General features: G+C 40.5%; 13 protein-coding genes across 21 annotated transcripts; 6 read left to right on the top strand and 7 right to left on the bottom strand.

The window, feature by feature from the left end:
- The first annotated feature begins 33085 nt into the window (after window positions 1–33085).
- On the top strand, window positions 33086–37697 carry alkal2 (ALK and LTK ligand 2). The gene is made up of 6 exons (XM_022770448.1): window positions 33086–33977; window positions 34640–35004; window positions 35473–35526; window positions 35746–35826; window positions 35947–36021; window positions 36772–37697. Exons 2-5 carry the CDS (start codon window positions 34710–34712, stop codon window positions 36009–36011), a joined length of 495 nt encoding a protein of 164 aa, XP_022626169.1. The 5' UTR covers window positions 33086–33977; window positions 34640–34709; the 3' UTR covers window positions 36012–36021; window positions 36772–37697.
- A 1684-nt stretch (window positions 37698–39381) lies between these two features.
- Window positions 39382–52686, bottom strand: acp1 (acid phosphatase 1). Of its 2 annotated transcripts, none has more exons than XM_022769787.1 (6): window positions 52628–52686; window positions 51572–51645; window positions 50701–50814; window positions 44094–44155; window positions 43094–43199; window positions 39382–39714 (listed from the first exon to the last, which is right to left on the bottom strand). In XM_022769787.1, exons 1-6 carry the CDS (start codon window positions 52668–52670, stop codon window positions 39637–39639), a joined length of 477 nt encoding a protein of 158 aa, XP_022625508.1. In that variant the 5' UTR covers window positions 52671–52686; the 3' UTR covers window positions 39382–39636. The 2 variants fall into 2 exon arrangements, with proteins under 2 accessions (XP_022625508.1, XP_022625517.1); XM_022769796.1 differs by lacking the exon at window positions 50701–50814 and adding an exon at window positions 50516–50629.
- Window positions 52687–62290: 9604 nt separating this feature from the next.
- On the top strand, window positions 62291–63795 carry fam110c (family with sequence similarity 110 member C). The gene has a single exon (XM_022770317.1). It carries the CDS (start codon window positions 62457–62459, stop codon window positions 63507–63509), a length of 1053 nt encoding a protein of 350 aa, XP_022626038.1. The 5' UTR covers window positions 62291–62456; the 3' UTR covers window positions 63510–63795.
- A 3247-nt stretch (window positions 63796–67042) lies between these two features.
- On the top strand, window positions 67043–80313 carry fbxo25 (F-box protein 25). Of its 4 annotated transcripts, none has more exons than XM_022769005.1 (11): window positions 67043–67112; window positions 68098–68230; window positions 73720–73823; window positions 75094–75143; window positions 75304–75396; window positions 75499–75592; window positions 76191–76375; window positions 76641–76823; window positions 77181–77324; window positions 78370–78396; window positions 79316–80313. In XM_022769005.1, exons 2-11 carry the CDS (start codon window positions 68103–68105, stop codon window positions 79403–79405), a joined length of 1098 nt encoding a protein of 365 aa, XP_022624726.1. In that variant the 5' UTR covers window positions 67043–67112; window positions 68098–68102; the 3' UTR covers window positions 79406–80313. The 4 variants fall into 4 exon arrangements, with proteins under 4 accessions (XP_022624726.1, XP_022624741.1, XP_022624719.1 ...); XM_022769020.1 differs by having other exon boundaries at window positions 67051–67112; window positions 68045–68230; window positions 76689–76823; XM_022768998.1 differs by having other exon boundaries at window positions 67051–67112; window positions 68045–68230.
- A 421-nt stretch (window positions 80314–80734) lies between these two features.
- Window positions 80735–94829, bottom strand: LOC111239167 (testis development-related protein-like). Its single transcript, XM_022768987.1, has 4 exons — window positions 94444–94829; window positions 87905–87961; window positions 83551–83666; window positions 80735–82780 (listed from the first exon to the last, which is right to left on the bottom strand). The coding sequence occupies exons 1-4, from the start codon at window positions 94534–94536 to the stop codon at window positions 82342–82344; spliced, it is 705 nt and encodes a 234-aa protein (XP_022624708.1). The 5' UTR covers window positions 94537–94829; the 3' UTR covers window positions 80735–82341.
- A 13973-nt stretch (window positions 94830–108802) lies between these two features.
- Window positions 108803–120142, top strand: cmtr1 (cap methyltransferase 1). Of its 3 annotated transcripts, XM_022763969.1 has the most exons (25): window positions 108803–108978; window positions 109126–109191; window positions 110309–110407; window positions 110857–111011; window positions 111186–111344; window positions 111510–111602; window positions 111727–111798; window positions 112156–112250; window positions 112710–112782; window positions 112899–113097; window positions 113180–113298; window positions 113500–113596; window positions 113819–113951; window positions 114884–115063; window positions 115150–115206; window positions 115334–115391; window positions 115535–115603; window positions 115938–116069; window positions 116505–116630; window positions 116937–117028; window positions 117230–117298; window positions 117443–117490; window positions 117674–117786; window positions 117954–118062; window positions 118222–120142. In XM_022763969.1, exons 3-25 carry the CDS (start codon window positions 110314–110316, stop codon window positions 118355–118357), a joined length of 2478 nt encoding a protein of 825 aa, XP_022619690.1. In that variant the 5' UTR covers window positions 108803–108978; window positions 109126–109191; window positions 110309–110313; the 3' UTR covers window positions 118358–120142. The 3 variants fall into 3 exon arrangements, with proteins under 3 accessions (XP_022619690.1, XP_022619697.1, XP_022619682.1); XM_022763976.1 differs by lacking the exon at window positions 109126–109191; XM_022763961.1 differs by lacking the exon at window positions 108803–108978 and having other exon boundaries at window positions 108996–109191.
- Window positions 120143–120214: 72 nt separating this feature from the next.
- Window positions 120215–124707, top strand: LOC111235489 (heme-binding protein 2-like). 2 transcript variants are annotated; one of them, XM_022763949.1, is made up of 5 exons: window positions 120215–120448; window positions 120751–120827; window positions 121927–122062; window positions 122710–122890; window positions 123177–124707. In XM_022763949.1, exons 2-5 carry the CDS (start codon window positions 120753–120755, stop codon window positions 123361–123363), a joined length of 579 nt encoding a protein of 192 aa, XP_022619670.1. In that variant the 5' UTR covers window positions 120215–120448; window positions 120751–120752; the 3' UTR covers window positions 123364–124707. The 2 variants fall into 2 exon arrangements, with proteins under 2 accessions (XP_022619670.1, XP_022619662.1); XM_022763941.1 differs by having other exon boundaries at window positions 120698–120827.
- Window positions 124708–127395: 2688 nt separating this feature from the next.
- On the bottom strand, window positions 127396–232587 carry LOC111235473 (NHS-like protein 1). The gene is made up of 8 exons (XM_022763939.1): window positions 232261–232587; window positions 148128–148280; window positions 144261–144388; window positions 141640–141844; window positions 139409–139540; window positions 134217–137528; window positions 133108–133231; window positions 127396–130035 (listed from the first exon to the last, which is right to left on the bottom strand). The coding sequence occupies exons 1-8, from the start codon at window positions 232577–232579 to the stop codon at window positions 129360–129362; spliced, it is 5049 nt and encodes a 1682-aa protein (XP_022619660.1). The 5' UTR covers window positions 232580–232587; the 3' UTR covers window positions 127396–129359.
- A 2292-nt stretch (window positions 232588–234879) lies between these two features.
- Window positions 234880–244222, bottom strand: acbd3 (acyl-CoA binding domain containing 3). The gene is made up of 8 exons (XM_022770352.1): window positions 243849–244222; window positions 242113–242254; window positions 241510–241650; window positions 241203–241361; window positions 240127–240301; window positions 239366–239612; window positions 238624–238911; window positions 234880–237505 (listed from the first exon to the last, which is right to left on the bottom strand). The coding sequence occupies exons 1-8, from the start codon at window positions 244114–244116 to the stop codon at window positions 237291–237293; spliced, it is 1635 nt and encodes a 544-aa protein (XP_022626073.1). The 5' UTR covers window positions 244117–244222; the 3' UTR covers window positions 234880–237290.
- Window positions 244223–247129: 2907 nt separating this feature from the next.
- Window positions 247130–248862, top strand: mixl1 (Mix paired-like homeobox). Its single transcript, XM_022765548.1, has 4 exons — window positions 247130–247205; window positions 247404–247624; window positions 247831–247957; window positions 248285–248862. Exons 1-4 carry the CDS (start codon window positions 247130–247132, stop codon window positions 248860–248862), a joined length of 1002 nt encoding a protein of 333 aa, XP_022621269.1.
- A 186-nt stretch (window positions 248863–249048) lies between these two features.
- Window positions 249049–257869, bottom strand: lin9 (lin-9 DREAM MuvB core complex component). Of its 2 annotated transcripts, none has more exons than XM_022770309.1 (15): window positions 257797–257869; window positions 256449–256481; window positions 255043–255134; window positions 254151–254264; window positions 253617–253747; window positions 253095–253220; window positions 252755–252912; window positions 252332–252465; window positions 251922–252050; window positions 251312–251413; window positions 251137–251217; window positions 250912–251037; window positions 250580–250762; window positions 250228–250325; window positions 249049–250063 (listed from the first exon to the last, which is right to left on the bottom strand). In XM_022770309.1, exons 1-15 carry the CDS (start codon window positions 257825–257827, stop codon window positions 249958–249960), a joined length of 1644 nt encoding a protein of 547 aa, XP_022626030.1. In that variant the 5' UTR covers window positions 257828–257869; the 3' UTR covers window positions 249049–249957. The 2 variants fall into 2 exon arrangements, with proteins under 2 accessions (XP_022626030.1, XP_022626031.1); XM_022770310.1 differs by having other exon boundaries at window positions 253617–253744.
- Window positions 257870–258548: 679 nt separating this feature from the next.
- Window positions 258549–270569, bottom strand: parp1 (poly(ADP-ribose) polymerase 1). The gene is made up of 23 exons (XM_022768795.1): window positions 270340–270569; window positions 268959–269121; window positions 268251–268366; window positions 267876–268090; window positions 265848–265938; window positions 265607–265723; window positions 265172–265348; window positions 264806–264968; window positions 264329–264469; window positions 263958–264197; window positions 263747–263812; window positions 263500–263632; window positions 263076–263271; window positions 262838–262966; window positions 262265–262348; window positions 261989–262111; window positions 261749–261877; window positions 261489–261587; window positions 261226–261378; window positions 260952–261079; window positions 260763–260824; window positions 260207–260321; window positions 258549–259378 (listed from the first exon to the last, which is right to left on the bottom strand). The coding sequence occupies exons 1-23, from the start codon at window positions 270460–270462 to the stop codon at window positions 259297–259299; spliced, it is 3045 nt and encodes a 1014-aa protein (XP_022624516.1). The 5' UTR covers window positions 270463–270569; the 3' UTR covers window positions 258549–259296.
- A 2774-nt stretch (window positions 270570–273343) lies between these two features.
- Window positions 273344–282865, bottom strand: LOC111236701 (adenylate cyclase type 8-like). The gene is made up of 20 exons (XM_022765534.1): window positions 282710–282865; window positions 281154–281897; window positions 280304–280453; window positions 279977–280107; window positions 279635–279746; window positions 279404–279531; window positions 279120–279278; window positions 278772–279006; window positions 278491–278661; window positions 278240–278340; window positions 277367–277568; window positions 276799–276891; window positions 276368–276528; window positions 276141–276222; window positions 275796–275954; window positions 275435–275581; window positions 275085–275177; window positions 274844–274958; window positions 274495–274697; window positions 273344–273571 (listed from the first exon to the last, which is right to left on the bottom strand). The coding sequence occupies exons 1-20, from the start codon at window positions 282863–282865 to the stop codon at window positions 273344–273346; spliced, it is 3570 nt and encodes a 1189-aa protein (XP_022621255.1).
- Between the last annotated feature and the right edge of the window lie 2686 nt (window positions 282866–285551).

The raw sequence follows: 285551 nt of genomic DNA, 5'->3' as shown, positions 1-285551 counted from the left end.
AAATCCATGGGTGGACACATACAAACACCCTTACATAAACACATAAAAATATCTGAGGTCATTAACTGTACAGTACTTTTCATAGGGAAATTGAAGACAGTCAACTTTACACACAGTCCTGCCCAGTCCTGTAGGAGAATAATAGCCAAATGCATAAAAATGGAGCCATGGATGGAGGATCTGCTGAATGAAATAAGCTTATTAATGTCCATTCTCACACATATCCGTCTGTCTGGACAGCGTGTACACTCCAGGGACAGTGTCTCCATTGTCACTTATGCCAATTTGGTTCTCCTATCTGAAATGCATGAATCATAGCCCATTATTGTGATGTATTATAGAACTTTCTCACTCAGAGTGAGATGCCTCATTTCCACTGTGAGGCTGTAGATTGCCCAATCGGAGAGGAAGAGAAGACAGGTTGAATCCATCACTTTACACCCCCCCCCACACACACACACACACATACCTCTCTACCACCACCCCATAGTCCGCCTTTCCTAAAAAACATCTTGTTGACGGATGACTGCAACCACTGTAACCTTCAAATGTATGACAAAAGATATGAGAAAAGCCACTGTTGGATGCTGGATTTGACTGTATTGTACATGCATATTTTTAATTTAACAACCATCTCACTTCCTGTTCATGCTATGACTCATCTCACCCATATGGAGAGAGAGGAGGTGGTCTTGGACGTCGGTAGTGGCATTCCAGTGTGTTGCAACACCGCACTATGTATGTGTTGCTGAGAATCACCATGAGGCATTATGGGAGGGTCCAGTTTCAGAGTGTAGCTTCACAGCAGAAAGACCCGCTTACAGTGGCTACATCTAGTCCATGTGTACATCTAATAAGCAATGCTGTCAGATTCAGAATGTCAGGTTTCATCGTTATTTTATTGTTGATCTTTTTCATGCCGATCTGTTCCCCTGGCAAGACCTGTGTTAGTCAAAGCAAATGAGGCCTCAAGATAAAAACATAAGAACATAAAACAAAAGCACTTCACACAAGCAATAAAAATGATGAGTTTTACAGGGGTTACGTGCTACACTATGTCTTGGCTGGGTGCAGGGAATTTCCTGGAGTTTTTTCTTGTCACCATTCTGGACGACTGGCAAGTGTTTCCCTGTAAAAGCACAGCTAATTGTCTTTACACTTCAGTTTTTGTGCAAGGTTTAACATGTTAACTAATGAGCAGGACAGAGCCAGACTAGGTGTTCCCCCCTGCCTCCAGTCTTTGTGCTAAGCTAAGCTAATGACCTCCTGGCTTTAGCGCTGTATTTAACAGACAGAAGTGATAGTGGTATTGATCTTCAAGTGAAATCAATTTTAATTTATATAGCACCAAATCACAACAGAAGTTATCTAGGGACACTTTTCATATAGAGCTTGTAGGAAAACAGTATTTTCCATAATGTTGAATGCCTCCTTTAAGGCTTTTCTTCTAGGCTGTTTGAGGGACATACTTTAAGTTATACTGACCCATTTCTTCTTTTGTTTTGCGATGAGATTTCTTTGTGTTTTTGGAGTGCCACTGTCTCAGTTCATAAGGTGTCACTGTAGTCGGCCACTCAATTTGGGAGGTTTTAAAATGGGAGGTGTTGTTGGTATTTCAGTGATTCAAATGAATCATATATGCTTTGATGTATATATATGTTTAGATCCCTGTGTACGAAGAGCCAGTGTTTGACAGGGAGGATCTGGTGTGTGTGTGTGTGTGTGTGTGTGTGTGTGTGTGTGTGTGTGTGTGTGTGTGTGTGTGTGTGTGTGTCAGTGTGTGTGCGCACGAGTGTGTCCATTAAATTGCAATTACCCGAAGCACAAGCCAAAGAACACACCGGCTCTCACTCACATACTGAGAACTGTGAAAGATAAAAAGAAGTAGTTTGGGTGGATGATTGAAGTGCAAAGAATAACATCTGGATGAGGAAAGTGGAAGATGAAGAAAGAGAGGGTGGTGTGGAGGATGATGGTGATGCTGGAGCTGGGGTGTCAGAATGTGTCTGGTTTTCTTTTAAAAAGTAGATTTTTTATTATCGCAGCCTTTGTTCTTTGCCTTCGTCGCTGAGAAATGTCCCATGTATCTGTCTAGACCAATGAGTCATCATCTTCGTCTCAATCGCATGTCCAGGATCCACACGTGTCACATCAGGAGGATCTGACCAGCAAATTCTCACATCACTTCAGCTCTGTGAATCAGGCATGTTCCCCCCAAGAGACATTCACAGATGAACTCTCTATGTGTCATTTAAGGTATGGATGTTAATCCAATGCTGTGCTTTTCCCACCAGATGTGTCTTTTTCTCTTATATTGTGCACAATCCATTTGTGAATGTGAAGCAGATGTATTGCTGGTGCAGGGGGAGGGTTAGGGGTGGTCACAGCCATCATGAAAGTTAGCAGATACGCTGCTGTGGTTCATTAACTATAGACAGTGGGACTCTGGTCCAACATGACCCAAACCACCATTGCAATCACATCCCCTAACTAGCAATCCTCCATCTGCTGTAGTAGTTACATTGAGCAAGCTTGTTGCTGGAGGAAGGAGCCCAGGTTGAAAAAGTAAAAAATGGCATGGCAAAGGAAAGAAAGGTTAATGCACGAAAGGATTGTTGACTGAGAAATATGCTCTCTTTCTATCCAAGGCAAACACAAAACCACTCTACAAAAATTGCAATGAAACAGTGACAACTGATATAATGTCATTATGACACTTAATATGCCCTTTTTGAACCAAACTGTTCCTAGAGCAGAGAGGAAAGAACCACAAAAGTTTAGCAAACATTTCTTCTCCCTTCAGTACAGGATTATGATTTGTTAAATTAATCTGAATCCAACCTTCCCTGACCTGTGACACAGTGGAAAATTTGCAAGTGGACCTCTAGGACTTGTATTGGAACAGGCCTGATCCTTATCGTATCAGGCTCACGCAACTAAATTAAGCAATAAAAGCTACATTTTCAGTCATGACCCAACGTCACCAAAAGCACAACAATTAAAGGGTTTAAAAAGTTGACAAACACATGATCTCACTGATCCTCTAGCCTACAAATCTTATACATATTACCACAAACTCACTTATATGAAGTAAAGCTGGGGCTAGATATTATTTCACTGTAGGATTATGGTTTCAGGATCCCTGTGGAGTGTACTTGATGGGAACTTGAAAGCAACAGGGGCCCAACACCAAATGTCTGCTCCGAGGGTGAGGTAAATCCGGCCGCGCCATAGACCGGGGCCTGCAGTCACTTAATTTAGTTATCAAGGTTAATGGTACACTATGCTTTATATGTTATTTTGCATTAAAACACCAATAAGTAAATCTGTATCATATCACATTAGTTTCTGTGAACACATGGAAAAAAAAGCAATGAAAATGGATTTTCAATTAATTTGGGCGACTTTGGAGCAGACAGGACGTCCCCAAAAGAACAACAATTAAAGGGTTTAAAAAAAAAGGTCATCACACTGACCCTGCTCTTATATGCTACACACTGTATGTTATATTGCCTTGATGTAATTAGAATGGAAAATGTGTGATGCACTCATTCTACGCACATACAGTATAAATGTTTTTGCTTTACCTCCACATTTTACATGATGTACTCTCGCCGTGATTGGCTGATCGAGGCAGGATGCTCTTTCTCAGTGTGACCTCTCTTCTGCACCACAGGCAGAGCCTGCTGGATACCTCTTCTCCTCCCTATAAAAAAGTAATGCACAGTGCTTTTCCACTCAGTTCTCTGTCAGTGTTGTCCTGAATCTGCTGAATTAAAGCTGAATGCGCCCCACTGACCACTAGGGAAACCCACAGGAACATGTCTCAATGTTTGATCTTCACATGCATCAGGATGACCTGCTCATAGCACGGAGAAATAGTGCACTAATAGGATGTATGGAAATCTATGGTTTCTCGTACTACTGTGTACCGCTGAGTGAAAACACTTGTTAGGTTGCCTCTAAAGGTTGGCGGCGACAATTGGTCACAAAAGTTTTGATCAATGTCCATATATCAACAACCACTGAAAGGCTGTTCGATGAGAGGATTGATATAACTTGTGGTTAATATGAGGCTACAGCCAGCAGCTGGTTATCTTAGCATAAAGATTGGAAATCAGGGTAAACAGCTAGCATAGTTTGGCTCTATTAAACTATTCCTTTAAGTTCCTTCTGAAAACTGGGCCAAGTAGCTGGATTAATATAAAACAAACAAAAGCTACATTTTCCATCTCTGTTTGAGCCTTAGGAACAGACAGCAAAATACATCTTGGGTCTGAGAAAGTGATTGCTTCCCTTTTAACTTTATCCTATAATGTCTCCCTATCAGTCTGCCCTATCAGTTTATTATCTTTCCTCTCCAGGTTAACCCGGGTCAGAGGCAGTCCATATTCAAGAATACATTAGGCTTACACTTTGGCCAGTTTGCCAGTCCATCACCAAGGAGGAGTCAAACGTTACTCACTTATGTAGACAATCACACCCATAAGTCTGTGGGCTGTCTCGGCACAGGGAGGACCACTGTTAAGAGATTCAATTCAGGCCTCTGAGAGGTGACAATAACCTGGGGACACAGTGTTTCCTTCTATCCGTCTTCCCTCTTTGTCATGAATTCATAATTGCCTCAGTCCCTTCCTCTTGAATCTCAGATACCAAATGATGAAGCATCACAGGCTCTGACATGTGACTATTCCAAACTTTGGTCTGAAAATAGTCATGAAGTCCTGTCTTTGGCTCTGCTGACACCCTCCTGCGTCACCAGCCATGTTTGCTGAGGTTTCCGTCTGGGATGAGGAGACTTTCTCTTCCGGACATTTCTCCTGATAAGACATTTCTGTCACTGGGGGTAATTTCCCACTACAAGACTTACTGCAAACACCCATAACCTACAACACCTCCCGAAAGCACAAAGGGTGTGTACCCGCTGGAGACGGAGATGAAAGGAGAGATGAGAGACAAATGCTGGGACCTCAAAGGCCAGATAGAAAACACCAGAACCTTTTTGCTCCAAAAGAAATATTTGTTATATTCAGTGATGAGTAAGCATGAGATACTGTCTCCTACCTCAAAAGATATTTACCCATTTATCAGCCACACACCGAAAACATATCTTTGCGTCTGATGAATGGCATATAAGGCCCTCCCTATGTCTTGTACGTTGCACCTGATGTTCTTTGTCATCAAGTCAAAGAAAAATAATAGTTGTGCGCTTTACCCACCATGATAGAATAATAGAATTTCAGAGATAATAGCATTTGTGGGAAAACGGAGACCTTAACTTTCTTTCCAAATTCAAATGAATGAACGCAGCAGGAATGATGTCATCGCTAATGTGATAAACCAAAGCGGTCGTTTTAATGATGGTGACGGCATATGATGACTCAGACTAAAACAAAAAGAAGTCATCATCGTACATCAAAGAAACACAACAACAAAAACATACATTATCCACACATATCAAATATGTAAAACTGTGTATAAGCTGTCCTGGCCCTGGCTCTTACCGCTTACCACTCTGCCCTCTATCAGTAATGCATTATTGATGAAAAAATCAGGCTTAAGAGCTTACTGCTTATTTAATTTCATTAAACGATTCTATACCGCAGCCTTTACAGTATGCATTACAGCATATGTGCATTTTGTTAACCTGTACTTTAACCTGTATGAATTATTGATATTGAGAAAAAAGAAGTACTTTCTGTGTTGTGCTGGGTTCAAGCCACAGAGGACTCAGCGTTGTGCAGTAAGATCACAGTCCACATGACCACATGTTCCATTAAACAATATATAAAGCGCGCTGTCATTTACCTGAACAAAATATTATAGGACAAAGAAAAGGAGTTTGATTTCTCATAGTTTCAAACAAGAAGCATAAATCAATTTGGTAAAATGATGCATATTAAACTAGAAATGTACCTGTGGGCTAATTCAGTGACTGTGCCCCCCTAAAATAAAACTATGTCCATTCATGATCTCTCAACACAGATTATGAGCTGCTCAAAACATGAGTTGGGTTGATTTTTCCTCCTCAGATTGTTTCATTTGAAGGACTTTCAGAGGCCTGAAGAAGTTAATGTATCCCCCTTTCCCAATGAAAGATAAGTTTCTGTAACTCAGGTATTTTCTATGGGCAGGTAGGGAAATGAATTATATGATATTATTGAACTATACAGCAGAAGTGCCAGTTTTGCAAATATTTTGTTTTTGCCCAACCCACAAAATAAGAGAGAATTCATCCCAAAAGCTCCAGAATAGCTACTAAATAAACCTTGCGGTGACATTTTTTTCTCAAAACATTTGAATCGTAATGATGATGACAGATTGATGACTTTGCATTGTTTTACATAAGATAAGTTACTTTATAGCAAAAATCATATCAAAGGCCCTTCTTGTCAACTAGATCATTTAACTGACTGGCTTGATGAAGAAAATATTATTAATCTCCTTGTATATCAGTGAAATAAAAGTTGTAATATTTGCAAGGTTTTCTGGTTTTGATTCTTCATGTCACTTTGTCATACTCCTCCATAGCTGATCGTTTAGCTCCTGTCCTTTGCTCTCTCCTATCACTTCATATGTTTCCCTTTTATCTCTTTAAGTCTGAAAAATGTGACCAGACATCTTTAGAGCAAGGTAAATGTTTATTGTTAGGACTGAAACATTTGTAAGGGAGGCAAAAGGTTGTCAGACAGAAGCTCATCTTTGTGACAGGACACTGTCTCTGTCCTCACTGCCAACAGTCTGCTCTCGCCTGGGCCTCTGATCTATGGCCATAAAGTGACTCAGCTTATCTACAGGAAAGAAGGAGGTGAAACAGACTTGAAGAATGGACCTGTTGGAAAGGAAAAATAGAAGGGGAGAAAGAAAGAAAAGATGAGAAGAAAATTTATAATAAAGGGAAGCTGCAATGTTAAAAGAAAGGAGAACTGAAACTGAATTATAAACGCAATAATGCAGGCAGATTCTTTTTACCGCTGCCTTAGACAAAGTAATTTCATGTTGGAAAAATGCAAACAAAACTTGCATACAGAAAAGTTGAAATAACCCGAAAAGACATGCTAAATATTGCATGGTAAAGTCCTGCTATGGTTGCTAATATGGAAATTACTTTCATGATTTACTACATTGTTTTTCACAGTAAAAACTTTACCCCAAACTGCATCTAATCATGAGTTAGATCACCAGTTATTGACCTTTAAAGCAAGATAATGTCACTCGATAGAAAAAACACATCTGATCATGAGTTAGATGACCTTTAAGGCAACATTAGAAGAAGAAACACAGTCCTCCTTTTCAGTTCATAAGCAATAAAACATACCCTTACTCAATACAACACAGTCATGGGTTTTATTAAGTCAAGTAAATTTTTATTTGTATAGCACCAATTCACAACATATGTTATCTCAAGGCACTTTCCAAATAGACCTTCTCTTTATAATACTATTATTGACAGAGTCCCAACAATTCCCATCAAGATCAAGCACTAGGCAACAGTGGCAAGGAAAAACTTCCTTTTAAGAGGCAGAAACCTCGAGCAGAACCGGACTCAGGGTGGGCGGCCATCTGCCTCGGCCGGTTGGGTTGGTTTTTAGCTACTACTACCACTCGTACATTTTAGCATTTAGCATCATCTTATATAGGTAACTGTCACTCGATGTCACGGTGGCTACTGTTCAGCAAAAGTTAGAGTTAGCATAGTATGGTTGCAGTAACTGGCTCTTACCACACAGGTGTAAAAGAACACACTGGGATTTGGGAGTGATGCTTCCTTTCTAGCCTGAGAGACAGATGAGATGATTGATAATATTCTCATGTCTGTTCGTTCAATATAAGGCTAAAGCCAGTAGCCATTTGGCGTAGCTTAGCATGAAGACTGGAAACGGGGAAACAGCTAGTCCAAAGATAGCAAAATTTGCTTTTCAACACCTCTAAAACTCACTGAGATGTTGGATTATTATAACTTAAGAAAAACTGAAATACAATGTAAACTGTTCACCTATCAAATATACAAACTTTATGACCCATATGACTGAATAATTAGTATCCGAATGCAAGATGTATGGACACAGAACACAATAGAAAACTGGATAGGCTAGATAACAATCACTACAGTGATATATTTGTGCTCCAGGAATGCATTTTTCATTCCTTTCTTGTTGCATTGAATTATTCATCTCCTCATAACAGTCGACATTTACCTGACTTCCTGAGTTGAAATGTTTGTGTTCTCCCTTTTTCTCGACTTGTTCATCAATAAATAATGATGCATTTCATTGGGCTTGCACCAGTGGGGATGCCATTGTACACTGTTGTGTTTTTTTAGATGATTTCTCTAATGTCAACCCGCAAAATGACAATGTCAATTCTAGTCATGAACATAAAAACTTTACTGTCATGATAGTCTAAAGGCTTTCTACTTCTCTACCACTGTACTGTGACCCTTGTGTAAACTGGAAATGAATCCAGCATAGCCTTCATGTTTCATTGGGACTGTGTGATATTATATACTATTTTGTGGTCTCACATGAATCTCAGAATTTAAAGAATGCGCTGTTCGCTGATTATTTTGTAAAAAAAATAAAATAATTGATTGCAGTGATTCTGAAACAAAGCAGGAGCTTTAATGACAAAGCGTGCTTAATTTGGCTGATGCTTCAAATCTGATAGAAAGAAAATGTTAATGCATGTCAGCAGTTTTACTTTGATGCTGTTGCATTGATTAATAATGCAAGGACAGACAAACTGTCTGGCTCAATTTGCTGCAAATGTCAGTCTAAGGCATGAACACAGTTTTATTAAATGCACTCAGGATAACTGCGCATTGAATATATATGGAAAGCAAAGTGCAAGCAATAGTTTTCATGTCAGTAGAAAACAGTCAGGGCCTTTTGTTTTGAATACTGAAGGTAGCTGTACCTCTGTGACAATGTTGGGCAGAGCATGAATGTTACATCTACATATGTCCACACCCTTCAGTGCCACTCTATTCATCCATGATGCCTTATACAATTTGACAAGCCTTTAGGCTGACATGCTGAAAATATTTTCAGTTAGAGTGTGTGTCTGTGTCAGTGTTATGCTTATTTTTATTGGCCAATGTCAAAATGAAATCTGTCAGCATCAGAAAGGGTAAAAATGCAACATCTCTATTTTATTTTTCAACACAGAGCCAGTTTAAGGTCATGGTTTCTTTCTTCCCAATGCCATGCAGGTTTATGTTGCTGAATGTTTGGTTTGGCTGAAGTTTGTTAATATAGGTGTTGCTGGAAGGCCATTAGCTTTGACAGTGAGGAATGGAGGTTGGTCAGTGTCAGAGGAGGTCAAGACACGTGATAATGATACTCCCTTTATCCTCCCTCTGTCCATAGTCACATATCATCAAGAGAGGAGTCACAGTCTCATTTGTCGTGAAATAAAAAGTTCAAAGTTACAAGGCTGTTAAAACATGTTTCAGTCTATGATTGTTGCTTGTGATGAATGTGTGTGACGGAGTAATGATCCGTAATTCACTATACAAAGTCTGTACAAATGTTATTTGGATTGTGGGTCTAGACAAATGTTATAAAATAAACACATCATGTCTTGTGCTTCAAGTCACTGCTTGAAGATGATATTCGCCAGCTGTGTTGCTTTTTTAAGCTTTTTTTTGTGTGTTGCCAACAATCCAAGATGTCCAATGTTTATCAAGTAATGCTGACAAAAGTCCTTTCTCTGTGCTTCAATTTGAAAATGTAGTGAAAGTGCAAACCCTGAGGTACTGAGCTTTGAATGAGCTGTCACTGAATTGCTGACTAATGTGAAATTGTTTTGTTTGGGACCTGGAGCAAGTAATTTTTGTTTGAAAAATGTTTTTCTAACTGGATGCTTTTGCTTTTTGCCACCCTGGTAGATCAGCGCCTGTCACTGAGTATTAGTGTTGTGGTGTCAGAAAGAGTGGAACTCCCAGGTTACATTTCAGTAGAGCTGAATTAGAATAGACACTGATGACAAAACCCACCTCTGACTCAAATCTTTTCAAATCATTATTGTAACATTTACAGTCACATATGAGCACATAATTTATGGCAAAATATTAAAACTCTTAAAAATCTGATACATACCTTTGTTTCCCTCATTTCATTTCCTCTGCAACCAAAATAAATAAAGACAAAGATTCCTGTTACTCCCTAAAATTTCTACATATCTCTGCATGTCTTAGGTCAGCTCCCTTGTATAATTATTTTGTCTTAAGTGTGTCTCAGCCTTTCAAGTGCAAAGTGGAACACTGACACCACAGTGACGTCCTTTGATACAGAGGAGTCGAAGTTGTGAGACAGTGGAAATTTATGAGATGACTTGTATCTTATGAATCTTCTTGAAAGAGAGTGAAGAACAAACCTCCCACTCTCTACGCCCCGTGCACCCTCACACCACTCTGTGAGATAACAGGCTGTGTATTTCACTGCCTTATTTCATTCTTTCTTCATGTTCATCCTTGAGTTGAAACTTTATGTCACATTTTCCAACTTGCTCCAAATGTAAAATGTAAAGAATAAATGGCTTATGATTACAAAAATGAGTTGTAAATGAGTTTAATATGAATATATGTCTAATATGACTTTTGTTGTTATTTAAGGCAATTTTTTCTTCATCTTTAAAGCAAGACAAACATACCTAGTTCATACGTTTATTAAGGAGAAAATATATTTTGTGAACAGATTGTTGACACAACCCTGACCAAAAAACAAAAGAAAAAGAAAAGCAATTTTGTCTTTATTAATTCACCGTTTGAAGATTTTAGATAACTAGCAGGTACCAGCCTATGTCTGGGGATGCATATGAAAGCCAACAGCACAGCAGTGAGATACAAACAGACGGGTGAAAAAATATAGGAAAAACTTGAAAAATGAGAGAAACAGGATGACAATGGCCCCATCCATAGGGCACACAGGGTCATTGAATGGTTTGATGAGTATGAAAATGATCTCAACGTGTCAGTTTCCTGTGGTTGCAATTTATGTATTTAAAAGTGATTGATATTTTACAGGTCAGTTTCAAGTTGGATTCTTTATGACTTCTACCCCCTACCCTCTATACAGCTGCTAGTATATATGTAACGTGCTAAACTATGCTTGTTGACAAATGCATATTGCTCTTGTGTCATAGATCATGAAACATGTCATGTAACATCAGCCTTTCTTTCTTTTTTTTTTTTTTCTACCTGAAACCACATAAAACATCTCTATCAGTACTAATAGTGATAAGACAATCACAATCACTATGGATGTAGAAGCACAGCTAAGCAGCATGCTAAACACACTTTGAACAGGAATGGTACTCAGTAGAGAGCATACTCCTGCCAAGGCCAAAGCATTCCTACACATGTCAGTCTGATCCAGACTATCATCTGGATCTGCAACAAAATTCTACAAAGTCATAGAGCACAACATCATAAATACATTAGATTTTTTTTATACCAAGATCCGTAGATCTTTTCCTGAGAAAATGTTGAAAAATGCCCTGTCTCGCAACGTTAAGGAAAGTGCTCAAAAATCTCTGGATCTGGCTGCCTCCTCCTGCCTCCTTGGTAGAGGTAATTTGTACAGTAGGAAACTGCATTTTAAAAGAGTATTTACAAAGTTTATATACAGTTGTAGAATTATTCACATAAAGTACAGCACAGTATGTTGTAAACATAGACATAGTCAGTAGCAATTAGCCTTCAACAGCTAGTTTGATGGTTAGTTTGTTCAACAAGCAATGAAGCTACAGATAATGCTCCAACAGCAGCATTTAGGGAGCTGAATGAGTATGTGCCCGGCTACAAAAGGACATAACAATCAGAGGCTGTGTCTGAAATCAGTCCCAATTTACTATATAGTGCACTATATTTGTATGGATGAGAAAATCACCCCTGCAGCTGTCAGGGATGATGCAAAAATTATGATAAGTAAGTGTCCTAAATTTCAATTCCCTGCTCACTATTGAGTAAACCACTGAGTGTACATTATACAGGGAGTATGACTGAACAGTGTTTTCGGACACAGCCTATGTGCTGACCAAGCGCGGGAAACTTGACTGTATAGCAACAGTAACCGCAGTGTTGTGGGGGTTCAGTAGTTGGTGAGTGAAATGTCATGTTGATTGGAGTGATACATTTCTTGTCTTTTTTTCATTTTAATTTTGTTGTTGTTCTAAACAGCTTTTTTTTAGAGTCAGGGTCTTTTCATTCAAGTGCTTTCCACTGATGAGTCTCTAGACAGACTTTTCTGGCTTCTGTAATCACACACAATTTGGACGCAATAATGCCCTTTAACCATATGCTCTCATTCCTCTCTTCCCTTATCTTGTTTTCTATCAAGGCTCCTTATTTTTGCTTTCTCTCTCAGCATTTTTCTGTCTCCCATTTGTTGTTGTATGGGCTCTCTTCAGATTTTTGTCCACTTCACTTGGCCATTTCTTTGTTTCTTTTTCTCTGGAAACATTAAACAAAGTCAGGTTTGATTTGGTCAACTCGGCAACAGAGATCTAAGTGAAAATCATGAATATTAGAGAGATTGAAAGATGTCGCATTTATGTGCAGACCCTTGTTTGCATGAGTCTGTTACTATAGAGAGGAGAGTGATGAGTGTGTTTTTCTCTGTATTTGTGTCACATATTGTATATGTGAGTATGCATTACACCACAGACGATATCATGTTTCATGTGTGAGATCAGGTTATCCTGCTCTGCCATCAGGGCGAGCAGATGTAACGGGATCTCAGCATACTCTGACCATGTGACTAAGGAGAATGGCACCCACAAAAAAAAAAGGGGATGATCGGAATTGTGCGTCTGTCTTTTAGTGTACTCGCAGTGTAACTGGTACACTAAAGAACTCTATGAATAAACTTAAAATAAAAAGGATCAGTTACTTCTGTACTTACTGTAAAGTCAGTTTTTCCCAACAAACAGACGTGAACGTGACATCCTGCCTGTGACTGTGAACTGGCATCTCTCAACCAGTCAGTCAGTCAGTCAGTCAGCTGGGTGATCAACCTTTAATTAAAAGAGTATCTTTTCCTGATGTATAAGCTTCATCGGGTAACTTTGAAATGAAACACAAAGCCTTCAGTCCTGCAAAGGGAAATATTTCTGCAATGTGCAAAAGTAATTTTGCAGCATCACTCCAAAACCCCAGTTTAACTTTAATCCCTGCACTTACTGAAGGCATTACACATACATTTCAACGGATTAAAAGGTGTTTTAATTTGCAGTTCAGGAGGATCGACTCTTGTTTTTACCTCCATTAAAATGGTCTAATTTTGTTAAAATGGCTTGCACATGCACTGCACCCTGCTCATCTTGATTACCAATATATAAGATTGGACAGACTACACGTTTGCCAGTTACAAAGTTTTCTGTCAAACAAATGCTCACACAGGTTTCTCACTGACAGTAAAGAGGGAAGAATTCATTAAAGCTGCTCCAATCAATATTTTCATATTAACAATGCATCAATTGACATTTGGTTTTGGTTTTACAACTTTTCTGTCTTGGTTCAGTCTCGCTGCTCTCATCAGACGCCACAGTTAGCTGTTTTCAATGAAAAGGCTGCCAACTGTACACGACCAAACAGCAGACAGACACAGTTACCAACGAGCTGGTGAACACAGTGAATCCTCTCACAGCTGAAAAGCCACATATTCTTCTCGTTGTTCGTCGTTGATGGAGACCGAAAACAAAAACAAAAACTAAAAGTGAATATTTGACCTACTTACACATGACCAGAGACAATACTTGAAATGAATATGTCAGTGTTTTGTTTACAGTCGTCCACACGAGGAAAAAATCAGTTAAGGCAGGTTTAAGGTGAAAGATTTCCATTTTCTAAGATATTTCCAAAACCTTTTTATAGCTCTGTGTAACAAAGAAGTGTGCTGCACATTTAATTAAATGCATGCAAGACTGATTCACATGATTCAGAGTCTACAAATAGTTAATAAATTGGTCCAATGTTTTCGTGCTTTGGGAAAAACTCTTTCTGGAAGCGGCTGGCTACAAATAACTTACTGCTTTCTGTAATCCCTCCATCAGGGTCACACAAAGGCCCACTGTATAGTGTCAGAGGATTATTACATCACCATGATGTGGAAAATAATGTCTGCAGTTCAGATAATAGTTCAGATAAGGACAAGCATTGGGTTGTCATCACCGAGCACAAAGTTGAGGATTAGCTTCTTTGATTGGATTTTAATAAAACCTTTGCGTACACGTGCAGTACAAATAATGTCATGTAGGAATAATGCAGTCATAGATAATGGTTTAAGTACTACAGTTCTTCCAAGGAACTGTCTCCTAGTCGATGGCTGCAGCTACAGTAACTGATCCATGTCTGAGTGCATTTTCCGTACAGCGATGGTGAGGGTTTTTCTTGAGAATACACTGTTGTCAAGCAACAGTCTTCTAGGAATTAATTATTATCTCTGATACCAAATCTAATACTAAATGTATTCCTCAGAGGGTATTTCAGTTTTTTCCTCTATTTAGAAACTGTTCCTGTACTTCCCGTCTCTCACATTTTGATTGTCATTTGTCCATGCCCAACATATGGATGCATGCTGACACAAGAAAGCACACTTTGCAATGTAATTGAACACAAAACCATACCATTTACTCTCCCAGGGGAAATTATATTTACAAAGCTCTCACTCTCTTAAACATTTACAAGTTACTGAGCTGACGCAACTTCATTTCTCTCTCTCTCTCTCTTTATCCTTCCCTTGTTCTCTTTGCCTCTCAAGCTTTTAGATCCCACGTCAGCAATGTTGAGTGGTTGGCCCTGCAAGACAAGTGTGTTCGTATCAATTGCTCCCTTGGGGAATGGCATCTGGTAAGAGCTCCTTCTCCTTTAAACATACAGTGGGAGGTCAGCAACTGGATCCTGAACGAAAGATAGAAATACAGCCTTTCAGGCATGCTGCAGCAGAGTATAAGGCAAGCTAGTTATATTGACCTTCAGGAGTTATTGGCTCAGATGATGAGGCATAATCACATGTGGATACCAAAGAAGAGAGGGGTACTGTGTGAGTAGAAAGCTGAGATCAGGGGCTACTGCCAGGATGCTCTCAATGACATGGGACTCCTAAAGTACTGGGTATTACCTCAGCAATCTTTTCTTGTACTTTTGTCATCTCTTCAACTATTTAAAATAAGTAAACACAGTCGATCTGCACTCTCGGAAATTGGAAATTGGGAGACACTGGAGCATCCTGCCTGAACAAACAAATTCCACAGTGTTGTCTCATTTGTTTTGCGAGATTCTGCTACTAAACCAACAAACTATCAACCGCAGCTTTCACTGATCACTCCCTCACTGCCTTGAATCTTTGCGTTTCGTACAGATGTGGGAAGTATTCCATAGCATTGGTATTAATAGCGTGCCACAATGCCACATGTGCTCTCTCTCTCTCAGTGTCAGCCAAAGACAGGATCCCAATCTTGTCCGCAGGCTTGAGGAGAGGTCCAGTACCTGATGTTCAGCCCAGGCATTGCACACAGGCACTAAGCAGGATAATGATCTGATAATAGCAAACACACATTAGGAATTATTATGCATAGACAGGCACAACAACAAAAAAATCGCTGGATGATCAAAAGAAAAAGTCAGCCAACGGAGTGGAGAAACAGAACAGAACTGGCTCGGGAAGAGATTATTTCCTTCTTCCTAATGTTTTTGTTTTGGACCTGGCAGAGAGAACATGCGATCCAGGCTGTAACTCACAATGCAGTTTATAACAGGAGTACAACTTTAATGTGACAAAATTGATGGCGTAATTATCCCTTTGTGACTTAGGGGATTTACTGTGTCCATAAAACAGTGTGTGCAGTTTACAACAGGGGAAAAATAAATTCATTTCAGTGCAATCGCTGCGTAAAACTGCACATATTTTTCACATCTAGTTCAGCTTTGAGGAACTCTGATGACCAGGCCTTAATTGTTGTTGCCCTACATTTTAATGCAATTGACATGTTTATTTTTTGTTGTCAGTTTGTCCATGTCTTGCACTCTTTAAGATTTTCTCCTTTATAAATTAACCTCATTACTTTGATTACCAGCTTCTAAGTGCATGTTTGAAGGCAGCTGCTTTAAAAAGTTACTACATGCAATTAGGGTCTTTCAACAGAATGGATAAATCAGCCAACCTTCTTGAAAATAGCTTAATCAGCAGCTGCCAAAAATAAATACTTTATTCTCTTAGATGACAGGGATGAGTGTGGTCTCCTTTTATTATCATGTTGTCTCTGCAGGAGGATAGTTAAATGGTCACAAATGATTCACAAATCATTTCAGTGATTCACAAAATGGTTTGAGAAAATGTGTTTTGCACATTTACAGAGGGTTTGTCACAATTAAGCTTGCAAGTCATGCTTCAAAGCCTGCGCATAAACAGACTTTGTTTCTCAACAAAGCACACACAGAGATTTGAGTCAAGGTACAACCTCACACACTTTATAAAATTTGCTCACATATTTTTTTGTGGCGGTTTATGCTCATCAAGACGGGCTGATGGGACTTCAACTATGCTGAGAAACGTGCATGTTGGCAACGAGACTGAAAAACAATCACAAACACTTTGTTTGGACAGAAGAAATCAAGTGACCTGTTAGACCTGTTTGGCCCAGGCTATAAAGAGCTTTATAATAAACTTTAAATTGATGTCAGTGGATATTAAATAAGTCATGACATTTGGACTAAAAGGCATGATTGGATGATCTGGAATCTGCCACAAAAACATAGTCAGAATTTTCTCTCCACTACTGCCAAAAGTAACAGAGCTATGAAAAGCAACCAGAACATGAATAGGTCTGTTAAGACTTCCATATGTGACACTAAACGGTGATATTGTTTAGTTGGTGGAAGGTTATTCAATCAAAAGTCAGGAAGCCCCTCATTAAGGTTTGTGTGAGAAAACCATGAATTTCAGCTCCATTGCTTCAATAGGTTCAAGCCACAGAATCAGGTCACATGATGAAACACAGATTATACTTTCAGGAACAATGAGTGCTTCGATACAGACCACCACTTATTATGGTTATGTTTGCCAGCCGCAACAGCATGTGGCTGCTTTTGTTGTCCTCTTTTGTGTGTGTGTGTGTGTGTGTGTGTGTGTGTGTGTGTGTGTGTGTGTGTGTGTGTGTGTGTGTGTGTGTGTGTGTGTGTCATCCTGATAAAATGTGATCCTGGAGACAACCACTGAATTACCACCGAGTTGGTTTTGAGTACTTTTGCAGATCTTCACGTGTTTGTCTGTTTGTCAGCATGATCTCATCAGACAAGTAAAAAACACATAAAACTTTTACTTATACTTCCTCAAGGTTACATGTTACATGCCATAACGTTGTTCTGTCTCATTGACTTCACCACTACTACCACTACTCTTGCACATATAATGACACTCAGTGACTTCAAGGTGACGCTGTACGTCTTCACATTTACTCAAACAGCTTGGCCTAGAGTAGAAATTATATATCAACTGCACCAAGGCTGAATGCGCTAAAAATATCAAAGTTTACAGTTTTTTCCAATATGCTTGGACCCTGATTATTGCCACTTGCAATTATATTTCATCATTGTTATTAATATACAGGAATATTCATTCAATAATTTTTCTGTCATTTGAAATCATCTAGTTGAACATACATTTATGTTTTTCAGAATGGTTGCACTTTACTCTGTTTAAATGACAACATATGTATGTACATTCAGGCAGAGCTGGGTGTGTTGTGGTAAAGAGAATTCCAGCAGAAAATGCCATAAAATACAAAAAAAAGTCACTCCGATGCTCAAATGACTCTTTGTGGTGGAGTGCACTATTATCTTTATTACCATGATTTGTTACATTAATAAATTACATTCTTTATTTTTAAAATAATGACTTCCCTGGTATTTTAATGGTTTCATGAGAATGACCCAATTAGCTTGTAGAAGCAGCCCTGAAGGAACATTTAGCTAACAGCGAGAATGGATTTGGACTAGGGTGTGCGGCAGCAGCAGGATGCCGCCGGGAAGCGGATGAAGAGCTCCGTGCTGCTGGCGCAGACTCAGGCCTCACTGCCTCAGCTGTCTGGGCTGGACCCACGGCGGGAGTGTGTGGCGGCCTGACCTGCTGCTGCACTGGCTGCACAGCATGGAGGATGTTCAAGTGGGTCAAGTGAGTTTTACAAGATCCAAAGAGGACAGCCAGCCTTTATTCCTCCCTCGTGCTTGACTTACAACTACAGGCCTCACAGCAGTTATGAAGATAATCTCCCAACATGTGAAGTAAGTGGAACCCTCCCACAGACAGAAGAACTCCTAACACACATAATTTTTGCTTTGTTACTCCACATTTTCATGGTTTGTTTTTTTCCTTTTTAAATCAAAGGGTGTTGTTTAAAGTTCCCACTGTAACGTAGTGGGCCGTCCGTCAGCCCTCCTTGGACTGACAGGCTTCTGGTTACACATTACGCACACACAAGATTAATTCCCATCCAGAGCCCGCAGTGATTGTTTTTAACAAATTTTCTAAGCCATTGTTTTACTGCTTAATTTTTCATTGAACATGAGAAAGATTCAAATTTATTGAACATATCAGAATTTGAATTCAGATAGATTTAATTGGGCTGATATATTTACTTTCAACACATTTAGAATCGGTGCACCAGATGTGAAGAAATCTCCAACAAACTCCTTCATCCCTTTATGTGGAAGAGCATAATCATCACCGTCATGTAACTAATGCTGAAGACAGAGCTTCGAATTCTAATGAGTCATTAAGCTAACACACAAGACTGAAACCAAATGACTCAACATCCATTGATACTATTAGAGTGGGGAAACTGAAAGTGTGTGTGTGTGTGTGTGTGTGTGTGTGTCAGAACACACAAGTGAGAGACAGAGAGAGAGCAGTAGAGGAAACTAGATGTATATCACATTTTTACAGTTCCCTATTTAAGATCCCTGAAATAATATTTGCCACAGTTGTCTTCCAAACTGGAGTGTGTTTCTTGCTTCGAGTAACAGTATAGTACCTCGATCTGGGTTCAGATTTACATTCACCAAGGGACCGTGGTAAAATTAGATCATTTAGTACAGGAAAAGTGAGAGACAGAAAATTCTAAATGAATATAGTGATGCTCTTAATGTATAAAAACATACAATGCTCGCAACTTTTGGAAGATGGAGCCCCATTGCATCACCTAATAGAATCGGGGACCTCATCAATTGGCTACGAGTGAGACAAAAGTTTTCAAAAGATCCCTCACACCTACAGACCTTTTCCAATTGTATGATCGCAATCAGTGCAGCTGCTTGTTCTATCATTGTAACTCGACACAGGGGATCAGACCCTGTTAAGGCTACCTTCCAGAGAGTATGTGTGAGTCAGGGGGAGGAGTATGCATTTACACCTTTTCAACAGACGGTTAGAGTGCATCTCAACTCCCAAATTTGAGAAATGGGCATTTAATTCCATCTTGAACATTTCATGGTTCATTTGTTGTTTCCATTGCACTTTGACACATTTTGCTTTTACTGATACATAGCCTTTTCCCTCTCAGTCAAGAGTAAAAACTTTAGATTTTTTTCAGTTTCCGGCGTTTCCACTCCAGTTGTTTTATGCACACATTTGAAAATGCACGTAAAAGAGGTGGATAGAAACCCACCTTATGTGGCTAGTGACAGATTATTATTATTCTTTCTAACACAGTCTGATCACAGCCTGGATTGATATTCTCAGTCGCCTATGGAAGAGTTGCACCCCAGTTTTCCTATATATTTCATTTTACATTACCTACTGCACAAGCATCATCGTCTTTGACTTTTTTCTTTCAACCGCAATTTTCAAATCTATTTGTTGATGTCTTTCCAAATGATGGTTTCTAACACTAACCAGATGAGTTTGTGACTGAAAACTGTGATAGCAGGAGGGCTTACAGGTGTATCCAATAACATTAATGGTGGCTGCAATTAAATATTGGCATGGTTCAATGAGCCATTGCAATGGAATGAAAGCTTCATTAATGTTATTATTCACACCTGTGCTTTTCGTGCTCATGAAAAAAAACAAGAAGGGGAAAATGTTTACTATGAAAAAGGCACATGAACCCTGCACTTGCAAAGACTCTTGAACCTTTTGCATCTGGAATGTTTCTTTGCTCATTTATTCAGGTTTTTCCTTTCATTTATGAGAATAACACGTTGACATGGCTTGAACCCCCCCCCCACCCACCCAATAACAGACGATAAAAATGTCAACTCAACCAAAAGGGTGGTCTCTAACAACTAGTAGCAACTTTGTGCTAAAGGTCTCGGCCCTTGCACTCTGCTCAAGTCCAAATTACATTGACTGCTAAAGTGTCATTCCTACGGAAGCCTCCTAGGGTCAGCTGGGGGGAAAAAAGAGCCTTGTTTAAATTGCTCTCGGTTTACAAATCCATGCACATGATTTACAGAGGGTGCTTTCGGATTCTTAATCCAGACACACGGACAAATCTGTGTACATGATGTAAATCTGCGCTGATGTGTAAATCTGTACCAATAATTGACTCGTGCCCACAGATTATTTACAGATTTACACATGGTTCTTTTTTTTTCTCTGCTGACCCCATAGTTGTTCTGTCCATTCCTGTGCAGTAATCTAGTCCATTATGCTGCAGAGGAAATAATAGTTCCCATGATGCATTTAAAAATTCATCAATCATGCTCACTCCATGTTACTGTGGATTTAATTATTACCAGCTGTGACAGCGTGGTTCGTATATTGTTTTCTTTTTATGAATTTGTGTGTGTGTGTGTGTCTGTCATCATGGCAAAAATTAGGTCCTGGAGACACCTACTATAGCACCAGGGTTACTTTTGAAGTGTTGCTGAATAATATCAATAAATAAACACCCATTTTTTACAATGAAATTATATATTTATACCCAAATCCTACCATATTGACTCAAGATCAGCACACACACACACACACACACACACACACACACACACACACACATACACACACACACACACACACACACACGCAAACACACACACACATACATGCACACACACACATTCATGACTGGTAAATATGCCTCTGCAAAACCATATACACTGCTTTTCCTGGCAAAGGGTTAGGGTTAGGGTCGTCCCGGAGACACCTGCTGTAGTGGAAGTACCACAGAGGCAGTGTTGAGTACTTTGGCAGGTGTTTATATGTCAGACTTTATCACAACACTATTTGTCAATAGTGTCACAACCGTGCAAGATACAGTCACAAAATTTTAGAGGTGTGTAGTTGAGATAAAATGAAGGACAAGTTCAATAGGTGTGGTCCAATCTATGACTTCTGATTACTCATATGATAATGTAGTACTAACAACTGAGTACTCATGGGTCAGAATATCGCTGCTGGTGCGATCCATTCACAAAATTCTCTGTGTGTTTCCGTCCCTGCAAGTGAGACTCACTAGAGGAGCTGCTGAAAATGAGAAACAGTTATGTTTGCAGGACATGACCTGAATTGCCCTTCCAACAGCACAGAGCATATGTTTTTCTGGTTGAAGTATAAGGTTGGCAGCCAGATGGAGATTACAGCAGTGGTGTTGATCACAGCCCGTCACCCCTCAACTGCAGAAATGCAATAGACAGGCTGGGTTTGTCTAAGGACACAAAGTGTTAAAAGAACATCAAAGCGTATGTGTATGTTACATGGTGGACAATGTTTACATTTATGGAATAATCAGGAGAAAATTAGGAGTGTGCGGTTTTGAATTCCTATTAAATTTCAATTGTAAAAAACAAAACAAACAAACTGCAGACTTGTGCATATCCAGTTAATTTGTGTTTAACTTATTTTTATGCATACTTCCAGATATCCTGTATGCCTTATAGTACTGTATGTCATGGTGATAATGAACATAGACCACAAACCATTTTGTTGTGCAACACCATAGTGCAACACAGAAATCATCAGTTCACTTAGGGTTGTGTGTATGGATCTATTGACAGAATGCTATTATGATATCATAACAAAATCTTTATCAAAACAGAATCCTAATAACAAGTGGCATTGATATATGTGGAACTATTTGGTCAGGAAGTTTCCATGTGTTACAGTGTAGTTGTGGCTTGTGTAAATAGGCATCTATTTGCTAAAACGTTAGAAAATAGCATTCAGCTGGTTTCCCCTGCCAAAAGGTCTGGTATTTCAGATTTGATTATAGGCTATTATTGTCCCACATGAAAAATCATAGAAATGCATGTTTACACATAAAAATTAATGTCTAAATCCATCGATAAGATTCACAAGTTAGTATATGCATTTCTTTTGAATCTACCATTATAGCCAGTTCCAAGCTAAATGAGCTTAGAAAGATTTAAAGCTGGGAGATGCAGTTCCTGTGAAAAGATTTAAAAAAAAAAAAATACAGTTAAAAACTTAAGATCATCAACATCAGTCATATCAGTTTCACAATCAATTATATGTAAGTACATTTTTTTAGAGTGTAAAATCAAATGTAAGTGCAAGAAGATGTAGATTTCATTATAATTATATAAATTATACACCATACTGTGTCTTGATGGTATGTTTTTAATGCAGAACATGTGCTCGAGTGATCCCACCAAAGGTCAGCATACCACATCCCTGTTGACTGCTTTCCACATCAAAAGACAATTATTTATGATGTGTGTAATGTAAACATACTTCATTCACACACTCAGACATACATTATGGTTGCAGGTGTGTGTGAGTGTGGGAAATATGTTCAGAGCATCTAGACTTGGCAAGTAGTTTTAATGTGCGGTCTACTTTGTTGTGCAGTCTGAAAGGTAAAAAAATACTAACTAGGTGGATCTCCTTTATCCATCCCATCCTATCTCTTCAGGATCTTTCAATCAAGCACAGCATGTACATGCCTGCACAGACATGGTGACAGGTCTGATCGGCCACAGTAATTGAAAACACTTGTGTGTAAGTATGAGGCCTCTAGTAATTTGTTCCATCCCATATCAAATCTCTCTCAAATTGGCAGATAAACATAAATCTTTGACTTTAGAGGACTTGATAAACTAAAGTTCCAGTTGACCTGGTCTAGTTCTTGCTGACCTTCAACTATAAGTTTATTTAACAACTAAACTGGAAGCATATCAAGAGGTTAAATTAACACTGGAAACAGTCCTGTCATGATCTGCCTCTGTGTTCCCGCCTCGGCCCATGTCTCCCACCTCCTTTCACCGCCTCCGGGCCATGTTTCTCCCCCTCAACGCCCAAGACCTGCTTTCCTCTACTCACCCACCAGATGTCATCAGACTTTTCTCCTGGTTCCCCTTCACCTGCCTGCCTGCCCCGCCCATCCACACACCCGTTGTCATTTCTCATCAGCCCTGCAGTAACCCGGTCTCTCCCGACCTGTTTCTCATTCCTTAATCAGCCTTTCGCTATTTATACCAACCCTTTGCCAGAGTCTGTATTTCCCAGTGAACTTTCTACCTGAACTTGCTTGCCTTCCTGTCAGTCCACCACCCTGTATACCTGTCCATCTGAAAGCCTGATTTGTATTATTGAATACACTTCATTGTATCATCCATGTTTTTGTGTGTCTATGTTTGGGTCCCCTACCTTTCCTGCTATCATTGTGACAAACCCTTTGACAAGGAGGGAATCAATATCATCAACCAGGAGAAAGTGGATGGCCGGAGAAAGATCAAGGGGGACTGACACATTCAAGTGTAAAGACCACCTTTAAGGTTAGGTTTAGGCAACCAAAGTGCTTTGGTTAAGGTTAAAGATTGTGGTGTGCTTTAATACAGGAAAAAAAACTGTGACTTCAATACCCCATATATGTAAGCAGACAACAGCTGTGAGAACTCCTGGATACGTAGTATGGACAATACTATGGACTATACTTAGTTCAAGTTATAGCAAAGTAAAAGCCAACCACCTGCTGAAAGACTGTGATGAGAGAGATAAAGACGCTGTGAAAGATAAAATGAAGAGAACAAGAATCTAGAGCATTCAGAAAGATCTATTTTATCTATAAGGAGGATTTTCTTTAACCAGAAACACATTGAGAGAAAGTATTGCATGGATACCGTCAGCAGGACAGTGATAAGTCATTTTTGGGTGGAACACAAGTGTGGTAGATACTTCAGTTTATGTCTGTGAAGGAAAAGGGAAGGGGGAGAGTTTGTACACTGGACTTTCGCTACAGATGTTCATCATGCTCTGTTTTTGTGAAACACCAAATCCTTTCAGCAAATGAAAGTGCATGTCTCCTGTTCTCACACAATTTCAAATCTATTGTTTCAAGTCCAGGCTCTTTGACAAAGTTGAAAGAGTGCCCTTGAGTAACACCTTGAGGAAGTGAAGTTTTCAACTTGAACAAGCAACTCAGGAAGAGAGAGGCACGTTCATGGGAAGACAACCACATCCTCTAATCAATTAATTAGAATGTCTTTCAGAAGAAAACTATCACTAAGAGTTCAGGAGGAAAGGGAGAATGAGACAATTGGGGTGTTGAAACCAGTGACCACTGCACTGCATCTGTGAGATTCACCACATGTGGTTTATTTAAAATCATATGAACATGAATCATTGACTTAAACATTGTGGACAACATAGTTTCACACGTGACTGTACCAAAGTTTAGAGAGGTCATACAACTGCATGAGAAGAGGAACTGGGTTAAACAAGGTTATACGCCTATTCATAATTTCATAATTCCTGCTTTGGTCAAAGTGCACAAGACATGTGGATGAGAATGATGTACAGAAGAGATGTCCAAACATTTACAGCAGCAGCCAGAATGAAGACAACTCACTGAACTGAGTAGCAAGCAAAGTGCCAAAGTACACAGTTAAAACAGCTTTTCTTCTGTCTTCAGTCACCTGCTTGCCAGAGAATTTACAAGAATACTGACATTTATGAAGATAAAAACCTTCCTTTGTCTTTTAAGTCTATTCATAGATTATTACTTCTTTTTTCTTTTTCTTTTTTGAGATTGACTGAATTTACTATGCCGGTGTATTTCCGCCATTGTAGGTAAAAGAGAAAATTATGGAGCCAGAGAGGGGGAAATATTGAGATTAAAGTCACAAATTGACTTGAGGAAAACAACTGAGAAAAATAAAAAATATTTTATCAGGAAGCACATCACTTCACTTTATAAACCTCACCACACCAGAGATGCTGCCGGGACACAGGGAATGCCACATACACACATTAGTGAGGTGGTGCAACAGTACACATTGCATTGTACTTCCTGATGCACAAGAGCTATGACCTCATCCAAATCCAGTATGTTTTTTTTCTTATGATAATATAGTGATTTCAAGCACAGTACTACATATTTACAATTTATTTTAATTGAAGAAATAATGTAGAGGTAAATAATGTAAATTTCATTCATATTTATTTTAAGTTATTCATTACACATAGACTGTAAAAGATGGCCTTTAGCACATTTCTTATAGAGTCTTGTATGAAATAGTGTATTCCACTGTATGCAGAATGCTGCACAGTGTTATATTTGCAAGGTTGCTGAGGCCTGTGCTGGTGGGGTGGTGGGGCCCAATGTGATATATTGTCATGGGGCTTAAATTCCCTGGGGATGCCCCTGCACTTACTAGAGCTCATTTGTCCATCCTATCTCTCTGGGAGCTGTCAGTCAAACACAGTGTGTACATGCCTGCACAGTAATTGAAAACACTTGTGTGGAAGTACGAGGCTGTTAATAATTTGTGCCCTACTATTAAATCTCTTTGAAATTGGCAGATGAAAACACATTTTTATGACTGAACAGGACTTGAGATATTAAAGTTCTATCAAAGTGACCTGTTTCAGTTCTTGATGATCTTTGACTAAAATTGGCAGGTGAAGACATTTTCTTTCTTTTTTTAATGCTTTCATTTTTTTAAATTTTTGTATTCAAACAGAACAGATGAGATCTGGGACATTACAGCATAATTAATAAAAAAGAAATAACAGAGCAGGTACAGTGCATTGTGCATATAGAAAGGTTCAGACAGAGAAAGTGCAATAGTTAAAGATAGAATAGTTTTTGATCAAAATAAAAAAGTTTTTAACCTTGTTATCATGTCCATATGGTGTGTTTTTTATATAAAACATATCATGAGTGAAATAAGCAGTTGACACCATGACTGCATATTACCACCTACAGTGGTACAGTGAATCAATGAAAATCTCATAAAAACATAATCAGACAGCCAGGGATTCACATGTCATATAACGTAAGGAAACAATCCTGTCAACTTGCAGGGATGGACAAAACAAACCTGGAACCTCTCAGTACAGAGAGCAAGAGTTTTCTTTAGCATAACCATTAACACTGTGTCAGCCACTGCCAGTTGCAAGCTAACGTTCTGATTCGTCTGCTTGTCACCAATTTTGGTCACAACAGACTCCTCATGTGAATCTGGGTCTGACTGAGACTCAAACATATGGCTGAGTCTCTCCAATGATTCCTCTAATGCTAACGATCCTGATACGCACTGCTCTTTCACCTGTCACCAAAACTTTGTCAGTACAGAGAGCAAGAGTTTGCCTTAGCACAGCCAACTGTCTCAGCCACTACCAGTTACAAGTTAACAAACAACATTAACAAATAACTATGATAAGTGTTCTGATAAATCTTATAACTAATAATAGACTGATACATCAGTCTCAGTCTGACTGAGGCTCAAATGTGTGGCTAACCATCTTGATACTTTCTGCTCTTTCACCTGTCAAAGCAGTGGTGGTGGGCGGGACACAAGGCCTGATCCAGAATTTCTTAATTGGAAGTAATCGTAGGTGTGTTTAGTAGTAATCATAGCAGAGTATTTTTTTTCCACTGAGCTAATAGAGTTGATTATGTTGATTAAGGAGGGCAATGATAGGAGGGTCCCTATGTTGCCAGCCCTTTGTAACTATTTTTTTACTTGCAGCCATAAAAATCTTCAAAAGGAATGTGTCGCTTTTATGCTTTTACCTTGCGTTACCTTTCAAAATATTTTGAAGTTACAGAAAAGTGTGTGCGGTCCACTGAAACCAATCCACACTCCCTCCAGAGGGAATAGTGAAACCCACTTCATTAGGATTTCTGATTGGGGTAATAAAGAAATGGATCAAATTTTTTCGCAAATCTCCCCAAAAGTAGACTGGGTTTCCAGTCTGACTTGCCGATTGATTCCGGATGTTAGCTCATCCAATTGCACTTTAACATCTTCTCAAAAACTGAGTCAGATCTGCAACAATTCATTTTTCATTTCTGGGTTTAGGTCCCACATGCCTTCAGCTATCACCTCATTCACAACTTTTTGGAGGGAGCTGAATGTAATTGGCGAGGGCCCATCCTCCATCTTGTCGCCATTTTCAACCTTGCAGGTTTCACTTGTATTGGCGCCTTTTCGAATTTCTAGTTCCATCTAGCTTATCGTTTTTTAAGTCACTTCCACCAAGTGAGGAATTTGAATTACTGCCGATGCAAGAGCTCCTTTCTATGCTGCCATGCTGATAGTCGAGCCACCGGAAGTCCAACATACATTTTCAATGTTTCAACATCCACTGTCTGTGAACACAAGACTGAACCCGGTCACAGCTTTAACTAGGAGGGAGTCAACATCAGCAACCAGGAGTGAGTGGACAGCCAGAAAAAGATCAAGGCAGTCATTCACATTCAAGGCCAAAGACCATCTTGAAAGAGGGAGCAGGAGTCAGGTTTTCCCCCCATGTAGACCACTCCATCCACTCAGGAGGACCATGAGATATTTTTGAAAGCTATAATTCATTCCGATAAAAGTTGCTCAGCAAGGACATAGACTATGAAAATGTTTCAATGACTTCTTTCTTCAGTGCTCTTAAAGCACGGTTAGTGTCCTTGTCCAGCTGAGCCTGCAGACCCTCAGTTCACATCACTAAAATAACAATAACAATGACCTTTGCTGTAGTTGAGGCAGGTACGGAAGCTTTTTTCTAGTGGCATATTTCCATCTAATGGCTCATGTCCATGATCCATTTTACTCATCTGGGCTCTTGTGCATTCTGCTTATGCCAACACTCACACTGATCCTCAGGGTTCCTGAATAATCTGCTGCTTGTACTTTGCCAGCCTCTAATTCTCTGAGTTTGTTTACAAGTCTTAGGGGGTACTGTGTTTTGGGGGGTGGGGGCCGGGGGGGGGGGGCCTATCCCATGCAGAAGTAGCTCTTAAAACCAATTCCTGACAATTCACGGCTGCCAGCAGAACAGCAGAAAATCAGCAGAGCACAGTTAGTGGTTGAAGTTGCTTTTGGTAGACGGAAGGGAAGGCAGCGCCTCCTCGTGAAGAGAAATGACTGTGATGTCAAATCTAGGGTGCTGCATTGCTGTGCTCTGCATAACCTTCCCAAGAGTCATGGAGATGCACCTGCAACAGCAGCAGAGCCTGCTGTTATTAATTTTGTCTTTACTGTATTAAACATAAATCTTTTGTTCTACACATACGTTGTAAACTGTATTAAACATAAATACATTTTTGTACTATCATTCCACAATTTTGCTGAACTGTTTTTTAAAAGTTATCAGGGTTTACTATTTGGTAAATTAAATGCTAAAGTCCTTGAAATAGGAAACCATAATGAAAATGCATGTGTAACAAGTTTATTAGTTTATTTAACAAACACAATTAAAGCAAATTATATGCAAACAACTCAGTGTAACACAGCAAACTACATACTCAAGTCAAATGTTATATGATGTTAAATGTAATGTAAATGCAAATGAGTACAAGGTACAAGCAATATACTTAAGGCGTAAGGGGGGAGGAAGCGGCTACTCAATGCCTGCACAAGCTGGCTCAGCGTACTAAGGAGGGCTTGATTTAAGGCTGTAGACGCAGAAATCTCCTCCTCAAGGCTGCTTCCAGCTCCCTTGCTCAGATTGCATCATCGACGGTCATCTGTAAATGCTACTCTCGCTGTGCCCGGCTCAGCTCTTGCTGCTCCACATCTGCTGCCTGCGACTCCCTCAGCACAATCAGATACTTCTGTTCCTGATGTTTTCTCCTGCCTGGACAATAATGAAGAAATAACAAAAGTGGTTAACCAAAGCAAGTTAATCATTTCTGTTTTGGTAAATGCCTCAATTAGAGGCGGATACAATTTACTTTTCAAGCAGTGTTATACAAGTAGGCTATATTATTTTCAGTTAGCACAGATTCTTAATTTTAGTGCAGAAAGTTTAGTTGCTAGAAGTGAGCTTTCCAATAGCCAGCGAACTAAAGGAAAAAAAAAAAAGCTTTCAAGCAGAGTGCAGTGTCAACATTTAGAAAAACAAGACTTACCATCCTCAATCAGGGATTCCAATAAACCCACGGTCGTGTCAAGGCCGCCTGTCCTCCCATTGCCTGCTGGTCTATGTCCATATATAGGGTTCAAACCACCTCCAGCTCTTTCTGTTTGAACCACTCTGGCCGTTGGGGTCCCTGATAGATCTGTAGAACCTTTTAAGTTTTTTAAAACTTTTTTATATTGCCTCAGCTCACTTTGAACCTCGACAGAGTTTATACCCAAAAGACTTCCAGGAACCAGATACTATCCACAACTTTTGCCTAATTGAAAACCAAAATACACAAGTCAAGCAAAGTTGAGGTGGAAAAGGGTCAGTTGTGTGTGCTCCCACAAATGCATGCAAATTCCCTTCCTGTTTTCTGCAGCTAACTTGTTTCGTCATGTGCGGTTAAAATGTCCACATTCAATACATGTGCTGACTGACTTAACTGCAGCACATTTTACAGTCTATACTTAGTTCAAGTTATAGCAAAGTAAAAGCTAACCACCTGCTGAAAGACTGTGATGAGAGAGAGAGATAAAGACGCTGTGAAAGATAAAATGAAGAGAACAAGAATCTAGAGCATTCAGAAAGATCTATTTTATCTATAAGGAGGATTTTCTTTAACCAGAAACACATTGAGAGAAAGTATTGCATGGATACCGTCAGCAGGACAGTGATAAGTCATTTTGGGTGGAACATAGAGAGAGGTAGATACTTCAGTTTATGTCTGAAACATATCCTTTCTGCAAATGAAAGCACATGTCTCCTGTTTTCACACAATTTCAAATCTATTGTTTCAAGCCCAGGATTTCATCAGTCAGTTTAAAGGCATCAACCGTGTCAGTTTATCTGACCCCCAAAGATGAAAATATTTGAAACATCCTTGATTAAAGAAGTGGATTCTTTTGCTTTGGCCAAAATCAGAGAAGCGCTCGCTCTTTGACAAAGTTGAAAGAGTGCCCTTGAGTAACACCTTGAGGAAGTGAAGTTTTCAACTTGAACAAGCAACTCAGGAAGAGAGAGGCACGTTCATGGGAAGACAACCACATCCTCTAATCAATTAATTAGAATGTCTTTCAGAAGAAAACTATCACTAAGAGTTCAGGAGGAAAGGGAGAATGAGACAATTGGGGTGTTGAAACCAGTGACCACTGCACTGCATCTGTGAGATTCACCACATGTGGTTTATTTAAAATCATATGAACATGAATCATTGACTTACACATTGTGGACAACATAGTTTCACATGTGACTACCAAAGTTTAGAGAAGTCATAAAACTGCATGAGAATAGGAACTGGGTTAAACAAGGTTATATGCCTGTTCATAAAGTGCCAAAGTACTTGCCAGACCAATAAGTCCAGACATAGATTATTAATGTTTTATTTTGTAAATTTACTTCTACCTTTACATTCTCCAAAGTGAACTAATATGTTTCATTCTCTTTGTAGCTTTTTTTGCTCAAACCCTCAGGGGACTTGTGCTTTACTGCAAAAACTAATAAATTATCACAAAGGGAAGTTACTATATTATGGAGTAGCTATCAAATAAAGTCTAAGCTGTATAATCATCAATCAGTACTGCTCCTGCCTTCTTTACATGTTATTGCACACATTTTTCAAATAAAATGTTTAATATCTGTATTTTTTCTGTATTTGTATTTTTTTCTATTCTATAGAAAGTTAAGAGATCTGACGTGACCCAGCAGACACGGCCTCTTAACTGCACTCTGTGGTGTAAATTGAGTATGTGTGTTTCCCTTTTGGCACTTTCCCTATCCATCTATATGGAAAGATTTCAAGAGTCATTTCAAGCCAAAATGCTTGCTAAGTATATGTTATTGTGAACAAGCATCAAGTTAAGTCAAGTCAACTTTTATTTATATAGCCCAATATCACAAATCACAAATTTGCCTCAAGGGGCTTAACAATCTTTACAACATTACAATACTGTCTGGTCTTAGAAACTCGATCTGGACAAGGAAAAACTCCCCCAAAAAACTTTAATGGGAAAAAATAGAAGAAACCACAAGAAGAGCAACAGAGGACTGATCCCTCTTCCAGGTTAGCTGTCATGTGTACAGCATGGAGCAACAAAGTAGATTTACAGTATGGACAATCTGGATAACACCATGATAGATTGTAAATATTCATGAGGTATATGATCTGGGAGGACTTCGAGCAGCTTCAGGTGCTGCCAACAGATAGGACCTGCCACTCAAGGCCTCCTCTCCACCATACTACACAAACATGCAAGAGGCAAAACCAAGCACATCATTCATATGTGTAGGAGAAAGACTCCAACACATGAGGAGAGAGAGACAAGGAGGACTCTCATGTGCTGAAGGGAATAAGAAGCAGAGGGTAAGAGAGATGCAATGGCTATCAAAGTAGAATAACCTCGTCAGCAGGACATCATGGACTGTATACTATACCCTATACTAGGATTAATGGATTCATTGAGACTGAGACTGACCCGATGGTGGGAGCAATGTTAACAGGTACAAAGCCTGAAGTAACCAAAGAATAAGCCACTAACTGAAAGTTAAGGCATTAAGTTGAGTTTTAAGTTTGGATTTGAAACGGAGTCAGACAGGTTGCTGTCAGCAGGGAGGTCGTTCCAGGGGAAGGGGGCACGGCAGGAAAACGACTGCAGCCTGCTGACCTCTTCTCAACTCTGGGGGCAGAAAGAAACCCTGCACTCCGAGAGCGGGGAGCACAAGACTGCACAAATATGAGCAACGTTTTGGATGATTTTAATGTGCAGTCACTGCAGAATGACGCCCCCTACTGAAACTGCTGCCTGTCAATACTGAGCATACCAGTGAATTCAAGAAATGTTTATTCATTCTTTATTATTTGATATCATAATTTTGCAGTTTGCATTCTGCAAAATCAATTTTTTAGTGTTTTTCACTAGTAAATTCATAAATCAAAATCTAAGATGGCTAAATAGCCCGGACTAGTTGTATTTAAATTAAAGTTGGTCACATGTTTTACAGCTGTTATATCATAATGAGTTTGGTGGGCACTGCAGTCCAGCGCTAATCTTTTTGATAATGATGAACTTTATTGTTTTATGTAGGTAAATTACATTCACTTTAGTCTTCCACAGGCATGTCAGAGGTCAGGATCAGCTCCAGATGTAGTTTCTCCCTTCATTAGGGGGGACGTCTATTATAAACGGCCTTAGAACCTGGTGACCATCCCCATCCCCACCCCCCTGTTCCGCAAGCTGACCAATCAGTTTGACTTTTCTAATAACTGCACTGGTTCCCATTCATAACATAACATCAGAAATCACGTGCAGTCTCAAGGCACATTTGCTGTGCCTGGGGAATGAGCTTTCCTAATCCACGCAGCTTTACAGTGAATTTCTCATTACACTTCCAAAAAAGTGAAATCCATCCTTTCTGAAAAAACAAGACAACTCATCCTGGTGTGAATCACCAGAGACACCAAGCATCATCCATACTTTTTTGTCATCATTGTGGTCGATAAAATTAATCAGCACAGTTTTCGGGCAAAGTCACTCTGAACCTGGAAAGCATTACCACTGAAGTTCTCCCGGGCAGCTGTAGATCACATGTTCAGAGAAGAGGTCTGGAGCTGGGTGACAGTGCGCGCTGTCCTTTCAGCACCAATGCATTACTTTACACATGGCCACAAGAGTTACTTTACTCAGCCACGCTTCGTAAACACGCACTCGCCCAAGTCGCTATAACAAATAGACACCATTGAGCAGATAATGGCGAAAAGTGGGCGGGCATGGGAGGCAATTGCACGTCCTGACTTTAAAAAAAAAGCTGTACCAACCACATCGAGCTAGTACAGACTAATCTCCAGTGAGGAGAAAATCTTAACTATGCTGTGTAGTCGGATGCTCTGACCAGAAACTTCAGAGCAATACGTTTGAAAGCGTAATTAATTTTCATAGAATCATCCTTAAACGGTGCGTAACTGTGTTTTAATTCCCATAATGGACATAAACCGCGCAATGGCTCTAAATGGGGTTATGAGAATCACAAAAAGGATAAGGGAGTGCTTCCACTAAGATGCTGGTATCAGCGCTCAATACTGGGCTGATTGGAAATTTCAGTGGAAGTATTAGTAGGAAAGGAAGGCTTCCTGTAACCGCGTATCGCATAGATAAATGGAGAAACGGAAAGGAGGGGGGCGCAGAAAACTTCTCACAGCGTTCAAGTCAAGGTCAGTCAACTCAAGTGGACTTTCCGCTGCTGGAGCGCCAATAATGCGTGTTATTATTGTCACAGACACGACGGAATAACCCTCAAGGGACAGGTCACCACGTCTACGAGACAGAATAAAAAGTGAGCTTTACTTCAGGGAGACTGATCTGCTACTCCAGCGAGGACGCACGCACAACGGGACTTGGAGCACCGGATCCTTCAGCTACTCGTCCACTCTCTCAACACAGTCGGCCGGTGTTCAGAGGATGTGACCACAGATGCTCAGCGAGTACTTATATGACTTCAGAAGCTTTGATTTTTTTTCTCCTGCATAGCAGCAGAGTCATATTTAAGAAGTCATATTTCGGACCGGACAGAAGCAGGAACCTAAACCCAAAGTTGCGCACAGTTCTTTATTTCCATTTTCATCATTGTTGGACGCACCACACGTGATCATTCAGCATTTGACGACGCTATATAGGCCTGAAGGTAAAAACATCGTATACACTTGTCATCCATCTCTGAAATATTTCACTTTGATCAGATGACACATGATTTGTTTTTGCTGCTTAAGTTCTGAGACCGACTTGTCCGGCTGCGATCTAGTGCAAATGATCAGCATGTGTATCGCAAAAGAAATTTCTATGCAAATTAAACGTAACTAAACCATGTATAGGTCGCCGAGATAGCTCATACCAAACTTGTACTTATACTATGGTGTGGCCAAAACGGCTGTAGTCTTGGTTTAATCAAAATGTGGCAAACCTTTGCATTATCAAGATTATGATGCGGTATGTTTGACCTATATAACACATATGTGACTTCAGTTGTTGCACAAAGTTGTGCGCAAATTGCATCAATTGAAACTCAATGTTATGTGCGTGCACTTGCCAAATGAGTCCAAACGTGATTTTTTTTTTTTTTTTCTAAATCAATGATGAAACAAAATCATAAGAAACCCATTTGCAGAGCTTGGTGGCCCACAGTCAAAGTCTGATCTCAGTGTTTATTATGGTTTTAACAATATCAGTCAGCAGTTACAATACTTCCCACTGTGTTCTCAGCGGGTCTAGTGGAGCTCTGGGTCATATGAAAGTAAGTTATATGAGAAACACTTTGATTTGACATTTCTCCTCGATTTTTTCCTGCAGGTGTCCGGTTTAACTTTTCTCCAGAGGCGTAGGATAAGAAGTTCACTTTTTCTTTTTTTTTCCTCAATCGATGGGAGCTATGAACGGACTGCGCAAGCACTTCACTATGGGACTGGTGCTACTGATGTGCACGCTTACCGGCCACTGCAGCGAGAGCGCGCCCTCGGCGGCCCCGGCTACGGCTGCAACCGGAAAGGACGCGCAGCACGACCTGAGGCGGATGATAGAGATCGTGAAACATGTGGAGGAGAGCCGGGGTCGGCACACCGCTAAAACGGAAGCCCCGTCAACATCGCGGGTGAAGACATCTCCGGTGGAGCCAAAGGATTTACGCAACTTGAAAACAGACAGAGATCAGGCTGTCGGTGAGTGGCTGGGCGGAACCCTTATGTTGGATCCCATGAGGATGCTGTATAATGAAGGATGTAGCCTACTGGAACATTTTTTATATTCATATTGCAAAGACACTGTAGACTGGTGGGAGTTCACACTGGATAGAGTTAAAGGGCTGTTAACTTGTCTGAAGTGGCATCCCAGGACATTGTCAATGGCACAAAACTATGCACATGATTAGATGTTACTAGTGAGGTTTTTTTTAATTAGGTGAACTGACAATTTTCTGGCAGTATTATCATCATTAGTTGTTGTGGATATTTGCCTTCACTGAGATGGTTCTCATTCAGAAAAACATCCCTGATGTAGTTGATGTGACAGATGTTTGCTAAGAAAATACACCCTGTAATAAAAATGAATGTCTTTGCTAATTAATGGCAGCTATAGGTTCAGACTTGCAGTGCTAAACCTGACACTCCTTTCCTATTTTCTCTTCACAGTTGTGTTTCCCAGGGACCTCAGAAAGAAGGAGAAATTTATAAAACATATAACAGGTAAGGCATCACAGCAAACGACTGTCTTTGTGTCAAGTATTGAGAAAGTCTATAAGAAACCATGTGTTTTAGGACAGAATACCACAGGAGGTCAAAAACACTAGAAAAGTGAATGACGGTCTCAGATAAAGGCTGTAAAACAGATGTTCGTGCAGGTGGCCGCAGGGCTGGAAATGTTCTTAATGCCTGCTCTCATTTTTTTTCTTCTTCTTCTTTCAGGTCCACTCTACTTTAGTCCCAAGTGCAGGAAGCAAGTGTACAGAGTCTACCACCACACCAGAGAATGCACGATACCTGCATGTAAGCTGCCATTACACTGACCCTCTTACACTGTGAGGAATGACTTTGTGTATCCAGTGTCAACATGTTGTGTGAAAAAGCAACCGCTCACTGTTTCTCTGTGTCATCTTCTCTTCTCAGACTTCAAAAGATGTGCGCGGCTTCTCACACGGCTAGCCGGCAGCCTGCAGTGCACAGAGGGGTAGCACACATAAGGTAATACAATAGCTTCACCTCTAATTCAAACAGAAAAGTTTTATGCTGTCGAAGACAAGATGTGTACATAGTGAGTGCTGGTGTGTCGCCCCTTTTTGGTTTAGCTACACTAGTGCACATGACACACAAGCGTGAGCAAACATTTAAATTTGTTAAATAATTGTGCAAAAATAGTGTCAAAAGTTTCCAGTAACACAGTGGCAGTGGCAGAGGAAGTATTCAGATCATTTACGGCTGTAAAAATACTGATTAAGATTTTGACTATGATCATTTTATAAAGATGTATTGTTAAAGATGAAACTACAGAGTGAATAACCCAATATTATATACAATATAATACGCAAAAAAGGCCTTCTACATAATTAGTACTAAATTCATTCTTTTTTGCTGATAATAGCTAGGCTATGCAGTTTTACTAAAGTACATTTTTGAATGGACTTTTACTTGTAATGGAGTATTATCTCTGTGCTTGCTACTTTTATTTAAGTAAAGTAACTTAAGACAGAATCTTGTGCAAGTCAGGGCTGGAGTTCACAGAGTAAAGCTCATGTTTTTGAGAGCTGTTGACAGGGATGGTACGTGCTCTGTTTCGATACACGCAGGCTTTAGCAGCAGCAAAGTGAGAGCAGCAGATCTGTGGCAAATCAAGTTTCTTGATTTATTGTTAGTGATTCTTTTTGGGGAGGAAATAATTTGTCAGGTGCTGCCAAGTTGGAGACAATGCTAAATTCCACTTCCTCTTCATTGCAGGTTGAAGCCAAACAAGAGTTTTCCAGAAGAAAAAAAAACTTGGGGGAAAAAAGTGCCTTGGACAGTTAGATGGAAGCATAAATATTACTCTGACCATCCCCGACTGATATTAGGCACGGTATTGTCCTTCAGTGAGGTCTGTTCTGCTAAGGCGTGGATTACTGCCGCCCATCGCTCTGGCTAGGCCTCGATGGTTAGCTGTCGCCATGAGGGAGCAACAAGGCAATAAAACCAGACCAAGATAAAGATGGTGAAACTGAAGCGTGGAGAAGAAAAAGAAACAAGTGGCCGAGAGAAACAATCATGGAGACATTTTTTCCCTGCTGGCATCCAAAAAGATGTTGCTTAAAAAACAAAAAGAAAAAGGGATTGCATATTTTTATTTTGTTCATTTCTTTAAGAAAAGAGCAAAATCCAAATGTACTATTTTCACTATGACTTGCCATCTGTGATCGGTTTGCTCTGTATGAGTGTTTGGGGTTTAGCCCATCCCTTCTACTACTGCACTACCTATTACGCAGACAAAATGCTCTCCCAGACCCCCGGCTGGCAGTCACGGTATAGTTTCACCCACTCGTGCTCACACTGAGAAAGAACTGTGATTAAATTATTAACTGCATGACCATTTCTCTGTGTCTTTGCAAGACATGTTTAAAAGGAAGTGGCGGTTGTAAGTCACAGACCTCCTGTGGATCTTGGTAGAACGTGGTACAGTCTATATTTATATATTTGAAGTTATATTTGGTTCCACTGTACATAATGTAGGCCATGACCATTTACACCAGGAGAAACATGTACATACTGTAAAACAAAACATAGGAGGAATCCACCTATCTACCTTAAATTAAAGTGACTGGCATTTATCAAATGGGTGTTAAATACATATATATATTTAAAAATGAAATATATTTAAATAAATTATACGATTGGTACAAAATGAATGGTCTTTGTTGTCTCTTGCAGTATTTTCTTTTGCATTCCTGTCTTGAAACAAACAAGAAATTCTCCCTGAAAGACCACATGACTGGACCAAGTCCTGAGACTACAGATTTGGTGAACTTCCCACTGTTTAAAAAGGTCAACTCAGAGAGTCAAGTGTGCTTTGTTTAAAATAGAGGTTATTGCAAAAGATTTTTTTTTTTTTATGTGGACACTTGGCAGAAAGTGAGTCAGCATATTTCAGTCATAAAAATATTCACACAGGGGAAATAAGCTCCTTTTAAAGGTTCAGTTCGCCAAACACTGTGCACAGTATTTTCTATGGATTATCCAGACACTGAATAATGGGAGCCCATGGGTGAAATGAGAAGTAGTTCTTTGTAATTTGAGTGAAGTGACCCTTCAATACGTCTCCCTTTTGGGGGTGTATTCTTCATGTGATGGTGACAGCAGGGATGGCAGGAAATGAGGAGAAAGGAAAAGGTCAAAGCTCCCCAAACTGTGAACGCTCCTGGTCGCTGCCGTAATTTCTAATTCTTTAAACCCAATTCAGACTCTTTTTCCAGTGAGAGACTTCGCTGTTGATTATCTTACATGTCATTTTTGAGGCCGAGAGTGCCACAAATTCAATTCCATTCATCTTCATTGTATTGGAGCAGAGGCAGAAATGTTAGTCTGTGTCACAAGACCCCTGGATGCAACTCTTGCATAATGAATATTTTATGGAGCAAGAATTTGGTTAGAAACACAATTTGTTCGAATTAAATAACAAGAAAACATTCACACTGCATGGCGGACCGGAAATATGCTTATTCACTCTCTATCTGAGAGTTAGATGCGACAAGGCCACTCTCGTTACTATACTCTATATTATAGGTTATATCTGGTTGAGTTTATTTGTAAATACCTCCTAGCCTTGCTCATGTTGCTTGGCATTACGGAACTACTTTGCCTTGTGTGCCACGTTTCAGTACCAAACGAAGCACAGATTGGATCACAATGTGTCCAAAAGACTTGAAACCATTTTCTAACTCACGAAACCCAGAAAAAACATATATCTCCTTTGTTTGAAACCAAATTGAGTCAAGCTCTGCTTCACACATCCACCACAGTTAAGACCCTAATTCTAACAGATACACAGACATGGAAACCACCCTAAAACAATTCTTCCAACAACCGGAAACCCCTCAGTCATCATTTGGTTCATCTGTCCTTCAACTCCACCCTTGTTTAATGTTTTACAGCCCTTTCTCAATGTTCCATCACCCACTATTGTGAAACTACAACTACAACTCTACCGTGTGTGCGAGCGTAAGATGGTAATTTATACTGGCACTGATGAGTCCAACTCAATGGAATTCCCACCATTTAAGTTGCAAGCGGTGTTCAGCACAAAGCAGAATAACTTTTGTGTTTGCAAAGACAGAGAACATTCCTGATGTTTTTTGTATTTGCTAAAACATTTCTATAGGAGTTGTACAGCAAACAAAACCGAAAGCAGTGCAAAGAAATTAACCTTACCACCAAGCATCCAGCTAAATACCCAGGAAGATTAGCATTTCTTCTTTGACCCCAGTGTCAACCTTTGACCTGTGAACCTAAGATGTCAATCATCATCATCATCTTTAGGATATCTCCATTCATATAAAAAAATAGCGTATCCCAAAAATATAAAGATGAACAGAATTTGTTTATTCATTTTATTATTCTCTTGAATTTACAGTCTACACACTCGCCCACATAGCGTTGTTCTGAACATACACAATGTGTGGTTTTTATAACATTTCCAACACTGAAAAAAGTGCTTTCAGCGACATCCACAACAGAATTATAATGAGTGCCTGTGTGACATGGCCAAAACATATTTGGATGAGTATTCGTGTTTACCCGACAGACTCAGGAACGACTGTTTCAGGTCGGACGCTGTTAGCAGTTTGCTTCCAGAAAGGCTTTGCAGCAGCGGACACACTGTTCGTACACCTTTTCAAAGTCTTCATCACTTCCCTGAGGGACAAAACATAAAGATAAAAAAGGAAATGAAAATACCTTTCAGATAGCTGAATCATTACATACATGTGTTTGATTTTTCTTTTTGTTTAAAACTGGTGGCAAAGAATTGAAATAAAATGACATCCAGTGAAGCTGTTGAGATGTAGAGCCAGTTTTGTGATGTGGTTTGAATGCAAAAAAAAACATGTCAGTTTCTTACTCAACCGTTAAATTATTTCTACTCCCCATCCAAGTACCAAATTGTTAAATTGTTCTGAAGGAAACTTATCCTATCCTGATGCCAACTGGCTTCAATTTATTGAGTGCTGAAGCCCACACTCAAATTTGGTAACACAGCTTTTCATAAGGGAGCAATATACTGCCAAGAGCAGCAGGATAACTTTTGAAACTCTGGTCTTGGGGGTTCAAAGAGGTGGGTTTTTGCTGAAACCCTGATGGATTTATATGGAAAAACATTTCTAACCACAGAAAAACCTCATTACTTCAAATTCTGTGATTAGTCTGACATGTAAAGATATTTATAACCCACTGGCTCACAAGTGAACTGAAACATTGGTGAGACATGAATTAATTTCAAGATTTTACGTAACCATGAGTAGTAACTCAAACAACATTTCCATTTCCATGTTTTCAACCAATACATTAATTGTTGAGACTATGAAATGTAAGAAAACTGTCAAAATGGCCAGCACAATTTTCAGAGCTGAATGTGACATATTTAAATTACTTACAATGATAATCAGTTTAATATGTGTCAAAACAATTCAATTTAGCAAACCCTCACATTGCAAAAGCTGTAGCCAGTGATTTAGTCAGCATTTTTGCTTGAAAAATGACTAAAAGGATGAATCAATCATCAGTAGTTGCTGAATATTCTGTCAATGGACTAAGTGATTAAACGAGTAACTGTTTCTCTTTCCAAAAAAACAATTGTGAGCCATGTAATACTAAAATAGACGAGTCTACAACCACGCATGTAGATGCAGCATTGCTTTGAGGTAGATGCTAACATCAGAGGTTGGATGTGAAAGTTTGAACCAAATTCCATGGCAATCCATCCAAAAGTTATTTCACTAGATAGCGGCATTACAGGAAGAGCCAGAGGATCACCACAGTCAATACAATTGATCCTCTTTGGGACAGTGAATGTATGCAGAAAATTTCACAATAATCGATACATCATTGGTGGCATCCGTGGAGGCGTGCACTAACATGGCTAACAACAGGCCTGGTGGTGTTATTACTGCAGAAAACAGTGAAAAAAACTGTATAATTGAGTTAACTGGTCTAGAGGTATTTAAGAGATGGCCATAACAAATGAATTCTGTTAAGAAAAGTATGTCTCCATTTGTTCTGACACAATAATAGTGACCATCTTGCTCCTCGCTGCTCATTTTGCTGTCATGCCATGTGGTTGCTGGCAAGGGACCACAATCCAGTCCTCTTTAAGTGTCCAAACCACAGTGACTGTAAAGAACATTCACCCCTACTTTTGGCAAAAAGAGCTAAACAAAGACACACTTTTACTGATCACCAAAGAAAAAAACATGGTGTTTAAAGCCAAGATATGAGACAAATTAATACAACTGACTACAGTCACATAAACTGTGGTCAACCACAGCCTCTTCTTCCAGCCACATCAGTTATAATTTGATGACTGTTTTTTTTTTTTATCTTGGGATCCTGGTTCCACAAGAGAGGCACAAATGCATCATTATTAGGTCAACACAGCTGTAGCTGCACATTCTCCACACAGGAAATTAAATATTTTTTTAGATACATTACTACTTATTTATATTATTATGAAAATATAAAAAGTTTGAGTGTCCCTAGGAAGCTATATATATTTTTAAACATACTGTATTTTGACAACTTATCAGTAATCAAACTTTCAAACCTTCCCCAACATTTACTCCCTCCACTTTTCCCACTCTTGCTTTTTCTCACTCATAACTCTCAAGAAGATAAAAAGCAGCCAAGGACCCATGTCCAAATCATTTGGCATGACTTTTAACTGCAGCGAAAGCACGCAAGGAACAAAAGGGATGAGTGAGCCATGGAGCGTGAAAAGGCAAACCAATCTGAAACCAGAAAATACTTTGTACAGTTATATCCAAATAATTAAATAATAGTTGAGTAAAAGTCATTTATTGTGGTGTTTACTGGGCTGGAAAGGCTGTGTAAGAAATGTTTGATGTTTGAAATTTAAGCATTTATTTGGCTCAAGAGAGATAGAAACTGACTGTGCTGTAAGGTCTACTCTGTTTTGTTTTAGCGCTGTTTATTTCATAAAACGTGTCTGGACATGATCCCATCTCTCCCTTTGGAGACTGAATTTTCTCCAGGACTACCACATGCACCTGAAGACCGACATGTTTTGTCCAAAACTGTGGTCCTTAAATAAACTCCAAGTGATTCCACTGTGTAACATTTTGTTGTCTGTGAAATCACTCTCATGACGTGTAATGTTTTGAACAGGTGCACAGCCATTGAAGGAAAATAATGAACATTTTCTGTTATTTCCAAACAGAATAGACAGTTTACATTCATCGTGCACCATCAAACGGTTTTCAGTTTTACGTTTTGAAAACCTACGTTCTCAATCAGCTTCTAACTATGAGCAATGGGTTTTCCATGAATGCAACCTTCTCTGCTAGGAAGGTTAGAAAAGGTTTTTTACATGAGAGATCTTCTGTATTTTGGGTTTTTTTCCGTGCTCGTCTCGCTGGTTTGAGGTGGGCAGGGGTCGGAAAAAGATACACCTGCATGCTCCATTCAAAATTTAGGAACATTTGAATCATGTTACGACGCATTCTTGATAAAGCAGAATAACTAAGTGTATGATTGGTACAGTCTATATTTATGTATGGTTATGTGTTTTACTCCCATTTCCCTAAATTTATGCTTCATAGAAAGAAAACACATAGGTAAGTTTGATAATTCAGACTACACATTTTACACTGTTTGGCTTGTAAGCAATGATTTTAAGTGGCAACTATTTGAAGTTAACATGATTGTCTTGTGCTTTTTTTTGTCAACAAATCTCATAAAAACTGGGCTCTGTAGTTTTTAGCAAATGTTACTCGAACAGGTGTAAGTCAGGCATTTTTGGGGACTTTACAGCAACACATTTCTACACTTCAGTTTTTACAGCAGCAGGACAATAAGTTTAGTAGAAGGACGGAGTTTAACTGGAAATAAACAGAACATTACATTTATTATCCTGTTTCCAAACTTATTCAATTTATTTTTCATTTCGCTGCTGCCCCAACAATATTTATCAAATCCCCCCAATGGGGTGGGGGGGTGTAATTAAAACCACTCAGGAACCATCTTTATTATGCATTAAAACATGAGAATTTACTAGACTTACATAATATGGGTCTTTGATGATCAACTGCTTCTGAGGGTCATATGAACCAAGAAGCTCAATCTTTGCTCGGTAGTTGTTAACAGAGTTTGCTTTCCTTTTCAAGTCACTGTGAAGACAAGAGAAAGCACATAATTCCATAAGGAAAAAAGGAAAACACAAAAGGATCTAACAACATGTGATATCTGGACCACAAAAAACCCCCCCCAAAAAAACCATAATGTTAAAGTTTTCAGCCATTTAGATGAAAGAGCACATCCAGTGCTGTCATGTTTAAAAGACAGAATATTACAAATCCACAATACTGACATTTTTGTACATGTTTAACTTCCTAAAGAGCAACAGTAAACATAACATTTATATCAGCTAAGTCACTCACACCCCTGTAACTCATACAGGAGTCTAAATATGATACAACACTTCTAATAAAGACAACAAAACCTGGACAGATTAGCCTTTTGTCTAGGACAGGGTCTCATTTTCTCAGTCTCGTCAGCTTAACATTTGTGCAGAAAAAAATATGTGGGAGAGAAAGGGGAAAAAAGTGCCCAAAGAGCAAAGACGAGGCATCCAAAGAACTCAGTAAGCTGCTTACAGATCAGATCTGCCATAGGCATGTGATCTCAAAATGATCCCTAAACGTTCAAAGTAGCAAAAAATATCCCTCCCCTTGACCTTTGGAAAGAGCTTAAGGAAGGATATTGCTCATTAAAGGGAGGCATTCACCTACACGTTAGTTATAGCTCAATGTTACCACCGTTTTCATGTTTATGTGAAGGAGTAGCACACATCACTGTCAAGACCGTTAACGGGACAACCTGCCTTGATCCCTATTCCAAGACAAAATGTGTTTTGTTTTGTTTTTTTAAACCAAGGCAACCATTAATTAAGTAAGATGGGACACTTAACACATTACACCTGTGCTTTCAGCCATTGTGTGTCTAACTGTGATCCACATCCAGAGAGAATACAAATACCGCTGCCGTGGGCTGAAATACTGTACCTCAAGTTGCTCTCGTCCATGCAGAGAATGTACTCAAAGCTCATGAAATCTTCCTTGGTCACCTGGAAGAGGGAAAGAAATGTAGGACAAAACAAATATTACTTTTGGCTGAGTGTGGAAACAACACGGCCTGCGGAGCCTCTCTCTGCTCCTGGAGAGAGGGTTCAATCTTATGCAGTAAAAATCAGTCACTTCTAATTCAACGATAAAGGCAGTCTGGTCACTGAAATGTACATTTAAGAGTTGTAGTCCTTAAGATGTCCCTCTTTCAATTCTGTTTTTGCTCATTTTTTTTTTGTTTATGGTTAATTTTACTTCATCTATTACTGTTCACAATCCTATGGCTGTATCAGAGCAATATTTAATTTTTCTTGTTAACATCTTGGATTCCACTATCAGTTTATTTCATGAGTGGGTCGGTGTTTTGTTTGCCTCATGCACAAAGACACCCAAGTGACATGATACACATTTCTGCCAGTGGTTTCAAACTATTCCAGAGATCTACAGGAGCCAATGTATTTAACGCATTTGTTTGACCTCAAGGATGGACGCAGTATGCTTTGGTGAGTAACACTGAATGTTATCATGATTTTTGTTTGTTTACAAAGAAATTTTACTAGCAAAACATGGGGCGGCTCTTATTGTGAAACAGTCACAGTAAGCGCACTGTGTTCGTCATTTCTTCGTCAGTGTATCATTTTCAATTTTGCAAGGGAATAATAAAACAAGAAGAAGCAGCCACAGTGTGCTGTTACATGAAGAGCTGTTACTCCCCAGCAAGATGGCCAACTTTACTGTGCACTGCTGTTGTGTGGAAAACTCCTAAAGCCGTGCACAGCATGAAATCAGATCGCGGTTGCAATTATTGCCATCTGAACTATTTGACAAACAACCTTGTTTGGCTGTGGTGTGAAAAATACTCCAGTGGCTCCTTTGTTGTATTTCTGGAAAAAAAAAAAGTTTTTGGTTTTAAAACACATTTGTTGCTACCATGGTAACCCATGGGTGTCGCCAAATCAACTAGGACTGAAATCTTGAGGATAACAACTTTAACATCATTCTGGACTCGCGGGGATATCTGCTTATGAAAGGGATCTGAGCTGCACATCTGTAGGCATGTGGAGGAGTGTTCACTGTACTTGTGATGATTTAATGGAACAAGCAGCAATAAAAATAAGAAATAAAAAAACAGGCTGCACCCTGAATAGTTTTTAAAGATTTTGAGAGACGATGTATAGGAATGCTGGGGAGGCAGCGAGGGCAGCGAGAGACAAATGAGAGAAGAGAGGAACCAAAACAAGACATGAATAAAACTCCTGCAATATTCCAGATGTTGAGATATGGACACATTTAACAACAGACACAACTATGGTCAGTAACATAACAGCAGAGTAGTAAACAGATGTTTGTCATGACTGTTAAGTGTACTGTACTTGTACCAAATCTCGAATACCACAGTGTCTGGCTGTGGCCACTAGAGTCCAATCATTGTGTTTTCCGTTTGAACACTCTCGTACCCTTTCTCTCACACACAGTTATAATCTCTGGTGATGATAATCACAGAGGCCGTTGATCTCTCCGCTCCTGTCTACCTCGCACTCTCACACTCCAACAGTGGACTAGGAGGCTTTTAAAGTGAATGAAGAATGAGCAGGGAGACACACACAGCATAGTTCAAGTTCAGCGGGTTCAAGACACCATTACCTCAAAGAGACCTGCTCTGTAAAGTTTAACAACTAATACTACAACTAACAATAATAATAATGATAATAATAAATAGAAGAGGCTGGAAAAAACATTGAATAGTAAATTGTGACAATTGGCACTTTTACTTGAATCTTTGGAAAACATAATGTAGTTGTAAGCTCAACTGGAGACCGGACCAAACAGTGAGCTCATGCTTATTCGCGCAGATGATTTTGGCCCCCCTTCCATTCAGACAGATTTCCATCCATTCAGCAACTAGAAGGGCCAGTCACAACCATTCATCAAAAATGGGGGCGGGTTTTGATACAATGACTGACACAGGAGCGCCGCTGAAGAGTTTTCGTTAACAACAAGATGGCTGCTGCTGATGTAAAAAGGCCTATTGACTGTGCTATCATGACAGTATTAAATAAACTGGATGGTACATTTTCTCCAAAGGAAAAACAACTGCACTTATGTTGTTGTGTGTTTACATTTTTCTGTCACTCTGAGACACTTTCTGTTGCTCTGATTGGTTGGATCTACAACCGTTGATGACGCAACTTGGAAATCAAAAATTAACTGGGAGGTTCAAGACCCAATGCCAGGTTATTTGTAAGCAGTTATATGAACAGTCTTAAGTGTCTATTAATGCAAAATATTTGTCAACAATTACAACTTCCCCTATGATGTCATATTTCATTACAACCCCATTTTTCTATATTGTTATTTATTATCTGTTTATACCAGCCTCCATTTATTAGTGCCAACATAAGGAGTTATAGTTGTTGTGACATACATTAATAAATGCTTATATCTACATTATTGTGAGTTAAAAACAATTTAATAAATGTTTATATACTACCTATGAATGCTAAATAGGGGTTTGAGGTAGAGTGTTATCAAAACACCCCGAGCCAGATGTTGTAGAATTCAGAGTGTATTTTCACTTCCTTTCATAATGCTGGTGGGAAAGACCTTGAACTCAACTTGTATCTGTGAAGTATCAAAACCAAAATGATGACAGGTGAAATTAATGTGATTGCAACAGGATAATGGTATTTTGGCTAAAAGTGATGTTCATTCCTAAAATGTTGACTCAATGATAAGATCGATGATTATGAAATTAAAATTTTGAATCTTAAATCTTTTTGGTAAGGCACTAAACACTCCAAATAAACTGTTGCAGTTCACTTTGGAGCATGTTTGCTTTATTAAACAAATTGTTTATTTGGGGATACCATGGTTTTTAAACAATGTCCCACTTAGTAAGTTTGCTTGGATACTGGCAGTGACGGAGGTTCAGTGAAGTTCAATGAGTAAAAAATTGGGGGAATGGAAAAGATAGAGGGAGGAGAGAAAAAGCTGGTGATAGAAACGAAAAGGGTGATGAAGGAAAAGAGGAGAGAGCAAAAGCTTGTCGAAGCTCAGTGTGTGGATTTTGCTGGGTTTAAGCCAAGGGTTGAGCTTCCCCATCCATGCTTTGAGGAGATTAGACGAGGGTCTGACTCAACGGGTTTGCATAGAGACAAACCAACGAGACAGGATGAAACCTCGGAGTTCTTTCAGGGAAAAATAAAAAAAAGTGTTTTAAGGTCACAGGGGAGTAAGACTTGCACTGAGGATAAACCAACACAGCATAAAGCCTGAAGGCCCTACATGGACAAACATCTTGGTGTAATTTCAGTTCTGTTTCAGGATTTGAACCACATGCTGCAAGGTGATACAATGACTGTTAGAATGGATTTCATAAACACCACAGGTACCATGATTTTGCATAGCAATGTAGACACAATCCTGGCCGCAATCTTTAACACTTTCACAGACAATCAAACTCACACTACATGCAGATGGGTGACAAATTAAAGGAAAACACAAACATCTTAAACTGGGGCTAAGACCTGAAGACCAGCTTAAATCCATTAGTTAGTCTGGAAAAATAATATATCACAGTTTCCAACAAAATTCAGAGATTGTTTTATTCTCGGCAGTCGGAAAGAAGCAAATAAATAACTGTTGCACCAAAAAAAAAAAAAAAAAAACAGCATGCTACAATCCATGCAGAAAAGGGAAAACTGAAGTTAAATGCTGCTTCTGGATGAGATAGTGCAGCAACATGGACTGTTTTTACAATTATTTCTCCTGCTTCATGTTATGTGTTAGATGTTTAAAATAATCGTTAAGAGAAACATTGGCGGAGACTGTGTCAGAAGACAAACAATTCAAGTTTATCAACACCACCAACTGTATGATTTTATCTGGCGACTGAACGAGACTGGAACGTACTCATTTCAAACTGGTCCGATCAGTTATCACGTCCGAACAATCATAATGTGTGTCTTTGCCATTAGGAAGGTGTTTTTCCACCATGAACCTCCAGAGCAGCTTCAATGCTCCTTGGCGTAGATTGTCCAAGTATCTGAACTGGACTGGAGGAATGAACCTTGTTCTTAATAAAATATTACCTCATTTGATGTTTTGATGATGGTGGTACAGGAAAACTGACTGAAGGGGCCAGTATACTCTGTTGAAACAGCTTATTGGACAGTCGGAAACCCCATCCCCCACAACTTTCTGATGCAGGGGGGGTGGGGGGGTGTCTCCAACTGCTTCTGTAACTTTCCGAAATCGACACCAGCTGTGTGCAGGTAAGAAAGGAGACAGGCATTGAATTTTTTTTCTTCTCTTGACAGAATTATTTCTGTCATTTTTAATGTGAAAAACCAACTGCAACACTATGAATGTCTTCCAGGAGAGACTGCCTCAAAATGCCTCCACCCACTCACATCTATGAGGGCCAGCTATTCACTCCACCTACCAGTGCAGCTGTTCAGATCAGGTATAATGACTTAATTTGAGCGTGGTCGGACAACATGTCTTGCAAAATAGTTCTGACAGAGCATTAGCTCTAACATGTCGCTCCAAAATCTCCAAAAGGTGTATAGCTGAGTAAAGATCTAGTGACTGGTGGCCACAGTATATGCCCACTCCCATCAGGTTTTCACTTTATTTTGTCACCCTTCTGCATATCCATAAGATAGTAACACGACTATCTCAAAATTCAGGTCAGAAAATCTGGAAAATTGTGAGAAGTCTCAATTTAAGTATGTGGAAAACTGGTTTAATTACCATGTATGTTGTTACTTAGAGAGTTTAGAAAAAAATGTTCCTGAAGAGATTACATATGTAAAAGAAAGAAAAAGAAAGAAAGTACAAAACAACAAAGAAATAAAAGCACATTTTAACTGCTCTAATCGCTCATTCATTAGAAGCACATGGGCACAAAGACAGGACTGAATACACTGTAGACACCAAATACTTGACGTGATACTTGTGTTTTCTGTGCAAGAAATAAAATAATTGTGATTTGACAATTAAATGTCTTGCCTACTGTCTTCCTAGAATTTGCTCACTTAACTTTGTGTGCTTCAGTTAAAAGCACAGCTGAAACATGAAGTTGCAGTTTATATCATAAGACAGTTTAAGAAAGTTTAAACCTGTCTAGTCTGAAAGGAGTCATGTGGTCTCTTAAACCCTATTCTTTTGTCCGCAGAAGTTGAACCCAGCTGCTGTGTCCTGCAGAGTTCACCTAACTGTCACAAGAGGTCACTGTATCTGAGGTTTGGGCTAAAATTTGCTGAACACAATCAACTTTATTTCTACTTTATTTCTCAAATAATTTTTAATTGAAAGATATGTTAATGACTTTCACCACATATGGGGGTTCAAAGGCAACTCCCATGTAAATGTGAAACAGATTAGAAAATGTGTCACATCTGTGTCAAATCATTATTAAAGCCAGATGAATGAATACTCAAGGCAACTAAGTAATAACACACACCACCACACACCACTAACCCAATTCATGCAAAAGGACACCTCTCAGTAAATTAGGCCATAAACCACTGCCGATTAATGGAGGCTAATAGATTTTACTGCTCATGAAAAGAGCAATTTGGGTTTACATCAAGTGCAAAGCAACAGAAATGAAAGTTCTATGTAGCATTTTACTACAGGGGGGAAACTGCTCTACAATGAGATGTTTTGTATTACTTATTCTGGTGTTATTAAAAAAAATATATATATTAGAATTTACATTAAAATTATTGTACTTTTAGAGTAAAAGTAGTAAGTATTAGTGATTTCCCATGAAATGGATTTTCTCTTACATTTTAAATGCAGATAATGAAACCCAAAGTCCAAATTGGATAATCTGAAATTAAAAATGAGAAACTAATTTCCTATTTTTCCATTAGATTATCAAGACATTTATTATACTTGAGTAACTATCTATGTAGAGTTTGTTATGTTGTGTGTTAGGGTGCAAAGAAATTTACTAATAATTACTAATTGCTATTTTATATATATATATATATATATATATATATATTTCTCTCCGAGGAAAAATAAAAAACTGAACATATAGTATCACTACACTGACAACTGGTATGTGGTGTTTGAATCACCCATGTTTGGATTTAAGGTACGTTCTTTGTATCCAGCTAGCTGCAGTTCAGCTGAACCTGTGCTTGTTTTGTCAGAACAATCATGTTGAACTTGTTTAACTCAGTAAAATAACAATTTAACTGAACCTGTCGTAAAACAAAGGTACAGCGAGCTAGTCATAAGTGTCAGGGCTACAGCCACTGGATGTCTAGTAGACATCATCTTACCAACTTCAGTCATATACAAAAACATCAAACAGGTGAGAGGAGCCACGGGACATCTGGTTGTACCTGTTGGGCCCTGTGGCTCGTCTCAATGCCATGCTTCCTGAGGCAAGCCAGACCGCGGGCGTCCGGTGAGCTGCCTATATTCCAGTCAGATGTGGCACCACTGTCTATGACCCACTGCAACAACAGAGAGCAAAAAAGGGGACGCTAACTACTACAAGGACAGGTGTAGGGATGGATGGTCGTACCTGCCTGGCCACATGCCTCATGGGCACGCTATGCCTCTTCATGCAAGCTTGGCCACGGTGGTCTGGAGGGTTTCCTATCTCATAGGTGGAGGTGGCAGCACTGTCTATCCTCCACTAGGCAGGGCAAAGCAGAGCACGGGGAACAATAACACAGTAAAAATGACTCATACGCTCAGATAAAGAGAAGCTGTAGATGGTGCAGCATTTGCAGGACTATGGTTTACTCTTGAGGACAGAATTAAAAGTGAGACTCAACAGCTGGAATTTACAGTAGCAGTCAAAAGTTTGGACACACTTTTCCATTCAAGTGAATGGCAGAGTGTGTCCAAACTTTTGACTGGTACAGTATGTCAAATGTTCTGAATGAAACACATCCCGCAATAATTCACATTCTATTGACTGCCACCAGGTCATTATTATGCATTATTAGGTCTGATAATGACAAACGATATTACTCCAGTACCACCACTACTTCATGTATGAATATTCACATATTGTCAATAACCAGGTGTGGAATAAAAATCTCTTTACATTTATATTGTGATTATTATCAAACACAATTACCTGGGCAGGGTTTTTAATCTGCCACTAATAACCATTAATTTCCTGCTAATATCATCATATCTAATTAACAGAAGCATATTTTGAAAATGGTTAGCAGTAATGTATCATTAATGTAGCTGTAAATGTAAAAAAAATACAGCAACATGCAGAACTGGTTTGGCTGTTTCTGATGTATTTGCTCAATAATTTATATTATTTCTATTGCTAATTTGACAGTTATACTATATGACATACTCCCAGGAAAGGGAAAACTGCATTCATATAACCTGTACAACACAATGTAATGATGAATCAATGATGACATTACCTTATCAACAGCGCCAGCATCTGTTGCCATCTTCCTGAAGACTGCTTCAGCGATGGGGGATCTGCAAATATTCCCTGTTCAAAACCGCAAACAAAATGTGAGGATTTTTTTTTTTTTTTTTTTTTTTTAAATCTAAATTGATGAAAAGCCCTAAATCAAGAACAGAAAAACTCTAAGCTGCTATATAAAGTGTTTGCCATCTGTGATATCTATTACTGTTTTGTTTTTTGTTTTGTTTCCATGTATAAAAAGTAACACTGCATTAATATTTGAAGAAAGGCTTATTTTTTTATGTATGTTTGCAGCAGGAGTTGGATTTACTTCTTTTCACTTCAAAAATCATCAAAATATGTTATATTACATACATACATACAACTGTATCCTGTGATATAAGATACTATCCATATAACACGTGTAACACATTATTTTTTTTATCTTGTGGCTTCTCACAAGCTGACCCATGGTTTTTTTTGTATGTTACCCGGATGTAATAGGGTTTGCTGTTGCATGCGTTTAATCACTGCTGGTTTGTTTACACATGTCTCACTAAACTTAACCGCAACTTTGTCACTTGAGTAGCACAAACTTCCTGCATCATTATAATGTTGACAACATTAGCGACGAGTACAAACTACTTTGATGATCAGGAGGAGTTCAAACCGAGCAGCCTACGGGGTGGACTCTGACCTGTCGTAAATGGACTGAAATCATTTACGGGACGCTGTCACCAATGTTCATCTCTGAAATTAATCAGGATAACGTTACTCAGCGTTTTTATAAAACACACATAGGGAAATCCCTGTTCCCGTTCCATCTGGACGGGCAGTAGCTGCTTCAAAACAACCAGCCTGTATGAAAAGTTTATGTTTTGTTCACAGCATTGCACTCATTCATTTAATAGAGCGACTTAGCTAGTTAAAACACTTCCGCTAGCGTTGTTAGGGAAACCTAACAGTGCCCCAATACATTACTACAACATTATAAATTTGTCTACTGGACGGCTTTTGTTGTATATTTTGAACATAAGCTTGATTTAGATTAAAAGACGTTTCTTACCAAGACAAACGAACAAAACCGACTTCGTACCACTGCCCGCCATGTTGTTCTGAAGGGTCCTTAATGACGTCGCAGTTGACGACCAACTAGTGCCAGAACAAAAAATATTGTTTTGCACACTTTTTGAAACTCATGTTAAGTTAGATAGATATGATGAAAAAGCTACAGATATGTTGATTATCCATTTTAAATAGTGAAATCTCACATTTCTTTAAATCTAATGAAATCCCTGAAGGTTTTGAAGAAATTTTTAATTAAGTATAATGTCATTATTGTGACAATTGTTGTTGTGATTATTGTTGTTTTGAGAGGTAGCCTATTTCTTTTCCAGTTCGCAGAGGTGGGAAATTAACATTTACTAACATTGAGTGCATTTACTTAAAGTCCCCCTGCGCTGTTTGTGTTTTGGTAAATGTTACTTCTCTTGGATATTTCAGCTTCACTGCAGAATATTGTATGTTCAGAGTTTTCAAATTGATCTGGTGGAAGTGGAAAATTTCTCTGTGCTCATGTATCTGAATATGGACTCCTGAAGCCTGAATAAAACATAGGCTACATTGAGAATGGAATTTCTGTGATGTAGGAGACATCTTGTATCCATCAGTTAAAGTGAAATAAAAATATTTGCTTATGGTTGTCATAGATGCTGGATTTTTTGACGAGGAGTGATTTTTGATTTAAAACTAATGTTGTTTGTTATGCTGTTATCATTGTTTGTGAAATTTGATGCATTTTTGTAGATTAAACTAAACATCAACAATAGCCAAATACAACATTAAAATGCTAATAACATACACAATAAATGCATTAATAATAGTAATTCAGTGATGTAATAATATAAAGTAGCACTCAGAAAGGATTGATTCCTCTTAATTGAGTACATTTTTTTCATATTTGTAAACTGTGCCGGTTCATTCTTGTTCAAATGACTTGTTCCAATTCAGTCCACTGGTATCTAGTAAATAAAAAAATAATGTTTTTGCCAGACAGGAAGGAACACATTTGTGATAATTTGAAACATATGCAAATCTGGCTCACTAGCCTGTAACACTCACTTTTATTTTATTGCTAGATTAGTCAACACTAGCTTTGAAGTGCTGATAATAAATGTTAGTTACAGGAAGAAAAATAGCCCCTTATCTTATGAAAAAACTCCTCATTCATTCTTGATGTAAATTAGAGACACAACCTGCCTACAGTCATTCCATTAAACAAGTATAAATCAACTGTCATGCTTAATTAAATCCACACTTTTTATGACGTCAGCATACAGCATTGGCAAATCGGTGCTTGAGGTCACCTCAGACTAGAGCCCCATGGACCCTTTAATAAGACACAATGTTCCCTATTTACGGACTCCTGAAGCCCTCCCATATCCTGAGTAATGCTTTGCTGAGTCCTGGTGTGAAATACACAGGTCATGAGAAAATCCTGGACCAAGAAAGGGTAAGACATTTTTAACAGCAGATTACTGGGTGTTGTACAACATTCTTTCTTAACTGTGACGTGAGCTTTTGCCTCACATTTATGGAAAAATCCCAATTGTCAAGCGAAAAAAAGGTTCAGTGACTCTTGTTTGATATTCTAACCTATCTACAGAATCAGTTTAATGTCAGTAGTATGAAGAACAATATTATTGTAAGACCAGTGCTTTTAGGTTTCATCACGCATCGGTATCACAGTTAAGTTGTTCTAATGGTTGTTCTTATATAAGTTTGGATCACTATCTCTGCATCTGAGAGTGTGCAGTGCAAGACGTGCACATACTGGGAGTAACAGCTAACATTAATTCAAAGCCAAACTGCCCCTTAAACTCTCAAAGGTAAAATGAAAGCTGTTATGCCATTAAAATAATGTTATTGTCAGAGGAAGAAACTGAGACCAATCAAACACTGCATGTCATAGCTGTTTACACAAAAGTGTGATTTTTACTTCCACTTCACATTTCATTATAAGTAAGGTAATTTTGGTGTTTGTGGTGCCAACAAAAATTTTAGAAAATAAATGAAAAGCAAAATGAAAAATTTGAAAAGAAATGACATGTAGCATTAATGTTACCACCCTTGGGGTGATGTCCATCAGGGGGCTATGCAACCGCAGCATCCTAATGATGCTCAGTCACGCATCTGGAGGTTACTGGAAGCCGAGATAAAGACATAATGGAAATAGTTTTGTAAGAACTGTAATGATTAAGTACAATTCCTGGCAACTAAATACAACAGGATGTACTTAACTCCAGTCCTAAAACCTAAATCTTTGTCTCACAGTACTACTGACAGAAAGACTGAAGAGAAACACCAGAGAAGTAGAAGCCAAAGAAATAAATCTCCTGAAATGGAAAAAAACATCTATTGTATTCTCAGTTGTAATGCAGGGAGAACAGATCAAAGAAAATCTTAAATTGGAGTGTTGTGGCTGTGTAAGCAGCTGTAGCTGTTGCGTTCTGTAACTAATTAATTCATGTTCCCTGGTGTATTTAGCCTGGGTCCTCTGCTTAGCCAGTGCTGGGGACTATTCATTATTAGAGCCAATGAAGAGCAGAAGAGAGGAAATCTGGAGTGGAAAAGCAGATTGTGAAAAGATGCTCTAAATGCATACACACAAAATGCACATTTAAAAGAGACACACAGAGGATTTTACAGTGGTGGGGCATGCACTTTTTTGTGTGTGAAATGCTTGTTAAGAGCAGAAAAAAATGATTTAACCGGTAAATCACTAGATAACTTACAGTTTGAGTCTGTTTTCTTAAAAAATGTTGCTTCTTAAAATTATCCTCTCCGTTTCATTAAACAGAGGCCTCTGCCTGTGATTTGCCTCGGAGGAATGTCTGTGGATGTTTGTGTCTGTGTAATTATGTGTTTTGGGGGGGTGCAGAAGAAAAGAGAGTAAAATGTCTCACATTTAATAATGAGATACAGATGCAGAAGATGCAGAAAAGGAAACTATAGAAGCTCCTCCCTAAGTCCACCTCTTCTAGGACAGCCCTGTACATGCATGTGAATGGAAATGAGTGATCATATTTCTTCTCAGTTCGGACTGGTAAAACAAAAGGTTCTGGATGAGTAACTCTTTTGGGGGAACTACAAGTTGAATGGACAAACAGCTGAGCCCAGCAGAAAGGCTAGACATGACTGTGTCTGATAGGCATGGAAAACACTGAATATATTTCAATTCATGATTTACTGTAGGTGTACATCCAGATTAGTTAATGGGTAATTCTGTTGTCCCATTGGCTCCCCAAAGCCAGCTGTAGGTTTCCTGGGTTCTCTTTGATGGTTTTATCACAGATTTATCTGTCTATATATACCTTGAAACATTTGCATTTTTGCAGCGTATGAGGGAACTTTAATTGTCTGTCCAATTGGGTGGATACACTGGACGAACAATGAATTTGGTGTGCTACAGTATTAAGGAAAAACGGTATGGAGTTATGTAGTATTATGTTAATGAGTTCTCTTGGCTCTCTGTTTCATCACACATAAAAGTCAGATGACACCATTGAATTTGGCATGAGGAAGGAAAAAATATCACACCTCGTAGAAAATCAAACACTGTGAAGAACCAAGTTTTGTATAAACATGCTAATTAAAAAAGAAAGCAGCATTATAAAAAAAAGGTGTTGAGCTGTTTTGCAAAGAATGGTTTCATGTTTTTTAATGCCTGTCTTAACTGTTCCGAAGGCATTAACTTAATCTTGGAAAAATGCTCCAAACTGACAAAAAAAAACAACTATAAATGGCAGTTTTACTGGTCATGATCTTCTCTCAAGACCTTTTATTATGCCGTTCGCACAACAGCTTTATCTAGGCCAAGCTGTGAATGTATTTCCTTGAAACGAAACGACATGGAATCAGTGAACACAGTGCTGAGAGACACAGAACAAAGTCGCCCTGTTCTCTCCAGCCTCCAACTTTTACTGTGCACAGCTACAACTCAATAAAAACGTCTGAATGCTCTGCCAGACTGTGAAGTGAAAATCTCACATATGTCCAAACTTAAGGTCAAACTGAAATTTTGTACACCTGACTAATCACTGTCATTTGCATCATCACTAACAGCTGAGATGCACAATGGTGATTTTCGCATCAACATGTTACATTGTGGGATTGTTAACAGGAGGTATTATACTTCTTGGGGACACCATAGTGTCTGAATCTGGACACTCAAATAAAATGGCAAACAGTAAATCTAGTGCACTATATAACTCCAGATTGTGAGGAATTCAGGTATACATGTAACAGATGTTCTGCTGCAGAAAATTCAACTGGCTATGGGGCATGCTTCTATTCCGTTTCTCTGGCTTTACATTCACCAGGTGTCAGGCAATCTGAGTCCGTTATTCATGTGAGGATTTTTTGAAACATAAGTGGTTTAGAATGTTTCTGCTGTTATTGTAATCTGGACAACTTGTGGCAATTAGCTGATAGCTGAGAGAATGGGATGTTTTTACATGTGCCCACATTTGCAAATGTGAATGGGGGAGTCAGCACTTTTTCTGCATGGTATTGATTAAAGCTTAAATATAAAGTAAATTGTTGTCCAGGAAATGTAGGTATTTGCTAAGACAAGTACAAATGCAGTGGGTATGAAATCCAGGCCTACGTTTTGTGGAGCTGATCCAAGAGAATAATCGTTGATTCCAGTTCCAAGATCATGTTCACTTTATGGTTTAAGATGTAGGAATTCATTATTATGTATAATAATTCAAGACTTCAGATTTTGCTTTGTTTCTTCAAGTATGGCTCTCATTACTTTCAAAGTCTGGTTCTGAATTGTAATGTCACTGGTTTTTAACCATGGTGTGTTGCAATTTTTTTTTAATCACTTCAGTATGAATGGTAAAATACATGGATTGGTTGTATTTCCAAACAGACTCCTCTTGTGTTTATGCTCATTATCCTGCAAAATTTATATATCAATTAATGTGGGATTATCTTATCAACATTGAAAAACGAAATCGAAATAATGGGCCTGTTTTGAGTAGAAAAGGATTATCTAGGCCTGGCTACACCAGACTTTCTGACTACATTCAGATAAATGTCACTTGTGCAGTTGTCTTTGGAAGTTTTATCTTTCATGTGATTATTGGTAGAATTTTTTCTGACCTTGAGTGGTTTCTTAAAACGCAACAGTGATGCCAAAGTGCTAACTAGCTTTTTTGATAGCTTGAGGCCACTGGAAACAAGCAATATAGCTACACACTGACATACAATCGAAGATGAGAGAAGTGGGAGGGAAAGTTACGGTGTATGAAACCAAAACAATGAGCCTTTGCGAATATAAAAATATTGATTGGAGCAGCTTTAAACATCTACACCTACATTTGTCTGTGAATGAATTGATTCTCTTCATGTTGGTTTCTGTAATCAGGCCAAAAAAGCAAAAAATTAAGTGAAGAGAAAAGGGAAATTAAAATACCTGATGCACCATGAAAAAACATTGCAGCAGTAATCCTCCAAACACAGTTGTTTTCGGAAATACAGTAAGATGGACCTGTGATTAATAGACACTAACACACTAAATGAGTGGGATGTGACGGTGACCTTGTATTCCTGGTAATTAGCGCTGAATGTATAATAACCAATTATCAGTTACTTTACATAACACTCAAACAATAACTGCAGGTAAAAGATGCCTGCAGCAATTATATCTGATAATTTGCAAGCCATTTTTAATTGAGTCAGAGGATGGATGGCAATCATTGTGAATGACTCAATAAAAACACAATTAGCAGATGATGCAGTCTCGCATTAAAGTGTAGAATATGTTTTTCCAACTAGCAGCATAAGTTAAGAATTAAATAAAAGTGAGAGGTCTCATGGGAAAAATGACTAATGATGTCAGTCTTCATGTTTACTCTGCTCCCCTCCATCTCTCCCTGAGTCTGCTCCCTTTTATTTTTGCAATTAATCAGAAACAGAAGTAATAGATTTGAAAAGGGCAGAAACAAGCTGTAAACGCAACACTGACATATTATCACCTTTCAATTTGATGTGACAAATGAATTAGCAAACAGTTGGCTATTTACAGATCAAGCAAACACAAAGCAACATTATCATTCATTTGAGTTATGTTTTGGACACATAATGAATGTAAATCCAATCATCACTTGCCTTTTTAACTCCATTTTTGGTCTCCACCTACTCCTGGGGGAAATATGTTGCTCTTAATGTAGGGGCTATTTATAAGTTTTCTCTGCTGCTGAAAGTGGTTGGTGATTGCCGCTTGACAAGAGCTTCAGCCATCATTTCCTTTACAAGACAAGAGGTTATAATACGCCCTCTGAGCAGCACTATGTCATCAGGGCAGACTGGAAGCTTCATTGAGCAGAAAGAGACGAGACATGCAGGGTTTAGCTGGTTAGTGTGCAAACTCCAGTAGAAGAAAAGACCTAATAGACAAGAGTTAACACTGGCATTGCTTTTCACCGCTGGAGGCAACTCTTGGTGAGTAAAGGAATGAAGTTTGATGCTGAGCTCGCAAAGCTTCTACTGTACTGGTTAGTAAACAGCTGTTAATACTAAAACTGGCTATATAGCATTATTCTATGTAGCATTAGAAAAATTTACAAATAGCTCCTTTGAGCTGCTAAATACTCCAGTATGTTGCAGCTTGTTGCTAACTTTGCCTCTGTGCAGTGCTGGGCAGGTAGTGTACATTTGGTTTTTAAAATGAAGCTAATGAGAGTGGTGTGAGAACAAAAGCAATAAAGATGTGGGCTGTAAAACCAAAACAATGAGCTGAAAGAGGCTACAAAGCTCCACAGAGCTGAAAGGAGTGGCATTCAGGTGATAATTCTCTTTGAATTAATCACCTCCTCATATACAAGCAGTCAGTTCATTGCTAATACAACAATTATCTTTATAGCATATGCTTGCTTATTAAAATATATATAATATTTTGATATGCTCTTTGGCCATTGCCCATTTTTGATCAGCCAGTATAAACACTGTAGAACAGTACAGTACTTCAAAGCGGTAATTCTGTGTAAAGCAAGAGCCAAGTATTTATGCCCTGAAATTGTATTGATTGGAATTCATCAACAACGCCCTTACATTCAAATTAATACATTACAGCCCCGTAACCTTGTCATCCTTGTGAGGAATCATTAATCATTGTGACACCTCCTGCATGCCTCTTTTTAGCACCAGATTTCTAAATCTGGGGCCGTATCTCAAGGACATCATGAGTCATTTGAAGCAGAGATCAAGGGTGGATAAAGTACAAGTAAACACTGCTGAATCCCCAAATGAATTGGTCAGTCTGATTTTAGGGAAGCCAATCAAAAGAAAACACACGGCTGAATAAATGCAATCAACACGAAAACCAGATGTGGTATGATAATTATGTACAATCACAGAAAAAATATGAGTTCACTTAAATTAGATTGCAGAGGCATCAATAAAAGGCCCCCAGGTCATTGGTTTTTCTCAGTCAGCTGTCAGCAGAAGTAACAAGCAGAAAGATAACAGAGCTGTCTTATTTTTGATGCTGGGTAATTGCAATAACAAATGCAGTATGTGGTGTTTGCTCTTGAAAGAGTATAGAAGTAAGGACTTGAATCCGAGTCAGTCTTGTAGGGTAATTAAGCCAAAGGCATGCAATACTTTATTCTGTTGACATTCACACTGCACATTCTAGTGCTGCCCTCTGCCTTTTGAACATGTAAACCTGGTGATGGTAACTTTAAAGTTCTGTTTGTTCACAGATGTTTCAGATTCTAGTTCAGCGAATGTTTTCAATTACACAAGGAAGCAGAGAACAGGGAGTCAGTTGTTACCTCCTTATTTTTGTGATGGGATTTGCATTTTTTTTCTTTAATTTCCATCCATTGCATTCAAACCCTGATCTTGCAGCTATTGTAAGCCAAGAAGGTTTCAACATACACGCTGAATACTGTTGTGCCAGTGTTAACGCTGGAGGTTTTTTTTTAGTTTGGAGACAGTATTATAAAAACATTTGTACAAGTTTGTGTAAATTCATGCGTAAACCGCTTTCTCTCACTAAGCACATGCACCACTCACACACATATCTAGGTCTTGTGAAAGATATGAGCAAAACATATTTTTAAACACATTGAGAGAATGCACAAAGCCCTAAAATGGCAATGTCAATCGGTCAATCACTCACAGTTCCTGCGACAATGGTCTTGTTTGGTTTCAGGAGCAGCATTCCCTCTAGGGGAAACTGTAAAGGACTTTGCTATGGAAACCCCCCTAGTTGGCGCTGTGGTCAGAAAATTGCCAAATGTAATCACTCACTAACTCAGCAACACTTAGTGGAAAGTGTGTGGAAATGCTCTGTAGGGCAGAGAGCTGTGCTAAAATGAAGCGGACAGTTTTCTCTGTTGCTGCAACTTTCCTGTTTTGTTTTCTCTTTTTTTTTTTTGGTTGATTATCATCACTCACAACTCTTATATTACACATGTGTTGCACATCTGTTTGATCAGTTACCCCTGCTTTCCTTCTCAGTATCACTATGTGACACCACACCAGCAGATGTTCATAATGGTCGCACACACACAAATTAGACATGCATGCTATTATTATCACTGGTGATTTTAATGCCTTTAGTAAACATTTGTGTACTTACTCAGGCTACTTATTTATATGCACAGATGAAAAGAAGCCAGTATGTTCTGGTACTAAGACATTTAGTGAAAGTAGAAGCATTAGCGTTACAGTAGACTGGAGACCTACTGATTTATTAAAATATAATTCAGTGTTTTAAGATTTCATCAGATTGAAGCACATCCAGAAATGGGCTCAGATGGGATCATCATGACTGGCTAGGCACGTGCAGTGTAGATTTTAGTGTGCAGACGCTCCTAAATGTGAGTATACTGTAGAAGCCAACTGCACATGATACAATAAAAAACTGATCCAGTTTCCTTTCCCTTTATTGTTCATTATTTTATCAAACATAGCATGTGGGAATATTGGAATCTATCAGGGTTTTTGTCTCGTAACTGCTTGTGCTGTTGCCTTGACCCAATAAATTTCAGTATTGCTAGGTCATAACCTTAAAGTGGGACATGCTTACAAGATCAACAACTACTGGCTGATTGCACTTTCAAATTATTGGTCTGGGGTGTTTTATGAATGTTTTAAGCATAACACTTTTAGGATCCAATAAAACCTCAAAGTAAGGACAGTGTATAGTCTTTCTAAAGTCACCTTGCACAAGTTTTTAAAGGACTGGTGGTCTTCACTAATATACAGCTACTTAGCAAATACAAAATCTTGATGTAAAAACTAATCAAATGTCTTTCCTCTGTGAGTTTTTAGAATTGTGCAATGCTGTTTTGATGGCTTTGTCTGAGACTTTAAACCCATTTTGAATGATTTAAGGATGAATAGACTGAAGTAAACAGTTATTGCGCAACTTAAGCACTGTAATGAGTGCTGCCCTTATTTGATGAGTCAGTTTGTCTGGTAAATGAGTCGATAAAGGATAGCAGAGAGTTACTAGTAAAGACAGAAATCAGTTTTCTCATTAGATAATGTAAGTTTTTGTCCTGTATTGAGCAATAAGGATAAAAGCCCACACTTCTACCAGGACAAGAGGGGGAAAAAATATGCAACAGTGTCAGCTTTCACTGTTCTCACTTGTGATGGTATCAGGTGTACTTTGAACAGGCTTGTGCTCGGTTAAAACTAGCCTTGCACAGGATGGGTGGGGTAATGTGCTGTGTGTTTGAACAGACAAGGTGAAATCTGTTGTGATACGTGCTCAGGCAAAGAGCGGGCTTGAATGGAATCTTTTACCTCTAACACTTGAGAGGCTGTACACTGAAGGATTACTTGCTCTTTGGACATAACTGATTTGAATGTTCATTAAAACCGCAATGGAGACAACCAGTGACACCAGCAAAATCCTGGAGAAGGGTCCTGAATACCTTCGAAAACAAATGGAACTGGAGAGTGAGACAAAAGGACGCATGAGTGCTGTGGAGAGGCTCCGGGCAAGCAAACCGAAATACGTCAAAAGCCAGCAGGTGGTCAACTCCACTCAGGAGTCAGTGATCAGTCTTGGATCAGCTTCTGTGAGCAGCACAGGGTCTTCTAACCGGAGCTCGAACCGTGGTGGGAATTTTGTCACGGGGAATAACTCGAAAGAGGCAACAGGTGGTGAGCAAACCTGCTCACCAGGGCAGGTACGTCGGTCCAGCTCCAAAAAACGACCTGACTCTCTTCTACTTTACAGACAGAAATGTGAGTTACTGAGAGGTGCAGCAAACTACCGGAAACATCATATAACACGTAAGTTGCTGCTTAACTCTGGGAATAAAAATGTTCCATTACTTGAGGCGGCAGATAAGGAATGTGATTCTGAAGGCAACATGGAAAAAATCACCACACCTGGGGGAACAGCAAAGGAATGTAGCCCACATGTAGTTTCCTCCCAGTCAGAGAGGAGGAAGAATGGACTCGCAGAACAACACAGCACTGAGAGCGGGAATTCTGGGACAAAGGTGACAACAAGTCTCCTCGCCGTTCCTGAGTTTGAAAGGAGATCTGGCAAAGGGGTCAGTCGTTCTCACTCTGACATCAGCTCCAGGTACTCCAAAAACTTTGCAGACTTTGATTCTTTTTTCAAGTACTGCGGGCTTGACGGTGAGGTCATCAAGTCTTTGGGGAAGGAGAACTTCTCGGCACGCTCAGATGAAATTGCAATAAACATCCGCAGTGTCAGTGTCTCTACATCAGACGGCGGCTTCTCCAGGAGCAGTGGTGACAGTGATGGCTTACTGGAGGATAAGTTAGATAAAAAGATACATCAGGGGACGTCAGTTATTGAGCGCAATGCACGGATTATCAAATGGCTATACAGCTGCAAAAATGCCAAAGAGACTGGGAAAAAGTTACGAGACCTCGACTGAGATCATTTCTTTTTTCTTACAGAAGACTATGCTTACACATTTTATCCATTTAACACATTTTAGTGCGGACCATACATCAAAACACTATCTGACAAAGATCAAATGTTCATGTATTTATCTGTCCAATGACTCTCTCAGACCTGACTCTTTCAAAAGCCCACAGATAGATATAATTCCTGGCTTTTGGTTGTGGAAAACAATGACCTTTGCCCTTTCACTTTTCCACTGCACTGTACGTGTTCGCAGCTGTAGTGCATGTTTGTGTGTATGCGTGTGTGTATGTATTTATGGGTGCCTAAATGTTTGTTTTCTTCTGTCTCTGTTCAAACTATATGTTTGTGCCAATTTCAGCTGAGACCTCTGAGAGCTGTTTGCATCTGTTCAGACTTGCATAGAGCTACAATACCTGTCATGCTGGGGCTAGGCAAATTGCACAGAAATATCCTCATGACAAAACACAGACACAAAAATGTTATTTTCCCAACAATCTTCATATTGAAAACGTTTATTTACATGTAATTTAGTCCGTCAACCTGTGCATTCTGCACATTTAACCACACCAAGTCAGATTGTGACTCTTATAAGCTGCTAATAATAGCAAATTTGCGATTGCCAAGTTAGAGAAACTTCCTTTGGCTGATGTTTTTCTTTTTGGTAATGATGCAGTTATAAATGTTGTTAATCCATTAATAAATGCATAATAAATTGATTTTAGTTCACATTCTCTGCAAGATAAGTGCTCATCAATCCCTGAATGGGATTTTTCACAATTTGGCAACTGAAGAACTTTTCTTATTAAGACCTTATACCTGATCTATAAAGAATTACAAAATGATTTATTATCCATTAATAAAGTCATTAGTTGCACCTTATAAACCCATCTTAAAAAAATGTCCCTCAACATTAGTCAAAGTAGTCTTAAATCACTACTTATGTAACCTGCCTTTTACGTTCATCAGGCAATGAGCGTACTCCCTATTTCTTTTCTTTTCAGGTGAATAGTGTACATTCCGTTACATTGACACACACACACACACACACACACACACACACACACACACACACACCACAGTTTCATTTTAAAAGTGCTTCTTACAATAACATGGTCTAGTGTTACTTATTGGCAGTAATGAATCTGGTCAATCTGACCAAACTAAAATGCTTGAAGGATGCTGGATATTTTCCAGCAGTTGCTCCCTGAGTCCTGCGTGAGAGGAATGTATCTAATAATCTGATAGGCTTATGTCCAGTGACCCATTGTAACTGTATATCCACTTCCCACCCTATCTCTGCCTGCTCTGTTTCTTCACCACCTTCTGTCTCTTTCTGTCTTTTAGCCAACTTGCTTTCACTGATCAAAGCTCAGATGTTGTAGCATGAGTGGGGGAAAAAAGCAAGGGACAGACTGTTGTTGTTTCAGTGTCTTAACAGAATTACCATACACTCTGTTTCTCTGACTATATGCTGTAGACACACCTTTGACTTCTCCATAAGCCTCATGGCAAGTCATGTCCTGTAAACTTGCTTGTAGCCAGAACTCAAAGTGCCTTCTTAATATCTGGGTGATATTGTACAGTTACAGTTACCAAAATGGCACTTAACACGCATGTGTATTGTAAATGCAGAATATGTGATTAGTGGCTGAAAATATACACTGCTTGCATTGCAGTGGGCTTGTATCTTTGTTCATTGTTTTGTTTTTTTCTTTTTTTGAATGTAAAAGTTTTACTATGCTCTCAGACCACTTTACCGTAGCCTAAAATGACAATAAGAACTGTAATGTCAAGCCAGGGTCAATCTATCACTCAAGTTGGATTTTGCTGTTGCCTTTTATACTGAAGTACTGTACAGTTTGTGAAATTAGTGCTACACAAATAATGCTGTTAAGGATTTTTCTTTTAGGTTAATCACTGCTTAACTTTTTTCATGGTAACAATGTTCAGTAGTTTTGTTCACATCTTGTCCTATATTTAGGGCAGGTGCAGGATAAATGATTTTGCCTGAAGATTCATCTAATGACTCTGTAACTACTTTAAGTGGTCAATTGCAATTGAAAGGAAAGCAATGTATATGGATATATGTATAAATAGTGTAGATGTACTTTGATTAATAGTATATGTGCATCAATAGGTAGATTACAGTAGATCCCTGTGTGAAAACTTTGACTTTACTGTATGTAGCCTAAAGGGGGCAGTATCTAACAACAAGACTTAACCTAATTACTGTGTTAAAATCTAGGAAAATATGTTTTCTGGCTAGTCACACCAAGCCTCTGACTGCAATTAAATCACATATTATGATATCCATAAGAACAATTACTACACATAAACCAGTCTGGATGCATGCTTGATATGAAGTTCTATTTTTAGTTTATCTGAGGAAGACAATGCAACAGGTTTCGCTTTTGCCTTCAAAACATAATATCTAATGGCAGCAGCTATTCAGACGTAGTCCATCATGTCACAAATGAGCATGCATAAACAAAACAGATTTGATTAACTATGTGAAACTGACATAATAAAGTATAAAATTATATTGTGTACACTCAAACAGTGACCTATATAACATGACTTGCATATAGAGACTTGTGAGGACTTGCCAATTAAACAAAGACTTTTTCTGCAGAAAAAAGTTCTCCTGTGACAGATATGTTCTTCCATGTGACATTATTAGATTGTTATTACGGATGCACCATTTTACTGTTGAAGATGCTCAAGTTTGGTAGTTGTCATGGGGAGCTTAGTCCAGTTTGTTCCCAGGTCTGGCCCCTCCATAAGGCCATGACATGATTTATATGAGAGTAAAGAAGAAAAATAAATCTTGGAAACAAGTCATGGACATTTGAAATCTGACAGGTGGTTCCAACTAAACACTTTTTTGGAAGGGGTCACAAGCCAAAAAGATTGGGAACCACTGGTTTCCTTTTTAACAATGCTTTGTATTGTATACGCTTTTTTAATTGAAAAATCTTTATTTACCTGTTAGATAAATGTAGTGGAGTAAAAAAGTACAATATTTCCCTTTAGTGGTGTAGAAGTAAAAAAAAAAATAGAATGAAATGGAAAAACTGAAGTCAAAAACGTACTCAAGTACAGAATTTTAGTTCCAACAACAATAAAACAACGACCTAGATAAAATACCATATATTATAAGGTCTAAACTTGAGACTTCTGGTTGCTAACACAGTGTATTAATTCAGCAGTTTAAAGCAACGATCATATATGTTTAAGAAATGTTCCTCAATAACCACATCATCACTCACACAGTGTCCAGTGGTCCAGTTTCCATCCCCCATCTCAAAATCAAAACATAAGTACATGTGCGCAGTCCTCTGTCACGTGTAGGAAAAAGCCCCAACAAAACAGAAGGCATAAAAAAAGAAAGTGATTGACAACCACCATCAGCCAATGACCGACGGGACACTGGGTAGCAACAAGATAAATACAGACCTTTTGTCCAATCAGAGAGCAGCAGGGGGCGTGAACGAATTCTAGGGTCCGCACTGTGTTTACTTCCGTCAATATTTCCAGCACAGCAAGCAGGGGAGACAAGAAGCAGAGGCTGAGACAGACCATACAACAAAGGAGTCGCCTGCCTGTAAAGGTTTGTTAAGCCATATTATTTAAACTCCCAGCTGTATTATAGCGTAGTTGAGATTCTCTATTGTCTTCCTGTCGTGATTATTTGCGCTGAGTCGACTGACAACTTTGTCATATCTTCATTTTTTTTTTACCGTTACATTGGAACGACTTGGTTTGCTAACGGTGTTATTGTGGAAATGCTCAAGGTAAATGCGCCACAGTCGTTGTCAGGTGTGTTATTCATGCAATTTGGTGCATTGAGCGATTTTGCATCTCAGTGTTTAACCCGTAATAGCGCGGGCTCAATATAGATAACGTAAAAATCTACTGGCCCTCCTCCTGTTGTCAGACAATAAACATAGTCTCAGGCTGCAGACTGAAGCACTGGAAGCAAAGAAAGGCCATAATAATTTTTATGTGTTGCTTATTGCTGGGCATTTGATGTTGAAATTTAAATATCGCTGAATTTATTGCAATTAAATATTTTGCTTTGAAAATCAGAATTTATGTGTTTAGAATTCTTTTTTTAATGCCTAGAAGGTAATTTCAGCAGGTAGAATTTTAAAAACTTGTTCACGAATTTAGATAAAAGTATCCCATGTTTCCAGTCCCTCATTTGAACTTCTCTTACTCTGACTAAATGACAGAGTGATTGTCAGCTGATAGGACAGATGTCTTATCAGTTGATTACGCTCAGCAGCTCTGATGTTCTGAATTTCACAGATCCAATATGAGTGACCAGATTTTTTTTAAATTGAAATTTAAGATGGGAAAATGAATTGGATATATTGTTTTGAACATTGAAGGCTTGAGTTTCCTGTCTCAATGTTTGGATTTCATGATAGTATTCAGTTGCTTATAATATTAAAATCATTATGTCTTTTCTCTGCTTCCATATAACCCAGAGCACAAAAATAAATCCCTTTTTGTAACAACATCATGTTAACCCTCCAGGTGTTTGGAGTGGCAGCGACCCTCTCTGCTCACTGTCCCCTCCCTCCCCCCAGCTACAATGCCTTTCTTGGGCCAGGACTGGAGGTCACCAGGATGGAGCTGGACAAAGACAGAGCACGGCTGGAAGAGGATTGTCTTCTATGGACACGAGTTGGAGGACAACAACAGAGAAATAGACTTGAAGGAGTAAGATCATTACTTATTCACCTTTGTCACCTAAATCTGCCTTTTTTTTACTAGTACTGTCTGGGTCAAACTTTGTAAGTTTAATGAGTCAGTAATTTACCTGATTAGATTAAATTGAACTAATTATGAAACCAATATCCTCTATAGTCTTCTCCTGTCTGCCCTCTTATGCAGGGCTTAGATTAATTTCCACAGGCATTCTATATTCAAGGGCTGGACAACAATTTGATGTGAACATTTATTGACCTTTAGTGGTATCATATCTTGATGACAGAATCATAAAGTCAAACATTTTCTGCGTTCCAGAATAATGATTCAACGTAAAATGTAATCAAAAATTAGTTGGTGTTTTTTTGCAGTTTTTGCTTTACACATTTTGAGTTTTGTCTGATGTAATTATAGGTAGAATACAGTTAATTGCACTGAACTTCAATTTCATTAAAGTATTTTTATGCATGAAATATCTTACCAACAGTATGATCTTGATTTCAGCCATATTGTCCAGCAGTTTATACCCTGCCTTCCCCTGTTGGTTTTATTGACTGACAGCAAGGACACCTGCAATGTAAAAAACAAAACAAAAGAACAACTCATATTCAGAGCTCAGCTATAAATGTAGTCAAAGCAGGTTGCTTTTATTGCACTTTTTTGTTCAATTTATTTTGACTTTATAGATTCTGAGATTTCAATAATCATAACAACACAGTGTAACACAGCTGAACAAAAATGTTTCTCCCTAAAAGCATTTTTGCTTATTCCACAGATATATTGCAAATACTTCAATACACTGTAATTCTGAGTTCCTTCAGTAATTTAGTTGTCATGTATATGGATATGATTTTTTTTTTAGCTCATTTGAATTGGAAGTTGCTCAGAATTCTGTCTTACTAAACCACTGTAAAAAAAAAAAAAGAGTAGATTTTATCTTATTTTGATCTTATTAGCCCTGCAACTCTGTTCAAAAGTGGACTGACTACAGCTGATAGGCTGCCAGGCTCACTCTAAATGTTGCCTTGGTTTGTCAGACACTGTCCAACTTCCACAAAAAAATCTCAAAATTGTTTTGAGTGGAATTTTACCTTTATTAAACTGAGGATAGTAGACAGCTGACAGGAAATGAAGGGATAGAGATGGGGTAGGACATGCAACAAAAGCATTATGTTGCGATTATATGGTCAATGTCTTAAACCGATAGGCCACCGGGACACCCTAACTGTTGTGTGTTTACTAGTGATGATCTATGTTGACCATGGATTGTTGTTGTTTGCTGCTCAACGTGAGCTGCTGTATGTGTAAATGCCTGGCTGCAAACCAGATTTCCCCTCAGGATACCAACAGAGTTGAAGTTGAACAAGTGTGCGGGTGATCTGTGGTAGAAACCTAACCTAATGGAGGAGGGTGAAAAGGAGCAAGTGGCTGAGAGTTAGTAGATAAAAACACTGGTAATGTCTTGGCCAATATGGACCAGAAAGGCCATAGCTACAAAACGCCAGAGAGAAATCATTCACCCAACTCTTATTAGGGCCATAGCAGAGAGTCTTTGATGAGGTGATTTACATCCCACAATTGCAGGCTGTCGCTGCCAGCGGGGCGTCATAGCAACAGACAACATTGAGTATAGGGCTGGCTTGAGTGACTGAAGAGGGTCATTTTACATGAAACCAACTTGTCAGTGTATCCTGTTAGAGCAAAGGTCCAAAACAGTTGAGGTGGTTTTTGATATGTGTCTATGAATCTGAAATATCTAGGTCAGATGTTTTTGTGTGTGAACTGAGCTGACTTTCTTTTGCAAACTATGCCCTTAATCTCTTATTATTGAACACAGACATAGGTTATATATGATACCCAGGTTTGTCATATATAACCTGTTGTAATCTAGTAACACTGACTTAACCTGCCAAGGACTTTGTCACCATTGAAAACTACATTCCCTGATACAGGGTAGTTGTTAAACACCCAAAGGCGTTTAGTGGATTGAAAGACTTGAATGACCACTGTTTGTTGAGAGCAGTTGAACTAAAAACATGTTCAGGTATTTCGATGTTTCTGGTCTGTATTGCATGTGTCACTGTGGGCAGTCTAGGTTACCTTTCAGCAGGACAGCTTGCCTTGTTATCTGCAGGAAACATGAACTGTTTTGACGCATGCCAATGATGATGAGTAGTCACACAAAGGCAGTCAGCTCCTTCTTCCTATAGTATGCGTGTCCTGTTACTTTTTACAGCAGTTGTACATGGCTTGGTATTTCTTTGTGCTACCTGCATTTATCTGACTCTCTCACTTATTAGCTTCAAATATGAATGTATTTCCTTCTGTACTTCCTTTTTCAGGTTGCCAGGGCCATTTGAAAATAAATAAATATTTGATGTGAATGGTTGCATTCAAAATGTATGATTGACTGCCTGATTGATATGTAGTTTATTTTTTGGTGTATCTGGCAGCAACTATGGGGTTTACAATAGCATCACAGCCAATAAATAAAATCAACAAAAACTGAAGGAGTTTTTACCCTAAGTTTCACTCAAGATGATTATATCATAACCAATAAATAACACTCTTTACAACCTCTTCCAATATTTAGGAGAATGGGACACAGCCACACTTTTCACACATAAGGTATAACATAGCTCATTTTACTTTTACTCATTTTTAAGGACCAAAGCTATCGATGCACTGATTGATAGCAAGATACGCATCTGGTATTGATAGGGTTAAAGGTGGAATCTCAGCTCCAGTTGGTGATATCTCCTTCAGGCCACAGTGTCGCCTTTTCTATTGATCAGCCAACTAACACTACCTCACAGTGTCACATCAGCTTGTCAGCAGTCTTTTTACAGAAAAGCAAAGGGCATGGCAACAGACAATAACCAGTGACGTCATCTCTTCAGATTGGCTGCTCTCCAAATGTAACCTCACTTAGAAAGGCCAGTGACTTCATGCAGCGGAGGTACGTTTGGCAGACCAACACATGTAGGCCAGAAAGAAAGGGACGCATTATGATAGCCACTGGCATGGTACACAGTGTTACAGAAGTAGTTTAGATGATAATGTGTCTCTGAATGTCAACAAACCTCTGTCACCTATTATCTGTGGTGTTGTAGGTGTTGGACGGTTGAGTGTCAGCTGAGGTTTTGAACCCTCTTTTTGCTGTCATGTTGTGATTATTTAGTCGTCGTACACTTGATAAAGCACGTAATAAATGCTGCTTGAAAGCATCTGTCTATGTTACTTTGAATAAGAGAAGTAAAACACCTAAGTGTCACCACCATTTGTTTTCTTCCTCGTTTACATCCCTCATAGCCTTCTCCCTCTTAGCTCATGTATTTCAGGATACAGTTTAAATATCCACAAATCCTTCTGAACTTTCCTGCTGCTCTGTGATGTCTTTTATTGACTCTGTGGAGGCTGGTGCTCTGCATGCAACCTGTGTAAAAAAGCCAGGCTATTGCATTCCTCTCTTGTAATTCACTGTGACAGATTACTGTGCTTGCATGTGTGTTTGTATGTATGCCAGGGCAATTGGATAAATGGATAGAGACGAGGGATTACTGTAGAGCTCATTCACCCCGATCAGTTGACTTCGCAGTCAAAGCCACGTCTTCACTTATGATGCTGAAGAAGAATATTTGTTTCTTAACCAAAAGCATGTGTGATGAAATCATCCAGATTATGACTGATCATTTTGGTGAAGTAAAATTTTCCTCCATCTTCTGAAAGCTCTTGCATAGAACCTAACCCTTGCATTTTGCATTAGAATAAATATCCTGTTGCATGTACTCTGGAGCCTGGGGTGGAGTTATAAAAAACGTTTATTTGTTGCAACCATTTCATCAGTGTGTGATAAATGAAAAGAGTACAATTTTATAAGGGAGCGACTGAGTCTTCCAGTTTGCACCAAGTATAAAAATCACCATCACCACTGCAAAAACATTATTCAGTTTCCAAATACCAAACAGAACTTGCAGTTTTTTTGGTGGGAAGCTGTTGAGGGATCATGTTCGTTTTGCTGCATTTAGTGATGCCAGTAGTTTGTTGTGGTACCTGTATGCAACTAAGGATTGTTGTCAAAATAGATTTATCTGCTGATTATTTTCTTGATTAATCAAATACTTATTTTAGTTTGAAAGTAACAGAAATAATACATTATAAGTGTTCTGAGCCCAGGTATTCAAACTGCTCATTTTGTCTGACCAACAGTCGAAGTTGTAACAGTATGTGTTGAGTTTATATTCTCAAATGGACAACAGCTAAACAATTCCTGAAAAAAACATTAACAATCATTCACATAACAATAATGTGATAATAGTAGGCATAATTTTGATATCAGTCCTAATGCTAGTAATATATTTTCAAGCTATTATTGCCCAGTATGATCAGCTGACTAATATATTGTGCTCCCCAAGTTGGTAGTGTTGCCAGTCAGGTGCTCAGCTTCAGTCAGTATATTATTAATGCATGAAGAGTCAATTATCAGTCCAGTCCAGCCCTTTGATCTTTCAGTTAAAGGTCACTGGAAAATGTGTTTATGGAGGAACAGGTCTTGGTACAGATCACAGTCTCAGTTTTATAAAATTTTATGTAATTATGTTTTATTTGCAGTGGGAACTTTTAAAAAAAATTGTTCTCAACTACTGTGCAAAAGGACATGTTCTCCTTCATTGTACATTATAATGGTGTTTTAGGCATATTTCAGTTCTGTTTAGGACAGTAACACAAGGACACTAACACATCTATTATTTGACCCATTTGAGAGAATATGTTAAGATTAAATTTAGACATTTAGAAGATCACAGTGGTCTTGCTGTCACTGACCTGTAGAGAATGTCATGAATAGCAAGAAATGTGTACAGATCCTCACAAACATACACACATGGATAATCTGTATAACATGTATGTACATGTTTTCGTACATGTTTTCATTTGGGTTTCTGCTGGAGTTGAGCCATTTCAAACCTACCATGTCATCATAAGTCAAGTTGAGCTTAGCTGCCAAAATGATAAGATATCTTATCAGAAATAATAAAGATACTTATCAACTGACAGGCTCAGAATGGCTGCCAGAAATAACAGATACAGTCACATCTATGATTCTGTCTCTCAGAGTCGGGATATACAGTATGTCTACCATCTGCAGTGCGTCCTCCATCACAGCAGTCACTGTGAATCATTATAATTTAACATCCTGGTTCTTCTGGCTCTGCAACAGCTAGATTTCTAACCATAAGAATCTATGGGCATTTACTTTCTGTTTAATTTCTTCTCATTGGCTAAATGTGCCCTTAATGATGGATGAAACACGTTTGTTGGATATGAAAATCACCTGCATGTGTTCACAGGACATCAGTAAAAAGTCACTGATTTGCTCCAGGATGTTGTAGCAGAGCAGATTCTTTACAGTGCTTTGTAATTATTTTGTTTTTATGTGGACTGGTCACAGTCGCATGCAATGTTATTAACAAATTCCTCCCCTGCATCCTCTGTCTAAACAGGCTCTGCAGTGGCAACAATGAAAACCTGTTTGTCGGAGATGTGTGTGAGCTCGCCACAACAAAGAGGAAAAAGGACTTCTACAATAATAACACCAAATCTCAGTGTGAGTTCAGTAACACATAATCACTGTTTTGGCACAACGAAGGGTTTTTGATAATACATAAAAGGTCCTTTTTGCAATAAGAGCAAAGCATAAGGACAGGTAGGTACAAGCCATAATTGCAGTCAAGGGACAACCACCTATTGAAAGCTTTGTTTGCATTGGCATTTATTGGACTAAACATTTTTTATTCACTTGGTCATTTTATCATACTGAAGTTTACAGTACTGTATGTGATGGCTAATTGTAAATTTTACATCTGTAGTGTTTATCAGTGATACTTTTTAGAGTGTGTTTACACTACTTAAACATTAGTGTTGTGTGTTAGTCATTCAGCTGTCCTAAGACAGAGCCTGTGGGAAACATTGCTCAGGACTGAAATCTTCCATCCATGACAGTTTGTCCATAAATGGAACTCAACTCTTTACAGAACATACTTCTTCACATCTGAAAGTCATTGGCACAAAATAAGGGAGACAGTAGTGAAAAGCTGTGTGGCACATGTGTTATGCTACTTTCTACTTCTATTCCATTACATTAAATTGACAGCTTCTTCATCCACTGCAATCCATTCTGTATGAAGTACCTGTAAACATTAGTATTATATGACATCAGTGCCTACTTACTTCTGCATACCACTTCTTCTTATAGAACACCATTATAATACAGTAGAGGATAAACAGTAATGGAAAGTCAACAGTGACCATCGTGAATGTGTTTGGGCACATCTGTAGGAGACACGGTAGATGAACCACACAAAAGGCATCATTATTTGTGATTATGTGTAACCCTGTCTTTTGTTGTAGTTGTTTTTAACTTTATTCAAAAAGGACAGATACAATAATGCAATGCTGTGCACCTGGAAGTCCTGGGGCTGCAAAATGTCATACACATGTTATTAAGATCAGTCAGCTTCCTAAAATTTGGCCCATGTGTCTATTTCTCAAAAAAAAAGTTGAACATTGAAGCTGTACTCTGTTAATTTTAATCTGAACAGACAGCTGCAGTTTGAAGAAGTGGACTACTCTAAACATGCCCTCAATTCAGTACAAAAATAATCACAAACTATAGACTTAATTCACAACTGTAACAAAACTGAACATTCATCTACGATATTGTTTACAAATGTAGTATTTGCTGTAAGGATATTGGATAGGGTCGCATTAGATTGCACAGGTGCTTGTCATTTTTTGTTGGCTCATTACACATTATGTACATGTACACTAAACATTTATACTCCAACAAACAATGTGTTTTCTTTTCTGTTCTTTAGTTGTCTTCAGGGATAAATGGATCTACGTGCAGAAAGGAAGCACAAAAGAAGTGGGTACTGGAGCCTTTACTACAGTTTTCAAATGAAGGATTTATTTTCTGTCAATTCAAACAGCTTCATTTATTTTTATTTAACTGTATGTGTGTGTGTGTGTGTGTGTGTGTGTGTGTGTGTGTGTGTGTATGTGTGTATTTTCATGTGTGCCTACAGCGACATGGATACTGCACACTTGGTGAAGCGCTCAACCGTCTAGACTTTTCCAGTGCCATTCAGGACTTGAGAAGATTTAACTATGTTGCAAAAGTGAGCGATCACACTTCTTAATTCCAGATGCTTTTGAAACGGTTGTATGACTTGTACAAGCCACTCTTCCTCAAACTCTCTCACTCTGTCCCTCGCCCACAGCTTTTCCAGCTAATAGCCAGGTCTCAGCTGACTTCTTTGAGTGGAGCTGCACAGAAAAACTATTTCAATATACTGGAGAAGATTGTGCGAAAGGGTAAGAGGACCTGAGCCAAAGACTGATTACCTATTCTGTTAACAGGCAGATATGTAAAAGTAGCTTTTTTCAACATTTCTTTCACAAAAGGCAAGGCACTTAACAACCAGAAGATGTTGTTTCTCTTGCTACTCCCAGCAGTCTCATCATGAATGCCAGACCACAAAACCAGTAGGACCAGTGTGCTCCATCATTATGGGATTTTGTTGCCTGGTGAAGCAATGATCAGATCTAGACTGACGTTCAGTCTGTCACATGTATATGATGAAACTTCCTTTTCCTTTCGATTTAGTCAGTGCTTGTATAATTCTACAGTGTTTCATCAATCTTCTCTGTAATGTTATTTCTGTACACTGAGGGTGACTGTTCATCTGACAGACAAATATTTGTTCTTTTCAGCTCTAGCAACTTAAAAACATTTTTTAACTAACTCTGTTTCTGAGACATGTTGGAAAACAGAAGAAATACATGATGATACATTGTTATTATTATAACAAAACATGGAATTTCTGTAAGCCTTTTTTGGCTGCGTATATTTTATCTTTTTGTTTCCCTTTTTTCTTTGTATGTCTGTTTATTTTTCAAATTTGCGCTCCAGTCCTAGAGGACCACTACAATCCTCGCCTTGTCAAGGAGCTGCTACAGGACTTGAGCTCGACGCTGCACAATCTGACTGTCCATGTTGGCAGATGTGTTCTTGTGGGCAATGTCAACATCTGGCTGTGCCGACTGGAGACCATTCTCAAATGGCAGCAGCAGCTCAACAACCTTCAGATCCCCAAGGTAGAAATAGTGGATGAGTGTATGCGTGTGTGCGTGTGCATGGGTCTGTCTACAAACACTATCTACTGTGGTGACTTGCTGATACAGTGCCATTGCTTACATGCTATGCTACATCCACTCATAAACTGAATTTAATGAGGAACATGAAATATGGAGGGGGGTGTAAGCCGGTGGAACTGGTCATTTAATGCTAAACTGCATATGAATGGTAACACACCTATTGTACAGCTCTAACTTCATTTATTGGTGATTATTTATTCCACAGCAAATGTGCGATGGTATGTCATTCAACGACTTGCCACTTTACATGCAGAATAAGATCCTTTACAAGTTGTCTGATGCTTATGACATCATAAACCTGGGACAGGCCACGCCTACGCTGCACATCCTCAGTGAGAACCGGACACTGTGGAAGAGGCTGTGCCACTTTCACTTCTCAGACAAACAGGTGAGAGAACAAATTAGTTAATCTTCAGACACGGACAACAGTTACAATAATAGTTCATGTCAAAGTATTAAAAGAGGTGGCTGCCCCAGCAGGATGATAATTAATTCCCCTGTTGGCCACTAGAGGTCGGAATTACAGCAGTTAACTCTCAGTTCACTGTGTTCTGTGGCTTTCTTTCACATCCATTCAGGATTGGTGTTAATGAGAAATTGTTCTTGGTCATATTTAATTATCCTTTGTTCCATTTATAATTACATTAATGTCCCCTATGTTTTAAAGGGTTTGAGACTGAGTGTTTCCTAACATCCGTGTGTGTGTGTGTGTGTGCGTGCGCGTGGGTTCACTACACAAATGCAGTTCTGTAGGAATCTGGTCCTAACCAAGAGTGACAACGTGGACTGGAAGCTAATGTACTTCACCCTGCAGAAACACTATCCCATGAAGGAGCAGTACGGCGACACCTTGCACTTCTGCAAACACTGTAGCATCCTCTTCTGGAAGGTAAACAATATTAAACACACCTACAGTCACATTCACATCATGTAGGAAAGACAGTATGACAAACCAGTACTGTTCATCAGACTGCAGGTAAATTACAAGTTGTATATTACATTGGAGGTAAATCTTAAAAGAAGGTTACAATAAGTTCAGTGCAACTGTAACTGATTGGTTTAGCTTTTACTTTTATCACCTTGCACCGCTATAAACTGAAGCTTAATAGAAGCAGACTGAGTGTGTGTACAATAACTTGAACCTGCACTATTCAAAGTGATGTTTCTCACAGTCCTGATATCTTTTAAACTGTATATACGTGGGAGTCTATCAATGCAAGTATCAAGTTTGTACCAGAACACTCTGTATTCCTTTGGCCAAAGAGACAAAACATTTTTTATCGTTGAGGAAAAGTCTCAGATACACTTTGAGCCTCTCTCACACTGATTGCTGTCTTTGGCAGTCACTTAGGTGTTAAGGTATAATTGAAGTCCCATCTTTATACCTTTATACTTTTCTAATTGCAGATCAATTTATTCTTAATTATTGAGACCAGCATGAAAAATTGCTTTTTCAAATCAATGTTCTGATTATTCAAAAGGGAACAAACAAGTCACACATATAAGTGCACATTAGAACTGTTGATAAAGCTAATCATCGTGGTCCACCAATACTGTGAACTCATGTGCTCATATCTGTATACTTAACAGTCAAAGGTCAAACAAGTGACTGGTATGACCTGATTATTTGTTAGACACATGACACATGAGAGCTGATCTCTAATCACATGTAAGACAAAGAGTTTGAGTTCATAAGCTTTGGGGAATATTGTATGTAAAGAAACTAACAGTGCTTGGCTTAAACATGCCATTGTGGCTACAATATCCAATCCCTATTTGTCCTCCTTTTGATTATTTACTACCCACAGTCTTGTTGTCCTCCTTGGCTGGGTCCCTGTACTGTTTAACCTCTTCCCTTTCTGCATCCCTCTCCTTGCTTTTCTCCCCTCCTTCCTGCCTCTCCACCTGGTTCCCTTTTTCCCTGATTCCTTAAGGATCGCCACCTGGCTTTGTTATTCAAGGTACTTTCTGTCCCATCATGCCTTTCTTTTTCTTCAGTTGACAGTTCGTCACATTTTTTCCCCCATGATCATTTTATGACTTATCTTTTTCCATGTGTTGATCTTTGTGTTTTACTGTTCTCTGTTTTAATTGATTTCATCATGTTTCGCTCAAGGTGTGTTTAGTAAACAGTGCCTCTCTGCTGACTTTTTAATCGCCTCTAACCACATTGTTAAAAAAAACATGTTTGTTTGATCATAAACTCTGAAAGAAAATTGTCAGTTGTCATTTAGTTTAGCACAAATGTTTCACTGTCAATACTAATATCCAGGATTGTGTTGCCCCAGCTATTTGTAAATCTGTCGTTAAATTTGTATTTAAAGTTCTTTAGTTCTTAGTCAGAGTGAGTTGAGAGTGAGGCCAACATGCTATCATTTTTACTACAGTTTACATCATTATGGCATTTAAGTCAATTGTCAGGTCAGATATGTTTACTTTAAAAAGGTAATATATTAGCAAGCTGGTTTTGATTTGTGGTTGGTGTAGTTAGCTTCACTACAGTTACACCTGGCAGTGAGAAGCTGCATTGTTAAAGCAGCTGTAATCAATCATTTCTTATTAAAAATGGATGAACTGACTACTGTGCCACCAAGTTCGCCATGTTAACTTTATATGGTGATAATATGTCAGTGTTGTGTTTACAGCTTGTTTCCACTGCCAAGAATTCAGTTATTGCAGGTTAAAGTAACCTCCTCGTAAGAACTTGTATGTGTGGTGCAATCCACTTAAATTTAGTGATGCATGAATCTCCATTCACTCACTTGCATCATCAAGAATTTACTAACACCTAATGCATCTGACTCCAGTGTGGTACATCACAGCATGAGTAACTGCTTCTCTGCTTCATTGGTAACAATTTGGTTGTCGACTGTGTTCCAGGACTGTGGCCATCCGTGCACAGCCAACGACCCCGACAGCTGCCTCATGCCCATCTCTCCACAGCACTTTATCGACCTCTTCAAGTTTTAAACCCTCCACGGTGTTCTTAAAGCAAAGTATCCGTTTCCCAACCCAAGAGTGTGTACGAGACTTTTTACCCAAATACAAAGGGCTTCAACTGAAAGAAATTACTTTTTTATGTCTTCATTTCCTTACGCACAAATGTTTCCATAAGACATAGGAAAGATTACATGTGTATGTTTGTTGATTTTAAGAATGTTGGTGATGGGTGAAAATATAAAAGAAACTTTTATGTTTTTCCTCTTTCCACACCAATGTTTGTCTTCTTGACAAAAAAAAGCTCAACTGACAGAGAAAAGAAAAAATAATATGTAAATTTAATATGAGTATTTTGAAAGGATTTATATGTAAAAGGAGTTGTAGCATGTTTATGGTAGGTAAGTGATGATAGGTAACGTGTCCAGGGTTTTTTTTTTTTAAATGGCAAAAAGTAAAAATTTTATGTGGGAGAATAAGATGACTCATGTTGTTTATTTAATGGGGTTAAAGTTTTCTGCTTTTTGCTCTGTTTTGTTTTGTTTTGGTGGTATTTTTCTGCAATAACTGAATGCATGTTATGTTTGAGTCTCTGTTTACATACTGTTTGTTGTCCCGTGAATTCGTGCTGTGCTCTGTGTACAGTGAAGGCGTCGACACTAAAAGAAAATAATGTAAAACTCCATTAGCCGTACAAATTTTTACAATCTACTTATGTCAGAGCTGTCAAGTGACAGACAGAGAAAATGTAAAACATTATTTATGAGGGGAAAAAAAAGTTTTGTATCCTTCCTACAACTTTTGTAATATTCCTTTACTGTTCCAAATACTCTTGATGGTACTATCATGACTTTTATGGGACAGGAACTAGCAAATAATGATAATAAAATATTTCTAAAAACCTGCTTCTTTTTGTATTGGGTCACTGGGAATTGTTTGTTTGCTATATAAATGTGTTTTTTTCCCTCCTGGATATAACTGTCTTCCCTCCTTAAAATATTGGAAAAATTGTCAATGAACAGAAAAGCAAAGTTTCATGATTAATATTCTTTCTATTAAAGGCAGTTCAATGCGAAGTAAAATTCACTCTGGAAAATGAAATACACAAAAAAAAACTGCAAATTTAGAGATTGTAGTAAAGTGTTTACAGAACAATTTCTGTGATACTCCATTTCAAAAATAACTTTGTCTTACAAGTAGCAGGCCAGCTCTAAATGCCTTATGATGAAGGACTTCGGTAGACTGTTTCTGTTCTGGCCACTGTATCAGTGAAAACCATCTGGGTGTTGAAAGTGAAGTCCGGTAAGTCAAGCCGTGTACATATTCCAAACTGCGAAGTGTTGAAAGAAGTAGAGCCAGACAGTCAGACTGGAGCTTTATTCTGCTTTGAGAAAATGTGACCCAGCCTTTTAGTGAATAAATACAGGATACAGGCATCCTTGGAAGTGGACCCCGTATCTGTGTTCACTTCTGGCTGCCATGAAGCAGACATCAGTATCAAACAAATCCAGTAAACAGATTAAAACAAAGGAAAGAAGAGAAGAGAGAAACAAAGACCAATAGCATGAATTTTAAAAAGTTTCTTATGCAACTAAAAAAAAATCTCAAATCATTGTAGAAATTAAATTACTCTTCATCGTTTCAGTCCTGTACAATATACAGATATGCAAACCACATTAAAGAACTGACCAGCTGGCTATAATGCACGCAAACTGCATCTCCTCCTGCTGGTGAGGCTAATGGTTTTCATTACACCATTATTGGGAAAATATGTCAAAGCTGGTGCAGCACAGGTGCATGCTGGGTTAACTCACCTGCACCTGTGTGGATGTTGTGATGAGCACAGGCGGGTTTGTGCTCAAAGGATGATCTGGTCTACTTCAAATTTCCAGCAAACACATGACGTCATTCTTTTGACACAAGGCACTTGACAGGTGCAGGGAAGTCACTGCTTTTCTTACAAAAAAATAAGAATACAGGTTTTGGCTCTTATCTTTTCATCATTACAAGTTTTATAAATATTCAGCATCAGATTTAAACAACACAACAAACACGGAAAAAACTTGCAAGCGTTCACATCATCAAGATGGCCGCACAGTTACAGAGTTTGTCATTTGATTATTAAAATACTGTGCATTTATAATATAACTTTAAATTGGTTTAATTACTTTGAATGGTGGTCTTGCACTGATATTTGTTTGGTTTTCAGGCAGTAAGTGCCGCGTTGGATGTAACAGAGCTTTGGGAAAGATCAGTTTAGCAGTTACAACGTGGATGTTACTGTGAGCGCTAAGTGCAAGTCAGAAGCTCATAATTACAATAGCTGATGTGACATGATTGCAACCAGTACCCCCATATACTCCCATTACAACAACAGAACTCCTCTGCGGTGCCAAGTGTGACTCACTCACATTATCGATGTTTAAACTAAGGCTTCAAGCTCACATTCCTCGTTCAGATGCTGTAACTGCATGGACATAAATTAACTGAAAACCATTCTAACATTATAAAGTCTTCAGTAGGAGGTTTTGCATATTCTTCATCAATTCTACTACTAACAACCACAACAATCATATGAAAATCACTTTTCTCATTTCTTGGCAATATCAAATATCTACATGCCAGGCCAGTGGATATCACAGTTAAAATAATACAGTAGTTTAAGGCTTTCATTTGTTGTAGTTTAAAATTGATGCCAGTGATTCAAAAGTGGCAGTCCTGCCAAAAAAACCATTGATAAAACTGACATATGTTGTCTTCATGGACTTCAAAGCTAAAATACTAGGGACAAACTTCATGTGTTATGTTGAGGGCTTTGCTGCAGTGCAGCATCTCAACACCAGTTAACACATCGGTTTTGTCCAAAACTAGACTACTGAGACAAGCAGATATTTGGTTCAGGTCTTCATCCTCTTTATTGATGGTACACAGTGAGGAGGGAGGACGGGGTATCAAAGGTTAAATGGCTACTATTTAAAGCCCTCCCACGCACTGTCCGACACAATCCCTCTGCTCATCCTGCTGATGCCGGCCAGCTTGACTTTGGCGCGGGCCGTCCACCTGACAGCAGCTGTTGAATCCTTGGAGTCCGACAGGTTAGCATAGCGGGAAGAGTCCTCTTCCAGACCTCGCCCCCCCCAGGAGGCCAATTCTAATGGAAGGCCTAGAGACTCGGGGAAAGACACTGGAGAGCCCCCTTTTTGGCTCTTGTCCTCTGGGGCTTCATCGGTCACAGTCTCGGTTAAGTTCTCAAGGTGAGGCGGCTCCCAGCCTTCCATCTTCTCCAGTTTTTTGGTGGGTGAGATCTGCCTCATTGTCATGGTAACGCTCTCCCAGAAACAGTGGCCCCTCTCTGGCTTTTCCTTCTTTTCTTTTTCCTTCTCATCATCTTTGATTTTCTTGTGAGACCTTCAGAGAAACACAAACTTTAAAGCTGCTGTTGCATTAAATTTCAGTATTAATCACCACTATCTCTTCTAACTATAAATAGGATCTGACTGGGTGGGAAGTAAGTGTGTATCAGACAGCTTAACAGTGAGCCATTATATAGGAATTCCCCATTGTTTATCACAGTGAGGTGATTAATTTACGTTTTCCTCTTCATACATGGGCCACTTCCCTAAGGGGCCTGAACATTAGTAACTGCTGGCAAATGTACAGTAGCTCTTTCTTACGTATAAACAAATACAAGTGTTTTGGCATGGCTCCATAATTTGTAGTCAGGTCTGTATTAAGAGAGTATTTTTATCGCAACTTTTACTTAAGTAGAGGTTCTGTGTATGTCTTCCAACACTGCTTTCAGCTAGTTTCATGTATAGTATTCCATCATATCATGTCATTGTACTGTGTAATATTTGTATATTTTGCATCTAAAAACATAGTCGATGAAGTATAGTGACTATAGCTGACAAATAAATGTAAAGGAGCAAAAAGTACAATATCTAACTTGTGTGTAGCGGAGCTGCTATAAATTAGAATTACTCAAGTAAAAGTACAAGAACCTTAAAATGGTACTTAAGTACCTGGGTAAATGTACTTTCCACCTCTGATTAAAATACACTTGATATTTCTTTGTGCAACTGTTTTATATTTTTTCTCAAAGTGCCATTATGTTGTTATCACCATGTAGATGAGCACATTTAGCTCCCTGCTGTTCGTTATTCTGCGTGTAACCTCACCCTCTGCGGTCAGCCAGCTTCACTCCAGTCAACAAGAAGTGTTCGTCGTCTTTAGAGGAGAACATCTTTTTCTCCCTCCTCTCTTTCTTGGACATAATCTTCTTCACCTTGGCCTCCTGACAGAAACCGGCAGACAAGAGAGCATTTGATTTAGAAATCCAGAGCTGAAACGAATAACCTCATCTGGTGCATGTTAGCTTGTTATCTCTGATGCCTACACGTGAGTGATTTATGTTCCCCGAAGAGGATGATTTCATAAATTCAGCTTCACAAGAATTTAGAGAAGCAGCCATTTGTTGAGACTGATGAATCTCAAACCTAAATCATCTGTCAATCCACGTACATACATTTTAAAATCCTTTTTTTTCAACTCAAGAATAGGGTAGGGCTGGTAGAAAGAAATTATCAATTGTAAAGGGATAGTTTTCACGTTTAACGGCATGTACAAAGAGTTAGATGAGAAGATTGATGCCATTGTCATGTCTGTATGGTAAAAAGCACATCTAAAGCTCACTGATAAGTATGTTATATCTTGTTTAAATTGTTAAAATTGACAATTTGTGGTTTTACATGAAATATGTGCTGTACTATATCTTGGCTGGAAGTTACCATGCTAGAAGGCAGATTGTGTTACCGTTGTTTCCAATCTTTGTGCCAAGCTAAGTTAACTGCTGCTAGCATAGGCTTACATTTATTGTAAGTGGTATTGACCTTTAAGCATATGATATATCAAAAAAGGTCAAACAATTCCCTGTAAGGAAGGTTTATAATGCTACAACCATCTATAGATGAAGAACCTTTCTTATTGCTGTTGGACAAAACCTTGTAGGTACAGATTCAGTTATCAGTCGATAAATAGATAGAGAGACAGAGGAAAAAGAAAGAGCTTGAGTGGCATTGACTTGGCAGTAATGTTTGGCACATTCCAGTGGAAGACCCTCCACTCCCTCTGAAACTCCCCCGGACTCCCCCGTCACATCAGAATTCCTCCCTGCCCTTGCAGCTTTCCACTGAGCGCAGATACCACCCTCCTCAGTGATTATGGAACAAACTTTTGGCTCAGTTTCACTCCGGGCCGAGAAGGAATTCTCAATGTCAACTGTCAAGGTCATAAAATTTACTCCTACTTAACATCCATGCCTGCCTTTGCTTTGTCGTTATCAAAGCATTCTCAGTATTAACAGCATTATTTCATGAAAGCGTCTGACCCTGTCGACCCGTTTAAACTGCTTCTTTTGTTTCTATATTTTACCTATCCAGGAGGTGCTAAATACAAAGCACTGCGTGTGACAGCTGCTACAACAAGCAAACAACTACCTGGACATGAAAGTAGTCACTCTCAAACCAAACAGGAACACATACAATAAGGTCTGTCACCAGGTCTGAGATCAAGCTTCAAAACGTTACAGTTTATATAAGATGGACTTTTACAGAACAGCTTGTCCTATGTGTACACAGGATACACAAGCTCTGCGTTTCATCTAAAACACACATGAGAATTCGCATGGTCCTATTCATGATATCTTCTCTTATCCAAACTATGTGACATTTGATGGATTACTCAATCTCACTTTAGTACCTCAGGCACTTTGCTGATAAAATGAGAAAACAAATCCTCCTCTCCTCACCTCTCATCATATTGAACATTCTTGTGGACAAGGATGCTGCCAGTTTCTTCAAGTTTATCACCATTAAATAACATTTACAAAATTTCATGTCAGCCATTTCAGCATCCTGTTTCTACTCATCCTGTCTCTCTCCTTGCTCCCCTTCTTGTTTCCAGTGTGCCATCAAGTGTAAACTGTGAATCGGATTTTCTGTACTTCGAGAAACCAGAAATGCCAAAAGAGACTGAGTCTATCTGTGTATGTGTGTGTGTGTGTGTGTGTGTGTGTGTGTGTGTGTGTGTGTGTGTGTGTGTGTGTGTGTGTGCGTGTGTGTGTGTGTGTGTGTGTGTGCATGTATCTAAATTCCAGCTTTGTGTGTGCATGCATGCATGCATGCGTGCCCATACAGAGGCCTGCCTATTCACCATTCACTTCAGCATTAACCTCCAGGCCTTTAGATCCAAAGCTGCTCAGTGCCCAGTAATCTCTCCAGCCAAAAAGTTGGTAAACCAAGCAGCTCACTGAGGCTGGCTGTGAGGGGAGCTTTACCTACAGCTCCACGCTGGACAGAACAATAGAGCTCGTATTGGGCCAAATTCTTCCATCCATACCTCTGAGGTGGAAGCTGAGGGATTAAAGAGGCATTTGATTTTGGAAATACTGTATTAATTGTAGTTATCAGACATAATTATTTCAGGTTTTTAGAAACAGGATTGAGTCTTTGCCATTTTGGACGCTTAGTTTTTGGTTACTTTTCCCCGTGTTTCTCTGGTACATGCTATGTAATTTGAGCTTTATGCATTTCCATCATGTATTCCCATCATCAATTAATCTTTTTTTCTAAATAGATTAATCTTTTATGAAATGTCAGAAAATAATAAAAAACTGCCTATCACAATTTCTCAAAGCTGTTACAGCAGCAAATTCTCACTTTATAGAAGCTGGAACCAGAAAATGTTTGGTATTTTTGTTTGATAGATGACTTGAACAAATAATTTGGCCTTTTTCTGTTTTGCTGAGAGATGATTTTTATGCTAAGCTAAGATAAGCTAACTGGCTGCTGGCTGTAGCTACTTATTCAGCATACAGACATGGGATATGGATATCATTTACAGTTTGACTAATCGACAAATCAACTATTCAACTTATTAAGTAAGCGCCATTAAATGTGTTACTATAAATATCTATATCATCTATCATCCATCAATTCACAAATGACTGTGCCGGTGGCAGCAAGTATTGACTCATGAAAGTCTTCCTATCTAGAAATTAAATCAGCCTTTTACAGCTAAAGGCAACCTCCACTTCCAGTACTCCATGTCCACTTTCTCTGTTCTCATATGAGCATAAATAAACTGACAGTGAAAGAGTTGTAGCCTTCCACAGTGTCAGAGTAGTCCGTGGCTATTTTCAGCCTTGTTTTTCTTCCACAGTGATTGTTCCCGTCCAAAAGGCCCAGCTCCTCGAAAGAATGTTGCATTTCCTTCCCTTCCAAAGCCCAGCCGCCCCCATCCTCACAAACAGGACAGGTCATGAAATGCGTCCTGGGAACAAAGTCACCTACAGTAGCTATACATACAGTCGGAATGCAGCTGGAGTTCAAAGACAATACACTGTGAGTGTTTTAGCCTGACGCTTCACATGCTCAAAACAGTTCAGACATGACCGCGCCTTTGAGAAAAGACCAGAGATGTTACACATTTCTCATGAACAAAGAGACAGCACATAATGTTATTCACACACTAGGCACAGCTGCAGATGAAGATAAAATCACCCACATTATAAAACCTTTATTTATAAATACAGCATTTACAAGGATGATGACAAAGCTAATCTGACTGAACATCTACAAGGTTTTCTCCACTTGACTCACAACTTACAACTCACAGCACAAACCTCAAACTTCACCTAACCCTAAAGATATACTAGTTGGATCTTGTTTTGACACTCATCTGTGTTGAGTTTCAAATAATCAACAATCAGCTGTTGATAATTTAGCAAATTCTACATCGTACCAGCTGTTTGTAAATCTATCTCTAATGTGTGAAGTCGTTCCTAAAGGCGTTGTAATAAACCAGAATTATTCTTTAAATCTTGAACTACACTCCACTGCAGGCCCAGACGAAATGACCTCACTCCACTGAGAGTTTTAGGATAAGGATAAAGGTGCACACACAGATGCAACATAACAACAAACAAAACGGTTTTCCCGTGATAAGATTAAGGTTAAAGCTGGTAGCTGAAGGCTGGTATGTTTACAGATAAACACTACAGCCTCAGCTGTCCTCTGACCCTCCTGCTGTACCTCAGCTACACTGTAAAACGCTCTGTGGTCATCTGAAAAGGATAAAATGTCTTTGTGTGTGTGTGTGTGTGTGTGTGTGTGTGTGTGTGTGTGTGTGTGTGTGTGTGTGTGTGTGTGTGTGTGTGTGTGTGTGTGTGTGTGTGCGTGCGTGCGTGTGTGTGGCACTGAGGTCAAGTAACAGATATTGACATTTTTGGTGACATATGATTGACACTTTTAGGGTTACACAACAATGAGTGTGACATCATAAATGCGAGATTGTGAGCGTGTGCACATGCGTGTTCAGTCAATGTGTGAGAAGATAAGAGTGTGTTGGGTGAGTGCATATCTTTAGGGAGTCTCTGTCAGATGTAAAACAGTGTACCCTGGTTGTAAGTCTGGAAGCAGATAGTGTGTTTGTGTCTGTGTTAACTCCAAATAGCTGTGAAGTTGTGCTGTTTACCTTGGAAACACCAGTGACAGCTTCCTCCTCCTCTTCCTCTCCTTCTATATCTTTGTCCTGGCACAGACACACACACACACACACACACACACACACACACACCAGCAGTGAGTTAAGACAAATAGCAACCTCCCAACACAAACATGCACACACACACCATCCATGCTTTACAGCAGGGATGTGTGAGTGTGGAGTGTGTGCAGGCTTTCCTGTAAAAGAGAGGGAAACCTTTTTAGACCTGTAACACAAACATGCGGTGTTTGGAGAGTGAGATGGAGGGATGGAAGACAAGGGGAAGCCACTGAGCTCAGAGGGCAGATTTAAACAAAAGGGAGAGAAAACAAATCCATGACCCATTGCGTTAACATTACTATTTGAGTATATAAGCAGAGCTATTTTGGTTCCATTGTGCTTCAGTCCACAGGCTTTTTTTCCATTTTTCATATATCCTTTATATAATATTTGTATTACACTTTCATTATTGTTATTATTCTATGTGACGCACTGAGACTTAACTTGATTAACTAAACTTAATAATCAAATGCTGTGTTATTTTAACTGTCAGTGTTCAGAGACCTGAACTAGCAACTTGACTCTTTTGGGTCTTTTAGGCTTTTCTTTATTCCACAGCTAAGGAGATATAGCATTTACATATAGCATTTACTTAGATAATAGTACCCATTATTGTTATTAACATTGAACATTGTTTTGATCTTCTGTCAGACATTACAAAGTCTTGGGGCATAGCTATGTGTATATCTCTTCTTTGAACTTTTCAGACTATTATGACTGTGAGGGAATTTTCTCTTATCCACCTAATTAATGAGTGACTCAGGGTGAAAGGCCAGTGTGAGGCCTAGGGTGCTGTGCCACAGCTACTGCATCAAATCTTACAGGCCTTGAGACGCTCAGGTGGCTCCTCCAGATGCAGCTGTGGTTTGCTGCTGATACTGCTGGTGCTACAATTGATAACAGAAAACCTTGGATGGTCAGTAACAAGTGGCTGGGTGTTCTAAGAATCAGCACTTGGGCATATATAGTCATGTTTCCTTGTTTATGGTTAATGAACCAATAGTGTATTCACACATCCCTCCCCTCCCCTCTTATTTTAGATATTTGACCAGTTATGGAGTGTAAGCTATCTATAGTAATCTCTCTAAGTGTATAAAGATTATCCTCTGGGGTTCCTGCTTCAGATTTGATGTGACATCATGCACAGGAGACTGTATTGATGATTCCTCCTTTCTCCTTGACCAAGCTTCAATAAACATTCTCAGCATAAGATATCTTGGACTCCAGGGCTCTTTCTTCACCACCAATGATAAGAATTTTCCCTAACAATGACTACACCTAAATGTAGACAGAATAGTTCTGTGCACAGCGATAACAAAACCCTATATATTTTTCAAAAATAAAATCAGTCTTATCAGAAACCTCCTTATGGTGCTGCTGCAGATCCTTGACCCTTAGATTGTCCTGGAATTTAATGTATTTTGAATCTATATGTCTATAATGGTGCTATAAATATAATAAATATGATAGCCCGCATTTATCATGAATGTTTTTAATCTTTTAATGCCTTTGACTCATATTTGCTGTTGTCAGAGCCCTGCAGTATGCCTTTGAAGGCTTTTGACTTGATTCGGACATGCCCCACAAGACCTAAAGACATTGAATCATAAGAGGGCAGCAACAAGTCATTAGACATGCAGCTGAGCCTGAGATTACTGAAGTGGAGCCAGAATTCCTGTAAAATGATCAAAGCTGTAAGAACCTCTAACATCTTACAACTTCATGAGAGAGAGAGAGAGAGAGAGGGAGGAGGAGGAGAAATGGCAGTTGGACATGTCTGAGCAAAGTCTGCTGGGTCTCCGCCACCTGAGCTGATCAAAGACACACACTCACACATACTGATTGCTGACTACTGTTAGAGCGTAAAAGCATTAACAACTTGGAACAGAGGGAAAAACTGACGGAGGGGGGCGTTCAGAGGGAGAGAGTAGTGTTTGGGGGAGAGAAAACGCTCCTAACAACAGAAAGCAAGAGTTCTGTTTTCACCCCTCAGGGGGGGCATTTTTTCTCTGTGTCTGTCTCTCTTTCCCTCTGTGACTGTGTCTGTGTGTAAATTTTAGCACCATGTTGTCTTTATAAAAGTCAGATTACTAGGCAATAAAGACGCACAGTGAATTTCAATATGAAAGCACCGATAGTTTTTTCACAGAGCCCTCACATACCAACATACCTCAGTCTCGAAACCCAGTGACTCAGTGTTTGTGCCTGCAGTGGCCTACTGGTATATTTTAACAATCACTTCACTTAATATAATTAAGGAAACAGTAGACAGGTAGATGAGAATTTTATCAACCTTCTCATATTTGTATGTTAAATATGAAGCTACAGCTAGGAGACTGTTAGCTTAGCTTAGCATAGAGTCTGGAAGGAGGAGCGCATTCATGCTTGTCGTGTAGTCGCATCATTTCACTAGACTGAATTAGTTACTTTTTCTATTTTTATAGCAGTTTGTTAAGTGACACCAGATACAAACTAACTGTGTGTGGCTCCTTTTAAATTAGCTGAATCAATTACAGTTAATATTGGATTTGATTTAGCTTATACGACAGTTAGTTGACACTTCTGTAGTTCTTTTCATCATGTGAGAGCTATCATCGCTGTCAGAAATCTCTGAAGTTTCAACTAGCAATTACAAGTCGGAGGCTGACATGACCAGTTTTTCCTACTTGGCTGTGTGTAATTACCTTTAGAGCAATAGGCATCTGTCCAAAGGTAGGAAAATCTGCCTACTAGCATCTCTAAAGCTCACTGATTAACACACTATATCTCATTTGTAATTGCAAAAACAATGAGTTGCGATTTTACAAGAGGAGCAATGATTTCCTGGAGGCTTTGGACAGAGCCAAGTTACTTGTTATCCTTTGTATCCAATCTTTGTGCTAAGCTAAGCTAACCACGTCATAGCTGCAGCTTCAAATTTTGCATATGAAAATGAGAGTGGTATCGACCTTGGTTAAATCTTGGTTAGAATGCAAATAGTCATATTTTGTAAAATGTTGAACTATTGCTTTAAATGTAAAAAAGAAAAAAAAAAAAGGCTTGATTTGATTTGAACTGGCAAGAAATGTTTGATTTCAACGATGTTAACCCCATCCCCTTCAGCAGATGATCCACTCAGCTTTACCTTTATTTTCCTTGTCACCACTAATGATTAAGATGTGAGGCCGTCTGAAGTGCTCAGACTTCATCTGTACTCTCATGATCCCACTTCACAAAACAAGCCCCAGCTGCGGAATAAGAGTGGTTTTACTGAAGTATTTGTGTTACCGCTTTAAGCCATAGACAAACAGGCATATGCACCTCCCGTGAGCTCATAGCTGCCTCTTACAACCTATTGAACTTCAATAGAAGGTGAGTGGTAACAAAGCAAAGCTGTGGCACAGGGCCTGCTGTCGCCCTAGAGCGCTGTGGGGGGAGAAAAGATATTGACTTCAAAAACCTGCATATTGTCTCCTACCTTCTGCCTTTTTTCCCTCTTTACCTCTGTCTGTGGAGGTATTATCCCGTTATACTTGTCTGCCTCTGCCTGTCTGGCTGTTGGTGTGTGATTTACAGATTTGACTCACCGTACTAGCAAAACATGTAAATCATCTGTTCTTCCAAAGGGTACTGTACAAAGAGATAACACTGACTGCAAAAGAAAGGGACCTATTGTATCTTGCTGTGACTATACTGTGAGTACACATGACATTTTGATTAAGTGTTTTAAGAAAATACCACTTTGAGCAAAAATCAGACAAAATAACAGAATTAAGACTAGAAAAACATAATTGTGACCACAAAGTCACAGGTTCAATTCCTGGACGACCAGGATGAATGTGGGTGGAGAAAGTGAAAGACCATTACACGGGATGCCCTTGAGCAAGGCCCTTTATCCCCCAACTATTCCAGTGGAGCTGCACAGTAGCAGACAGATCAGACTGTGGTTGTTCTGGGCAGTTTACAGGTGTGAATGTATGTAAAAGCAGGACTTTCTTTTCCAGAAAAGCCACTGAAACGTCACTGGCTAGATAAAGGGTAAAAAGACACCTAATATGTATTACAGTGCAATACAACAACACAAAAAATCTCAACTACGTCCTCAATTTTGTATATTGACCAGACACAGTCCAGCCATATGCTAGGTTTTGACCTGGTCCTGTTCCCTGACGACAAAAAGAAGGCTTAATTCAAATATTGCACCAATTAATGCTATTACTTTAAATTACTACTGAGTAAAGCTAAACAAAACCACCCTATTTCTAAAGTGGGAATATTTCAAGCACAAATGCCAGAAACGTACTGCTTTTATTTTGAGTTTTGGTTTTACCAAATTCATTTTATGTAGGTTTAAGGTTAATCAAACATTTCCTAATTCATTCTACATGTTTGATTAATTTTGGTGACTTCAGGATCTCAAAAACAATTGAAAAAGAAGCTCAACCTGTATATGTGATCATAACGCAAAACTGCAACAGATCATCTATCTTTTCCTCTTTATACTTCATTCACTGCGGGAGGCAGACCAGACTGTGATTTGAATAAGGGGAAGGAAAAGACTGCATGTCCAGACTGTGTTATCATAACTTTTTATACTGGCTTTATACTGTATCACTGCTGGGTTAGATCTGCCCCTTCACTGTGTTTACGACATTTTATGACCCCACCCCTGACCTCTGGATGTGTTTTATTCCCATGGCAACTCAGGGTGGACCTCCCTGGCGAGAAGTCGCTGCTCTGTTCTCAAATCAGCTCTCATCAACCAACTAATTCCAGTGACCACTAGGAACAGAGTCAGAAACTGATTTCAAATCAGCTCTTCAGGGGTAAGGGCCACATGCGTTGGTTCCCAGGGTGGAAGTTAAGAATGGCCAATAAAAACCAGCCAAGGGTCGCAGATCTAGACATTATCACAACAACAGATGAAAAATGCTGGGAAATGGTGTTGGTTGATCTTCCGAATTGCTACAACTACAGTATGTGACACATTTATACATCCAGTAAATGCTGTAACACTGATGGAGTTATAAGTAGTGAATACAATCTGACATCATCATGGTGTATCACAAATTCACAATGTTTTGAAATGAAATGAAAACATTTCAAATACTTTTAAAAATTTCTGTTAAAAGTATCTAAAAAACTGTTAACTTTGTTTGACTGTGTCTCCACTTTTATCATCATCTTATTTGTCCAGCACTGTAACATGTCCTGTTGTTAAGTTGGTAAAGCTCTTAAAGCTTACACATATTGGTTTACTACACACTCTCTATTAAACTCTATAAAACCCTCCCCATAAAACCTTGATTCATTGTACAGTTTAAAAAGGTTCTTATCACAAGTACATTAAACTGATACCACAAACACGGGGAGAGCACATTATTTTGTCTGTCCAATCTAATGTCTCTATTCACTTGAATTTTGGGATTTAACGAGAAGTCGACGCCTGAAACTTGCATTTAAATTTTATTGGAAAAGTTCCACGGTCTAGGTTGCAAAATGTTTTTACTCCAAGAGGCTCAAGAAATAAACATGTCAGCTTGCTATTTCTCATGAGCCAAGACTGCTGGATGCCTTTTGCCTTTCCGTGTGTCAGTGTGTCTGTGTGTGTGTGTGTGTGTGTGTGTGTGTGTGTGTGTGTGTGTGTGTGTGTGTGTGGTGGTAATTATATCATGGATACTCCGGTGTAACCCACCAACACCTTGACAGGACCCATCTGCTTGCAAGTGCTGATACAGAGTCCCTTAGACCTCACACATACTGCTCCTGCTCACCTGAGTTTTTTTCTATGAATTTTGTGTGAGCGTGTGCGTGTGTTTGTGTGTGTGTGTTTGAATGGCTATCTTTCCCTGTTTCCTGTGAAACAGAAGATTGCCTGTAAAGAGATACTGACAACCAAGAAACAGTTTTAAGTGCTGTCTGCCAATCACAACTCTTACCTTGCCTTTGCCTATTCTATCATCAATGTCTCCTCTTTGACCTCTCAGCATTTTCTGACATTTTCCTCCTCAGCTGACATGACAGTGAAACAGCATTTCTAGTCAGTTTAGCAGCTTCAATCAGAAAATCATAAGAATAATTTAAAAATTGTATTTGACTTGTTTTGTGCCTTATTTGTGATGCTTTATTCATATTTATAGTTTGTGTATAGGGTCACTAATAAATATCAATCTCATGTAATAAAATTTTTTATTACTTATTTTCTCCTAACACCGAAAAATTGTCTTACTGGGGTTTTTGACTCAACTTTGCTGTTAAGCCCCGTAGCCTCGCTTTGATATCCTGACACTTGTTTCTAGGGGAAAAAACACTGAAACAAGTGAAACAATGGACTGAACAAGCAGAGCAATCTATTTTAGTAGAGTTACATGTTATCATTCTGCCATTTTTTAAACTTGTTTAAGGGAAAACACCTGAAAAACACATCTGACTGCTGTTAGCAGAGAATACCGCTGTTTCCTCTTCATCTCATTACGACTCATTATTACCTTGTAGGAGTGATGATAGTGCCATGTCTCTGACATGTCTTCTTCCTCTGACGCATAATCCACCAGCACTTTACTCTTGCTTTTCTTAAACATATCTCCACTTGTTGCTCAAACAGGCCGCCTTGCTCTCTTGAAAATGCTTCGGTCAAAAAAAAAGTCAAAAGTTTAACCCAGAGCAGTTTTGTCCGTGTTTCTTCTGGAGAGGTCGCAGCGACGCACCAACCGAAGCGCTCGTTTGATTATTTCTCCAGCAGCAAATCCTGGAGGCTTTTTCTGGAAACAGCTTATTCATTCATCGAGGTGCCAGGAGCTGGAAGGCTCGAGCTTTTTTCTTTAATGACGCTTACTATTCGTTTCGTAAGTGTTTGGCTTGTGTTTGGTGCGTTTTTACGCAGGCTCAACCACCTGGACCTCAAACCATCGCTCCTCCCATATCCCCCACGCTCCAGTTCCGTGAAGCTGCCATGGTAGAAGGAAGACGGGGGTCACACGTCTCATCTCTAGCCAATGCAAGCATTCACCTACGCTTTCCTGCAAAATAAGGAAACTTTTTTCACATTCTAAAAGGAGAAAGTTTAAAAACAAATAGACTGATACTTGGAAGTTGCTGTGAAACACTTCAGTTTCCAGGGAAACAGATTTTGCAGATACATAAATCTGCTTTGTTAACCCTGTAAAAATGTTCCATTACAAGTACAAATCTCACTTAAATAGAAGTAAAAAAAAAAGTATTTTCAGCTAACTATATGAAAATATAAAAATAAAAGCACTTAAGATGCAACAGAATAGCTCCCTTGGTGCTGTATTATTAAGAAAGGTATTAGTGGATTCTTATTAGTAATGCCTCAACATGTGTGTGTTATTTTAATGTTGCAGCTTTTGAGGTGGAGCTAATTTGAACTTGAGCACCTTAACATCATAATTTATAAAGTGTTCATAGATGTTGTGCAAACTCTTAATCTGCAAAGTAACAATGGCTTTCATGTGAAATGTGAAGTAAAAAGTACAACTTGAAATGTATAACCCAAAAGTAACAGAAAATGGAAAGTACAAGTACCTGAAAACTATACTACACTGTCATTTGCTATAATCTATCCCATAGTGTATGTCTGTTTGATTTTTTTATATTTTTTATGCAGTCACTGTTAAAACAATATGTGCAAGAATATCGCTGTGGCTAATTTGGTTGGCTAACCAAATATTCTGAGATAAATCCATTACATCAGTAAGTACTTTTCAAATCCTGTTTTTGGGAGGGTATAGGTTTTTTTTGTGTTAATCTTATTTTTTTTTTATTAAAAAAAAAAAGAGGCTGATCTCATATTTGCACTTTCTCTCTCTCTCTCTCTCTCTCTCTCTCTCTCTCTCTCTCTCTCTCTCTCTCTCTCTCTCAGAGTCTCAGAGCCCTGGGGAAACAAATGACACATTATGCTGGTGGGTTGACCTCTTTAAATAGCCACAGTTTAGCTCCGGTTAAGACCACTCACCTGATTCAAAGGTCCTTGAATTCCTGTTTCAATGTCCACATTATACAGTAAGTCATTTGTTAGATGTGTAAGAATGTACAGGGAGAACCAAAAGAAACACACCCACACACACACACACACACACACACACACACACACACACACACACACACACACACTCTGTTTCTGAGAATTTTATGTCTTTTCTGCCCAGAAAAGTAAATGTTTTGAGACGCTGGTGTTTTTATTAGGACAAGCTGTTAGGCAATGTTGCTCTCAGAGTGTAATCTGGATTTAACAGTGTAATAATTCTATTACAGCATCTAAACAGCATCCACCCAGACCCATACTGAAAACAGTTGCTGGTTTTATTACACAAATAAAATATCCCAAAATAATCTGTTTCAAATTGTACTGCATGTGTGTGTGTGTGTGTGTGTGTGTGTGTGTGTGTGTGTGTGTGTGTGTGTGTGTGTGTGTGTGTGTGTGTGTGTGTGTATGTGTGTGTGTGTGTGTGTGTGTGTGTGTGTGTGTGTGTGTGTGTGTGTGTGTGTGGTTTTCGCTTTATATGTGTATTTTTGTGTGGCAATGTCCTTGTTCAGTAGTGTTTATAATTAATTGCTCTTATATTGTGTCAGCTCTTTATTAGTGCCAGCTGACACAAGCCATGAGTGGCTGTTAGGACATGTCCATCACCCGTCAATAGGCAGGTCAGTGACCTTTGACACTGAAGGTCATCAGTGGGTCAACTGTTCACTTGAGACCCATTCTTGGACATGCATTCCCACAGTATCTCTACAGAGGTTATTTACAGTCGAGACAGCCACAGTGGCCAACATCTACATCACTAATCAATCCTCTTAGTTGTCTTTCTCCTTTCAGTGACCAGTTTTTACTTGGGATCCATAGATCAGGGAGGACATACTGACATTTTGTCCTTCATACTGGGTGAGGGGGATTAATTATCCCCAAGATACATGTAACATAGCTATACCAGCTTTGTAAGAGCTTTGTCTTTTTTTAAAGAAAATATTAGAGATCAAATAGTTATAATGACCAATACGCTTCTACTGTGATGAAAACAGAGAGCTGCCTTTGGAAACATATTTTGAGAGTTTTATATAAATGCATATGCATTATTTTTCATATTACAGTTATCCTTATTAAACTTGCTCATAAAAATAATGATCAAAGTTTTAATTTTGCAGATGAACTGAAGGAAAATGGAGTATGACTTAAAAACAAGGCTGTATCACCAAAGCTGCCCTGGAAGGCTCCAGGTGCACCACGTGGCAATTATTTAGTTGTAATGTAATGAATTTCAAATTCATTAAATCCTGTATGCATATTGTGAAATCCTATCTCATAGAGTGGCCACATGTTTACATATATTTTTAAGGTTTTTATTATTTTCATATAAATTGTGCTTTCATGGTGTATTTTATTAAATGAAATTGTGCCCATATAAGTTACCCCTGTTTGGAGGCAGTTCTCGGTTAGTGCCTAAAGGCTACATTCAGTCTCTAACATAAAGTGTGTATTTGCATGTGTGTGACAGAAAACTTGCAGTAACTAAAGGAAAGAGAAGGCTGGCTTGCTGGGGGTTGTTTGGGGCTTATAACTCAACCAGATGCCCCAAAAAACTACACCAATCATTGGTGAATATTCACTGAAAATGTTTGTTGTTTGTGTCCAAGTAGAAACAAATCCAGAGTAGTCAGCTTCAAAGTTCTCATCAAAAGACAAGTAGTTAAACAGGTGTTAAGCTGTCTCCCTCTCAGTCACACAGTAGATCAACAAAGTTGAAACCCAATAATACACAATAATATGATCAATGAATACGCCTGGCCTTAATTAATAAGCCCTGCCAACTTCTAGCCAGCCCAAAAACAAGAATGAAATAGATAATATGAACCTAATAACACGATCCTACTACTCAACCTAACGCTACAAACAAGTAACTGACCACTAATTAAAGGGTCAGAAGGGGATCACAGCTCATTTTTACTGTTTGTCCTGCTAAGCAATTACAATATGCCATGCCATACTGTATGTGTGTCAGCATGTACTGTATGCGTATTGTTGAGGAGCATGTAAGTCACTCTTACGTCAGCTGTTCTGATCATTGAGACAGAGGGTCAGGTCGGATGGGGTCAAACTGTCATGGTGAGACACAACTGGGATTATCTGACCTGCTTCAAGTGTCTCACACGGACACAGATGTACTGTACATCTTAAACTGCTGATCAGGGCCTGAAGAGCGTCCAGGACAGTTTTGTGCCTGTGCAGCAGCCTTAACTTCTTCACTGCTTCACTGAAGTCCACTAAGTTGTTCTAAAACAGATACAATAAAGAGTTTTACATGAAAGGATTCACTCACAAACCCACGTAGAATTATTGATTGCATTTTCCTCCAGCTCTTGTATAGCGTTTTAGTGTCTTTCAGCTCGCTGTTTTGGTTTCACTACATCTAACTTATCTGCTTTGGTTCACTTTCATCTCATCTGTCAGCGTCGTTTTCAGTCACAGCTGTTTTCAGCAAAGAAGCACTTAAAACTCAGTGTACACCCCCTGCCCAGCACCACATGGCAGACAGACACGGTTAGCAACTAGCTGGTGAACATCCTGGAGCATTTAGCAACTAAAAAGTTTAATATTTCCCTCAGAAAATGGCAGAGACAAAAAAAAAACAGAGATAAAAGAGGGTGAACATTGGACAGCAACAAAATAGACAACAGATAAATGAGAATGTTGCTCCATATTTGCTAGATGTACACGTTGGCAATTGTTGCTGGTAACAACGTTTAAATATCAATTTCAAAGGTGATATTAAATGGCATTGTTTTGTTAACAGCTTTTTTGTGCTGTGGTAGGTTTAATCAAATCATAGTAATACCACTTAAAAAGACGATTCATCTAAAGTTAGTGGGCATTTATTAATTATTATTATCACAGGGTACGTATTAGCATATCAAAACTCAAGGCATTATCCATCTTTAAAATTTAGCTAAAAATGACATATGATCAGGTCACTCTTTTTTTAACACATTCCTGCCCATATCAGAGATCTCACCTTTCTTTTTTTTTTAGGCCTGTTGTGGTTACACAGCAAACGGTAGGAGCCAACTGAGATTAACCATGACTCACCAACTATCTGATGAGATTCACAGGTCACAGGGTTCTGCTGCACAAACCCACGGGACCACATCAAAACTTGTTAGCCAAGAACAGAGATTAAAGCTTTAATTATGTTCACAGGCCAACTCTCAAAGATGTTCCTCAGAGACTCTCGCTGAGCGCGGTGTCAACGAACAGTTGGTATTTGAAGAGTGACTTAAAAGTGCTATGTGGACGGTATATTTGCTCTGTGAACATAATTTTTGATCTAAAGTTGGTTTTAAGTTTAACATCCATAAAATAAACAACCAGGCAAGAAAGGTCAGAGTAGTGAAGAGATCCTCCAGTAAATCATGAAATAAATCATTAGTAGGAAAGAGCATGTTTCAACAGGAGATGTCTTACTGCAATTATAGGCTGCCCTAAAACCTTCAAACACTTTTGCACAGCAATTTAGGGAAATATTAGACGTTGCAGTACCTAACTCTGCAATTACAATCCAAAGAATCATTATTATGAACACTTTTCCCCCTTAAGAGTACTTGCACCTGCTCAAAACTTGTTGTTTTAAAAGACTTTAACTTTTATTTAGTTTAATCAGTTAAATTACTTATGGCTCTCGGTGAATTCAAAAATGCTCATCTTCCTCTCTTCCCTGTTTTTCTTTTCTCTCTTCCTCTCTGTTTCCTAACAATGGCCCTGCCTGTTTTTCAGAGAAGAATTGTCAAAGACAGGCTCATTAAGCGCTGCTCTCTGTTGGATCGGTGGACTGAGGGAGTGAGAGCAAAAGTATAAAAAAAAAATTTAAAAAAAAGCTAAACACACTGTTGAAGGTCAAAGGTGAGGAAACGGTGGGGATGAGGCAGTGGACAAGTAAAACATCCTGGGGGGTCTTGAAGCTGTAGAGCAGGTAGTTTGAGTGTTGCACACCTGTGAATGTGAAGTGCTGAGTCATTAGTACAACTTTAGCACAGGAATTAGCGGAAAATGCGTGCTCTTTTCCTCATGCAGCTCTGCTTCAAAGTAGATATAACTTTTTTTTTCCCCACTTGTCCCTGAGGCAACTGTAAAACTCAGTACAGTAGACAAACCATTCAGTGGCTATAAGAAGCTGAACTTCAGTTTTATACTTGCAAGAGGACATTTTATCATGTAATTCACTGGTTAAGTGCAATACAAGCATCTGTTCACAAGGTAATTTTCAGTCACACCTCATTAATTTTGCACAGCAGACCTAAAATAGATTGGATGTGTCTTGGCATACAAACCTCCTTGTGTTTAGTAAAAAGCTGCCAGGTAACATCAAGCATCCACACAGCTGCTATTTCCCCTGTTAGCCAATAAAATAGCCCAGGACACAACATACAGAAAATTATATACATACAGTAGCTAATATAATGGGTTAAAATATAATTTCCTTCAATGTTTGCATGAATCTGCTAGTAGGCCTATCTGTGTTTGTTTCCTGTCTGTGTGCATGACAGCATACTGGACTAACACAAGCTCCCACACACGAGAAGTGTTCTCATGAACTCCAGGTAGAGGACACATTAAAACAAGGCTAAGCTCTGTTTAAGAAGAGCCATTTAAAGGAAGGAACAATATGCTGCGTCACTGAGGACAAAAACCAATAGACAAATCCTCGAGGCCAAAAAAGGAAATGTGCTTTATCACGCCAGAGCATTTGTGCGCAAGTGTGTTTATATGTCTGCTTGTGAGAGACAGAACTAATGCAGAGACATATTTTGCTTTGTAAAGTTTGTCATTTCTCTCTATATTTTTCAAAATCAAAGAAGTTAAAAAAAAAAAAAAAACACCCACTGTTTAAACTATGTTTTCAAAGTAAGAACAAATACATTTTCACAAAAGCCCTGGCCAAGAAAATAATAACCATATCCTGTATAATATAATAGATACAAAATATCTTCTTCCCCTGAGAGAATATCTATCTGCATGCATCCCCTCTACAAGGAAGTCAGAGGTCAAGAGCTGCAGCAGAAGAGCCATGCTCGAGCTGTTTTCAGCATCTTGCTCAAGGACACTTCACTGAGGCATTTATCAGATACTGTACTTCCCAGCATGGGGGCTTGAACCTGGGACTCCATCCATAGTGTGAGGAGTTGAAATGCATTCCCTCTACATTGTCAAACATGTATTTGCACTCTCAGTGGCCATAAACAGCTTATAAATTATTTTCACTCAGACAACTTTAACTGACATTTATGGAATGACTCTTCAGAGCTGATTAGCCTGAGGCTGCTGTTACAGAGCCTAACACGGGTGCAGCTATTCACCATACATAGATATATCAGGCTACTTGTGGTATTTGCTCTCATTTGATGCAGGTATGATGCTGTAAGATTAGAATCTAAGAGACACTGAAAACTCCTCTAAGGACACTGCATGAACACACATGGGCACGCACACATGAACATACACACTCGGGCAGTATCTGGCTTAAAAATGTCTAAAAGACCTTGTGGCTACGTCCCTCACTCCTTCTCATCCATCTCTTTGGTAGCAAAGACATTCAGCTCTTTGTTGCTGGCTGTAAGAGATGGTAACAAGAGCCTCCTGAGGAGACGGCACTGGAACAGACACACAATGGAACCCTGTGTGTGTGTGTGTGTGTGTGTGTGTGTGTGTGTGTGTGTGTGTGTGTGTGTGTGTGTGTGTGTGCATTCAGAGAGAGTAAGGGAGAGTAAGAAATGTAGTACGTCTGTCCCTGTAACTCCTGACTCGTCTCTGCCCTCAGGCTGGGAACCTGGTAAAAAAGGCCAGACCAACAGGTGTGTTTCCCTGCACAAAAGGATTTCTGACTGACAACCACAGTAATGTTTGTAAGTGTCTAACTAGTGGTCAAACCCATGTTCATTGCTATGGGTGTTGGGAGCTCCCAGTATATTTCCACACATTTCACATGTCTCCATAAAGCTCTACTCCGACCTCCCATTAAATCCACAGTGGCCCAACTTTAACCCTGACTGGCTCCCACTGGGTTCCCAAAGCAGCTTAGATCTATAACTGGGTCAGAACTCTGAGTCTTAGCCTTGACCATGGGTTGTTTGAGGCTAACTAGCAACACTGGAGGCAACTGTCTGACGAGCAGATCAACTTCCCGGAGCTGAACCACAGTGAATCAGCAAGAAAAAAAAGAAAAAAAAACTTCTGTTAGGAAAACAATATTGATTTATAGATGTAGAGCGACAAACCACACACATCTGAAGAAAGACATAGATTAAAAACCCCAAATGTTCCCAAGAAACAGGATGTGATTTAAGCACCTACTCTAGAGCATCTCTTTGGCCCTTAAAGTTGCCCAAAACATTGCCCTGCAGTGTGCATCAAACCTTTGCTTCAGTAATGATTGTGACTTGGAAGGAAAGTGAAACATTGAAGGGAGAAAATACCTTTTACTCCTTAAAATATTTGCTGATCATATGGCAGTGCTTGTGCAGGGTTCAGTCAGGTCATTACCACTGGTCACACATTGTAAAGCATGCCCGTTTGAACACCCTAATGGATAATGGAGAAGCGTGAGAAAATGGCTAAACTCTGGGCTGACATCTAGTGCATGAAGAAGGTATTTCTTCTTTTCATTGTGTGACGTGTGAACGTTACAGGAGACACATACCAAGTCTGGCCATTTGTTTCAACATCTTAATGATTTATTTATGCATACAGAGTGGTTCAGTCATAGAAAATAATACATGTTCAAAGGTGCTTTGTTACGCATTTATAATGCTTCGGGTCACTAAGGCAAGCCTAAAGTATAATGCAAACACACATGAATGAATCTCTCTATAGAATCCATATGAAATACAACATTGCAAAGTATCTACTATGTAATAAACAACATGAAAGCACACCTATGTCTTGTGTAAGATCCAATTTACCTGTAATTAAACCAGAAAACAGATTTATATTTATATGATTGGGGCAAATACACACAATTTTAAGGTAGATTTTAACACAAACTAGATTAGATTCTTGGTATCTAAGACATTTTATGCCTTTGTATCACAATGAGGACTAACAGTCGAACAACATGTTAAACAATTTAAGCATGAAAAACTGGTTATACAGCAACAGTAGATAATAAATACCACAACAAAATCAATCTTCCATTATCTATATCATACTTCCATCCATTGGTTCAATTACAATCCCAGTTACAGGGTCAGTTGACATAAATAACCTCACTTCTTCCTCTGTCACACTCTTACCTGTCTCCTTTTCAGGGTCCGTGAACCCTCTCATATGTAAGTATAAGCTGGTCTAAAAAAGACCAGAGTATCATAAGAGGCTCTGTGAAGGGTCACTGTATCACTGCACCTGCCGTGTGACCTGTTCACACGCCACTCATAACCTCTCTTTACAGGAACTAGGAGATTATGCCGCAATCATCTTTACAGTTACAGTTTTAACTGCTAATATTCATTCCCCATCGGTGATACATTCATATGCTGTCAAAGCTATTTTCTCTATTACAAATCATTGTGCACAACAGATTTACAGCAAAAAAAAAGTTAAGAGACCTTAGTGGTCATTCATCTACATTCATCTTGTCTGACAGTGGTGTGCAACTGGGAGAGATCCGGGTGGATTCACACGTTCGTCCAGGTGGTATCCAGGGTGGCTGTCCTGGTTCCTCTGCCTGACAACAACACAGCAGCGCTGTGTGTCAATACAGCTAGATGTCGCCCAGTCCAGCTCACAATACAAGCTGGTAGCACTCCATGTCATGCTCTACTAATCTCATTCAGCATCAAAATGATATGTACAAGATTATGTACAAGTTGTGTACACAAAAAAAAGTGCAAAATAGCATTGTTCACACGTCAAAAGTCACACACTTCTTACGTTTCTGTTTGTTGAGTATTTTCTCTGTGCATTTTCAGGACTCGAGTGCAGCCAAACCAATTTCTTATTTGCTCCTCTGGTATTTTGTCGCATACATAAAGGAGAGAGATATCATCAGGTCATAAACTCAAACTTTCAATTACAGAATCCAGGATGAAATCAGACATAAATACAAACACCTCAAGTCTCTGATTTGAAGCTGCTTTTGATGTGAAATCTCTCTGTTACTGTTTTATGAAATCTTACCAAAGAAATATAAAGCAAACAGGTCAAGAAATCACAAAACTGGCTGTGGGAGCTGTGTTACATCATGGAAATTGTCAAAATGCCAGAGGAAAAGTAATGGTGATTAAAAGACTGAGGATTTTGGATGAGATTTCTTGAGGTTCAGCTCAGCTGCATTTGGAAAAGTGTCTTTAAAGATCACTGATGTATTTGAAAAATACTTTTAACTACTTTAGTTTTACTTTAACACATGAATCAATTTTGAGGGCCAGCTAAGACTGAATATTCCCATGATAAGGCACGGGACATGGGGACAGACTGTGGTTCGAGTGCAACATCAACCAATTTCACCAGAAACACCAAAAGCTGCCTTTCTGTTTCACTGTATACCAGTCACATTCAAGAAAAAACTGCAATGGACTGCACTGTACTTTATGGAGAGGTAGATTTTTTTTACTCATAACTGCAGTAGCAGAGCCTTAAGGCAATAATCTTTACATCCCAAACAACAAAATCATAATAAACAAGAACAAAACAATAGGGTTCCCAGCAGCATTTGCTGCTTGGACCTCTAATCAAGAACAAGGATGACATTAAACTTGAACCACACGTAGAGGATCATTAACAGGGATGCACAGAGAAAAACAAAACGGAAACTTTGAACCTGGTAAGATTGTTTCCCTCGATTTTACTGGTCTCTTCATGTTGCTATTAAAGGAATAGTTCGACATTTTGAGAAATAATATATAGCTAACTCACAGGAAGCAGCCAGTTACTTTAGCTTAGCAAAAAGAAACAAGGAAAAACTAAAAATCTAGCCGGGCCTGGCAAAGGATAACTACCAGCACCTCTGAACCTCACTAATTACTAATATGTGTTTGTGTGCGCGTGTGCATGTGTGTGCGCGTGTGCATGTGTGTGTATGTGTCTATGTGTGTGTGTGTGTGTGTGTGTGTGTGTGTGTGTGTGTGTGTGTGTGTGTTTCCCATCTTCAATCCATCTCATCTAAGCAGGTGACTCGCCGGCTTGTAGTGCAGTGTGAGTTGGCGGGAGCTGTAGCCGGACATGCCGATCCCCATGAGACCCATCAGGATGGCCATACGCGGCATTGCAGGTCCCTCCCGGCTCTGCAGCACAGTCTGGGCTGCCTGAGTCTGAAAGAGAGAGCAGAGGTCACCATCACTGCCCAAATTTCAATACTTATACCATCAATTTATATTATATTATATTATCCAATTCATTTATGGATTGAGAAAATCATCCTTTGAATCACTTAGCGTTGTCATGTGCACATCCACTAAGCCTAAGTCAGATAGTAAAAACAGAATTCTCCTTCTTCTATGGATAAATCATTTAAACCCCATCAGACTATCTGAAGAATTCATTGTCACACAGTTGAAAACAAGACTGTTTTTCTTAGCTAGTGAATAGATGTTCACAACATATTGGGGATGCATGGTCCTCACAGGACAAGGACAATGTTATATTCTTGGTTATAAAAGTGCAAAGATGATATTATACTTTGAAGTTTGTTTACAGATATGCCATAACAGTCATTTGTGTAATCCTGACCTATTTTGAATTATCTAACATGAACTCTGATGAGCGGAGACACAGATAATGAGGTTTAACACCATCCAGTTTCAAAACAAACACACGCCATACTGTTCGTTTCTAAATCCAGCTGCAGGTCTCAAAAATACCCACCCAGGGTGATTGGGAACATGGATCTCATGCTACCCCTCTGGAGATCCAATTAGAGCGCATTTACCTGACCCTGGGGAGCTAAGACATCTCTGATTCAAATCCATTCAAAGACAAGCTGCTATAATCTTCTATTCTAAATCCCGCCATGACACAAACACAAATGGGCAATTGTACGTGTACCATGTTGACCTTCTCTTCAGGTGTGCATATGACGGTTTAACTCAAACCCGCATCTATTAATTTCATACCAAAAGCGGCATCAAGAGAAATCTTGAGCTTGTTATGTTGAAAATCTACACATTCATGTTCTGTTAGTTGTAATGCAACAACAACTGAAGCACAGGGATACGTGCAGGGCCTGAACAGTTGTTTGTTATTAGAGGCTCTAATGGAATTTACTCAACTGTTGCGCCACTGCAGATGTCCCTTGATGTCCAAGACTAATCATTAATCTATCTAAAGAAGAAAATCGCCCTAGAGCATCTTACGCACCTGGAGGTATCTAATATATCCAGGGGTCAGCCGAGGGATGCGAAAAAACATTGTTGTTGTTCTCTCCAGTGCTTCACAGCTGAGACCACAAAAACCCTCTCCGCAACCAGCGCTGGGGCTTTCTGCTAGGCAACTTTATCACTGGGAATCCCTTTGCTCCCTCGCCCGTTGGGTCTCTTTGGCCTTGGTCCTCTCCACCAGGCCGAGTGTGGCAGCAGCAGCAGCAGCAGCAGCTCTCCCTTGTGTCCGAAGTCACTCTCCTCACTCCCTCACTCAGATAAACCCACACCACACACACCTGCACTGTGATGATCTCCCTTGTGGGAGTTCAGTCCCTATAGGTAGTATATAAAGCCTTGGCTTCATCGCATAAGCTGGTCACATGGTGTTGTACTGTGTTTATGTGTGTCTTCGTGTGTAGCATTTGTGTCAGTGGGGGATTAGCAGAGCCACTGGAGCTGTGGTGGATTAATACACCTGTGAGAGATGTTCCAAGTCCATTGGCCACCAAGGGAAGAAACCCCATCAACGGATGACAAAGCAACGCTGTAATGACGTCTACAGGGGTCACAGTTTAACAGTCAGGTACAATTAAAAGGCAAATCGTATTGCAACAGTGGTACACAAGAGTCTTGCACAGGCGCCTATAGTCAAATGGAAGAAAATCATAAATCCTAATACAGCCAAATTTTTACAGTATCTCAGCCATAATCAGTTCATATCGGTTCTAAACTTAACTTATTCCTCCTCAGGGCCATGGCGGGAAGGTTGCAGCCTTTCCAAGCACGCACTGCATAAAGAGCAAGGAAACATCCTTGACTGGCCGCCACTCTTATCACTGATTGTGGGAGGACATATAGACATACTCAGTCATATTCATATCTATGGAAAGTTTGAAGCCTTCAACTTACCAGACATTGATGTTTTGTTGTTATTTATTAATTCATTTTCTGTATAACCAGATGACCATCATATATTCATCCCTTTTTCAAAAATGCCCATTGTAGAAGATGCATCAAGAAGCAACAAGACATTCAATTAAAAAGCTAATTACACAGCTAATTGCACAAAAATATAACTTAATATATAATTATAAATATTTACAGTATACAATGATTTAAGATAATGAAGCGAAATAACTCAGTTACTTCCTGAGGGGGTGAAGCCAAACGAAGATGTATGCTTTATTGACACAATTTGTGTTACACAATCTGTATAAAGGCAAAATAAAGATGTGTCTTTGAAGCCATCTCCAGCATCCTTTTGATGTAAAGCCTGGTTTCTAATACAGATTACAATTATTTTGTATAATATTCTGAAATCCATCTAACAATAACTGTCAGGAAGTGGAGTTCATCTGCTTCCCCTGCTTATCTCCCTGGTGTCACGAAAACACGGAATTGACACTGTTTCTTCTAAGAAGGATTTCACAGACTCATCAATGAAGGCATGCGATGCAGTGACAGGTTTCAAGATGTATTACAATAGGAAGAACATTTAATGGAAACTTATTAGCTGTACGGTATCCACTGTACCTTGCTCAGCGCTCACATTTTGAAAATACACCAAGCAAATAATACATTAAGCTGTAGGAGAAAAAAATATTTTCACTCAACGTACAAACAGGTTGGAGCCACAACGGTTATGCTGACATGTTCCTAAGTGTCTTTCTCACAGGAGAGCAGAGAGACCTCCTAAATCATTGTAAAGTACCACTGGAAACAGCCTAATAATTGTTTTGACAGACAGGTCAGGATCTCTTAACTCAAATGCCAAGAACGGATTAGCCCAACCTAACAGACATGCAAGACTGCTTTGAGGAAAATCTAATCACTTAATCACTCAAAAAACAATGCAATTAAAGTTTTATGTAAATTAGTCTCAGCTTATGTTATTCTTAGGCACAAGAAAACACGTTTCTTGAATGTCCCATCAAAAACAAGGACTTCAAGCTATCTACAGTCACAAGTCAAGTTACTGTGTTCACATTGGTTTGAGTTGTACTTATCAAGGCATTTCTTTAGCTGTAATGACAGGTTTGTTTTATTTTTAGTAGAGTTGTTTATTGTTTTAATGACACTGGTTGGGAGTCAGAGCAGAAAATTCTGCATGTGGCATTAAGATTTTATCATAAACTTTCTGTGTAACAAGATAATGCTGTTTAAAATTACTCAATGGAAGGGAGATCTTGTGTTGTTACTGTTAAAGAACACAATTATTTTGTATTTCCAAAGTCACTTTTGCAAGACAGTCAAATTATCTGGATGAATGATAAGTCCTGCTATCTTTGAAACATTTTTTACCTTATTTCATCGATAACACAAAGGCATTGCATCGGTTTATAACCCAAGCCGTAACCCAAGTCGGGATACGAAAATATGTTCAGTAAATTAATAAAATAAAGTAAAACGGGGATAAAACACAGGCACTTCTCTAGACAGTCGTTACGTCACACGCGTCATTACTGCGTGTTATCAGATGAAGAAGGACCCCAGAAAGCTCTAAAAACAGAACGCGGGCTAATGTAAACTTCGAAAACAGTCTATTTATAACCAAAGTTTCCTAGTAAATAAAAGTCAAAGAAGTAAATTTCGACATATATGTGGAATTAACGCTCTGTCGATGCTGTCTCATCACAGAAGAGTGAAGTTGTCCGTCTGAGCTGGTAAAAACTAGCTGGCTAACATAGCAAGCTAACAGCTAAGGCTGTTACAGCTGCGCAGTTTCGTTTCACAGAAAACTCCCACACTGACTCTGACCAGCCAAGTCTGTTTACTTTACCCGTGTTTCACTACAAAAACATATTTTGCAGATTGGCATGGGCCGACTTTACCTAACTTTGATAGCTGACCGCTGCTAGCTACAACAAAACCAAGAGGTAACGGTTCATATTTGCAGCAAGTTTGTCAGATTGCGATATTGTGACGTTTTCTATCGTCAAGTTGTGGCAACGTGGAGGAACAAGACACTGCTTGTTAAAAACCATGTTTTGCTGACCAGCTGTAGTTTACGCTTCTCATAAATGTAATGCTAGTACATGAAAGGCGCTGGGGCTGGGGATGACCAAGTGAGGTGTTTATATGTGCGTTTACGTGAAGACTTGTTGATAATATCAGTTTTCCATGGCTGTGCTGCTTTGCCCTACACCTGATATCATGACAGAAAATAAAATTCTCACACCCAGACATACATATTTTGCATGGTGTTTACCTGACAATTTCTTAAATATTGTTTTGAACACCCCAAAACACCAAAGAAAACGCAAATAAGCTACCTTTTGTTTACTTTGCTCAGTGTAAACCAATCGTTTACGAGCAGACTATTGGTGGCATTGTCCACTGCTGTGGTGTTCACTGTTAATAGGATGATTATCACTTTTACCAGTTCTGTCCTCTCTGATCTTGATTTTCTTGTCTTCATACATGTTAGTTACATATTGAGCATTAATCTGTATGAAAAATTGTAAAGTTAGTATGCCTTCCATTAGATCAACAACTAACATTGGGTGTCTCTCTCATTTATTGTCTCTTTAAATTGCTTATTTTGGAAGGTCAAATGCTAATTAAAATGTAAGCCTCAACTGATGTGTTAAAACAGTTTAAAAGCATTAATGCTTTAAGAAAATGAGGCAACATAAGCAACATTTCTCGTTTGAATCCAGCAAATGTTTTGCATTTTGACTTTATGAATATCATGCGCAGTATGCATGCAGCTTGCTTTCTAAATTTAGATTTTCAGTCCACACATCAATTAATTGATTAATTGTTTAGGTTTTAGCACTATATGTCACAATGCTTTTGGCTTCCTCTCATACATGCATCGTCATTACACACGAATCTGCTCTTTTCTATTTCAATTTATTCAAAATTATCTTAACACATGGTGGGGTATTTCTGTCACAGTCCTTGGTGTTCTTTTACATCCTCTGTGTGCTATTGCACCTCATCCATCAGACAGAGTATCTTATTCTTATTGTCCTCTCTGCTCTATTTCAGCCAAAATGAAGAGGAGAGCTGAAGCAACAGCCCTGCAGGGGACAAAGAGGCGTCGTGATGATAGCAGCTCAGATGACGAGTCAGAACTATCCAGACAAGGTAGATAAATTAATTTGTCCCTTCTAAACAATGTCTTACAGAAGAATTGATTGTTAAAAGATTATAAGCTACTCCATACTGTGATTAGGGTCACTTTAGATTACTTGATTTTCAAGTCAGTCAATGGAGATATATTTTGCTACTTTAAAGAATAATTTAGTTTGTCCTCCACTGAGGTTCTTTTCCAAGTACTGTTGAATCCCAGAGGAATCACCAAGGTTTTGATTTCATCTAATTGAGAACTAAGTTCAGTACAAGATTGTAATGCTGAGTGATTCGATGGTTATGATTGTCCTTGTGATCAAGGCTGTTAAATCAGGTATTAATCACTGTTTTTGTTGAGATTGGTTTGTTTGTATATTTTGGTTTATCCGTCTGTTCTTTTTTTTTTATAAGTGAATGGTTTGTACCTGTCTGTTTGTGTGTGTGTGTGGTTTTCTGCTGTCCAGACTCGAGCCAAAATGACTCCCTCAGTGACCAGGAGCAACAGAGACCTGGGTTCTCCATGTCCTCCATGTCATCCTTTGATGCTGCAGATGCAGATACCCCCACACAGGCCGCCTCAAAATTCTCTATGTACAACAGTGTGTCACAAAAACTCATGGTAATGTATTGAAAACCTCACTAACACAATATGTTTCACAATTAACTCTTTCAGAGTCTGTTATTGTATTTGATAGGTTTTGAAAATGGTTATTTAGCAAAGTATTCATAACTAACACAAAGTTTTCCACTGTTTTTTCCTAACTCCCTTGTCGGTTACCTCTTACACCTCTAGGCCAAGATGGGTTTCCGTGAGGGCGAGGGTCTGGGGAAGTTTGGACAGGGACGCAAGGAGATTGTGGAGGCCTCTACACAGCGAGGTAGAAGGGGTCTCGGCCTCACACTGCAGGGCTTCCAAGGGGAGCTCAATGTCGACTGGCGTGATGAACCAGAGGTACACATCAGTAAATAATAACTGTGTCATCTTTTGCTGAAGTGTCTTGAGTTAGTGTCATGATTTTAGGTTTGAAATACCATTCTGGAATCAAGCGTCAGTTGTACCTGTTGAAATGATCTTTGTTTGTCTCTCCTCTGTCTCTTCTCCTGTCTGACTGACCAGCCCAGTGCTGTAGAGAAGGTAGACTGGTTCCCAGAATGCACCACAGAGACCCCAGATGCAGATGAGCTGAGGGACTGGATGACTCTGGGAGATGTAAATAAAAACACAGGGACACTCACTTAGACATATACCTGATTATTACAAAAGGTTCATTCCTGCTTACTCTTTTGCATGATACATGCACATACAACAAAGTATTGTTTTGAACTGCTTACAGAGAAAACTCAAGATTGAAGATGAGACAGAGTTTTGCACTGAAGCTCTTCTGCACACCCTTCTAAGGTGCAAGGTGAGTTATAATGTAAAACACCTACTGTTCACTTATGTTTAATTTGAATAAATTTTTTCTTTAAATTTTACAGTTAAATATAGAATAACAGAATCTATATTGAGACACCCCAGCAGTTGATATAGACATTAAGATTGGTTTCTGATTGCATCATTAAAAATTACTTTAAATCTTACATGTGTGCTGTACTCACCTGTGCATTTAGGTCTATAGTCTAATGGTGATTGGTAGTAACATAGAATTTTTATGTATGTGAAGCTCGGTGAATTACATTCTATTCTTAATGGACCCAAATCATAATACAGTACTTTGGAATATTCCTGAGTTGTGTAACCACAGTGTCTGTCTGATGTTCAGTCAGTGTTTGATGACCTGGAGGGCGAGGAGATGAGGCGAGCTCGGACACGCTCCAACCCTTATGAGACAATCAGAGGAGGTATCTTCCTCAACAGGTCAGTCTTTAGATAGTTACTACAAATGTGACAAATTAACAATGTGAAATAATATTTCATAAGTCATTTTCTCTTTTGTTTTATTCAATTTGATTACTTTTGCGCGTATTGAAAAATTGGTTACAGAGAGTCAGGGCTTCAGCCTTTTATAGGTTAGAGGCTGCTTTTGAATGATGAAATCAAACGTTGCTGTGTGTGTGTTGATGATTTATGTTATTTGTGAATGATATCAAATCTGTGTGTTAGAGAGCAAATTTAATTAATACACTATATGATTAATTCCTGCCTTTCGAAAAATGGGCCACACAGATACCAAGAACTTTGGGAACTTAATTCACATTCCTAGTACTCCAGATAAATAAGCTTGCAGCAGTTTACTTAAATTTCTAATGAGTACTCTGTGGAGTGCCAGTCCTTTAAATATGATGACAAATTGTTTTATATGTCTTCTGTATTTAGAGCAGCTATGAAAATGGCGAACATCGACCACTGCTTCGACTATATGTTCACCAACCCAAAGGATTCACAAGGGGTGAGAGGGTCACAGTAACTGCTGATATGTGGTCGCTGAACTTTTGTTGGATCTGGACACACAGGCGCATTTAAACAGATGATGAGCTGATGTCTTTGCTCACTCTCATTATGTAGAAACCTCTGACAAAGGACCGTGAGGGTGAGCTTCTGTACTTTGGTGATGTCTGTGCTGGGCCTGGAGGCTTTTCAGAGTACATACTGTGGAAGAGACGTTGGCATGCGAAGGGCTTTGGCATGACACTGAAAGGACCCTGTGACTTCAAGCTGGAAGATTTCTATGCAGCGCCGAGTGAGCTGTTTGAGCCATATTATGGTACGGTAACAAAAGCTGCACATCACACTCAGGAGATGTCTGATGAATGATTCAGTGAAAGCTTGACCTCTTTGTGTCCCAGGTGAGGGAGGGGTGGATGGAGATGGCGACATCACTCGACCAGAAAACATGACTGCCTTTCGAAACTTTGTCCTGGAGAGTACAGAGAGAAGAGGGCTGCACTTCCTCATGGCAGATGGGGTGACTATTCCACATATTCATTTCTTTGCGCCAGGGTAGCCACTGCGAAAAAATCTATCAAAATCTAAATTTTACATATCAAACAGAGGATGAGTTCACAGCTAAAGTTACAACGAGCTTGAGCTTTGAGCTTTGAGCTTTGACCTTTCTGTTTAGTGATTAAATAAGTTTTGGCTTAATGACTGTCTCTGTCTCTGGTAGGGTTTCTCTGTGGAAGGCCAGGAAAACATCCAGGAGATCCTGAGCAAACAGCTGCTGCTCTGTCAGTTCCTCACTGCCATCTCTACACTCAGGACAGGTGTGTGTGTGCATGAAGTCATATAGTCAGTCTGCATAGCTGTCTGTGAGTGGTTCTTATCTCTCTGGACAGCTGCTGATGTTTCTAAATTTCCTTAAAAAAAGTGGGACATCATGTTCAGTCTCAATATGCCTTTGTCACATTCATGTTATGTACTCTTGTGCACATGTACTGCATATCAGGGTCCAGATTAATCATGCTGATGCTCTTTGTCTTCTTCAGGCGGCCATTTCGTCTGTAAGACTTTTGACCTCTTCACTCCCTTCAGTGTGGGTTTGGTCTACCTGGTCTACCTCTGCTTTGACAGGATCTCTCTCTTCAAACCTGTCACAAGCAGGCCTGCCAACTCTGAGAGGTGGGTCTGTGTCTGTGTGTACCTACTTGTGCAAAAAGATCTCTGGATTTGGTTTCATGCAGGGCAGGTTGGTTATTATTATATTTTAACTGAGTATTGATACTACAATGAAGCTACACAGTGCAGTTTTGCACATTGTCTAAACCAACTGGCAAAAAGTCTACAAAAAAGAGCTTGTGGGTAACAAGTTTTATAACATAACATAAATAACTAGCATATTCTCTGATATAAATCATTTCTTCTTTGTAGCGACAGAAGCTTTAAATTAATTCACCAGAGCTGTCCCAAATACCTCTTTCAAGTTTTCGATAACAGGCACATTCATCAGACTGATGTCTGAATATCTGTTAAAAATATTCAACCAATTAAAAACCAATTAAAACCTAAAACAGGCGATAGACCATGAACACTGTCACTTCCATTCCAAAGTGGCAGCAATATAAAGAAGTGGAAAACCCATTGACTCTGGGTTGTCAACACATCATCAGATCTCGTGCTGGAGATTGCCTCTAAATATTTTCCATTATACCCAGTGTTTTACTCTGCCTCAGTGGGGAGTTTGTGGTGCTTGTACAGGAAAAAAGATTTAAAAAACTGTCACAATACAGAAGTTTTATCTGGATGGCATGTGTTTGGTACCAACCTCAAAGTGTAATTTGTAATTTTTATTGAGTCCTAGCACATGAGTGGTTGGAAGAAACTTTGATATTTTGCTCCTGAGATTGGATATGTCACTTCCGGGATGAGGAAAATATTTTTCATATACTAACTATATTCAAAATTATAAATAAATCAACTGTGCAACGTCTCAATTAGAAGAAATAGGACAGTCTCTGTTCTCTGGATCCAATTTTTGATTTAGATTAAGAAAAGAAAATTTGTACAGAAAATTCTTGCATCTGTAAATCTCTTCTGACTCATTGCCCCCTCAGGTACATAGTGTGCCGTGGTCTGAAGCCTGGTTCAGATGCTGTCAGGGAATACATGTTCAGAGTCAACCTGAAACTGAACCAGCTGAGGAACACAGATAGAGATGTTACAGAAGTGGTTCCGCTGAGCATCATCAAGGAAGACACCGATTTCTATCAGTTTATGGTCAACTCCAATGAGAGGTAGAGGTGCATGATATCCAGTAAAGTCTGTAATTTTTCATTCCATACTGCATGACTGAAAGAAACTGAATTAGTTCTCCCTGTAGACTCTGTGTAGTCCAGATCAAGGCCTTGGCCAAAATCCACGCCTTCGTCGTAGAACCGTGAGTAATTGTTCTTGCACCCATTCATCTCTACTCATCTACCCATCAACCTCTACACCAGAATATCTGAATGTGTGTGATGGTGTTTATGTGGTGTTTAACTGTGTGACTGTGCTGATGTCTCTAGGACTCTTTCAGAGCCGAAACAAGCCGACATTAGGAAGGAGTGCCTGAAGCTCTGGGGGGTGAGATGAGAAACTGTGATATTTGTACTACACTGGAGCTGGACTATTACAGATCTAATACAAATAATAGAGTTTTTGTTTAATAATGCAGTTTCATTCTATGTTATTCCACCCATAAATAGTTTTTTTTTGTCTATTTCCAGGTCCCAGACAAGGCCAGGGTGACTCCTGCTTCCTCAGACCCAAGGTCAAAATTCTACGAGCTGGTCAAGGTCAGTTAATAAATCTGGGATTAAAGAAAACGTACTGGCAAAATACAATGCAGATACATGTGCATGAGTTTTTTGTGTGTTTTTGAGGAGGGTAATTTGGTAATTGTGTAATCTGCATATCTGAGACCATATACAACTGCACAATTTACACTTTGACCTTTTCATATAGACTTAAAAAGCGAAAAAATAATGAAGAGAAAAATCCTGTTTGGGCATGATAATCATTAGGTCTGATAATTACAAACACTGTCATAAGTGGACTTCTTGAAAATTTTGAATTTGTCTCATCGTCTGCTCTCCATCACCAACTCTCCTTGTGTCTGTTACACCTCAGAATTCAGATGTGGAGTCGTTACAGTGCAAGCTCACGCCTCTCAACTCCACCACACTCGAGAAGTTGCGTCATATCCTGGACCACAGGTGCATTGTGGGAGGTGGAGAGCAGATCTTTCTTCTAGCATTGGGGGTGAGTCGTAAGAGACAGTGTCGGTCTTGAATTTGTGTTTTGTCCTACTACGGTGAAGTAGTAGTATGCTTTTCACACAACTTGCAAAATCCTCTTTCTTTACCCTCTTAGAATAAAATGTCTTTTTTCATGATTTTCTTCATTTGATGTCTGATAGCGTCCTTCTGCTCTGCTACTATTAGTATATTATTACAAGCAGTAATGGAACACCTGGGCTAGTTAAGCTTTTTATGTGCAAAATTGTTTCCATTTCTCCTGGAGAAGATTAAAACAAAGAGCGGACAGGTAGATCCATTCACTCCCAATGTCTTTATTCTCTATGTAGAGGGATAGTGGTGACTGCCAGAGAGACTTTTCTGTTTCTGTGCACGATAACCTGTGTTTGAACCTGTTTTCATCTTATCTCTTCTCTCCAATTCCACTTAACTTGTGTAGAAGTCTCAGAAATACACGTGGGATGGGAAGATGCCTGTGCGCTGGAGGAAACTGGAAAATTTCAAGCTAGAGCTGCCAAGAGATACACTTCTAAGTGTGGAGATCGTCCAAGAGCTGAAGGGCGAGGTCAGACACCGGAGAGTTTAAGGGCTAAGCTGATGCAATATGGGAGCTAGTATATCAAACTCTTTATGACTTACTCAATTTTTGTTATAGCTTAAATGATAAACTATTGATAAAACAACTTTGCTGTTTGTTATATATTGCCTTTGACCATTTCAACTACAGCAGGGCTCATTTATCAAAGAGTGTGTGGTCATTATTGTTTTTTTTCCCTCCAAAACATGATTTAAAGAATTAGAGCTAAATTTAGATGACTTGGATCTGCTGCTTACACATCTGGTTTTACATGTGTGTGTATTTGGTCCATAGGGAAAAGCTCAGCGTAGAATCAACGCAGTTCATGTAATGGATGCACTAATAATCAACGGCACTGATGTAAGAGATCAGCATTTCAACCAACGGTAGGACAGAGTGGTGATTCTGGATCAAACATTTATGGCACCATGTCTGATCTGAATCATACTCACCAAAACACTAATGCCATATACCCAGTGTCAGCCTTTATAATCACTGTTTACTTACACGTCGTAGCTATTTCTGTACATGCAAGTTGGAGTTGCAGTCCTCTATACTTTACTAAATAATGACCATTGTATATCCAGGATCCAGATGGCTGAGAAGTTTGTGAAGGCGGTAGCCAAACCAAGTAGACCAGACATGAACCCTATCAGGTATTAATTTAAAGCAATTCAACCATTACTTTTGAATGCAGCTTTGTAATTTATGTGCTGGGATTTTATTTTCTTTGGTGGGGAAGTATGAGAACTCTGTATATAAAACATTTTCTCGTTATTTCACTGTATTTTCCCAAACAGAGTGAAGGAGGTGTATAGGCTGGAGGAAATGGAGAAAATCTTTGTCAGGTGAGAAAAGACAGGTCTCTCATCACTCAACTTTTAAGTTACATATAATATTTTTTTCCTAAGTGTTGAGGTTTTTCAAAATTTTTCAAGGTCAAGGTTACATTTGTTGTCTCCTGTGAAAAACAAAATGTCAAAAAAAAAAAAAACATTTTAATTTGTAATTTTCTGGTTTTCCTCATCCAGACTAGAGATGAAGGTAACAAAGAGTTCAGGAGGAGTCCCTCGTCTGTCTTACACCGGCAGAGATGACCGACACTTCCTTCCCACAGGCCTCTACATCATTAAGACTGTCAATGGTTAGTATGTGTGTGTGTGTGTGTCTGAGCCTGCTTGTGCTGCAGCTCGGTGTCAGAAATCGGCACTTAAATTCTACTTTGAGTGACCTTGTCTAAAGTCATTTACTTGTGGTTTTTATGCTGTTAATAACTGAAAAATATCTCTCTCCTTCCTCTCCGCCTTTTAGAGCCATGGACGATGGCATACAGTAAGAACTCCAAGATGAAGTTCTTCTATAATAAGATCACCAAGGAATCCACCTATGAAATGCCAACAAACTCTGCTGCTCCCTTTCAGTAAGTACTGCCCTCTCTATTTATGTTCAAACTAAGTGAGTTTAATTATTTGCAGTTATTCACTTATTGTATCAAATTGTTGTGGTGGTGGAAGAATAGTTTACAACACAACGTTGAAATATCTTTCGGTAGCCGTGATGAATTTGTCTTCATCCTCAGTGTCTGCCACTCTGAGCGTCTCTTCTGGGCCTGGGTGGACGGGGTCATAGTTCACGATTCTCAGACCCGGGTGGATCCTGAGAAACTGTCCAAAGACGATGTTTTGTCCTTCATCCACCAGAACTACCAGCCCTGAAACTCTCTCCGAGCCCAGAGCTTCACCAGCTACAACCTGAATACAGAATGCACTAAATCATGGAGGACATAGAGCCACAGAAATGTTATAATGCAATTTATTACTTAATATTTTATTTTGATAATTAAAGGAGGGTTATCAAAAACACTTAACAGCTGATTGAAATTATGTGTTTATGAATCCCTGTTTTTATTGTCCTCTTAATATCAATTGATAAACTGTTAGACCATTTCCGAAGGTCCTCTAGTTCCTCCTTATTATGTTGCTTAGAGAAATTGTTATCAGGTTGTAACTGAGTTCTGGAGCTGAAAGTCTTGTTTGTCTTGTTTGCTGCTATTTGTAGCAGTGTCATCTGGATTCCTCGTAAGCAACGGACACTTTGACAAACCACTCTGTCTTTCTGCCTTTTCCACTGCCCTTGGCTCTATTAATTCTAATGAATAAGATTCACCTCATAGGACAATATGAAGACAAAAAGCTGCTGCCATTGTCTCTACATTGAATTGCATGTCCCCGTAGATCTAGTTTTTATGGTTCCTTGTCCATGCCATGCTTATGTGTGTTTGCATACACCACGTTAAGAATGATAGGTAGGGTAACTGCATCCACATCTGTATACACATACTTCCTTGCCTTGCTCTGCATCTGCTTTAAACAGAACTGCTCGTCTTTTCATCTCTGTAGAGACGAGCATCTGTTCGCCAAGTCTTACACACAGGCTCCTTGTTGTTGCTCCTGCAGATCTGTAGCTGATGCCTGAATACAACAAACACATTGATAGTGCTCTAAATTATCCTCAGCATCATTTCGACTTTCATATCACTTAGAGATGTAGCATCTTTCTCCCATTCATACCTGATCTGTCATGGAGTGAGTGTTCAAAATCTGGAAGGTGTCTTAGTTTTTAGGTTGTTTCTCCCTTGACACCTCTTTGTGATTGTGCCTAATATCGCCTGGACTGTGTGTTTCTTAAATGCTGCAAATGAGTTATTTTTCTCTTGTAAAGTTCGCTATCAATCCTTTGATGTAAATAATAATATAGTAAATAAATGGGAGGTGCTCAACCCAGAACATACTCTCAAATGCCTGGTGAAATTTGATTTAGGCTATTGTCTGAGTAATGACCATGACAGCTACAGTGGACACAGCAAAGTATAAACGGCAGCTTTAGATCTAGAAACCAACCACTGTATTGGAGTACTACCTGTCCCGGGTTTTGTGCTGGCCAGTTTGCACTGATTTGATAAAATACTACCTTATTTATGAAAATGCACCATGTGAGCTCAAGTAAAATACTGAAGATATGTTCACAAGTTTACATAATAATGTAGGATTTAGTTTGTGTTGTACTTCAGATGTGCAAATTCCCAAACGAATCTTTAAAATAATCAAATTACCAAACAGCAACTGACAGACACTGAACCTGGCTTTTGGGGCCCCTGGAGATCTCTGGGCCATTTTCCCACTTTGCCCAGTTGGTAATCCAGCCATGATGATTATGTCATTGATTTATACGATCTCATTTAAACATTGATGGATTCGGCAAGCTGTTCATATAGCCATGGTGTCTTGACCTTATGCTAAGCTAACCGGCTGCTGAATATGTTAGCTCTGCCAGGGAGCGTTTCAACCTTCCCAAAATGCAGAACTGTTCGTTTGTTCATTACTGTCTGTTCATTTTTTAAATGTGTAATAACTTGTTGTTGTTACTGAGACTGGTTAAATCTTTTACAGATATTTGCAATCATCTTTACAATATTTTGTCTTAAAAATACTCCCTCCAAACAGTCCAGACATTGTTTTTTGTGTGTTTTTTGATCCTTTAGTTACTATCATGTATCTCTGTTTCCTGCATCATTTTGTTACAGGAGTGTAGGGAATCTCACATTCATCCAAACTAAGTTTAATTGAGGCCACATTTGAAATTTCCTCTCTTCATTTACCCAGTGGCGTCAGCATCCAACATTGGGCTCTTATTTTGAAACCCAAACTCGCTCAGCCAATCAGATTACAGCCTTATATAACCGGAAGCGACGTTATGAAAACATTACAAGCGCGCTTCACGCGGTCACAGCTGCGATTAATGTTCAGGTAATTATGTCTTTCTGTCTCATTTCTGTAAGTTTACAACTTGCAAGATGTCAGATGTGTTCAAATAAAGGTGTTTAAGTTAGACGGTGAGGAATTACTTCGCTAAGTATTACTAATTGACTAATCATGGTTGTTTTTATAAGATAAGATGCATTTGGATACATCACTAGTGTCATTTGACTTGATATGGCAGGTTATTCACCTGTGTTGGGTTTTACATTACATAATTGTACATACGGTACTTTGCAGTGGTTGGAAAACGTCAGTCGATGTTAAAGGGAGTTTTGACACCTGCTCACCAGACATGCTGAAAGCTGTGGGACAAGCTCTCTTCTCAAGTGGACTGCAGAATCCCAAATTCACAGCAGAGGAGAAAAAGGTAAATGTTTTGCCAGGTTACCTTGTAAAATGAAAATGACACTAAACCTTTGGCCTTCTGAACCTTCTGTTTGTCACGCTATCATGGGACAAAAGAGTAGTGAATTAAGATCAGAAAAATAATCGACATCTTTCTCAAAGTTGATTCTACTCTTCTCAAAACTGAGGTTATAAATAAATAAATAAATGAGAAAAACACCAGCTTCACTATTGTCAATGTGTAGGTATATCCAGTATTCACAGTAAGCACCCTTTTTATATAAACTAGTTGTGGAAATGTACAGTAAAGACAAATGTCTGGATGAAACAAAATTGTGTACATATATAAACAAGAAATTCCTGTGCAAAGCTCTCCTGTCTGGCCACACATGACCTTCCTTCCTTCTGATACTCTGCCTCCAACTAAATCAAGGCATCTAATACATCAACATACATTTTACCTTTTGCCTAAGCATGTTGTTGTCCTTCTTTGATGTCTGTCTTCTATATATGTGTGATCTGCGGTGACTCAGTTTAAAATGTGTTTGAGAAATGACTCTGAGTTGCACTGTCAAACTGCATTTTACAACATGTGGGAAGTTGCTCAAAAATCTGAATTCTGCAGATAACCTTGTTATCAATTCTTGTAATGACTCTTCCAGATAACTTCTGCTGTGTTCTGATGAACTGTGACCCCTCAGATATTTTTGCATGTGAAAATCTTCCAGAAAGAACACAGTTGAATGCATGTCTTGGAGTAATAGAGTTCAATAGAAAAACTGTGTGATTAATTTTAATCACAGTGACTCAGTGCATCAGTTGCAACAAGATATTTGTACTGAAACATTTAATTCACATGTGACTGCAACAAAAGAAAATCATATGTGGTCGTGAGAAAATGAAAATGTTTCCAAACATTTCCAGTGTCAGTGTGGTTACAATTTCTGATCAGGTCAGAGAGTACAGAGCAATGATGGTATTTTTCACTATTTTCTGGCATGTTATAGACTGAATTATTAATTGATTAATCAATATTAAAAAAATCAACAGAAATAAATAATGTAATAAAACCAGTAATGATTTGCAACTATATTGAGTGTGTGTGTGTCTGTGTTTTCCAGGGAGAAGACTATGAAATCCGCACCTACCATGCCACCAAGTGGGTGAGCACCTCTCTGAGTGGGATGCAGCTGGATGCAGCCATGAACACTGGCTTCCGCAGGCTCTTCCGTTACATCCAGGGCAACAATCAAAACAGTGAGTTTGAACAATTTTATCTCTGAAATGTAATATTCTTCATTCTGTTGTTTGTGATGCTTTTAGTTTGTGTTGTTGTGAAGTGTCAAGTGAAAATGAAACTCGATTAAACACAATCAGTCAAGTAAACAATGTTCAGAAGGTGCAGAATGAGGTTATGGATAATTTCAGCTCAAGACAAGGGAGCCGGTGAATAATTGCAAGAGGAAGTTCACTTTAGTGCTCGCTCAGCAGTTTGTAACAGCACCGCTGCCTTTGTCTTACTCAGCAGTTTACGGCAGCATTATTTATGAGAATACATACAGTTTGTGCTGTTGACTAGTGAGGTCTGCAGTGTTAGGAGTGTGAGATCTGTAATCATGGTGTTTAATTCACTACATGTGCCACACATTGTGCTAATATGTCAACCATCTGTTCATGTGTCATTATGTGCTGAGGTTTTGATGTCACCTGGCAACGGAGGGTTTAACTAGGAAATGTTTCATATGTGTACATCTTACATGAGCTGGTTACTCATAAGACCAATCAGCATAAATATCGTATATAGCTAGTTTGTTTAATGCCTGTCAGATTTGTGTGTGTGCTGCTGTTTTTTTCTTTCCTTTTTTATTAAAAAAAAAAAAAAAAAAATGCAATTTTTACTTCAGAGGTCAAAGTGGAAATGACGGCCCCCGTGACGTGCCGTGTCGACCCTGGAGCCGGCCCTGCATGTGAATCTCACTTCACTGTATCCTTCTACATCCCAGAGGAGCATCAGGCCAGTCCCCCGGAGCCTAGTGACCCGGAGGTGTTTGTGGAGAACAGGAAAGAGTTCACAGCTTATATCAGGTAGAGTAAAACCTTAACATTAAAATCATTAAATCATTAACAGATTATAGGTTTCAATGCTAATTCAAGATGATAATGTGTAAAAGTGTTTGCTTGTCATTATTATTATTATTATTATTATTATTATTATTATTTTTGTAAGTTCATTATAATTGTGCTTTTTCCTCTTTTTATTTTATTAAAATTTTTTTACAAATCTTCCAAATGATTGCAGATACCAAAACAAAAAAGTATATTTCCAAAGAGAATTGGTAAAATGAAGACTTTATTCTTCCTTTTCTTCCAGGACATACGGTGGTTTCTCCAATGAGAATATGAAGCGTGAAGAGCTGCTGAAACTTCTGGAGAGCCTACAGAGGGACGGCGTCCCATACGTCGACAAGCCGTTCTACACAGTTGGCTACGACAGCCCCTTCAAACTGACCAACCGCAGGAACGAGGTCTGGGTCCTCAAGAAGGAAGACAAGCAGTAGAGAGTTTTAAAGGTCTCACACACACACACACACACACACACACACACACACACACACACACACACACACACACACACACACACAGCATGCGGCCCACTGCAACTTAAAAATACTAGACTTTTATGCGATCATCTCACAACACATGATAAATTTCAGTTTTACAGCTCTTTTCAATGAAGTATGATGAATTAACTTTAAAGGTCACATTAACGAGCACTGTTGAATATCTTTTTACTTTTTTGACTGTGAGTAAGTTTTGCAGTGAATGCTTTGACTAAAAGTTACTGAATTAGACTCTTTGTAAGTCTGGATAAAGTGACCAAATGCATAGTAAAGTGCGCTCTAACAGGCCATCATCTAGCATCCATTAACCAAGTGGCCACAGTGGAGCAATATTTCCAGCAGAGGGAGCCAAGTAGTCAGAGGACATGTCCCTCTTGGTGCATTTCATTAGGACAAAAACCTTAAGTGCCTCTTTTAATGAATGACTTGTTGAAAACACACTAATTTTCAGTTTTTTTTTTTTTTGTGCACATTGCTAACTTCTATTTATTCAGTGATTCTCAAAGGGGAAAAAAATACTTGAAAATTCAGTTGTATGGTAAATATGTTTTCATTTAAAACATAATGTAACAAGAGTCTGCGAGATGTAAAAATAAAGGATAAGTTTACATTTTTCATCTTTTGTAATGCACTACTTACATGCCTATGTGTACATTAAAGCCATTATTGGTCAATCTCTTCTTACGAAGAGAGGGATTGATTTCAGTGACTTTTAACGTACATGTGGGCCTGTGAGCATTGCGAGCAACATAGACCTGGCAAAATTTGCGAAACGTGCTCTTTGTGGGAAGGTGGCTCTGCCTGACAAAATGTTGGTCGATGTCAGTTTATCGGATCCTACACCTCACCTAGCTGTCTCCGCTATCACACCTGTTATGATGAACGGCTGAGTCACTGTTAATCTAGACCAGTCACATCACCGACATTTCATCATCTATCATTTTTATTTGCAGCAAACAGGTCTGTGATGAATTAATGAGTGTGTAGTTACCTGGCTCTGATCTACCAACATTTCTTTGGTGCGTTGTGGGTGTAAGACATCGGCAAAGAGCGACAGTTGCAAGCTAACAAACATGCCATTTTTTATGCATTAAATCAATCTTTATATTTTTAGCTCCTGATGTAGTAGAAATTGTGTTTTTAATGTTGAAGAAGGGATACTACATGGTTCTTGACATGGGAAAGATGACTTAAGCACTGCACTGGGAAATATTACATGCTTCTAAATGATGTGAAAGAATGTTAAATTTAGTATCTCATCAATAATAAATATAACTCATCATCAAATGATCGATTACTCTGATAATTTATTACCTCCATCTCGACTGTGTAATTATGTTTTTGTCCCTATTTCATGATGGGATTTTTTTTTTTTTTTTTCCACAAAACTTCTTCCTGAGTTGTTTGTCTCATCCGTATGTTATACAATTCAGACCGTCCTCCACACTCTGATGGTCATGACCTTTTATCAGTCAGATGAAATCCTCGCCACAGTTGACTTCACCCTCTGTCCTCTCTCACCTTCTCCTCTCCCGTGCTCTCGTCGTCGTCGTCATCCATGTTTGCTGAGTCATTCGTTTTATTTGTGGCAGAATTGTTCCCAATATCATGTTCAGACACTCAGCAGAAACGACATCTGACAAATGACACATATATACGCTCTCCACCGTCGTCTGTTGTTCACCAGTCAGATCGATCTCATTGGCCATGCTCGCTGAGGTGAAACATCGCTGCGGAGAGGAAATGTATAATGAGGCTCTCTGTTTTATTCCAAATACCACAGTCGTGTATTTTAATTTTATCTAGCCCCTCCAGCCTGGTGGAAACCTTGAGCTGATGTGGAGGACAGGGTGTAAAAATACTTCACTGACAAAACTCATTTTCTGGTGACAGAGATTAACTTTATAAAATTAATGTGCAGTAATGAGCAGTGGTACATTTTCATACAGTTTCTTTCTTTTTTTTTTTTTTTTCCCCCAGTGTTTTTTCTTGATTTTTAAGGCTCCAGTTTCTTCCCACATCCCATATTGCAAATTAGAGAGACTGGAGACTTTATATTGCCAAAACCGTGGGAGTCAGAGAATGTGTGAGTGGTTGTCTCCTTTGCATGTGTGTTAAATTTACATTGTTGGCAACTGTTTTCCAAAGCAGGTTTTAATATTGTAGTTATTCCATCCAGACATTTTAGTCGACTGTGAATATCGGGGCTGCAAAAAACAATTTTCTTTTTCAGTTCATCTGACTATTACTTTCTCAGTTAATTATTTAGTTTATGAAAGAGCCCAAAGTGGTGTCTTGAATATCTTGTGAAAGGTGATGTTTTCTTCTTCCAACAGTCCAAAACCCAAATATATTTCAAGTCATATATGACAGAGAATACCAGCAAATCATCATGTTTCAGAAGCTGAAACCTGTAATAGTTTGACATTTTAGTTGAAAAATTACTCAATTAAGGATAGTTCATGAATTATTTGATCAATTAATTGATTTATTGTTGCAGCTCTATTTAAGATTATAAACGTTTAAAGAGTTTAGAGATTTGATACTGAACTTAAGTGATCACAACTGTGTGTGTATGTCTATTTATACACACACAAGGAATCGCAAATTTGATTCTGAAATACGGGAAGGTTTTTAATCTGCAGGCCTTTTAAACTATTCACTGATAACAATCAATCATGTCTCTCTCTTGATTAAAGTGATCTCAACTAATAGACAAATGCAAATTGTGACATACGGTCAAAAAAAACATTCAGGCAAAAATCTGACATCTAAGATTGGAGAGACATTAAATTTAATTTACATTACTCTTTTCATAATGCCATGTTTGACACTTTGCTTTAGCTGACTGTCAGAGTTGGAGCTTCCCTAAATGCATCAGCAAGGAAACATTTTAGAACAGCCCCATATTCACAGCTGCATTTTTATGCAAGGTGACTAAAGGTTTCCTGTGACAGAATGATGGACCTGTTTTAGGCAGAGCCTCTGCATGTTGAATTTTTTTTTTTTTTAATAGTGCACTGGTATTGAAAGATGATTTGTGGAATAGATTTTGAAATGGGTTGTCGGTAATGTCAAATGTTGTTCTTCATTAAGGGACTAAAACATGCAAAGCTACTGATACAGTCCTTTTTTAAAAGCCTAAGTGAACAGGCACTCCTCTATTTTGCCCCAGCACGTGTGTCAAATTGTAAATACTGTATCTTGCTTTTTATGGCTGAATATTCGGAGCCGTTCCTGTTGATCAGGCTGAGTCATTCTACAAAGACTCTTCAGGCACTGAAACGCAGTTGATAACTATTCTGTTCCTTGCCATCTACTGTGTTCAAGTCAGTATGGTTGATCAGTTTCATTTGTCACTTCATGCACCTGTGTCTTGTAAGGGCACTGTACAGAGGGTCTTGTATATAAGAGGAAAGTGGGAAAAGCACTGGAGTGTCAATAGTGTGATTATGCTTGGAGTTTGTATTGATTTCTGTGTGACAGCCAGATGGACACGGTATTGGATAGGAGCGTCTGAGGCCAGGTGACTCTGCTAAATAGGAGGGTGGAGGGAAAACATTAAAAGGCTGTCAGTGTTTCTGTGCTCTTGGGAACGAATGCTCAATGTGCTGAGGGCTTGAAATGACAGCATGGTACTGAAGGGAATGTGTAAGTCAAATAGTCACGACTGATCAACTGTGCAGCAGTAAAAAGGTCTATTATGGGCTGAGCCTGTGATTCAGTATGTGTCCTAATAGGATGTCCAGATGGAGACATAACTGATGACCCTGCAGGGGGGAGGCGGGGTAACCGATGGCCTCTGGAGTTTTCCAGATGACGGACGAGTGTGGATGCCATGGCGATGGCGCTAATGAGGCGGTGATTTGGGGTGTTGGGTGGGCAGATGGCCGTGAATCACTCAGACGGAGAGAAATGACACAGAGACCTGGCTCTTTAAATATCACCTTGTTTTTTTTGTTTGTTTTTTATTACACAGACATACACAAGAGCATTAGCAGCCTGCCTTCAGCTCCACTCCCACTACTTCACGACTTCCTCTTCTGTCCTCTCGTCTTTTTCACAAGCTCTCTGAGATTGAGACGTTCCCTGTCATGAGATGAGCCCCGGCCCCAAGTGCTCAATCATGGTCAGGCGGGAGCTGGGGGGCGAGACACACTTTGGTCACAGGTGATTAAACCACAGGGTGTTATGGCTGTTAGGAGGTTATGACGTCTCGAGCCTGTCACCTCAGTTCATGTCTCTGAAGAGACCACATTTACTCAGCTGTGAGCACCAGTGTGTGGTTTGCATGACTCAAGATTAAGGGCAGTAGAAGGCTGAAGCATAAATATTGACATTATTGCATTTTTGAAGCACCTTTTTTAAAAGAAAGAAATGAACTGGTTGGATCAGTGGAGTAAATGTGGCTCTTGTTCCTCCTAACCCTTCTTCCCTGTGCCTCCATCACCCTGCTTGACAGTTTACCATACTGCAACCCTGCTATGTGAAAATAAATAATCTACAAAAAGGAAACCACTCCCTTCCAGCAAACACAGAGCTCTAAAAATGTACAAATTCTTTGAAAATAAGTCAAACTGTTACTTAAAACTAATTTCTCTATGTATTTACATACATAACCATATAAAACTGCAAAGGGATAAACTTAGCAGAAAGGTCAACGTCATTATAGAAATCACTTAAGCCCTAAAAAGGTTCTAGTAGGTCTCTGCAAACTTAACAATGGTTGGACCATCTGCATGTGGTGTCAGACAAGTGGTCACTCTTTGATTGTGTTCACGTCCAGATTAACGGCCAGCTACGCTTCATTTTTTCAGCTCTTTGGTAACCAACATTCTCACTAAAAGACCCGGACAGTAAAACAAGCTTTTTGTAATTTCCGGCTTTACATTTATAGATTCATTCTTAACTCCCAAAACACAAGTCTTGACATCACTTGTTTATTAAAACAATCTTTAAAACATACTTTTTTTTAAATCACAAACAAAGAAAAGACCTATGCACAGTGCAAAATCTATAAACTAAAAGTTACTTAATAGAGGTTTTATGAGCCTTTTTCATAGAGAAGTGTTTTGGCTGAGCCTTCGTACCCCCAACCATTTTCCACTTCCTGCCCGTCACTAGGTGGCAGCACTGAGCCCTCTGCACTTTCTGTGGACCTCTGAATACACCCCAGCTCTGCAAACTACACCACCGAACCATAAGAGCAGAAAGCAAAAAACCTGGTGATAACCGTATCTGAAGTTGTACCGTGGAGCTGTCTGCTGTACCACGTCCTCGAGTTCTTTCCACAACATAAAGAGCTGTCTGAAGGCAACATTCGCAGGCCGTGGCGCTCTCAAAACACTTCCCAGAGCCAACAGGAGAGAAGCAGAAGCTTAGAAGATTCACGAGGCGAGCGTCCGGCACACCTTTACATCCCACTCTTTCCAACTGCCTAGCTATGTAGCACCACAGCAGCAAAGTTAAGCAAACAACTTGTGACTTTTCGATTCCTTCGATTCACCTTAATTTGCCATCTGAACCTTGTCCTTCAAAGAAACTAAAGGGTTCCTGCATGTTAAGGACAGGGTAAAGTAAAAAAAAAAAAAAACAGCAAAACAAACAGAAAACAAACTAAGAACACCAGGCGTAAAAGAAACACTATTCTTTTAACACAGAGGGTGAGTCACCAAATGAAGGAGAATGAGAATCAGGAGAGTTTTGAAAAGCTGCAGCACAACCAGTTCTCCACTTCAGACTAAGTTCAGCTGAGTCCGTGATGGGGTGACCTCTGTCCTCACACCAGGACCTGACATGTCCACTCCCTTAGGGGCAGCGCAGAGGGGGCGGGGCTCAGGAAGGTGTCTCTTCTATTGGCTCTTCTTCCTGCCCCCTGCCTGGTTACAACGAATGAGTTCAGCTCCCTGAATCGAAGGGGCAGTTCTTGCTCTTTAACTTCTGCTCTCTTCAGATAAAGTGCCATTGGAGTCTTTGAGCAGAGGGAGAGTCTGGACTGTGGGTCCAGACGGACTTTCTGCAGTGTCTCCATACTCGCTCTCAGCCAACTCCCCTTCGCGCTCGCAGATAACTGTCATTGGGCTGCTGAGGATTCGACTGCGTGCGTTGTATTTGCTGCTAGCAGCAGAGGGCGGTGTGCGAGAGCGCCCATACTTAAACCCACTCATTGAAAAGGATGGTGAAGTTGGTGAGGACAGAGCCAAGGCCTCATAGCGGGTCCACTCATCTGTTGCCCGTTTACCACGACCGGGGGAGCCGCATGGGCTGTGCGGTGCTGTCGGGGAGGAGGGCGATGCAGCAGGGGGGTCTAATGCTGACTCGGAGCGTGTTCTCTGGAAGCGAGGGTCAGTGGAGCGAAGCATCTCAGCAGCAGACATCCTGAAGCTGGTCTCAGAGCGGCTGCCCTTCTTGAGGAGAAGGGCCTTGAATGTGTCGCTGCTGGTGGAGGACTTGCGGAGGTTGCGCTGGATGGAGCCCATCTGCCGGGGCAGAGAGGACACCGTCCCTGGAGACTGGCCTGTTGGGGTGACGGGTGGAGAATGTGGGTTGCTCCCACCCCGGGACTTGTCCTCCTCAGACTCCTTGCGACCCAGGACTTTGCGCTTCGACCTAGGGTGAGATATGGATCACCAGATTAATGACATGTTCCTAGAAATTCTGCAGCGTGAGTGAGTGCAAGCAAGGTTAATTTATTTATAAAGAGTAAAATAACTTAAGGGCAACTGAATGTGGATTTGACAGAGGAGCAAATAGAAGAAATGTAAGAGTTGGGGGCAGTATTGTCAGGAAACTACACCAGACTTAACTATCTAAATTAAAATTAGGGTGCAGCATATGGGATTTCATACATGTGAGCAGAAAGCTCAGCCTTATGAATGTTTGTGTTGCTGAAGCTTAAATAAAATAAAAACTGCACTTAAAATACTTGGCCCACATGCCTTCAAATCTTTGTCCCAAATTTGCCATATGTCAGCTCTGCCCCCAGCAATCATGCATCACAGCACGAATCTTTAAAAAAAAAAAAAAAGCAGACAATAAGAGCACTGAGTGACGTGGACACTCAAAAAAAAAAAAAAAAAAAAAAAAAGAGTAATGAGAAGAAGAGTTATATATTATCATTAAATAAATCCAATGAGTCTTTACAAGAGAAGCTGCAGACGCTGCAACTTTGCAAGAAAGCTCAGACGCGGCACAATGAAATTACTCAACAACACAAACTGGGAGAAGTGCCCAAAGCAGCTTTAATCACACAAGGACAATTCAGCCTCTCAGCAGGGAGTATCAGAGTGGTTGACTGCACCACCCGGCCTACACTGTCTATAACTCCTGCACTAAAGCATAGCAATAAAGCTCAATACTGGTAGAATATGGGGGATTAGGGCTAGCAGTGAGACAGCCTTATTAATCTGTGGTACAGGGGGTTGCACCATGGGATTACTGCAGCTAATCCAAAGGTAGCATCACAGCGCTGGCAGAAACAAGGCTTGCTAATTAAAGGGAAGGGGCTACTTGCCACTTCGCACCTCTCTAGAAAGGATGCACCCACACACTGCATGCCCCCTCTGCACAGGGGAGGAGAGAGGAGGAGAGGGGAGACAGAAATGATTAAAGGCATGAAAAATACAGATTATGTGATAAGGAAGAGAGATTTGATGCTAAAGGTAAAGAGAGGAGTGAGAAGGGCGCAGTGAGACAAAATCCTTAATCCTCAGATTAGATCTACAGAAAGTTCTTCCATAGAGGACAAAAAAACCTGTAGAGAAAAATAATTCTGAAGGTCAAATGCGAGGGAGGACTGAAGGATAGAAATGAATTGTGTGAGACTAAGTCTGCATTCTGATTTAGACTGCATAATGTGAGTCTGTGCCCTAAATTCAACCTCCATCTTGCGTCGTCCCCTGCGAGCTTCCTCGCCACATTAGCCCAACAGCATTACATAAGATTTTTCTCACACACACTCACACGTGCATACACTCACACCTGAATTCAGTCAACCAAGACGGCTCCATACTGAACTCGCAGTGGTAAACACACAAATACGAAAACCAAAATACGGACTAATGGACGGCAGCGAGGCCAGCGTCAGTTATATAGGTAAACAGGGCTGCAATATAAGACGCAGCTCAGAGCACTTGATCGATCTCCTCTTGGCTGTATTGCATTTGGTTTGGAGGATCTCCCTCCCTCCAGACAAGTTGTATTTCCTGCTGCAGCTGTGAAGACCTCCATTCAAGGTTTTCATCATACTCCATTCTCCCAGAGAGAGAGGGAAGGAGAGAGAGAAGATGGGGAAGGTGGAAGTGAAATGACAGATGAGAGGGGGAGAGGAAACAAGTCAGAGGAGCAGTTAGACAACATCTGTGCCAGAAAGACGCTATTGAAAAGTGTGTATATGTAAGTATATGAATCTGAAAGCTTGCATTTCAAAGTGCAGCATATATTCATGTTTTTGAATTTAAAAATGTTACATAATAATGTCAACAATCTAACTTCAGATTACTCAAATGGATTTAAATGAATTAGTAGCCGAGTTCATTCTTTGCAGTTTTTAACTCCTCATAATATTAACAGCACAGCCAGGAGTCCATCAGCACTTCCCACTTATGATAAATGCTTCTATATGTTCTACACTTGCGAGGTGTGATGGAGGAGGAGGAGGAGGAGCACAGAAAAGCAAGTGCAAAACAGAGTTTGATGGTAAGGTTTATGCACGCACACTTACACAATCTTCATGTATAATTGAGCTGCACAATAAATCGCGCTTGCACCATAAATACATACACAATCTGTTGCCCGCAGAGATAAAATCCTGTGAAATGAAATCCTGTGATGCTCAAGAGAACTCCCGACTGCCGCTGCACGTGACCGTGAAACACAAACTGGCGGGCTGCATGAGAAATTTATGTGTGTGCTTCTCTTTGAAGCACGGAAGCACGTATGCAATATATGTCAGATACCCTAGAGCAGAGGCAGAAACAGAGAGAGGGAGGAAGAGAAAAAACACGAACCAGTCTCTCAGGTGGCCTCTAACCTAGATTAAGACCAGAGGGTGTCGAGTGGTTAAATAATGGATGAAGCAACAGCCTTTTCTCCTGCTGAGAATGAGCAATGCTAATTTGACTACACTAACACAGATGCCTCGATAAACATTTGACTACTGACTCGTATTGCTTCCTAAATTGTTGCCTCTACGTGGCCCTTCAGTGGCCGGAATCAGAAAAAGCTCCCCGGCTGGGAGGGACCCCGGAGACCAGTTATTTGACAGATGCATACGCGTGCAGATGGGACAGCGCGGGGTAAAGTTATGGCGGAGAGGTGGAGGGCAGGGGGAGGAGGAGGAGAGGAGGGGAACGGAGATTGAAAAACAGAAATCATGGATTGAAGGGTGAGGGTGAGGGTGTGTGTGTGTGTGGGGGGGGGGTTGGAGTTCAGGGTGATATGTTGTGGTTTATGGGAAGGGGGCTGAGAAAGAGGGAATGAGATGTTGACAGAAAAAAAGGAAAGAGGAGGGAGGAAAACAAATAAACAGAGAAAGTGGAATGACAGAGTACTAGAGGAAAAATAAACTAGCTCAGTGGACTAAATTATGTATCGGGAGTTGAAGCCGGTGAGGAGTGAGGAAGTTGAAGTAGATGAAGTGGAGTGACAAGAGGCGTAAAAGAGGGAAGTGCATCATGGTACCTGTGAATGGCAGCAAAGAGGTCCTCGGTGGTTCTGGGCCGTGTGGGAGTCGGGGTCACCATTTTCTCCCCGTTGGTTGACGGGGACGGAGACGATTCAGCCGTACTGGAGTCGAACACCTCACCTGAAACAGAGGAACATACAAGTTACACACACACACACACAAACAAACCATGCATACTTTAGGTTGCACATGCTCATGAATCCGCCATCCTGTCGCATTAACCTGGCAGGCTATGAAATCTGAAGTGGTACCGGGGAGGTGCTGGACTGTCTTCTTACATTCTCTTTCTGTCTCTAGATTCCCTCTCCTTTCTTCTCCTCTAGTTCAGTCTCTTTTCTCCTCCTCCTCCTTTCAACCTCCGCGCTTCGACTGCCTGAGCCGCTGTAGGCAGTCTCACTTTACGCTCTCCCCCATCCTCCCCTTCATCCCCTTACCAGATCTGTTCCCCTCCCCTCTGATACAACGGAGCCCCTCCCCCTTCTCCCATCAACCACGAAAAGCATCTCCCATGGGACACCCCCCCCCCCTTACCTCAGTGGGAGAAGGGAGCAGGACAGAGAGAGAGAGAAAGAGAGAGGAGCTGAGTAGGACAGACCGAGGATAAGAGATTAACAGAAAAGAAGAGGGAAAAAGCAGAGAGGCAAAATGGATATTTGAAAATAAGGATGGATGGTGGAGGGAGAGAGGAGGGGGGGGGGGGGCAATGCAGGGAAAAATGAAGGGACAGTAGCCACAAGAGATGTCTGCATATAAAATGCAAAAGAGAGTGAGTAAGAGAGAATGAATTCAAGAGGCTGCAGCACTGCTGTCCCAGTGATAAGCTGTCACTACTGCACTATTTTCACAGTTTTCAAACCTTTAAAAGCTTGTGGTTTCAAGTTTGGCTCCTTTACTTTGGAGGCCAAAATGAATTTCACAGCTGCCTGAGGAGCTGGCCGCAGGCTGCAGCATCACTATTAACTCATGTACAATTATGGTAATGGACTTAACTCATCAGTAAAGGTTTTGACTGACACCACTAAATTTAAGTGTTTGCTCTTCACAAAGTCTGAATGTTTCTAACTTTAATTTAGTGAAAAAAGCTAAATAAATTGCTAAGACTCACCTGCGTCGTCTTCCTTGGAGCTGATGGATCCAGTCGTGCTGCTTGCTCCATCTCCCTCCTCGTCATCCTCCTCCTGAGCCTCTCCGTAGGTACACAGTCCATGATCAAGATTTGTCTCCTGGTTAGCAGAAGTAGAGATGTGGGGCTCGTCCTGGATTTCTGAGGATGCTTCACTGCTCTCTGCTAATGGCTCAGAGCTCTCTGAAATCTCCTCCTCCTCCTGTTGCTCACTATTCTTCTCTTTCTCCTCTTCCTTTGTTGGCCTTCGCCGAGCATCTACTTCGTCTTCTATTTTGGACAGGCTGGCTGTATCCTCATGCTGACCTGGAACCTGTCCATTGATTTGTTGGGGGCTAAATGGTGGCAGAAAAGAGAGTTTGGGTTTCTTGGAGACTGCTGGGGGCTTCTGTTTGACAGGGGAGCTCTTTGTGAGACTTGGCAATGATTCCTGCCTCTCATCTGTTTCCTTTCCGTTTAAGAGAAAGTAACACTGATCCTCTTTTCCATTTAAGACAGCACTATCTGGTGTCTCATCTGTGATACTGCAGTCCAATGACAACTCTTCTAAGAGCTTTGACACTGGTGATGGTGAGGAATTACGTGAATCGTCGTCTGGGGAGCTTTTAAACATGGGTAACACAGTGGGACGCTCCTGGGAGTGAGATTTCTCCAGGGTATGGGGCTTTAGACCCTGAAGGAGGTCCACCCCTGTCTCCTGAGCTTTGCCATTAATCTCCTTCTCTGGCCGCTTGACTGAGCGGAGCTGAACACTCTGTAGTGCAAACGGGGTGATTAGGGGCTTAGGTGAATTTGTGGGACTGCTGGAAGTAGCTGGTTTAGGAGCATCCTTCACTGTTTTCACTAGAGAGGGGGAGGAAGAAGGTGGAACAAAAGCAGGCAGTGGAGGAGGTGGAGGGGGCCCAAAGGAGGGCATGGGAGGGGGAGGCGGAGGGGGGGGGCTGAAGCTCCCATTGAAGGACGAACTGGGGCGGATTAGCGTTTCAGGGGATGGAGGAGGAGGGAATTCTGGGGAGGTGGAGCAAGCAGGGAGCGGGCTCAGAGAAGTTCCCTGTGGAGTGGTTGGTAATGGGGGAGCTGGTGGAGGAGTCGGGGAACCTGCGCTCAAACTTGGTGGAAGAGGGGGAGGGAAGGGTGGAGGTGGGCTGAGAGGGGTGTTCGGAGCTGAGGAGGAGGAGAGGGGCAGGGGTGGAGGTGGTGGAGGAGGACCCGAGCTCTTCAGTGAGTCTGAGGTGTTGGAGGAGAGGGAGGTGGAAGAGGAGGACATGGATACAGAGGAGAGGAGAGACGACTTCCTCTCAGGCACTTTGGGCTTGGGCCGGCCGCCCGAGGGAGACATGGACCTGACGAACGAGGGAACTGGGGTTCCAGCCGTGGGGGTGTTGGACTGGCTGGAGTAGCCGCTAGACGGGGAGGTCAGTCTGTGCACCCTGTCCGGAGAGGAGGTGGATGTTTTGGGCTTCACTGCCATCCCTCCCTCCTGGCCTGGAGCGCCAGGGGCCTGGCTGCTGCTGTGAATCTCACCTCCATTCTGTAGTCCTCCTGGGTGAGGCCCAGCTGTCATGTTATCTGAGGCCGGAGGGGTCTGCGCCCTCTGGTCTCCATGGTTACGAGGGTAGTCCATGTAATAACCCCAGGAATCAGCATAGTCTGAACGCAAGCTGCTGGTGTCACTGTGAGCAGGCGTCACGTGGCATAGCGAGTATACGTTAGACACGCCGCCACAGTTTGCGTTAGCTACTAATGACGCTGCAGAGCTACCTGCACTGATGCTACTCTGACTGCGTGGCCGTAGCACCCAAGGGTCATCGTAGTCGCTGCTCGGGCTGTGAGAGGGTGAAGACGGTGAAGCACCCTTTCCTTTCCCTCCCCTCAGCCCTATCTGTAGGCTCTGCTGCAAACTGGCAATGAGAGTTTCATTAAGCATGGCGCCGTTTGGTTCTTTAGCACCACTGATGGCGCTAACTCCTCCAAGGGGCTTTTTCGCAGCAGGCTTGCGTCTAAGAGAGTCTGTACGGGCTGGGGGCAGTGGAGGCTTCTTGGCCTTGCGAAGGGAGATGCTGCGGGATAGAGAGCGATCACTGTACAAGCTTCCAGAGTCTTCCTGATTGGCCATCTCGCGGCACTCGTACATGCTGTGTCTGGTGGCCCGTCCAGCTGCTGCCCCGTGCCCACTGCCATGGCTACGAGAGCGCAGGCCAGAGTCCAGGTGCATGGAGGTGTAGTAGCCATCGTTGTCCTGGGAGTAGAGTGAGCTTGAATCAGTAGTGGTCCTGGAGGAGAGGTCCAGGCTGCTATAGAGCTGGTTAATAGGAGTGGAACAGCTGGAGGTCAGAGTGCGATGAGGGACCACCACGTTTTCTGGTGTGTCATAGATCCACTGCTCCTCTGGCAGACAGGATGGAGGCGTAGGGGCCAAGGTGCTGTGGCTGTGTACGCTGCTGTCTGAGTGCCCTGACTCGCTAGCGGGTGCTGCAACGATCAGACCGCAATCGTGTTGTGTATGAGTGGGGGTAGATGTGGCCAAGGCCGGGCAGGTGCTGCTGTGGGTGAAGGCTGCTGGACTGGAGATCAGAGGGTCAGTGTTGGAGGAGGAAGCCAAACTGAGTGGTCGGCCTGTGGGGTAAACTGAGACCGGGGAGTGGGACAGCTGACCAGAGGTGTTGAGGGCAATGACCTCAGTGGAGCTAGACAGGGTGGCATTGGGGATGAGTGAGGTGGAATAGGCGGCATGTGGGGAAACTACACAAGCTGGACCTCCACCCCACTCACAGGACTGTGTCGCCCTCACCTCCTGAGACTTGGGCCTGGGCAGGGTGCCTGTTCTTGGGGCGTTTCTCATGTGTACCACTGTATCATCAACCTGAAGCTTTCCAATTTGCCTCTGAGGTGTCGTTTGCTCTTCTGACTTGATGGGGGTGCTGCTATAGATGGGATCAGCGCTGAGCGACACCCTGGCGCCCTGTCGTGGCAGACTGTGGAAACGGGAAGGGTCCCCGTTAAACTGATGTGGCAGCATCAAGATCCCGGAGCTGTCACTACTGGAGATGGATATACTTCCTGTTGAGGAGGAAGCAGAAATGCCGGCCATCTGGGCAGCGATTCCCTGTCCTCTCTGTGCCCGAATTCTTCTCATGGACGGGGGTACAACCTTCACTTCCTCGGTCTGGCAGCTCGAGTCTCTGGTCTCCGAACGTCGGAGGGTTGAGTTGACACTCCCAACTCGGCCCAAAGTGGAGTACTGTCCCGGGATGAACATGGATTGCGGCCGGAGCTCTCCGCCACGTCCTTTTGCTGCCGTCAAAGGAAAGACAGAAAACAAGATGAATGTGTGATCGATCAAAGTATCTCCTGTTTTCTCTTCTTGCTCCAATACCCTTGTTTTTCCTCTCCATAACTTCTTCAGCCACAATGCCTTCTGCTCTTCAGCTAGACTATCAGATAAACTGCGGTCACAGGGAAGCTAATTAATTTGATTTGTTGTAACCCTGCATCATGTGTTAATAACTTCTGGTCTTCATTAAGAAGGAAAGGATATGAGGGGAGACAGGGAGAAGAGAAAGAGACTCTCTACTATGTTTCCCCTGCTTATCTGGCTCTGGCTCAGTTCGATAGAGAAGCAAATAGCCTCCTGGGGTCCAGGACAGGCAGCTGGTGAGGCATGAGGCAGCCACAAACAAGCACATACATGGACACAAAAACTACACACACACACACACACACATCTGCACGCATATACAGTGCTGAGATAGTCATGCAGTCATACAGGACAGAACATACAGAATATGCGGATACAAACACACAGAAATGCAGATACATAACAAACACACACACACACACACTGAACATACCGGCTAGAAAACAAACAATTTGAAGAATGTGCTGTAAAACTGGAAAGGATGTCTAGTGTGTCTCCCATCTGTGGTGGCTCTCCTGTTGATGCTCCTATTCCAAAACATACACACTATTGCGTCCTTTCTTCTCTCTCGCTGTCTCTAAACCACACATACACTCTCCTTTGCTAAAAGCTGGAGTGACAGCTTGGCTGCTGCTGCTGCTGCGATAGATTAAGCTGCAGGTCTACTTCGCAGGCAGCTCTAGAGCAGAGAGAGGGAGGGATGAAGCACTGGGACAATTACCCCGGCCCAGTAATCATGACATTCAGACGCTGTCGTCAGCTGGGCACTAACCAGACTTTAAAGCTCTTTTCCTATCAGGTAATCTTATCGCGCAGAGAAACGACTTTCTCCTTAAATACTGCTGTCACCCTACAGCTCAGAGATGCGTAAATAAACAGCAGCCACGCGGTGCAGTCAGCACAGCACAGTGTCGGCTTAGCGAGCTTAGTGTTTGCTTAACACCCAGCTCAGATGAGTAACTATGGGTAAAGGACCTCTGAACCTTCATATGTGCTATTAACCCCTCATGTGTTTGGGTTTGAGGGTCGTATGTTCTGAAAACATTGAGGCAAGAGAGGAAGGGGGGGGGGCTTTTAGTTGTCCATGATCAAAGGCCAACGTCTGATAATCAGTTCATGTTGGTAAGTAAGACACACATGGGACACATGCTGAGATTATCAATATGGCCCCAGGATTAAGGCACAGAAACACAATTAACACACAGAATTCACAGAAATGAGGCAGCACACAAAGTTGACCCCGAAGGATTATGACACAATACGTATTTAAGTATGGCAAACCCTGTACTTAACTTCTCTTATGTGACATGATTTTCCAACAGGCAAAGTCTAAAAGGAGATTATAATATGGCAAAAGTTTCTCGAGGAGGAAAAAGGGCAATATTAAAACCACAAAACAACTGAAAAGGATTTCATAACTGGTTCTTGGCATTGGATACAGTTAAACAGGGTGGAGGAGAGCAAACGAGGACACTTGGTGTGTGTAACTGAAACAGGGAAAGACTGAGCAGCTGCAGGGCCTTGATCCAACACTGTGGACTTTCATGTGTCATTCTCTCCTTCTCCATATGACATACTCAGAACAATACCAGTGGAGTGTGTATTGTCCAGTCAGTATACAGTTTTGTTGATGGAAACATGATTCCATAGAGTTAGGTTACAGGAAGTCATGAAAGGAGGAGGGCTACTCGTCCAGAGTGTTGGTACAGGTCTATGGACAGTAGAGGGCAACATATAGCCCCACAGTGATCCATACCTAGCTCCTGGTTGATGTTGTCAGGCAGCCCTGATATTGTCTTTCTGCGTTTGACCTTCTTGGGCCGGCGGGACACGGTGTCAGTGTTAATGAGGGAGCGCCGGATGCTCGCCTGTCGGTCAAACACTGCCCCTGGTAGCCGGGAGGGCGAGAGCAAGGCAGGCGGACACACAGGCAAACAGCAGTCGGTTAGTTGGAAGGAATAAACTCAACAACATGCAGAGGTTTTTTTTTTTTGAACATGCAATGTCAACAGGGCGGGAAACCTAAAGGGTCAGTTCAACCAAATAACGAGGCATTTTCTCTCTTCCATCTAGGTATATCTAGCCATGGAGAGAGTTTTGATTTTATTTGCTCAGGGTTTTGAGACACAAGTCTGAGATACTATTAGAGGTAAATGAGAAAATGTTTTTTTCTTATTTGGATGAACTGACCCATTTTCATCCACCAGCCAAAGTGTTGAAAAACAATTCACCAGCCATTTCCACTCTTTTACTAACCAAGTCTTCATTTTTAGAGCAGAAAATGGCTGTGAAGCGTTAAGTGGGGCCACGGTCTAGTAAAGAAAACTTTACTTTTTTGGCTGATTCCCAACCCTGAATACAAGTAACTGTCGACATACATGTAAGAAACAGTGTGTGAGAGGTAGACTTCATGCTATTACCACAAAAACACATGCACAGGACAGATATGAGATGAAGCAAGCACGCGCACACACACAAACACACACCCAGTCTTTCATTCCTCTCAATATCCTTCTCACTCTCTGTCCAGTTTCCCTGGAGGAAGAACAATATCTCACTATGAACTGCTCTTCTTTCTGCTATCTGGCTCGCTGGGGACGGCCTGCAGGCGTTAGGGAAATAGAAACTGATATGAGGGCAGATAGCGTCTATCACATTTCCCCTCAAAGTGACAGAAAAGTCCCTGATCTCTCTCTGTGCCTGTTTTACTCTCTCTTTCTCAATAATCTAAGGTGACAGCAGATGAAGTCAACAGTGATTTACATGGAGTGGGACCACATTAAGCTCTCATTAGTGCCTAAAGGATGATGGGATCACAGTTATATCGGTCTTGACACCGGCAAAATTTAGATGTTGATACTCAACTGAAATTTTTACACCTTATTCTCAAATGATGCAGATGTGAGTTTATATCTTATAATATATTAAACAATATTGCTAACTGAATGAGATGCAATATTTACAAATATATGCATGTATGTGAGAGACATGCTAACATGGGAATAGCGTTGACACATTTTGCTTTGTACGGGTGTTCATCTGTCAAACGCCCTGTGATCTGACATAAAGTCAGTGAAAAAGCCATGACCCTTGGATGAGCTGTCACACAATTTTCAAACACAAACGCACGCTCACACACGCATAAAGGAAGGTGAAGGTCAGTCTCCCGGAAGCATGATGGAAGGGAGGAAAATACAGAGAGATACAGGAGAGAAGCCAGACACCCATGACTGACACAAGCTGTTTTTTTTCCCTCTGTGGATGACTGGGCACAAAAACTGATTAGTCTATATCCACTCAGCCACAGAGGGTTGATTAAAAGAACAGTCTGACAATTTTGCTTATTTTTTTTGCTGCCTTACTGAGAGTAAGAAGGGACAATCGATATGAGATACAGTATATGTGAAAGACAGTTAGAAAACATTTTTTGAAAGCATGTTTTTACTTTTGTTGGAAGGTAACTCTCCTCCTCCTTCAGGCCTCTGTGCTAAGCTAAGCTAACTATGACATGTAGCTTTCTCTCTGTATAAAAAAAAGGTGAGGTTGTCGACGACACGCTGATATTTGCAGGCTCCCAAAAGTTTTACTTCTGCAACATTTCAGGTTTTGTAGGTCAAAACGTTCGGGAGACTGCAAATTCCAATGTTTGGACAACATCTTCACTGTGTCCCTTTTTTTTGGACTCTCCATATTAAACATGATGAGCTAATGCTCGGTGAGACAGATAATCAAATCGTCAGAACATTCCTTTAAGACAAACAAAACAAAACATGATTGATGGTGAGAGATTGAGAGGATAATGTTACAGAATAGACACCATGGATGAATGAGGCCAGATCAAACCTGAGGTAGTTTGATATTTCTATGTTTCTACTGGATATGGAACTAGAGGACCAGGACACTGATGGGGTCTGTTTGCTACTCACTAGTGGTTGAGATTTGGACAACATGGCTGAATGAGTGCAGTTGTCAGGACACGTGCCGTACCTGTGACGTTGATTGCGACTATGTCTGTAGGCACGGCCTGGGCCACCTGCCTCATCTTCTCCTCCGGGGTGGGAAGGGGTCCGGCCTTATTCCATATCACCTTTCCATCAACCTCAGACACCTCCCCTTCTCCTCCCCCTCCCTGCGGGGTCTGGGGCCTCATGGAGAGCTGAGATTTGTCGTCCTCCACCGACGAAGCTGTGGACTGGACGAGAGAGGGAGCAAGTGTTAATGAGACGTAGAACATGAAGTAAGGAACGGGAGTGGGGAGATGGGAGAGAAAGGTGAATGGAAAGAGAGTAGAGACAGAATAGAAACAAGGAATGAAAAAGAAGAAGAAGAAAAGTGACAGGTAATTTAGATGACAAGGGGAGAGGGAGAGAGCGGAATGCAGAAGGGAAGAAAGAGAGGCAAGACAGGAAAGGAGAGTGACGGAGGTGAGAGAGATGAAACATGGATGGAGGGTAATGAGAGACAATGGAAAACAAAGGTATAGTTGTACTGAATTACAGCACAGAACTGATGGATAAAGTAAAACGTCAACGTAAAATGTCAAAAGAATATAAGAAAAGGTGAGTGGGAATAGAGTATTATACAACTTAATTGTCCAAAACCATAACTGACAAATTGTTCAGATATATTGGCACATAAACAGACTTTTATATATTGCACTGCTGTGACCTTTAGCTTGTGGTGCTGTAAACATATTTCACGATCAATCAAACCTAAATGGAAACACACATACGTACAGTACACACTACACAACATACACGAACACGATCAGAGTGAACAGGCAGCGCAGGTTGAGATGGGAGAAAAAAAAGAAGTGAAGAGAAAAAGCGAGAGAATCACTCATGCATTAAACTGTCAGAAGAGTTCTCATTCGTGGAGTAGAATTTACTGCAGAGATGAAACAAAACAATGTTTTAAACTGAGCTGTTTAGTCAACAGCAAAACCTCAGATTAATACTTGTGAAAAAAATGAAGTCAATGCCAAGGTCCATTTGAGCTTAAATTATTAAATGACATAAATTTTTAAATGTGAGGACACACCAGCTTGAGTTCAGAGCCACAGTGATCCACGAATGTCTCTGGTTAAAGATCCGTTTCAGGAGCAAAACCATCAGTCCTTACTTTCACTGCATCAGCCAAAATTAGTTTGTTTGCATCCAGAACACCTTCAGCTTTTACGCCATGGAAAAAAAAAAACAACTGGTAGGAAATCTTCCGTGTGATCTCGTTTCAGATACATTTCCCAGCATCTCCCAAATGTAACCCCAGCAAAAAGTCCCTGTTTCCACTACTGTTTACCCTGACAATCCAAACCCTCAGACTGGCTAGAAAGCATGGTAATTAGTGTTTTCATTCAGACCACGCATGGATAAATGTGAGAAATAAGTGGGAGGCAACAGAAGGGGGAGGAGAGGGAAGAATTTTGGGAAAAGCCTTCAGTGAAAGAGTATGGTGGCAAGCATGGCTTGTTATTCTGCATCATTGTGGCTCATCCAGGAGCCCTGTTTCTCCTTTTGAAGCTACTGTCAGGCAAAGTTAGGCTCACTGGCCTCAGGACAACAGGAAGGGATGGGGGGAAAAGAGGGGTCAGGGGGACAAACAGAGGAAGAGAGGAAGGGGGAAGGAAGGCAGAGAGGAAGAGGATTGGCTGGGGTTGAAGAGAGGGAGAAAGGGGGTGAGTGTGCAGAAAGTACAAACACGGATAACGAGAGATGGGAGTCGACAACAGCATGTTATGGAGGTCACAGGTCGAGGCAGGCATGAAATGAGGGACTAGCATCGAGGGGCTCCGGGGGAGAATGGGGACCCCGATAATAACAGTGAAAGACTCGCTGGCCCTTTCAGGACATCAAATATCATGTCTGAGCTTTTGTGTGTGAGAAATAAAAATAGGGAGATGACAAAAGAGAGAAGAGGAGGCATATCTGGCCATCAAACTTTCTAAACTTCACACTAATGGTCTGCCAGACAAAAGAGCAATGAATAATTTTATAGTAGTAATAGTTTTTGTCTGATTTATTTTCTTGTTGTACTTTATCCCTGTCTGCTTCCTTAATCTCTGCCTCTCTCTTTTTCTCTGTCTCTCTCCATCCATCACTTTCCTATGAAATTAATGGACTGTGACAGACAGAGTGAGTTGAACATTAAATTCAGCTGTGCTTTTTCATGAGAATGTGACTGTTAACTTTAATCTGGTTCTTAATGTTCCATTGATCCCAATCAAATATCCCAAAATCGGATCATATCACAGCGTCAGTCACAGTAAAAGAATTTAAAATCCTAAACTTCTAAAACTTTTTTTTTTTAAAAACCGATATAAACTGATAAACTTATATAAATCATAAAGTTAAAGTGGGAGAAGAGACTGAGCCAAAGCTGAAAAGAAGCTGTGAAGAGACTCATAAAATGTATATCTCCAGTCCCAACCACTAGAGGGCAGACTGATACTGTTTAAATCACTGGAGGTGCGTTGCCGCGTTGATAAATCAGCACTAGACTATACATGCAGTGCCACTGACTGTTATACCTTAACAGTTGTGTGTTTATCTTACATATTTCTATGTATTTATTTGTGGTTAACCTTGTATGTGTGCTGTGCATATGGATACCTTCTTGTCATTTTCATCGTCCTCGTCATCCTGCAGGCTGCTGGTGGATTGAATCGGGTCAGAAAAGGTGGGACCCTGGGAGTAGTACTGGGAGCTCCGGAAACCATCTTTCCTCAACTTGTCACATTCTGGAAACAGACAGAGAACAACAGACATGTTATTGACAAAAGAGAGTTTAATGTATGAGATCTTTGGCTCAAATTATGATTTACTGGGTAGCTATGATGATGACAAATCTCTATTTGATAACCCATCTGAGAACACAGCTTTTGTAGACTGTGGTGCAGAACAGTTTTTACTGTTTGGAGAAACTAACATATTATCAGAGCTTCACTAACCATACAGCCTCATTGACAAATTTGATTTGATTGATTTAAACAGACCCAAATGGTCAATACAAACAGGGGCAATGGAATGTACCATGCACAATGCTTCAAAGGCGACAGTAATTTGTGCATAATTCATATTTAGAATAAATCAGCCAATAACCCAATTATACAACTGATATTTATAAGACATAGCTGTGTAACACTTATAAACTCTACGCAGTATACCATTGGTTTTGTATTTGTGTGTGTGTGTGTGTGTGTTAGTCACGTGAGTGCAGTCCCTGTTGGATGCTGCTGAGCGCTGCTCACACCTCCTCTCGTCACCACCTGCTGCGATGTGAGTGTGATGTATGTGCAAGTGTGTGTGTGATAAGAAGCGAGTTTATAAATGAATGTGTGTGTGCAACCAAAAGAGGGGGGTGTCAGTTTCAGTCTGTCACACACAGATGGCAGAACTGTCCCCCTCTCCCCCCCCACCCCCCCTTGTCTCAGGGAGCATTTAGCACATCATCTCCCTCTATGACTGTCTGCTGATAGATCTAATAGTGCATCCTTTGTCTGGTGTTTTAATAGCTAATTATATGCATGTAGTATTACTTCTAACGCCTCAACTAAAACACACAGTAGAGGATTCTCCGCGCTTCTACTGCTGCCTGCGGGATAACGAAATCTAACAAACTGTGAGGGGAACCTTACGTGGATCTGTTTTAATGAAGCAGATCTTGAAAAAAGTCTGAACATGTCCCTCTCACCTACAGTACCAACCTAAAAGCTTTCATGACTATTTTTGTGTGTTTCCCTGCATATTATTCATACAAATGTAAAAAACCCTCTGGGCCAGTCTTTCATCTTGCATCTTGGGGATTTATTCAGTGTGTGATGCCCAATCAGGACTCCTTTTGGTGAATTACATGTATACCAAGGCACATGCACAACAGTTTTAGCCTTGCACCTCAAAGATGCTGCTTGTGATCCCTTTTATGTCCCATCCATCTCCATAGCCAATTACAGCCCATCTCTATGGAGCGACACACCGGTGCATGTATAATACTGTCAGTTAATGGATCCTAATGGGGTTGGCAAACATTGCTACTGTAACAACAAGCCGATGTGGCAGTGTCGTGGAAGAAGGGATTTAGGAAGCATGATGATAATGAGCATGATGACGGGGAGCGGAGCTGATTGGTGACAGTTAATAAAATAAATAAGCTCTGATGAGCTGAGAGCTGCTTGTTGCTAGGCAGAACTGAAGGGAGGGGTAAGTGACACCAGAGGAGAATGAAGGATGTTGTGTACAAATATAATATAATGATATGAACGGGGTATACCAAAGTGCACCAAATAGGCACCAAAAATGTGCATAAGATAGTCACTGAAATGGCAGTGTAATGTCAAAAGTGGAAAACTACACATATTTAGAGCCTTGATAACTAATCTCCAAAAATATTTTCAAATACAATTTGATCCTGGTTGTGTCCGCCAGTTTGCAGTAAACCTGTGACCTTGTATGTCTCTTCACTGGTGTTTGAGTCTGAACACATCACCATTTACTATGCAACTTTTCTTTAAGGTAGTCAACTTAACTGTCAATGCAAAGTATGAACCTAATGATGATGGATATGGGATTATATTGGTTAACTGTCTTTGATTCTCTGTTTGACGTTGCAAGAGAAGCTTGGATGCAGAGGGGAGTAAGAAAAATATTTCTTTAATTAGTAATTAGTTCCCTGATGTATTTGGACGTGCTGGCACGCTCTCTGTAACTGACGAGCCGTCCGCAAGAGCCTCGACGCTTAACACGAGCTTAAACCCATGTGAGTGTGAAAGGAACAAAGAGAGGATGCACGTTGCAATCTGATTGGTTATTGATTATTCTGCTTTGCATAGCAGAAAGCAGACTCGTGTACCTTGCTATGGCCATGCTGGTGGCACTGAATTGAATGACTTGTTACAGGAGCTGCACGTGGTTTACACACCACACATAGTTATAACTATTATAAATATGTGAATTGTGGACATTTAATTCCTACAGAGATGGTTGTATCACTGTATTTAGAGACAATGTTCAATAAAACTGTCATTACTATGAAAGGACTAAACTTATTTTCCTAAGGCTGGGCTGTAACTAAGTGTATGACCGCCACTCTCAGCTTCCCGGGAAGACACAAGAGCGAATACACACATCAAGACTTAAATGAACAGCACAGATGCTCTCATTGGACACCTGTTGGCTTTCAGTTAGGACCCCTGGGGCTGGTAGGTGATGATAGGAGGCTAGGATGGTGGAAAGATAAAGGGGGGCTGCATTAATCCTACCTCCCAGGTGGTGTTTTATCTATGTTTGCGTACCAAGCAACATCAATATTGCAGGATGTGATGTGCAACAACAACAGCACAGGGGTCAAACAATGGGAAAGACAAAGAAAACGTGTGTGTGTGTGTGTGTGTGTGTGTGTGTGTGTGTGTGTGTGTGTGTGTGTGTGTGTGTGTGTGTGTGTGTGTGACGGCAGGTGACTAAGTCTTTACACACCCTAAGCATCACGTTACATACGCCTCCTCTCCATTTACCTCTCTTTCTCCCTTTATCTCAGTGTCTTTTTTATCTGTTGACACACAGGGCCACCCCAGCATGTACACAAGCCTTTTACTGTAACACACCACCCATGTACGCACACACACACACCCATATACACACTTTTAGCTTTTCTCACACCTGCCTCTAAAATCTTTATCTGAGGAATGGGCGGACACAACGCAACTTTCCCAGGAACTCTGGGTGAAAACAGGTGCCAGTATCGACTGGTTTTCCCACTTCCTGTTCTGGGGAAAGTTGTGAGAATATTAGAAAGTCGTCACTCTTTTGCGACTTGACTCCCTGTGTTTGCTTGCCAACAAGGGTGTGCCTAATCTCGTCTAATTGTACTGGACAAACAGGAAGAAGAGGATCTCACACTGTTGTGTTGTTGGCTAAACACAAATTACATGTTTAGACATTTTTACAGCTGTGGAGAACTCGATGTGTTGGGGTCTTCACCTTGATGCCATGAAATGTGATCATGTCTATCAACATTCCCATAAGTGATACTTGTCATGGTGTACATTTTGGTACATTTGGCTGAAGGTTGGGAATTTGGACATGTCAAATTACATTTGCATTCTGGGAAATTGTAAGGAACACTTTTCCTAACTTTTTGACATTTTCTAGACCAAGCAATGAATCCATCAATCGAGAAAATGATCTGCGGATAAACTGAAAATATATTGTTAGGCCTAATAAACAACCAAGATTTTCTAATGTCTGTCCTGAAAAATACTCAATGCACACAAATTTTGCTAATGAATCCTCAAGCTGTGGACTGCTGGCTATTGATGTTTGGTGTCACTCCTCATGATGTGAATATTCATCAAACCCTTGAATATGTGAGCCTGCAGCAATGCAAACCCAGCACCTTCCAACTGATTCCTCTAACCCTGATGTTCTCTGTGTTCATGGATCCTCTCTAAGTTTGGTTAGTGATCCAATTTGCATCATCCTCACCTCGCAGTGCAGTCTTGAGGTTGACTTTGGCCTGACGGTGGAGATCTTCTACGCAGGGCGGCCTGCTGCCTGGTAGGAAGACGTTCTCCTGCTGGTGCCACGGAGCTGTGTAGTGAACCGTCCACTTGCTCTCCTCATCCAGGTTAGACACCGCTGCACAGACACACATAGCAGGTTATGGAAATTAGTTTATCATTCATTATCTTTCAAATTTCACTGGCCATGATGGATCTCCTGAAGGATATTTTTCTTCATCATCCGTCTTCTACAGCACACTATTGTTGTAACTCAAGCCACAGTTGTAATCTAATGGATGATGTAATTTGCACTTTTACCAACTTTTTGCATCAGCTCACCAATTGTAAGATCAGACCTTTCCATTATGGATCAGAAATTTTCCCCTCCAAGTAGAACTGGCTACCGAAAGGGTTTGTTTATATTTGTAGAAGAAGAGGAAGGGGAAGGACAGCGAGGTGCTTTGTATCGAGGTGTCAGTCTTCACACCAACAACATGACACGTATCTGAGACATCCCACAGTTAGTAGGACACACATCTCAGAGGGCGAGTGATAAACTTGCTGCAACAACTTGGAGGGAAACTTCAGCCCTGTTCAGACCTGGCATTAACATGCTCCTCAGCTGATCTGATCTCAGTTGGACAGCTATAAGCACATCCGTTCACATCTGGAATTAAAACTGTATCTCCAGATCCATCTCTGGTGACCGCTTGTGACTGGATCTCACTTCCTCGCTCTATATACAAATAAACATGTACATAATTCCTGTTAAAACCAGATGCGCTTTTGTTCTTAGGCAGTCCAACTATGACAGACGGGTCCGTTGTCAATGTGAGTGAGAGGGAGAAAGCGGAAGGGAGGGGCTGAGCAAATCATTGCACAATGAATTCAGGTTTTACCGATTTGAAATGGTAAAAAAAAATTAAAAAGTAATAAAAAAATCTGTATGTGGCAGTCAGCGGGGATATTGTGGCGGGCCACCACAAATAAATCACTTTAAATGATCAGATTACCCAAGACGCATGTTAATGCCAGGTCTGAACAGGGCTGCTGACCAGCAGATATCCAGTTCACAAAATGTAAACAAACCACTGAAAATGACCAAAAGCGAGGTTCGTTATACTTACAAAGCCAGAGTACGTCCTTTCAAGAAACAGTAAAGAATTATGACAACACCACTGAAGACAAACCCAACTGTATAAACGTTCAATACACAGTATATTAGTCTAAATAACACAACATTCAAGGTCAGGTAATACAATGTGGAACACAACATAAACAACCAGTTAAGTTGAAACCATTTCCACAAAACAGAGAAAATAACCTATTTTATCTGATTCTCTAGAACACTTTTTCCTCGAGGACTTCTCTCAGTCAGGCATGGTTGATGAAGTATTAAGAAACTGAGCTTTATTCTCATTTGTAAGCCCTTGTAACAAATAGCTGAGGTGTTAATATCAACGTAATGAAACATACACACTATCTAAAGTTCAGGCTTACCAAGTGAGCGAATCCAAGCCAAAGTTGGTGATCGTGGATGTAGTACTATTTCCATTTAAACAGCAAAAGGTTAGTCAAGACCACCATCTGTGTGTCCCTGTCCTGACCAAAACACCATGTCCATCTGACTGGGAGAGAGGGACAAGGAACCGGGAGGAAGGGGACGGGTCATGTAAAGGGGCTGGGGCTGTTTTTGTTTGAGGGTTTTTTCACAGGTGCTAATGAGCCATCCTAGGTTGAATGGTGAGTGTGTCTGTCGGGGGAGGACAGAAGGGCTCCAAGGCAGAGGTATAGGGTGGGGGCCTGCAACTGCAATTTAGTCAATGGACAAAGTGTGAGACAGTTTGTAACTGCTTTGATATACAAATAACTCCTCACAGGATTCAACACTGACCTTTTTCAAAGCTCTTACGTAAGTGACCAGTTCAACTTTACTTATACGTGACCATTAGAGATCTTCAACTTAATGAGTACAGCAACGCTAAATGTAGTTTTCTAGGTGGATTTATAGGGGACAGTGCAGTGTGTCATGCCCTGCTACTGCTGGTAATTAATAGTGTAACGTCTGTGCAGGCAGTTTAGGAATGGGTGACCGTTAGGAGCGGCTCCAACAGAGGAGAGGGGTCATTGTGTTTATTCATGTTCCCTCTCATTCTGTTCCCAAACACCTTTTTTTTGTCTCTGATCTCTACTCTCTCCTTTTTTCCTCTCCTGCCAAATTAAAACTCCCCATTCCCATTTGTTGCTTGCTCAGTCATGTAAGAGTGCAAATATCACATGTACACAGTAAGCCTGGGTCAAACAGCGCTTGTTTGCTTGAAGCTATAACAACAATATGGGTGAGGTGTAACACCCAAAGCAATACAAGCTGCAGGAATGCAGTGTGGTGTATGTTCTGTCACCGATTGATAGCTATCTCAGTTGAATCAATGTCTTTAGGGCGGCAATTAACAATTATTTTCTTTAACGGTTAATGTGCGTATTATCTTTTTTGATTAATCATTAGTCTTGTTTTGACGGGAGTCATTGAACACTTATGGCACCTACTGCTTGCTGCATGGGATGGGTGCAAGCACTCTAGATAGTGTGTATTGATTGTCTTCCCCTGTGGTTAGACATGCTGTCTTGCAGCGTGCCTGCACTGGTCAGAATAATCAATCAAATACATCACGAGGCAAAACTCGTCTGACCACAAGTTTGGACTGGAGAGCTGCACGAGGCCGACACACAAAGCCACACACTCACACTAGGTTCAGTTGTAGCAGTAAATGTGAAGGTTAACCTTGTAGCAGGATTGAATCCACTCAAAAATATCTGTCACATCCTTTGAGCAAGGCACAGCCACCGCAGGTGTGTGTGACTAAGAATACATGTTTGAATCATCCTGCCAGGCTAAGTAAAGATTATAAAAACTCAATTTCTTTCAAACAAAATTTAAAATGCCCTTGCCCTCTCACCCACACTCAACACAGGTAGCCCTCCCCCAGCGTCCATTTCTGACTATGGGGCTTGAATAGACCTCAGTCAGGCTATAGGCAGACCAAGAACACGGTGACTATGGACACAAAGCCTTTATTGTCCCTCTGCATGAGTCTCCACATCAGGCCTTTCAGTGCCACAATACCTCCTAGCCCCTCATCACACTCACTCTCTCACACACACACACACACACACACACACACACACACACACACACACACACACACACACACACACTGGACTGTGGCGCGAAAGTCTTTCAGAAGTTCACTAATCCCTCTGTCCATTTTCACATCCCCTCTCTCCCTACGCCCATTAACAAACACAGACTGAGGGCAAACAGGCTGCTGAAAACTCTGAAAGACAAACTACCCACAAGGTGCATCAGAGCTTAAAGTGCAGGAGGCTACCTGCAGTAATCCCTGGGAAAAGTGTCTGCACACACATGCACGCCAGAGGTATTAGCTGTCATGATTAATAACAGTGGTTGAATTGTATTGACAGTATCTACGTTAATCCTGAAGTGGGTCCCCGATCGCCCACCAATCAATATTGAGCATTACTGCATGATACAACTTTCTGTGTTTCATAAGGGTCAGCATGGCCTTGGTTCAGGTTAGCTTTTTAAATATATATCATACATTTATCTTATACAAAGGAAAAATTGGTAAATTGTGGCCATGAAAATTATGCTCCACAAAAGGGTTGTAAGTATAAGATCATCATAATTAAGAGTTACTTTGAGGAAATCTGCCTCTTTACAGGCTCTAAAATCTGACTGAACTGTTTTCTAACTGACATGTTTTAACTGGTAAAATGTCAAGAAAGTCCTCATACCCTTGAAAGACTATTTTTTTTACTTTAACAAAAAAGCTTTGATCCACATTGGTGACATGGAACAAATGAACCACAGAGAACCTCCAGAACACCCACTGAAAGTGAGCAATGCTGAGCTAGGCGTCTACATCCTCCTGCAAAATAAAAGCTGGATTGCAGTGGAATACCCAGGTGCTCAGCTAAGGAGCAAAGTGCAGGCGTGTGCAAGATGGATACAAGATAAGAAGTACAAAAACGCTGAGTTGATGATTAACAATATAACCTCAGCCTTGACTTCGACACACACATGCACAGGCTATATATACACCTGAGATTATATTCTGCACAAGCAGCTTTCCCTGCATCAACAAGGTCTTTGTCAAACATACTCACTTGCTTAATACACAGCCACTGATAAAATAATAGCATTGGAGTATTAACAAATCCTCCTAACCATAATCTTCATGGTACAAAGACATAGTGTGGCTTCCTTTATTACCAAGCTCAAGTTAGCTGAAACATTTATACCTAAATAAACAAGTTGTGATTTTAAGCGCCTCCAGCTGCCACCTTTACAAATGCAGTTGGGTCATTTAGTGCTAATAGTTGTCGGCTCTGAGAAGTCTTGGCCCAGTGGTTACCTGGTAACAGGGTGCAACAGAGAGTTGTGTCTGGGCTCAGCAGAGGAAGCGCAGGAGGTAGTACGCCCACAGAAACCATTAGTTGAAATTAAGTAATTTACAACTCATTAAGGCTGCTATAGATTCACTTCTCAAAAAGCCTCAATGAAGCAATGAAAATGATTATGTAAAACAGTTGAAACCAATGGAAAGCTGTTGGGAAATTCAGGCACTCAATCCCCAATAATATTCCTGTCAGAAATGATGCAAAACAAGACTGGGAATTTATTTCAGCGTTCATTCACAAACTAACTGCTGTTCACTTGTTTTACTTTCAATGTGGAAACTAAGTTCAAACTACTCAAAACACACATTACTGATCAGCACTGAGCAGAAGTAAAAAAATCTTACCCTTCCTTTTGAAGTATTTAATCACAGATTTTAACGAGGTCCCGATAAAAACCATTATTCCCGTTGAGTGTATGTGTCTCTCACTTGAAAAAGGAGTGCCCTAATGAGGCACAAAAAAACTGAAACTGGACAAATCCAGGGAAGACGACGGGATGACGGAGGGCTGGCGTCGGCTCCTCCGCTCACATTCTCACTTCACGGCTGAGTGTGTGTGTGTGAGCGTCTTCTACGCTGACAATGAGCCTCTACTCCTGTCCGTCTCTCTAAACACACACACACGGTCCACCACTCCCCCCACCACCACCACCACCACTCCTCCCTCAGGCAGTCCAGTCCTCAGAGACACACACACACACACACACACACACACACACACACACACACAGCAGGAGGGGTGTAGGACCGGCCCCTCTGTTCCTCTGTGCTTTGGTTACCAAGGAGTCCTGGCTGCCTCTCCCTTTATTTCTCATCATCAGTCGTTCTCTCTCGCTGTCTTTCTCTCTCTACGCTGTCTTTCTTCTTCGCTCTGCGGGACTCAAAAGATAGCTGAAAGTTAAACCCTGCGAACGAACAGGCACACTCTCACTGGTTTGCTGTGAGTGTGGATTCTCTCTCTTGCTGTCTTTTCCTTACTCTCTACCCTGCTCAACTCTTGGAAAAGTAATCAGTGCTCTGCCTCTTCTGCTGCCACGGCAGTCATCTGGGGAATTATGCATATAATTAAACTATCAGCTACCTCTGCAGGAGAACCTTGTACATCCTTGGAAAGAAAGAAAAAACATGTTGAGCTTTTCACAAGGTATTCTCAGGAGGATGCAGCTTCCACCTGCATGCAAAGTGTAATGCAAACAGGAAACATTATTACACATCACACTAATGCACTGACATTTATCTTGTTTGATCTCATTTTTCTCCACTTTATGGTTTGTAAAACACCGTTACTGAAGAGGACTGCAAGAATTCAGTCCAAGTTTTCAGCCATCTTCTACAACCAGAACAAAAATGGATTATGCTTTTTATCTATATATAAATCTCTTTTTTTTTCTTTCCTTTTTTCTGGACGTTTTCTATCAACTCTTCTTCCTCTGTCTGATCACTCCCAGCCTGCTGTGTGTGCACATGGCCACTGAATCTGTGCCACATGAATATAGATCACATACAATCCTCCCATTGTCCAATCCACTCACAATCTATCAAACACACACACACACACACATACACATACACACACACCCACACACACACACACACACACACACACACACACACGTAAGAGTAGGACAGCCCCTCTTTTTGCGAACGTATTTCTTTTCAGCCCAAATGGTAGAGGGGCAGGGTAGAGGGGCGGGAGGGAGGATGGGAGGGGGCTGCAACAAGAGCTTGAATGGGAGTGCAAATGATCCTTGAATTTGTGAGCAAAAAGGATTCCCCCTCCTCCCTCCCTTCCCCCCTATTAGACCTTGCTCATCTGAATCTTTCAGACCCGTCTCTGAAGTGCTGTTTGGATTTGTCTGTGTGTATACTGGTTGGTAACATTCATTGTTTTTGCAGTCTACTGTATGCTGTTTAGAGCTTGTTTTCAGTATTAGTTGGCCACTTATGTTCTTGAGTGATGAAGCTTTGAATGTGGGGAATGTGTCATTAGCTTTTACGCAGACAGGTTCATACACATCAGTACTACTTACACCTGATGTCAAGGTCATCAAGAGTGGTCGCTGAAATGTTTAAACCAGAGATCCAAATAGCAGGTGCTATGAAGTGTTTTATAGGGTTTCTTTCTTCTTTAGTGCACCCTATTAAAAGTCAATCTTAAATGATTTTCAAGCATGTCTCTCACTAAAATTTATGGTTTAGAGGGCGACGTGTAACCATAATAACTACATAGTGATCCTACAGTAATTATAGAAACCCCAATATTTCATATTAAAGCTGAGCAGTGTCAGGCAAACTAGTGCCAAAACAATTAGACAATGAATCATCATAATGTGAATTATCATTGAAGGGATTTATCAAACTAATAAGCCAAATATTTACTGTGTTCAGGTCCTTGGATGTTAAGATATTCTTCTTTCTTCTTCCATGCTTGCATATTCTGTCAGTAGCTTGTGTTTGGCTTATATCGTACAGTTTGGCACGCGAGCGGTATTAAGATAATTAATGCAGACACGAGCACAAGCAGCATCACTCATTAAAGAGCCTATTGTTCATTGTCAGTGGACAGTGTCAACACACACGCACATGTGCGCGCGCACACGCACGCACACACACACACACACACACACACACACACACACACACACACACACACACACAGGTCAACAACTCAATCCGCTGAAGGAGGGCTTCATATCTAGGCCACCTCTAGGATTAGGGCGATCTATCCATTCAGACGTACAGCCATACACCCTTCCACTCATTCATTGAAGAATGGAAGCCCCCAGTATACCCCCACCCAAACAACATCAATTTTTCATCTGTTCATACTTTAAGCAGCATATGAAGGAAGCATAACAGACTCAGTGGATGAAGCTTGGACCTCAGAGGAAAGGCTTATTTAGAGCAGCTAAATGGAGATTACCTACAATGAGACAATATTTCTTTTCCCCCTCTGTTTTACAACTTAGACATAATCCTTACTGTTACATCTCAGAAAACATGCATAGTAAATTCATGGCATCGGCTATGTGAAAATACTATTCATTTCATTCTTGTAAGATGAAACCAGAAGCAATTATGTGAGACAACTGCAGCTGGCTGTGAATGTGTGGTTTTCTAATCTGTGCTGAAACTGATGACACGATAAGGAAATCATTTGCATTCAAACACAAAATCTTAACACATGTTCATTAGTATTAGGCCCTATGGCAAGACATGCAATTATCTCTTCTTGTAAAACAACCAGCAGTGTGTTCACGAGAGACGGCGGTGACAGAAAGAAAAGGGAAAAGGAGGAATTGGGGCGATGTGAATAATTAACAAGTCTTTTTTTGGATTGAACGTTGTAATTAAGACTCAAGGTGGCAGAGTGATAATAAAGACGAGAGACTGATGAGGGCACCCTGCTCTTCTTCCTGTCATTACTTCTCCTTTGGCTCTCCCTATCAACCTGGCAGGCAGAGGCAGCTACACAATCTCCCTCTCACAAACACCATAGTTTTTATCTTTTTTTAAAAATTTTTTTATACCAGACTGCTTATTCCCTCCATCTCCAGTTCTATCAGTCCATCAATCCCCAAAACACAGATGCCTCGCAGTTGGATTCAGTGCTATAGGCTGGCAGATATCCGTTCAAATTCCCAAAGTGCTTGAATCTGGCATCTACAGACAGACAGACAGACAGAGACACACACACACACACACACACACACACACACACACACACACACACACACACACACACACACACACATATACACACATATACACACACATCTCCTCCTTCATCTGACAGGTCTCAGCTTTTATTTTCTTAATTGGACTTAAGAAGAGAGAGCTAAGCTGACCCTCTAAAACCCCTCAACTCCACCTGATCCGCTAATGTCAAATCTCTCGCCCCCTCTTTCCTCCTCCTCCTCCTCCCCCTTCCATCCCCAATTTTCTATTCCTCTTCCTCCCCTCTCTTTCTGTTAGATATAAACTGCTAATGTAATCTAGACTGTATTGATTTTACTCCCCCCTCTTACCCCTGTCTTTCTTCTCATGTGTTCTGTTGTTCAGACCCTGACCTTGCACACCTTCGCCTCGGTAAGTTTAAAACCTGCAAGGTGGAGATAAGCAGGAAAACGTGAGGAGTGGAAAATGGGTCCAGGTATTTGTTTTACATATGAGCGCACACAAACACTTTGCATATGTGTGCGTGCAGCGCCGTGGAACGCACAAAGTAGCAGGGTTGTTACAGAACTGAACATGTATTTAAACAGGATTTAAACAGGGCTCCCATTGGAAGGTGACTGGTATGAATCCATGAATTTGGGGTAAGTGAACAATAAGCAATAACTGTTCTTTTAGCAATAAGGTGTGAATTTTACTCCATAATCCAAAGATGTTGTGAGATTTAGTCTAACAAGCCAACAATAATGTGAAAAGGGGAAAGGAAGCAGCTCTTCAAATGAATAAAATGATAAATACTATCATTTTACTAATAATGAAAACTAACTAGTTTGGACTTGGATGGTTCGCACAGGAAATGTACCAAAGATCCAGAAAAATGAATAAATAAAGACGTTACAACAGATTTCTCTTTCATGTCCCCCTTCTCCGCTATTCTGTGAATGAAAATCTATAATTTAAAGCATGTAGAGCAACATACTGGCTCCCCCCTTTCTTTCATCCCTACATCTCTGTGAATGAAAGCATAGCATCAGGGGTCAATGGGAATCCAATCGCTTTGGTCGTCTCCCTGAGCTGTAGAGCAAGGCATGAATAATCTATGAGTGAAGAGTGGGGTAGAGAGAGGAGATGGTATGTTATCAAGAAGGCTGGGGGGGGGTTAATGATCGTACACCATATTCAAATGCAGGATTTTCTTTAGACTATACAGTTATCCCTATTTAAGTGTTTATATTTCCACACAAATACATATTTATTATTTGGCATCAACAGCCATCAGTCTTAACAAGAAATTAGTTGGTGTCCTTGAGTTGTTTAATTTTAAATATGACTGTAAAATCATTGCAGAGTTATTAAATGGAAAAAGCACCCGTGGTATATTATAGTAGTTATGTTGATGATGATGTTGATAAACCCTAAAGATGGGTCAGAAGAAGGAGACAACTCTCTACAAGTCTCATAAATGGGTAGTTAAAAGCAAAGTTAAACTTCAAACTCCCTCCTGAATAAACACCAACTCCCCCTCTAACACACACACACACACACACACACACACACACACACACACACACACACACACACACACAGACACAGACACACTGAAGCCATGGTGACTGAGAGGCTCGGCTGAGTAAATAAGCAGTGATAACTGTTTTTCTGGTGCTAATGATTTAAGCATAGGCTAAAGTTCCCGCACATCACATACACACACACACACATTAAGCTCAATAAATTCCCACACTTGCTGTATGACCTTTTTATGACACCAAATTGATGCCATCTTCCTCTCAGACCTCCTGTCTCTCTCTCTTCCTCTCTCTTTCTGTTTTTCTTTCTTCTGTTGCTTCTGTCGTCTGTACAGCAGGCAGAGGTTACTGGGTAACTCCAGTAGCACCCCCCCCCCCCGACGTCTTTCCGGCTGACTACTCCATTAAGCCAGCTTGGATTCCTTTCACAACACACACACACACACACACACACACACACACACACACACACACACAATCCCATAACTGCTCTCACTTAATCACAGTGTGCACATACTCACTCTAAAGATGTTATGATTTGCCACCACACACACACACACACACACACACACACACACATACACACAGCTCACCCATCAACACTCTCATTTATTCTTTGACTCAGTTTGGCCAAACGTGGTCAATGCAGACAGCAAACCCCTCCCTGTTCACCATGAATAAGTCAATGGCCACAAGGCTTTTGTTTTTTTGTGGTTTTCAATCAGCCCATCAACTGTGTATTTGCATGATTACATGCAGAATACGGCGGGGGTTAAAGGAGGTCAGACTAAAGTGGGTGTCTTCTGGGACAAATGTACTTCAAGCTGCTGGAGTGGTTCACAACGAGCGAAAAAATTTCACCAGGCCCTTACAGCATTAGGCTGGGAGATTTTATAAGAGTTCAAGTTCGCTATGAAAAACACTGAATTTTGTATGTGTGTGTCTGTGTGTAGGCTGGGTTATTCTTCTCAATGAAAAGCAGAGGGGCCTCCCTCTATAGGCTGCCCCTCCTTTGTGATCCATGAGAAAACCCAGCAAGTCTGGGTGACACCCTGCAAACTACGCCCTGAGCATGCACACACCATCACTAACAGAACCAGGTCCTTGATGTGGTGACACACGTACATTTGTGTTTTCTGTTCAAACACAATGTAGCTGTTTTTGCACAGCTTGATGTGTGTGCATGTGTGTAGGTCAGATAAAATGTCTTTGAAAAAGGGGCGGCAAAATATTAATGTGGGCTGAGGAACGAGAAGGAAAAATGGAGATGGTATCAAAAGTGAAACTTTGCACAAAGGGCAAGAAGAAAGAGATGGGAAGCAAAGTTTGAATCCACAAAATTGAAAGATTCTTTGATGTGGTAGAGCCAGAGCCATTTTGCTGAGTAGCGATGCGAGGCAGGATAGAAAAGGCAGCGTTTAGAGGGACAAAAGAAATGAGAGAGAGAGCGAGAGAGAGAAGAGATAAAAACAGCTGGGAGGAAAAAAAGTCAGTGGATCAGCAGATGAAGCGAGAAGACGAGGGATAGATTGAGTTTGAATGCAAAACATCCACAGATAATCAATAAAAACAGATATTTATACACAGGTAACAGACACACAAATATCAAAACCAAATACACAAAGGCTCAGCGGGCTTGGCAGTCATGCCTAATTTTCTCTCTCCTGGCGTCTGACCCGGGCGCTCCCTATTGACCCCCTTTGAAATTCAAGCCAGGATAAAAGAGAAAGAAAGATAGTGAACACAGATAGAGGTTTTTCTATGAACTTCTGTTTGAGCATGTGGACAGACAAGACTGCATTAGAGTCTGGTCTGTACTGAAAAACATTGTTGTGCATGTCATCGTGCCTCAGCAGGGAAGTGAAACAAGAACCGGCTAAGAAGAGCCTAAAAACAAAGACAAGGTCAACTAATGGCAATAACAGCTGGAAGAGCATAAACTGACAGGGAGGCTTGCAACCGTTAAATAACTCCTTTACATTCTTTCAACACGGAAACTTTTATAGCCCAATGTAAGCTTCAGCACAATAAAAGGCGGGTCACTCTTCAGATGTACACGCCTGTTGAGCAGGGAGTTAAATGCTGTTATTTTTTTACGAGCAAGCTGATTTGTACGCCTGAACCTTGGGTGCCTTCAGAGAGGGCGGCAGTTTTGTTGCTAACTTGAGGCGTTTTATGCCCCAGTCAGGATGGATTTGTAGCTAACCGTCCGTTTCCTCCTTGGCAACGGAGCTTTAAATCTAATGCAATCCAACCCCAGTGACTTGTCAACCCCCATGAAGTTGACAAGACAATAAGCTGAAATTGAAACTGGGCCCGTTGGAAAATGGAAAGTTTTTAGGTTGGCGGGACAACATTCAGAGCAAGTACATTAAATCAAGTAGACAACACATTTTTTTTTTAGCTACGCTAGCAGCGTGGCTCTACGGGTGGCGATGTCATTCAGCTGGTTTGTTGGTAAGTCCACCACTTCAGTCCCGACTGGAAGATCTCAACAGCTATTGGATGGACTGCTATGAAATGTGGTACAGATATTCATGGAGCCGTGAGGGTGATTTTTTTTTCTTTAAAACTTTATTTGTTTGATTAAGCCTGGTCTAAAATCCTGTGTCCTCATATGTGACACTCCATGTTCGTGTTGTGCCACAGCTGAACAGCACTGTCATTCAGTGTTGACCTTGGCTTAAGCATGACAAAAATAACAACAGCCATTTCCATTAGTTCAGCAGTTTTCTTACCATTCACTTATTCAGTTAAGCTATCCCTGTAACACATGTCAGACATGCTATCAAAAAATAATTTCCCAGTGGAAACCTCCATATAGCCACTGGTAGTGTAACATAAAGACAGACCCCTGGCAGCCATCGGACGACATCAGGAGCCATTACCATCCAGCCACACTGTCTCCACTCATATTGACTCCTGGCCCCTTCTCACTCTCCAGTGGACCCTCCGAGGACCCGCCACATCAATAACCACAAGGCCTAAGTGTGTCTGTGTGTGTGTGGGTCCAATTTGTGCATGTGCATGTGCATGCAAAAGATGTCCCACTGTCCCACTGGTCCCAAGCATTATAATGGCTTATGGCAGGCTGACATCATTCTGCCTACTTGTGGGTGTGCAAGTTATTGTGCATGTATGGATGTGTGCCTGCAGCTGCTTCTACAATCTACTGACAACAGACTCTGTCACATATATTAACCCAGACCATAAAGTAAAAGGCCTGTATCATATCTCTATACTCTTTATCTTATTGTTTTTGATTCTGCTTTTGACACAAACACATGCTCTTGCACATATAGGTTAAGAGATAAAACATGTGCCTATAGTCTATATGCATACATGCATGTAACTACACACGCAAGTTATTATGCACACGCACGTGCACACATCCATGTAGGGATGCCTGCACTCACATTATGTTGGCTGCCACACTGGTTTCCTGACCTACATTTCAACACCAAGGCTGTCTGTTCTCTCCCGAGGGCCAATTTGTGTGTGTGTGTGTGTATGTGTGTGTGTGTGTGTGTTTCCTTCTTCCTAGTTCATGACATCACAGAATCATTAATCCAATTTTTTAAATTAACTTCACACAAAATGCCATAAATCTTACACAAATATACACATATGACACATTGTGGAGTGCTGCGCATGTAGTGGTCCACTGTGTCCACTGTGTACATGTGTGTGTGTGTTTTTGCAACAACAGAGTTTAGAGCCTCACACAAAACACCTCACAACTGGCTTAATTAAAAGTGTGATGTGAATAATGTCCAAGCTGGGATGCTGACAGAAATCAATAGGCAGCAGCTGGAATATTACTTCATTTCCTTTAGCTATATCAATTCATTAGCATCAATATTTCACAGCAAATTTTACACTGAACGCATTCAGCTGTCACTCCAATTAAAAGCGATTTACAGAGACGACAGCAGTGTTAGTTTTACTCCAAATCACCAGCAGAACACACACCTTGAAACATCTGCACAGGTGAAAAGACAGAAGGTAGAGGTAATGAATGGTCCTTATTTTATAAAGATGCACACATGAGAGTGAGCAAGGTATACAACAGTGTGTTTCTTCTGCTTTTACCATGACCCTGGTGCTCCGCTCATGCTGCTGACGAGAGGGCCTTGTCGGATTTGAACACAGAAGCACAGAGACAGACTGAGCTAATTTAGGTTAAGTGCCTCCAGTAGCTCAAGGGCACAAAGCAACAAGCCACCTGGGGCTAGCCTGCATCCCAGGGAGGAAAGCCGAATGTGTGTGTGTGTGTGTGTGTGTGTGTGTGTGTGTGTGTGTGTGTGTGTGTGTGTGTGTGTGTGTGTGTGTGTGTGTGTGTGTGTGTGTGTGTGTGTATGTGTATCGGGCCGACTCAGGGATGCCAGTGGTCACTGGGTTAAAGCCATATCAGCTACAACGTGTACAAGTTTGGTTATTTACAATCTCTCCACCACTGGAGCAAAATTGACACTGTAGCGTTTGACCCATTTCCCACATTGCACCTCACTTCTCATCAGCAGCAACAGTAGGTCATTTGGAGGAGGGTGGGGGGTGTTGTAACACCAAAGCGTCCAATNTGTGTGTGTGTGTGTGTGTGTGTGTGTATGTGTATCGGGCCGACTCAGGGATGCCAGTGGTCACTGGGTTAAAGCCATATCAGCTACAACGTGTACAAGTTTGGTTATTTACAATCTCTCCACCACTGGAGCAAAATTGACACTGTAGCGTTTGACCCATTTCCCACATTGCACCTCACTTCTCATCAGCAGCAACAGTAGGTCATTTGGAGGAGGGTGGGGGGTGTTGTAACACCAAAGCGTCCAATCAACAATCAGAAATACAACCAACTGCCTAATGGCAACAAATATAGGAAGTGATCGAGACGATCAGCCTCGAGTTGTAGCTCAAACAGGAGGTTAGAGTTGAAGTCGGATGCGAGTTCTGGTGGCTGGTATTGATTACTGTTATTAACCAATACAATTACAACGCATCACTGCATCTGGGTCTGTTCATCAGGCCCATCGCATTGATCCAATTTACATCTTCTCTCTGTTAGTTGGTTTGTTAGACTGCATGGGAACTGAGACTTCAACTATCGGTTAAAGTGCACTAGATCCTCAACAACTTCTAAAGTTTTAAATTAATATTCTGAGCACCACATCAATAGGTTGTGGGATTTTAATGGCATATGGCATCGCTAGAAATAATCTTAAACTAACAGCTGTCTCAGGGTCTTTCTGCATGCTGCTGTCCAGGTAAAACTCAGTTGTGCAAAGTCTAACGTCATCTACAATTTGCCATTTTCTCTTTTTCATCTCTGTGACTGTCATCGAACTCAAGCACCATGAGGTAATTTGGCATCGAACCACTCCTTATTGTTTTTTTTGTCATGGTACAACTCAGCAAAGACACTTCAATCTCATATTTTATCATTTTTTTCATGTCGCCTAACACCACCACTGGTTTCAAACAGCAAGACTGGAAAAGCTCCACAGTCTAAAGTTCTTCTTTTTACTTTTGGGTGACTTTTTATTCGTGACAGAAAAAAAACTAAGAGGGATTATGATAAGAATGCAAAACATTTTCTTGCACAGCCCAGCATCATATTAGAATTTCATGGCATGACAGCAGCAGAAGTCTTCTGGCTAACTATTGCTACTACACTATAAAAGAAGAGTTAACATCACCTCCTGACTTTGAAGGGACTCAGTTCCCTGCTAAACAACACAACCAAAACTATTTTCTTTAAGTGTATAATTTGTCCACATGTGGTTGTATAATTATCATATGAAATACTTATGCCCAGCCACATGCAGCATTATAAAGTGTGTGTGTGTGTGTGTGTGTGTGTGTGTGTTTGTGTGTGTGTGTGTGTGTGTGTGTGTGTGTGTAATCCCAGGGTAAAGACGGAGAGGGTTAAACATGTCTCAGGACAGGCTTAGTGCTCACAGAATGACGTAGACCGGTATCATCTGTAAAATACACACATATGTGCACACACAGAGACACTGTGACTGGCGGTGCCATCTGACTTATTAAGCAGACTGTGCTGAGCTTATACATGCATGTGTGCGCACATGCATGTATTAAATCTGGGTTCCTTTATTGATAATCCAATGTTGAGGCCTTGTCTGAGAAAGAAGCAGGACCCCCAAATCCACTTAAACCCCCCCCCTTCCTCCTCGTTCCCCCGATCACCGCTTCATCTGCCTCTCCCTCTCTCTGTCCAGCTCTCCATCCCTCCCCCTTCTGTCCCATCTAAGCAATAATGGATGGAAGGAGGGAGGCATTAATAGAGAGCAGACCTCTCTTGGCTGCAGTGAGTGCGCTCTCTTAATGGGCCCCCGGGGAAACAAAATCAGATCCCTGATCGAATACTCCCAAAATTTAGGACCGCCATTATTCCAAATTAAATTCCTTGTGACACATCGTGTGTCTCTTTTTGGTCCAGATAAATGGGTGTGCAGTGTCTGATGGCAATTAATTCAATCCTAATTCTATTTGTAATTACCATAATCCCATTATTATGTTAATTTAGTCCCAAATATTAAAGCATTTGTGTGTGTTGTAGTATCATTTCTACATTGGTTAATATTAATGATTCACAGATGATCAACTCTGACACTGGGGACTAGAGACACGGCACCTTCATTCACTCTGCTTGTCTGTACTATACTGCCACCTTGTGGTGAAAATGAGCAACAACTGAAACAAATGTAATTGGGTTTTCAATGTCATCCTGCATAGCTCTTTGAAAAGGTTAACAACAGCCTAAGAATTTAGTTTCTTCTATAAACAAACAAAATTAGAGTGAAATTGTCATCAGGGCACGCTCCCCTGTGGTTTTACAAGCAAAGAAAATGGCAGTGGCTTCCTTTCCTCTACATTTTTCCTTCTTTTTTTTGTCTTTAACCCTAATCTGTCTATGCATGTGGAGTCGAAAAGAGACGTTGCCATGGTGAGGACAACTCATTAATGAGACAGATTTAAAGAGGCTCTTAAAATCACTTTCTCCCCCCCCCCCCCCAACCCTTTCTCTCTTCCTTTATATAATCAGTCTCTATGGGGGGACACGAGCTTTTCAGAGGCTCGGCTTTGCTTTCTGAGGCTTAATGGAAGCTCCAGCTGATTGGGACATAAAGGGGCCTGTGGCTGAAGGGAAGGCAGGAGGAAGGACACTCGGGCTGGGGTACATGGTGGAGGGTTTGTGCCTGATAAAGAGAGCCAGAGTGATAAAAGATGAGTCAAGTTAGACGGTAGAGCAAAGCGTCGTGACCAGAGCAGCAAGGTTTCTCTGTTGTGGTCATTTCACTTCATTTATTTATTCAGTCATGTAAATTTGTTTTGCTTTGGTTTTCTGGACTGCATGGCATCAGTGCGAGTAAAGGACACAGTGCAGAGCAGTGGAGGCTTATGGGCCATTCTTGGACACAACTAATTAAAGAACTTGAATGTGACTATTTCTTTTAAATGACAACTATTTTCATAATCAATGTGTCTCTTTTGTCAATTATTTTTGACAGCTGTTAGTGTGTACAATTTCACAAAATGGCCTGACCAACAGTCCAACATCAGTCCTCGAGAAAAAAGGAAATGAAAACCTGAAAAACCAACTAATTTTGGCTCAATAAATAATTACTTGGTTATCAAAAAGTTGACTGTAAATGTTCTGTCTATCGACTGATGGATTAATGGTCTCATCATCTTCGCACACTTTCTGTGATCAGTCTAGTTTACTGTACCTCACAAGTACCCAAATAAATCAAAAGGCAGCTTTTCTTTCTCTATGTTTTCTTTGGGTTACAAGAGACTGTGCACTTTTTGTGAACCACACAGTAGAAGTCAGGAATGCAACTGTGTGTGCAGACAGGCAGCAGACTGGTCAGTAAGGCAAACAGGGCCAGAAACCTCAGAGGACCAGACTCAAAGCAGCATGAGGTGGAAAAAAAAGCTCCCTCTAATAGCAGCGCTCATTAAAGAAATGAGCTGTGACTGAGGCTGGAGCAGCCGTGGAGCGCTTAAACGCACTTATCCTGCACTACGGCACAATTAGATTTTTCAATTAGATTGTCTTAGTAACAACAAGACCACTGTTGAACTGATTGAGGGTAAAGAAGAGGGTAAAAGCTGTAGCTGGAGCGAGCACAGGTCAGATTAAGTCTAAAACAAATCCCATTTGTTTTCACAATCTGTTGGCATTGTGAGAGTGTTAAAACAAACTCCTGCATTCAGTGTGTAATTGTTTTTCCATATAATGACCTTTTATTCTATATGATGGATTAAAAAAAAATGGCCACATTTTTGTCAATGTGCATGAAAACATTAGCTTTATATAGCTAATGATGAGACTGCATGCACATATCTGATGGAGAACATCAAGAACACACACACATCTAAGCATTCATCAATCATAATTATAGTCAACTGATTAATTTGTTTGGACAACTTGTCTGATTGCATTAAACCCCAAAACGACCCTTCACCTCTGTAATTGTACACACAAATACCCCCCAAACACGCGAAGCATGAGATGCTGTTCTTATTTCTACTCAGTATCGTCAGCTATGATCTCTTCCTCATGTGCCTCTCATCAGGTGTCTGCAACACACGACCCGACTCATGTCAGAGAAGCGCAAAATACCATAGTGGACGTGCTAGAAGAGAAGGAGCAGGAGATCTTGGAGACATGCTAACTAAAAAGATCTGCATATGTCACAACCATGAAGAGCCATCTTCATCTTCTTCCCCCAGAGTCCAGGTGCCACATGGTGCGGTACACTAAGCTAACCTCCAGGAGGCTCCCTCCGTCAACAGAGCCACGCTGCACATACTACAGTGAATGGAGGCTCGTTGAGTGAGTGAAGTATGAAAAAAAAGACACAAAGAAACAAGTATTAGAAAGAAAACAGAAGTAAAATTTGGGTTGTTTTTTTATTTTGATAAATGTAAGTGAGATATTTTCCATTATTAAACCAGCTAATGCTCTGCTGTCTCAGAGCTCCCTCTGTTTCTCTCCTCTGACACATTTAGTCAATGAGAGGATTGATGTCTCAGTAGATTCTAGTGATTATCTGGCTGTTATGTCCTGATGTGATAATCTAACCATTAAGTAAAACTCAATTGTGCACATAAGGGGCTGCGTGGCTCTATTACACCTGATCCCTCCTGAAATAAACACTGTTCTCCCTGACTCACTCCTCTCCTCCTCCTCCATCGCTTCAAGCCTCCCAAATGAAAAGCCAGCTGCGCCCAGACCCACTCTATTAATCTGACCACATTATCTATTAAAACAATTTGTCAAGCAAACGACACACACATGCTGAAAGACAAAACCGCTTCCCTGGAAAATACAAATACTTGCTGGCTCCACACTGTAAACACTGTGTGACATCTGATCCGATTCAAATGACAAAATTGAGATTTAAATGAAAGCCAATTTTTATGATTCTAATTTGACATATGATATTCTGTGGGGTGAAAATGAGTCCCCAACATCCCTGGCTTTTTGGAAAATATTTTAAAACTGAAAGCTTTAAGTGAATTAATGTGAAATCTGAGAATTGTTGAAGAATAAAAACTACTCTAATGCACAAATAGTGTAGATGTGTTTTACTTTTAGAAGCAGTTGAAGCTGCTTTGTCTGAAATCAACTGAAGAGTAACTTATTCCTGCTAGAGTTGTGTTGATCAGTTGACAGAAAATTAAACAGCAACAAATTTCATTAACCATTTCAGTCATTTTTCGAGCAACAATCCCAAATATTCTATATGTGACGATTTGCTGTGAGGGTAATAAACCTGGTCGAATTGGTGGGAGATTTCTGAGACAAAGCATTGAACTGATTCAGCAGTCCTATGAAAAGAGTGTCAGCAATACAAAGTCAAACCAATGTAAAAAAAAAAATAAAATAAAGTAATATCCGTGAAGCAAAAACGATACATCAATGACAACTAAGCAGCAATTTAAAAAATGGATTCATGAACACGTGAACTCTGAGGGGCACACACACAGAAAGCCCACAACTCGATTACCTCCTCATATTTGTCAGTGATGGCTTCATTAGCCGTTGGTGACACATAATGGTGGAGCACCTGTTAGCCAATCACAAGCCAGCCAGTACCTTTTAGGCCTTAAAAAAGCTGAGAGGTCTCCCTCTGTTAGATACAGAGATAGCTATTACCCGCTAGTTACCTTTCACCTCCTTTATTTTCTAACCAAATTAATGTCCACAGGGATGTGAACAAGAAAGACGTGGGCTAGACTGCAGCAGCTTTTATATTCAGAATGTGTAGACAGAAAAAAAAAAAAAAAAAAAAAAAAAAAAAAAAACATGGACTCATTCACACAGACACAAACCAGGTTCAAGACTTAATCAATGAAAAAAAAAGGGAGACAGAGATTGAGGCAGACAGAGTTGCTTTGAAGGAAAACAGAGCCTTAACCCATTTTACAGTTGAATGACCCTAACCAACCCCTGACCCCCAATTCCCGAAAGTGAGTGTGTGTGTATGTGTGTGTGAAAATCCTCTTCTTTTCTTCATCTCATTAAGCTGTGTGTCATGCTCTCCACCCCATTGTTCTGCCACCTCAGACCAGCTACTGGGGGTGGTGGTTCATGCACATTCAGGACTAAGTGCACTTGTTTTTTTTTTCAACTCATGTGTGTTTGAGAGTGTGTATGACTGTAGGTGTAAGCCGTGAAAGGCAAACAAACGAATCTCATTGTGTTTTTTTGTTTTTTTGAATGGTGTTTCACCTCACCTAAATCCCCTGAGTCAGAGAAGAGACGAGCTTCTCTGACTGGATGTTTTTCTGCACAGGGTGGGGAAAAATAGGGTTTTATCCACAGTCTGTCACCTTAACCTCAAACAAGAGTTTAGGGCAGTGGTGCAGTTGTTTAGAATAACTAGCCAGGTTGTAGAGAAGAGAGAGGAAAGCTTGTTGAGCTTGTTTCTTTTTTGTCTCCTGTTCCTGTTTTTGAGGAAAAGAGTAAGAAACAGAAAAAGGGAGGCTCTCTTTTTTCCTCTTATACTACATGTGCATATGCAATTTTCCGGCCACTTTCATCTAACATCCCACCTACAGTCCCACGACTGCATAAATTTTGAATGCTGGGTGGCTTAACCTACCTTAGGAAATATGCTTGTATTTGTGTGAAGTGGAAACCTTAACAAGCAGCTGAGGCTGTTTGTTAGTCCTCACCCCCCCCCCCCCCCCCATGATTCTCACTGCCACAATTATATTTAACTAACTGATTTTCAGCAGCGCTTCCCCTCCATAAATGCGGCCAATCCATTTCATTTGGCCTCATCTAGTTACTCTACAAGCCTGGCCTCCCTCAGGTGCTCTTCCCTCGGGAGCTGTTGGCACTGATTGGTCGATAACAGAACCTGCCTTCCAACTGAAGGATTATGGGGGATCCGGTGGAACAGCTGCTCCACCTCCAACTGATATAAAATAAAGGAGGAGAGGGGAAGAAGCCAAGGGAAGAAAAGGTGATGCTACTGTGAGAAAATTAATATTTTTTTTTTAGTGAATTGTAGATTCAGGGGGAAAACAGGAAGATAAGAGGGTAAAAACAAATCAAGAGAGTAAGAACAGACAGAAGCAGCACGCATGCAGGACGATGGGAACAAATACACAAAGGATGTATCAGCCAAACTCCAATTTGTGCGCGTTTGTGTGTATGAGGGTCGTCTGTTCAGCAGTGCATGAATACAGAGTGACTGGGAGGTTGATTCAACCTACAGAGCCCAGACAATACTGTACTCATGGCGGCAACATCTTGAGCTGTCACGGCATGTTAGCCAAAGCAGGCGTGAGGCAGGCCGTGCTCGTCTGGCAGCATATTGTTACGCTAAGCGCACAGGAATAAGGGATTTGGTTTTAGATAAGCATACATGCAGAAAGACATTAGGGAGTAGTTAGTAGATAAGTGGATGGATAGACAAAGACTCAAAATGGGACAATAACAGAAAACAAAAGTTAGAAAAGTTGTATTATTTGGAAGACCCTGCATTGCCCTGCTTCTCTAATTGCTTTATTTTCTATTTAACATTCTGCGTTTTATTCATAGATGACTGGCAGTATAAGCAGTCACTAATATGTAGACGGATCAGTATAAAAGAGAAATGCAGACACAGGTCAGAGGCATTTCTTTCAGCCACTCTTTTATCCTTCAGCACTCTCTCATCTCTCTGATGGCTCCTTTATGTAGTGGCAGAGGTGAAAGTGGGTCACCTCCGTAACCTCAGCGGTGCCGGCTCCATCACCCCCATACTGTCAGCTCTGTTACACTTCCCTGCAGGCCTGGCCCATCACCTCCAGCTGCTAGCTATTGTATCTTGTTCCCAAGGGTGGCCAGCCAGGGTAGCATCCTCAGATATGATGCCCTACTGTCCCAAAAGAGGATGAAGCACGGTCTGGGTGCAAGCATGCACATGGACACGCGTTTATACACAAACATGCATACACAAAAAGGCTATAGTGATTACACAATGAGTATCATATGAGTGGATAAAAGCATGCCGGTGCACAGTAGGAAATTAATGAAATATGAACATAATGAACCAGAAATCAAATATGTCTGCACAAACATAAGGTGATGCAGATTTCACTGACAATAACTAACATGTTGTATGGCATGTGATGTATTTATGAATTATTGACAGTATTCATGAAAACCGTTTTCTGAGGATCATCTAGTTGCTGCCTGGAGGACCCTCTGCCACTACACCAAAGGCCAAAGGTCTCTGAGGTCACAAAGCCACAATCTGCATTGATGCTTCATGGGACGCCCAGCAAAATACACATTCTGACTCACACACACACACACACACACACACACACACACACACACACACACACACACACACACACACGTAGGGACACACACTTGCGCACACACACACACACACACAGACAGACAGACGGCACAGATCACTCAGTTACAAGGGGGATGGAAATCACCTAATAAGAGGAGACAAAGCCCGGCTTGAGAAAAGCTTCCACCGCATGTGTCGTGACTCTCTGGCACTGTGACATACAGCGTATCATTATCTCCCACAAACAGTTCAGGTGACTTAAGTGCACTTAGAAGCAGGGCCCTGTGTTCCCAGCCAAGAAAAATACCACAATTACTGTAACAAAACAGCAATGTGGTGCCGTGTTAAGTCTGCTAAGTCTTACTAAGAGGCTCACAGAGACTGCTACCTGGGAAGTCCATCTCTAAAGTTGTAGTCAAAAACCTTATAATAACAATGTCAGCTAAAACATCTACTGTCTTTTAATTAAAGAGAACAGAGCTACAGTCAAATCTTGACAACAGTCTGGAGTAAACAGGTGCTATGAAGGTCTAAAGTTCAAAACTTAAAATCTGAGAGGCGAACTAACAATTTGTTTGTGGTGACACCACATCTCCAAACTAACAAACCCAATGACAGTGAATGTGTTCTGCTCTCTAGTCTGTACCTTTGCCATCTTGGTAGGTTTGTGTTTTCCCAGGTGAGCCTTTGGCATCGGGTCCAAGCAGCGGTTTGGGTGTCCAGAGAGAGTCCTGCTTCTGGTGGACCTTTGACACCGAAAGCAGACGTTTGCGGAGGCAGCCCTCTGGCCTGGTGGGCCTGGGGCTGGGGAAGGCCTCGGGCTGGAGGCTGTTCCCCATCTTGTTGGAGGGCTTGAAGGAGCACAGAGTTCGCTTCTCGCTGAGGGGGTCCTCATAGCAGGCCCTGTGCCAGCAGCTGACCACCGGCTCCGAGGAGAGGCAGTGCACGTATGTGATCATTGCAGGCTAAGATCTTAACCCCCCTCCACCACCCACCCTCCCCTGCTCTATCCAGGGCCCAAGCCCCCAACTCCTCCTCTTTCTCGAACGACCCTCTCTCTCTCTCTGGACCTTCCACTTGTGTTGGGATGGAGGGGTGACTGTGAAGGGTGTGTGTGTGTGTGTGTGTGTGTGTGTGTGTGTGTGTGTGTAGGAGGCCTCCCCCCTTGCTCCCAAACCCTCAATAGGCCTCCCCCTCTCTTTCTAGGAGGACAGGAGAGAGGTTTGGAGGTTTTTGCAACCCACAGGGGACCCAATCCCCCTCTTCTCCTCCTCAATCTCCTCCTTCTGTTTTTGTCCTTCCTCTCCCTCTCTCAGGGGATCCTATTGACTTGCATTGATTTGCCTGACAAAGGAAGGGTGTGCACAGTGTTAGATTACAAGATTCAATTCCAAAACAAATATTCCAAAGAACTATTGCAGCATAAGGTTATTATCTTGTACAAAAAATATCCTGCATGACTGTCAATTGGCTGTCTGGTGAACACCCTGGCAGCTTGCAAAAACAGGAATTCTGACCCCCACGAATGACCACAAGAAATTTCAAAAATACTCCAAGGATTCAAAAATAAGGTTTAAAAACAAAGGGCAGTGCCTTATTGGAAATACCTGTGGTTACAGCATGCTTTTGTCCTTTGCAATGACCCAGAAGCATCCACCACAAATTGTGCAAAAGAGGATCCAAAAAAAAAAAAGTCATAAAACCATCCTGTCATTTTAAGTGAGTTCCTGTCCAAAGATGGTAAGCGCCTTATTTGATAAATTAGAGATGAGGTTAGAAAAACTAGACCTTCTGAAAGAGTGTTCAGACAAGTTTGCAGCATCTAAGAACATCCTCCTTCCTCCTCCTCCTCCATCCATATGAGACAGAGCAGCGACATTGTCCAGTGGCTTCCACATGGCCTCTCCTCTCAAATCCTCCTCCTCCCTCTTTCCTCTGCTCCTCAACGCTGCTGTTCTAATCTGTAAACCCAGATTATCCAGCCTCCAACCCCTCGCCCCTGATTGTGTCAGACACACATACATACACACACACACACAAACACACACAACACAGATGGACACCAGGCTGTGGATAATTAACTACATCACCTCCAGTGCTCAAATGTGTGGAAGTTCAAGAAGACTTGGCGTGGTGTGTATCAGCTGGTTAACTTGGATGACGCAAACTAAAGCAGCATGTGGGCCAAATATCAAACTATTGCCTCGGGTTTACTCTCCCCTGATTGGTGTTCTGAAGCACAGATCCAGTTGGAAACATGTGCACAATGATGCTTTGAAGTGAACAAAACACATCCTGTGAATATAAGTTTTTAGGCTTTGACAAATTTAATTGAAGTTAAAGTTGCAGAAGAGCAGAGAGTGAGACACAGATGGAGAGAGAGGTAATACCTGACAGTCAAACACAAACAGACGGAAGCGCAGCAGACACCAGAAGATAACCAGGAGATAGACACAGATTAGCACGATGAGAGTAGTCATGAGTGGCAAAAACCTCTGACTAACCTGCCAGGTGAGGGTGTGTATGAGTGTGTATGATACTTAATCAGCTTGGCTGTGAGGTAGGCTGAGCTTAATGATATACTCAGATTAATAGGCTGGAGACCAGCAGAGGATAGGACAGGACAAAACTTAAGACTGGATAATAACACTGATGGTACCTTAGCTAATAAAAGTTCAGCCTCCAGATGGAAATTGAGATATTTAATTGAATTTTTAAAAAGAAAAAATTGAAAAGGGAGAAAGAAGTACTTTGGTACTAAAAGCAAATGTCTCCCTCTGGTGGTGGCTAATACCTGCACCACACAACACAGACATACACCAGAGTAAATAATCTATATGTATATAATACTTAAAAAGGTCTACTCATAAATCTATTGCAACTTTTGGGGGAACAGGGAGAGACAGCGTGTGTGTTCGTGTGTGTGCGCTAACTTGCCAAAGCCTGAGCAGATAGCCAGAGGCTAAAACAGCCATTACCGATGGTTATCATTTCCACAGCCCTGTGAGTCAGCCAACACACAAGCTGATTACAAAACCAAACCACTGCACTCACGCACTCACTCACTCACACACCCACATACAGAACATAATGGACAAACCACTGTACACATGCACGCACGTGCACGCACACAGACACACACACACACTGGGCAAGCCAAAAGATTGTGCCTAAATTGCACTTAACACTGTTGTTGCCCTACATCCATAAATACATAGGCACAGTGGGTCATCCAGGTCACAACATCAGGGGGTCTACAGTCATGCAGACCTACGCACATAATGGCATCATAACATCACGACAGGGGGTGTTTTTACAGGGACACACAGACAAACATACATTATTGGCATTTTACATGTACATGGTACATGTATGTTTGTGGTGGTGACAGTCATGCATCAATGTACACGCACACACATGCAGAACAAATGTGTATGTATGTGTATTAGTTGGCTGTGAATGTTCAGGTTTTGCCTAAGCACAGCATGCACGGGGGTCAGACTCTCACAGCCCACTGACCATGAATGGGGATTATTACTAGTCAGGAGAGTGTGTGTGTGTGTGTGTGTGTGTGTGTGTGTGTGTGTGTGTGTGTGTGTGTGTGTGTGTGTGTGTGTGTGTGTTTGTTTGCATCCAGTTGTAACAGCCATGCTGGGTTCAAGTTGGGACAGTATCTATTGTGTATGCCGGTACATGTGTGTTTACATGCTCGTGTGTATATAAACTCTCCTGTGTCTATGAATACTCACACGTGCACATAAGTTTCTGTGTGTGTGTGTGTGTGTGTGTGTGTGTGTGTGTGTGTGTGTGTGCGCGTGCGTGCGCGCATGAGGAGGGGGAAGCCGAAGCGGAAGGCTTTGAGAAAGGGACAATGGTAACCATGGATATGTGTAGGTCTGAATGGAGTGAGAGGAGCACCTGCATGCTGAGTTAGCCCTCTGTCTGGGGAAGTCATCCCCTCATCCACAGGGAGTCGGCCATTGTCTTCTCAAACTTCACTCACAACAATACTTTTCCACCTTTATCCCTGGAAACATCACAGCTTAACATTTGCCTACAAAAAAACGTCTTCAGATCAAAATGCAGTGAGACCCAATTACTGACTTTTAGGCATTTATACATTTTCCAAAAAAACCACTAAGCTCTTTTCAGAAGACAAAAGGTTCGCTGGAGTCGTGACAAGGTCCATTCACAGGCAACTGGAACTTCACCATCTATTGTTCACCTATCAAGACCAGAAATCTCCTTCTCTTTTGGAAGGGTGTTACTTGTTTACAGGAGGTCAACATCCTGCCCAGAGATCCCTCTTAAAGTCTATTCTAATTTACAAGTTTGTATCATATACTAAAGCAAAAATGTACAATACATGGCCAAAGTGGCTTCATTTCTACTGAGGCTATTTTAAACACGACCATTACTTCACGAGGACTGAGTTGTTAAATGTTTTAACTGGTTTAGCTACTAAACTGCTATGTCCAATTACTGAAAAATCCACAAGAAGTTTCAAGCTCACTCATACTAGCAGCTAGAAGAGATTCTAGCTGCTAGTATGAGTGAGCTGAAATCCTTTTCTTAAATTGTGAACCTACACCGATAAGCCACAACATTAAAACAGGTAACTGGTTTTAATGTTGTGGCTTCTCGGTGTATATTCCTGAAATTCAAGTGTTACTTTTAATAGTAAATATCAACTGCTCACTGCCTGACAGCTGTGTGAAGTGCGCTTGGTCTACAAGAGTCACAGCTAGACTAGATTTCTGGTTTTAGGGTAACTTTCACAATTTCTATATCTGGATTTGTCTTATAAGTCTGTACACATTGGACCTGTTTGCTAGGATCAAAATGTATAGACATACTAATATCTCAGAATGACAGTATTTATTACAGGTAAGTTCAAATGACCTATTCTGCTGTCCTCCGTGTTCCTCCCTTTCCCTCCACTGGAGATAAGCAGCCTGCCACATCGAGTGTGAGAACATCCATCAACACCACTACCCACAAGGCCAGAGGGCAGGTAATGGGTCAGCCTCAGGTCAAGAGGTCACGGTCTCTCCATACACACAACACAGGTGCGCTGGTTATAGACGGACTGTTCTCTAACAAGTTCAAATAGGTTAACAAGGGATAACTTTAATGAGGTTGCCAAAAATAACGTGATGATACCTTGGTATGTAGCTGTGATTTCTGAAAAGTCATAAGCATCTGTGATTGTGATTTGTCCTACTCCCTCCAACATGATGAAATATTATTCACTACCAATCATGAATACACATACAAATGTGAAGCAGTACATGTAAATTGTGGGGTATGCCCAATCTACTCTCAAGGGTTAAAAATAAACTTATGGTATTGTATGGTAAACTGGTAATATGAAAACATTAAAATTAATTGTAGTTGAAAATTGTTAAGATCTTGAAATGAGGTAAGAACAGGATAATAAATCAATTTTTCTGCTTTAATAAGAGATAAATGGTTCTGATTAAAACTGTAATCATAACTCACTCATCCATGTTTGTCCATACGTAACTGTGCTGCTCTATCCAAAGTCATTTCTTATCTGATGTGTAGGTATAAGTGGTAAGAATCCAAAGTGAAATTCCTTGACAGAGTTGAGGTTAAATATAGGTTTAGCTGCCCGGTAACACGGCTGCCCCAGAGAAAAACCCACACCAAGCTCCTGCTGCCATCCCAAGTGTGTGATGGCGCACACACACACACACACACACACACACACTCTCCTGGAATTCAGTTCACAAACGTGCGGGTCTCACACAAGCATAGACGGATGCTTGCAAACATCTTCATAGATTCACTATGTTTTTCAATTAAAAATGAAATAAAGATCCTTTAAAACATACATTTTCAAAACAAGCTCCAGCACATGTCCGTATAACACACACACATGCGTAAATGCCACTACATCAGGCTGGAATGAGGGACACTGTGTTGTGGAGGTTCAGATAGCAGCTTCTCATTTTTGTCTGGAGTTGACAGTCACTTTCTCTGGTGAAAATGACAAACATTGAAACCAGCAGGACTGTATCGGCTGTCACTAATTAACAATAATTCTGTAATGGCCATGATGAAAATTTAGTTTTTGCCTGGTTTACAAGCTCTTGGAAAGTCATTTAATCAAAATGTAATATCTTATGCTGCTCATCTCATTGAGTTTTATTTATTTAATGAAAAAAATTCAAAAGAATTTGATAGACCAATTTGATACTGGATTTCAAATTGATAAAATGCTACCTTATTGTGTTCCAGGGCTGCAACAAACTATTTCAAAACTATTTCAACTATCGTTTAATCTGCTGTTTATTTCCACAATTAACCAATTTATTGATCTGTTCTATATTTAAAATATTGTGAAAAATACTTATCAGAAGTTGTTGTCTTCAAATGTCTTGTTTTGTTTGAAAGTCCAAAAACCCAAACATATTCAGTTTGCAATGATATAAAACAGAATAAAGGAACAAATTCTCTCATTTGAGAGGCTAGAACCAGTGAACGTTTGGCATTATTGCTTGAAAAATTACCTAAAGATTACGCTGTTCATAGTTCATCCATTACAAGCATATGCCTTAGAATGCTTCCCATAATGACTGAATTAGACAAAACTTATTCAACTGGATGATCCAAGTACACGCTTATTCGTTGGAGCATCTGGCTGAATTGACACATCTGCACTTCCCCCTCAACTGCTGCCCACATCCAAAACATCTGAAGCCACTATAATGCTCACACATCTGAGTGAGCTGCAATCAGAGTGGTTGAAAACAAACCAGGGAACATTGGACCAAGTTCCACTCAGCCAAAGACATGTTTTTACAGATTGAACATGGCCCGAGGTGCCCTTAACTGACCTTACAACAAGGACTCTCAGCGATGTTTGTGCTCGACAGGGCTTACATTCACTTGACATGGACAGAAACGATGCATTTCTATACCGCTCACACCGCAGGGAACCTCCAATTTGACTGAGAACGAGGTTTCCAAAAATTGCTCCAACTAATCCCTACTCATTCCCTTCTTATGTCTACTGTTTGGGGGGGGGGGCTCAAGTGCAGAAATAACTTATGTAACGTACCAAAAGCCACACCAAGTGGTCTGGCTGGCTTGCAAAAGGGCTTACACTAAAATGCAAGGCTTTACTCTGAGTAGGGGGGGGGACTGAGTGAGTGTGTGGTCAAAACAGATGAGATTCCACTCTGGCCACAGCTGGATGTGAAGGAACATGGACTGAAAATGTGTCACATCTGCCTTAGAGTTGGCAAACCCAACTGAGGGGGCTTGTTTAAATCATAACATAAGCAGACATTCAGTTACTGGCAACCAATGTGGAGTAATCTACTGGTTGGATCACAGAATTTGGGTCAGTTTGTCATGTCTTTTGAAGATGGAAACCCAAACCTGTTTTTTGTTTTTAACTGCAGTTTATGTGGGGAAACAAATCGTCTATTTAGTTACAGTTTGGCAACCTTTAAACATTTAACAATATTTACATCAAGTATTACTGAGGGAAGAGGGAAGAAGACCTTCCTGCTACCATTTGGTTGGTCAAGATTAAGCACCGAAAGTTGAACATTAAATTATTAAACCTGATAATCTTTTTTAAAAAATATTAAATTACTTAATCGAACGAAACTGAATTTCCTCTCCAACACAATTCCCACATCTGTTTCGCTCCATATTCCAAGTCTGACCAGAGTCGCACAGTGTGGAAACTGTGTAACTGACAATATAAATTACTGCGTACAGCTGATGAACTGGGACATTGCCACAAATAGTTGCAGTGTTCAGTTTATATTACCTCATCTCGAGTCATCAATCTACGGGCTACAGAAAGAGAAAATGCTGTGGTTTCACAATAAGAATCACTCCCTCATTTCTGAGATAAGAGCAGTTTGAACCGCTGAGTAAGACGCAGCTGAGCACCTTTTTTCTTTTTTTGCCTTTCACTGCAGTTGTGGGCCTGGAGTTCTCACATATTTTTCAACTTAGAAAATCCACAGGTTTTCCAAATCTTAGGTTATTTCCTGGATTTGAAGAGTTTGTTTTGTGCTCAATATAATGTTGGATGACTCTTGCTGGCCATTACAACAGCAAACTAAGCCAAGTTACAATATCCAAAGTTATTCTTTAAAACAACTAATACAACAAAATATAGAATGAAACCTGATCCACACGTCAATAAATGTATACGAAGAGGAATCTAGTTTTTTTTCCCTCAAGTACTTTTCAGCACATGACTGGGATGTTACCAATTAACTATATATTCAATAACTGAACAAGGAACCTTGTAGGTTACAAGTGTGAAGATCCCAAGACAATGTTTTTTCATCAGTTCATCAACAGTCAAAAAAGTGAAAAGTCAAACAAAAAAGTGATGGAGGCAAAACCCCTGATGTCAACACCAGTGTTGCAGGTTTTTCTGGTTTTATGCTGATGGTGAAGTTAGTGTGTGTTTACGTGTGTATAAAACAAAGAGGGAAAGAAGAGCTTGAGTAAGAAGCATACACTATAATGCAGCATAGCAGCACTGACCGAAGTGTCTAAGACCAAAAATGCAAAAAGCGTCTGCCAGTAAAAGAGGAACCAGTTTTCCCCGTATCGCACTTTAACTGGTCGGTCAAGTAATAGCCAACACATGGCCCCACTCTGCAGGACAGCAGCCCAGCAACTGCTGCTCCGCCAGCTGTTACTGTGGACAACACACACTCAGAAACACAATTACACACATCACTCGTCTCTGCTAAAATACACTCCCAAGTTCGAGAAAGCAAACTCAAAGCCCGTAAAGCGAGTTGCATTTTAGGGTTTCAAAACTGGTACCTCTTTATGTCCCCGTCCCCCCCAGAGTCAAAGAACAAACTGGGAAGATGAGTGATTAAAAAGCACACACAGTAAAAGGAGAGGTAGGATTAAAGTCAGTGAACCTAAATGAGTCAGAGACAGAGAGAAAGAACAAAGGAAAAAATGATTAAAGAGTGAAAGAAGGAAGGTTTCCTTCACTAAAGAAAAACACATGAGGACGGATACTGAGAAGAGGAAGCCGCTGTGACAGAGATTACTTTCCATACAGAGGACAGAGATGGAGTTCAACTTTTCTTTGTCTCAGAAAGTCTGGGGGAAAAGTCTCACACCAATACAGACACACACACACACACTTACCTTTCAGACAGAACATGGCTTTTCTCTTATTTCCCCATTTATCCACAAGAAACAAACACTGGTTTCTTCCTTCTTTCTCCTTCTCACTGTTTCCTGATTTTCCTCTTTCTTTCCCTCCTTTCCTCTCCCCCTCTCCCTCTCTCCCTCTTTCTCTACACCGCTCAGTCAAAGCGTTCACACACGGACACACAGATCCTGACACATACACTCCCCTCTCCCGTTGCCTCTCTCGCCATCTCCCTCCCTCATAGTCTCCCCTTGCGCACACATCCACACATGCACATGCTCTGAGTGGCAGATAGCCAACTTCTACACCGCAGGAAACTGCTTTGTGACCCCCTCACTCTGCTTCCCCTCTCTCTCTCTCTCTCTCCCTGCATCTCTGAATATCTCTTTACCAGGCTACCCCCCATCTCTCCGCCCTATCCGTGTTAAGAGGTAGAGGTAGGAGCTCAGCGTCAAACTAAAACTCTTAAAGCTGCTGTCAGCAACAAGCCTCTTGATTGGTCTCCTTAATATAAAAGTACACACACATGCATATATATTAATACATATTTAGTATACAAATCAGTTTAAATAAGATGTATGTGCTTATTAGGGAAGACAAAAATAAAAACTAAATTATACAAACACACACAGAAGAGCGTGAGCCTTGTCGAGGATTGTGATTGTAGAGAATCTGGGCAGTCAGCAGTTCAGAGTGAGGCAGGGGGCCCCGGCTTGAGGCCGAGCCATTGTCCGCTGATCAAATATAATCGCTTTAATCCCCACAATTCAACTGTTTGTTATCAGAAACAGCTACAAGCTTGGTGCATCCCAACCTCTCCACGTTGGCCACTCCGAATGACCAGAAGAGTCACACAGATGGGAGACATAAATACTGACTCACTCACAGACTGTGGAAACACTGTCAAGTCAAAATACCATTTGCCTTTCAGTGTTTAGCAGCTATTTACATCTAGTGCAACCACAAGGAGAACGACGTCACCAGTTCTCACTGTAGATCACCTAACCTGAGAACAGACTGCACAGGTCTGAGCTTTAGTGCCCTTACAATATTACTATGACAAAAAACTGTAATTTATATGAGAAGCAGTGACTGAAAATCACACAAAAGCTAAGAGTGAGTGAGTAGAAAACGTTGTTGTTCCAGTTTTGTTGCAATCCAGGATTTCGTGTGGTGTAAGGTTTGCAAGCGAAGGGCAGGAACAGCAATCTCCAATCGCTAATTAATATTAGCACTGCAGCATGAGTGGGAGCTGTGAGGTGCCCATATCCAAACAGGTGAATACAAAATATTTGTAACAAAAAAAAAAAAAAAATTGGAAAAGATGTACTAACCAAGAGTAAATTGAGTGTATTTCTGTGTGTGTGTGTGTGTGTGTGTGTGTGTGTGTGTGTGTGTGTGTCTTTGTGTGTGTATGTACAGTATGTGTATTTATGTACACACATGAGTTATGGATAATCCCACCCACAATACAGCTTGCAGGCTATGAGATGTCTGCCTCGACCAGATGTCACCAATTACTGGCTGATTGGTGTGTGAGAATGTGTGTGTGTGTGTGTGTGTGTGTGTGTCTACATATCCAAAAGTGAGTGACGTGAAGCCCCTCTGCAAGGGTGAGTGGATAAAATGAGAATGCCACAAAAACACAACCCTGGAAATAATCAGCAATTAAAAACACACACAAACCCATGAATAAACCCACCAGACCAGACACTAAAGTCTGACTTCATCAAACCTTCACCTTAATTGGCTGCGGCTTCACTCAAAATGGCTTTAACTTTAAACTTCATCATAAACCCCTTGGCACCGAGGAAACACTTTGAGGTCTGCCTACTCACTGCTCTCGCAAAGCGGAGGTGGTGGAACAGAGAGGTGGATTTCCTTTCCCTGTTCTAAACCAAATCAAATTAAGATTATTGGCTCATAAATTATGATATATGATATTATTAAGTCAGTGCAAGCTACTGAACTTTGTTAGTATTAATATCATCTTGTTAGGTTACAGTAAACGGTCAAGTAACAGAGACACTTTTACTTCCAAATGAATCCAAGTGGTAAATCATAATCATTGTGGAAGAATTATATTTTCAGGTCTCTCATTTATACAGTCTATGTCAAATCTGGGCAGGATTTCCAACATTTTGCAAATGTGAAGATTTTTAATTCCCTGTTTCCTAACCTGGAAGTGAGGGCCTCTTCAAGGGGTGAAAACATAAACCAGAGGGGTAGCGAGATGGTTAAGGAACAACTGTACATATTTTCCTACTTTTCTATAATCTTTTCTTCTTTTCTTGCGGAATACTGGATAATTTCACATGTAAAATCTATTTAAATTCAAAAAGGGAACCAAAAATCACACTTTGGTTGAGGTGGTCGCAATCAGCAGACGTGCAGCTGATGACAAGGTCTGCAAGTAGACATCGCTTTGCTTTAAGGGTTTATGTTTATGCAGAATCTTGGTTGTAACTACTGTCTATATTCTGATGTTTAATTCCTCTTCCTTTTGTTCAAGCTGTGATGTCTGATGTCACCTCAGAAATGTAGGACGTGGCAGCACTCGTCTGGGTAAATGGCAGTCTCTGACTGTAGCATATAAAGACTGTATTCAGAGGAATGCCAGCTGACCACTGTTGTTATTCTCCAAAATACAGTCTTTGTCCGCAGATAAAACACTATCATTGGGCTGAATCATGACCGGCGCTGCATATTAGACACAAAGACAATATCTTATCTTAAATGTCAGTCAGTAACCCAGTGTACTGCACATCCTCTATCATATTCAGTGCAGGACGACACGTGACATGTTGCTACTTTGTGCAGTGAGCTCTGCGTCAGTGCAAGATAAAACTAAACAACACACACAGATAAGAACTCAGCTTGCTGTAGCAAACATAATGCTTCTAAAACACGAACAGTTAGACATGCAACAGTAGGGAACCTGGAATTGGAAAAATCTGACTCCACCATACACATCATATGAGAGAAAAAACATGATGGGGTGCCTGAAAAAGATCATTTCCATTCACATGACATCATCATAGCTCTTGTATACGTGCTGAGACAGATTATAAGATCTCACCTCTGAATTACACTGTGGCTTGTTTTGGGACAATATCAGTGCATCCTATCTACATAAGCCTGGGACCTCTATCCCCTTACAACCTAAAATCCTGTTCACAGATATAATCACTTGCTTTTCTTCTACCTCCCCTTTTCACCATCGAGTCAGTGCATTCATGGATTATATCCAATAATACAAAGGTAATAGGATACATACAATATGACACGGAGATGGGTGGTGCAACTAGGAGATTAAGTTTTTAGAGGGAAATAAGAGGTAATGCGATTTAATTCAGGCTAAAACTGAACTGCGATGTGTGGCAGGCTTTATGGGGATTTTTAGCATGCAGTAAGTCTGATCTGGGATCAACTAAGAGAGATATAATAAGGATGTTATGTAGGTCATAGATACAAAGATATGACTTACCTGAAGATAACAGTGTCATCGTCAGCACATAGGAGAGAGAGAAAGAGAGAGCAAACAATTTAAAACCATAAAAATAGCAAATTGAATATATCTTTCCTTTAAGATTAAGTGTGCGTGTATGTTATCTGTGAGCGTTCATTTCTGTGTACAGTAGGACTGTGTGCCCCTGGGCTGTGGGCCACATCACCAGATTTTCATGTCTGTCTTTTAATGAGGCCTTGCTGGTTTATACATCACATCTTCCCCCTACAGCGAATTATCATCTGCTAATCTGGATTTACACATGGACTACACAATGATGATGAGCGTGTTTCTGTATGTGAGGAAATGTGTGTGAAGATATAGCCCCAAAAAAAAAAAAAAAAATCCAAAAAAGCTGTTATGCAAGAGTTCAGTCTCATTTGAATCCTCTCAAATTTCACTAAGCATCTCGTACAGACAAATAGGTCCTAAAAGATCCTTTCATAAGTTCATAAAGAGCTCATTAACAGCATTTTATAATGTGAGACCTAATTCTGGTTGTGGCCACTACAACGCTGATGTGCCAAGGTATGGTTAATATTTAGGTCAATATGCCGTTGCCCTAAAATGTGTGAATGAAATCATGAAAATGGAAACCAGCAGTGACACACTGTGGATACCAAAAAAACACATCACACACAAAATTCTCCTAAATCCGCCAATCTTCTAACTTGCATGTTAACATGGCGCACTCATTCACTGCCAACACCAAAAATCTAAATGAATCAGAATCAGAGTCACTGAGTTCATTTTGCTTAGTGACTTGCTGTACACAGCATATAAACAGCATGTAAGAAGCAGTACTGTAATCATGTGAAGCCCAGTTTCCCAGCTGCCCTGCAGCCCAGACAAGGATTCAGACTCATTCCTTCTGGTCTCAAAGTAAAGAAAGGCTGAGAGGCCCCTAGCAGTCTGGCCGGGGCCCGAATGTAGGATCTTTTTCTTGACATGGCCTTCCAGAGCAGCCATCATGTCCACTTACTGATCGATTCAGACACACACAGCCACTTAGGGCAGATCAATGGAGTTGATTGGGGAGATTGATCAGGTCTTTCTGTGTCGTACATGTGTGTCAGAAAGAGAGAGAGAAAAAGAGAGAGGAAAAGAGAGAGAGAAGGTGTGAGTTCACGTTCTTGACGTATGAGGCTGAGATAAAACAGCAGAGATAATGCATCACCTCTTTTTTACTATTACTTAACTGTCGCCACCTGCAGGATTCTGACCTTATGATCAGAGCCGTTTCACTCTAGTTATCAGCAAAGACAAGAGTCCCAATTCTACAATATCTCCTAAATCTAAGCAGGTCTTTGAGGATGTAGTAAGTATACAGATTATAGACGTATTAAAGTGTGCTGCTGTCAGGCACCAAAGACCCTATAATGCATTACACATTAGGAGCTGCTCGCAGCTGGAATAAGTAAAACCAGTTGTGGGACAGTTCCAGGAACATCTCATAAAACAGAAAATAAGTATCACATCTTTGGAAAAACCATTTGCTGTCTTTTTGTGAAGATTAATTGACGCTGGCGTTCCAAAGCTGGTGTCCCACTTGTGGCAGACTATTGTCCAACAACTGAAACCACAAAGGAAATGAAGGCGCTACTCACAGCTGCAAAAGGTAAAAATAAATTCTGAAATGATGGCGATACAGCTCCGCAAACATCTAGTAAAGTAAACAAAAAAACAAATAAAAACTAAAAACAATCTTTTGTAACACACTTTACTTTCTCTTTCTCGTTTAACGCAGCAGTGCACCATTTCCTGTTGGTATAAAATAAGTACGTTGATTTCACACATACTAACTGCAAAAACACCAAACTTTAGAGATTAGTACATAGTACAGCACATAGTGTATACAGCTGCTGTGTGGTGTCTGCTGGCACTGGTCTTGTAGCGTTTCCTGTTCCAGTGTGAAAGCTATGTACAAGAGAGAGTTTTATATTGTTCTGTTTATTTATTTATTGTTAAAGCTCAAACCATCTGCAACTATTTGGATAATTGATTAATTGTTAAAGACATTCTCCAAGCTACAAAGCTAAATATTACCCAGTTCCAGCTGCTTAGTTGTGAGGATTTGCCGCTTTTCTTTGTCTTACATTATAGTAAATTGAATCTCTTCGGGTTTTGGATTACTGGTCGGACAAAACAAGCCATTTTAAGTTGTCATCTTTAGGCTTTAGGAACATACAATGGACATTTTTCATAATTTTATGTCAAGTCACAAGTGAGCATTGTTTATCAACCTTAAGACAATTTCACCGGGACAGCAAACAGCAGCTTGCGTACCAGACGGCTATCTCTTACACATGATTGGTTCAGAGTTGTCCCAATAGGAAGGTCAAACTGAACCACACCAGGAAACACTCACTTGCACCCCCGTTGCCTTGGCAACTGGGGCAAACACCCAACCAGTCAAGCTGAAGGCTGCGTCAAAATTGCAGGTTTTGGAGCCACAGGCACTCATTTAAGGGCTATATTTACACACAGGCACGGTGCGCGGCTGCCCATGTGTCTTGTAATGGGTCCTGGCAGGCGTGTGGAAGCAAGATCCAGATGTTATAAATACTTCAGGTTCATCTAAAGAGGTATTCCTATGAGACGTTTCCTCTGTGTGGTGTGCATTCAAACAGCACTGTATGGGCTTGTGCATGTGAATGCTCTGGATGGAATAGTTTTATATTGACCTGTCTATGACACTGTCTCTGGCCTAGAATTAGCTATAAAAAGATATAGACTGTGTGTATGATGGACGGACAGAGAGAGACAGAGAGAGAGAGAAAAGAGGGTGTGTGAGACAGCGAAAAGCACAGTAGGATGGAGCAGAAACAAAAACAGCTCAACTTAACAGAGTCCCTTTCTTCTGGCTGTTTAAATTCATTTCTTCATCCTCTCGTGCATTCTCTCCAAGCTTTGTTGTTAGTTAATATCACCCAATGAATAAACACTCCCCTTCATTCCTTGGAGATTTAGTAAATTAGTAAATGATCAATTATCATATATTGGAATTGACCAATTTGGATGTGCTTCCTGACTCTACCTTCCAAATAACCTATCAATCAATCAATCAATCAATCAATCAACCAACCAACCAGACTAATAAATGATCACTAATGAAGAACTCTAAATGAGGTTATGTCAAAAAGTCATGTAACACAGAAGAGCTTTCCTGAGCTAAGGTAGGATGATAACACTGAGTATAGTACATTCACAGCAGATGTATTGAGGTGGACATCTAAAGCCTTGGGTTTAATGATGATGTTCCAAAATGGTGACCGTTTTATCTTTGCTTGGCTGCAGCTTCTACCCTTTGACTTTGAGAAAAAATGTCAGGACCTCAAACTATTCCAGCCATGTGCCGCTCTGAGCTGTTTTAGGAAGGGGCAGGTTCAGAGGTGATAGAGTGACTATGAAGGATTGAGACACGCAATAAACGACAACAGCAGCAACAAGCTCCACATTACTGTGAGGCAACAAAATGGCAACGAATGCTTAGATTACTTCATGTTTTTAATTTGTTAGGCTACAAGTAACAACAGATGCAAATATGTATTTATTTAATATGTTTTAAATAAAACACACAAAAGACTAATACCAAAGATGTTACATATGTTGAGACTGAATTATTATTATGATATTATCCAAGATGATATTATCTGAATACTGACAGTAATTTTAATAGGAACAATTAGTGTGAGTTATGATTTGGATGTAAAACTAGCCCGTGCTGTCCTTGCCGATCTGAGTCCAGATGAGAGACAGTGGCAGTGTGGGTCAGAGTATCGGTGTCTTTTTCCATTCTCGGGTAAAGGTTAGGCTACAGTTACAACCATTGTCACCAAAGTCTTATTGACACTGCTAACTGAATACACACACATGCATGTACACACAAACACACACACACACACAACAAATGAACTGATCAATAAGTAATGAGCCTAATCTAGAAACACAATACTCCTGAGGTATTAAGAGACTGAATGGTATTGGTATTCTTACCTAAGCAGGATGGTATCCAAATATAAATTGGAAATGTCTTTGCTGGAAGTGAAGTGATGCCTGAAAATTATTGTTCTAAAGCATCATCACTTGGACTGAGCGAGGAGCTATCCAAGCCTCCACAGACACACCCACACATACAAATGCGCCCTCTCCCTGGCACTAAACCACACACTCGCATCGCCACCAGCCTGTGACATCACCCGTGCCCGTGACATCAACTGCTTCCGGACTGATGATCATTGTTTACCTATCGTGGACACAAAGTGCCCTTTGACCTGCTAACAGTCCCACTGACTGTGCACACCTCCCACCCACTCCCTGTGTCAACCAGGAAGTGTCAGGAACATAGAGATGGAGAACAACAGGCCATAAAAAGACAGTGACCCACTTCTTGCATTGCTTGTGCAAGTAAACAAGTCATTTACTGGCTTCCTGGTTGAGAGCGAGAACAAAAATCCATTCAAACGAGCTCAGAGCATTGTGTGAAGTTGTGATGCAGCCAAGCAAAATATACCGTGTGGCATGGTGGGTCTGCTTCTACAGTAACATATCAAACAAACACAATCAATAAGCAGCGACATATCGTCACATTCCTTTCTTTCCTTCTCTCTTTCCACTCTCACCTATTTTATGTTGAGGCTGGTACACCCAGTTGTCGTCGTCATCATCATCATCCTCGTCTCCGTCTGCAGCGTGAAGGTGAGTGTGCGAGTGCGAGTACGCGTGGCGATTGTGAACGGCGTGGAGTTCGTTCTGGCTGTGGAAGATGCGTCGGCTCTGGTGGGAGAGAGTGGACACGCTGAGCCAGCTGAGAGCCCGAGACAGGCCCGCCGGTTTCTCCTTTCGGAAGGACGCGGACCTCCTGTCCCCTCTCATCCTCACTCAGATAAGAGCGAGTCCAAGATGGGAGGATGTAGGATCAAAATGTATTTAAAGCCGAGTTTTAATCTGAAAAAAAATTAATCCTCAGATGTAGATCCTTAGATTGGTTGGTAGATGTTCGCTCTAAGTCCAAATCATGAGATTCCAAGCATTTCTGAACACAGGATCCAGATCTGCACACATGCTCAAATGCTTCAAGTTTAACTATTAAATTAGTTCCAGGAGGAAGTTCAGCCATAGCCCAGTTTTCTTTGACTTTGTTTGCACAGTTCTACATCATGACTGTGACCCGGACAGTCTCAACTTCCAACCTCTTTCTCTTTCAATTCATCGCTCTCGCATGAGCCAAAAGCCAGACTAAATCATCTCCCTCCCTTTCTTCTCTTCCTTTGTGCTTAAAGACTCCGGGCGTGATTCCCAAACCCAAAGGGGCAATTAGGCAGTCCAGCAATCTGGAAAATCACCACCCCTCTGCCGCACACACTCACATACACACTCTTGTATGTGCACACTCACTGTTGGTTGTAATATTCCTCAGTGGTGCATGGCAGGGTGGAGAGAGGTTTCCAAATTGCATTAAGATACTTTTCGATCTTACCAAGTCAGCGGTTGTTGTTTACGACCATGTGTGCCCTTGAGTGTTGTTATCTCCAGTTGTTAGCGCACACACACCAGCTGACATGCACCGTCTCACCGCCAGACCAGACCAGACCAGACCAGGGGGGTGAAGAGGTTTCAGCGTCCCTGGGTCTATTCCCAGCTTGATGAAGTTACATGCACACTCACACACTGGCATAAACACACTCACATGTGAAATCCTCCCGCCACAAGTTCCAAATAGAGATCCTCTATAGAGTGTGTGTGGCAAAGACGACGCTGTTTTATCAATGCTTCATCGTTATTGGTGGCGAAGGACGGGCACGCCATGTAAGTTGATGTAGTGAAGAAAAGAAAAAAAAGTTCATGTGGATGTTGACGGCTGTCTGGATCTGGCTCACCAATCAGCTGATCAGCACAGGTGATAAAGCAAGAATCAGGAAAGGAAGCCCACGCCTGCTGAACACACATGCAGCGTGACGCAAAGAAAGGCCGACAATAAAATACGCGCTGGTGAGGATTCCCTGATTCCCGCTCTTGGTCAAGTCCTCAAGAGTGTGACTTCAGGAGTTGACTATGTGTGTTGTGAGTATAGGGTTAGGGTTACACCCAACCCTAGTAGCCACGGTGCTGAAATACGAGTCAGCCCGTCCCTTCTTCCTTCCTTTCCTCCCTCCCTCTTTCTCTTTTCTGTGATCCCTGATCTCTGCCCCTCCCCTCCATCGGTTTGCCGGCATGGCAACCACTCCTCCCTCCCTCTTTGGCTCCTTTCTTTCCTCCCTCACACCTTTTTTTCCCCCACTTGTCCCTCTGTTTACTTTCCTCGTTATACTTGTCATCTCCTGTCCGTCAGGTGCTTCCTTTTCTGACAGAGAGACGGTGCTTCAATCCAGTCCCTCTCAACATACTGCTGTAGGCTTCAGTCCATAGTGTCTTTCATCTAAAAAGACATTTTTAATGTCAGTTTGAATAAAACAAATGAATGGAGCAACTGCTGTAGGCCTGCAGGGTCAGAGTAATTTCTCTCTGGACAAACGGTGCACAAGGAAACCAAGCTGTATGTTTAAGTATATTTTAAGACGAGAACAACTCAGAGCATTACTGTAGCTGACATTCTGCCTGAGGTGCCGGAAGCAACTGGTTAAACAACAAATTTAGAGGACCTGAATACAACGTCGGACATGAAGCAATAGTGGCGATGAAAACACACACTTAACAAACCTTATTTGAATATACACAACAAACAAACATATGAGTCAAATATTTAAGCGACTGCACCAAAGTAGTTTTTAGTTTTCAAAACTTTTATGATAAGTATGCAATTAGTGTACATTCTTTTGTAAAATATAATACACAACACATACTTAGCTGCCCAACATATAGTTGAGGTAGGTTTAAATAGCAACAGAGGCCCTCAGGGACAAAAACAAAGTCTTTATGGGGCGCTACAAGTGTGTTAGGGAGGTGGAGTTTTCCCACCCAAGTGTAACCGCAGAGGGAGTGTGTGACCACCAAGGTGTGACAATAAACCAGCGCTGTGTGTGTGTGTGTGTGTGTGTGTGTGTGTGTGTGTGTGTGTGTGTGTGTGTGTGTGTGTGTGTGTGTGTGTGTGTGTGTGTGTGTATTTGTGTATTGTACACATGTCACAGCAGCCCCATAACCGTCATCAATTCCTTTCATCTTTCTTGTTTCCACTCGCACAATTTCGATTAATCCTGAAGGCAGAAAATTAGAGTAAGTGGGTTTGGTTTAGACACTGATTTGAAGCTACAACTCCTTATTGTGGATCACCTTTTGTGTGTCCAATACACTGCTGAAAGCTGATCCCAGATTTGTGGCATGGTTGAGTGTAAACCTAGACTTAAACCCCCATCGCTCTGTCAGGTCCCAGACCTCATTTTCTTTTTCCCTTTAGAGAGGAAATCTACTATCTCAGCACTTGTTGTTTACACAGAGGGACAACTGCCAGCTACTGATGTCCCAACTAATAAACATGAGCACTCAGTCTCTCTCACTACCACACACATTCACACACACACACAAATATATTTATCAAGACCTTTGCCCACACACATAAGGTCACAGTCCTTTAGTAACGGCCCAGCATTACGCTCTACTGTGCAGGTATGAAGGGGGTCAGTTAGTCATAAAGAGACTAAAGTATGAAATGAAAATAAGTGATTAAAACAACAAAGAGCAAGAGGTTAACTGGCTGTGATGAGGGTAAGTCAACATGGAGGACAGAATAAAATAAATACAGGACAAAAAGTAGGCACTCAGAGTCAGTTAAGTCGTTTGATTTCCTCTTTTCAGGAAGGAAAAGCTGTTTTAGTACCGTAACCCCCTAAGGGGATTGAAAAGTCAAAGGTCATCATAAGAAGCCAGCATCCTGGTTCGACCCCCACCTCATTTCCATTTCATAAATCACCTTGTTTTCATTCCCTTAAAGCTGCACTCAGAGACGTGACAGCAGTGACAATAGTCAATATGTTCAACCGGATGTGTGCAGTGGTGTAGTGGACATTTAACAGCTTTAGTTTGGCTGCTTCTCGTCAGAGGAGAATATCAACGTCAGTCTTTGACAGGTTTCAACTGGCAGCTCAGCTCAACTGATCAAACAATTGGTCAGTGTTTGTCTTTAAAGGGCCAATCAGCAAATTTTTATTTTTTTACCTTAAACAAGTTTATTAAAGGCTGAGAATGATTATTCACATACATATATTGCAGCAGAAAACATGAGAAATGTATCTGGCCTTTTGCATTGGCCCTTATACTAACAGTCCTATCAATCAATTACATAGGGGTCAAGATTTTTTTTTTTTCAAGAGTTGAGATAATATTAATAAATATAAAACTATTGTTTAATTGAGGGAAATTATAACATTGTCTTTTTTGTATCCTTGACTTCAGACATAAAACGGCATTATAAAATTACCTGAGTAAGTCTGTTTTACGGGAAAAAAGTCTATGTAAAATTTTAATATAAATCTATACGGACACATACACATTGTTCATTTACTTCCATATTGATGGTATTGAATACAAAGCTCAAATACTGGTGGAGAGAAGTTGGGTTTACAGTAAGTTAAGCAATAACTTAATCTGCAACAGCATCATTTCCGCACTACAAGGTTCCAGGCAACACGAACTTTCAGTTTAATAGTGTCACATTGTCACAGAATGTGAACATGTGATTATAACATCACTGACGTCTGGCGATGATTAGTAGTGAGACAACGCAGACCCTAAGCAAACTGCTCAGTTTGGGAGATTTCTCTCACATGTGATAAGGAGGGAGACAGCAGGGAAAGCAAACACAAGACCAGAAAATGAAGGACTAAACTTAAACTACTGGGTAATTAAAGCTAAATTACATGAAATCAGATAAGATTAAAGGTTATTAGAAGATAAACTGGATTCACACAATCCTGCATCAAAGAGGCACACAATACAAAGTTAAATAGCCGATATATATGTAAATGTGTGACACTTCTCAAAAAGCAAGTGAAAAGAAACATGTAAAAGAGAAACTACAACTACAGATGACAACGTTGATACGCTAAACGAGACAGTCCTTTAATCCTGCTGATTATCAAGATAATACATCTGACTGTGAAAAAACTAAATCCTGTAATTTTACTTAAATTGAGGGAGAACTTGCTAAACTGACTAAATGATATCTCCTGCTATATAAACACCACAGTGGTGAAAAGTATCGATTTCATCTTGCTTCACAGACACACACTTGACATGCAGTCCGGACTTGTGTGAGAGAGGAGACGGTGACATAAGAGTGGCCTGGTTGCCAGGTAACCCAATCAGACATCAGAGGCCGGCAACGCCTGACATCGATACACACCGGCCACACACAAAAGGTAAATATAGCAGATAAACAAGCCCATTTGGATGCAACACAAGACAGCACACTAGGCCAACACACACAAGTACACACAAAGAAAGTATAATTTAGTGCATCCATGAGTCCACATCTTTCTTTTTTTTTTACTTTTACCAAAGCCTTGGCTGAGTGTCTCTACCAAATTCCAAATCCCAGTAAGTACAGTTTCACAGTGTGTGTCTCTCAGCAGTAACGCACTCACAGAGCCAGTTAAACACAGGGGTTCAGCTCCGCCACAGAGGAAGGCTTTTATTACACACCACCCCACATTTACTGGGACAGTTATGTAGAAGTTGGTGTGTGTGTGTGTGTGTGTGTGTGTGTGTGTGTGTGTGTGTGTGTGTGTGTGTATGTGTGTGTGTGTGTGTTTCTGTAGCATTTTGGAGACCAAACCTGTTGATAAGAGACAGTTTGTCTTTTTGGAAACAAAAACTGGTTTCCCCAATTTAGTTTTACTGCAAACACAATCAAATTAGGGTCCACCTCAAGGGAAATCAAGGAAAGAATGCTCCCCCTCTATGTTTGTGTGTGTATGTGTGTGTTTACTGTAGGTTCTATATTAGGTGCCTTCAGGAGGTGTTGGAATCTTTACAGAAGGAGGAAAGAGGGCCTCTCGTCCTTACATAAACACGCGTCTGATGTACAAATGCATCTGTGTACTGTATACGAACAACACAAACATAGTGGCTTCAGGATTGTACCTTAGCTTTCATAATACACAGCATGTTTTTCTTGTGTATTAAGTTCATAGTTTACTACACTAGTTAACTATGCACACAGTGCAGGTGTACCAGACCAATTTTAATACCTAATTTTTTCTTTTTTTTTTTTCTTTTTTTTTTTTTTTAGGGGGGGGAATTTTCCATACAGGTGTCCCGGATGTGTTTGGGAACCCTGAGAGTCCGATCTAACTTTATCATACGACAGTAGAGCATACTGTATATGGAGGCAAGGTCTTCTGCAGGAGGTGGACAGAAGATCAAAGACTGACTGAAAGACATTGATTCGAGTGTGTGCACTCTATCCCTCACACAATACTAAAGACAGTATTATCTGCTGCTGTCACCTCCTGACAAATGTTTGACCTGTAAAGCTGTGAACTCTGAACCCTGACCTCCTTTTGAACCTGAGGGCTTGGCCTTCACCTCCACTGGCAGCATGTCTGTTTGCCTCATTCATTTATCTTGGTCTTCATCTCATTCCTCTTTGTTACATTGCTTCCTGACACAGAAGTATATTTAATGTATTTTTATTTCTCTCTGGTCCTCATCTATTGTCTTACATTTTAAATCTTTCCACTCAAAACTGCTTTCAAGTAGGAAAGTAAGAAACTTCACATTTTCTTGAAGTTGTCCTACAGTTGCCCTTAGCTGTCAGTCGATCAGTGATCATATACATTAATGTTATTAATAAGAGCACCAGTCCTGAGTCGTGAACAAAGAGCAACCTCCCCAGTCTCCCACGAGGCTCTGCAGAGAGATGATGTGTCACTCAGACTGACAGTAATAGACAAGGAACTCGGCTTACTGCGTGTGTTTATGTGGTATGTCAAAGAAACCACATGATCTATGTGTGCAGGATAACATGATTGTATAGTGCTTACATATGTTGTGTGGTGCCCCAAATGGGAAAGATTTACCACAAATATTCAAATGCATTGTTGTGCTAGTGCGTGTGTGTGTGTCTAGGATAACTCACTCAATTAGCTATCACAGTCCCAGCAGGGTCCATAGACTAACCTCATAGGGTGGCACGATGCACTTAAACTGCCACTAAGAATGATGGGAGGTTGGAAGGGTGAGGCGAGGCTGACCTTAAGATCATCATTGTTTGGTGTCAGGCTTCTCAGAACAATGAATGAACCATGAACAGGCCATCACTACAAATGAAGAACGCATTCTCTTATGTTACTCAACCCTGGTCAAACTACAGTTAGGGAGGGAGGAGATGACAGAGAATAAAAGTGACTAATCCACATGATAATGGATATGGAAGATGAGGAAAAGGTGAGTCACACGGTATAAAATGTCCCTCTATCATGTCTGCTGACTAGCAACTTCTGACCTCCAGGGGGCGGGGCAGGGCAGGGCCACACTGGTGCCCAGCAACAGCCCTCTGGTGGCAGTGGAAAGAGCTGCTATAGGCCATTCATTTCCTCTGGAGCTTTGCAGTTACTCTTCATGGGGAAAACAACTACTAGATCTGTTCATGATTTTATTATTATGTCAGATATCATCCAACTGTTTATCCATTGCTGTGTAGTTTACATATTATGTTGATTACTCAATTAAGTGATTGACAGAAAATTAATCTGCAATTTGAACAATAATCAAGTCAAAATGAGTCACGCAAAAGCAAAAACAACAGTCTCTGTCAACAGTCACATACATGAGTATTATAGCTTTTCTTTATCATACACTGTATGGTAGTTCAATGAATTCAGTCAGATTAAACAAGGGCTCTGGGAAATAATAACTTGCATTTTTCGCTATTTTCTGATATATCCTGGAAAAAACAATGAATCGATTAATTGAGGAAATAGATTAACACGGAAAATGAAAATCATTGTTGAATGCGCTCCTAATATATCTATATCTTTTAAACTGCTGTACTATTTTTCCTTGTTTTTTTTCTTAATCTTTACTTTTCTTTGTAGCATTTTTAACAGAAATGTTAGTTCATAATTAAGGGCCATTAAGAAAAAATATAAAAAGCAGATTAAAGCCATACAGTAAATTTATTCTTCTGGATTCACACACTTGCTTCAACATAATATGCAAGTGCTGCCTCACATTTTTAATAATCTGTCAATTATGTTCAATACACATTTTGTTCAGCCTTGTTGATGTGTAATTACTTTTCCTGACCACAAGGGGGTGCAATCAGGCTGCCATTCCTCTGTGGAGAGACATCTTCTCTGCTGGTCAATGTAACTTTGGTACTTCACTGGAAGATTAAATGGGCCGGAAAATGTGTGCATCCGTGTGTCCACATGTTTGTATGTATACACAGAACAATTTACTATCAGACTACAGTCAATAAACAGTATTATCTCAAGGCCTAAAGGGAATAAACTATGTTTGTGCGCAAAGATATCAATCTTCAGTGAGGGATAACACTGCTATTTCAAACATCCAAGGCCTAAATTTGGCCTCTGTGGAACAGCCCCTTTGAGGACACACACACACACACACAGGGTCTCTTTGAGTTCTTGACAGCAACTAAGTTGGTCCAGACCCCTGTAGTCAAGTCCTGTCAATTCACTGTAGTTGGAAGACAAATCCCCTCATTCCTCCGGCCACGTGCTTCATTATTCCAACATCTATTATTCCAGCAGAAAGCACTGTGTGTGTGTGTGTGTGTGTGTGTGTGTGTGTGTGTGTGTGTGTGTGTGTGTGTGTGTGTGTGTGTGACTTAATTCTATTATTCTCTGCTAAAAGCTGCCAGCTTAAGCTAGAAGCACCACTCTCAGGCACCCCTCCTGTGTGTATGCACTTAAGAATGTGAGTGCGTATATGTGTGTTCATGTGTGTATCCAAGAGTCATGTGTGAGTGCAGTTTATCCACAGAGACAAAGAGAAAAATGAGGCAGGTATTGAACTTTGATCTCTCACCCCTGACCAAAAGCAGCAGCTGACTCCAGGATTAGCTGTGACTATAAATCGGGCTTGTGTGTGCTTCTGTTCCCGAGATTAATTCCTGCACACTCACATATTTAATGTACAAATGCACCATCGTCAAGACAAAGGACAAGGAAGCACAGCCCTGAGCCACATCTGTGAAACAGTCCAGCATGAAAGGCTGGGGAATACAGTATATGAAGATGTGTGTACAGACTCCCTCTGTTGGTGCCGTAGATTTATGATCCTTCTGACCAAATACACTGAACACAAGACCAAGAAAAAAAGAAAGAGAGGGGAAGGGGGAGAGCAGCAATGAGGTGAGACTAGAGCATGAAGGGAATAAAAGTTTGAGAAAGGAGTGGCTCTGTAGCTTACAAGACAAATGAACTCCAGTAATCTGAGCAGGGCATTCACACACTCATACATACACATACACACACACACACACACACACACACACACACACACACACGCCCAGCAGGCCTGCGTCCAGTGGTTGAAGAGGAGAAAGGGTGCGGTCGACTCCATGCATTCCTAATCAGTCATGCCTGAGTGGTGGAGCTAGTCCAGCAGACCTGTGGCCAGATGTGGTTTGCATATGCATTGAACTTTTCACGCAGAGTGTGGCGTTTATAAAATCATGTACAGATGGTGCACTTTAAAGTAGAAGAAAAGGACTGTAGGTGATGTGTGGAAATTCACCTATCTATTAGGGTTACATCTACTTTAATGCAGCCTTTACTTTCTTCTATTCAGCCTCTGTACAGCTCTGTATTGAACATTCTGCAATGACTTGTACAAAAGGATTTTTCTCATGCACATTATGAAATCTGAAACCTGGCACAAAATGAGTTAAGCATTTCACCCTAGGTAAACCAAGAATCACTATGCAAATAATATACTGTATGTGCACAGATGAAGAGAATCCACTGAGCAACTCAAAATCAACATCTAATCAGGGTGGGTACTCAACCTTACTCAGTATTCAGTACTATGCTGTATGATGAGCTTTGCGAGTCTGATTGTCCAAAAGGTGTTCCCTACTGTACTAATGAACTGACAGGCAACATGTTTGTCATTGCAACAGTGTTTAACACAGGCTTGCGTAATTCGGACATGTGGCTGAACCTGTTTTTAAATCTCACCGGTAGAACGGCACATGGTAGAGAAAGAGTGTGTGTTATGTGAGTGTCTTTTTTTTTTTTTTCTTTTTTCTTTTCCCTTTCACCAGCCCTGACTGAGTGGTGACAGCAGTTGGACGAGCAGATGTTTGAGAGGAAGCACCTGTCAGGACAGAGGAATGTTCAGTTCTAACCGCACACGCTCAGACATGAATACAAACTCAAATAATGTAAACATATACTGTACAGATATGTCCAGAAACACACATGCCAAAAACTCTTTGACCTTTACCGCAAACACAGGATTTCACCTCCTGCAGGCACTTTCTGTAGGCATGTGTTTTTTTCTTGTATTGTTTTCCCTACACAAGTGTGCTTGTGTGTATAAATATGCACGCCTGTAAACTGGATGCTGAGTGAAAACAGCAAGCTCCATGCTGACACAACACGTGTGTCTATTCAACAGCGCCCTGCCGCAGTGTTGTTCCTGCTGCACAAGATTTCTCAGGAGCTCACAACCATTTAGAAGACCTGCTGCCAGACCATCTCACGTTTAATGTCCCACTATACAGGTTACTACTAGTCTCTCACCTTGAGTGTAAGTACATACCTTATGGTGTGTGCATGCATAGGAGCTGCTTCTATTCCAGATTTTGTATGCATTTTACCAATCATAATTTATGTACTGTATTTAGTTGTTTTATCACTGCCAGGGGAGTGGTGCTTGTTTTAGAAAAAAGGAAAGTCTCATTCTTCAGCTCTGGTTGACTAAGTCATAAATGAGGGACATACTGCAAAAACTCATCCCATTATCTTTAAAAATACTTACATAACGACCCCCACTGAACAATGGACACTCATAGTACTACTTACACTATGACTTTAGTCCAAGAGTTATAGTGCAATGTGAACGAATTACATTTGTTATTGAAGTCCTGGGACTGTCTGTCAGTCCACAGTGTTTACTTACCTCAAGCCTAATTCAGGCATAGGCTCCAGTGTCCCTGAAATTAATAATGTGACCCTTAAAAAGATAATAATGGTATGGACAAGGGACTCATTTTCTAATAAAACATACTTCTCTTTCTTTACTACGCTGTCTTGCCACCATTTTAGAAAGAGAAATGAACCTGTTCTGGGTCATGGTTCACAGTTGTTTTGGATTCATTTCTTACAAAAATGAAGCTGAACTCCCAGGAGAGAGACCTGCAGAATCTAATGGGGGAGGACTGGACAGTCAGACAGAGGTGAAGACAAAGTTCAGGTCATGTGCTGACAGCCAGTCTGGCAACCCACCAGGAGTCCAATCTGGCAACACGCCCATCAAACCCCACTGGGGCCTGCTTGCTACAGGTGCCTCTACTGTCCTCTGCTGAAGCCTCTTTGTTTGCATGAATGTGTGTGTCCGACGGGGAGTGTGAGGGTGAAAGAAAGCAAGAATAAAGTCGAGGAAAAAAATAGAGTAGAAGAAAAAAACATGCAAAAGGATGAAAGCAAAGGTGTTTTTTTAATCAGCATGTTTATAGCCTGCTAAGAGGTGTGACTATTATACGCCATGTGTTTACATATATAAAGCCTTTTAACAAGCACACAAGTGGAACACAGAGAGAGGAAAACTAATAAAAGCCAGGATGTGTGAAATAACAGTAGCAGCAGCCTCGCAGTACAGCCATTGTGTGTGTGTGTGTGGCCCTCGCCCATAATTCCCGTGACTGTGTGTGTGTGTGTGTGTGTGTGTGTGTGTGTGTGTGTGTGTGTGTGTGTGTGCGTGTGTGTGTGTGTAAATGTGTGAGTGTGCTCTAGCAGACACACACTTTCTATCTGCAGCTCTTCCAGACACACTGAGTGCTGGCATTAACACAGATTTAAAGAGGAGGAGGGCGATGTAGAGGGATAAAAAGAAGACATAAAAGTAGAAAGTGATAAAGTGCAAGGCAGAGAGAGACAAATGAACAAAGCGAGAGAGAGAGAGAGAGAGAGAGACAGAGGGTGACTGAGATCGAGAATAAAAGACAAAAAGACAGCCAGAGTGAGACGGAGAAAATTATGCTGATTAAGCAGACGGCAGGCCAACCGTTACTGTGACAATAGGGGCTGACTTTGGGTCTGGCGTTTTGCCCTCTACAGCTGGGAGCTGTCTCACACACACACACACACACACACACACACACACACACACGTACACGTACACACGTACAGGCAAAATTGTTCGTTATTCTGAGCTCATCCCTCTTATCCAGGCTCACAGCACTACATCAACCCCGCGCAAAACTCCTTTAAATGCTGGACTGAGACCAGATTTAAATTCACCAACACACACACACAGATTCTTGTCTGCACCCTCTTTCCGCCCCACTGGCTTACTTTCCTTACGCCTGATCCAACAGCTCCCACAGCGAGTCATCCCGTTAGTGAAGGATTTAAGAGTAGAATCCAGATCAGCAGTTGCTGGCCAGACCAGCTGGCAGCACTGACTTCCAGCCGTTACACGCTGGGGTTTCAAGGCACATTACAGGCAAACTATGGGTGTAATGGGGAGCACGCACACACACACACTCAAACAATAGATCAACTTAAAATAGAGCGTCTGAGTGGAACACACCCACACCGAGTAATATAAATAAAGAGGGAGTTCATATTTGCTATACTATGATTAACCATGTAATGTGACAAGACTGTCAAAACACACACGCATCCAAACACACAGACCAATCAGAAATAGAGTTCCCCAAAGATATTCCTCCCACGAGCTGTCAGAAGTTGGAGAGCGGAGTTCCATCTGGCCACCCTCCATTTCTCTCCCTCTTTCCTTCTCCCCATCTGTCTTTCTCCATCTCTCCACATCCCTTTGTCTCATCTCTCTCTGTCTCAGGCTCATCTTCCCTTCTTTGTTTGTCCATCTCAAATCTCACCGACACATCCCAGAAATCACTGTTTCAACATTTCTCTGCCTCTCTCCCCTTTTTATGGACCTCCCTCCTCCTGGTCTTATCGTGCCGTCTCTCGCTTCTCAAACACAGCCTTTCTTTGTGTCTCTGCGTTGAGGGGGTGGAACACAAACTCTCAGCCCACCTCGGACTCAAAGCCAAAGGCCACCGGTCGTGGCCACCCACCCACGGTGCACCGACACAGTAGGGGCTTTCCTTCTGTGAGTGTGTGTTTGCATGTAGCCGGTCGCCATGCCTGTCTTTGTGCACACATGTCTGCTTCTGCTCACAGGTGTGTGTCTATGCCTGTGTAAAGGCGTCCGTGTGTCTGGGTGAGGATTTCACTGTGTGATTTCTGTGTACGTGTTTGCATACACTTGTCTATGCACGTATGTACTTGTGCAAGCATGTGTGTCCATCTGTGCACACAAATCCAGTCAAGTGACCACCTCCTGCAGCAGGCAGACAACAAAGGGCTACCAGCCATAAGGTACATCTACTCTGTGGTGCTCAAAGCCCACACCTTACAGCCATCATAACAACACATATGTATTCAGTTACTAGCCAAAGAAGAATACTGTTTTTCCAAGAAAAAAAAAAACAAAAAAAAAAACAGAAAGTGTGAAATACAGCTCCATCCAAGACACGTATCGTGTATTGTTTCATTGTATCTCAGGTTCCAGCAGTCCCCTCTCCTCCTCCAGGGCCTCTAACTGTGCTCAAATCAGCTTATGTTTCTGAGGCGCATGGGAAGAAAACCTCTATTAGAGCAGGGCTCTGTCATTTTATTTGTTTATGTGTAACCGTTGCAATGTACAAAACTTTACAGTATTGCTCCTCAGGCCATTGTCTGCAGCATATTAGCATTTTAGCCAGTGTTTTAACAACCTGAAGTTAGCATGTTGTCAATCCAACAAATCATAGGACATTTGTCTACTAAAGGCTGATACATACAATTATTGTGATTCTTCATACATTCAGTGCTTCCTTCTAGATGCTGCAAACACCACAATAAGTATTATGGAGTAGCTGCTTTCAGGGTGAACTAGTACTCAATATGAATAAAATCTGCTATCAAGGTATATTAAACTTAATACGTTTACATCTATATCATAATATAGTACATTTTTACAGTCCACAGTGACTTCATGCATATACCCAAAAAGTATTGTGGTGCATTGTAGTGATACCATGGTAGAAACAGTGTAGAAAAATCGGACATTCGACAGATATATTATTTGACAGTATCATGATATCATCCAAACTTATATGAGTGAATATGAATGTTATTAGTTGCAAGCTCTTTGTAATGTTATTATAACAAAAACACTTTACCTATCACTCATGTTAAGGACAGAAATGCATGTTTAATATGTTACTGGCCACATGAACCACCAATGTATTACAGTAGAGAGCCAAAATAACAAAATAAGCAAAGAGGTGTCACTGTCCTAATATCTATGAAGGATACTATAAATTTACAGTCCACTGCTTCACGGATTTAACTTGATGGCAATGTTGGGACTAGTCTAATCTCATGAAAAATCCACCACCCCGAGGTTGCAGTTCAGGCTTGCTGAAAGCCAGGGAAAACCCTTCAGCATTAAGTCCAAGCTACATGTGACACACTGGTGACTGCCAAAAACAATCTGGAGAGGAGAAGATGAACCATGAGGCCGATGTAGGAGCCAGAGACAGAGACAGAGAGAGATGAATGTGTCTACATGGAAATAACAGCATACAAACCCAAATCCCTCAAAGCTGCTGATAAAAAGGTTAGGACAAGAAATGTCTAAGAAGAAAGCAGCATTTATATTCTTTAGGAAACTGTGGGGATATTCAAAGAGTATATTTTTCAGACTACTGATCAACTCTTTTATAATAGAGGACACAGCAGCCTCCACAGTCTCCAGACCTTTAATAAAAGTCCAGTCATAAAGTCAGTAGATCAAACTCTAACACTGGCTCACATATTTAAGTGGAGGGTATGGCCTCTGTTTGTCCAGTACTGTGACTATAGTTATCTGTGGATGCCATACACTCTGTCACTGTGTTTCTGGGGGCACCTCCACCTCCCACTTGTCTAGACAACAGTCACTCTATCATTAAAGCGCCAGGCGATGGATGCAGATTTCCCCAGATGAAAGAGTGTTGCCTCACAACTGGCTTTGCTTCAATGTCAAATAATTACATGGATTAATTACTTCTTTCCTTTTGATACGACAGATTGCTTACCTTTAGTTTACAGGTATTTCAAGCACAGAGGTTTACAGGCAAACAAAGCAACGTTCAAATCTGTGAAAACCGTTTTCTTAAACTACTTGTTACTGAGTGATAACTTTCTGTATGAAAACGCAACTTTCTGCCAAAGTTAGAACAGTTTCACAAAAAGCAACATAAAAATGCAACGTCTACACACCAATCAGGACTCAGCAATATTTGAAGTTTTTGAGAGTTTATCTGTGAAAATAATAACCTAACCTTAGCTTTTATTCTTGCTCATTGAATCATTAAGATATAATGTTATAGAGAAAAACATTGAAATTAAGTGTTCAGGGGCTTTCTGTTTTGTAATATGGTGATTACTGAAGTTACAAAAAGATTTTCTGTGTTCCAGAGTCAACAATTTATATCCTCACAAGACAGGAAAGAAGGAGGGAGAGAGAACAGAGTTCATCTTCTTCTTGCCCAAAGGCTCATGTAATGAGTTAAGAATAGGAGAGTTAATAACCTGTGGAGACACAGATGAGTCGCTATGTAGCCTACAGCACTACAGTAGACACGCACACGCATCTACACATACACACACACACACACACACACACACAATATTTGTCATCCAGGTGGCTTCTTAACAGATAACATAAATACTGCCAACTCCAGCTCAACCAATTCAACAGTTTTTTGTTTTTTTTTACATTAGTCATTTAGAATTATCGCTCATTGAGCAACTTATTGACAATTTTCCCACAAGTCAACTGAGACAAACTGAAAGGAAATGGAGGGAACGACTGTGGTGAACCATGAGAAACTTGAAACAGTACATTATTCATCTTCGGACAACTGAAAATTAATTCAGTCTTAACACAATGTCAACACACCTGTTTTAACAGATAACCACATACTGTACTTGTGATTACAATTCCTGCTTTGCATGTCTTAAGGACACACTTTTACCACATTTACACTGACTTTTCAGGACTTTGTCCAAAGAGCATTATGACACAGATTATAATGATAATTTCTAAGTAACCACATCTGTATTTTCTATGTAGCTATAGTTATTGTTTTAATGGATAATGGCCAAAGATTTTTGCTTTTATTTGACCACTGACAGATAAGAGGCCAACAAGAAAAAATGGGGGAGTGAGAGGGTAAAGACATGGAATTATACTGTGGACACTGTAGTAATGTGGTATGCACTGTAATCATTCAGCTCTCAGAGCATTACAACACCAGTATATTCACAGTGGTGGTGATCAACATGCATTGTGCCTGTACAATTAAAATAGAATAGGGTGCCTAAAAAGACAAACTTCTAAATCACACATGATGAATACAACATGATTCTGATCTTTCGGGCCGTTCCCAAACCCTTTAAACCCTTTAACCCACAAGTGGAGGCTCCCCTTCCTTACAACAACAGTTTTTTTCCTTGTTATATAATAATATATATAATGGAAATAATAATAATAACATAAATAATGGAAATGGCTTGTAAATCTTGAGATCTAAGTGGCCAGTTGACTGGTTGGACTAGTCAGCTGTAGCTACAGGCTGCTGGCAGGAGAGAAAGAGGACCAGTGTGAAGAGAAGTGATATGGGTCATAGGGGTGTGAGAGCAGGTCAGTGCACAACAGTGAGAAAACACTTAATGGCTTTAGTGAAGGAGCTGGAGTCTCTGTGGGTGGATACCAGAGACTCTCTGATTGTGTATAACTGCGGATCCATGTGTGCGTGTGAATTATGCAGAGAGGAAAACAGAACGGCGCCTGTGGGCTCTGCACGGTGTAGCACTGACAAAACACTGAGGTTAATGATCTCACACTCACACACACACACACACACACGACACACACACACGGCACTATTTCACTTTCTGTTCCCACGTCAAAGAGGACAACCCTTGGGCCATTTCCACTACCTGAGAGTTTTCTCTCACTCTCTCACACACATACACACACACACACACACACACATAACACTGTTCCCCTCAATGAACCACATTCCTAAAGGCACATTTTGAAGCTCCCTGAGTATCAACGTAAAACAAATCTTTAAATCATCTGTGCTTGGCATCAGTCTGACAAGAAATTAGCTTCATATCCTGGTTCAGCAGCCACATTGACACAAACTGGGGACTTTAAAATGTAAATTGCAGTAGAAAGATGAAGACAGAGGGCGTGATTTAAAAAAAAAAAAAAAAAAAGTTTCTAGTCTTACAATAACATCTGGATTCTGCCAAAAACATCTTGATCCTGAGAGAAAACTGTGCTGTATGTAAATCAGTGGAAAAAAGTCACACAGGGCAACAGAGTGTCAAATAAAAGCACTTACCTGTTTAGTTGCACAGGGAGTGTCATCAAGGGGTCGGATAGAAGTTGGGTGGAGATCAGGTCCCAAACCAAAGCCACGTGGAAAGAAGAGGAGAGAAACATTTCATTAGACATTAAACATTTCATAGTTGTTGTTTCTTCAGATATAAGTAACTTCTAGCACACGGTTTGGAGATGTAGTCTGAAAAGATGGATTTTCATCCTACAGCAGAAGACGACAGCGACTGTGCGGGGCAGTTCATCCCATTCCTAAGAACATATTGTGGTCAGTTCTTTGAAAAAACAAGAAAATAAAAAGGATCCTTAAAAAAAAAATCCTTTATGCTATGAACCGATGTAATCTGCTTAAATCATGTATTCATTTTCTAGACACTCAATTAGTGATATCGGCAACAGAAATCCAGAATTGGTTAAACAAATCACTCTACTACTTTGTCATCAAACGTAGCGATGCACTGATCTGATACCCTACATTGGTATCAAACGTCTGTATCACCAGATACCCTGAAGTGAGGTATTGGGACTGGTATCAGGTCGGAAAAAGTCGGATTGGTGCATTCAGAGGGGAAATGACACCAGCTACGTGCTACTGTAAATACATCTAAATTTTGGTTTTGTCTGCCAAGTTTTTTCTTCTAGTTTGTCTCACTTTGGGAAAGTCCTCATCTGAAAATTATCACAATGGAAACATTTTGTCGCCTCACAAACAGGAAACTTTGGTGAACACACCTTTGTTGAAAGCACTTCAAAGCTATCTTGAATTTTTTATTTTTTTTCCAGAATGGAAAAATTAAATTCAGTGCTTTAGTCACTTTCTGGTTAACTTGTGTGCAGTTAGGTGATGTTTGTATCACAAGTTGCATAACAGTAAAATCCTTAAGATTATAAGCAGCAAAAATACCCCCAGGAGAGTTTTCTTACTGTTCAATGCTTCATCAACTGAAAACCATGTCAAAACTGTCTGATAAGAAGCTTGAATAAATGAGTAAACAAATATAATGGCAGCTTATCATAAGATGGTATGGCATTGCAAAACAAAGTAGTGACAAGTGACAAGCACTTAAATATCTGGTGATTAATGTCTCTGGAGAAAGATGAAACGTTTGTTTACTGGCAGTGTGACGTAAGATGTTAATGTGCCAGGCACATTAGATGCTGTGTGTGCGCTTGTGTGAGTGTTTCTTCGTGCTCAGGGTTTGCAGACCTCTGTGTGGTCTTTCAAAATCTGCAAGGATTTCTGACACTTTTCAAGAAGCAACATCCAAACGGAGCTGACACACTGAAAGTGACGATAAATTTACCATCTCAACTCTTATCTGACGAGAATGATAAAGTCAGAGATTGAAGAAGAGGTACTGTGCATGTTTGAAAAGAAACCTTCTGATCACGGCTACAGTTTATGAGTCAGTACTCGGCAAGGCCATTAAGACTGATGGTGAGGAGGAGGAACAGAGAGCAAGGCTGAGAGAGGGCAGGAGGGGACAGTGGGAGGGAAGCAAAAGAGCTACAGACAAGGGATGACAGACAGAACTACAAGGCAGATACTCTTAACACCAATCAATTTGATTATTTAATCAAAAACAAATACAAATTTTCTTTTCTCAGTTCAGAATGAAAACACTGGGGAGTGAACAAGTACCGGCACTGTTTTCCTAGTTTTAACAAGGACTCCCACACATTGATGTACCCTTGTACTCACTTTAGTCAGTGAGTGGTTTTAGTTGTAAATGCAAACGTGATGGAGGACGATCAGTCAGACTTCCAACTTACTGCAGACAAAGACTCTTTTTTTTTTTGTTTTTTAATGCATACAACTTAACTGAGCTGATGGTTCATTGGAAGTACAAAGGAAAATAATGAAATCCGGCGTTAGTAGTAACAGCACATTCCCTTGGTTGGTTTGAATCAAGAAGCTCTTTTGAGGAAACATTTAAAAATGATGAGCGAAAAGTTACATAGTCAATTTCAAGATTTTAGATTTATTCCCCATAAGCACATCATCTAGTTGTTCAATATGAGCTTGATTAAGTAAAAAAATAAACAAGGTACTAAATTCCTGCACAACCTCTGTTAGCACTTCTCTTTCCAGAAGGGAGACAAATAGTAAAAACACTGGAAATGAGATGATGGAGGGAACTGCAGAGACAGAAGGTTGACAGAAAATTAAACATTACGGGTGATAAAATAAAACTACACTTGGGGAAAGTGAAAAGGTAATAGATGCATAGCAACTAATAATGTGGGCGAAAATAGAAAAAACTGGGGAGTGTGTGATGACTGTGAGAGAGAAATGTGTTGATGAATACTATTGCAGTACTGCTAATAAGCAAAGTCACACCTTGGATATGTGGTTAGTCGGGTGGTGTAGCATGGTGTGTGTGTGAGTGTGTGTGTGTGTGTGTGTGTGTGTGTGTGTGTGTGTGTTGGTAGAAAATATAAAGGGACAGTAGACCTGCTGAATGATACAACTCAGTAAAACCACTTATCTGCTACACAAAGGATAGATAGAGGGTTTAGAAGGTTTTTCCAAAATTGTTTCATCAACTGAACATTATAACCTAAATGAAGGGATGATTTATTGCCGGGCTGTTCTATTAGACTGCATTTGTTTTATCTAAGTGTATCTAATAGCCTGGTAACTAGGTGTCTCTCTGTATTCTACATAGTTAAAAGCAAAATTTTAACTATAAAAAAAAGAGAAAAAGAAAACAGACTTGCTGGTTTATTTTTATCCATGTACTACATCTAACAAAATTTGATCACATCCAGTACAAAGCTCTGCAATAACTCAGATGTCAGGTTGTTTTTGTTGTACTGTATATGGAAGAAAGACACTTTTCAGTATAATGCAATACAATTTCACCACCACCACCACCACCACCACCACTAACTACAGCCCCCAACACGTCTCGGACAGTGTCAATAAAAACCAAACATGATCAGCCTTACAAAGATTGAATTTAGATGTGCCAAGTAAACAGACATTGCATCTGAATTTCAATCAAATTTAAACTTTGCACAGTAATTAATGAATACATGAAGGCATAAATAAAATAACTTTTTCCATCCTTTAAATTTGTCACACTTAAAATGTACAAAAATACTCCAAGCTCCACATAACTTGAGTGTTTCAACTTTTTATCTAGTGGAGGCAGGTGTCCTGTGTCATGTGTTTCCAAAGATGAAACCCCTAATCAATAATGCAATAATTCAGGTTAAATTATTCAAATGGTGGATTATATGCATGTTACTGTAACAATATTATCTGGTGGAACAGCTCCTGCACTAAAGGCTAAACCTTCTGACCTGCCTAAGACTGTGATACTGAAAATGGTTGTTGCGTCCCTCAGTAATCACTGGAGTTTATCTAAACATCCAAGCTCACGACTATCAATGTCGCTTATAAAACAAAGCGAGCGTACCATTTTAGCATGCACACACTTAATGACAGACACTCAGACCAGTTTTTCAAGTCACAAAAAACAATTAGTTAGATCAAAGGAGAGACGTCATTCCACCTGTTACAACACACATGCATCTATCATTACAAATATCTAATATCAAGTAAATCGGGGGGCTTAAAAAAAAACAAACTTCACCTGCAGTGGCCAGTCCATCTACCTTTCCATCAGTTTCCATACATTCTCCTCGCCACCAGTCAACACACTCAGAGTCCCATCTCCTGGTGCTCTTTATCATGTCATCAAACCAACAGCCTGAACAAAGCAAGCCCACAGCCTACACTGCACTATTTGCTGATTATCACCAGCTTTGTATCTCTATCTCACCCACCTCTCCTTTTCCAATTCACAGTGTTCACACATTCATCTTTCTATTTTAGCCTCCCGTCTCACCATCAGCTGTTTCATTCTTCCACTGAGATCACACCTTCTCCTTGCAGTCTTTGTTGACGTGATTGTTTTTAACCATTAAACTGAGCCAGGCCTGGTTTATCTGTTGGAGCTGTGAAGTTGTTAACATGTGTGGGTGTGTGCAAATAATTTGCCAGGACGGACGTTACCACCAAAAACATGCACATGCCTACCTGCATAGGGGTTCCTCCTTTGCTTCCGGCTCCAAATCCTAATCCCTTTAACAGGCATGATGTTATCTGATCACTACACTGCTACAAACACACTGCAAAGTTTGTCCCTAACACAGAACCCATCATGCCAAGGTACTCCTAACATCAGTCTACAGACTGCACACCCTGACACACACACACTAACAATCACACTCAGCAATCCCTGCGCCGCCTCACTGCACGCGTGCAGAGCCCACACACACGTTGGCCAATCAAAAACCTGTCACAAAGAAAGAGGGGTGTGAGTGAAGAGGGAGCGGTGCATTCAAGGGGCCCCCTAACTGGTGACCCCCCAACCCTGAGGTTGCTACGGTGAGGCGGTCGCTATCTGCCAGAGGCTGCTGTTGCCGGGGCGATGCAGGATGGCCCGTACTCTCTTCTAACGGGTCCTCAGGCCCCTTTCATTTATCAAATTGTGGGTCATCAGCACATACACAGGCAAGCACACACTCACACATACTTCTGAAATAGGTTCTTTGTGGGGCTAAGCTGCTGAGCAATCGAGTCTAAAGAATGGCCAAGTTTAATTTGATGGGAGTTTAGTGAAGGAGAACCTGGCCTGCATTTGGTTCTTGTTTTCACACAGGCGCTGCAAAAGTTGCAAGTACACAAATGAGATTTTGTTATGTTAGAGGTACACCCAGCTTTGACTCTCATCTCACACACACACACACACACACACACATCTCTCAGGTCTTTAGGTAGGTATGTTTAAGAGAATTTGCAGCTCTAACAGTCATGTAATAGGAGTCTCTTTCTCCACCTCACAACACGCCAAATGCAGCTTTTCATCACTGTCTTCAAATTCACTTTCTGCTCCTCTGCTTAAAGCCTCCCATGAGCCTTTCACCGTCATTCTCTCTTTCTTCTTGGCCTTTTTTCGCCCCTCTTCGACTTTCTTGTCCTCTCTCAACGAGTTTCTCTTCTCTCCATCATCTCCTCTCCAGTACTTCAAGCAGACAAAGAAGTCTCTCCGTCTAATGTGATTACTAGGGGGCTTTCACAACCACTCACACTCATAAAGAAACGTTCACCACCGTTTTACTAAAACAGGCTTGATCAGTGAGACGGACTAAAATGCATTTGTTTCTTATAATGAAATACGATCCAGGAAGTTCAGTTAGAGGAAGGGAATTATGTGTTTGCGAGCTTATTAGACGCCAAAACACAGCACAGTGGCACAGTAATACTCACAGACAGGATTTTACAAAGCTGGATAATTGTCACAGCGACAACAGTTTTACCTTTCATTGTGACAATCTTGAGGTAAACAACAGAAATACAGCGTTCATGTTACAAAGTAATGCACCAGGTTTTCATGCTTACACGTATGTGACTGGCCTTGCTGGATGATGTTATGTTTTGTTGTGGCCCCTCCTAATCATCGATGGCCCCCCGCTGCGCCCCGAGTTCAAATGAATTTGAAGGATTGCGTTTACTTCAGTCAGAGTGACAGCTGGCCTCAGTCTCTGAAGAAGATCAACCCTGACCTATGTTTAAAGCCAGTGAAAAAGGTAATTATGTGTGTGAACAACTCTCAGCACCGGTGCTTACATTGTTTTGCCTTAATCATAACTTGCAAAGCATCCGGTAACGTTTTGACTATCCCTTTTCCGCAGGCCAATTCATCACTTCTGTTCTACTTTTCCAGCCCAGCAGGAAACAGCGGCGAGAGACGTGTCACATCCTGTGGCCGGCGACGCTACCCTGGACGAGTGAACAATCTGAGGGAGGTGACTGGATGACACAGCAGTCCGATTAAGAGCATTTTTCCTCTGAGGTCTGAGTGTATGGTCAAGGGTCTAAGGTGCAGGGAGGATGGCGGCAGGGACAGGAAATGGAACAGGATATAGTTGACAGCGCCATCTCCCACAGGATGCTGGGAAATGCATATCTGACAAAGGGTATGTTCATGGTTAACGGTCTGAAGTGTGGATAGGAGAAGAGGTTAACTTAGATACCAAGGCAAGGGAAGGAAAATTAGGTGGAAGTACAGTGGTGGATGAAAATGCTTTACACATTTTCTCTGAAAATTCACATCAACATGCTCCCTTTCTTTCATCTTAGTCACTATCCAAAGCTACTTTAACCTGTTTGGGTTTCACACATTCATAGTGGACTGAATCTTGGTTAACATTACAATTCCTCATTTCCTTCACAAGGCCTTTTTCTAACTCCATTCATCTTTAAATGGATTATTCTCCTCCTTTTCTCACACGTCGTCGCAATTTTTTTCCTGTCTGCCAGAGTGTACATGTCAACAATCTGGTACGTGTGAAAATCGAGCGGTTGCCACAACTGCGAACCAGTCAGCTTTCACAAAAACACGCACACAATTACATTTCCACTTTTCATTCTCCATGCATTTCCTCTCCTCCTTCCTCTCTTCATTCCCATGTCTCTTTACTTACCCCAACTTAAAAAAATCCCTGGTAAGAAAAAAACAAAAAACAAAAAACAGCACACACACAAACCCTGAGAAACATTAAAATGAACAGAGGAGAAAAAAGAGCCAAAAGCAAAATTAAAAAGAATAGAATCAAAAAATAAAGAACACAAAAACGTCCAGAAATTCTGAATAGGTCATGTTTTTTCATATCTGAGAGAGTACACACAAACATGCAAACACACACACCGCCGCTGTGGTTGAATGGGTTTGGTCTGAGCTGACACGCAGGAGTGAAAACACTGCCACATGGGCTGCCTTGCATTTCAACTCCATGCTTTCAGACTTGAGGGTGTGTGTGATTGTGTGTGTGTGTGTGTGTGTGTGTGTGTGTGTGTGTGTGTGTGTGTCTGTGTGTGACCAGACCTTTTTTCTCACACTCCGCAGCATTTGATGCCAAATTCACACTCATTAGCAGCATGAGAAAAGTCGACGAGGCCTTCAATCAGACACACATAAACACAAGTAGGGATACAGACGCACACACAGATCTGCACAGAGGGACACACATACACATAGAGGACAAGCTCTGCTGTCTGGCACCAGTGAGACCACAGACTTAAGGAAGTAAGATGTGAAACATTTGATCGTTCAAACACAGAAAAATGCAGACACGCAATAAAAACACACACACCAATTTGTCGAATATGTGGCACTGGTTCCAACAAGAGCTGCAGCACCAAGAGGCAGCAGGGTGTGCGTGCACACTTGTGTCTGGACAGTATCAGAGGAGGGCTGCAGCAGAGAAAGGACAGCGAGAGAGCTCTATCAGTAAATGTCAACACCACACAGTAGCAGGGCACACTGACCACACTGTGTCTGTGTCATCTCTCTGGGGTTCAGCTCTTGTCATGTCTTGAAAACAGGACAAGAGAGAGCAGCGGCGGTATGTGTGTGACCGCGAATGAACTCAACATTTTACTGCGTTTCATTTATCATGCTGCCTGTTGACAACAAAGTGCTACATGTAGCATTTTAAATATGTCTATATTATTAGGGAACCTAATGGACCAACAACAGTAGTGTAAAAGACTAGCAAACATGGAGGTAAACAATCCACAATGAAAAATATTTAAAAATATTGGCTTTACAAATGTTTTATGAGGAAGGAAATGCATTCAGCACATTGTTCGACCTTAAGAATACACACAAAATAAATAGAACTTTTGTTCGTCTACATGAAAACTCCACAAGGATGATTTAAAGGTACTAATTACTTTTGGACATGCTGCATCACTTCCTGTTACAAAGGGGAGGTCGCTCTCTCGGTTCCCACCACTCGTGATTAGTTCCTTGTGCATTTGTTTGCCTTTTACTTTCTTCAAGATGACAGAAATTTTCGGAGTGATTATTCCATCAGGCTTGAATTTATTTGCTCTGCCATCTGCCTTTGTAAGCTTTAGCTTAGCTTTGCTGGAGGAGTGGTACACTCTTCTGTTTGGTGCCATAAAGCAATAATCACCCAGAATAGATCACGGCTGTAAGACTAACTGATATAAAACCCTGCCAGTCCCCTCAATGATTTATTGTTACTTATCAGCTCCATGTAGCGCCTTTACAATTTAGACACAATGAATAAAATGCAATAAAATATTCTACGTAAGACTTGACACTAGTGACTGTGTTTATTAATGCTGACATATTATGTAGCTCTCTATTCTTATTATCAGGATCATCGTAGCTGTAACTATCAACAAAAAACAAACAGATTAAAGAAGAGAAAGGAAAAACAAACTCATAAACTGAAATAAAAAAGCAGCCACATTTGTTTGAGGGTGACACATGATACAGAGACAAATACACTGGAACACACACCTGAGGGAGAGGATATGATCCTTGGACAGAAACCACCTTGGAAATCTAACCCTACATCTGCCTCAATAATACTAAAATCTACATTCATCTTTCAACATTTGCGTATGGAAATGTGACCTGATTCTATTTACAGTGTCCCAGTGACCCAGAAGAAAAACCCAGTCGCAGAGAGCAAACTGGTGCACATGTGGATGTGTGTGTGTGTGTGTGTGTGTGTGTGTGTGTGTGTACGTGCGACTTATGGTGTTACTACGTTTCAAACTGTCTGGGCTGTGCTGAGAGAGGCTGGTAGACGTGAGCTCACACAATGGGCTTCTGTGTGAGACCAGGAGATGGGGAGGAGAGAGATAGAGAGAGAGAGAGAGAGAGAGAGAAAAGAGAGAAACAGGGCAGCACCACATGTAAAATTGTACTTTGTAGTTCAACACAATTCAGAATACAGTTAGGGTTTATTCTTAGCAAAAGCCTCTTTTCATGGGCTATTTTCACTTTGTAGTTGCATTTTTGGCATATTTAGAATTACAAGGAATAATTCTAATAAATATTAAATTGTATTACATCAGTGTTTTGTGTGAGTGGGCACAAACGCCTTTCAAAAAGTATTGGGGTGCGACCTTCAATTCCTTAACCTCACATGTGGTGGAACTTAGTCAACTACACCCAAAGCACTCCACCCAAACTTTTGCAGAGAACTGGAAACTATTGGGGTCGAACCCAAACCACAAACCAATGTGCTGCTTCAAATCCCTGAAAAAAAAAAAAAAAAAAAAAAAAAAAAAACATGAACCCCAACTTGTGTAAGTCTTGGGCAGAAACAAAGGGACGAGACAAGGAGGAGAGCAAGAACTGCTCAGACCTCGTGTGTCACCTCCCTGCTCCTGAAATTGCCTTGCCTCCCATCCCTTTCCCAGCCCACATCAACCACTTGAAAGGCCTACTGGGTTGGGTTCACATATGGTGAAGAGACAAGAGGGTGTGTGTGTGTGTGTGTGTGTGTGTGTGTGTCTGTGTGTGTGTTTAGACGGCTTAGCTGGTTAAGGGGGCTCCCTCCGACCTGGTGCCCTCAGTCTTAAGAAGCCACATGGACAGCTGAAATGCCTCTCACTCACTGTCTGACACACTGACACACACACACACACACACACACACACACACACACACACACACACACACACACACACACACACACACACACACACACACACACACACACACACACACACACTGCCCANAAGCCACAGACACAGCTAAAATGCCTCTCACTCTCTCTCTCACACACACACACACACACACACACACACACACACACACACACACACACACACACACACACACACACACACACACACACACACACACACACACACACACCCTGCCCAATTAGGACACCCAGTTATGTTGTTAGTGGCTGTTTACCATAAACTCCCCTCGACTTTCTTCCCTCTCTCCCTTCATCCTGCCCCTTCCCCTTCAAACCTTTTCACTTCTCTTTCTTCTGACCCTTCTCTGAATTTCCTCAGTCGCCCTTTCTTCACCCCCTAACTCATTTGCAATGCCATTTCCATGAATAAATTATTTTAAGCTATTTTAAGCATAATGAGAAGCGGTGGGGACTAAAATGACACATGTGAAGTATTGGGACTTATTTAGTGTTCCAAATACAGTAAATCACAAACTTGATTTGAAAATTACAGCATTTCACATACATTTCCAGACTTTACAGAGCTGAGTAGAAACCCTGTCTTATTTGGGCAATACTTTATAAGTAACATTCATCTCAATTATACTCAATGATTCCATATATAGGCTAGTTGAGATCCAGCATCAGCCACAGCATTCAACATTCAATTCTCAGTCTGACAGGCTTGTTAACCTTCAATACAGAGCATAGAAGCAATGCCAAACAAATGAGAAATAAACCCATTTCTGATCGTTTTAGAGTTGCAACTAATTGTATTGTATGTAATTGTAACTGTTATCTTGTTCAGCTTTTGTAAACATTATTCACTTCATTAGCTTGTTTCATCACTGAAAGGTGACATTACTCACCTTCAAGACATTAAACTTCTCTCTTTTGCTGCTTATCTTCCTTGTCTTTTATCCAGCTGTTTCTGACACTTCTATTCTTACTTTTTATCCTCTCACACCTTCTGAGCTCCTCCACCTTATCCTCTCATTTCCGCTCCCTCCCTCTCTCGACTCCCTCTCTTTCTTTTGAGTCACTGAGTTGTGACTGTTGCAGAATGGTCAGCGTGCTGGGAGGGCTGAAGTCTGGCCAAGAAAATGTGTGTGTGTTAGATTTGAAGCGTGTAACTGCGCTGGTCTGCCAGAGGGAATTAGCCTCCGTTTTCCTCTCTCTGTTGTGTATAGTCCTGTCTGACTTCTCAGCCTCAATGGCACACAGATTGGGCCAAAAAATACTTTTAAAAAAGACACAAAAAAAGAGAGAGAAGCAGGAGGAGGCAGACGTAAAGAAGGAGAGGATGAAGCCAGGAAGAGGAGAGGGAAGGGGCGGAGGAGATGCAGTGAGCTAAATACCACAGTTCGACTGACTGAAGTTTGGACGAATGAAAGTGAACAAAAGGCAAGGAAGAAAGCATTACAATGAACTGCACCTCTATGTATTCTGTGAGAAAACTATAAAGGAACTCTGCTGGGTCCCAAATTTGCTTCACCTTTAGAAATGGCTGACATAAACTGGTTTGACTGCCTGCAGCCATTCCGTCTACTATGCACTGTAGCTGGTCTTCAGATGGTTGTTGGACCCTTTTCGTGAGTTGATGTGTATGTATAGGCTACCAGGTACTTTATCACATCTACAAAGGTTAGATTTTTAGCCTTAAGCTTTCTTATCCACCTGTCACCAGGGCATCTTAAGGATTTAATGGATTTCATGATATTTTATGGACACTTCCATCTTGACCCCATCGTCTACTGTGTTTTGGTGGGTTGAAGGGTTGAGGTTCCATAGCACTTTATTAACCCAGTATCGAATCCACTTATCGAATCTGAATCCTTCCAAAATCCCTTATCAAACCCAAATAGGTTTAGCTTTCTGTATTTGAAAAACATCAAAGTAATAAATAACTAAAACTGTGAGATCTGTAATTACTTTTTTTGGCTGAAAAGGCAGATAAGAAATGTTATCTGTTGACACAACCTGAAGCTGAAACTAGTAGCATAAAAAGGTAAAGTATTACAAAGTGACGTTTCTTTTTTTTTTCGCAAATAATCTTTGTAGACACTGGCTTACAAAGATGTTAGCAGTTAATTAACAGAAATTAATTAACATTAATTAATTAGCATTAATTAGTTACAGCTGCTCTAATCTACCACCTTACTGGTGTCAGTCAGCACCAATCTAAAAGGAAGAACCTGCTACTTGAATCTTTTATTGATTGTTATTTGGTAATAAAAAAAAGAATGAAGAGAAATAAAAGAGATAAAACATTAATTCAACCTGACCCAGCTTCACTGGAAACTGTTTGGAAAAGGGCAGTCGTGTTTCAAAAAATACATGGCAGGTGATTGAATGAACAATCTGCCTTTAGTATGACATAGTAGGAAACCGCCAAAGAGGAAACAGAACACAACAACAAACCGCAGACTGAGGAGAGTTGGAAGCTAGTTGGGATGTCAGTAGATTATTCTGGCCGTCTTAGTAAATGTAAAATTTTGTGCATGAAAGGCACTCTTACGAATACCAAAACTGTCGCTTCATAGCTGCCAATAGTTCCTCCCACACAGGATGCTGATTGGTCCACACCCCTGCGTTTCAACCACAAGCAAATAGTTTGGATTCTTGCTTGTGAGAAATCAAGCTACCTCGCAAGTTCAAGATTAATTAGCATAGCAGTTTATCAAATCTTGTTGTTTTGCCAGACAAGTAAAGAACCTAAGATGGAACTGGCTAATGAAACCCAACCCTAGTTGGAGATTTCCACCATACAGGGATTTTCTTTGTCGTATTTATGAAACTAACTGATGTGGTTTTAGTATTGGCAGAAAAAAAAGCACAATAATGTGGTTTACAAAATGTCTTGGACATGGCTGTTATCTATTATGTTTAGATGAAACAGCAAACTGTATTTATTTTATGAATTGGCAAAAGCTTGCATTTGTTCCCTAAAGCTTCCACATAAATTATTTTTCTGTCAAATTGAAAAACATAAATAACCACTACATTACTCATAGGGTTTGTTGCACAGCTGTGTGTAGGAGTGAAAACGGTCTATGGAGGGAAGAGGAAGGAGGTTCCAGACAGGTTTGCTCTGTTGTACTACTGTGGAGTCTCTGTGATGTATTTACTTGTTTTTACTTGTTTTTACTTTACTTATATGAGAGGCAATCGAAGAGACAGAGGCAAAAATAAAGATAGAAAGAGCAAGGGGGGAGATAACATAAAAGACAAAATGGCAAAACGGGCCAAAAGATAGCTGGACGCAGCACAGAGACCAGACTCATTCATAAATGATTGATAAAAGAGAAAGATTGATGGATTTATCTTTTCCTCCCAGCCCTAGGGGATCTGACATTTCCATCCAGACCACTCATCACTGCCGACTTCCCCACAACAAAGACACTCGGTCTCATCTCCAGTCCTCCAGGGTCTCAGGGGCCCAGAGGACCTCTGCTCCTCGTAGGCCAAGAGCCCTTACTGGGCTTATTAACCTGCCTTACTACCACATCTTCTTCCAGGACCTTTGGGCCTCAAGACCAAGTTTTCCAACAGTCCTGAGAGGTTGGGGGTGGGTGAGGTGAGGCCCTGACAGTTAAGAGACGCAGCTGATGGGGTGATTTAATCTCTATTCTAGCAGACAGTAGGGGCACATTGTTGGAGTTGAGGGCTCTTAATTGAAAGGAGGGGGGCTTCTTCTTTTATGTGGCGCCCCCTTGTAGGCTGCCATGGGCCTCATTGAGGTTAACGGATCAAACGAAGGAGGAATGTTTGTTTTTGTGTGTGTGTGTGTGTGTGTGTGTGTGTGTATCTGTAAGACATAGAAAGAGTTAAGGATGATAGACGTCCAGAAAAGATGAAAGGTCCTGGTTGGAGATAATGATGTATTTATGGTTTTCATGTTTCACAAAAAACAAATATAAATCCTGAGCTAACAATTATTTTCATCACTGATTAGTTTCTTTATTAACTGTTTTGTCTATAAAATATTACAAAATAGAGACAAATGCTCATTACAATTTTCCAGTGGCCAAGGTGGCGTCTTCAAATTACTAGTTTGATCCAACAACAGCCAGCAACCATAATTCTGATCAAATGAAGCAAAACAAGAGAGGAGTTACTAAAATTACACCCTAAAAACCACAACTCCATACAATTACAGTAAAAGCAGTGCAACCTGAAACACACAAACCCAGAATACAAAATATCTATCGCTCTGAGGTAGGAACCCGATCCTTCACAAACACATGTGAATCTGCCCTATGACGTTAACCCAGATGATACCACTGACAGGTGAACAATAATAGTTACTTGATACACTAGTATCACAAACCTGCTTCATATCCGTCAGCTAGGAACAAGGCTTTTAGATCCTTTCAGTATGATAATCAACAAAGTTTTCTTACGTTCTGGCATGAAAATAAGTCTCAAAGCCTAAACATCAGGCATAGAACACCCCATATTTATGTAGAATCAGTTAACCCAATTGCAGTTTACTGAATTCTAATTTCATATATATAAAAATGTATGGACCACTGGACATGGATGACCAACACGAGAAATGTTATTATGTTGATGTCAGACCTGAAACAAGTAGCAGTAGTCAATAATCAGTCAATTAGGACAAAACTATTTTGATTTTCAATTAATTGTTTAACTCTTTTTTAAGCAAGATATCCCTTGTTCCAGTCTCTCAGCTGTTAAATTTTGTCTGTTAATCATATGAAAGACTTGAAGATTTGAAGATATCAGGCGTTTTTCACTATTTTCTGGCATTTCATAGACCAAACAATAAATCTATAAGATATAAGAAAATAATCAGCATTAATGGAAAAAAAAGTAGCGGTCCTAGTTAATGTCGTTAGATTTATTTAACATTTGACTTGATTTTTTGTTGTTATGAGACTTGTCAGTTACTAAAGTCTCAGTACTGACATTTTCCACAGATTCTCTATTCGCAAACTAGAAAGCGAATGGAAGGGAGTGCTCTGCATGCACATATGCATCAATATAGAGATCTAGACAAGGATGGAGCTATCTATTTTAAAATGGTAATAGGAATCAGACTTCCCGTCATATTGTGAAAATGCATACAGGACAAAGGTGTCGGGACTGGAAGCTTTGTTGAACCTACATCACCAAGCACTTGAAACCTTTTGTGATAAAAACACCTGGGGCTAGGGAACACACCTAATCAAACAGCTATAATGGTAATAGTCTGCCTCATGCACTCAAACACACACACACACACACACAGAGGAGGTCAAAAACACAGCTGAGTCAATATACCAGGGAACAAGCTGGCAGTAGCCTCACAAGCAGACGTGTACAGGTTTTTGACCAAAAGATCTGGCTGTTCTAATCAAAACTTTTTCACTCCATCAACAAGAGAGGCTGAAATACCCTTGGGCAAAGTACCTTGGGACCAGAGGAGTCAAATCTGTCTTGGGAATGTTTTTAGGCAGGGTTACATTTTTAATCTGAATCTGCCAGCACAGACCAGCACAAACCTCAGTGTCTGGAACAGAAGAAAACTCAGGCCAACAACAACAGCAGCTAAATGGCAATGTGGCCATAACACATGAGCACTACTCACTCACACAACACCTCACTGGAACTGGATTAGAATGACTCATTTTATATTACAAAACAAGTTCAAATGTCAACATTCAAGCAAAAGGCAAATAACTTGTAATTACTGGGATCCCTAATCACAAGTCTCCACACCCCTCTTTTTTATAAACCAACAGGTAAGACACATGTACAGACAAACACACAGGTTCCCATCATACATTGTCCTGCTTCCCCTTCTCTTCCATTATGTAGCAGTAACATGAATGGGCGTGCAGACTCCAGCAGGGCTTAAGGAGATTAACCATTCTGTAGCCGTATGAAATAATATTCCTCATAATCCCCATCACTGACTCCAAAAATCCCCTCTCACTGTGTGGCATGAGAGGGCCTCTCTAAATGTGCTCTTTTGTTCTTTTGTACACACGCACATGTGCATGTACGCACTCACACACACACACACATCTGGACAAAACAGCTGGACATCTAGAATGATATTCTAAAATACAGATGTGTAGGATTACAAATCGAGTGTGGATGTGTGTGTATGTCAACTCCTAGGTGAACATTTAAACAATTGAAGAGTGGATACCCACAAATAAGGGTGGGCCAAATAAATAGTCTTTTACAGTTTGTTTGAAATACACTAACATGGAAACTTGTTCTCTTTCTGTAATAATGCACGGTGCCCAACAGACCTTTTCTTTTTACTTTATAGCTGTTGGTTTATCGAAGTTTAGCTAGTTTATAGCTCGTTTACATTTGGGGGACAGCACAGGTGCACATGCTGCTGTATGTGTTCAAACACATGTACAAGTTTCATCACTTTCCTTGTTTTTTGCTAAATATACTATTATACAACTGACTCCAGTTTAGAAGGCGGAGAGGGTCTGTCTTCTTAGCCAGAAAGACTACAAGAATTTTCCAAAATTTAAGATAGTTGACTAATTAATTTAGAATACAGTCAGCTTTAGTTTGAGCTTGTTCAAAACAATTTGCTCATGAGCATGCTATAGCTGTGACATACCATCAGTGGATGGGAGACTACGCACAAAGCAGTTGAAAATGTCACTTTTTTTTATGAGTTATGATGCACTGAAAAGCATAATTACGATCTCACGGTACTACGCCACGGCTGCTGACTAGTGTATTTGTGTGTGCGTGTGTGTTCTTGTTGAGTGCAGGTATGTGTGTGCACATGATGCAACCAGCTCATGAACTTCTTTTTTCCTTTAGCCAACTTTCACGTTTAATAGACTGTATCAACAGCCATAAAACCACAATTACCTTTACAGCACTGTGTTTTGTGTGTGTCTTTATACATGAGCATTCAGCACGGTGCTGAGGCAGTGCTTGTTACGGATTAAACAACAGGTGGTTTTGATTTTTCTCCTGTAGAGAGGAGAGGAGAGGAGGAAAATAGAGGAGAGACAAGGGGAGATGGGAGGTAAGGAGATCATGCAATCAAAAAGTTGAAGAAAGATAGTCTTGGATTTTATCTTTTGGGAGCAATTTTGAGTCATTCAGAGGGTTGAAGATGAAAAAAAGAATGATGTGCATCACATGGGGATGAGAGAAACATGACAGAGAGAGTGAGAAAGAAAGATGATAGATTAGATAGAGGACAAATGAAAAAAATAAATAATAAATATATTTGAGAAATAACACATGGGAAACAGGTCAGTAAAAGATAAGGGAAGGAAGAAGGACAGAGAAACGTCATGTTGTTGCCATAAGAGTACACACACCTGTTTTTCTCATATACAACCCCCGAAGTTTCATGTGGGTGGACCAACACGGCAGCAGATCTCGAGCCAAACATACACAGATGTCTCAAAACACAACAACTGACACAGACAGGAATAGGCCATGTACATAGTACTTCAAAAGTAGTCTGTGTATCACAGGAAATACTGATGCATGGAAGCTTCAGGGAGGGTCAAGTAAGTGTAACTGTACACATGTAAGTGCACATACACACAAAAAAAACGCACACACAATGAGGTCTCTGTGGATGAGGCAGGCAGCTAGAGCTGCTATAGAGGAAGATTCAGTAGTCAATGGGGATTCCTGTATATTGTGTGTATATTTCACAGTGACAGATGCTTTCTCAGACACACACATGCACACACCATGCAGTGTTCTGGGGAGACAGAATGAGACGGATGATGAGCCAAGAATCTGCTTCAGGGAAGAAAAGGGGAGACAAAAGCATCACATGATAGCCATAATCATGTTTAGTAATTAATTAAAAAAATTAGCAGAGTAAATAAATCGACTCAAATTCTCAGTATGGGTACACACACCCTGAGTGAGAGGGGGCAGGGAGAATTTACAGAGAGTCATCCAAACAAGATTTAACATATGCCAATACGTTCTGATGTCTTTGCAATGTCACATCTTCTCATGATAAAAAGGTGTATTGAACTAAACTGAGTCAAGAATAATGAGTAAGTAAAGAGAGAGCGAGAGCAAGACAGTGAGGTAAAGAGAGGGAGGAAACACTCCACTAAAACAACACAGCTGATAGAGGCAGAGAGAGAAGACAATCAGTCTTTTATTTTTAGTCCCATAAGTCTTAAATGACTCTGCAGTAGATAGAAGGACAGACAGGGAGAGACGAGAAGGTCTGATGAATGAGTGGGTTGTTGAAACTGTGCCAAATAATCTTTTAGAAACCTGTCAGAAAGAACTGGAATATTTAGGCTGTGGTTGAATCAAGACAGTCTATGACTAATATGTGAATGCCTTTCAGAAAAAGAAAACTGGAGCAGATACATTTAGGCATAGAGGGCAAATACACCAAAGATGTCCCAGTAATTTACATTGATGGTCTAATGAGCAAAAATAAAAAGATAACTGAACGGATTACAAGAAAAACTATGTTATTTGTGGTTGACAGTTGTCATGGAAAGGGTTTTTTTTTTTTGGATAGAAGTATTGAGTGTCTGAGTGTATAAGAGAGAAGTGTAAATGACCTGAGCAAAAAAGAGGGAATATGACCTATGAATAATAAGCCACAAGTACTTCACATATTCTACTGTGTTTTCTCATAATGTATGTTGCAAAGTCCAGCTCACGCAACATTTTGTGGGACATTTGTCATGTGCAGTTATTAATGTGGATTTGATTAGACAATGATAATGGCTCCTAATATCAGAACCAAAATGGGTAAAAAGAATTAAATTAGTGGATCAGACTTGTGTTGATGTTTTCAATTTCCAGACAAACATGCATGTTTATTGTATGTGTGTATGGGAGTTATGCAGTAGGGGGTGGGGTATGTACACACAGTATATATAATAACCTAGGTCAACATGTGGACAATGGACCCTTTGACCGTTGGTGGGACAACAGATTGTGTTGCCATTCTCTGACACAAAACACATGCAGGGCAGGGCGGCGACCAAGACAGGAAATAAAGCTTTCTGACACAGAAACAAGAACCCAATGGATTTCAAACTTCACAAAAAAAGATCATTATTATTATTATTAATTAAAGGGGATGGTTTTGCATACTAATGAACCCTGCTGGAAGTACAGACTCTTCCACAACAATGACATAATGCCTCACACCACCACCATCTCTACTAACATTGCTGATAGTTGATACATGTCTCACTGACTCATATCTGGGACTTTTCCCATCAGAGAACTGGGGAAACCTATCTGCCTAAATCCCAACTAAATTAACCTACTTTTAATTTGCTGTTCGGTTTAGACATTCATTTTGATTTTTTTTCACAGAGCGACTTCTAAGAAGTCTGCTACTAGACAGCCAATATTAAAAGCAACCAAAGATGAGATCAGTGTGGAGAGTTTCACAGAGCAGGAATAAACAACTTCCACAAGATCCCGCAAATATTAAACATTATCTCTGCTTGCCTAAAACAAAACCTCAATCGCCCACTTGTTATTCAACTTGTCTATTCAGCTGAGGAAACTCAAATTGTCTAATGTCACCAATGTTTACAAGACTAAAAATATGCCTGAAAAGAGGTGAATGAACTTCTGCCTCTGAGAAATGATTTGCCAGTCCAAATATAGCTGAAACTCTACCCCAGCTTCATCTTCCCAAGGCTTCTTTTGAAGCGCAAATATTCAGCATCATCCCAAATTTAACTGCTTCTTGTCTCATTTAACCTATACAACAAATTTAGAGGAAGCCCCAGCTCGCTGTGGACTTTCTCTACAGGACAGACCACTCACTGAATTTGTGTACATGGGCATGGGCGTGGGAGTGTGCGTCTACGTGTCCACGTGTGCTATGGTTAAGTGGCACAAGTGACAGATGTGGCAGAAAATCCCTGTTTATTTTTCCTGAGGCCGTCACAGAGTCAGAGCGTATGTGTGTATGAGTGAGTACAGTGTGTTTCCCAGCCTTGAGTGCAGTAAAGTGCAGATGCAGGATAACAATAGACTTTATGTTCCTGTAAGATGAGCTCCCACCTGCTGCAGTATGTCGTTATATACTGTATGGATGTGTGTTTGTCCGTCTGTCTTGTCTCCCTCCCTTATGTGCATATCACTGCTAAGTCATAATATTAAACAGGATTCAGTAAATACTATATTTTGCTGCCGTCAAAAGTGGTTGTTATGTTCATAGGATTTCTTTTATTTATTCTCTCACATGAAAAATTATGAAGTTACAAAAATGCTACAACTCTACTATGATGTTCACGCACATTTGTAATCAACATGATTGAAATTTGGGGCTAAATAGAGGTAGGTCCTATCATCAGCTAAAGACGAGTTATATAGTTACAGTTTACTGTGATACAGTAACTCTGTCGGACTGAAGCTGAGCAGTGTGACACTTTCCTTAAGTGGTTTCTTTAAATTTATCTTAGATTGTGTTTGTTTTGTTTTAAAAGAGGTATAACACATGCAACTGTACAGTTCCTGTCATTGCGTTAAATGTGCAGTAGATTAACTGTCACCAAAAAGTTATCCATAACATACAATAACCAAAGTAGGGAAACAAGAAAAACTTGAAAATGCAGGCTTATAAGTTAAAAGGAATTTGTGGGGAGTAGCTTTAGAGCATCAGTTGGTGACCAAAATGATTACAAAGGCCCAAGGCTAACTGTGACAATGCTGCATCTCATCTATACAAATGAAAACAAGAAGAGACCAAAGAACAAAGCTGCTGAAACCAGCTGGGAAAATAAACAGTTGTGTATCTCAATAATGATGGTGTGGCCTGATTTAGAAATCTCAAACTGGCTGTATGCTGCTGTCTGAACATCAGTCAGTGATTTGAACCAGATCATCATTGGTTAGCTGATGACTGATCACAAGGTTACGTTATCAAATAAACACAAGAAACTGCTGCAGTAATTGATTATCATGTTGCTGTAAAAAAAAAAGAAAAAAAAAGAAAAGAAAAAAAAGAAAAAAGAAAAAAGGCTACAATAGTGCATGCTACATCAGGTGAAATCTTTTTGCAATTTACTCAACAGCAATCAATTTGCCAAGCACCATACCAAACTGATATACATTACTCATATTTGGTAGGATTTTCTATTGTTTCTCTTTGTTACACTACACTGCTGTATCTGCATGCAGTTGTAGACTATGGCCGCCCTATTGAGCCGTCCTGGCTTCCCTCTAATTCAGACAATGAAATGAAAAACTAGAAACACCAACAACACTGCTGCAGTTTCCTTCACTTAGAATGTGGCTCTAACCGGATATTTAGCACACATTCCTCAACCTGTTACCTCAACCTGGTTATTCACACCCATCAGGTTGGGGTGGGTGTATAATTACAGTATACTGATTGAGTGAACAACAAAGAGAAGAAGGGTTTATGTGCAATCATCAGAGCATCTTAATATGCTACTAGACTTAATATGCTACCATAGTTAAATGGTAAGTAGATTATGAATATCAAACATATTAAAAAGAGAGAACATGATAGAAAAAAAAATGCATAGACAGAGGAAGAGTAAAAAGGTAGAGAGAGATAGAAAGGAGATGTATAGAGCAAGACAAAAAGAGACTAGAGGGGAGACAAAGAGCGAGAGAAAGATGAAGAAGGGAGGAGGACCCCCGTCTTTGTTGTGGTCAGCGTGGCAGTAAGTGGACTGACATCAAAGTGCAGAGGATGGACAGAGATGAGAGAGGAAAGGTCTGGAAGCCATATGAAACAACAGGAAGAGAGAGAGAAAGGGAGCGAGATATAGGACAGGGAGTAGGAGAGGGCGGAGAGGGCAGAGAGGAAGAGACTCTAAAACAGGAAGGAGGGAGGGAAAGCAGAGGCAAAAAGGGAGAGTGGCTGACAATGGAATACGCTGAAAAGTCACATCACATCTGTGCGCAGACACACACACTGTAAAAATGTGTTGTCACATAGTGTATAAGCGTATACGATCTCTCAAAAGGCATATTTTTTCACCTTTAATTCACACGATAAAAAAAATGGGCAACAAAGCCTTGATGACACTCACCACAGACTCATCTGTTCTCAACAGATTTCACCCGAGCTCTGCTGTCAGTTCAGCTCTTGTTTGGCTCTTCAGAGGAAAATACAATCAGACCTGAACATCTGGCTATTTGTGATATTTTTCCTCCAGAACAACAGCTATGTAAAATATGAACCACGACCTCAGGTTGAACTCTTCAACTGCACTGTTCAACTGCACTCAGTCTACATCAGCCTACAATACATACCATGATGGAATATACAGGTTGTAATACAGATAGGAATATAAAATCTAACAGCACATACAACCACATATACAGTACATGCAGTGCATTACATACTCCCTATTCTAGCACAGTGTGGACTGTACAAATCTAACAAACTGCTAATCAAATTTTGCGTTATTTAAACTTTCTGATATTAGATTTAATGATTTCAAAGAGTATGCAAACATGAAAATTAGGTTTTGCTAAAGTAAGATAAAGTCTGACAGGTAACAAAAGAAGCAAGCAAGATATGTATCTGTTTGTGGACGTGTGTGTCTCCAAAAATTTACATGTGTACATCTATCAATGCATGGGAACATCAAGACAGAAAACACCCATATAAGAAAAATTAAGGAGCCAAAGGGGAGTCCCACTCCATCTCTAGATCCTGGCAGAGGTCACCACAGTGGGTATTAAATCTTGCTCATCTCCCTGCTCACTGGTTAAACCCTGGATTACCCCGCAGCACTCGCAACTGCCAACCTGCAAGTCCTGCATCTGGCTTTTCCGAGTGTGTGAACATAGGCACGTGTGCTCATGGACAGCCATGATTAAATCTTGACATGCACCATTTTATACAGTGAACCAGAAATTTAGCATATGGATAAGGAGGCAAAGTTACAGATCAAACAAGGACATCTTCGCTTTCATTGGTTGCCAACACTGAAGTGACTGTCTATGATATTTCCATCATTTTCAGGAAGTAAATCAGAGGCCATTTGCTGAGGAAGAGAACATCATCTAATGCTGGCATGAAATGACTGATAAAACACTGGTATCTACAATACAGTGATCTGGTAATCTGTAGCAGTTTGCCCAGGTTTAGCACCACTGCTCAAACCAGGGATGACACACAGTCAGGCCTGCCCACACACACCTCTAAATTTAGCCATTTCTTATCAACTTTACTCTCCTCATACCATCAACAGATAATCAGTCTCTGACAGATTTCATTAAGTGGAGGACAGCACTGAGCAGAAGCAGCTGGAGTAAGGACTTTCCATGTGATGATCAACAAGTATCTTGTGGTAACACTGACAGGCCGCTGAAGAAAATGTGTGCGTATACACACACAAAGACGAATACACAAGAGAGTTTATTCATCAGTAATGTCTCCTTCTTTCACTCCCTAAAACTCTTCTGTGCCCTCGCCAGGGCTGCGTCAACAGCCTGGGCAGTCTGCACAGAGGCGTGAGAGAGGGCTGCTGGATGTATACGCATTCACACACACACACACACACACACATAGAGAAAGTCCAAGTCAGATCCAGGTCAATGGTAATATCCCTCCACTTCTTGGAATGCTACAGGCCTTTCCCACTCTTTTCCCCTATTTGCTCTTATTTTTCTATCTCTCTCTCTCTGGCCGTCCCAACCCTTCCCTTTTGTCTCTCATGGGACCAGGTTGACCTCTAGAACCAGGCCAGGCTCCTTTCGTTGGAACAGGCCCTGTGGGAACTGACTTGTGGATTCTGGCTGCGTAACGACTGCTCTCAATTGATGAATGGAGGGGATCATGGCCGGCCTGAGTGAATAGTGACTAGGAGGAATTGAGGTGGGACAAACAGGGGTGTGTATGTATGTGTGTGTTTGTGCAGAAAACAGGGAAAGAAGGTGGTTAGAATACCATAAACAGAAATAACTTTATCCAGGAATGACTACACACTGTTATTCTTTGTCACAATTTGGATCTCAGTCAAGCGATCTATTTTCACAGTTGACCCAAAAATGTCCATCGACAGACAAGTCAAGTGTATATGTGCCCATGCACACACAGGTCCTTGAGAAGCACTTGGATGAAGCAACACATACTAAACATGATAGCATGCTACAGATGAAAGATCATCAGGCAAATACATGCATCTATAAATATCACAGGGATAGGAGGAGGAATGCACAGGCAGTTACCATGTGTGTCTATGTGCGCAAGATGGACTGTGGACATTAGCAGGTCAGCTGGTCTTTTTTTTTTTTTTTTTCCCCTGTGTGTGTGTGTGTGTGTGTGTGTCTCTATTTCAAAGCCCAACGGCAGCAGGTAGCTAGTGGCCATCAAGATATTTGACAGGGGGGCCCTAAAACTCTCCTATCTCCAATTAACCTTCACTTGTTCGACCTACTTTCTCCATTAAAATAGCGTACTCCCTATTCAACCCAGTGTTATATTTAGAAAAGAAGACTCAGTGTTTAACATACAGTTAAAGCACACTTGACTTTAAACTCAAAGTTTAACTAGTTTAGCATCTTAGGAAAGGCCAAACAAGTCTAGAGCTGAAACAATTAGTCATTTATTTTGTTACTTCACAAGCAAAAAAATCTTCATTGACCATAGTGATAATCACTGAATTTATCATCAGAAAATTTTCAAGCAAAAACACCAAACAATCTTGAGTTCCAGCCTCTCAAATGTGATGATTTTCTGTATCTTATGTGACAGTAACCTGAATATCTTTGGGTTCTGGGCCGTTTTAACAAAATAAGACATTTGAAGATTGCCATTTTGAAAATTATGGGATTTTTCTCTTTTTTTCTGATTTAATAGACCAAACAACTGACTGATTAATCAAGAAAATGTTTGGCAGATTAATCAATAAAGAAAATAATGGTTAATTGAAGTCCTAAACAAGTCCTTAATATATTAAAGATTCAAAATTTAAGAGAGTATAATGGGAATCCCACCATTTCACACCTTTGTGCTCAATTATATCAAGGTCATACAGAGTTTATCTGAAAGTTATCTAACTTCAGCATGATTTACAATACTTGATAACATAATTTTGATATCTCTTTTTGAACAATGAAATTTGGTTTATTTGGAAAATGTCACTATAAATCTGATCTCCTTTAGCTGCAAATCTTCGAAAACTCCTAAAAGGCTCTTCTCATATTCACAAACAACATGTTGTTGCCATGGGAGCACCTGGGGACTGTACACACTGTCTCTCCTTGTTATTACTCCGTGCCTGAAACTGTTCCTTCGGAGTCCCATTTCTCTTAATGTCATTAATGCATCAGGGTGTGGCAGTAGCAATCCATTAGCTAGCCATAGCTGAATGACCCTTGTTGGCCGGCAGCAGTAACCCATGCAAGCCAAACTAGACTTTGTTTAAACTCTTGACTCTGGAGTGTCAGGTGTTCCCTCTGAGGGTGGAAAGGATGACCTCTGACCTCTGCCCCTGTGACCTGTACTTCACCACAAATGGATGAACAGTGGCATGAGACAGTTAAAATACACATGGAGAGGAAATCCCATTTGCCTATCATATCCTTGTTCAAACTGCTCCTGATTACTTGAGTGCATAGGCAGACAAACGGTGAGGCAACACAAAGCACTACACATACACACACACACACACACACACACACACACACACACACACACACACACACACACACACACACACACACACACCAAACACAACGTTCTTCCCTAATGTCAGTATCCCAGTATATAGGGGCCCCGTCTTGTTGACCTCACTGGTAATCCATCTCAGAGCTGAGGTTAGAGTAGGAATCCTGACCCACAGTGGTTTCAGACAACAGAGTGACCGGTCATAGTTAAATGTTAATTATAGATACTATGAGCTAATATAATTATGCAACACGTTCTTTTGTAAGAACGTGTTACTGCAGCAGAAAAATACTATAATATGTTTCTATGATTCTTAGTTCCATGAAGTCTTCTGCATTACATATTAACTTTCATTCAAATATCCATTCAAAACAACTCCACCAGCTGTTCTATATCCTGACATATTCAAATCCAACAGTCCAACTTTCTGTAGTAATACTGGAGGGTAATTCAAAGGGCATTTTTGTGAAAGACAGGTGTTTGGTTATGTGGAAAGAATTAGAGTCAAGCAAACATGTTGTAATGAATCTGAAGTCATTGCTTCTGTACACGCAGTGTTGGCCTTGGGGCTGTGAGGGAGCTGGCAACTGCAGATCACTACATAACACACCGCATTCCTGTCTAGTCTCTCACACCTTGTCTTCAGCTGCTAGTTTCCACTAAGTGACTGAGTGAATTACTTAAATATAAAGAACCTTTGAAAAAAAAAAAAAAGGAACTCCCAACCTCGCCCAGGAGTATAACAAAACTTCAACAGGTACAGATAAAAAGGAGTAGACAAGTCACGCCACACGATAACACAGGGGATTAGTTAAATGGCAGGTAGTTGTATTGAAGTGGGTACCTCCCTAAACACAACCTGATGGTCTACCGTGTGTGTGGGTATGTGTGTGTGTGTGTGTCTTCAATCCATTGCTCACCATACATCACATTCATTTGTGTCTGGGAGCTGTCTGCTCAGCTTATCATTTCTCTGCAACAAGTTTTGAATCTGTGTGTGTGTGTGTGTGTGTGTGTGTGTGTGTGTGTGTGTGTGTGTGTGTGTGTGTGTGTGTGTGTGTGTGTGTGTGTGTGTGTGTCAGACAGAGAGAGAGAGTGAGTCACAGTCATACACGAGACAGGGTGAATACATAGGAACAAGGACAGTAAAAAGGAAACAAAAGGCACATTAGTCAGAACCAACGTTCAGAGGAATCTAGGCTTGTCTTCTAAATCCTACTTTGCAACATATTTCAGAGGCAAATTAGATAAACAAAGGAGCTATGCAGGGAATCAATGGGAAACGTGATCCCTTAACTACTATGTTTATAAACTTTACCATACAATAACCTATTAAACAAAAGCAGTGGTATAAAGTAGCAGACATGTAAAGCTCTACTGCAGGTAGATCTTAGAGCAGACAAAATTTGAGGTCTATCTCCAAATCTTTATGGAGCTGGCACAGCCACTATAGTGTGAGTCAAAGTCTGAGTTAATATATAACCCCTGTGTGTAAGACCTCAGGAGGTAGCTTTACAAGGGCAAGAAAAAGAAATCCCAAAACAACAAGAGTCAGCACAGGCCACAGCAAAGGAAATTGATTTTCCATTTATCTTTGTGTTGACCAACTTTGTTTACATGTATGAAACAGCCAGGAGAAACAGGGACAGGTTGTGAAGCCTTCTGTGATCTCAGTGTCCTTTGAAGACCTAAACACAGATGGTCAGTGCGTTGAGAGGAGATCCATCATTTCTGACAGGACTCAAAGCCCCTATTAACATAAGTCCAAATCAAGACAGATAAAGCCATGTGTTCACTCCTCCTCAGTTCTTTCATTGGGAAAAATGTGACAATCAACTTGGACTTGACCAGCATCTATCCACAAGAAAGTGCCTATATTATTATAAAAGAACAGTAAAGGTCCAAAGGAAAGACACACCTGCCAAATACAGATGTTTCCAGTCAGACTTAGTACTTACTATTTTTAATCACACTTCTGTCTGGAATCAGTCAATATCAGTCTGTGATAACAATTCATGGTACACAAGTATCATGGTGCCATGTATACACACCGATAATATACACGTCTGTGGGATTCAATAAGAGGTTTATAATGACTCCTCTGGACTTACTGTACAGGTATTGCTCACACTTCAGTTTTATGTCACACTGCTACCAACAAGTGACCAACACTGCAAACTTACGGATTTTGATTTTCTTGGGATCAAACTTGCAGACTTCACCCTGCAGAATTTGCAGCCGCCCCTGAATCCTGCAGGATCTTCTGAACACCATCCCTGCCTCCATCTCGATGCCCAGAAAGATGTCGCTGGCATGTCGAGAAAGGTCGGAAAGTTGGTGAATTATGTTGGTCAGTGTATGACAGCCAACCTCATCCAAAGACGAGAATAAAATGGGTTTTCGCAGTTTGCGTCTCCCGGTTTCTTCCCCCTGAATCCAGCCATCCCTCGCCGATAACCTACTCACACGCCGTGGCTCAATACTCCTCTGATGAAAGGGCATATTAAATTTCAAACCAATAACTCCAGCGGGACGAAAACTGTTCACGCAAAAACCTCACAGCTTTAAAACAAACCCAAGACGCATTACCGTCCAAGAGCACGAAATATTTCTGAGGCAGTATAATCCTTCCATCCCGCCATATTTTTGTTTTTCAAAGCATGGGACTTCGTGCTGCTGTACACTGGAGACGTTGCTTGCCTCCCAAAGTCTATTCAAATTCAACCAGACAGAGTGCAGGGCAGGCTGAAGAGAAAGGAGGAAAAAAAACACAAGGAAAAGTAGGAAAAAGTGCAAATAAAAACCCGGAAAATACTACAACCACCTGTAGCCACTGGAACCGGAGCCAGACATACAGAGAAGAATTACCTGCCTCCCCTCAGAGTCAATGGAGCGGACGGATGGAAAACCAGGACCAGAGTTTTCAAAAAGAAACTGCACCGGGAGTTACACTGAGAAATCAGAAGACAACAGTGTGAAGCTAATTAAAATCACTGTTCATTCTCTATTAACCATTACGTCTAAAGATAAGCATTTACATTAACCAATTGTATTTTAAACGGAAGAATACCTTAAGATAACATTTAAAGTCTTTAATTCAGTTCTACAGAAAGGAGTACCTTGCTAAATTGAGGGCAATTTAATAGGTTATGTAATATGTTAGGAGTAGTTAATGGACTTTGGATGGTTTTAATAAATCTTTTCATTTAAATAGCCCTGTAACTTCACAGTAAACTAAACACCGAAAATAGTCTTCCATTCTGTTAACCCATGACTGAACCCATAAAAGCAATCCATTATACTAACAATTCGTTTTTCCTTTTTAAATGCAGCTATTTTTGGAGTTTTTAAATAGGCAATTTATCTTATTTAAATTGGGAAATAGGGGCATTAAAATGACCTGTTCACGTAGTGATGTTTCCCCCATAGCTAAACTCGAGTTAGCAAAGTTACATCACAGTTTAGTTTGAGTTGTTTAGCTACCTAGTACAGTTAGGTAAAAAAAAAAAAAACAGTTATATTTGCAACTTACAGCAAAAATCCCATGAGTGTGGGCATTATGGTTTTTATATTTTAGCAATGACCCACGAAACATCCAAATGACTACTGACAAGTTAAGCTAACCTTAGCTTAAAATTCGATTAGCGTTAGCCTACAATTTTTCGTCGCTGCATTCATTTTAAACAAAGGGACATGGTTCGACAGTCACTACAGTGAGAACATACTAGCAGGGTATTTTAGTTGTTTGCTCATACCTTTCAAAATAACCCTTGGACAACAGACTCTCTGAACACTTGTCTCTGATTTATCTCCTCTCTGTGTGTACAGAGCATGTTTGTCCTGTGTCCAGTCCACCGCTTCACATTCCCACCGTTGCTCTTTAAATTCCAAAGAGCAAACTCTCCTCATCAATAGCATGCCATGTGCACGGCTCAGTTTCAAAATATACAGGCCACAAGTTCAGGGGAATCTTTGGAAAGTCTGGATGACAATGCCCAGTTGGAAAAGGGTGTGTCTGTTGTATTTAATGTGCCCCCTCGTGTATTCAATGAGCACAGCAACTTCAAGGGCCCTATGTGACATAAAATCCAGGCCAGTCAATGTTTCATTACTCAAATAAAAAGGAGATCTTCAAATTCCTCCCCAGCTGGTATGTACTCTGTAGCGATAGTTACTCAATACTAGAGTGTAAAAGGCTGATACAGCTGTTCCCTGCAGTGGTGGCTGCTGTCCTTTCCTTCCCGTCCTATGTGCATCATGGAAAACACTGAAGGCGAGGTGTATCCTCCTGTTACACATCAGTAACATCCGCGTTTGTCCCTCCCTCAGCACAAAATGTTTTTGACAGGAAAGCAGCTTGAGGATGACACATTCACCACTGGTAGAAAAAAGGAACAAGCCTTACGGTGTCTTGTTGCTCAAAGGACATTTTTGGCGTTCCAACATTGCCTCCCTTTTCCGTTAAAAATGTAATCTTCTGAAATGAAAGTAGTTTTCTTTATAGAGACTGGCAAGCTAAAACACAGGTGTAATCAATAGCAATAACTAAGGCTTCATTTCTGACTTACTGGGAAGTGACTTGTTAGTTTAATTAGATCCAATTGTGCTTTTTCTGCTATGGTTAAAATATCACCTGTGAAAAACATCTTTTGGGGGCAACCTCAGTAATTCTCTTTATCTGTTTCGAGGCAAAAAATCTATGTAAGATAAAGGGAACCAAAGCTTTAAGACACAAAGCATTAAAACATGATCATTAGATATTGAAATAATAAAAATGGAAAGGTAAGCAAACTGTCCAGTTCTAGAGATGAACATAAGTTTAATCAAGATTAAATATATGCCCAAAAAGATCTTGCAACTCGTAAGAGATCCAAACAAGTGAAAACAATACAAAAAGATGAGCTTCTCTGTCTGTCATGTCAATAGAGTCTTACAGTTTTATACTTGCTATGAATTTTGGACTTTCATTCGGGGTAAAATGTATACATATATCTCATTCACCATATTTTACAGTGCATTGATTCTCAAAACCATAGCCTTCTTCCACATTTAAAAACCCATACATAAACTCATTTGTAGAATTATTTACATACAAGGCTTGAACAAGTCAACTCAAACCATTTGGTGAACAATAAGAAACTTAAGAAAAACAAACAACACAAGTCAGAAGATATGGGAACTTGCTTGAACTTCATGGCTTGTTTAAGCCATAGGTAGTGACATCTTGTTACACAAATCACTTAATGGACAGGAGGCATTAGCAGCCTCTAATTAAATAATATGACAAATTGACACTCAGAAAAGACATTGGAGGAGTACTCAACTTGCAAGATACTCCACCTGTGTCTTTAAAGTTTGGTTGCACACAGACATAAAAATGTACAAATGCAGCTCTAGTAAGTGTGATAAAGTGAAACCAAATGTCTCTGACAACCACTGAAGACACTCCCCATTGAACAACCATCATTCAGATTCAGACAGGATACAGCTGATACAGCACTGCTCATAATGCACCTGGGTGGTACATGCATATTCAATGTGAAACTGAACAACAGAATTAATCTAAATTATGGCAACAAAATAAAAAAAAAAAAAATAATAATAATAATACATTTAGATGTCACAACTGAGTTAGTAAGCAACCACGTCACCCAAGACACATTTATAAGTCTATCTCAGTTTATTCAGGATTCACGATGTTTGAGGTGACAAGTTGAGTTGATTCATACCAGGAAGAAAAAAAACAGAACACCGGCACTGTTTTAGGTTGTGGTTTTCTGAGCGCTGCAGAGATGTAACAGTGTCACGACCTCCAAAAAAATGTAATCTTTATTGTTAGATGTTGTGTGTCAGAACTGAGTACAGCAACTCTAAACACACAGAATGATAAACACAAAAATATTAAGATAACATCTGTCCTAATACTGTGTCCTTTTTCTTGATTCTTTCATAAAGAATTGATGAGCAAAGGACAATTTAATGTAATATTTGTGTGGTGTAACTATACAGACAGGGACTGTCGAGAAGCACTGAGGCAAACGGAACAAACTGAAACAGCATCACACAGAAAAAATATTTGTAGGACGAAGGGAGAACAAATATTTATTAAGTAATTTGTTTTTAACCTCTTATTTTGTATTACACACTGAGATGCTTGAGTTTACAAGGCCAGATTGCCCACAGCCATACTTTACCATGTGCATGTTGTTTTGTACTTTCTCACTTAACACCCATGACTTCATTTGGAGTTTACCCAAAACCGTGCTGTGATTTCTTGCCTGTCCTTCATAAATTCTGCCTGTAAACCCTCTAAACTAAAACACCTACTCCTGGTACACTGTGTTAATTAGATTGTATCAAGAAATAAAGATGAAAAACAGACTGTTTCTGCACAGGAATAAGCCAAAAAGAGCACTGCTTTCACTAAACATCCTCTCAGATCTTCATATATGCATGGTAGCTCGGAAGAGAATGACAAACTACTGTTTTACAACAAAAAGGATGATTAAATTTGTGTACACTGGTGTTTTAATGTGTGAGTGAGACTTGGCAAAGACCAGAAGCTCTCAGTGGAACAAAGGTATAGTGTTATGACGTACATTGTCTGTGTTCTTGTGGGATAAACAACCACCATTACCACCAAACAGGAAACATTTGGCTGACAGAGCGCTGGAGTCGCTTGGTTTCCGTTCATGGTTATGAAAGCATCACTCAGGGCAGAAGCAGCCACAAGGCCACGTTGGACTGTGTTGGGCTGGAGCGGTGACAGAAGACGAGCCCAGGATGAAAAGTGGTCAACTACAACATGAGAGCGAAGTCCTACAGCTTGGTCTATGTGAGCGCAGCAAGGACAGGTGGTGAATATACAACAGGAATACACACTCCTCTTCCAAGGGCTCGATGACAGGATCTAACATGGATGTATCTTGGGACACGCATACACATACAGTACATACATATTAGTCAAATCTCCATACTAGGGCTCCAGATGTGTCTCTTTGTCACCCTCTGGTGGTTTTGTCCAGAATATATCTGATATCATGTTCTCCTTCACACATACACACACATACAGGCTGCCATCGCACAAATCTCCACATACACACACACACAACACACACTCACTCACTCACACACATACACAAACACACACACACACACACACATATATATCAACATACACACTCCTTGGCTCCCCCTGTGTCTGTATTCAGGCTTATCTGGTGTAGTAGACTCTGTAGTAAACACTCTTGGAGCGCCAGAGTGAATAGGAGTTGTCAAACTTGAGCAGGTAGACTCCGCGGCCAGGGTACTGGTGGCTGCCGGCGTACACCTCCTCATGACAGTCCCGCCGGTACACCGGCACAATCTCATCCACCTGGGGCTTCCCTGCCTCCTTCTTTGCCTTCTCCTCCTCAGTGGGAGGATCACCTGTAGGCACAAGAACAATTGATCAGGCCAAGGAAGAAGGCATACAAGGACATTACAATTTTTTTTTTTTTTTTTTTGAATGTCACAGACACAAGGCTCCTTTTGACAGCTTCATTAGAATTATGCAGCGCTATTATTAACCTTAATATTATGGACTTATATGTGTGCCTCAATCCTGAGCAAACAGAAATAAAATTTTTTAGAAAAATTATTAACAGAATTATCAGAATGATAAAGAGTACTTTACTTCAGGCAAACAAAAATCTAATCAAAATATCCAAATTAATTTTACGCTTGCGCCATTGAAAGCCCCTTAATTTGCACAAAACTTGCATACTACAGCAAGGTTAGATTTACGACAAAATGTGACAAAACCTCTCATGCAAAACACACACTGTGACAGTGGAGCAAACAAACATACAACTGCTGCAACAGCAGACATTCAGAAATGAAATTCAGAAGGATTGGCATATCTACCAAAGGCTAATGTGTACAATTAATTTAACCAATAAATCCAAGCATATTCTGCAGCACAGTATTGCCTTATATCTTATCAACATATTACCAGCATTCATCTTTATTCACACCACTGCTCTAGAGTCCAACATACAGGACTTCCTCTACCCCTGAGAGAACCAGTGGATGTTTAACTATGGCGTTGGCAAGTTGTGAACATGAGAATAAAATATTTTCTATAAACCTGGTTAGTTATTAATCTCTCTGCAGGCTGATAAATGACAGAAAGGAAAATAAAACAGACATTATTCAAAGCAACTGCTTTGTATGGAATACTAACCATGACATGTCATTAAATAGCAGAGTATGTGGTATATAGTGTCCATAACAAATGGCTGTGCACCTAAGATCATAAGGGCAATCATGACCCATCTCTATCATTTATTTTCAGTAGAAAAACTGAGCGAACAGATAGCAAAGTTCCATTTTCAGTTCTTGGGAAGTAAGTCTGTATCTGTGTTGCATATTTTTTTGTTTACATAATCACAAACACTGTATTGAAGGAGAGCCTACTCAGATGTGTCATTGCTGCCACACCTGAGAATATTCGTATGAGACACATTGCAGGCTTATTTCACCCATACTCCCCACCCACACCTCACCTTCATCATCCTCATCCTCATCACTGGACTCTGACACGTGCACACTGACTGAAGCAGAGGCAGCATCTGTCCACTCGAAGAAGACCCCAAAGCCGATGTCATAATAGTCCGTGGCAAACTCCCAGAACAGGTAGGAGCCCTCCTCGTGGGTGGGTACACGCACTGTCACCACCTCGCCGCGCCCCACCGTGATCACACTGTCTGCATCCTGCCGGATTTTCTCCTTGAAGTCCTTGATCTGCGGTCGTGTCCACATGGAGGGAGCAGCTATGACTGGTGGGGAGTCAGCTGTGACCAAGGGAGAAGAGACTTTTTACAATCAACTTTTTTACAAGCTATCTAGTTATGCATCTATCCATTATCCTAACATTATTTTAAGAGAGTAAATTAATTTAGCCAGGATGTATGGTCTGAAATAAAAATAACACCTTATTCATTTCAGGTGTGTCCATTTACTCTTCTGTAAGTAGAATGTGTGGCTCGATGACCTAAACCAGCAGGCTATCATGTATCACTTGTTCTAGCTGTTCTCTTCCATTCCCTCCAGGTCACATCAACAAGGACACACCAAATAAGAATCAGGTTTCAAGTTCAGTATAAAGCTTTGTTTGTGAGAGTTCCCCCCTCTGCCCTCTAGGCATTAGCTACACAACAAGAGAAAAAATGAAGCTTCTTTCGAGATAAAGTCAACAGTAGGTATTTTTGTTTTTCTGTGTGTAAAACACAGCTACAGCCCACCAACCTAATAAAGGTCCATTCTCCGAGACCTCCTCTGCCGGCTCAGGCTCTGGCTCCCGGTCCATGCTCTCAGAGTACGAGTCTGACTGGCCTCCATTGACTGTAGGGCCTTCTTCGCCAGCAGGTGGTGAAGCTGCACACAATGGTCCCGCTGCTGAGGCAGGGACAGGTTCCCCACTGTTGAAGTTGCTAGATTCCAGTGTCCCCTGTACCATCGAATCAGCTTGCTGCTGCTGCTTCTGTAAGGCCGCCTGGGTCAAGAATCACACAACATCGAGCCAAGACAGTGGAAACCAAACTATGGACATAAGCCAAAAATATCATGTTCCTACAAAAATGTTGGAAGAAGCATAGATTTTGCACCATTATGGATGAAATTATTATCCTGATCAGTTTGTACAATACTGCACTTGTCACTATTCACCTTACTAGGAGATTAACAATTAAAAACTTTTGTCAACATTTTGAGCAGCCCCTTACTGCATGCCAGAGGTTTTGTGCCAGATGCCAAATGTGTACCTCATCATGAAGTGTGTGAGTTGATTTAGTCCTTAATTTGTTTAACTATCTGTGTAATGCCTGTTTTTTTTTTGTTTTTTTTTGTCTTAGTCAACATTTTTTCATAACCAGGGTAATGGTTAGTAACTATCAGTAAAGTAACTATTTACTGTGAATCAATACTTCCATATTAACTGCAAATTCTTACAATCAAGCAATAAAATTAATCAATGAAAGTCTATCCATCTGTCAGTAAACACGTCCTACCTGTTGCTGGGCCAGCTGGACCTGGTAGAGCTGCTGCATGTACTGCTGGTAGTGCTGCTCCTGGAGCTGACGAATGAGGCCCAGCTGTTGCTCTGGGCTGTTGGGGTACTGCTGGGCAGCATACTGTTGAAACTGCACCGCTGTCTGGGCATTTAGCGCTGCCATTATCTGTTGTCTAGGCAAAATATCAGAGCAGTAAAGTTAGTGAGGATGGAAATACAGGAAATAGTGTGGAGACAATCGCTGTATTTGTTTTCATCTTAGGCCGGCTTTGACTGACTTGACTGATGGTCAATGTGAAATAAAGGTGATTGTAAGGGTGGAGCATAAAAAGACTCCAGTAAATGTCGGACACATTCTACTTCCTGTAGCATCAGTGAGCTCACAACAATGGTTGATCTTGCAGCGTGCACAGCTGTAGTTTTTTATTTAAAAATATGGAAAAATTGAGCTACAAGAAGGAGGCAATTAAATAAATGTAATCCGCTTCGGGAGAGGGAACCACAGCAGATAACGGATCTGAAGTTTTTACAATAAAAATTTAGGACGCATCACACGTCAGTCAAGCCCTGAGCCAATTAGGGCAAAGTTATGTCGTTACAGAGGTGGCTCCCAGTTGGTACAGTTGGAGAGCAACTGCAGCGCCAGACTCAGAAAACTGCAGCCACCTTGTATCAGTGACTTTTAATACCATGTGACATTATGACAAAATTTCGAACCAGCGTGCATCGTTTTAAATTGAGCGTGCATTAAGTCAAGTAAGCATTGCACGGCACCACATTAGGTCAAACGCACCTATTGGTGGACAATGGAAAAGTGTAATGTTTTAACATAGACAAAGAGAAAAGTTGTAGTGAATAGGGAGTTTGTCCTCTTTGGACCAGGTTTCAACAAAGCGCTGAGACTGCTGAAGTGCCCTTCTTGACAATGAATCAGTCACAACTCCAGTGCTGAAAAGACAATAGCCCTGTAGATATCAGTGTCAGGTGAGTGTGATGATCATGCTGAAGTCAATTAGATATATTACAAAACCATGCACATTATGCAAACACACACACAGCAACAGACACACATACTTCTGCTGCTCAACCCGTAGCCTCTCCTCCTCTGCCTGTCTTCTTTCATCTTCCTCTCTCCTCAACCTTTCCTCCTCCTCAAGCCTCCGTCTCTCCTCCTCCTGCCTTTGTCGCTCCCTCTCCTCCTCTTCCCTCCTCTGACGTTCCTCCTCCTCTTTCCTGGGGAAGAGCAAAGACATAGAGGACATTATAAATGAGGGAAATGGTCAAGTTTTTCTAGCTACATATAGGACAAACTGAACCTGAGTCTGTATTTAGACACTAGCAGAGGGATCTCCCTCATGGGAACTGCTGCTGAACACCTTACCTTTTCCTCTCCTGTTCCTCTCTTTCTATCTTGTGTGATGTGACATAGGGAGCAAAGAGGTTACAGCACTTGTTAAGCAGCTTGACAAACTCTACCATGGCCTCCTCCTTCTCCATGTTACCCAGGGAGGCCCACTCTTTCCTGCACACAGAGTGAAATGGAGGTGAAGATAGACAATAGGCAGCTGGGAAAATTGGGTTGAGCAATTAGCAGTTATGTATTGACTTTGTTTTAGATTAGATTATGTTTTACAATAACAAAACAAAGTAAATGTGTATATATATAGCAATTGTAGCAACCATTTTTTTCCTCAGAACATAACAGAAAATCAAAAAACTAAAATTATCAATTAAAAAATGTTTTTTTTATTTCATAGTAAACACAAAATTTGTAAAATTATTGAAACTTAAGTGTGGTGCAATAAAACAGCCACTAGATTTTAATTCAGAAAGACATCAGAAGCACCAGTCAACAGTTAAATGGACTGTACAAATAGTTTAATGAATGGAAATGTGTGCGTGTTTCCTGAAACACAGCTAATTTGCTGGAATGTCTACTATGGTTCAAAGGTCACATGCACAGACAGTTGTCTGCTGGGGTTACCTGCGATCGTTGCCTAGGACATCAAAGAAGCCGACCTCCGGGGAAGCATCAGGATTATAAGGGCCCAGTAACACCTGTTTGTGCAGAGCCACCAGTCGAAGCTTCTCCTCATAGGTTGGGTGGAAAGCTTTGCCATCTTTATCTGAGAGCAGCAATGTGAAAGTAATACGTTTGTGGGGTTTTTTTATGTCCTGCTGCTTGTTAATACTACAATACACCTTTGTGCGATGTGGAAGCAGCAATAGCATTAACATCAGCAGTAGCATACAGGCTTATCATTTCTTGATTCAGGACTAAAGAGTAGGTACAGAACAATTGCACTGTTGATTGTGCTCTTTATCCTTATCAAAAAAACAAAAAAACCGACTGCTGTAAGACTATACTGCTTAGATTTGTGAAAACAATCATCTTTTGAGATCACAATTTTTGTTAAAGCAAGGGTGAGGCAATAAGATTAATGCATACAAGTTAAGCAATCGACCTAACCCTAACTAACTAAAAAACACAAAGCAAAGATTACTATCACATAGTGACAACCAAGTCCCAACCTGTTTGCACAATCATCACAAGTATATTACTCTAGTAAAAATACAACAAAAGCCCAGTATTCCAAAAGGCTTCCACATGTTCATGTTTGCAAAGTAATTATTGACCTGAACTTGTCTTAAATCACAGTATATTGATTAGATGAATTTAAAGGCTGAAGGGGTTGAAAGACTGGTTTGGATATACTGTGCTGGATTAACTTGCTATTTTTTGACAAATGAAAGAACTCAAATGAGCCTTTCATCTTCAAACTCAAGATAGATGTTATAGATGCCATTAATTTGCAATATATTCCAAGCTGTCTTTTGCGTGCAGAATGACAGGGTGTAAGTGATGATACTGATGTCAATGATTTCATAAAGGTGGTGGCATAAACTCTGAATGGCCTTCCAGTTTGAATGCATCCAGAGCACAAATAGAAATACAAATTCAGTGGCAAGTTTTCTTGTGTTTCCTGTTGGACTAGAAGCAGTATGGGAGTGGTACAGACATAAGGAGGCAATGGAGCTGTAAAACAGGCTGCTGGTCATACAACACAGTGAGCGCTGAAAACATAGTTATAAGCAGCACTGTGAGCTGGTGTTAAAGACGTCGGTCCGAGACTGTGAACTAGTTTTATCCACAGAACTAATTCCTCCAGCACAGCAGAAACCTGTCGGGGTCTAGATTATAAATGAAGGATCTGCGTGAGTAACTAGCCAGCAGGCTTCCTTCAGGCGGAGCAGTGGCAGGGCAGGGCCAAACAAATTATAATGAGCCTCCATTCATTTTGAATGGTTAACGTCTTGCATTACTACTTTTACATTAGCTAGCTCATGGAGCAGTCGTATGACAAGACGGGTTAGTCTGTTGAAACCCAAAAAGTGCATACAGAAGGGAGGCAACATCAGGCAAACAGCAAGTTGAGAATATTTTCAAGACACAGACAGACAAGAACGGACTACTCGGGAGTGCCGTGTTTGTTTTACCCTTTAACAGCCAGCTAACAGCTTGTTAGCCACTCGTTAGCTATGTAGCTAATGTAACGTTGCGGCTGACAGCAGCAGCCCCCGGTGGTGACAGCTAGCAGCTAATGTTAGCAACCTGCTAATCTCAGCCAGCGAGTGGTTCGTCTCACAATTTAACGGTCGTTTCCAATGAGAACCGTTTTTCTGCGTCAGGGCTGCGAGATTATAACAAATATAAAATACCTTTGAAAAATTTGAGTGCCATTCCGTAGAGCTCTTGTAGAGGAAAGCCCCATTTCCTCTCTATCGCAGATTTGGCAGTCTCTCCATCTTCGCCCCCAGCGGCTCCCGGCGTATCGGTCTCGGGTTCCGCGGGTTTGGGGTCCGGTTCTTCGACCTGGCCCTGCTCGCCCTCCGGGTCGGGACTGAGGGTGAGGCCATCGATGGAAACTTCGAGCCGGCTGGAAGTAGCACTGTCGAGGTCGCCGCTCTGAACCTCTGTCGCCATCATGTAGACTGTCAGCTGAAGCAGCCACGTACCTACTTCCGTTTAGACTTGGCGGAAGTTCCGGGAGATTGATGTAAATAATGACGACGCTCTAACTGATTACAGAAATATTTACATACTTTTTTTTTCTTGGGACTGTAAAAAACGGAATCTTTTTTCATATTTTGTTGTATTTTTTGAACAACAGGATCGATACAAGAATTTTATTCGTAATTAACCTGTTTATTTTCCTCGGGAAATAACATTTTTTTTTATTTTTGTGATAAAATATTGTATTACAACATAAGTAAAAGTCATAGTATTCATTTTAATATGGTTATCATGTAAGAGCACTGACCATCATCATATATATTTACATGTCATGTCTCTTATATTTGACTTTCAACGTTCTTTTGACTGCTGAAGACCTTACATTTAGTTTTGTTTGAACAAAACATAATAAAATACATAAAACATATATTATTACATATATTATATATTTTTGCTTTAAAATATATTTTGGTTTAGTTTTGCCTCTTAGTGAAGTGGATGGGGATGGATGTAGGCCTACATCTGTTTATTTCTACTTGTAAATATGAATTATAACCTGACAAATATTTAAGAGTTTAAAAGACATGATAGCAATCAATCATCAACAGTCATGTTTTTGATAAATGCCAGAAATGAGAATCCAATTAATTTAGTCATTAAAGAATTGTGACCAATATATTTTACAGCTGGTGGAAAAACTATGTAAAAGATAGATGTTTCCGAAATTACCTTAGATACTGTATATCTTTCGCATTTCTGTACTGACATTTCTTGCCACACTGATGCCAGTTTATCTGGCAAAAGATAATGCTGATTGTTGATTTATCAGCCTGGACAATTCATCAGTCCAGCTCTAATATGAATACATTTCATATTGCAGTATCATTCACAATTCTCTGCTTAAAAGTTGTGTACACAATAACATTGATGTGTGCCTCTACACTGAGCACACTATTCTATTAGGAAACAATAAATGTACTATAGCTTCCTTAAAACATCCTTCAAATACACAAAGACTGAACCATAACAATGGCACATAAGACAGCTGGCATTTTAACATATCCCTGCAAACTTGTGAGGATAATTTACCTGTCTGTCTGCAGGTTAAATGTAGGTTAAAAAGTGGTCAGTCTTTAAAGGTGTGAATGTGCTTTTGTTTGTGTCTACAGAGGCAGCTGCCTACTGGAAATGGCCAGTAGAAGTCCCAAAGTGTTTTTACTGTTTGATGTTTGAAAGTGCAGTCTGTTAACTACAATATATCAGCACTGATCAGTTTAGAGCTGTGTTCTTTTAATCTAATTAAAATGTCAAATCTCCATCATGGGCTGCCAAATTAAAATTATGACTATATACAAACAATAAAAGCAAAAGTGCATTACATCTCCCTGCACTTGCAATGCTGAATTATTGGTGCTCTGTGGCTGCAGATAAACAGCATACTGTATATTTTATGATCTGCTGGTAGCTCTCAGGAAACCTGTCACTGACCATTACAAAAGATCAGGAACTTCAACAGCCTGATTTTAGCATAGCAATATGGTCTGTGCACACAGGCAATACCCAATTAGGGTCATCAGACAAAGCAACTTGTGAACTGTGATTGCCTTTACCAACAATCACATCCTACCTGAACAATGCGATATGTGTCAAAGTACAGAGATTGATAAATGCTGTTGTGGATGTGAAATGACACAATGGCCATCAAGTAATTTTCCCAGAGATCAACAAGAAAATGACCAGAGAAAACCTTTGTTGTTCTAAGCTATAGGTCTGACTAAATGCTGAGACTCAAGACTCATTTAACCAAAAGTGCAATATGCTCCCCAATGACTTAATCCAGTATGAGTTGTATCAAATTAATCCTATATGAATTGGCATGCGGTAAAGAGCAATCATTTGGTTTCAATCCATATTGCAGTAATCATGTCAACCCACACCCAAAGCAATTAAACATGAGGCACAAAATGTAATGTGTTATTACCCAAGTATGTATAAAAATCACTCAAATGAATCATCTTGAAATATTATTAAAAGAGCCTGTGACCATAAAAGCTAATTCCTGCAAATCTAGTTCAAATATGTGGGAGCAAATTAATCAGTCTGTGATGCTATCTGACCTCTTGACTTGATCCCCCTCTGAACCAAATGAAGGTCACCCATTCAATAACAAGTCACCACTCCTGAGTACTTTTGAACTGAGGTTTGTGTATTGAGATTAACTTTGTTGCCACTGACAGGGGACAGGAAGCATCATTAAGGTTATAAAACATAATGTATATTGTTTGACATCTAAGCCTAGAATTAAAGAAAAATGCAACCATGTAAGAATATTTCTAGTTGCTAAGTCAGTCTATATTTCAGAATACATTTTGAAATATGTCTTTTATTTGAAAAACATTTAATTTAGTGACTCCTGCTATACTAATTATACATATACTGTATATATATACACACTGCAGACATGATCTTCTACCTCTTATCTCCAGCGACTGACTTGAGCATGTATATGAAACTGGCCAAAGTATATATCGAAATGGATTGGCTCCAGTTGTTCTGTTCTGTTATCATGGAGCAACACATTGCAGCCGCTGTGAGCCTCTAACCCGTTGAGGAAATGGCAGTTTCCGACTGCCGTGCTTTGAAGGCAACAGGTCCATTATTGCTTCATCCATTCCAAAGCGAATAAATGTTTTCTCTGCCGATGTGTATTGAGCATGCAGATTCCATTAAAACCCCTTTAAAGAGACCTGCGGTCGCTCCAGCGCCTCAAGTGTGATGCCTTCACACCTTCGCCGGGCTGCAGACGTCTGAAGTTGCAGCACGGCCGCTGCAGTGCCAGCCGGCACTGATGGCTTGCCCATTCACACATCCAGACAGCATCACGTTTGATCACAGGGGGATTTAAACCCAGCGAGCGCACAGGTCTCAAACTCAGTCAGTCGCTGGAGATAAGACGTAGAAGATCATGTCTGCAGTTCATGGGAATATGCGCGTCGGGGACCTGAATCATTTCCAGATGTATCACGAAGGGCCTCTGCAGATGAACAGCATGGTGAACTCAGGTAGTTGGCTAAAATGTTCATTGCTTTCACCTCCTATGCTCCGTTTACAAGAACATAGCTATCTTTGTGGCATAGTGGTTAGAGAAAATAACAAAACTGTTGCCGATTCTGTGCGTAATTTACGCACAAGTCCGCCACTGTTTCTCTTTGACGCCTACTTACTTTAAAAACTAAACAGATTGTATGTTTTCTTTTCAGATTATGGAGCCTCAGATGTGACAAACTACTTCAACTCTACAAACTCCGTACCGAGGGCGGATAAATGCGTGGCCATACTGACCCACAGGAGAAAGAGAACCAACTTCACTCAGCAGCAAATTGAGGTGCTGGAGAAAGTTTACTCAGACACTAAATATCCTGACATCTACCTACGAGAGAGACTCGAGGCTCTGACCGGGCTACCGGAGTCCAGAATTCAGGTAAAGCCCGATCTAAGTGTCTCCTTTTGACTGATTCATTTGCACCAGTAAAGAAGATTTGGGAATGAAGTCTTAAAATCATTGGGAAATGCTCTACAGTTCGACTCAATAACCTTAAGTTGTGGCAGATTTATGGAATTGTAAAATGGGACAAAATGGGGTCAACTGTCCTCATGTCTATGTTTTTCTTCCTACAAATCTACCAGGTCTGGTTTCAGAACAGAAGGGCCAAGTCTCGTCGCCAAGTTGGCTCATCTGTGTCCATGAAGGTCGCCAATCCACCAGCAGCTGGGCCTTTCAGCCAACTCCAGAGCAGGATGGGCCCCGAGAAAGGTAATCATTAGTCATACTAAGACTCTTATTTAATCACTCTAACATCAAGTGTGCCTGCTCAAAAAAAGAGAAATTATTATTACTCCTACCATTTAACTCACCTTAGTTAATGCCTACAGTATTTTGTCACTGAAATATCCTTAATGTATTTTATACTTAGTTTAAATTCACCTAAGTTTACACAACTACTTGTTTGGAAAACTACCACACATGGTCTTCAATGTGGGAACTAAGAAAAAGATTATAGAGCACAACGTTTTTTGTTTATTTTTATAAATATTTCTTACATTTCAGACCTGCTTCATTTTCTTTTTGCTTTTCTTTCAGTTTATGACAACAATCATAGTGCAGAGCCACACAGGATAGGAGGTTTTGGATTAGATGACAGTTTCAGACCTACAATGCACCAAAACACTGAGGACCCACACCGGACCAGTCTGCCCACCAAACCCAGCAGCTATGAACACACATCTGTCTCTTGCATCTATGAGAAGGAGGGAACCAGAGTGAAGCCCGAGCAGATGCAGCGACATGAGCTGAGTGTTAACGTCCCATGCTGCAACATCCATCTGTATCCCAAGGAGAACGAGCATCACCCCAAGATCGAAGCCAACATGACAGGCAACCAGGGTCCAAAGGTTCTGGTGGAATATGATAATTTCCCACCCAACAAAACCATTGGACCAGAGATGAAAGTTGTGATCCCTCCCATTCCCACCCAGAATAACTTCAACAGATCGTCACCAAAGGATAACAGATGCCAAATCCAGTACCCACAAGTGAGGCCTACAGGGGACAGGTTCACTCACTTTTCCCCAATCCACACCACTGAGGCACAAGACTTTACTGATTCAGACTCTGACTGGGAAAACGAGGCTATGGCTGGCTTTGGTGGCTTTATGTGATCTATAATAAGAGCTGATATAAAGAAAACTACATGTATCATAAGAGGTGGTATACAGTTGTTTGTTTGCATAAAAAGAAAATGTGTATTTATTGTAAAATAGTAATAAAACTGATGATTGTAAAAGAAAAATATTGATACTTCATTTGTTAATAAAGACTAAAAAGTAGAAAACCAAATACTGCTTTGCAATATTATGTTTAATATAAAAAGACGGAAACATTTATATACAATTGCCCTGAGGCACTCTCATATACAACTTTACAAAACTGAAAAAGGAGATTCTCTAGGAAAAAACTGTTGACTTGAATTTTCAGGGTTACATCAGTGATGCAGGCTTAGTGTGGGGGTTGCAGCAACAGCCATGCCAAATGTGGAAATGCAAAGATCATCTTAGGGAGTAAAAGGCATCAAAACCCCAGAGTTCTCCTTTATAAAAATACCAAAATCTCTTTTCAGTGCACACAAAATTACAAAAGTCATTTCTGAATACACAGCAGAAATGTTGACGATAGTCCTAATAATCAGAGATATTGTACAATTATCTACAATAAACAATTTTATAAAACATTTCTTTAGCCTCCCCTGTGCTTACCATCAGCGGAGCAACAGAACACAACACTTACCTGGGGAAACTTTAGAGATAGCAAAATATTGTTTCATAACCATACACACCTACTCAAAAATAAATAAATATGGACTATAAAAACTCTAAGAATCAATGTTTGGCACAATGAACCAATAAATAACCATTGAAAGTTTGGAGAAGTGGATTTGTGGCAATAGAATAGTGAAAGACTCTTTCAGGTTTGTGTTCAATTGGGCGCACAAACATTTTCAAACAATAAAATGGGGGGGTAAAATACTTCTGACATCCTCCCTCCCTTCAGCACAAAGCATCAGGAGCCTGGGCAGAGCCGTTTCACTGGGACATCCAAATTCAGATTGTGTAGAGGTGGTCCACAACATCCACGCAGGCTTTTGTTCAGTCTATTGACAGTTCAGGTGAAAGCACCATCTCAAAAGACAGTATTAATGGACCACACATTTGTAGGTGTGCATGCACCTGTGTGTGTGGTGAGGACGATGCAGGTCCTCAGACTGCATTGGTGTTGTTGGCAGCAAACGCATGCAGATTGCCCAGTTGACTAAGGCCACTCTGGATGTGTGCCACATGGATCTCAACATTATTCTGGAAGCAACTGGAAAGACAAAAGAGATAATAATGTAAGTGACTGACATTGTACCAGAAAAGGAAAAAATGTACATTGCTTGTGCTTACAATTTAAACACATACAAAACTATGAACCATTCCATCAATTAGATTGTACAGCTGTGTAGATAGAAATACTGTAGCTTCATTTACCTGAGGTTGGAGGGATCAATTGATGCCTTTATATCATTAAGGGAGTCTGTTAGAGATTTGAACTCAAATGAATTCAGGTCTCCTCCATCTGCCAGACACTGAAACAAGCCAAAAGAACAGATAAATAACATGTAATCAAGTGCCACTCCGTAATAGAAAATCTTTTGAATTTTTGATATGAAGATGCTCAAAATCTAATTCACCAACAAGACGTTTTCATCACAGAGAATAAAAACAAATAAACGAGGATAAACTTCAACCAGAATGCAATTCAGCGAGAATGCCCAATGTCATCCTGACATATGTTGAGAAATTTGAAAGCAGACAGCAGCAGTGTGGATATATCCTCTACCTTGATCTGTAGGAGCAGAGCAGTGAGGCGGGAGATGAGGTGTGTGAGGCTGGGGTTTGTCACACTCTGCTGTCCATCCTTCAGGGAGTTACTCAGCTGCACCATCTGCTGGGCCTCTTCTTCACAACGCCGCCGCAGCTCTGTGGGATGGTCAGCTGGAACCATACCCTGATCTGGAGCGAGCTGGACAAACACACATTGTTGATTCACAATTTAAACAAGGCTCTGTTAGTTTATTTTTTCAGATTGTTCAAGATTGAACAGGGCATGAAATAGTCATAGTATTACTAATAGTAATTAGTGATGAGACTGAAATGTCTCTATTGACATACCTCACAGCAAAACTGCTGAACTTCATGCAGCACCTTATTGAGATCTTTGTTGAGCTGCTCCAGCTCAAGCACTGTGGTCGCATATCGTTTCTGGAAGTCCAGGTCAATAGGCATCGAGTACGACTTCTGAACATGAAAACACAAAGATAGGTTACCTGGGCTTGAAGAATGCATCTCAGAAATATTTACATGTTGGCGAAACTTTAAATCAAATTATGATCATACCAGTTTCTCTGCCTCTGTGTTCATTTCTTTCAAGTGCTTGATATGCTCTTTCTTGATCATGAGGATTTTGGACAGCCTCGTCTAATCATGAAAAAATAAGAAAGAAGTGGTTAAAACAATGTGTTAAAAAAGTTTTAGGATGTCACCTTTTAGTTTTCCATTTGAAAGCATTTACCACTTGGACCAGGAACTTGACAGGAAATCCTCCCAGAGTATCCCCCTCAGCACCAGGCAGTTTGTTCCTCCATGGTGACTGGTTGATAAGAGGGTCATTGTCCTGTAACAAAAAAAAAAAATCCCACAGTGGAGTCATTCATCTTCATAAGCAATGCAGAGGAAGAGATTTGCCATTTTTCTGAAGACATGCTCTGTAGTAGCAATATGATGCACACTTGTCCTGTCATTGGATCCATTTATTTTCATTTATTCTCTCTTTCACAGAAATAACACAAGAACTAGGTTTGCTTTAAGATTTTTCCTTCAATTCAATAAATTCTTTGTTGTGATGACGTTATTGAATGTGACACTCCCTGATCTGTCTTTCTCTAAATATACTATTGTATGTATATATTTACAACCTTCTTGAACTAGATATGTTAAACAAAACCTTGTCAGAATAAATGACCAAGTAACTGTTGCAGTAAAAAAATCTACTCACAGCCAAAGCAGATTTAAGCCAAAACCAAAAAGTAATTTACAACCGATAGAACTGGTTGTGCATTTACGAGGGCAAGTGTGATGGGACAGCACATATAAATCTGTCATTAAATGTAGGTTCATATTACCATAAGGACAGGAGTAGCAGCGGACGGGTAGGGCGCTCTGGGTGGAGTCATGAGGTTTTGCATGTAGCGTGTTGTCCGGTGCTTCTGGGCAAAGGCTGAAATGGGCATGGTCTCATTGGGTTCATTGCTCTGGAAAACACAATCATCACAACAATGTATCATGAAACTCCTTCAAGTACAGCTATTAAAGAATAAAAAAAGAACAAAAATGCAGCCCCATAGTTTTCAAACTAAAATGGGGCCAGGAGTGTTTCCAAAAGTCTCCAATTTTATAGGTTCCAAAACTAAAGAATACTATGGGTGCCAGGTGTAAAAGAAGCAATAGGAATGTGTTTTAAAATGAAAACATATTAGTGCGAATGCAGCCTCAGAGCAGCTGTTATCTTAGCAAGCCGATTGGCAAATCTTACCAAGACTTCATAGTCAGGCACAGTGTGTGTTCCCAGACCAGTGCGGTCAAAGGTGACACGATACGTGGCAGCGCTGGTGTCCACTGCATCAATCTGCCCAGTGAACAACCCATCATGGACACCTCGGAGTCGAGCTGTTGAAGAAAAAACTGAATTGGTACTACACATAACACTTCACTGCAATTAGGGTTTAGCCTTTCACTCTTAATAGTTCTCTTATTTGATCATTACATAGTCATAAAAATATCAGGTTGCTTGAAATGTTGTGATCAATACAGGGATTAAAAATGCTCCTACTGTTTGACATGCAAAAATCAGGCAAATACTGAAAATGTAAACTTGTTTGCTTTGCAGGTCATTTAACTGAAATGTCTTGCTGTTGTAACTGCTGAAAATGATGCATCTACGTTTCAGGCCTCTTACCAGTGACTTTGGTTCCTATGATGAGAGGCAGGGGGATTTCATCAGGAAGGTCTTTGCAGTTCGACACGTCAGACAGTTTTCTTTGCTGCAGCAGGCGCATCTTCTGCCTCTTCTGTCTCAGCGCTGTTCGCTCTTCAGCAAAAAATGCTGATGAACACCTGGACGAAACAGAACAACACATTGCTATAACACTATTTCTCTTTACAGATTAAGTCTTTGAGGAAACAGTCTTATGAAAAATACAGTTTCAAATATTTAACATATCAAAGAAAAATGGGGGGGAGGGGGCAATGAGTGAAAATGGTGTGTAGAGGCAGAAAGTGTAAGGATGGCAGCATACCGTCGAGGTTTTCCCATCAGTCTCCTGATTGTTCCCCACTCAACTCTTGTCAGCTTTCTTGTTTTTAAGTTGGGGAAAGACTCTTTGAGACACAGGCAGAACTCATTGTCACCCTCAAAAAGAGGTCTGGAAGAAAAGATAGAAGTGAAAAATCCTTTAGACAAAGATACTGTATATTAACCAAAATTTTAGCTTTAAATTACCCAATTACGGCTAATCAAAAAGTTAAGCTTCTGGAAGTCTAGGCTTGTTGTTGTAACACTATAACAATATTAGTTTAGTCAGTTTAACAGTGTTAATAATTTAAAAGTACATGTCACTAGGGTTTTCTTCAGCATGAATTTAACACTTCCTTTAGAGAGAGAAGATACACTGTATGATGTTGAGCACTTGGCATTCACTCTGCACCAAACATGACAAGCTGAGCTCAGACCATGTATAGGCAGCTAATTTTTCCCTTTTTTGTATTTATGCGTACCTGCTTAAGATAACTGTCTCCTGAAGGTGAAAGCGAGACTTTACCTGTCAATATTGGAGTAGAACCACTCATAGATGCACCATTTGTGAGCTTTGGGTAGCTTTAGGAGGTTTCTTAATCTCAGCCCTATTTTCTGGGATGCCTTTTTATCTGGTGTCACCACATTAGAAAACTTCTGTTAAGAAAAAACATTAAAACATCAGTTATTCAATTAAATTGCTTTCACATCCAGCTAATTTTCAATGACAAGAGGCAAATATCTAGCAGTGTCCAGCAGCTTCAGCGCATTCAGTGTGTATTGTAAAGCAGCAAATGGAAATACTGTCAGAATAGACACTGGCTACCATCTCTTTGTTAATAAATAAACTTGTTAACATCATAATATAGCCATTTTAGTGTGTTTTCGGAAGTGCAATAGGAAGGGAAGTTCCAAGCTCCATGAAGCAATGTTGCAGTGTCTGCCAACCATTATCTCTCCACACTTTTTACACCATCTTTAAAAGCAACGCAAGAGTAGGAAAGTGGGAAATTATAACCGCTTTTCACTATGAATAACTCTCATGGTGTATAAGCTTTACCTGTGGTGTGGTGGTGACCCTCTGGCTCCTCCGAGGGGATCTGGAGGGGAGACGCTGTTGTGGCTGCTCATCTTCCTCCCGAAACAAACGGCTCCTCTTTGAGCTCCGTGTGGGCTGGAAGGATAATGTTCATGAATAGAGCCAATAATGCTGAAAGAATAAAACTCTTTTCATACCAGGCACAAATATTTGTGTGCAATAATCTCACTTTATAGAAATACATTTAATAAGCAGTAGAATACTCTATATGTATCCAGGCAAATACATGTAAACAATGGGGATTTTTTTTGGATAGTTGCTGTCTTTATCTTTGATTTAACACTTCTGACACAAAGAATTTTCTAGTGAGGTGAAAATATCCACTTCAAGCACACTGTCACATTTTGCTCTGGGCTGACTGGGTCGCACTTTATACTAGACTCCCTCCTAAAGTCCTGTGTCCCAAACTTTGCCACTGGCATTTAGAAATACTGCCTACTACTTTAATTCAGTGCAAAATGGAATACACATATTTGCACTAGACCAGGTGCATGAGGAATTCATATTTCTTCCAAATTCACATTTCGTGTGAAAACAATAGTGAAGCAATAAATTAAACTATTTAGCTGAAAAAGACAATTGCAAAGAAAATACTTAACTGCAGCTGATAAGATCATCAATAGACAGTGAATCAACACCAACAATACTTCCATACTAAACAAAAACCCCTTAATTACTGAGTAACAGACAATGCCATTTAATTGTTGTGAATTTCAGTTGTCCTTTTGAAGTTTGTACTTTCATATTAACTAACTTTTCATTTAATTGTTTATATAACAGAATATAACAGAAGCTCCTCTGTTGCTACCTCTTCACAGGTTTAAAACTTTGAAAACAACAGTGTGCTTCTTACCGTGTCCATTGTGAGGGAGGAATGTCGTCCCCTGGTGTTGTGAGCTCTTGGGAAGCTGTTCTTTTCATTCAGAGTGTTGGACAAACTGCCCTCTGTATGAAAACCAATGCATTTATTCAAAATAGTGTCAGAACACCAGATTAAAGACCCCACTCAGACCTACTCCCTATCAAATGTCAGACTAAAAACTATTCTCAAATCACAGAAAAAATGTAAAGTCTTAAACAAACATTTATGTTTGCAAAAATACAGACAAAACTGCAATGGGGGAAAATTATAACACAATTACAGACGGGTGGCAAATTAAAGAAACCTGAATAAATGAGTGGAGAAACATAACAAATGCACATTTCCACACAGGTGCACTGCATGGTACAATTAAGCAATTAACATCCAGTAATGCTCTGTGGCATGAATAAAAATGCTGAGCAGGTGCAGTTGATTCAGAGTTTGTATCAAATTGAAGAAGAGAAAATGATCTAAGTGACTTTGAAAGGTTTGTTGTTGGGGCACAGATTGCAGGAGCTTCAGTCACAAAGACTGCTCAACTGGCTCATGTTTCGATAGGAACAGTGACTAAAGTAACATCTGCACTTAGATCTAGGGGAAATACATCAGTGAATAGGGTTGGAAATTGAAGTCAAAATCACACATTTGATGATTGTGATGCTCGTGCATTAGTGCAATGCGTAAGGAAAAAGAGAAGGGCAGCTCTTCCTCAGGTGACTGAGAATGTCAAAATGCAGGACGTGATCAGACTGTGTCAGCAAGTACAGTCCATCAACAGTTACATAGGGAGGGATCTTAGAGAAGGGTTGCAGTGCATAAACCCGTCATTACAAAGATTTATGCTCATTTGAGAGTTCAGTAGTTCAAAAACCATAGGCACTGGTCTACAGAGATGTGGAAAAAGTAATATGGCAGGATGAGTCACACCACCAGGTAATATCTTTTGGAAGAATGGCATTCCATCCCTCCGGTAGAGTTCCAGAGACTTGCAGAATCAATGCCAAGGTGCACTGAAGCTGTTCTGGCAGCATGTGGTGGTGCAACACCTTACTATGGCTCTTTATGTTGGTTTTTCCTTTAATTTGTCACCCACAATGTTCAGGTAGTGTGGGTTGTCACTGTAAGCTTGTCTTTATGGTGGGTCATAAAGAAGTATAAGAATTTAGTATAAGTATGGGAAGTAGAAGAATTTAAGATTCCTGAAAATATTTCAACAGTTTACCTATAGCATATGTCAGCCAATACATATACAAACAAGATAAAATCTGAATAATCTTAATTGAAAAAGTATGTTTTGGCATAGAGAATTACACTGCAGATTCCAGTAGCTCCCAATGTACTTACACAGTACTAAGAACAAATGTAGAGAATGATAGATACAGAAAGTGCCTACATACCTTTTAGACTGACAAGTGCCTCTGCTGAAGAGCCTGAGGAAGAGGACAAATTGGGCTACATCAATCTACAGTCTTGCACTAACAGCATTAGAAAACACATACACTCAGATTATTAGGAACAAAGAGCTAAAACTAATGCAGTTTAATACAACAATCCTGCACTAAGTCCTGCCTACATGAAGGCTATAATACAATATAAAGAGGTGCTGATTCAACTTTATGATTATTTTTGGAGGATGGTGGTGCTTTTGAACTGTACTGTATTGAAGTGTATCTGTTGTTAAGACTAAACTGAATGATTTGAATGAAGTGGACAATATACAAAGCACATTGGTCATCATAATTATACATATTACACTGCAGTGGTCTTAGCTAGGAGTTCCCAATAAACTGACAAAAGGGGGGTTTTACACTAACTATTAATGCTATGAATACTTTGCTAATCATATCACTGCGATGAATAAGATAATTAGGCTATGTTCTCTAATTTTAAGTTCATGATTTATTTTTAAGTTAATATGATATGTTTATTTTGGCTATCATAGAAAACGTATGTAAATTACTGACGTCTACGAGTCTGTCCTTTAAACATTGACAGCAGCCAGCTGGGTTAAACTGAAGTTAGATACAGTGAATGCTAGCGCAGTCAGTTAGGCCTTTACCCCCCAATTCAGCTGTCAAGCACGGGTTTAACATCAGCTGACCAGATCATATCAAAGAAATGAGCTGAACAAGCTAACGTTACACTAGGTTACAATCCAGAGAGCATATTCAGTTACGTTAACTACGTTCACATCAACTAACATGACTATTTCAGGTGTTAACTAGCCACATAAAACTTGGCTAGTTTCCCTTAACCAGCTTGTCAATATGAAACACAACGCGTTACCATGCAACTTTAACCTGCGCTAACTACCGTTAAATATAAGGAAGATGTCACAGAGCACTAAAAATCTATACCCAGAAAACCAGGTAGCTAGTAGCTAGCGTGTATTTTTTCCCAGTAGTGACGTTCTAGCAGTCCTTTTGTTATTGCTGCGTACGATGTAGGGTTAGCAGACGTTAGCTAGTAGCTAAGCTAACGTTATTTGTTTACCCAGTTGGGCTAAAGTAACTTGCTCAACTCCTACATTAGCTATGGTTAGCCTCTCCTGCTAACAAGCGTTAGCTGACCTGGACAGACCGGTATATCTTTGCGTCTAAAAATGACCTTACGAAGTCTGCCCAAAACTTACGATATTTATTATATGGACACCGATAGCAGCTTATAACCAAATATGTATTTTATCACCACGGGACGGTTGTGTGTTTACACTGCAAAACTCCTTGAATTTGTGTTGTTACTCACTCTCGTCTAACAGCTGGTCCATCTCCGCCATCTTGAATTAGCCGCGCCGCTTTTTCAAAGACCTTGTCAAAATGCATTCTGGGTCGGGACGCAGTCTGGAGGGCGATTTGAGAAATAAAAATACAATAATTTATCAAACTCATGGTTGGAGATTCACTTTGTATTACATATTCAATTCATACGCACATTAATTTGACAACTTTTCGTACAAAATGTTACGGGAAATGCTTAGAAAACCGTTTCATATCAAAAACTGGACTGAATGGCCATTCAGCAGCAGCCCTCCATTGTTTCATACAACACATAAGTTACTGTCACGTATTTAATTTTTCTTCATTATTGAGAAGGCGGTGTCAATGGTTTTTTCGAGTTTAAATATATCTCCCCATGTGCAAGTTGTTGCTTTGGAGTTATATATAGCACCAGAAAACCAGTCTAAAAATGACTTCCCTGAAAAACCCCTTTCAAATGAATTACGTTAGTAAATTCTAATTTTTGTATATTTAGGCAGCAAGGTTTCTTTTTTCTTAAAAATCCAACTACAAGTTCCAATTTAAAGCCCAATCTAACATCCTCAGGAATCCCATAGTTTATGGAGTACATAGTTTGCTGACCCTGACCTTTGACCTGCCCAAGCTAAAGAGAAGAAAAGAGAAACCCCTAAAGGAAATAAATCAAGTATCCTATTAGTTTGAAAATCTTACAGATTTACATTCATTTCCCCACTGAAAATAAAACAAATTGCAATCACAGAAATTTTGTCTTTTATTTTGTTTGAGGTAAGCAAGAAAAACACTAAGAAAAAGTGTACCACATACAATGGCAGTTGTTTCTTTCACAGAATATCCTGCATAAACATGAACTACAATGTTTTATTTTTCTTTAATTTTCTGCAAGGAAGACAGTTTGAGAGACAAACAACGAAACACATATATACAGGTCAAACCTTGTACAGTATCTTTGAACCCAACAGTCTAAAAAATGTTCATCTTAGTGGCTATTTTACTGGGGAAACTTTGCAAAATATAAACATTGGTTTGTATATGTCTGCAGACTGGTTGTTCACAACTCAGAGCTATCTATTTTGCAGTACTATGCCTTATTAACTACAGATTTATTAAAAGAATCAAGACATGATACCTTTCTCAAATTCAAGATTACCACGTGAGACAGAAAACTAACATTTCTGTTGTCCATGTCTAAACCAAAACCCTTTCGTTGTAGTATGCACTGTGCTTCAACTACTGTACTGAGCTGTGACCCACAGTTTTGAGTCAGAAGTAGGTATTTAAATACCTAATGCAAAAGTAAGAAAGGCTGCCAGCTAGTTAACCTGATGAAAAAGCAATTAAGTGACTGGAGATTTTCAATGACCACTGTAAAGCGTGGTATGGCATCGCTCCTTTGCCAAACATCTTCTGTTGCAGAGAATGAAGCCCAGGCATTTGGAGGCAGCAGTGGTCTTTGTTTTCACTGAAGGAGGTTCCGACACAGCCCATCTCACCACAGGGACGTCTGGTAGTTAAACTTGATCTTCAGGAGATACTTCATGTTTATCTGTGCTACATCATACACAATGTACCTAGAGGAGTGGCGGTTAAGGAAAATAGAGACTATACAGATAATATGACCAACACAGTGAAAAAAAAGTGGGCATTTCACAAATTACAGACATGAGTGCTAAACAGAAATAGATGTTCTAGGGTTAGTTTAATTTAATAACTCTAAGAGGCCTGAGAAAATCGGGTTAGGACAAAATAGTACACTACCAAAAAACACTATACAAAGAGGTTTCAACTGCTTTGTTTCTTTTTGTCCTTAAAATCGACATTTAGCGGCTATGAGCTCATGCAAATTATCAATTATCATCAGTTTATGTGAGAAAAGAAAATTTCATCCAGGTATGAAAAAACATTGGTGCCTCAGAGTGGTCTACATCATGATCAGGAGGTTAGAAAAGAACCTTTCTCACCAGAAAAGATAAGCTGTGCTCTCTCAGCATAAGTCCTCCTCATGTAAACAGTCATTCACAATCAATCTAAACCCGTGTCTACTTCAGTCATTTCATCCAGCAGTGGGTGCCAATTGTACCCTTTTCCATTGCTGACAAAAGCCAGATATATGCGGGTCTTACCAGGTTTTTTGACCAGTGTAAAAGGGGCTTAAAATGAGCTTAGGTCCAAAAACAGAACAGCAACATCAGGCCTAAATTCAGGCTGATAGTCATGCTGTGATTCTTGGTAAAAGAGTAAAACTGAATGCACAGTAATGAAAGCTCTACTTTTACAAGTTAATGGTTACAAATTCAGCTCGAATCAGTTTACTCAACAATATCTGCAGGATAAATCTAAGGCCATTTGGCAAAATTATTATCAATATCACAAACCAGGAGATAAGTATTAAAGGATACTCGTTGTACAGTAGACTTGTGTCGTCAATGTTAGTGTGGACGCCTTTTCCCAGAGGCACTTGCACCCCCTCTAAGTTGACAGCAGCACCTGGATCAGGAGCAGTTCTACCCAAACCTGAAAAGAAAAAGAAATGTTAGAGCAAAGGTCTGAGAAAGACCAGAAACCAAACCTCTACATCCACAAAATCTTCCAAAATCTCCAGTAAATACATTTAGTACATTATACACACATTATTATTAGCAGCTAGTCAGCAGAAAAGCACATTAATAAACAAATATTACTGTTAAATTCTTACCATAGCATATGCAAGTATTTTATATGAATGTTGTATCTTTATAGCATTCAGCAGTTACAGTACTTCCCAAAGTATATTTTTTTCATTATTATTCACATTAAAGAGGCAAAGTGCTATAATTACATTGACCTGCTGTTTATATAATGTGGTGTATAGATATATTTCCCATCACTGTTCTTGAATTATTAAACAATAATCCACCATTAAATAACTGTTCACAGCAATGTGCCTTAACACTGCTACTGCTACCAGTTTCTCACCTTTAACACTGTGTTTGCCCTTTGGTAATTTTGTTATGTGAGAGGCCTTCTTCAATTCATGCCTGCAGTGAAAAAAAAAAAAAAGAAGAAAAAAAAAGCAAGACACATTCATTTACATCTGCATCACAGACATATTTAATAAAACACATAAGAAATAGGCATTTTTGAAGAACTAGGAATGTCACTCACATGTTGCCGAGGGCAACCTCAGCCAGCAGTAGGAGCCCTACAGGGTCTGACTGGGAGGTGTGACAGTAGTTTGCACTCTTGGACACCATGTCAGCAAAGTACACACCTTTGCCGAACATGTAACCAGTCTAGAGAAAATGAAGCAGAACAGTAATTCATGAGCAAAACCAACTTGAAACATTTACTAAACACATCTCTTTATGAATGGGGAGGTATTGATATATTATCATTATCAAGAATAATGCCAACTCATTTAATTACAAACACCACGCACCACTGGGGCTTCTGGAGGGGCAATACGAAGACCCTGAGACAAGATACCAGCGTAGTTAGTGGCACGAGACCCGTGCCACAGTAGCTGGCGATTGTGTAGCTCCTCAAAGGGACGGTAACGCTGGTGCTCTCCCTCGCGAACAATTTTGAATATCTGAAAGAAGGTAAAAAGTCGATCATTTATGACTTACAAACACTTACACGTACAGCATGTTATTCATGCTTCATGTCTTGTTTAAACTGTTTTCCCCAATAATTACTTACTTCTTGCACTTCCAGTGTGTAAGTGTTGTGCGTGGCAGCGTGGGTGTTCTTAACATATTGCATAATGATCTCAGCCTCATCGGTGGTCTTGTCAACAACCTGTGAAATGAACATGTCACATCCTTTAGGCTTTCCCATCATAATCTCTTTCTAGAGTCACCAAGCTGAACATTATTTTCATTGGAGAAAATGGAAAAAATGCATGATGTTGCACACCGTCCATCACTATCAAAGAGTGAAACAGGGGTTACACTACTTACCTCAATCCTGGTTTTGAGTTTCTCGTAGTTTATGTCGATGGGATCATTCTCATTATCCTGAGCCCCTCCTCTAAGCAGACTGTAGGCCACTTCAATATCCAACAGGTTGTCCAACATCTGAACTTTAGCCTGGACGGAGATGTATGCAGATGTATTTATCCGGCCACATCTTTAAATCTGCATTGGGCTTATCAGTGTGATGACAGAACAAGAGAAAATGCACAGTATTTGTGCCCTCACCTGAATGTAGTCCAGGTTGCTGAGCAGTGGAGGTTTCTTCATGCCAAAATCATGAGGTATCAAGGTGTAGAAGCGGTTGGAGAGATCCAGTATCTGTGCCTCTGCCACACAATCTGACACAGCCTACGAGAAAAAAGAAAAATAATATAGTTGATGTAATTATTAAAAGACTGAGAACATTCTCCACAGATATGTACGTCTTTTTGAATTAAAAGTAACACAAAACAAAAGGTGAAAACTGGGATGGCCCTGCAGGAGGAGCTGTTGGTTACTGACCTGCTGTACTTCAGTGAGAAGAGCGTAGGCACTCTGAATCTGCCTCTTACTCAGCTTTCCAAGCGGCATCTTCTGGAGGTCAATCTGCAGACAGGAAAGGAGATTTAAGCTGTACATATGTGGAACACATGGAGGAATAATGCGCACACTGGGATTGCATTAACATTATTCTTCAATTGTAGAAAAGGCAATCTTTTTTTTATTGAGCTGCTGATACAAAAAAGTTGGATGCACAATGTACTTCCTTTACAAAAAACAACTCAACTTTTATTGCGATGGATATGTGGAACCTTCTCATGTTTACTATTAGCTTTCAGTTAAGTGTATACACAACAAGGCTAGATTGACATGCTGGCTTGGTAATAGAAACATAAGGTACACCATTGTATTTAAGCCCCTGGTATTAAATCATAAACAGATCATCTCCACAAATGCTTCCCACATTCCCAGACGATGTGATATGATTTATCAAAACAGCTGTTTTTTGTTTCCCTTGGAGGAGAACAAGCTAGACCTATCTAATGGGGTTTCTCTCCCACATGTTTATTCTCCAAACAAATTAAAAAGTCTTACCTCAAACTCCACCATGGCCTTCTTCATACTCTCCACATCGAAGATCATCTTGATCAGCTCCTGGACAGGTTTGGCAAGCTTGGATTTGGTGCCAGCGGTCGCTGTCAGCCTCTTCACTGCCTCCTCATCCTGCCCAGTAACATAAAAAAATGACATGTAAAAATAAAAGTCAGTAAGGTACAGTAATAACTACGCTGTGGTATATTTGCTTCTTAATTTTGTGCGTGTTTGTGCGTACCTGTCCATAGTCAATCTCCAGTGGGTAGAACTTATTGGGATATTTGGTGAAGTTGGAGGAGCCCCAGTCGTTGCCCGTCTTTTCCTTGTACACACCCAGGAAGTTGTCCAGGGCCGAGTTCTTGTCATGAAACTTGTCCAGCTTGTTGCCTCCGATGGTTGTACCCACCCTACCCCATGACCTGAACACCCAGTACCTGCACACAGATGACACAGAGGGGAAGTGTAAGAGACATTCAAGTTAGTCTTTGGATAGAGCTAAGGAAGTATAATGGGATGGAAAAAACAAAACAAACAAACAAACAGCACTACCGCACTGGCGCTAGCATTTAAGATACAGCATGGTTTGTTTCTGTTGCCTCTCTTTCTGACCTGAATGTTCCTTTTAATAGCCTCTGCACTATGACCAAAAGAAGTGAAATCACCTTTTCTGTACATCATCCTCTAGCAGCTGCAGTTTATAATAAGAGTTAGTTCCTCTGACAATGTCCACAAGACCCAGCGTGGCACTGTACATCTTCCCATTCTGTTCCAGGACATGGGCGCTGTTCTCCAGACCTACAAAAAAATAATTAAATAAATAAAAATAAATAAATCAAATTCACCAGTCAGATTCAGAAGATGAAAACAGACAGAGTGATTATTTCTTCAATGCAAAGTACTCATGAGTACCTGAATCTGGATCCACAGCAGCTCCTCCTTTGACTGTGAGTTTCACCTTTTTGGCTTTGCTACCACCTGTAATAGTGTATATGCAATTATTTATAAATAAACACAAACGGCAGAACAGTCCTGCACTATAACACAAACCTACATGAGGCCCAACATTTACAGAAACAACTGTTAGCACATACTGCAAACTACAGCAACAAATATCCTTTACCTTCCTCCTCCTTCACTCTCCCTGTGCTTTTGGTAGCCAGTGCTCCGGACTTAGAGGCCACAGACGGAAACTGGGCCTCAACTTTGACCTCTGCACCCCAAGGTGAGATGGCGTGCAGGGAGACCAGTTCCTGGAGAGCTTTACCCGACGACTTGATGTCTGTGAGGAAATCCTCGGAGACCACACGCACGCCAGCATCCCTCACTTCTTCCATTTTCTTACTCATCTTCTCTACTTCCTCTGTGAAAACATGAGGACAAAGAATGCAACAGAAGTTGGAAATATTACATAAATAAAGAAATAAATAAGCTTTTAAATGTAACTAAGGGAATTTATTGTCCCATATGTCCCTTTATTGAATCGTTACTCACTCTTGGTGCTGAGGCAGAGCAAGGCCTTACTGGCTGTGCTGGTAATCTTTCCACCCAACTCCTCTACAGCAGCCTTCAAATCATCCTTGTTCTTGGTCAGCTTACCCACACCCAGCAGTTTCATACCTGTCAGAGGTTTGTCTATGGGACCAAAAAACACCACCACATACTTATTTCATATATAACATTGTACTGATGCATCTAAATTATCTAGAAATTTGCAGTTTTGATTTGTTTTCATTTCAATCATTTTCCTGAAGATTTTCTTATTACTCTCAAAATATAATTAGACATAATTTGACAAAATCTTATACTTAACCTTATGTCAAAGTTAAAAAATACAATTTAATTGCATATTCATCGCCTCAATTGAATCGAATCACAAGCTCTGCATACAGACAGAATATAAAAATTTTTTTTTTTAAAAATTGAATATATTCAGGATATTAATATTCTCCTTCAAATTTCTTCTCTCACCTGAAGGTGCTCCCTCTGGCAGTCGCTCAGTCGGGGCACTCGATGCACTAGCCAGGGGTTTGGCTTTGGCTTCTGTCAGGGCTTGGTTGGGAGCTTCTTTGGGGTAAACCCTGTCCTGTCGCTTGAACTTGAATTTTTTCAGGAAGGGAACCTCATTGAATTCCTGAAATGACATAACAAGCCAGGATAGTTGATTAGAAGTTGTTAAATATAATTGGAATAAAGAGTTTTTCATAATTTTGGTGCACGTCTTCCTTTAATCAGCTCCCTTCCCTGAATGCTGCTCACAGGCTCAGACTAATGATTTGAGCTGGTAAAGGAGTCTTGAAAAGGAACCAGAGAGAGTCCTGAAATGAGGTGACCTACCTTTGGGATGACCCAGTCCTTGCGTGCAGGTGTTGCTGTTTTGAACACACACTTTGTCCAAGCTGAAATGTCGCCTGTGCAGTAATAAGCATCACCCTTGAACACCAGCTGGCCCTTGCACTCCTTACAGGCTTCAAGTGCACCGAAGGCCATACCGTCAGCCAGGGAGTCAACAACCTGTTGATTAAAAAACGTGTGATAAAACACAATAACTATAACTGTATGTGGCAGAACACAGACTCTGGTAACAATCATCATTGAAATAAAGTGTTGAATGTACAGCAAAAGCACAGATGATTGCATAATGGGAGTCAGTTTTGTACTAAATTCATGAGTATTAAAAGCAAAAACAATCTTCTTCCACATCTGGACACAGGTGGATCTTCAATGTTCAGAATACAGTGAATGTTTAGATCCAGAGAATATTTCTCTTACATTGGACTCTCCAGAGGGAACCTCCTGGCCATTTGCAATCAGCAGCTCCTTCATGTCATTGATGGAACAAAATTTCCTAAGCTTGTCCTTGATTCCCCAAATCAGCTGGCTTTGGTTCTTTGGATGCATGCAAACACCACACACAACAACAGAGCAACATATTAACAACATTATGGTCACCATATATAATGTCACGTTTATTCCAAAAAAGAAAAAATAAGACGTATATAAAAAAAAGTACCTTCAACTGCTCTTCCAGCTTCTTCTTCTCATCCTCTTCCTCCTTCTTCTGTTTCTTTGATACTCCATCCACTTCATCAGCTTTACGCTTTCTGCAAGAGCAAACACAAGGTCAAAGTCACGGTAAGTTTTCTTCCAAACGTTTGTGGTTTTGTTTTGTTCAGCATGGACAAAAAAGAAGGTGAAAAATAAAACATCCAAATTAACTTCCTAAATGAGGTCAAAAAGGGACACAGGATGATCCAGAGGAGGAACAAACAAGGCTGAATCTGACACCTTTACTCATCAAGCAAATTCATTAGGGCCCCATCAGTTAATGGAGACACAAACACAAGCTGGTACATGTCTTCACAATCCCAGGCGTCAATGCTGATATCATCCACTCTGCCCTGACAAATTTATTAGCTCCTCATGAGACCAGTCACACACCAGCATTTTAGTTAATGACCACCGAATGGCAGTCAGTCTCTGTCTGACAAACATCCCTTATCTGACAACAGGTGACATCATGAGGGAGGAAGGGATTTCTATAAAATAGTGTCTTGCTTAAACAGGAGTGTTCATGTGATTTTAAGGTGAGGGCAGGTGTATCAAATCGGTTTCCCTGCTGTCAGAAGAGCGATGATCGAGTTCTTAGTTTCTTGAGCAGCAACACTTTTATTAAACATGACCACATGACTGTATCCTGGTGAGTCATTTTATTGCTTTTGTGCATTTCATGACCATTCTGAGTAGTTCAGCTCAACTTCTAACTTGAATCTTATTTCTCTCTTTAGGACAACTATGGAAAACACAAGCGCACTGCTGATCCTCCACACTTTTCAGCAAACTACAAACTCATCCCATCTCTCTTCCCCTTCCTTAGGACCTTTCCTGGGCTCTTCAACTGCTTTTGTCACCTCCTCTTCACCGTCTCGGTCACCTCCGCCTGCTGACTTGGTGATTTCCCCAAATGTCGCGTACATGGCTGCTGAGCTCGTCATCGCCTTTCTCTCCACAGTCGGTAATTTACTGGTCTGTGTCGCCGTGGGCATCAACCGCAGGCTACGCACCGTCACCAACTACTTCTTGGTGTCACTTGCGGTCGCTGACATCTGTGTGGGCGCCATTGCCATTCCCTGTGCCATCCTGACTGATATTGGTTTACCGCGTCACAGCCTGTACCTGTGTCTTCTCATGCTGAGTGTTTTGATAATGTTCACCCAGAGCTCCATCTTCTGCCTTCTGGCAGTGGCTGTGGAGCGCTACGTGGCCATCTTCATGCCCTTCCGCTACCAAGTCCTGATGACGTCTCGCAACGCCGTGCTGGTCATTCTCGCCACATGGCTCCTGGCCCTTCTCATCGGACTCGTGCCGCTCATGGGCTGGCACAAGGCACCACCTGATTCAGGCTACTGTTTCTTTGTCTTGGTGGTGGACATGACCTACATGGTCTATTTCAACTTCTTTGCTTGTGTGTTGACACCCCTCGTGATCATGTTTCTCATCTATGCTCAAATCTTTGTCATGGTCAAGCGGCAGGTGAGACGCATCGCATCTGAGCAAAGCGGCAGAGGGGAGAGGCAAACAAGGGCTGCGGCAAGCATGCGGCGCGAGGTGAAGACGGCTACTACACTTTTTCTGGTTCTTTTCCTCTTCACAATCTGCTGGATCCCGCTTCACATCATTAACTGCTTCCTGTTGCTCTGCCCACACTGCCCTGTACCACTCGAGCTGCTGCTCACTGCCATCATCCTGTCACATGCGAACTCTGCTGTTAACCCTTTCCTGTATGCGTACACAATGACGGCTTTCAGGGACACCTTTAAAGCCATTTTCTTGTGCTGCAGAATAGTGGGAGACAGAGAGGCTTCAAATAGGGCTGGTGATGATGATAGAGAGGGTGCTGCGGTCCAAAACACACACCAGACATGACCAGGCTTGTGATCCCCAACTCTGAACACTGAATGTCAAAATGCAAACATTCTTCACAATCTTAAAAGTACCCACCCTGCACAAAAGAATATGATCCTGTATTTTTTTGTCTCACCCTTCAGATTTGACAGCAGGAAGCCTCTTCTTGAGCTGTTCCTTGTCTTCAGCTCGTAGCGCGTTGAAACCCTTCAGCTGGGCAGCACTGTATTCAGGTTTGAAGGCCAGCTCCTCCCTGCGGCTCACGAAACATGCTGTGTGGTACCAGCGGTCGATCAGACCCAGCTGGGGCTTCTCTGGGTCCACAGTTTTCTTGGACACACGAATCTGATCCTGAAGGAGAGGCCAGAGGATTCAGAGGCGGTAGAAAAGCAATTCCATAGGATACAACTTGTGAGGCACAACATCTACTATTTACATCATTAACATTAAACTGATAGCAGTTATATTAGTTATTGTTGTATTCAAACAGTTTACAGAAGTGGCTGCTAACCTTTTCTATTTTCTGCTCACAGCCTTTGCATGTGCTGCGATTCGACTTGGCATATTCCACTGCAAAGTCATTCAGTGTCTTCTCCCCTTTAGCGCCACCCTTCTGGTCCCCTTTCCCTACAAGAACAAAGTTATGCAATTTTCACTTTCAAATCATGCAGTGTAATCAAGTAATGAAAAATTATATATGTGAAAAAATTCTTTGAATAAATAATATTCACTAGATTACAGAAATGTCACTGGCAGTACATGCATAAATATCTCATACACACAGCACTAAACTTTGATAACCAGGAAGCAAATTTATTTCAGACCTCTCTAATATATTCTTCTAGAGATGCCGAATGTATTTTCTATGAACCTGTTTTTTTTTCTTACTGATAAAAGTAATAAATAACGGCTATAAATGTTCACACCTGAGCAGACAGCAATTCTTTCCTCATATCTCAGTGATTTTTACAGTGCTACAGGAGAATTTATTCACTGTTTGCTGCGCTGCAGGGATGTATGGTGATGCCCATCTCTATACCTGTTTAATAGGAAACTTTTACCCCCTCATTCAATAAGGGTGCATACTGCCTCTCTGTAAGCATGACGTTAAGCTAATTAATTTGCTTGACCATCTCCATGCAGGCACACTGGGACAATAAGGAGTCTGTGTACATCACTGGGTGTGGCGTTATGTCATTTTACCAATACTTTTACTGACCTCCTGCAGCTCCACCACTTTCAATGGCCTTTTTGACCTTCTCTTGGTCTTCCCAGCGGAGGTCAGAGTACCCAGCAATGTCTCCAGTGGACTGAGCTGCTGCTCGCTGCCAGAAGCAAGAGAAGTGGTGCCAGTGGGGGACCTTCCCGTCAAACATGGGGGACTGGAGGACAAAGAACAAACAGGACATGTTTAATTCATTCAGTATGTTTACAGTGAACTGGAGAGGATATGAGATGAAAAACACCTGCTGTGGAACATGTCTTAATAGCGGCTCACTAGAAAATATCTTCCTGGACTTGTGAGTTAAAATCTTTATTAAGTATGATTCATTTATTTCTCATTTTATAAAACAGATTACACATAATATTTGTGATGCTCAGAGCAGAGTAAATTGTTCCTTATGAATGAGGAAAGATGGTCCTAAATTATTATCATATTGTCTCTATGGTGTAGAACCTTAAGAGGAAGAATTTACCAAAAGTCAAATAGATAGTCTAGATATACAGCAGAGTTAGGTGTGACTTAAGGCTAAATCTATTTTGTAGTTCTTTGTTCATTATGTGATGTCATTGTACCATTTATCATATTTCCATGGTGGGGTGGGCAAATAGAAAACATCAACTATCGCGATGAGAAAGAGTGAGGAATACTTCCAAAATTAAAAAACGTGAGACATATCATTTGATTCCTATTTATCTACAGTACAAATATAGATTCTCTATAAACTGGACAAAAAATGTTTATTTAAATATGGACATTCATTAAAATGAAATAAATACTACAGTGAAGAAAGTGTCCTGTGCCAGTGCTGACTTCACCGCAGACTGACTAAACAAACTGATTGAGTCCGACTGAAGTCCAGTGATTGAATATCTGGAGCTGCTCCACAGGCCATGAATTAGGAGAATGACATTGGAGGTTTCTTCACATTAGCTTCTTGGTTGATTAATTCCCTGTAGGGGAGCAGCAGCTTTTTCAGACCGGAATTGTTTCTGTTGCGGTTTTGTCTATCCAAATGGACGCAGATATTTAAACCAGCCCCGAACTTAATGTTAACCTCAAGCTGCATCATGAATGTATGAGTAAACCTTTACTGAACAGCAGGATGCACTACTGCGATAAGCCGAATGAAAGGCTCGGTGGCTCTTTGTGAACAAAATTCAATAGACAATGTCAGCCATTTAAATGCTAACGAGGGCCTAACCTACTGAAGTGAAACCACACTATAAACTACATATTCTCATTCTCCGGTTAGCTGACTAATACTCACTGTACCCATAGAATAACAAACCGAATATCAACAGCAACACCGTGGTAGTGAGGCAGCTAACGGAGCAGGTTTCTGCACATAAAGTGTCTCCAGTCGTCGCTACGTTACCTGCACCATGATGGCCATTCTCAGCGAGTCTTTAGCTATGTTTTCTTTGCATTTCTTGCACGATGCACGGCCGCTTTTGGCATATTCCGCCTTGTACAGCTTGTCCTCCTGGGAATCTGCCATCGTTCTTTAATATGAAAGCAAAATTAAACGACCGGGCTGGGAGGCGAACTTTCTCTGGATGAGAAGAAGCCACAACAATCAATGCACAGGCACAGAGGCGAGGCGAAGCCCGCGTGCCTACATGGAGGGTGCCACAACAGAAGAGGTCTCACTCTGTCGATATTTCCTGACACCAACACGTCCCCGAAAAGCTTTGGCAGCTCTTTTCAGCAAAAGTCTATATATACATATAAAGTACCAGTCTACATGAACAACATTCTGCTTTTGAGTGAACATAGATGTTTTTGATGGCTGATTCTGATATTTCATACCCCCCCACCCTCACCCCCACCCATATCCTGCCAATGAGACACTGAAAGACAAGTTTTACACAACTGAGCACGTTTTCTTTATTTCTTTCCTTTTTTGAGCCAAGTCCAATAATTCTTTATGTTACTTTTTCAGATGTATGACCTCAGTATTTCTAAAACTCTGTCTAGGTCCTGGAGGTGGAAACAAATTCACATTCTATCTACGTATCAAGTTCTTTAAAGCTGGCTTACTGTATAAGGACTATTAGACACCAGACGAGTTGATTTGTGCAGTGTTTGTGTTTATGTCTGTGTATTCCTCTAAAACCTATTAAAAAAAAACTAAAGCATAGAGATAAATGCCCAAGACAAACCAAATTTTCAACTGTAGAGTGAGACATCTTTCATACTAGACGATCAGTGAGCTGACCGTAGAACACCCGCGCTACTTGTAGCCAGAAATAATCGAGTTAAGAAAACTCGTCTCATAAGGAGAGGAAAATCAGTTTATGGTAAAAAAAAAAAAAGGAAACAACAACAACAAAAATACCCATATCCTCCCTCATAATAAATATGCTTGTTCTGTTAAAGCCTGACCCTCCCTGTGTCCATCAAAGAAAAAAAACATTTCACACTTGACCTTTTTTTAATCTGTGTATTTCTAGGCTACATATATTTCCTCAGGTACTGGCTGGATATGTTCATTCAAGCAAACACCCCTGACACATGGCTGTGCCTCTGTTGCCTCATTCATCTAAAGTGTGAAGAGACCATGCAGGCTTCAGGTCACAGGGCTGATCTGCTTGACTGTTCTTGATGCAGTGAAAATCATCCTGCTGTTCTGTTGGTGCAGCTGGAAACTTTGTTTACCTGACACCTGTTTTAGCAGAGGCACTAACAGGTAAAGAACCTACGCCCTTACTTTACATCAAAGACACCAAAAAGACACAGAACTTGCCCAGCTACAATTAAGAATTATATAATAAAACATCATGGTGACAGAACCAGTCACAGGTGTTATCATTATTATACATGTGGTCTGTTCCCTGCTCATGGACAAAAAAGGGTGAGTCGGGTTCAACACTAATAAATCACAAAGCATCAGAACTAAGCATATGCACAATTAAAATGAAATAAAACAGTTTGATGGTTGTTACTGGTTTTATTAGCAGAAATTGTTTGCTATTAAATGTTTTTGTATAAAATATTAAAAAATAAACATAATATACCTAAGAAAAATGAATAACAAAATGTTACAATTTGACTGTTACAGATTAGATTTCCAGAATGACCAAACTTTAAGAAAACAGAGCCTTCTTTTAAAGGCCCAGTCCAGTATATTACATACATTGATAAAGACTTTTGGTTACTTTTATTTACATTTTGAAGGGTTCATGAATTTTCAACGATACCCTTTAGGTTTACTTACATTTTAAAAATATGTAATTGATATTACCAGTAACTGAGTAAGTCCTCTGGAAATCCCATAGAGGAATTCAATATTCACTTTTAAAACATAAAGAAACTCAATTCAGATTCATGTGGTTTTCATATGACAGCATCAATATGATTCAGGCCTACAGTAAAAAGTATTATACCATCCTGCAAAAGTGACCTGAGTAGTGTTTTTGGCATTGAGGTAACTATGATGGAAACATAACTGTAGCAAAGTAACTGAAGTGAGGGTAATCACAGTGTACCAAGGCAAAACTGAATTGGCTATGGTGTGATTTGTCATGTTGAGATGTTCAGATCTCAGAAATCCAGAGCAATATTGACAGTGGCATGAAAACTGATGAAAAATACCTTCTCAGCGGAAGCTATGGAAAGAATTGACGTAAAATGGAGGTAAAATATTAAACTTAACTGCATTACTGTCTGTTTATTGAAATCAAGTCCCTCTGAAAGAGATATTTAGAAAATTTTTGGACAACAGAGAAATAATGCACAAACTCACAACATGAACTGTACTGGAAAATTGTAACAATGATGCATGATAAGACAGTAGAACACTAGTTAGTATTGTATAGGCCATTGGTAGTCTATGAAAGGTTGAGGTGGTTGTTTTGAGGTATTCTTCGTTTTGGCGTAGAGGTCAGAGGACTTGTTGGAGTATCATAACAGCAAAAAAAAAAAGAAAAAAAAAAAGACATGTTGGCCTTTGTTAGCTTTGTACAAAATGAACTTAAAAACTGAAAACAGTGCTCACAATGTGTAGATATGGCAATAAAAAAACAGAAAGCAATGCTCTCAAGATACTAGACTTACTGTAAGAGAGGCTGGTATTACAGTCAGAACACACCGCTCTATTGTTCAATGATTAAATCTCAGCTTCAGGACTCCAGGCGTTTGACCATGAATGAGTTCCAGTATGTGTGGATTAAGCACAATACTGTCCAAAACCTTTATCATTTCTTTTTGAGATGACAGGAAAGCTGAGGAGGACACAGTTGTGGGGGGGAAACTGGATCCTATGACCAGTGTGCAGCTAATTTTGTTATGGCAAGGTATGAAATAAGAATAACAAAAGTGTAAACCAGTAGAAACAATATGGCTGGACTGTGTCCTCGTCTACCTGCAGTCATCTGACCCTAACAGTCCCCTCCGCATTGCAGGGCGCAGGGAGTCAGGCTGAACCCCCCGTTGGTCTCCCTCATCTTTTCCTTGTGTCTGGCCTGGACGAGACCAAACACCACTCCTGCCAGCGTCAGGCGTCCTGCTGTCCGCCCCCTCATGCGGCCATCTGTTGCGGTGTTGGTCGTCTTACTGCGCATGGTGCTGATGAAATATGTGCGTACTTTCCCCTGACGCTCACTCACCTGCAATGACAACAGTAGTTGCACACCGAACAGAAATGCAAATCAGGCAGCATGTTGGCTTTTACTTGATCTGTCTGTTGTTTCCCTTCACCAGTAGGTGCCCTTCTTATTTAAGTTGTTCCCTAATGCTAAGTGGGGTTTATTTCTACACTTGTGCTAATGAGTAATTGCCTTTACTTGTGTCAAGGCCTATTTTAAGCTGTCCACTCCTGATCCCCAGCACAGGTGTTTTCACCTTATCTGACTGATCAGACCTTCTCTCAGGCTGAAGTTATAGTAGGTGGAGCTTTAATTTATGGAGTTGACTTTTCACAACAGAAATTTTGACATGTCAAGGAATTTGGAGGGCAGGACATAAATTACACACACTCAAAATAAAATGCTAGTGGGTAAAAATAGGGCACTATCATGAGTAGTAATTTGTGACACAGCCATTGTCATCAAGCAATGCTCTACAGTGTGTTATTGTCAGCTGGTGCTTAATTGGTGACCATCACTTGGTCACATCTTTTTGTTTTGCATCGTGTTCGTGGTCTGCACGTGCCAAAGTAGTTGAGAAAAATATCAGGAGACACCTGCGTGTTTTAAACTGAACATGTTAGTGTTAAATCAAAAAGGCTGGCATGCAAGTGATTGAAATTAAGTGCTGCCACAGCTGGACAACTGTCAGCAAGAATTCTCAACAAGAAAAAGGATGCACTAATGAAAAAGGTAACATTTGCTCCAATATCACAACATATGACCCACATTCATTTTAGGAACTTAAATGAACCGTACTAGGTTTGACTTAACGTCGCGCCTCTCCAGCAAAATAAATCCATTCCTCATTTTGCTGTAATACTGTCAATGGTAGTTAAGTGTATTATATAATCATCACTAGCAGCAGGAAGTACAGAAGCAGTCGCCATCTTTCTGCTACTCACCCCTTTGACAAATATTTCTCCACGTAGCTCCAGGACAAAGCCCCATTCTGCCAGGATCCTGCGCGTGGCCTCAGGTACCTGGATGCGTCCGCTAACACCTGTGCTGTCCATGCGGCTGGCCAGGTTCACCGTTGACCCCCAGATGTCATACTGTGGCTTGGTGGCACCGATCACACCTGCGACCACCGGCCCATGGGCAATGCCTGTTTGAGTCCAACAAAGAAAATAATTTACTTTAGACAAAAGGATTAGAAAGTAGAGGGTGTATGATACTAGGTGTCTTTGAGAATGGCGCATGATCGGCAATAGTTTGTTTATGTGAGTGTGTGTGTGCCAGTCAGCCACTTACCCACACGCAGCTGAAAGTTTTTGGCAGTGTGCCTATTAATCTCTTTCAAGGTCTCCTGCATTGCCAACGCAAACAAAACCAGCTCACTCAGGTGGTTCCATTCATCCATGGACACCTGAAAGAGAGAATGATAATGATAGTTAGACGGAGAGAGGGGTGGGTAAAGCTGCTATCAGTGACGGAGGAGCAAAATGTAGCCAAAACAAAAATAATGCAGACTATGTACAAGAAGATCTCCCACCTCTCTGTCTGGAGCTAAGCCAGAGGCGGCCATGTAGCAGCTCCCGATGGTCTTGATCTTCTCCACGTAGCAGAAGTACGACTCCTCCAACAACTTGTAAGAAGAAACAGATAAAGATTAAGAGATGAATGATGAGAAGCAATCCCGTTTGCCAACAGCAAGACCTGGATTGAACGACAGGAAGGTAAATACTGTTTCAAATGCTCTGAGTGAGTACCAGAATATATACTGTACACCTACACCATTTTTACAAATGACCCATTACCCTACAATATAGTGAAATATATGGTTAAATAAATAATCTGAACATTTTGTACAAGTCACAGTTTCATTTTCAGTCCTTTACTCACCTCATCGAAGCCAGCAATGATCTCGTTCAGCAGTCGGAGGCAGTCCACTCCTTCATGTTTGATCTCTTTCTGCTCAAAGTACTCATTGAACCCAGCGATGGAGGCAAACATAACACCCACTTCATCATAGGACTGGGAGTACAGCTCCTGAAATGAAAATTGTGTCATACATAGTTGATGGGGGAATTCTTAAAAGCCTCTTTGTTTGGCTGATATATAAAAAAAATTTTTCAGAAAAACACTTAGTTATCAGGGTCAGAGGTCAGCTGTTGGTCCCAAAAGGCAAGTGAGTAAAGTATAGGAAAAGTCATGTGAACTCATTGTCAGAGTCACAGGTGGATTTCTGGGGTGTTTTCGGTACCTCGTCATTCTTGCTCCGGTCCAGGAAATGTCGCGCTACGTGCACAGGCAGGATGTTGTGCAGCAAACACTCGTTGTGTTCCCGCAACTCTCTCATGTCCTCCACTTCCTGTTGGGCCTGCAGACGCCACAGGAAGTCCAGCCTGGCAGTTGCCTCCCACTGGAGAACAAAGGGCAGATTCAGCATCAATCAGAGATCACCTGCCTTTATGCGACACACTCCTTTACCCATCTGCTGAGACAACAGTTATGACCGACTGAGACTAATAGCCAAACTTACATTTAAAAATTTACGAGCAAACCAAGCTAAACAGCAGCAGGCTTGAGACAGAGAGTTTAACAATACCTGTCGTCCATTGTAGAAGACAGCAACAATGAACATCATCATGAGAAGGATGGAGATTCCTTTCCTCCTGACATAGTGAGACCTGCACAGAGGTTAATGAAGGGAGGTGGAAAATATAGACTAATAGAGATTATGTAAAATAAAAAGGGAAAATGTGACTAAAGAGATGTTCAGCACAACAGCAGAGCAGTAGGAAGAAATTTAGTATACATGTGTTTTGCACTGACCTGTGCAGCATGTCATGGCGTGCGAGTGCGAGGAAGGCCAGGTGGATGAGGTAGGAGTATACAGCCACCGCCAGCAGCAAGACCGCCAACTTGAGCAGAGAGTTTAGACGCAGGAACACGGCACAGGTCACCATGGCGATCACACCACTCAACACAAAGATCTGAAGATACAGTGGAGTAAAGAAGAAGTTAGAGCGAGTGAAGATGAGGACATTTTAATGACATCACTTTCTTGAAGTTAAAAAAAAAAAAAGAAGCAGATTTGATGAGGTAACTTTTGGTCAAGAAAATGTGATAACATATTATTTAGTGTGAAATTAAATGTTTGTGATGTATTTTTGTGAAATTAGGATGAACAAACAGGAAATCATGTAAAATCTCTTCACGTAATATGTTGTAAAGTTAAAAATATAGACTACTCTTGTCCTTACCTCAGGGTAGGTGCAGACAGTGAGAGGACGAGAGGCTGTGCCGGTTCTGTCCATCATGTCAGCCTCTACTGTGTTTGTGAAAATACACCATACCTGCACCCAGGCACACAGCACATCAAATATAAATCACATAAAACCTCAAGCAAGCCAAGAAAAGGCTGAAAGACGGAGTATCAGCTGGTGTTTCTGTTAATGACCTAGAGCACCTCTACTGCTCTAGGTTGGGCTTCTCTACTCTGTCAGTTACATATTTGGACTGGTGTTCTTGAAAAAAGTTTGCTTGTCATCTGAGGTGTTCTGTAAGTGTCAGCAGGGAGGTGCAACTCTCTCCTTCATACATATGCATTAGAAGGGATCATGTAAATTAGGGGAGGACACACGGTTAAGTGTGATTGACTGCTCTTTCATCTGGATTTAATGTTCATACAGTTTGTGAAAATCTCTTCTGGTGCAGGGCACACATGAATGCACAGCAGTATAAGAAGGAAAGAAAAATGTGGCAGGGGAAAGACAATTTATTAAACCTTTTTATGTATGTAAATCTAACCCTGCGTTGTTTTTCTCTCACCATGTCAGTAGAGGCCAAGCCAAAGTTGATGATGATGGCAGTGAGGGTAAGGAGGTTGCGGGCACTGTTGTTTTCATGCATCCAGCAGCAGAAGTGTTGCAGTGCTGGAGGAGTCCACTTGAACTCTTCAGCCAGGGCCAACAGCAGCAGCAGCATGTAGGCGAGGAGGAAGACTGAAAACTGGAGGATGGCTGGGAACAACCTGCAGAGAGAGAGCAAGGGAAGAGGACAAGAGGAAATATTAAGGGCACGAGTAAAGGGGAAAAAATGTGAATCAGAGGTAGAGTTGGGAACCAAGAGAGACTGTGATGCATGTCATTCTTGAAAGTACCAGCAGATGGCACCAAAGTGAAAATAAAATCAAATGCTAGCAGTGCAGTAAATTGTAGTATGATCAAACAGCATGCAATTGAAAGCTGATATTTTCAGTAAGATGACTGACAACATTTGTTATTGTTCAGTTTCTTTATACATAGATTCTCTAGGAGTTTTTGATCGACAATTTATCATTTCTTAAAGCTGCAACCCATTACGTTCCTGCTATCCACTGAAGTCAAAGATGACATTATTTTGAGATTTTGTCACTCGTTGGTATTCAGGGAATATGTCAACAACCACCCAGGCAATATCAATGTGAAAATATCATTGACCTTTAATATATCAATTAAGAATTTACGTTTAAACAAATTGGATATATGAACCCTTCATGTACCTTTTACATTTATTCATTTGGCAGATGCTTTAACTCAGAGCAACTCACAAGGGTAGGGCAACACTAAAGCTTCATTCAGGCTTGATAAACCCCTATGCAACTAAACTAAATGCAGCGCTTACAGTGTGAAGTTTGACTGGATAGCATTGGTGTTTTCCTACCTGGGTGCAGAGATGAGGGCCTGGGCAGCCATGAGAAAGAGGAGCATGATGAATGAACAGACCAAGTTGGAGTTGAACATTTCGTCTCTCATCTGGGAGAACTGAACCAACCAAAATAGAGCAAAGAAACATCGGCATCATTTCAGGTACTGGTTCATAAACATCCCTTTTTGTTCATAAAGCACATGACTTCCTTAACCTAACCTTCCCCCTTGCCAACACCTTCCTAGCCTGCCCCTATAGCTGCGTACCTTGTCCTCAATGTGTGTGTCCTTGAACACCAGGGTCAGTGGTGTGATGTGCTCCTTGTGCATTCGCTCACTGCTTCGAACCTCTATAGCATGTTTGATGCGTTTGTTGATCTCTTTGGAGGTGGACTGCCAGATGTTGGGAAGCGAACCGTTTGTAAAGGAGGCCAGGATCTAAAGCACAAGGAAAGCATATGAACGGCGTCAGATTGATTGGATACACTGGATTTGGATCAAAACCTTAAGACCATGAACCCAATAATATTTTGTATCCCTGCACCTACACTGTTCATGTCAATGACGTTCCCGAAAGGTATCTCAGGGTTCCAAGTCCGATTTGTTTTCTGAACTTTGGGGGGCTCAGTGTGGTCAACATTGTTCCTTTCCTCCTGAGGGCAGATGAGGAAAGTGTCGATGCTGTGTCTCCTTAGAAACTCGTTCCTGTCACGGCCATGACCATCCTCTGTCTTGTAGGTGCCCTGTAGACTGTCCAAAGTCGCCCTTGAGATGTGGATGCGGCTGGAGGAAAGAAAAGAGAGGCAGAATAAATTATTGGTGCTGTACAACGAAATGCTCTCCAATCACAACATGAGGAAATTAATTACTCGGCAGGTACCAGCAGAGACACTAACCCTGGTATTCCCCCGGCCTCCAGCATGTTGGCGATGCCCACGTCCCAGGACCAGACATCAAACTGCCATTTCTGCAGCCCGAGCACCCCACATAAGACGGATCCTGTGTGGATCCCGATCCTCATGTCCAGGTCAAAGTTTAACTGCTTCCGTACGCACCTGGTGTTGGTGAGAAGTCAAGTGACCATACAATAGAAATATTGTTTGAATGTCTCTTTCTGTGTCAACTTTGACAGTTCTAGTCAGAAATTAGTGGGGTGTGACTCCAGTGAGTTAAAACTCACCGTATAGTGTTGATCATAGCCAGGCCCATCTCAACGCAGTGACGGGCATGGGCTTGCTGTGGCTCAGGGACCCCTGACACACAGTAGTAACAGTCTCCCAGTAACTTTATTCGCAGGCAGTGGTGCTCCTGTCATGAGAGAATATACCAGGGAAATTAGAAGGAGGGTGTCAAAAATGTATTATCCGCTATGTAAAAATATGTCAAAATAAAAAAGTACTCAGGGTTTAACCTCTGCCAGTCGGTCAAAGCGTCCAAAGAGCTTATTGAGGGTTCGAACCAGATCCTGTGACGACAGGTTCATGGACAGTAGAGTGAAACCCTTGATGTCTGCAAAAAGGATGCTGCAGAGAGGAGAGACAGAGAAAGAACTGTGAAATAAAGAATTATACTGCATGTCACATTCAAAATGTTCTCAAGTTTCCAGTCAACACATGCACAACTAATTGTAAATCAATGAATTTTCAATTTGAAAAAGGCAACACCTATGATAAACTTATTTTCTTAAAATCCTCTAATATAACATAATATATATAAGCCTGGTTAATACTATTATGTGTGTGTAAGTGTGTACCTGACGTCTTTGTACTGGTGGATATAGATCTTGTGAAACTCCTGAGGATTGAGTTCATCTTCCAAAGAGCTCATGTCAGCAATCATCTCCAAGGCAACAAAGCGAGGCAGGATTGACAGCACCAGACGCTCCTGTGTGCCGACATTATCCCAAAGTGACGTGAATGGTTTAACCAGCATAATGCCTATTTACACAAACTTCACAAGAGAATTTGAGAGGCATTTATCCTTCCATCTACAAAGTGACAACAGTCTACAGTGGTCATAATACAGTATGTCTCTATATCTCCAAGTCTAACCTATAGCACAATGTCAGCCCTCATACTACCTGTCTCTGGTTCTCTTGCTCTAGTTTGAGGCGACCCTCAATACAGCGTCGTGTCTCCAGGAACACCTGTCTCTGAACGTGGTCTGTCAGGTAGTGGATGAACAAGCCAGCTGTGTTCATACCCAGGTACAGCAGCCCTTTGGCAAACACCTGCATCCAAGGGAAAATAAACATTTATTCACTTTATTTAACTGGGAACATGTGAGCTAAAAGCATATGATTAGAAATAGGGAGTGGGTTCTGCTTTTATACAACTAGGGGGGCATCAAAGGGAAATGTCGCATGTATAGTAGGCCTGTGCACAATATCTGGACATAAGAGGTAAAGCATTTGAAGTTATTTGTACAGAGGAATATCACATATAATGTCTCAGTGGGCTTTTACAGTTTATAAACCAACATAAACTCTCTAAGTCAAATAATGGGCTTGAAGTAATGCCAGTAGCAAATCCAATTCATGTATAAACCATGTCTTGATCTGTAGAATCAGCAGGTTCATTTCAAAACAGTGATTGGAAATGGGAAATGCACAGCAGAAACAGAAATAGGCAAAGAAAAAAGGGGATTTTACATCTTCAGCCAGTATTTTACACAATTTTAAACACGGTGCTATGCAGGCAAATTACTTTATCTGGAAGAGGAATGTAACTCATTTTAGTGGAATCTTAATGTATGATGAAACATTTATAGTATGGTTTTACACGTGAGTAATATCTTGAAGGACTGTATCCAATAAAGCAGCATTTTTAGTTTGATATTGAATAATAAAAAGAAATTTCAGACATAACCTTTTGTAATATCACTCTAGGGGGAGAATGTTATTAAGGTTTAATATATCAGCATTTCCTGACCTTTTTCAAAAGCACTGCATCATTGTAGTAGCGCAATATCTCCACCAGAAGGTGCAGTACTGAGGTTAAGGAGCCGGCGCACATGGCCCACAGCAGAGGTAACGGCAGCAGCGTGTATGTGGCGAACAATGTGAACAAAACGTACCATGACGGGTCCTTTTCTAGTCCATATACCAGTCCTCCCAACACCTGCATGGTCTGTGACAGCCAGCTAGCTAGGCCAGCATAGTGGAGCCACCGCGGGGACATGGAGTCTTTGCAGGTTAACACCACGAGGCACAATGCTATAGCTAAGACCATGAAAACGCCCGTCAGGCAGCCACGCACAGTGTCCGTGACTGTTTCTGGGGCCAGTGCGAGGTACAGAACCAACACATGTAGCTTGGCCACAGCATCGATTACATTTGTGATAGCTAAGGAGTTGCGTCTTTGGTGAGAGGAGTGTTGCTGGTAGAGTTTCTCCAGGTCACAAGACCTAAAGGTGTGACCCAGGGTGGGTATGCAGACACCACGAATAGTGTGACCCCAGTGCACAAAGAAATCTGCATCGCTGGCATAGTCGTTAAAAGAACCTCCAATGCTGCTGCGTGTGCTGGTGGAACTGCGGGCCTGGGTAGGGTGGACTCTGATTGTGGAGGAGCGGCGTTTCGTGACCCCTCGTGAGGCCTTGTTGCGGATTTGTCTGTTGATCTCCTCCATGTAGGTGTCCGTCACAAAGATTTTGCGTGCTGGTTCCACACCAACCTGTCATAATGCAACAGAAAAACAGATGTGTTTACTGTAAAAGACACTTTGTGTTCTTTGCAAGGAATGGTATGATGCCAAACATCCATACTATTCTCTTAAAAAGTGACCACTTTAATGGTATAGTAATGACTTTATGATGGAAAGCAAACGTGTATGTGGTAAACAGTTCTTCATAATCATCACTGGCTTGTGTTTTTGGAAACTGATCTAAGACCCTTTAAAGGGTTGCTTCACCAGAATTACAAAAATCATACATTGTTTTCTCACTTCCCCAAGTTTGACCCATGCAGATAGTTTTAGTTTTAATGATATTTATACCTATTTATCTGTTTGATTTTGGCCACCACTATTTTGCAGTTGAAGCGAATAGAATTTCAATTGTGGTGGTCACAGCATTAACAAATTTTATTTGCATTGTGTGAAAACCAAAATCCCAAACTATCTGTAAGCTACCCTGTAAGTGACAAAATACATTTTTTGTTATTTGTGTCTTGTGACCCTTTACATTCAAGTTACATTTAATTACCACATTTCATTACTGCATGGATAGTCTAGACTGCTTTAGCCCAATAACTAATGTTCATGCTGTCCATGCAGACATACCAATCATGGGTTTCAGTTTAGCAAAATTTTCCTTGGTTTGTGTAACATGAGTCAGAGGTTCAGTGGATACTATGTCTGTTTTAGTACACATCGTCCTTATAATCTTGTACAGGAATATGTACAAAACAATAGAAAACAAAACAGCACAAACAACAGTTCCATCTGGATGCAACAAATCCACTGATGTCTGTGGGATGGCCAGTCACCTGGGCGCTGAGCTCCTGCTGGATCATGATGTGTTTTACAGCATTCTGCCACAGCATCTTTTTCCGTCGCAGCCCAGGGGACAGGGTCGCAGTCAGGCAGGGCGGCTCACGCAGCTCCATAGGGGAGACCTGTGTCGTCTCAGCAAAGGTCACCATAGTGACGACCTCAGCTGATCCTAGATGCTTGTCCCAGATTAGGAGGAGGTGGCTGCCTACAGTGGGAACAATGGTATTGCAGGAAGTAAAAGAGGAGAAAAAGGTAGTGGTGTCAGTGAAATTTAGATCTGAAAAAGGTGCTTTTAATGACATACAGAATCCTAAATGAGCTTGACTTCTCATATCTGCCTGATCTCCTTAAACTTTATATTCCATCCCATACTCTTCACCCTCAGAATACAGGGCTCCTGTCTGTGTTCAGAGCCCTTTCCTATCAGGTCCCCTTCCTCTGGAACAACCTCCCTGCTGACATCAGGTGTTATAACTCTGTTGAGGCCTTCAAATCCAAACTTAAAACTCATCTTTGCGTCTTAACTTTCAGTTAGCACCTCATTCTTTTATTATTTCAGGCTGCGTATCTGTTACCATTCTGCCACCAAAGGGTCGGCCTCAGTCTCAGTATCAGTAAAACCAGTAAAAAATCTGTAAAACCCAATATAAAAAGTAGGGTATAGTGTATGTTGTTCTGTCAACATGATTATTGTAAACTTTCTTCTTCTCTTTTGTACTGCTCTCTCTCTCTCTCTCTCTCTCTCTCTCTCTTTCAACCCAACCAGTCGAGGCAGATGGCTGCCCATCATGTGCCTGTCTCTGATCAGGTTCGCTGTCGCCAAGTGCTTTATGTTCTATACATTGGACCAGCACATGTGTCCAAATAAATATGGTTACACCTTCCAAGAAAACTGTATGTCTTAAGCTTACAATCTTTTAAAAATGGTGATGTATGTGCACAGAGCTGACAATGCTACACACATTCAGCATGTTGAAAAGAGCCACTTGCTAGGCTTCACGTGTTGGCACAGAGTGTGTGAGAAGAAAGGAAGCTTTCCAACGAATTATCTGGTGGCCAGATTTAGTCCTGAGCTGGTTAATGCCTAGAGTTAAACTCCTCCAGGTCCTTCTGGCTCTAGATGCTTCAGTCCCACCCACTCACTCAGTCCACTGTCAGCTGTCTGATTCTCATCAAGATCGTGTATCCACACTGCACAGACTGAATATGATAGAACGATTCATATTAAAAGAGTTGCGCTTTTAATTAGACCGGCCACTATGTTAGATGAAAAATATTCATCCTGTGAATTTATGGTATATTATGGCAACATCTGTATTGACTTTTTAATCACACAGCGAGCATTAGTTTCTCTGCTGTGGAAGGATCACTTGTTATTCAACTGTGCCAGGCTTGCCTCCAGTTATAACACTAAAAATAGAATACAGACTTATTTATTGCATTTTAATACAAGCATACCATATGTACTTACTGTGTGAAAAAAAGAAAAGAAATTGAAGATATAAAACTGACCTGTATTGTTTTACATATTGTGTACCCACTCCTCATGGCCAGCTTTTGCCATAGGACATATTCAGCCAGTTTGTCATACTCCATTTTTGCTGATTCTGTTGCACAGGAATTGTACATGAATCTGAAAATGACGGTATAATCCATAAATGGGAAAATGAAAGTAGTAGTCCCCGCTGTTAAGCAGAATCCAAAACCGATGAGGAGAAGGTCCAGCCAAAGTGTGTGGAGTCCTTCTGGCAGGGTTGTAGGCCACCACCTGGACTGTTTTGAAATGAAGACAACAACTGCCACAAATCAGACCTGCAGGAGTGAGGAGTGCAAAGAGGATTAGTTAGTCAGCAGCCACTCTCACTGACCTGCAAAGCTGAGGTCATTGGCTCCAAGTTAAATGCAGTGCTCTCACCCTCTGGCCAAGTCAACCAAACCTTTTAAAAGCAGGGTTGACACTTGAATTAAATAGCATTGTGAGCAGTCTCTTTTCATATGCTCTCTCTTTCATCCAATATACATTTTCTTTTTTTCATTCACTCTAATCCCATTCTATTGTCATTATAAAAATAAACAGAAGTGCTTGCTCTGCATGGCCTTCATGCTCCTGGTTATGTGAGTGTTTATCTGCAATTAGGGACACAGGGGTGACGAGTTTCTTTCAGGCTGTGTACACCGAAAAATGTTACCTAAAAGGCCTACAAATCCAGGCTGCCTGTGAGAGCACAGAAGCTGAACCCTCCCCCACCTGGTAACAGCACCCTGAGGTGATTCAACAGCAAACAGACCCCAGTGAAACTGCCTTTACTTTGATTCACATGATTCTAAGATGGCTTACTAGGCTATTACACATCTATCTGACCAACAATAACTGTTGATTCCTTCCTGAAAAATAAATGCATTTTTGTATGTTTTACTGTGTTCGCAACTGATAACAACTGGAAGATACTGTGTGAGCTTTTGGATTCAGAACCACAAGTGGCATTTTAATCTGATGAAGGCAACTTAAATTATTGCACCTGAGGGATAGGTTCACTGATTTTCAATTCAAATGTTATTTTCCATAAATTCAAACCATGCATAACACAACTATAGTCCAATGGGGCAATCATTTCTCTCTATGTTCTAGCAATAAAAAGAGGGTCACAAACTAGGCTTTCAGTTTTCTTTTACTAATATTACTTCGCTGAGCTGCAGAAGACAACATTTAATACATACACACTCAGTCTAAAAAAAATTCAATGCAGCAACTTTTTTTTCCTTCTCTGTGAAGAATATTTGTCAAGGCTAGACATTTTTACGTGTAGACAGCCTGAAAGATCCAGTGACTGGCTG

The sequence above is a fragment of the Seriola dumerili genome, unplaced genomic scaffold, assembly GCF_002260705.1.
Source record: "Seriola dumerili isolate Sdu_G_001 unplaced genomic scaffold, Sdu_1.0 BDQW01000025.1, whole genome shotgun sequence".
In the NCBI taxonomy this organism is placed as follows: domain Eukaryota; kingdom Metazoa; phylum Chordata; class Actinopteri; order Carangiformes; family Carangidae; genus Seriola; species Seriola dumerili.
The sequence above is the reverse complement of the archived record's forward strand: the minus strand, read 5'-3'. Positions and strand labels throughout refer to the sequence as shown.

Bases quoted from the DNA above. Each gene is read 5' to 3' on its own strand.
- alkal2 (XM_022770448.1), top strand. From the start codon at position 34,710: ATGGGAGCTATGAACGGACTGCGCAAGCACTTCACTATGGGACTGGTG. The intron at 35,005-35,472 runs GTGAGTGGCTGG...TTCTCTTCACAG, and splicing joins AGACAGAGATCAGGCTGTCG to TTGTGTTTCCCAGGGACCTC. The intron at 35,527-35,745 runs GTAAGGCATCAC...TTCTTCTTTCAG, and splicing joins ATTTATAAAACATATAACAG to GTCCACTCTACTTTAGTCCC.
- acp1 (XM_022769787.1), bottom strand. From the start codon at position 52,670: ATGGCGGGCAGTGGTACGAAGTCGGTTTTGTTCGTTTGTCTTG. The intron at 43,200-44,093 runs GTACAGTATTTC...TTGTCTTCACAG, and splicing joins ATGGACGAGAGCAACTTGAG to TGACTTGAAAAGGAAAGCAA. The intron at 39,715-43,093 runs GTAAGTCTAGTA...TTTGTCCCTCAG, and splicing joins TCATCAAAGACCCATATTAT to GGAAGTGATGAAGACTTTGA.
- fam110c (XM_022770317.1), top strand. From the start codon at position 62,457: ATGTTCATTAAAACCGCAATGGAGACAACCAGTGACACCAGCAAAATC.
- fbxo25 (XM_022769005.1), top strand. From the start codon at position 68,103: ATGCCTTTCTTGGGCCAGGACTGGAGGTCACCAGGATGGAGCTGGACA. The intron at 75,397-75,498 runs GTGAGCGATCAC...CCTCGCCCACAG, and splicing joins GATTTAACTATGTTGCAAAA to CTTTTCCAGCTAATAGCCAG. The intron at 76,824-77,180 runs GTGAGAGAACAA...ACACAAATGCAG, and splicing joins TTCACTTCTCAGACAAACAG to TTCTGTAGGAATCTGGTCCT.
- LOC111239167 (XM_022768987.1), bottom strand. From the start codon at position 94,536: ATGTTTAAGAAAAGCAAGAGTAAAGTGCTGGTGGATTATGCGTCAGAG. The intron at 83,667-87,904 runs GTAAACAGCACA...GGTTTCTGTCAG, and splicing joins CTGTCACTGGTGTTTCCAAG to GAGGCCAAGGTGAAGAAGAT. The intron at 82,781-83,550 runs GTGAGGTTACAC...GTTTCTCTGAAG, and splicing joins AAGCTGGCTGACCGCAGAGG to GTCTCACAAGAAAATCAAAG.
- cmtr1 (XM_022763976.1), top strand. From the start codon at position 110,314: ATGAAGAGGAGAGCTGAAGCAACAGCCCTGCAGGGGACAAAGAGGCGT. The intron at 113,299-113,499 runs GTGACTATTCCA...TGTCTCTGGTAG, and splicing joins ACTTCCTCATGGCAGATGGG to GGTTTCTCTGTGGAAGGCCA. The intron at 116,070-116,504 runs GTGAGTCGTAAG...TAACTTGTGTAG, and splicing joins TCTTTCTTCTAGCATTGGGG to AAGTCTCAGAAATACACGTG.
- LOC111235489 (XM_022763941.1), top strand. From the start codon at position 120,396: ATGAAAACATTACAAGCGCGCTTCACGCGGTCACAGCTGCGATTAATG. The intron at 120,828-121,926 runs GTAAATGTTTTG...TGTGTTTTCCAG, and splicing joins TCACAGCAGAGGAGAAAAAG to GGAGAAGACTATGAAATCCG. The intron at 122,063-122,709 runs GTGAGTTTGAAC...TTTTTACTTCAG, and splicing joins CCAGGGCAACAATCAAAACA to AGGTCAAAGTGGAAATGACG.
- LOC111235473 (XM_022763939.1), bottom strand. From the start codon at position 232,579: ATGCCCTTTCATCAGAGGAGTATTGAGCCACGGCGTGTGAGTAGGTTA. The intron at 148,281-232,260 runs GTAAGTTTGCAG...GTGTCTGTGCAG, and splicing joins TCCCAAGAAAATCAAAATCC to CGGTGTCTAACCTGGATGAG. The intron at 137,529-139,408 runs GTATGGATCACT...CTTTGACGGCAG, and splicing joins CAACATCAACCAGGAGCTAG to CAAAAGGACGTGGCGGAGAG.
- acbd3 (XM_022770352.1), bottom strand. From the start codon at position 244,116: ATGATGGCGACAGAGGTTCAGAGCGGCGACCTCGACAGTGCTACTTCC. The intron at 241,362-241,509 runs GTAAGGTGTTCA...GCTCTTCCCCAG, and splicing joins GAGGAACAGGAGAGGAAAAG to GAAAGAGGAGGAGGAACGTC. The intron at 239,613-240,126 runs GTAGGACGTGTT...TTCTTGACCCAG, and splicing joins TCCAGCTGGCCCAGCAACAG to GCGGCCTTACAGAAGCAGCA.
- mixl1 (XM_022765548.1), top strand. From the start codon at position 247,130: ATGCGCGTCGGGGACCTGAATCATTTCCAGATGTATCACGAAGGGCCT. The intron at 247,206-247,403 runs GTAGTTGGCTAA...TTTTCTTTTCAG, and splicing joins GAACAGCATGGTGAACTCAG to ATTATGGAGCCTCAGATGTG. The intron at 247,625-247,830 runs GTAAAGCCCGAT...CAAATCTACCAG, and splicing joins TACCGGAGTCCAGAATTCAG to GTCTGGTTTCAGAACAGAAG.
- lin9 (XM_022770309.1), bottom strand. From the start codon at position 257,827: ATGGCGGAGATGGACCAGCTGTTAGACGAGA. The intron at 252,051-252,331 runs GTAAGATTTGCC...TGTGTTTTCCAG, and splicing joins TGCCTGACTATGAAGTCTTG to AGCAATGAACCCAATGAGAC. The intron at 251,218-251,311 runs GTAAATGCTTTC...TTTCATGATTAG, and splicing joins TCAAGTTCCTGGTCCAAGTG to ACGAGGCTGTCCAAAATCCT.
- parp1 (XM_022768795.1), bottom strand. From the start codon at position 270,462: ATGGCAGATTCCCAGGAGGACAAGCTGTACAAGGCGGAATATGCCAAA. The intron at 264,470-264,805 runs GTGAGAGAAGAA...TTGGTCCCATAG, and splicing joins GCCAGAGGGAGCACCTTCAG to ACAAACCTCTGACAGGTATG. The intron at 260,322-260,762 runs GTGAGAAACTGG...TTTTCTTTTCAG, and splicing joins GGGCAAACACAGTGTTAAAG to GTTTGGGTAGAACTGCTCCT.
- LOC111236701 (XM_022765534.1), bottom strand. From the start codon at position 282,865: ATGGTGACCTTTGCTGAGACGACACAGGTCTCCCCTATGGAGCTGCGT. The intron at 275,178-275,434 runs GTGAGTAAAGGA...TCTTCTTACAAG, and splicing joins TCATTGCTGGCTTCGATGAG to TTGTTGGAGGAGTCGTACTT. The intron at 274,698-274,843 runs GTAAGTGGCTGA...GGACTCAAACAG, and splicing joins AAACTTTCAGCTGCGTGTGG to GCATTGCCCATGGGCCGGTG.